The 217256-nt window shown below is 43.8% G+C and overlaps 54 protein-coding genes and 1 non-coding gene across 77 annotated transcripts; 29 read left to right on the forward strand and 26 right to left on the reverse strand.

Moving 5' to 3' along the window:
* Positions 1–7265: 7265 nt before the first annotated feature.
* Positions 7266–8832, forward strand: LOC108022421 (odorant receptor 47b). Its single transcript, XM_017091307.1, has 6 exons — positions 7266–7399; positions 7466–7634; positions 7689–8206; positions 8257–8464; positions 8571–8729; positions 8782–8832. The coding sequence occupies exons 1-6, from the start codon at positions 7266–7268 to the stop codon at positions 8830–8832; spliced, it is 1239 nt and encodes a 412-aa protein (XP_016946796.1).
* A 1157-nt stretch (positions 8833–9989) lies between these two features.
* LOC108022585 (uncharacterized) lies at positions 9990–18738 on the forward strand. 3 transcript variants are annotated; one of them, XM_044091681.2, is made up of 20 exons: positions 9990–10094; positions 10945–11139; positions 11402–11749; positions 11804–12085; positions 12145–12277; positions 12361–12503; positions 12679–12865; positions 13445–13557; positions 13651–13911; positions 13967–14104; positions 14214–15002; positions 15109–15565; positions 15648–15829; positions 15908–16086; positions 16249–16388; positions 16447–17098; positions 17151–17320; positions 17373–17645; positions 17723–17913; positions 18398–18738. In XM_044091681.2, the coding sequence occupies exons 2-20, from the start codon at positions 11067–11069 to the stop codon at positions 18412–18414; spliced, it is 4728 nt and encodes a 1575-aa protein (XP_043947616.1). In that variant the 5' UTR covers positions 9990–10094; positions 10945–11066; the 3' UTR covers positions 18415–18738. The 3 variants fall into 3 exon arrangements, with proteins under 3 accessions (XP_043947616.1, XP_016947099.1, XP_043947618.2); XM_017091610.3 differs by having other exon boundaries at positions 17723–17848; XM_044091683.2 differs by lacking the exon at positions 14214–15002.
* LOC108022588 (uncharacterized) lies at positions 17914–18300 on the reverse strand. The gene is made up of 2 exons (XM_017091615.3): positions 18161–18300; positions 17914–18102 (listed from the first exon to the last, which is right to left on the reverse strand). Exons 1-2 carry the CDS (start codon positions 18219–18221, stop codon positions 17969–17971), a joined length of 195 nt encoding a protein of 64 aa, XP_016947104.1. The 5' UTR covers positions 18222–18300; the 3' UTR covers positions 17914–17968.
* A 366-nt stretch (positions 18739–19104) lies between the features above and the next one.
* On the reverse strand, positions 19105–21036 carry LOC108022586 (putative uncharacterized protein DDB_G0286901). The gene is made up of 2 exons (XM_017091613.3): positions 20814–21036; positions 19105–20754 (listed from the first exon to the last, which is right to left on the reverse strand). The coding sequence occupies exons 1-2, from the start codon at positions 20962–20964 to the stop codon at positions 19385–19387; spliced, it is 1521 nt and encodes a 506-aa protein (XP_016947102.1). The 5' UTR covers positions 20965–21036; the 3' UTR covers positions 19105–19384.
* A 345-nt stretch (positions 21037–21381) lies between these two features.
* LOC108022589 (augmin complex subunit dgt3) lies at positions 21382–23619 on the reverse strand. The gene is made up of 6 exons (XM_017091616.3): positions 23518–23619; positions 23119–23447; positions 22624–22986; positions 21904–22566; positions 21672–21849; positions 21382–21621 (listed from the first exon to the last, which is right to left on the reverse strand). Exons 1-6 carry the CDS (start codon positions 23533–23535, stop codon positions 21478–21480), a joined length of 1695 nt encoding a protein of 564 aa, XP_016947105.1. The 5' UTR covers positions 23536–23619; the 3' UTR covers positions 21382–21477.
* A 340-nt stretch (positions 23620–23959) lies between these two features.
* Positions 23960–25916, forward strand: LOC108022587 (farnesyl pyrophosphate synthase). The gene is made up of 6 exons (XM_017091614.3): positions 23960–24195; positions 24477–24571; positions 24638–24849; positions 24908–25269; positions 25331–25557; positions 25615–25916. Exons 1-6 carry the CDS (start codon positions 24014–24016, stop codon positions 25794–25796), a joined length of 1260 nt encoding a protein of 419 aa, XP_016947103.1. The 5' UTR covers positions 23960–24013; the 3' UTR covers positions 25797–25916.
* Positions 25806–27943, reverse strand: LOC108022590 (CWF19-like protein 1 homolog). The gene is made up of 8 exons (XM_017091617.2): positions 27906–27943; positions 27676–27842; positions 27287–27618; positions 26913–27230; positions 26744–26852; positions 26353–26681; positions 26134–26291; positions 25806–26075 (listed from the first exon to the last, which is right to left on the reverse strand). The coding sequence occupies exons 1-8, from the start codon at positions 27923–27925 to the stop codon at positions 25934–25936; spliced, it is 1575 nt and encodes a 524-aa protein (XP_016947106.1). The 5' UTR covers positions 27926–27943; the 3' UTR covers positions 25806–25933.
* Positions 27944–28469: 526 nt separating this feature from the next.
* Positions 28470–29234, forward strand: LOC108022381 (uncharacterized). Its single transcript, XM_017091263.3, has 3 exons — positions 28470–28574; positions 28640–28762; positions 28824–29234. The coding sequence occupies exons 1-3, from the start codon at positions 28470–28472 to the stop codon at positions 29214–29216; spliced, it is 621 nt and encodes a 206-aa protein (XP_016946752.1). The 3' UTR covers positions 29217–29234.
* Positions 29235–29825: 591 nt separating this feature from the next.
* Positions 29826–32901, forward strand: LOC108023025 (uncharacterized). 4 transcript variants are annotated; one of them, XM_017092263.3, is made up of 3 exons: positions 29826–30092; positions 31544–31935; positions 32635–32901. In XM_017092263.3, the coding sequence occupies exons 2-3, from the start codon at positions 31617–31619 to the stop codon at positions 32736–32738; spliced, it is 423 nt and encodes a 140-aa protein (XP_016947752.1). In that variant the 5' UTR covers positions 29826–30092; positions 31544–31616; the 3' UTR covers positions 32739–32901. The 4 variants fall into 4 exon arrangements, with proteins under 4 accessions (XP_016947752.1, XP_016947754.1, XP_016947751.1 ...); XM_017092262.3 differs by lacking the exon at positions 29826–30092 and adding an exon at positions 30936–31250; XM_017092265.3 differs by lacking the exon at positions 31544–31935 and having other exon boundaries at positions 29844–30092.
* Positions 32902–32992: 91 nt separating this feature from the next.
* LOC108023026 (protein FAM166B) lies at positions 32993–33687 on the forward strand. Its single transcript, XM_017092266.3, has 2 exons — positions 32993–33154; positions 33212–33687. Exons 1-2 carry the CDS (start codon positions 33139–33141, stop codon positions 33478–33480), a joined length of 285 nt encoding a protein of 94 aa, XP_016947755.1. The 5' UTR covers positions 32993–33138; the 3' UTR covers positions 33481–33687.
* A 159-nt stretch (positions 33688–33846) lies between these two features.
* On the forward strand, positions 33847–36472 carry LOC108022700 (NADPH:adrenodoxin oxidoreductase, mitochondrial). Its single transcript, XM_017091773.3, has 4 exons — positions 33847–34644; positions 35047–35419; positions 35477–35648; positions 35707–36472. Exons 1-4 carry the CDS (start codon positions 34433–34435, stop codon positions 36348–36350), a joined length of 1401 nt encoding a protein of 466 aa, XP_016947262.1. The 5' UTR covers positions 33847–34432; the 3' UTR covers positions 36351–36472.
* LOC108022703 (uncharacterized) lies at positions 34608–34917 on the reverse strand. The gene is made up of 2 exons (XM_017091777.3): positions 34812–34917; positions 34608–34743 (listed from the first exon to the last, which is right to left on the reverse strand). Exons 1-2 carry the CDS (start codon positions 34915–34917, stop codon positions 34664–34666), a joined length of 186 nt encoding a protein of 61 aa, XP_016947266.1. The 3' UTR covers positions 34608–34663.
* LOC108022701 (UPF0605 protein CG18335) lies at positions 36421–37758 on the forward strand. The gene is made up of 2 exons (XM_017091774.3): positions 36421–36561; positions 36618–37758. Exons 1-2 carry the CDS (start codon positions 36521–36523, stop codon positions 37546–37548), a joined length of 972 nt encoding a protein of 323 aa, XP_016947263.1. The 5' UTR covers positions 36421–36520; the 3' UTR covers positions 37549–37758.
* Positions 37759–37894: 136 nt separating this feature from the next.
* LOC108022698 (F-box/LRR-repeat protein 6) lies at positions 37895–42373 on the forward strand. The gene is made up of 9 exons (XM_017091772.3): positions 37895–38055; positions 38926–39855; positions 39919–40129; positions 40190–40359; positions 40418–40558; positions 40623–40790; positions 40844–41076; positions 41138–41272; positions 41340–42373. Exons 2-9 carry the CDS (start codon positions 38947–38949, stop codon positions 41542–41544), a joined length of 2172 nt encoding a protein of 723 aa, XP_016947261.1. The 5' UTR covers positions 37895–38055; positions 38926–38946; the 3' UTR covers positions 41545–42373.
* A 44-nt stretch (positions 42374–42417) lies between these two features.
* Positions 42418–43240, reverse strand: LOC108022702 (uncharacterized). The gene has a single exon (XM_017091775.3). It carries the CDS (start codon positions 43015–43017, stop codon positions 42556–42558), a length of 462 nt encoding a protein of 153 aa, XP_016947264.1. The 5' UTR covers positions 43018–43240; the 3' UTR covers positions 42418–42555.
* Positions 43241–43646: 406 nt separating this feature from the next.
* Positions 43647–47175, forward strand: LOC108022852 (WD repeat-containing protein 48 homolog). 2 transcript variants are annotated; one of them, XM_050887375.1, is made up of 10 exons: positions 43647–43752; positions 43806–43984; positions 44078–44297; positions 44359–45353; positions 45415–45519; positions 45583–45722; positions 45792–45987; positions 46050–46244; positions 46303–46408; positions 46531–47175. In XM_050887375.1, the coding sequence occupies exons 2-10, from the start codon at positions 43943–43945 to the stop codon at positions 46572–46574; spliced, it is 2043 nt and encodes a 680-aa protein (XP_050743332.1). In that variant the 5' UTR covers positions 43647–43752; positions 43806–43942; the 3' UTR covers positions 46575–47175. The 2 variants fall into 2 exon arrangements, with proteins under 2 accessions (XP_050743332.1, XP_016947514.1); XM_017092025.3 differs by having other exon boundaries at positions 43681–43984.
* Positions 46651–47937, reverse strand: LOC108022853 (protein Vhl). The gene has a single exon (XM_017092027.3). It carries the CDS (start codon positions 47782–47784, stop codon positions 47245–47247), a length of 540 nt encoding a protein of 179 aa, XP_016947516.1. The 5' UTR covers positions 47785–47937; the 3' UTR covers positions 46651–47244.
* A 15-nt stretch (positions 47938–47952) lies between these two features.
* Positions 47953–48770, forward strand: LOC108022854 (trafficking protein particle complex subunit 2-like protein). The gene is made up of 5 exons (XM_017092028.2): positions 47953–48103; positions 48158–48327; positions 48388–48475; positions 48537–48616; positions 48679–48770. Exons 1-5 carry the CDS (start codon positions 48071–48073, stop codon positions 48722–48724), a joined length of 417 nt encoding a protein of 138 aa, XP_016947517.1. The 5' UTR covers positions 47953–48070; the 3' UTR covers positions 48725–48770.
* Positions 48771–49127: 357 nt separating this feature from the next.
* On the forward strand, positions 49128–49710 carry LOC108022855 (cuticular protein 47Eg). The gene is made up of 2 exons (XM_017092029.1): positions 49128–49257; positions 49326–49710. The coding sequence occupies exons 1-2, from the start codon at positions 49246–49248 to the stop codon at positions 49665–49667; spliced, it is 354 nt and encodes a 117-aa protein (XP_016947518.1). The 5' UTR covers positions 49128–49245; the 3' UTR covers positions 49668–49710.
* Positions 49711–52657: 2947 nt separating this feature from the next.
* On the forward strand, positions 52658–54212 carry LOC108022156 (troponin C). The gene is made up of 4 exons (XM_017090998.3): positions 52658–52815; positions 53104–53278; positions 53336–53587; positions 54104–54212. Exons 1-4 carry the CDS (start codon positions 52804–52806, stop codon positions 54130–54132), a joined length of 468 nt encoding a protein of 155 aa, XP_016946487.1. The 5' UTR covers positions 52658–52803; the 3' UTR covers positions 54133–54212.
* Positions 54213–55590: 1378 nt separating this feature from the next.
* On the forward strand, positions 55591–61979 carry LOC108022163 (uncharacterized). Of its 4 annotated transcripts, none has more exons than XM_050887834.1 (16): positions 55591–55937; positions 58370–59066; positions 59244–59372; positions 59549–59587; positions 59665–59697; positions 59761–59826; positions 59907–60074; positions 60131–60187; positions 60241–60339; positions 60482–60676; positions 60735–60767; positions 60824–60880; positions 60940–60972; positions 61033–61098; positions 61194–61238; positions 61555–61979. In XM_050887834.1, exons 1-16 carry the CDS (start codon positions 55923–55925, stop codon positions 61782–61784), a joined length of 1962 nt encoding a protein of 653 aa, XP_050743791.1. In that variant the 5' UTR covers positions 55591–55922; the 3' UTR covers positions 61785–61979. The 4 variants fall into 4 exon arrangements, with proteins under 4 accessions (XP_050743791.1, XP_043948232.1, XP_050743793.1 ...); XM_044092297.2 differs by having other exon boundaries at positions 55592–55937; positions 59898–60074; XM_050887836.1 differs by lacking the exons at positions 59907–60074; positions 60131–60187; positions 60241–60339; positions 60482–60676 and having other exon boundaries at positions 55594–55937.
* Positions 61980–62026: 47 nt separating this feature from the next.
* Positions 62027–63986, reverse strand: LOC108022228 (alpha-protein kinase 1). The gene is made up of 2 exons (XM_017091086.2): positions 63366–63986; positions 62027–62761 (listed from the first exon to the last, which is right to left on the reverse strand). Exons 1-2 carry the CDS (start codon positions 63813–63815, stop codon positions 62117–62119), a joined length of 1095 nt encoding a protein of 364 aa, XP_016946575.1. The 5' UTR covers positions 63816–63986; the 3' UTR covers positions 62027–62116.
* Positions 63987–67628: 3642 nt separating this feature from the next.
* LOC108022082 (larval cuticle protein 1) lies at positions 67629–68083 on the forward strand. The gene is given in 3 exon segments (XM_017090926.2): positions 67629–67640; positions 67713–68019; positions 68022–68083. Coding segments are annotated over 3 exon segments (381 nt in total).
* A 1238-nt stretch (positions 68084–69321) lies between these two features.
* On the forward strand, positions 69322–70245 carry LOC108022380 (endocuticle structural protein SgAbd-6). The gene is made up of 2 exons (XM_017091262.2): positions 69322–69371; positions 69642–70245. The coding sequence occupies exons 1-2, from the start codon at positions 69360–69362 to the stop codon at positions 70017–70019; spliced, it is 390 nt and encodes a 129-aa protein (XP_016946751.1). The 5' UTR covers positions 69322–69359; the 3' UTR covers positions 70020–70245.
* A 309-nt stretch (positions 70246–70554) lies between these two features.
* Positions 70555–72721, reverse strand: LOC108022311 (mitochondrial sodium/calcium exchanger protein). Its single transcript, XM_017091171.2, has 7 exons — positions 72439–72721; positions 71983–72386; positions 71575–71925; positions 71403–71521; positions 71021–71255; positions 70897–70964; positions 70555–70844 (listed from the first exon to the last, which is right to left on the reverse strand). The coding sequence occupies exons 1-7, from the start codon at positions 72669–72671 to the stop codon at positions 70650–70652; spliced, it is 1605 nt and encodes a 534-aa protein (XP_016946660.1). The 5' UTR covers positions 72672–72721; the 3' UTR covers positions 70555–70649.
* A 742-nt stretch (positions 72722–73463) lies between these two features.
* LOC108022297 (uncharacterized) lies at positions 73464–74294 on the reverse strand. Its single transcript, XM_017091155.1, has one exon. It carries the CDS (start codon positions 74217–74219, stop codon positions 73560–73562), a length of 660 nt encoding a protein of 219 aa, XP_016946644.1. The 5' UTR covers positions 74220–74294; the 3' UTR covers positions 73464–73559.
* Positions 74295–76147: 1853 nt separating this feature from the next.
* On the forward strand, positions 76148–78173 carry LOC108022198 (cuticle protein CP14.6). Its single transcript, XM_017091050.3, has 4 exons — positions 76148–76195; positions 76670–76848; positions 77483–77558; positions 77642–78173. The coding sequence occupies exons 2-4, from the start codon at positions 76673–76675 to the stop codon at positions 77795–77797; spliced, it is 408 nt and encodes a 135-aa protein (XP_016946539.1). The 5' UTR covers positions 76148–76195; positions 76670–76672; the 3' UTR covers positions 77798–78173.
* On the reverse strand, positions 78012–79658 carry LOC108022197 (odorant receptor 47a). The gene is made up of 4 exons (XM_017091049.3): positions 79345–79658; positions 79099–79288; positions 78418–79033; positions 78012–78248 (listed from the first exon to the last, which is right to left on the reverse strand). The coding sequence occupies exons 1-4, from the start codon at positions 79643–79645 to the stop codon at positions 78198–78200; spliced, it is 1158 nt and encodes a 385-aa protein (XP_016946538.1). The 5' UTR covers positions 79646–79658; the 3' UTR covers positions 78012–78197.
* Positions 79659–80402: 744 nt separating this feature from the next.
* Positions 80403–80897, reverse strand: LOC127011032 (uncharacterized). The gene has a single exon (XM_050887880.1). It carries the CDS (start codon positions 80863–80865, stop codon positions 80674–80676), a length of 192 nt encoding a protein of 63 aa, XP_050743837.1. The 5' UTR covers positions 80866–80897; the 3' UTR covers positions 80403–80673.
* Positions 80898–83054: 2157 nt separating this feature from the next.
* On the reverse strand, positions 83055–83549 carry LOC108022390 (protein FAM98B). Its single transcript, XM_017091276.3, has one exon. It carries the CDS (start codon positions 83461–83463, stop codon positions 83161–83163), a length of 303 nt encoding a protein of 100 aa, XP_016946765.3. The 5' UTR covers positions 83464–83549; the 3' UTR covers positions 83055–83160.
* Positions 83550–85135: 1586 nt separating this feature from the next.
* LOC127011029 (holotricin-3-like) lies at positions 85136–85401 on the reverse strand. The gene has a single exon (XM_050887849.1). The coding sequence runs from the start codon at positions 85382–85384 to the stop codon at positions 85136–85138; it is 249 nt and encodes an 82-aa protein (XP_050743806.1). The 5' UTR covers positions 85385–85401.
* Positions 85402–85699: 298 nt separating this feature from the next.
* Positions 85700–86060, reverse strand: LOC108022083 (protein suex-1). The gene has a single exon (XM_017090928.2). It carries the CDS (start codon positions 86056–86058, stop codon positions 85774–85776), a length of 285 nt encoding a protein of 94 aa, XP_016946417.1. The 5' UTR covers positions 86059–86060; the 3' UTR covers positions 85700–85773.
* A 349-nt stretch (positions 86061–86409) lies between these two features.
* On the reverse strand, positions 86410–88105 carry LOC108022405 (prisilkin-39). Its single transcript, XM_017091291.3, has 2 exons — positions 87987–88105; positions 86410–87548 (listed from the first exon to the last, which is right to left on the reverse strand). The coding sequence occupies exon 2, from the start codon at positions 87121–87123 to the stop codon at positions 86410–86412; it is 714 nt and encodes a 237-aa protein (XP_016946780.1). The 5' UTR covers positions 87124–87548; positions 87987–88105.
* Positions 88106–89008: 903 nt separating this feature from the next.
* LOC108022343 (uncharacterized) lies at positions 89009–89403 on the forward strand. The gene has a single exon (XM_017091206.3). It carries the CDS (start codon positions 89022–89024, stop codon positions 89346–89348), a length of 327 nt encoding a protein of 108 aa, XP_016946695.1. The 5' UTR covers positions 89009–89021; the 3' UTR covers positions 89349–89403.
* An 859-nt stretch (positions 89404–90262) lies between these two features.
* LOC108022319 (uncharacterized) lies at positions 90263–91735 on the forward strand. The gene has a single exon (XM_044092344.2). The coding sequence runs from the start codon at positions 91237–91239 to the stop codon at positions 91585–91587; it is 351 nt and encodes a 116-aa protein (XP_043948279.1). The 5' UTR covers positions 90263–91236; the 3' UTR covers positions 91588–91735.
* A 657-nt stretch (positions 91736–92392) lies between these two features.
* On the forward strand, positions 92393–93215 carry LOC108022369 (collagen alpha-2(IV) chain). The gene has a single exon (XM_017091249.3). The coding sequence runs from the start codon at positions 92406–92408 to the stop codon at positions 93180–93182; it is 777 nt and encodes a 258-aa protein (XP_016946738.1). The 5' UTR covers positions 92393–92405; the 3' UTR covers positions 93183–93215.
* A 623-nt stretch (positions 93216–93838) lies between these two features.
* Positions 93839–94280, forward strand: LOC108022389 (uncharacterized). Its single transcript, XM_017091275.3, has one exon. It carries the CDS (start codon positions 93854–93856, stop codon positions 94208–94210), a length of 357 nt encoding a protein of 118 aa, XP_016946764.1. The 5' UTR covers positions 93839–93853; the 3' UTR covers positions 94211–94280.
* A 500-nt stretch (positions 94281–94780) lies between these two features.
* LOC108022266 (uncharacterized) lies at positions 94781–95234 on the forward strand. Its single transcript, XM_017091123.3, has one exon. It carries the CDS (start codon positions 94839–94841, stop codon positions 95169–95171), a length of 333 nt encoding a protein of 110 aa, XP_016946612.2. The 5' UTR covers positions 94781–94838; the 3' UTR covers positions 95172–95234.
* Position 95235: 1 nt separating this feature from the next.
* LOC108022268 (uncharacterized) lies at positions 95236–95605 on the reverse strand. Its single transcript, XM_017091126.3, has 2 exons — positions 95509–95605; positions 95236–95423 (listed from the first exon to the last, which is right to left on the reverse strand). The coding sequence occupies exons 1-2, from the start codon at positions 95603–95605 to the stop codon at positions 95236–95238; spliced, it is 285 nt and encodes a 94-aa protein (XP_016946615.1).
* A 112-nt stretch (positions 95606–95717) lies between these two features.
* On the reverse strand, positions 95718–96205 carry LOC108022267 (uncharacterized). Its single transcript, XM_017091125.3, has one exon. The coding sequence runs from the start codon at positions 96180–96182 to the stop codon at positions 95817–95819; it is 366 nt and encodes a 121-aa protein (XP_016946614.3). The 5' UTR covers positions 96183–96205; the 3' UTR covers positions 95718–95816.
* Positions 96206–97084: 879 nt separating this feature from the next.
* LOC108022278 (elastin) lies at positions 97085–97605 on the reverse strand. The gene has a single exon (XM_017091137.3). The coding sequence runs from the start codon at positions 97603–97605 to the stop codon at positions 97159–97161; it is 447 nt and encodes a 148-aa protein (XP_016946626.1). The 3' UTR covers positions 97085–97158.
* Positions 97501–98352, forward strand: LOC108022279 (uncharacterized). Its single transcript, XM_017091138.3, has one exon. It carries the CDS (start codon positions 97908–97910, stop codon positions 98322–98324), a length of 417 nt encoding a protein of 138 aa, XP_016946627.1. The 5' UTR covers positions 97501–97907; the 3' UTR covers positions 98325–98352.
* A 1049-nt stretch (positions 98353–99401) lies between these two features.
* LOC108022795 (MAGUK p55 subfamily member 7) lies at positions 99402–106006 on the forward strand. Of its 5 annotated transcripts, none has more exons than XM_017091925.3 (9): positions 99402–99753; positions 102126–102234; positions 102304–102581; positions 102647–102778; positions 103147–103176; positions 103513–103680; positions 103754–104075; positions 104228–104521; positions 104904–106006. In XM_017091925.3, exons 2-9 carry the CDS (start codon positions 102192–102194, stop codon positions 105422–105424), a joined length of 1788 nt encoding a protein of 595 aa, XP_016947414.1. In that variant the 5' UTR covers positions 99402–99753; positions 102126–102191; the 3' UTR covers positions 105425–106006. The 5 variants fall into 5 exon arrangements, with proteins under 5 accessions (XP_016947414.1, XP_016947416.1, XP_043947844.1 ...); XM_017091927.3 differs by having other exon boundaries at positions 104345–104521; XM_044091909.2 differs by having other exon boundaries at positions 99402–99567.
* LOC108022796 (spermine oxidase) lies at positions 105719–109414 on the reverse strand. The gene is made up of 2 exons (XM_017091929.2): positions 109263–109414; positions 105719–107887 (listed from the first exon to the last, which is right to left on the reverse strand). The coding sequence occupies exon 2, from the start codon at positions 107870–107872 to the stop codon at positions 106343–106345; it is 1530 nt and encodes a 509-aa protein (XP_016947418.1). The 5' UTR covers positions 107873–107887; positions 109263–109414; the 3' UTR covers positions 105719–106342.
* Positions 109415–110070: 656 nt separating this feature from the next.
* LOC108023038 (syntaxin-6) lies at positions 110071–112895 on the reverse strand. Of its 2 annotated transcripts, none has more exons than XM_050887718.1 (4): positions 112718–112895; positions 111857–112008; positions 110810–111520; positions 110071–110651 (listed from the first exon to the last, which is right to left on the reverse strand). In XM_050887718.1, exons 3-4 carry the CDS (start codon positions 111414–111416, stop codon positions 110575–110577), a joined length of 684 nt encoding a protein of 227 aa, XP_050743675.1. In that variant the 5' UTR covers positions 111417–111520; positions 111857–112008; positions 112718–112895; the 3' UTR covers positions 110071–110574. The 2 variants fall into 2 exon arrangements, with proteins under 2 accessions (XP_050743675.1, XP_050743674.1); XM_050887717.1 differs by lacking the exon at positions 112718–112895 and adding an exon at positions 112101–112509.
* Positions 112896–113250: 355 nt separating this feature from the next.
* LOC108022499 (phospholipid scramblase 1) lies at positions 113251–115196 on the forward strand. Of its 3 annotated transcripts, none has more exons than XM_017091457.3 (5): positions 113251–113389; positions 114144–114320; positions 114380–114771; positions 114914–115069; positions 115129–115196. In XM_017091457.3, the coding sequence occupies exons 1-5, from the start codon at positions 113305–113307 to the stop codon at positions 115156–115158; spliced, it is 840 nt and encodes a 279-aa protein (XP_016946946.1). In that variant the 5' UTR covers positions 113251–113304; the 3' UTR covers positions 115159–115196. The 3 variants fall into 3 exon arrangements, with proteins under 3 accessions (XP_016946946.1, XP_016946948.1, XP_016946947.1); XM_017091459.3 differs by having other exon boundaries at positions 114926–115069; XM_017091458.3 differs by having other exon boundaries at positions 114389–114771.
* On the reverse strand, positions 115180–160638 carry LOC108022498 (uncharacterized). 3 transcript variants are annotated; one of them, XM_017091454.3, is made up of 8 exons: positions 159688–160638; positions 142903–142959; positions 122806–124367; positions 122007–122747; positions 121831–121938; positions 118727–121770; positions 118432–118658; positions 115180–118367 (listed from the first exon to the last, which is right to left on the reverse strand). In XM_017091454.3, exons 1-8 carry the CDS (start codon positions 159716–159718, stop codon positions 116368–116370), a joined length of 7770 nt encoding a protein of 2589 aa, XP_016946943.3. In that variant the 5' UTR covers positions 159719–160638; the 3' UTR covers positions 115180–116367. The 3 variants fall into 3 exon arrangements, with proteins under 3 accessions (XP_016946943.3, XP_016946944.3, XP_016946945.3); XM_017091455.3 differs by lacking the exons at positions 142903–142959; positions 159688–160638 and adding an exon at positions 133956–134649; XM_017091456.3 differs by lacking the exons at positions 142903–142959; positions 159688–160638 and adding an exon at positions 127928–128262.
* LOC127011481 (U6 spliceosomal RNA) lies at positions 144765–144869 on the reverse strand. Its single transcript, XR_007764465.1, has one exon. It is a non-coding gene; the product is annotated as a U6 spliceosomal RNA (small nuclear RNA).
* Positions 160639–162740: 2102 nt separating the features above from the next.
* LOC108022823 (G-protein coupled receptor dmsr-1) lies at positions 162741–195751 on the forward strand. 4 transcript variants are annotated; one of them, XM_044091836.2, is made up of 8 exons: positions 162741–162941; positions 175476–175562; positions 192470–192767; positions 193568–193739; positions 194175–194301; positions 194520–194714; positions 194795–194977; positions 195118–195751. In XM_044091836.2, the coding sequence occupies exons 3-8, from the start codon at positions 192522–192524 to the stop codon at positions 195437–195439; spliced, it is 1245 nt and encodes a 414-aa protein (XP_043947771.1). In that variant the 5' UTR covers positions 162741–162941; positions 175476–175562; positions 192470–192521; the 3' UTR covers positions 195440–195751. The 4 variants fall into 4 exon arrangements, with proteins under 4 accessions (XP_043947771.1, XP_016947455.1, XP_050743393.1 ...); XM_017091966.3 differs by lacking the exon at positions 175476–175562; XM_050887436.1 differs by lacking the exons at positions 162741–162941; positions 175476–175562 and adding an exon at positions 170277–170375.
* Positions 178656–179123, reverse strand: LOC127010984 (uncharacterized). The gene is made up of 2 exons (XM_050887437.1): positions 179003–179123; positions 178656–178917 (listed from the first exon to the last, which is right to left on the reverse strand). The coding sequence occupies exons 1-2, from the start codon at positions 179121–179123 to the stop codon at positions 178826–178828; spliced, it is 213 nt and encodes a 70-aa protein (XP_050743394.1). The 3' UTR covers positions 178656–178825.
* Positions 184607–186957, forward strand: LOC108022822 (zinc finger protein 316). The gene is made up of 2 exons (XM_017091963.3): positions 184607–185071; positions 185138–186957. Exons 1-2 carry the CDS (start codon positions 184904–184906, stop codon positions 186752–186754), a joined length of 1785 nt encoding a protein of 594 aa, XP_016947452.1. The 5' UTR covers positions 184607–184903; the 3' UTR covers positions 186755–186957.
* Positions 188000–188770, reverse strand: LOC108022824 (uncharacterized). Its single transcript, XM_017091967.3, has 2 exons — positions 188710–188770; positions 188000–188565 (listed from the first exon to the last, which is right to left on the reverse strand). Exons 1-2 carry the CDS (start codon positions 188719–188721, stop codon positions 188272–188274), a joined length of 306 nt encoding a protein of 101 aa, XP_016947456.1. The 5' UTR covers positions 188722–188770; the 3' UTR covers positions 188000–188271.
* Positions 195752–196088: 337 nt separating the features above from the next.
* Positions 196089–200342, reverse strand: LOC108022283 (Bardet-Biedl syndrome 4 protein homolog). 2 transcript variants are annotated; one of them, XM_017091142.3, is made up of 10 exons: positions 200264–200342; positions 200063–200202; positions 199893–200005; positions 198845–199135; positions 198623–198779; positions 198428–198550; positions 198284–198368; positions 197238–197324; positions 196483–196694; positions 196089–196312 (listed from the first exon to the last, which is right to left on the reverse strand). In XM_017091142.3, the coding sequence occupies exons 1-10, from the start codon at positions 200340–200342 to the stop codon at positions 196139–196141; spliced, it is 1461 nt and encodes a 486-aa protein (XP_016946631.2). In that variant the 3' UTR covers positions 196089–196138. The 2 variants fall into 2 exon arrangements, with proteins under 2 accessions (XP_016946631.2, XP_050743391.1); XM_050887434.1 differs by lacking the exon at positions 197238–197324.
* Positions 200343–209068: 8726 nt separating this feature from the next.
* LOC108022084 (probable cytochrome P450 12d1 proximal, mitochondrial) lies at positions 209069–211803 on the forward strand. The gene is given in 5 exon segments (XM_050887397.1): positions 209069–209180; positions 210327–210621; positions 210683–210799; positions 210859–211007; positions 211010–211803. Coding segments are annotated over 5 exon segments (1458 nt in total). The 3' UTR covers positions 211795–211803.
* A 455-nt stretch (positions 211804–212258) lies between these two features.
* On the forward strand, positions 212259–216830 carry LOC108023108 (uncharacterized). The gene is made up of 8 exons (XM_044092244.2): positions 212259–212386; positions 212443–212780; positions 212845–212961; positions 213018–214035; positions 214990–215106; positions 215170–215495; positions 215554–215670; positions 215723–216830. Exons 1-8 carry the CDS (start codon positions 212294–212296, stop codon positions 216741–216743), a joined length of 3147 nt encoding a protein of 1048 aa, XP_043948179.2. The 5' UTR covers positions 212259–212293; the 3' UTR covers positions 216744–216830.
* Positions 216831–217256: the final 426 nt, after the last annotated feature.

Raw genomic sequence — 217256 nt, forward strand, 5'->3', positions numbered from 1 at the left:
ATGTGCGCGCGAATGAGTGAGAGAAGAAAGCGATAAAAAGCAACAGTTGCGGCCTAATTTGAAAGTAAAATTTCTTTACAAAACGTAGTAGAACCCAGCAACGGAACAACAACAATAGCACACTAAAGTTCGCTGCCTAAGTCTTTTGATTGACCAGTCACCAGCCATCACAGCCTCATAATCGCCATCCATCTACAAGCTTAGCCATCGCCGTCGCCATCTATCACTCGACTTGCTGTACAGTTATGGCATTTAAAATAAACAACAATATCATTTCCATTAAATCTCTTTCTTTTCGATTTGTTTACGACTTTGCCTTAGTTAATACGGTTTTGGTTTGATTTTGGGTTGTCTGGTTTCGGTTTTTAGTTTTCGGTTTTCGGCTTGTCTGCATTTTCGAAACGAATTTAATGGCAGTAATGACCTGCTTTTCGGTTTTCCAACTGCAAGCTCAGCAAAACCCACAGCCGAGCAATAATACCAACTGAAACTGATGCGATTTTGATGATGCTGGGAAAAAGACGAATGGAAGTGAGGAAAACTCTGGCTGGTTCTCGGGACTGTTATATTTATGTGGTCTTGCATTTCCGTAGCACATTGTAAAATGTAGCCTCTAGTTTGTATCTCCACGGGGCACCTATGCCGGGTCTTGACTCTTGCGCACTCGACTAAACTCAATTAACAGGTAATTGAACCCAACTGCATAAATTAGCCATATTCCATCTATTCCATCTCATTTCAGCCCATTGCAGCCCATCATCCGCCGCCATGTACGCGATCATTAATTATTGGGCAACACGAAAGAGCGTGTGCGCATTGTTCTAAGTCTGTGCATAAATTTAAGCATAATAAACAAGTGGCAGTACCAAGGGAGTCAGCCTGATAGACCCGGCAAATACCCCGTGAAACTCTGGGCTTGTCCAACGGAGCGTTAAGTGACCGTCGGAATGGGTTGTGTTAAAGGAAACGATTGGGATTGGTCTTTGAAAAATGTATTCGGTGATTTGCTAACTAGTGAATAATAAATAGATAAGAATCGCTTCAAAGTTATTTTTCTTATAAAGAATAAAGTAAAAATGGATTAGTAGTGAAGCTCTTAGTACTGAAGCTCTTCCGACGGTCTCTTATTGGAGTTGAAACTATGGTTCTTTGAATAAAAGAAACTGAAATTAAAAATATGAGAAACAATTTATTTGATTTAGTTTCTGGTACAAAGCTAATTTCCCACAATTGAAACCCAAAATTGTGTATTATAAACCATCACCTAATGCTTTTTAAATTGCCAAATTGAAAGTAAAAAAATGATATTTGCTTACACCGCAGTTAGGTTAAATATAGCCCTTTAAAAAGGTCCATTAATAAGCTATCAAATCTATTAGACTTCTTTCTCTCTTTGAATGCTTTCTAATGTGGTACAAAAATAACTTTCGATTTGTGCAAACGCTCATTATCATTTGATTTGCTTTGCAGACTTTTCCATTTGTTTACCAAAGAAAACCATATTTTCAGCTCTGTCCAGTTGAGCATGCCCCAAAAAGCCGGGTGCCCAGCGAGGGGTATTGAAATTACCACAACGCATTCTAACCTGGCCATTGCAATTCACATGAACATGCACCATGGAGTCGGGGCTTGGAGTTGGCTGCATCTCCGGGCACCACACAGATGATGGGCCCCATTGTCTGGCCGGAGCAGCAGCTACACTTCCGAGTGCAGCCGACGTCACACTCGGCGTACTTTTAACACTTAGAACACGCCAATCCGAAAGAGGAGCAGAGAACTCTGGAGCATCATCCCATATCCCATATCCCAGCGTAATAACAAATTTCAAATTTATTCCGCTGCTATTCTTATTTTTATTATGTTGTGCTAGCGGCTCCCGGGTCCAGTCCATTGTGTGGCCAGAGGAGCGCATCATTTGCTCGCCGCCTTAATGTGCTTTAATATGTACTTGGGCCGCCAACTTAGGGCCAAGTTAGTTGGCTGGCCAACGGTTTCGGCCAGTTGTTAAAGCCGAATTACGGCAGTGCAATGGCCGGTGTTTTGGATATGCTCTTGTTTTTCCTTCTCTTTTTCCACCCAGCAAATTACTTTCTCCCAAAAAAAACCAAAAAAGTTGTTCATTTTGGGAGAGTGCCCAAGCCCATGCCCAGTGACCTAAACTCAATTGGCAATGGTCTGATTAACCCGAGCCAAGGGCGAAGTAGGCCCTTTTCCCGGCCAACAAAATCTAGATTTTTGGTTGGTTTGGTCTTTCTTTACTCACAGCAGAGCCCGATTGCAGTTGGTGAATAAATTAACACCTTCGGCCGTTAATTTTCCCGAGACGAGACGAGATACACCCAGGATCGCTTTTCGCACATAAACTTAAGCGGTTTCTTTTTCGACTTTGGCTTGCTTAACTTCACTTTGCATCTGCTGGCATTTTCACACATTTCTTTGGCAGCATTTCTTGCACGTTTTTCAGCATTTTTGAAACATCTTCATCTCGTGCCACACACAAACAACACACAAACTGTTATTGTTTATAGAAAATTCACTTCGTTTCGGTTTCTTTTGTTTTCCTCTGTTGTTTTGGCCGCAAAGAAAGCGAAGACTGCGGCGGCTTTTCCTCGCGACTGGGTTATCTGTTTTTGGGGCTTGGGGTCTGCCAGGTTTTCCTCTCGGCTTTCGAACCGCTAAGACGTCTATCAAGGTCGCCGTCGGTGGAGCGACTGACAAGGCAATCGCAGCTCGAAGAAACCAAAGCCAAAGCTGAGGCCAGTGCTGAAGCCCGAGGAAAAGATCTGGAGAGAGGCGGTACGCTCTCAAACGAGTTTTCTTTTCCACTGCACGCTCTTATATCTCGAAAGTATAAGTTCGGGCCGTGTGTGTTTTGACAAATTGTACAACCGAACGACCGGCAGTCGGTGTGTGCTGAGATGTGTGAAGGCGAAGATCTCTAACTGCAGACTAATTAACAAAGACTGCGACTGCGGTTCTGCATCGCACATACGCCGTGTGGTCGGCGGCAGAAATGACAGGAATCCCCAGTACCGTTCGGAGATTCACGCTCCAGTTTGATAAAAGCTTTGGACCCAGCCAAGAGACGTCATTTGTCATTGGTTCAACTCAATTTATGACAATTTACTCGCTTTAGTTGCGCTCGAGTGCAGCTGCTTGGGCTCTGCGGATCTAGAGATTCACGCTTACGATCCTAAGATCCGTGCCGGAGAACAAGTGAAAACTTTCGAACAGTTCCACGGCAGGTGGAGTTATGGGGCTGCCGCGAATTACACAGCCAATCTGTTTGACATAAGCGAGTTATAGCATATATAGCAAGGCGGCCGGGCCAGCGAGCCAAAAAGACAATTACCACAAACTGGTTTCAATTAAAAACAGTTAAGCAGTGGCAGTGGCACACAAAAAGACAAAAAGCATATAGAAATGTATATAGAAATATTGGCATCTCCTTTGGCCGGCGCTGCGTACGTGCAGTTTCCCAGTCGGAGACTGCACAGTCTACAGTCTCTGCAGTCTTCGGTCGCCGTCTTTATTCCCATCTCGTCTGGCCAATAATTATACTTTAGTTGGCGACGCCGCTGCAACTATTTGCTTTGGCTGCATTTACAGTTTTGGTTTCTTGCCGCTAAAGTTGCCGCCCGTCATTTAGAAAGTTTTAAGTTTCATAGATCTCCGCCTAATGATACCCGGCGTGCCGCCTTCTTGCAGCTACTACTCCACATTACAGTTCTCGCAAATGGAACTTCGATCGTTTTACGACTACGTCTATCTGCATCTTATGACGCGCAATGCTCGAATTTGTATTTCTGTGTCAGCCGGAGATCTGGATCTCTTGGTCACTGGGACTGCTGCTCCTTTGGGCGCTTATCTGGCTGGCGGAATAAATTTGTGGTCGATTTGGCATTGCGTTACCTACACACAATTGCCCGCGTATCTGTTCGCCATTTACCCATGCATGATCTATAAATCTTTAACTGTAAAAGAAGCCAGGTCCAGGTCCCGGTCCCGGTTCAATTCCAGATCCACATCCCCATCCCAGTCCAGGTCCATGTCCATGTCCAAGTTATGCAAACTTTGGGCACACGTCGCTGGATGCCCGGCGGCTGCGGTGAGTCGTCTGATCTGAGCTAATGTTGGAAAACCGGGAAACCAGTTCATGTCTGGGATGAGTGCACAGAGAAAAAATATCACCATGAAGTAGAATTAAGAAGGATCTAAGCTCCAGCAAAAAAGAAAATAATTTTAGGAAAAAAAAGCTGGAATACTCTGTGGATTTAAGTAAGACACACATTTTTAAGAGCTATCCTAATAAATGTTTCACAAATACAAGGTTTTTCGTATTAGTTTAAATTAATTTGTTGATCTTGTAATCCCAAAGCAAAGTCTAACTTGGGTTCCAGCTAGTCTTAAATAGTAATACTTTCCTATATTAATAGCAGAGATTATTTCCTCAGCATACTTTAAAACCTCGAGAGACTTATGAGATTCAGCGATTACCTCAATCGATAAAGTATTCTTCCAGTTAAGACAGATAAGATCAGCACCATTGAGTAAGTTGGCAATAAAAGTAGTAATAATATAAATTTTGCCTCTGTGCACCAGGATTGCAGTGCTCCCCTAGTGTCCACCAGCTCAACCCTCCTCTCCCCCAGCTTTCCTCCTCACTGGGCTTGTTATTGATACGCTGGTGGCGAAGTGGAGTGTGCGGTGCCTCCGGCTGAGCTAAACAAACTTGCAATTGTATTCATAAATAACGATTGAGAAATGTGTTCTTTTTTTCCACGTCTGCGGTCGCGCACTTATTACCAATTGCTTCTGCAATAAACATGAAAATGCGCTCATTGAACTTGGTCCACATCGGTTGGCGAGTCCATAACGGTTATTGGAGGATCCGAGTGTCCGACCCGCTCCAGGGTTGGTATGTTCGGAAGCTGGAATATCTACTGACCTTTATAGATGGCAGTTGGAATCTGGGGAAATCGGGTCGAAAGCGGGTTCAGGATGGCTAAGTATTACAGGTCATCTCCCTTAATAACATTTTTGATATTGTTTCTTAAACTGTAGAGCTTTATTTAATCTTAAATATTAATATTTAACCTCTTTTTTTATAGCAGTGGTCTCCCTATTATTACTCTGATTTCCTTCTTCTAGAAACCATTTTAGTGGCATCCACTCTGTCAACTAGTTTCTAGAACTTGTATGAGTAGCCTTTTGCTCCTTGCAATGAAATTAATTAAGTACGCATCAGGCATTTTTATTACTCATTAATACAGAATGGTCGTCTTCATACTTCTTGCACTGTTTAATTGCTACTTAAAATCAGGTGTCGAACCATCGTCTATATAACTACCGTTTACGGGATGTCGCTTTTAATTGCTCTTAGAGTTTTATGTCTGCAATAGAAATAATTGCCTGGACAAGTTAAGAAGAGTAATTAAGATGTCTGGGATATACTTTTTATTTTGTTTTGAGATCATACAGATCATAGAGGTATTTCTCAAACACCCGAACTCTTTTATGGGCTCTTAAAATCAGGTGTCAATCGGAGGTAATTCCGGCAAACACCCTGATAATGGTTATTACTTTCGTTGCTCAGCTCGTGTAATTAAAATCCTAGCTGGGGACGACGTCATTACCAAGAATCCCCATTGCGTGTGCTCGGATATGGTTGGGATGCGGTTTTGATGGCCTGGCAAAGTGGCGTATGACAGCGCCATGGGGTTGCGTGTGCATCCCGGCCGAGTTCCAATAGCTCCATTACCCTTCGGCTCTGGGGGAGGAGGCGGAGCAGAAAGATGAGTTCCGGGGCCTATCCATCCATCGCAACGGCTGATTGACAGCCAACAAGCCGAATGCATTTCAATTAAACGCTAACCGCTACGAATATTTCCATTTCTGGGTGAGTGGCTGATATCGTGTGTGTTTGTGTGCCTGGTCAGGTGTGCTCCGTCTGATCTGCAGCTTTTTCGTGACCAAGGCAAAGCAATCCGAAGCGAGCCGAACCCAAACCCGTAGGAGAACAATTCCAGAACAGCGGTCAACTCATCAGTATGCCGTATAAATTAGAGCATCAAACGGCGCTTTGCCAACTCGGAACTGGTCTATACTGTTACTGCTGCAGCACCATCAGCCGCAATCCACTATCGACTAACCCCATCCAGAATTCAACTATTCAACTGTGGCTGAGGTGGTGCAGCATGTGGCTGCAAACGCTTCTGGCTGGAATGGGATGGGTTTGAATGGTACGGTGCGACATAGCTTGGGAGTTCAATGACGAGGCGCGGAGTCATCGACGCAACTTGTGCACATATTGTTGAAAATTGATATCAATTTGTTTTAATGGCCTGCCCATTATGGTACCATTATATGGTTAGTCCGTGGGTTATAATAAAACACACTTTATTACAAGCATTAGAGGCGACGCGCGCCGGGCCAACCACTGTGGGGCTGTTGACTCGGTACGGGAGTCCCTGGTCGGGACTCGTCTCTAATCCCAGATTGATTCCAATGGCCTTGCTAAATGTCCATGTCCAGCCATCAGACAGTGGCGTTAGCATGTTAGCATGGAAGCGGATGTCCAGTTGGCTATCATAGACATCCAGCCCACGGGATTATGACGGAAGGTGTGCTGGCGAAATTTGAATAGCGAACTGGATTCAGACAGTGTCCGTTTCTGGTTGTATATCGATGTCTTTGCGGGGTCCCCGGGGATCCTGATTAAGACATAACTCATCGAACACAACTCACTTATGCCGGTGGGGTCCATTGAAGTGATGGGCCCCAGGAAGTTTATGAGCCAGGTTGATTGAACCTAAGTCATCGCAACTATTTGGTTCGTTGGGTGGAGTGAGGAGCACTTTGCGATGATCATGTTTTGCTATACGCTTCAAAAATTGCGAATAAACAGAAGCCCGGCTGAATTCAGCATTTATGCGTTATATTATTCATTGTTCTTAATGATGCTGATGATCTAATAGAGGCACCCGAGTCACGCGAAGCCCAAGCTGGGGTTCATTGAACGATGTAGAGAGTGACCGAAGGGTCCATCATACCATCCACATCCACATCACCGTGATGTGTCAGTGGAAATCGATCGAAGTAGTGCGATTTGCAGCACATGTTCTCAATGCAATCACTCGGGGAAATCAACTTCGTGGGCGTTTCCCGCAAAACAATTGCTTATAAACATTGTAATTAGACCCTTGAGGCCTCCTTGTATAAAAGGAGCTGGCCGCCAGCCGGGGGCACAGTTTATACACTTCGCAATGGCAGACGCGGGCTATCAATCAAATCTTAGCCTCATGCGGGAATTCTTAGACGAGTTCCGCTCGGTTATGAGGCAGGAAACTCCTGGACCCATCCCACGCCTGGCTTTCAACTATGTTCGCGCCTGCTTGAGGTGAGTGTTGCATCATCCATCAGTCTTCCCATAATCTGTATAATCCACCTATTGCCTTACCCACAGCTTGCTGTGCCAGTATCCCAACAAGAAGTTGGCCAAGTTGTCTCTGTACCGGTGGCTCAACTGGTTCATCCTGTGCAACGTAATGAACGCCTTCTGGACCATGGTCTTGGCCCTGCCCGAGTCCCAGAATGTGATCGAAATGGGCGACGACCTGGTGTGGATCTCGGGGGTGAGATGCTCTCATTTTAGGCTCACACAACTAATGGTTCTTTGTTTCTGACAGATGGCTCTGGTGTTCACCAAGATCTTCTATATGCACTTCCGCTGCGACGAGATCGATGAACTTGTTTGGGATTTTGACTACTACAATCGGGAGCTGAGGCCCTATAATGATGATGAGGAGGTCTTGGGCTGGCAGAGGCTGTGTTACCTGGTAGAATCAGGTCTATATATCAATTGCTTTTGTCTGGTCAACTTCTTTAGTGCTGCTGTTTGTTTGCAACCTTTGATAACCGATGGAAAGCTACCATTCCACTCAATTTGGCCATTTCAATGGCATCGCATTGATCTGCATCCCCATATGTTTTGGTTCCTCTACATTTGGCTAAGCTTGACCTCGCAGCACAACCTGATGAGCATCTTAATGGTGGACATGTGTGGCATTACCACGTTCCTGCAGACGGCTCTCAATCTCAAGCTGCTGTGCATCGAGATTAAGAAACTGGGTGATATGAGGGTCAGCGATGCCCGGTTCCATGAGGAGTTCTGTCGGGTGGTTCGCTTCCACCAGCACATCATCAAGTGAGTCTTGTGTGGCCCTAAGCGAAAAGGTTTCCAGACTATATTTTCAGGGTGGTGGGGAAAGCCAATAGAGCTTTCAATGGCGCCTTCAATGCGCAGCTGGTGGCCAGTTTTGCACTGATTTCCATTTCCACTTTCGAGACCATGGTTGCCGCATCTGTTGATCCTAAAATGGCCGCCAAATTCGTGCTCCTCATGGTGGTGGCATTTACCCAGTTGTCGCTATGGTGCATCTCCGGAACTCTGGTTTATACACAGGTGGGAAATAATCTTATTATGAAGAATGCTATTCCAATGATATTACCATATCATTTCTGATAAAGATAACTCTAAGAGTTTTTCCCACCTTCATGTTTCTTAACAGTCTTTGGAGGTGGCTCAGGCTGCTTTTGATATTAAGGACTGGCACACCAAGGCCCCTGCCATCCAGAGGGATATTGGCTTTGTGATCTGTCGAGCCCAGAAGCCCCTAATGTATGTGGCTGAACCGTTTTTGCCCTTCACCCTGGGTACCTACATGCTTGTAAGGATGTGCAACTTACTTCTATCACATCATATTAACACTAAAGTTTTAGGTTCTGAAGAATTGCTATCGCTTGCTGGCCCTGATGCAGGAATCAATGTAGTTGGTAGTTTGTAGATTGTGAAAATAAAAGTTGGACCTTTTGGTGGGCATTTGCGTTTGCATGGCTCGTTTAGGCTGTCGCCGCGCCCAGTGACACTCGCTTTTAACAATGGGGGGGCGGCCCACGCACACCCAGCGGCGACAGGTGCAACCCAGCTGCAAAGTGCAGAGGAGGAGCCCCATGATGCAGTGCCTCTGGAGCCAGCCTCGAACTTATTCAGACGTGACACGCATTGTCATGATCTGACCCAACGCGGGACAATGAAGAGCGGCGATCGTTTAGTGTTTGGTATTTAGCATTCGGAGTTGTGTACTTGGGCCACCAGATGCTGCTCTGCTCCATGCCCTTCACAAGTGGGAAAGTCGCCCATGTCCATGAAACGTTGACCGGCCGAAATGTCATTATGTGCCATGTGCACATTCGGCCAGAACGAAAAGCTCCACCACTCTCACAACTCCAGCTACACACCCAATTCCCGGGTGCGTGTACTGGTGCACTGGGAAAAATGTATCTGCAAAGGAGTTAAATATTCTAAATTTGTATGTTTTAAATCTTTCAAACTGCCTTGGTGATAAACCGAATTTCAATTTAATGAATCTATGAACTAACTTCTCAAAATTCTTTTTCCAACTTTGAACATGAGGATTCTAAAGAACTTGAGGACTTACTAAGATTTATTTCTCATTAATATGGATATCATAATTACAAGAATTTAAATATCTTTAATGTTAAATGTATGGAAATATTTTGGTAACAGATCATGTGTATCCTCCTATGTAGAATCCATACGTAGAACCATAAACCATTTCTCTGTGTGCCGGCGACTCCCCAATTTGGAGGGTGGGGTGGGTGGCTCGTTGGTTCTCCACAGGGGGGTGGGCTTTTGTCAACTTCGGTCTGCTCGCCGCACTGATTAACATTTGAATGGCAATCCACGTAGGAGAGCATTTAGAACATTGTGTCCATGGCTCTTTGTTGCTGTCTCCACATCTAATTAATTCCCCTTTCGACCATTGTTGCCATGGAGTCGGTGCCGCTGCCCCCGCTAATGGTAATCGCATTGGCAATCGCGATGGTAATGGTAATCGTAATGGTCCAACCACCGATCCGACTGCAGACCAGCGGCGAAGTTGGGTTCTCGAATTCAGTTTGTCGCGCCATATTCTAACGATCGGTCGGGTTCGGTCCCCAATAAACCATTTGTTCCCATAATCGCTTCAGCTTAAAGTCCCATCAAACGGCTATCCTTGTGGCAATAAGCGGTATTAAACATTAACTAAGTGGTGGTAATCGGTGCCCTTGAAATCCTGACAATGGTTCAAATGTGAAGATCTTGAGAGAACTAACTGTTTCCTTAAAGGATATTTTCATATCTGCCAGGATATAAAGTACAGACCAATGTTCAATATAAGGAAGTGTTATTTATAGCACCTCTATAGTTTGTGTTAAAAGAAATAAAATGGACCAGGATCAGCAAGGACATTTCTCTAGAGCTCTTCCCAATCATTGTGTGTTCAGTGCTTAATCAATGGATTTGCTAATCCTTTTTTTAGATCACCTTCTCATTAACTATGAAATAAGGACTAGGAATGTATACATATTTTATGATTCCTAAAGTGTCTTCTCATTACATCTTTCCTTCACAACTTTTAGTTGTCACATCCAATTTCACAATTCTGGAAAAGCTTTCAAAATTCTAAAGCGACACTTTCCAAGTACAGCCACCCCTTGAGGTCAATAGCTAACGTTTTCCGAAAACTCACTTCGCTTTTGTGCGCCGCTGTGCGGAGAGCATAAAGAGTTGAGTGGACAATAAGCCGGAAGTGACATCCGGAGTTGCGGATCGATATGAGTCGAGCGACACGTAGCTCGGCTAGATTTTCGTTTAATGATCCAAATTCACGTTACGCATTGTGCACATTATGGCGGCAGAAAAGCAGAAAAATATTTAACTATTCATGTGATTTTCCCAGTTTCCACCCGCCACACTCCCCGCGCCGCGGGGAAATTCTCCCTATTGAGGTCGCATATTTCATGTCATTTTGTTAGCCAATGAACTAATTAGATCATGTCGGATAAGCCAGCGCGACTAACCACGAATTCTGATTCCAGTTAAAAGGCACGCAACAGTTTCGAAGCCCAAAAGCCACCAAGTTGCGGCTAATAATGCCGCGATCAAGCTAGGAACCCCCGTCCAAAGTAATCTTAAACTGAATTATTGTGGATCATACAAAATGAGACCCAGAAAGGGGTTACACCTGCTGCTGACGGCCCTGGTGGCCAGTCTATGTCTCGCTAAAATTAATGGTAAGTAAGGTGAATTATAAAAACTATGTTTTTTATAGTAAAATATGTAGGTATTAAGAAAATAAATGTAATAATCCAAATGCGACATGCGATTGTATCACATTTAATGAACGTAACTAAAAATGATAACAAGTACTTGTTTGGTATTAGTTTCTCTGATGTTTAAATATATATCTTTATCGTAACAAATCAGTAGTTAAATTTTGATTCCTTTAGTTAATATACCATTAGTGCTATTATAAAATTTTGTTTCCATGTTCAGGTCAAACCACCTGCAAGAACGGCTTAGGCCGAGTGCTCTACGAGAGATTGCCCAACCAGCAGCTGCAGGGCTACGATGACGACGTGGTGAGGGACACGGCGCCGCCATTTCGGGTGCTGGAGAAGTGCCAGGACTTGTGTCTGCGGGATAGGTCTGGCTCCAACAACCTGGTGCGCACCTGCACCAGCTTTGACTTCCAACCAGGCAGTAGGATCACCTCCTTCGGGGGAAACTCCGAGTACGAAGAGTCGCTGTGCTATCTCACCTCCGAGCAGGCGGGTCCCGAGGGCATTGGCAGCCTAATGCTGGTGCCCAATAGTGTGCACTTTAACGAGATCTGCTTGACTTGTAAATGGTTCTCAAAATAAAATAAATCGGAAATAATTTAATCTAAACCCTTAGCCAGTCGCCCGGAGAGAGAGTGTCCCAGTAGAAGATACGTATTCGAGCGGCATCCCCGCAAGAAACTAAAGCTGCCCATAAGCGACATCAAGGAGATCACGGCTGCGAATCGCTCGGACTGTGAGGACAAGTGCCTGAATGAGTTCTCCTTCGTTTGTCGATCGGCCAACTTTGACTCCACCATGCGATCCTGCACCCTGAGCAGATTCACCCGTCGCACCCATCCCGAGCTGATGGAAGACGATCCCAACTCCGATTACCTGGAGAACACCTGCCTAAATGGTATGTCTAGATAATAGGTCCAAAGTGCGCCTGAATTAACCCCCTGAACCATTGATTAGCTGAGAGGCGATGCGATGGACTGGCCGTTTTTGTCAAGGAGGAGAACAAGCGCCTGGGTGGCCCCTTCGAGGTGGACATATTCAATAACATGACGCTGGAGGAGTGCCAGACCATGTGCCTGCGGGCCGAGAAGTAAGTCATATGCGTAATAGCTCTATTTCAGCGCCATTTGAGCTAATTGCACACTCCGCATTCTGCAATCCGCCATCCCGCAGATACTTTTGCCGCTCCGTGGAGTTTGACGACCAGAGCAAACAGTGCATCCTCTCCGAGGAGGACTCCATCTCGCAGAAGGATGACATTAGCATCAGCTCCAGTCCCACACACCATTTCTATGATCTCGTGTGCCTCGATAATCGTAAGTGGCTACCGTAAAGACCATGCCGTGAGAGTGGAGAAAAGTCAACAGCGACAACAAGATTATAGTGGTGCATCCCATCACAACGGTTGCGTCCACTTCCACTCTGTCCTCTACTTCCATCCCATTCCCATCTCTGTTTCTACGACCATGTTATGTTGTATTCCCGTTGCAGAACGAGCCAACGATTATCCAGATAACTCAGTCACCTCGCACCTCTTCTCCAGCGGCCGGCGGCCAGATACAGCATTCCAGCGGTACCGCAACTCCAGGCTGGGCGGCGAGTTTCACTCCGAGATCACGGGCCGTTCGCTGAGCGAGTGCCTGGACGAGTGTCTTCGCCAGACGAGCTTCCAGTGCAGGTGCGTTTTCTGCCTCGGACTCTGCCGTTGCCATTCTCGTTTTGATACCCTGGCCGAAAGCATTCTTTCTTCTTTAAACGCTTATACTTAATCAAAAATATTTTCATAACAGGCCATATTTGTAGGTTAGAGAGTATGGTAAAGGTAGTTCATATAAGCTAGATCTTGAACACTTATGGAATTAAGGTTTAAAACCTACGTTAACAAGTTCCTTGAAGTTGTTGGCATACAGATCGATTGACATATATATGGATATGGTATTAACCGTATATTATAAAGAAAGTGGTTGCATTTTTGTTATTACTATTATGTTATGGTCCATTGCCATTATCTTAAAGGTCTCTTAATATTACATCTATAATTGAAACAGGGCAATGCAATCGATAATTATTTAAAAAAAAAAAACTTGAACTTGAAATCTAGAATCTATTCTAATCTACTTTATAATATTTATATAATAGTAGGCAAATCAAAGCTTATCCCCAGGGTACCCCCATCTTCGACCTCCAAGCCAGCCCACCTTTCTGGTTCTCCTACTGCCTCACTAACCCAACCACTCCATCCTCTCGCAAATTACAGGTCTGCTGTGTACAGCGATCGTTTTCGTACTTGTCGCCTGAGTCGGTACAATCAAAAGGACGGCATGCGCATTATATACGATGCTGATTATGATTACTACGAGAATCTAATGTGTAAGTGGTTAGAGGAGGTGCTAATGGCGGGCCAGTAATCCCTGACTTGGCTGCTGGTTCTTTGGCTGGCTCTAATCCCCTCCTCCGTTGCAGTGAATGTGGTGGGCGGAGGCGCCGATGGCGATGGCAGTGGCCACAGTGGCAGCAGCGATGGCAAGCGACCCGGGGATCAGTCGGGCAGCAACTGGAGACAGCCTAATAAGCACGACGATCGCTACGGGTCGGGTGGGTCAACTGGCGGAGGTGGTTCGCACGGCGGGACGGGTTCTGGTGGCTCGAGATTGCCTCCAGGCGAGGGCGTCGACTATGGCAGGCCATACGATCGTTATCCGGACTTTGCGGGCAATGAATATGGTAGATGGTTATGATCTCTGAATTTACTTTTAATACTCTATTAAATCCTGCTTAGATCGCAATCCTTATGGCGGAGCTGGCGGAGATCGCGATAGGGAACGCTATCCCCCAGATCGTTATGGCTCCCGATATCCCACTGGAGGCGATGGAATGGGCTACAACAGACCCTATGATCGCTATCCTGACGATTATGGTGAGTTCTCTTATTTTTCAAGACTTTATAACCCTTAATCTCACAACTTCGAAACGAGATCACCTTACTCTAATTCTACTGACAACTAAATCACTAACCCCCACATCAGATCGGTACCCAGCGGGTGTCAATGGCGATAGAGACCGCGATCGGGAAAGGGATCGGGATCGGGATCGGTATCCAAGCGTTGGCGATAGAGATCGCTACCCAGGTACTGGCGACAGGGATCGCTACCCAGGCGTTGCTGACAGAGATCGGTACCCAGGGGATAGGGATAGAGATCGCTATCCAGACCCTTATCCGCCGGAGCGTTATGCGGACAGATATGGAGATCGGCGCTATCCGGACAGGGAAAGAGATCGTGATCGCGACAGGTTGCCCTACCGGCCACTGCCCTATTCCGGAATCAATGACAACAGTCTGGCCAGTGATTTGCCGCACACCCGACCCTATCCCACCGACGATGATGCTCCCTTCCGTCCGTATGGAGGATACGGAGGCGGTCGCTATGGAGAAAACAGATACGACAGTCGTTATCCTCCTCGATTTCCTCCTGGCCGCGAACGAGATCCCGTGGGCGGTTATACGGGCCGAGATGCTCCCGACAGCATTTTCCCGGACAGACGGTACCGGCCTTCGTCCATGGATTCACCAAGATATCCATATCTGCCCGACTCACGGGGACCACCGGGAAGATACGATGATATCGTACACAGTGCCCGGAGACCCGAACCCGACTCGGCCAAGCGATATCCACCGGCGCCCATTGCTCCCACTGGCAGTGCCAGCAAGTACGCCTCCACTCCGAACCGGTTTCCGGTAGGTAACGATCGTTATCCCATTGACATCTACAAATACGGCAATCGTCCGGGAGCCAATGATCTTGGCAGGCGACCGGGTAAGTACTTCGTGACGGGACTAACCAACTACCAACTCGTAACCCGTAACTCCTTTGGTGGCAACTAGGGTAAGGAAATATCGATGCTAAATGGTTTACTTCTTAGGTCTAAAACGTCCACCCCCTCCCTTCTATGACTACGACTACGAGGAGCGCTATGGCGATAGGTACGGACCTTATGATCGGGAGTACGATGGTCCGCCGGGCAGAAGGCCCCCCAGTGGCGGACCCTATGGACGCTACGATAGTCCCTTCAATCGACCCTATGGTGGTAATGGCCTAGACGATCGTCCCCTTCCATTGCCTGGGCTAGGTCTCTCGCATCCACCCACTCCCTATGGAGGCGGAGGAGGGCATGTCGGTGTGGGCGTGGGTGTCAACTCGGGTCCACCGCGTCCTCCGATCACCCGCTGCGAGGAGAGCGATAACTTCAAGCAGATAGCCGCCAGGCACAAGATGCGTCGTCACTTTGTGCGCCGAGCTCTGATCGTCCCCAGCCTCATCCAGTGCGAGAGGGAGTGCATCGAGAGCCGGGACTTTGTGTGCCGCAGCTTCAACTACAGGTGGGTGCGGACGTGTCCAGCAGATACAAGATAAGCCGAGCACGGGCCGCTACAAATTCACATTGTAAATTTCAATTTGCAGAGACTCGGCCGCCTCCAGCTACGAGGACAGAGATAGGGATCGGGATCGCGAGTCGCCGAACTGCGAGCTAAGCGACAGAGACTCACGGGAGCTGGACATCCACGATCCGGGCACCTTCGACGCCTCCAACTATGACTTCTACGAGCGCAGCATCGGACGCAGTGATGGCGAGTGCATGGACGGTGGGTGGAGAGCCTATTGAAATGTAAATTTATCTTATCCAAATTAATAATATATACTCTTCGCATGATCTGGGCTAGTCACGCAAACGTGTAACGAGGAGGGCATGGAGTTCACCATCCGAACGCCGGAGGGCTTCGTGGGACGGATATACACCTATGGATTCTATGATCGCTGCTTCTTCCGTGGAAATGGAGGCACCGTCAACGTACTGAGGCTCAGCGGACCCCAGGGATATCCCGACTGTGGAACCCAGCGGGTAAGTTACTAATGGCATTGAAGAATATTACAAAACCCCTGATTATGCACATTTATATGAAAATCTTTCAAGACCAAATAGCTATTTAGAATATGTTGAAAGAAATGTAAAAAGAAATATACATTCAGAAAACCCTAATCCTATTTCATATATATTTTGCAGTACGGCGACACTTTGACCAACATAGTGGTGGTTCAGTTCTCGGACAATGTGCAAACGAGCAGGGATAAGCGCTACAATCTGACCTGCATCTTCCGCGGTCCAGGAGAGGCGGTGGTCAGCTCTGGCTACATCGGAGCAGGGTAATAAATACACGCCTTCAAGCATCATAGTATTCCAATAACACACCTCACCTTTCAGGTCCGGCAGTCCCATTCCCATAGAGTATCTGCCAGCCGAGAACACGCTCAGTTCCAAGGTGCGCCTGAGTATCCTGTACCAAGGCAGACCCACTACCACCATAGCTGTGGGCGATCCTCTGACCTTCCGGCTGGAGGCTCAGGATGGCTACAACCACGTGACCGACATATTTGCCACAAACGTGGTGGCCCGGGATCCCTACTCCGGACGCAGTATCCAATTGATTGATCGCTTTGGCTGCCCAGTAGATCCGTTCGTGTTCCCTGAACTGGACAAACTGCGCGATGGTGACACCTTGGAAGCCCGCTTCAATGCCTTCAAGATACCCGAGTCCAACTTCCTGGTCTTTGAGGCCACCGTCCGCTCATGTCGCGAAGGATGCCAGCCTGCCTACTGTCCTGGACCAGCGGGTCGTCAGGAGCCCTCCTTTGGTCGCCGTCGAAGATCTCTGAACACCACCGAAGAACCCGAACCAGAGGCGCTGGCTCTGGAGGGCAGTAACCAACTGGAGGCTTCCACTATGGACGAGGTGACCGTGGTAAACAGCACCACAGTGAGCGCTACTCTGGGACAAGCTCCTGGAAACGATACCCAACCGGGAGAGAAGACCAAGGAGACTGAGGAGCCGGAACAAGTGCGGGAAATGATCGAGGTAAGTAGAAGATGGAATAAGATGGGAGTATCTAGTGATGGAATCGATTTAGGTCTTTGAAACCCGCGAGGAAATCGAGAAGGAGTCGTATCCCCGCAAGCTCGTGGCCCCGGTGGAAACGGTGTGCATGACTCCGGCCGAGTATCATGGCCTGATCACAGCCATTATACTGCTAATGATCCTGCTATTCAGCATCACGCTGGTGGCTGGTCTGGGATACAGGTAGGGAACTCTCAGCGGGCTAAAGATCAGTGCTAATTGGTGCCTTTCCCAGACGCTACTGGAAATCAATCTCCAAGAACCGACTGGTGGACCGACACTCGCCGATCCATTCGCTCGGACACTCCCATTCCTCCATACGCACTCACGAGCGCTTCACCGAGATCGGACATATGCCCAACCTGACTGGCGGCGGGGGAGGTGGAGGCGGTGGAGCCGGAGGAACTGGGGGCGGAGCCAATCAGAGCGCATCGAATCGGGCCTCAAACGCTTTTCGCACCAACATGTCCATGTTCGGCGGCTCATTACACAAGACATTTGCCACGGGGTGAGGAAAGGCAGTCCGCCAGACGAGTCGCCAATCGCCCAACCGGTCCACTTATGGGGTGTTTTATGTCTTTACAGCAACTTGGCGCGCATGTGCCAGCTGCCAGTGATAAATCCCATGCGCACCACCAACCAGGGTAGCCACCAGTTCGAGGATCCCAGCGAGCCCATCTACACGGATCCCTCGCTCTTCGAGCGTTCCAGGCAAGTGGAGGCCCATAATATAACTGATCCGCAGAAAGAAGAGTCCCCGACCACCTATCGCAATTGTAAATATGTTCGCCTTTTATTCCGATTTGTCTAACCGTCACGAGGAGAAGGTGACTACAAGGGTCTGCAGACGCAGAGGCCCACCTTGTTGCAAAGTCCATCCCGTCCTCCGGCTATCTGGCAGTTGGTAGAACACCAGTCGCCTTGCAACTGGCACACGCCGTTGAACGTGGGCATATCACCTGTAACTAAACCAGAAGTTAACTCCCAAGTTAGGCACAATCTCGCATTTAAATCAAGACTCACTTGCATGGCCACTGACTAAACAGACTAACAAAATAACCAGACAGAGGCGTAGGTATTCCATGCTGATGAGTTGTCAGATTTGGACTGAAAAGAGCTGGAAGTCTGGGAAGCTGGGTAGGCGATAAACCGTATCAGTCAAATGGATCTTGAACTCAGCCCTCTCCGCCGTTCTCTGGCGAAATGTTTGAGAATTGAATTAAGCTCGCTGATTAATGCCTGTTTGCGTTCCATTCACAGATCGCTGCGAAGTCTGACCATGGTGGCCGAGTCCGAAGACAACCAGGAGGTCTGAGATCCAAACTCCCGTCCTCCTGTGATTAGTTGTAAATAAGCTAAAGGTTCTGAACTCCAGTTAATCAAAGACAACCCGACCAATATCTAGACGCTAGCTGAATGCGTGGCAGCCTCGAATATTCGATGGTCCATCAAGTAGCCTAAGAATCGCACCGCTGACCAGTATCCAAACATTATGATCTTATGCTATTTAACATAGTTTATCTAAGCCTAACAACAGAAAACACAATTATTCGCTATACCAGCTAAGATATGAAATGCAATAAAGCCTAAACTTATCCATATCGCGGCAGACTTTCGTTCTGCCCGGAGGTATGCAAAGCGGTCATTAATCAGCAGGATGCAATTGCAGTGCCACAGTGGCGCATTGAGCGGCTTGCCATCCGAGGGTTAACGAGCCAGGCCAATTGCCAGTTGCAGTGGCAGTTTCCGTTGCAGACAGTAGCCGGCGGGGACTGGTGGTTTGAGTTGAAGTCCTCCTCGAGCAGCCTGAGGATCGGTCAGAGGCCGCACATAAATCAAGCAGCAGGGCAGCTACTTAAAGTAACTGAAAAGAAACCTCTGCTGCTTAGTAGGTCACAAAGCTTTACATATCGTTAGCAACTCTTTCTTCGCTTGCAGAGACAGCGCAAAAAAACATTGCCATTGCGTACAGTTTAGTTAACACTTTTTAATAAATTAAAACCACTCATGACATCTTAAACGTAAGTATATAAATTAATGCAGATAGGGAATCCCAATGGGAGCTGATTGCTGGCCTTGACTAGCACAGTTGAAAGGTGTTCGAGAGGACAGCTTTGCAAATGCCTTCTTGGTGGGTTCTTGGGACCAATGCGACCCAATAATCAGGCTGAACATCAGCTCGCCTAACAGCTAATATAAGTTACGGAGTATAGATTACAATATTTACAGAAACTTAGTGGCTAGCCTTTAGTCGTCGAAGAATAGTATTTCTAGTATTCGTTTTTGTGCACTCTTCTTGCGCTCTTTGTTCATCTTGAGAAGCTCCGTGGTGACCAATTCCCCCAGCAGATGCTCCGACAATCGCTGCACGCCCGGATGATTGGGCGGCGCCTGGAATTTCCCGAAGTTTGAGGGGTGTGAACCGCTGGCCTGGTGTGGAAACTGCTGGTACAACTGGAATAGGAAGTCCGTGTTTGCGGGAAACATGTTCTGGTGCTGTTGTTGCTGCTGCTGGTTGTGATGGTTGTTGTTGCCGCCGCTGGTATTGTTGCCCCCGCTATTACTGCTGGTGTTATTTCCATTTCCATTGCCCCGCTGCATGGGCATCGAATTACTGTAGTGGTTCTCCTGCTGCATCAGTACCTGCGGCTCCAGCAGATCATGGCTGTTGTCGTCGGAATCGTCATCCGAATCGTTTCCAAAGTGGCTGCCATTGCTGGTCATTTGGTTGTGAGCACTGCCATTTAGCTGAACACGGGGTTTCTTCATGTGGAAGTTGCTAGATGCCGAAGAATCCAAGTCATCGCCCTTAGGGTTGTAGACGTGTGGCTGTTGCATTTGCAGGTTTGAATTGTTGCTGATGGAAGCGCCTACGGCGCTGGAAGAGGAATGTACCACCGGAAGCTGCTGACCAGATGCCGGTGACGGTTGCTGTACCGCCTGCTGCTGGTGCTGTTGTTGCTGCTGCTGCTGAGGATGATGAGTGCCCGCTCCGATTCCTTGCAGCGGAGACGATAGTGGTGATTTCATCGAGGACGAGGTGGAGGTTAGGCTGCCGGCGCTGTTCTGGGCCCCGTTTACGCCCACGGAGCCATCTTTGTACTGATCCTGGTAGCCCTGTGAGGAGTCGGCCATCACAGCCGCCACGGCCGCCGCCTGTTGCTGCATTTGTGACTGTGAGATGTGCTGAAGCTGCTGTGAGGCGACGGCTGCCGCAAAGTCCCTGAAGACCTGATCCGCCTCGATCTTCACCTGGCCATTTACGTTTTCGAGTGCCGAAGCTGCAGCAGTGCTCAGAGCACTCATGGCGTGCTGCTGTTCCGGCTGGTGGTAGTGGTGGCTCTGGCCCGAATTGCCAAACTGAGACACATTCTTCATGGAGCCATTTGACTTGTCCACCTGGTATTCGTTGTAGCTTGAGCTGTTGGCCGACTGAGGAGACGTTAGGAAGTTCGGCACATGGCGGTACGACTTGCGTGGCTGTATGTGCTGGTCCAGGAACTTCATCTTCTCCAGGTAGGGGCGCGACAGGTGTTCGTAGACGGGCGGATCGCCCTGCTTCCGCTGGGAGACGTAGCGCTCGCGTAGGTACTTCCAGCGCTTCTTGCACGCGTCCACTGCAAAGGAGGACAACATTAAGATACAAGGTCTGGCCGGATGAGCTCCTCAGCCTCACCGTCCGTGCGCAGCTTCATCGCAATCAGCTGCCAGGCCTCGTCCTTCGTCTCGTACTTGCCGCCATTGGCACCGCCGTTCAGGTAGTACTTCTGCCGGTTGTAGATCACCCCGTGCTGGGCCACTTCGTCAATTAGCTGCTCGTCCATCATATTATTCTAATTCGCGTTTTTAGCTGCCAATTTACCTTTGGTGTATGTCAGGCCATTTCCAACACTGGATTGCAGACAGCGCGCCGGTGTGACCAGAGCGCGCGATTTGATGGTAAATTTGTGTTTTTATTTAAAAGCGTAACGTATAATTTTTATTATAAAATATCAATTTTTTCAGGTTACAATTTTGCCTATTCAATTAAATAAATTAACTTTGAAACCAAAAAAAAAAATGAACAAATATATCCCAGAATTTTTGTTTTAATATTTAAACATTTTAAGAAATGATCCAGGGGATTTCTTTACTTTTCGTCATGGTCTTTCTTAATTACAGAATTCTATAACTTAATATTTAAAATTATTACTTTAATCCTGCAAAAATTAGTTTGCAACCAATTTTACTGTGTGTTGTTCAATTAAAACTAAGAAGGATTTTTAACTATGTTCTTTAATCAAAGTAATTTTAAAATAATTTTATCATCATTCACCGACTAGTTTTACTATCAACTATATTCATTTGCGATGCAGACCGCCACCAGGGCGAATCACACCGGCGGCTGCCTTCTTAACCTCATCGATGGCATGGATCATGCGATGCGGTTCGGTGAGGAACCAAATCCAAAGGACTACGCTGTAGCGCCAAAGTTTATCCCGCTCCTGAAACGTTAAATATTAGTAGATTACAGGACATGAAACTTTAGACTTACAATGCGGCCGACGACGTTTTCGAGGAAATCCGTGCGCAAGGATCGCACGGTCTCATCCAGACGTTTTTGTTGCTGGGTGACATTATAAATGGCGCTCAAGTACCGAACATTCTCAAACATGGGTCTTTCAAGAGGCGAATCGTAGACAAAGGGTCGCAAGGTTTGCTCCAAGCGCTTGCTGCGGGAAAAGGTATGAAGTTACTGAGATACAAATGTGCATGTTCCAACTCACAGTTCGGCCAGTTGATCCTGGGCAGCCACACAGGACTTCTTCTGCATGCTCTGGAAGGAATACGAGAGCAGGCGGCCGAACTTTTCATATTCAAAGAGGCAAGCCTTGACTTCGCCAGCCTTTATGTTCTGCCCCAAATGGGCTGACAGCAGGTTGGCAATCTCCTGCACAAACGGGGCACAAATGCCCTGGTAGCTGGCATTCATGGATCGCATTGTCTGAATCCTCTGCCAGGTGGTCTGCGCTTGGTTCTGCAGCTCCTCCGAAGTGTCCAGACAGTTGCGTTTCTTGTCACAATCCAGCTGAATCGCAATCCACAACAGCTCGGCATTGGACAGAGCATCCGATATGATTTTGGTCAGCTTCTTGTCACTCTCGTGCCGCCGAACGGCTCGATCCAACTTGAGTTTGGTATTCTCGTAGAGTACGAGTTCTATACGCCGCTGGGTGTGCTGCTGAATGTGAATAGTAAGATCGTTTAAGAGCGTATCGAAAATGTTGCTAAGCTGATGATCGTTGAGCAGCTGCAGATCGTGCATTTCGCGCGACATATCCGCCAAACTGAGGCAATGAATATGGGCGAGATCCAACTGATCGATTAGAGCCTGAGTGGCCTTGGCCTTGGCTTTGGTCCTTATGTAGGACAGGGCATAAAACTGGATGCTGCAAGGTGGCAATAGTGTGAGTTTCCTGCTTATGTCACAGGATGTCTGATCTTACCCGTGTTGCAAGTTCTCTAACTTAGCCTTCTCCTGTACAAGATCTGCCTCCGCGCTCTGGAACTCATCATAGTCCTGGATCTTGAAGTTCTCCTTCACATACAGAGTAAAGTATTGCATGAACGAGTCGCACTTGTGGAAGTACTGCTCCAAGGGCAGTTGATGCATGAAGAGTGGCGGCGACTGCTGGGAGGTGAAGGCCTTCTTGGCCTCGCCGCTCAGCCTACAGTTCTCCCGCTGCAGCTCCTCCAGTTGCTTGGCTTTGGACTGACACTCGGATATCAGATCCTTCTCCCTTAGTTGCAGCTCGGCGGCAGCGCACTCTACCTCGCTAAGGTGGTTATTTATAGAGTTCTTGCTGTTTCTGCAAAGGATTGAAGTATTGGGTAATCAGGATTTTTTCAATCAACCGAAGGAACCAGTAGTTAAGATATTAAAAATACATAAAATAATCCTGTGGCTCTTGAAAACCAGGCCCAGGAAACAAATCTCTTACATCATGTCCTCCAGGAGCGTGGCATAATCCTTAGACGCTTCCTCAATCGCTTCAATGCTCATGCTCAGGGCATCCACATCCTGCTGCTTGTAGCTCAAAAGACCAGGACTCTCCGAATCGATCTGGAGCAGCTTTAACTCGCGATCCGATTTCTCTAGCCACTCCTCCCGCTGCTGCATCTCGTCCGCCTCCAGAGACTGCCGCTCCGTGAGGATATTGGCATCCGTGATGTTCCCCGAGAGGAACTTGAAGAACTGCTCCATCTGCTCATCGTAGAGAATCCACTGGTTCGAGCTGTCCACGCCCAGCTTCTTGAAGAACTCCGAGTTCTGATGGGGGGGGGGGGGGGGGGGGGGGCTATTAAATATAAATTTTATTAATTTATTTGATTGAACATACGCTCAGCAGATCGCCCATATTTAAAAAAAAGACAACACAAGCTGGCTGCCTATCGATAGCATCGGGGATTCTGGCGGCGCCACTAGTGATGGCACTTCCTGCAGTTACTTTGAATGGATTTTTTATTTATAAAAATAGATTTTTGTTAAATTATATTAAAACTACTGCTTTTTTAAAAAACATAACTATTATTTATATTCTACGTTTTCTAAATTGAGCACTGCTTAAGAATGTCACTTAGTTACACTTTAGTAAAAACATAAAATAAGCAATAAGCATAAGCAATCTATTAGAGTTGATTTCCTTGCACATTATTCAAAGGTTTATTTTAACTTTTAGCTATAAAAATAATGGCTAAGAAACCGTTACTTTTGAGCTTGAATTTTTGGTAAAATTTAAAAGTATTCTTCGTAAATCGCGCTCCGGTCACACTGTCAGTAGTTCAATTTATGTTTTTGTGGAGCGCTAGTTACCCGCCGCGAAACCGTGAATAAAGATGTTCAAACTGGCCCGTATGCTCCTGCCGCAGCAGCGGATGCTCGCCAGCCCGCTGCGCCTGCAGCGCCTGATCTCCACCAGCGACGAGGTCAACTCGGAGCCCATCCTGAAGTCCGCGGACACCATTGGCGGCCTGCCCACCGAACTGGTGAACGAGCAAAAGCTGAAGAAGACAAGCAGGTAACCAATCTACCGGTTCTCGCACTTGACCTTTGCCTTGCCCGCTTGTTTTGTTTATGTTTCGACCGGTATGGCATGCATGTATCGGATGCCTGATTTGGGCGTGATTTCGGACGCGGAATTTCGGGGTACATATCTCGGTTTTCTGTGGGGGAGAAAGTTTGTATTGTACCGTACCCACTTATGCAGTCACGTAGACCAGAGGCGAGGGTGTGTGCGCGTGCATGTGCCTCTGTTAGTTCTGCACTCTATTGTTCTCCACCTTTTTGTTATGTCCACAGAACCTTATCGACGCTCCAAAATCACTCCGTTCCCATTGCCGCTCGCGTCACGGTGTCGAAAGATGAGAGCCGCGACTTTATGGCCGTGTTCCCAGGTGAGCTGCGTTAATCTATGCCAATTATCATGCAAATACCAATGTTAATTGTGTTCCGACTTGCAGATCTTGTGCGTGACATCACCACCGTGACGAAGAACTATAATTGCAATGATGCGGCCAAGTGGTTCGCCCAGGTCCTGCAGTACAATGTGCCGCGGGGCAAGAAGAACCGCGGCATCCTCACCGTGCTCACGTATAAGAATCTGGTTCCCGCCCAGGATCTCACGCCCGAGAACATAAAACTAGCTCAGTACCTGGGCTGGTGTGTGGAAATGGTAGGAATCTAGTGTCCAAAGCAGTTCCCGAACTAACTAAAATATTTTCCACCTGTAGCTCCAGAGCTTCTTCATCATCTCCGACGATGTGATGGACAACAGCACCACCAGACGCGGCCAGCCCTGCTGGCACAAGGTGGAGAACGTAGGCATGACCGCCATCAACGATGCCCTCATGATTGAGAACGCCATGTATGCCATTCTGAAGATGCATTTCAGCCACTTGGACTGCTACGTGGCCCTGATGGAGCTATTCCACGAAGTCACATACATCACAACCTGCGGACAATCGTTGGACCAGCTGAACTCGAACCGCTGTGTCTCGGAGTTCACCATGGAAAACTACAAAGCGATTGTGGAAAACAAGACTGCCTACTACTCTTTCTACCTTCCATTTGCCATCGCCTTACACTTGGCTGGGTGGGTCATGGCACTCATTTATTATTTATTTCGCTTACTAATCCTGTCTTCCTTTGTTTAGCTACAAAGACGCCGAGGCCTTCCGGCAATCAAAGACCATTCTCCTAGAAATGGGCAACTTTTTCCAGGTACAAGACGATTTCCTCGACTGTTTCGGTAATCCGGAAGTGACCGGCAAAGTCGGCACCGATATTCAGGACAACAAGTGTTCGTGGCTGGCAGTGGTGGCCATGCAGCGAGCCAATGTCGAGCAAAAGCAAATCATGATCGATTGCTATGGTAAAGAAGGTAAGGGTACTTAACGAAGTGTCAGAATAAGTTATTAACTATTTAGTTAACTTGCAGACCCTGCTAAAGTGGAACGCGTCAAGGAGCTGTACAAGGAACTGGGACTGCCATCTACGTATGCCATTTTCGAGGAGGAATCCTACAACATGATTAAAACTCACATACAACAAACCTCTCGCGGGGTGCCTCACCAAACCTTCCTGCAAATTCTCAACAAAATCTACCAACGTGACTCCTAAGTTACTCGATTGCGTGGACATAACGAATACGTTTTTTATTAAACTGTAGTTTTAGCATTTAAATGGATGAACTGTTAGCACGGGCTCAGCAATTACAACCGACATGAAATTTTTACTTTACATACAGCGTATTTTGCTTAATCGTCCGTAAAATCAAAAGGTGCAAAAGCCTTTCGAAACTCCTCCACGTACGACACTTCTTCCTCCTTGTCGAGCAGGCAATCCTTCCAGTTGACTTTCTCATCGCAGTTCAGTAGATTTTCTGAACAGAAGACGTCCCTGGAAAAAATTGTATTTTTATTAGCAGTTGTCAAAACAAAATAAAACCTAAACGCACCTGGCAAAATGAATGGGAAAATGCTTCATTTGCCGCGTAATAAGAGTGGTATCGTCGGGCAACTCAGCCAGGAAGTAAGGTCCCATTTCCGGAAGCATTTTTTCAGAATCCAATGCCGGCAAGGTCTCGAATTCCAGATTGAACTCCTCCGCTTTGTCCTGAAAGGACGCAAAATATATGTGTTTCCCGTTTTATTTTAGGCTGCGTTTGTCATCATACCTCAAAACTATGCTTTATCTTCCAGGCATAGCCTTCTTCAAAGCCGAGTGCATTGATCTGCAGGTGAACAGACTTGTAGTGACGCTCAGTGAAGCACACAACTTGTCCCAGGGTTTTGTAGAACTTTCGCAAAGCTGACTTGAACTTATTTAGCTCCTCCCAATCCTCTGGGCTCAGTTGAGCAGCGCAGGGCACATGTTTGGTGGACAGTATCATAACATGGTGCTTGTTGATTGGTCCTTTAGCCAGAGCAAGATAGAAGTGTTCACCCACAGTGATGATAAGATGTTTTTCCACATCGGGTGAGGACAAACAAAACCAGCACTTATCTATGTTGAAAGAGATATGTATCAATAATGCAGCTAGTTAAACATTAGATCAAATCCCAAACCTTGCTCAATCTGAGGTATTCTTGGGCGCTTATCTCTTCTGTTATTATCACCGCTTTGACGCTTACGACTGCCACCATCCATGTCATAGAAATATTGTCGATTTTCGGACTGAGCAGGAATACACTTTTTATAAGTGTGTTGATTAAATAAGATTTAACAATTACCCACCGAGTCATTTTTGTTGATGGCTCCACCCAAGTCTAAACCAATAAAAGGGCATGGAATTTCGTTGGTGGTCTTCTGCACCAGGTCCAGTAGACGTGATTTGTCCACTGGCTTAAGACTGAGAGCGTAGATGTACTTGGCTTTTTCGGCATTTCCCACTTCCGAAAGCGAAATAAAGCGAGTGCACAGCTCAAACTGAGTGGTCTCATCCTTGGGCATCCGGAAAGGAGCGCTTTCGTAGTGGGTTCCATTGATGGCACAGAAGTGATAACGCGGCTTAATCTCACGACAAAGAAATGACACCAACTTGGAGGCAGTGGCCTAATGAGAGGGATTCCTTTGTTACATTGACATAAGTGCTGCAGAAAGAAACATACGTTTTCCTTCTCCTGCATGCCGAATGGCCACTGGGAAGTGAGCAGCACATCCACTCCTCGGTACTCCGTGGAGCAGTTCTTGGACACCAAACAGGAATTCCTGACCGCGATGACATCGGCTTTGGTGAACTCGTGCTCCGAGCCAGAGGAATCCGCCGTTCCCGCTGCCTCTAAGCCACTTAAGTAGGCTATTTTGACACCACTGCTCAGAGTGTAGACTCCGCGTCGGCCGAGATATGTGAGATTGGTGCAGATTTCACCATCCGGCAGATTTTCAAAGTGTTTCCTATGATCCTTCGAGTTGGGGCCCAGGATATAGGTGGGCACGGTAACTGGGGATACGAGGAGTTTATTGCAAGTGCCACATGTTTATAGTCCACCAAACTTACTATGTTTGAATCCATTTTTGTAGGCTATTAGCTCCTCGTTTTGTTTGTCGTCGCCGAAAAAGTCACCCACACAGCACAGTATTTCAAAGGGTCCCGCCTTTTTGTTGACCTGCTCCACGCGCTGGAAAAGTTGCTTGAAACGGCCCCGCACATCGCCCACAACTAAGCTAGGAGGAAAAAGTTATATTAAATCCTTAATTCATAGTTTTATCCATGACTTATTTACTCACATTTTGGTGCCCGCGTCCATGGTTATCGATAACTGAGCAATCGAATACTAGTCCGACTATTTTTTCTATTAGGGCTGCCCACTTGTTGCAATGAAAGGCGGGAGAGTTCAAATGTTGTATACATTCTATTTATTAGTTATTATAGGTTTACTAAAGTAACAAAAGTAACAAAAATAACACTTGTTTACCAAAAATTGAAATGTAATTATCGCACTTACAACTCGTTTCGAGCACCATGACACACTTTGAACCGAAGTCCCAAGCTTTACTTTTTTCGGCAATTGCTGTTTAATTGACCGAAGAACGTTCTATGTTTATATAACGAACTATAACCTTACTGCAATGTCAATGGCCCAAAACGTGACATTATTTATGACATTGGCCCCAAACAGCGGCAGATTGCAACAATGAACTTTTGCTGGGCTTTTCTGGTCATGCGTGGCTGGCACAATTAAGTGGCCACTACTCTTTGCCTTCCATTAGATGTGGAGCTTCGTGCGGGATATAAAATGGGCCTAACGACTCCACAATCATATCAGTCATTTTATTCACTCAATCGCAGTAATGTCGCCCAGTCAGGTTTTGTTGATCTCAGTGTTCTTGGGTCTGAATGGTTATCATGTATTTGGTCAAACCACGATCGATTGTCAAAGACCGCCGCAACTTGTGGTGAGTTATAATTGGGATCCATGGAATTTTTAAGTGTTTCACAAGGCATTTTTGTGTTTTTCTAGGATCCCGCACTTTGCTGCAGGGATGGGGGCCGAGACCAGGTGGCCGAGCAGTGCGCCCAGTTGATTCTAGGAGCAGCAAGTGGACAGAAGCCCGGTGGCCCTCCATCACTGGACACCGCAGCAGTAAGTCATCTCAGCCAACTATTTGAACCACTTTTAACATATACGTTTCTTGGTAACTCAGTGCCTTGCCGAGTGCATTCTCACCTCATCCAAGTACATTGAGGAGCCCGAAAAACTGAACTTGGCCAACATACGCAGTGATCTCTCGGCCAAGTTCTCCAACGATAGCGGCTATGTGGAAGCTATGACGATGGCCTACTCCAAGTGCGAGCCCCAGTCCCAGCGCAGATTGGCAATGATCCTGCAGCAACAGCAGCAGCAGCAGTCCCAGCAGCAACAGCCCAAGCAGCAGCAGCCCCAGCAGCAACAGCTCAGATGCAGCCCCTTCTCCGCCATTGTCCTTGGCTGCACCTATATGGAATACTTCAAGAACTGTCCGGATCATCGTTGGACCCAAAATGCCCAGTGTGCTCTGGCCAAAGCCTACGTTACGCAGTGCGGCTTGGGGGCCTAGCTTTTCGATCCATTCCAACCGGAGCTTGTATATAACAATTAGGTATTTAAAAAAAAAACAAATAAAGAGAAATCTTGTTTATATTTTCAAATGTAAATTTTGTTGACCTTTTAAAATCATATAATGTATATTTTTATAATATAAGGAAATTTAATGCCACAAAACAGGAAAGTTTTTGTTGTTGGAGATAAATATGTATTGCTTATTGAAGCTTTACTTTGTTCTTATAGTTAAATTATGAAGGACTGGCAGCAACACTCAGTGACTTTATAGACTTTTTAGAGTAATTATTTTCAATATTTTGTTATTAATTTTTTTTTGGACCTTTTAACGGAAAAGTTTTTGGAATATAATAACTAATAACTAAGCTGGATCTTAGACAGACTGATACAAATCCAATTCTTGGTGATCCAAGTTTTGTGTATTTAAAATGATTTAGAGATGTGTAGAACATTGAAAGACTTTTATCCTGTTTTTTTTTAAGTGTATGCTTTAAAAGTGCTTTTTTTGTGAGATACCAAGTAGAAACTATTCAAAACCTACTGCCTAAGTAACGGTACCTATTCAGTGTGACCATACAGGGGATTTTCCTCGGTCTATCGTGTATCGAATGTGTATCGTGTCGGTTGAACGATTAGACTGACAATCGCAGCTTCCTCTTCTCGCAGACGTTTTTCGTAATTATTGAGATAGATAAAGCCGCAAGTCGAACGTGCTAACTGTGGTGCAGACGCTGCCGAAGTGCTCTTTCCGGACGACAATCAATCTTGAACGATTCCAAAATGGTCGACCTCACCGACGCCGGTTCGCCGTTCCAGCAGTCCATTCCCGACTTTGCCTTCTACGTGCCGGCTGTTGTTGTTTTCACCCTGGCAGGTGAGTTTCGGCCGAGGCCCCCACCCCCGCTCCTTCCCCGTTCTGCATTCGTTACCAACACCTAAGCCCCCCGCCCTTTGTAAATGTCAATGCATGCTGTGTATGTGTAACCTGGCCGAAATCCCGGCCAATTGGGTCGAAAGACTTTCACCAAGCGAGCAACTCGCCGAACGCCTGCCGCTGCGGAACTCCCCTTTGCCACTGCTGCTTGGATGAGCTGTTTGTGGGCTTGGCCTGGTCTTTCGTTCTTATCTGCTTTGGTTTGAGATAGTTTCGATGCGGATTGTGCTCTTGGCCTGTTGTCTTACGTGTTCTGTCTGGCCATTCCGTTCCATTCTGGATTTCTTGCGTACGTAGTCAAAAGTCGGTGGGCTTCCAGCGCGATAAGGGCCGTCTGATAAGGGGTCGACCTGCCACCACTCGGTGGTACAGTCAAACCTCCTCCGACAATCACGTCTTTCAGAGAAATGCTTATGGGGTGGTCAGTTCTTAGAGGTCCTACTGTGATACCATAATAAATAATATTTTTGGATACCTAATATTTAATATTCTTAGGAAGTACAACCTTTATTCTCAATATTTTGTATTTAGAAAGAACTTAAGTCTGTTAAACGATCAAAACTCCATTTTTAAGGAAGGATATTTGCATACTTTATTCCTTCAAATGGCAATATAGGAACCAAATATATCAAACTACCTTAGGAGATCTTGGTAGATCATGAATTAATACAGAACTTGGAAATTTCAGGGTCTTGAACTCGAAAATAAGGGTTGGTATATTTGAGGTGATAGTTAATATTTTCAGTTGACTGAATATAGTTTGCTTTCTTATAACTCTGAAGCTATCTGTCTCTTGAGCGCGGTCCCGACTCTATGTGTCCGCGTGTCCGGCACTGATTAGTGGCTCTCCCTTATCGCCACCATACATATAAGTATGCTCTCCGCAAAGCCAACTTCTTGGGGCTACCTTTGGAAATATGCTGACGAAGGCAGGAGGCAAACCGAAAAGCGCAGCAAAAATCAACTATGAGGCATATCTGAGAATAATGAAATATAAGCGAATGATTACACACGAGTGGCAGTTTACTTTCGTATTGATTTTAATATAAATTTTAGTGAGTGCTCGCTCAGTCCTACCGAGCAGCGCACCCGGAGCACGTAAGCGCCGGCGATCTAGCGCCAAAATTAAATAATATTCGAAAGTGTGCGATCTGGGGTGTATCCACAGTCTATGATTTGTAAATATTTCCAATCGTTATCATCTCTGCATGCCGCGTGTCAAACTTGTGTTGAAGTCAATCAAAATCCGCAGTCCCAAAATCCATACTCGTATCTGATTAGTTTGTTTTGCCACGTTGTTTGTTTCTGTGATTTTGTTTGCCCCCCAGTAGCATGCTAGAATCCAGAGCACAGAACCGTAAACCATGATTTCCTATATACCACCCATTCAGACGCGAACCGCTAAGGCGACCGCCCCCGTAAACACAGCCCATTAACTAGAACCGAAAAGCGCAAGATTAGATCATGGCCGAGGACCCGGTGAACCAGCAGGCATTCGCTGAAGACGTGGCAGCCGCCGCCGCTGCCGGAGGAGCCGGGGGTTTTGCCGGCCCAGAGCCCGGACATCCCGACTTCAAGATGCCCAGTGCCGACGAGATCTGGAAGATGGTGGAGGGCATGGAGGGAATTTCGGATGACGAACGGGCGGAACTGCGGGAGAGCATCTTCAACCCGAAGCCGCCGTCGCCGGAGGACTTTATGCGCCAGTACGGACACCCGGGCCACAGTTCGCGGGAATACCTGGTGTTCTTCGTGATGCTGGCCCTCATACTGATTGTCTTTGGTAAGCGTCCTTCGGAGAGAGCCAATTTAACCCGTTTAACCCTTATAGGGTGCGACATCCGCACCCACTCGGGTTTCTGGGTAACAGGGGGCGATAAGGTTTTAGGGGGCCCTGTCAGAGCACTCACACTCTCGAGCCCAGGCTAGAATGTTTGCTTCGTTTATAGGCGTTCGATTTTCGATAAGATAACCAGCGGTGAGCGTAGGATCCGCCACAGACACAGTGACAGCGACAGCCAAAAAGCAGTACTTGCCAGAGACCCATGCCCGCCAGAAGTTGAGACCGAGACACTGGCCAAAAACCCGTCCAAAAACATGAGCTTGTCGGGGTCCGATGACGAACTCGGCGTGCTCGAGCAGCTGAAACAATCCGTGGAGCATATCGTGGCTAAAACAGGGCCCAGCAGCAAGTTCTCAAAGGATCTGGTCAAGCGGATCGGCGAGATGCAGAGCAAGCTGGAGTCTCTGGCCGAAACGGACCGGCATCAGTTTCTCGCGGAGATGAAGGACAAGTTCCAGGAGACGATAGGCAGGATCGAGGAGCGAATAGTGCAGCATGCCCACATAGCTCAGACCTACTCCAGTTCCATAGTGTCGGCGATGATCTTTCTCCTCGTCTCGATATTCGGTCTCAGTTCCCCTGATCCCAAGTTCCAGCCAAGTCAGCTTATTAACTGTCTGTCTTTCTTCCACCCTGCAGCTCTCTTCGGCTACAAGTTGTACAAATCCCTGACGGAGAAGGAGCTCAGGAAGCAGGAGAAGCTCAAGAGCAAGCAGCAGAAGAAGGCCAAGAAAGCCAACTGAAGGAGGAGCAGATGCGACGACGATGAGGAGGAGATGTCCCCAACGTAGTTCTTTCCGGCCCTGAGACCTTCCATCCTGTTAATCAATACAATCGCCCTGTAAATGACTAAATCATACACCAGTAAACGTAATAAAATAAACAGTAACCCGTAACTCTCTTAAATGCCACGGTAATTGTGTTGTTACGAGGAGTCGGATTAATTGCCATTTAGGCAGCGACATCAGGAAATGCAAATCGGTGCCGTGACCGAACTTGTTGCTGCCATCTAGGCAATCCTGGCCTCCGTTGTCATGGGCAACTCGCTCGTTTTGTCGAAGCGCCTCCTGTCAGGCCTGCTATTAATAGCCAGATTCAGTTTCCAGTTACCCAGTTAAGCAGCAACACTCGGAGATACACAACATGTCCTATTCCAGCCGTGAGTACGCATTTTGACCAACGGTTCCTACTCACAAGCCTTGCTGGTGCTCCCCAGGATTTGGTTTCGACTTCCACCTGCCGGACGGGGGATGGTGCTACCCGAAGAACGACATGCACTTCATCCGCAGCGCCGAGTGGGTGCCCGTGGAGAAGGCTGGCGTGGGTCGCTCCTTCGCCAATCCCAATGGCGTGATCTATCCCCGGGTAGTCGGCATGATTCCGCGCTACGGCGGCCATGTTCCGGGCAACAAATTCCGGGTGGGCAACACCTACGGCCGTGCCACCATCGACGCCAAGCGCCATCTGGCCCTCAACCACGATTGAAGCCCCGCCTCTGGGATCCCTAGCTCACGTATAGCCAACCAAATTTGCTGTGTTACGCTTAGAGAAGCACCTGAAATTAATCCTATACTGTAGTACAGCCGAATGCAAAACTGTAGGAGAATGGCAGGGGATAATACCATTATTCACTGATTAAAGTTTCATTATTTTTATTCCGTTTCTTTAAAAATAAAAATTACCTATATTTTATCCATTCTTTTTTGAATACTCAATCTTATTCCCTTTCCTTAAAAATACAAATTACCTATTTTTATTATTCCCTCTTAATATTTTTAAAAGAGAACAGTAAATCGTTAATTTATAAAGAATCTTGAATAAAAAATTGAAAGCGTTTATTTCAAAAATATTATTTTTTTCTTTTTGAATACTCAATTTTATTTCGTTTCTTTAAAAAAAAAATTACCTATTTTAATTGTTCTTAATATTTTTAAAAGAAAACAGTAAATTGTAAATTTATAAGCAATCTTATTTAAAAATTGGAAGCAATTATTTCGAAAATTCTAAAAAGTTATAGATAAGAAAAAGTAAAGTGATGCAATGTGCGACACTATTTAATCTTGCAAATCTCCAAGAAATTAAATAAAGATTCTGAATATTTTTAAGAGATATAAGTAATGTAAAATTAAATGTATAGGGCTTATTTTAAAAATTCTTAAGGTGCCATTTCCAAAAAAACCAAAAAAAAAACGAATAAAACCGCAGTCGGACAGTGTTACCAAAACGCGAAGACGGGTAAATACATTATTTCGGCTCTATTTTGATGGGTATTTTCAAGACCACCGCCAAAGGTCTTTCCGCAGATAAGAGTAAATAACAAATCATCATTAACACACAGCTTTTAAATGGTGATCGTCTGCGGGAACATCTTTTGAAATAGCTGAATTAATCTATAGACTTCCCAAACATAAACAAGAGAGGCGGCGAATGACCTACGATGGGCATGGGTCTACTTAACATCTGGAGACGTGGCCTCCACTCGAGTTCCGCCCGACTGCAGGTGATCCAGGGTGCCACGCCCACCAAGCGGATATGCATTGTGGGCGCCGGACCCGCCGGCTTCTATGCCGCCCAACTAATCCTCAAGCAACTGGACGACTGCGTGGTGGACGTGGTGGAGAAGCTGCCGGTTCCCTTCGGACTGGTGCGGTAAGCAGATAGATAAAGCTTAGAAGGCGGTGCTATTGCTGCCCGGGCCGAAGCCAAAGAGTGGACCCACGATGGAGCGAAAGATGCCACTGAAGTAGTCTGAAATGGCAGGGAGAGTTAGCAATCCTCTCAAGAAATTCAGGCTTAATTCTTATGTATGTACGTACCTCCCACCTGATCGAGACTCCACAGAGGATTGGCTGCGGTTGGGGCCGAACTAATGATCACCGCAAGACACACAACCAGTGGAGCAGCTCCAACTGCCGCCTTCATCTTCGAAGCAATACTGCAACTCCCTCTCCAAACCCAAATGCTTTTATCCGCACTCGGTTGCGTGTGCAGGGCATTCCATTGCACTTATCGGCTAACGACTTGTCCCATTATGCAAATCACACATTGCAGATTCGGCGTAGCGCCCGATCATCCGGAGGTCAAGAACGTAATCAACACCTTCACCAAGACCGCCGAGCATCCGCGTCTGCGCTACTTTGGCAACCTGTCGCTGGGCTCGGATGTGAGCCTGCAGGAGCTGAGGGATCGATACCATGCTGTGCTGCTCACATACGGAGCGGACCAGGATCGGCAGCTGGAGCTGGAGAACGAGCAGCAGGGCAATGTGATATCTGCCCGGAAATTCGTGGCCTGGTACAATGGCTTGCCGGGTGCGGAAAACCTGGCTCCGGATCTCAGTGGTCGGGACGTCACGATTGTGGGTCAGGGCAACGTGGCTGTGGATGTGGCCAGAATGCTTCTCAGTCCTTTGGATGCTCTGAGGGTAAGTTTTTTTTAATGTACTCAAAGGAGCAACTGACTCTGACCTCTACAATCACAGGCCACCGACACCACGGAGTATGCTCTGGAATCCCTCTCCCACAGTCAAGTCGAGCGAGTGCATCTAGTGGGCCGGCGTGGTCCCCTGCAGGCCGCCTTCACCATTAAGGAGCTGCGGGAGATGCTCAAGCTGCCCAATGTAGACACCCGCTGGCGAGCCGATGATTTCTCTGGTATAAATCATGGAATCATCCAACATTTTCTACTTGCTTATGGCTTCCTACCTTTCAGGCGTAGATCTCCAGTTGGATAAACTGCAGCGTCCGCGTAAGCGACTCACCGAACTGATGCTCAAGAGTCTGAAGGAACAGGGTAGATCCTCTGGCGCCAAACAGTTCCTGCCCATCTTCCTGCGAGCGCCGAAAGCTATAGGCCCAGGGGAAATGGAGTTCTCCGTCACAGAACTGCAGCAGGAGTCAGCAGTGGCCACCAGTTCCACGGAGCGTCTGCCCTCCCACCTAATCCTGCGCAGCATTGGTTACAAATCCAGTTGTGTGGATGGGACCATCAATTTCGACACCCGTCGCGGTCGAGTTCACAACATTGACGGTCGCGTTCTCAAGGATGAGGCTTCGGGAAAAGTGGATCCTGGACTCTATGTGGCCGGCTGGCTGGGCACTGGGCCCACTGGCGTTATTGTGACCACTATGAACGGAGCCTTTTCGGTGGCTAAAAACATCTGTGATGACATATCCTCGAATGTTTTGGATACCAGTTCAGCAATGCCAGGATACGATGCCGATGGGAAGCGAGTAGTTACGTGGGATGGATGGCAGCGGATCAACGACTACGAAAGTGAGGCGGGCAAGGCCAAGGGAAAGCCACGCGAGAAGATCGTTAGCATCGATGAGATGCTGCGTGTGGCGGGCGTTTGATGCCCGGTTACCATGGGTGGTGGCTGACAATAGTTTTTATTAGAACAAATCTAGCTTACTTAATTTATCTGTCGTCGGAGGCCTTTGTTATTCATTGTAAATATAAAACTCTTGTAAATTTATACGTAAAGTTTCCAAATTAATTGTGCAAGTAAATTTTAGTTAGCGAAATGGACCACGCCATAACGCCGGAACCGCACTTGGTGCCAGGGTAAGAGCTCCTCTTTATATCCGCATTTGATATGTCTTAATTGTGTTGGATTTTAGGTACATGGGTCATTGCGCCCAGAATCGGGACAGAGTGGGTCGAACCTATGGCCGGCAGACCCACAAGCTGCTGATAGACCCCTGTATTTACCATGCCCCGGAACTGATTGTGGCCTCCATTCACGCCAAGCATGGGCTGAAGGACTATCCCACGGAACATGAGCTGAAGATCCTGCGCACTCGTGAGGGGCTGGTGGACTCCGTTTACAGGCATCCGATTCTACCCGGCTACGCTGGCTTTGTGCCGAACAAAGTGAGTCAGATAGGCAAGCGGTACGTGGCCGCCGCATCTGCGGGAGTGGCCCGCCACGAGACGCTGATGGAGTTGTACCGCTGCGAGAAACGGACGCTGAGGCACCGGGATCTTCTGGAGAGCGGAAACGGTCTGTTCGACCGCAAGATCAACGAGAGACTGCTGCCACAGACCTACTACAGGTCACCTCTGATTCCGGTCACCGGAGTGTCCAAGGGCATCAAGGTTGAGTCGTGTCCGCCGAGGTCGGAGAAGCTCTGCTACAGCAAGTTCACATCGCCGCACTTCCTGGAGGACGAGGACGCCGACAAGTTCATTATCAACGGCTACGCCGGTCATATTCCCATGTCGGTAACCCGGTTCGGGGAGTCCAACAAAGTGCTGACCCGCCGGGCGCTGTGCAGCTTCTCCGACTACATGTACAAGAAGAAGCGGGACACTTGGTGCTGCGGGCAGGACCTCAGCAGGCCTGCCATCACCTGTCCGCCCGTGGAGCACTTCATCGTCTACCACAAGGACGACGGGATGGTGCCCAGCTATGCGGGCCATGTGCCCGGGGAGACCTACAAGTTCGGCCGGACCTATGCCAAGACCACCTACGACGCCAAGCGCTGGCTGGAGGTGCACAAGAATCTCACCGTGCTGCCGGAGGTGGCCAACCTGGATTACGCCTACTGAAGAGCCCCACACGGGTATTCCCCCTCAAAGCAATTTCAAATTGTAACGCTTTTCACACGGCCTTGCCACCCCGCGATGCAAGTGACGCATTTTTTCTGTATCTCTCACCTGGTCGCACTGGCGATTGTTGTGATGTATCGATACAACAACAACATCCCCAGCTTTCTATCTACGTCGTTTGTTGCAGCAAATAAATAAGTTTTAATTGACTGTGCGCCTCTAAAATGTACGAATTGTGGCTAATGCCGTGACCAACTGCAGCGCAGTGCCCCTTGAGATCGGCACCAATGTGAATTCGGCCAGTCGGGCAGTGGAAAAGGCCTAAAGTGTCCGCAAAACGCCAAAGGAAAAAATCTTTAGAATCGAATTCGAACAATTCAAACACACACACATAGTGCCGCACCGTTCACACGCCGCAGTGCAGTACAGTACCGCAGCGAGTGCGAGCGAGACGACCCGTGTCTCGGCAGATAACATACATTTGTGTACCTACCTCTCTTCCAAGTGGTGAGTTGAATGCCGATTATGCACCCTGCACGCGTCGCGCGGAGCATTGGTTGCAATAAGCGAAGTGCACTGCCTCTGGGAAGCAGAGCAGCATAATGAAACAGGAAACCCCCTGGAAGTGCTCCCCACCTAAACAGATCCCCCGAGTCCCCTCTCCCCCGCATCCGTACAACCGGGATTTATGGCGGGAACTTGCACGGAGTGTGCGCACAGGTCACTAACGAGTCGGTGCGACCCCAACTGCGGTCGACTTGTTTATTAAGAGCGAACAAACGAATAAAAATAAAAACAAAAAAATATATATGTAATTTGTTGTAGCAGGTGAGATTTACGACTGTATGTGGGGCTCGGAGAGGAGAGCGCACTCGTATTGAGAACGAGGGCGAAGGGGAAACCGTGAAAAACCGCCAAAATGGGTTGAGTTCTTTTTGCATCGATTTTCCCGGCCGGAGTGAGAAAATTTCGAATTCTCTTTTCTAACCGTTATCTTTACTGGAAGATTGGAATAAAGGGTAACAACAAACAATAACAAACCAGTTGGAATCGTGGGGGATCGTATTTTTATTTAACGGTATACAATCGAATCGGATCTTACCTAGCGGAATTTCAAAAATATAAAGTTATTTAAAAAATAAAATATAAAAAATAATTTATATATTTTTTAAAATATTTTTTTTTTTATTAAAAAAGGGTCTTTAAGCTTTTCAAACTAGACATGATTATTTGCCCCGTTTATATGGTCGTCAATAGATTATTTTTTATCTTCCCAGTCCGGATAACCCGAACTTCAACAGTAATACCATTAACGTCAAAGATAAGTACTCCACTGTAAATCGGGTATTAACGTTTGTACTCTTTTTCGAATTGCAGAAGAGCGAGTGGAGTGGAGTGATGAGCGAATCTCTGGTTTCTCAAGTGGAGGAGACCAAGGTGTCCGACGAAGATGGCGTAAAAGAGAAAGCTGAGGTGTCCACGACCAAAGATTTGGCCGGATCTGCTATGGAGGTGGAGACAGAAGACACTGGTGGTCAGCCGCCAGGGCAGGGTGACCCGGGGGACAAGGATAAATCTGCCACGGTGGACATAAACACACTCACCCCTTCGACGCCCTCACAAACCCCGCCCCAATCACAATTGCTGGCCGCTGAAACTGCCACATCGGGAAGCACGGCCGTCATCCCGGAGAACATCCTGTCGCCGCCCAAGTCAGAGACCCAAACGGATGAGACCAACACGGCCACATCGACATCCTGCTCCCCGGCCTCGGAGGGTCAGCGTTCCCCGGCGGCGGAGCAACAGTCAACGGCTCCACCACCGCCGCCGAAGGAGGAGGGCGAACTGCCCACAGCAGCTGTCAATGGGTCCATACCAAAGTCAGGAAAGCCTCTCTCCACACCGCTCGGCGGTAAAAGGCCCAGCAAGGCGGCTACCACGTCACCACGTGCCTCCCGGTCTCGCAAACCAAAGGCGCTGCCTATGTACGAGAGCGAGATCAGTGACCACAAGGTGGGCATTAAGCTGTGCATCAAGAAATCCGATGCCGGAGAGGGCGCCCCTGCAGGTGCTACGTCTCCGCCCGTTGCCGTTCCTGCCACGGCCTCAAAACCGGCGCGCAAGCGCGTCCGCAAACCAAAGCAACAAGATAGCGATGAGGCCGAGTACGAACCGCGAAAGAAAAAAGGTGGAGGAGGTGGTGGTGCGGAAAAGAAGGCTTCAACGAGTTCGGATGCGGAGGCAGCTGGCGAACCAATCGAGCAGAGTGTCTGGGCCCAAAAGTTGCCAGAGGAAGTCCTTTTCAGGGTGAGAACAAACGATAGTTCTACAATAAAACGATTTACTGATAAGAATGCCTTGTTTTCACAGATTTTCGAGCACGCCGTAGATACACAGGGCTGCTTGCCCACCCTCTTTCGCCTTGGCAGAGTTTGCTCCCTCTGGCGACAGGTTTCTCTTAGGCCCACTCTGTGGCGCACCATGGATCTTACCACGTGGGTCAAGGAGAAGTACCGCACTGAACTGAAACTCAAGTGGTTTGTGGACAACCGCTGCAGTGCCTGTACAGAGCTGAATGTTTGTAAGTTGGAGAGATAAGGCTTAGTACTATCATCTTATTGTACAACATATCCCCTTCTAGCCAATTGGAAAATATCAGACATAAACTGCTTCCTTGCCAAGCTGTCAAGCGGTTGCCCGAATCTCGCTGGCATTACGCTGTCGGGCTGGAAAGGTTTCACCTCGGATCATCTGACGTATTTGGTGGATAACATGCATAAGTTGCAGCGCTTAGACTTGAGCTCCATCAATGTAAGTTGTGCCGTGGTGGTTGCAAAGCTCATACTGATGTACCCTTTTTATCGCCCAGGTTGAGATGAATGCCAGCAAGAGCGCTGTGGGAGTGAACTCTCTGTGCAATGCTCTGCAGACCATGGGCAGCCGCCTAACTCATCTCTACTTGGCGCACAACCGTCTGGCGGGAATACCACAGATAGTCGGCATTCTTTCGGTGAGTAGGGCAGACTTTCATGTTATTTCACATGGCTAAATGGCTTCTGCTTCACCTATTCCAGACGCATTGCCCGAATCTAACGTTATTGGATCTCTCGAATGTGACCACTCAGGCCACATCACACGGTGTACTTCACATTGAAAAGCTGCAGCATGGCTGCCAGAAACTGAAGGTCCTGCGGGTGACAAACTCACACATAACGCCGAGCACGGCATCAATGCAGGAAATTGTAAGGCGATTTGATACCTACCTTGAATATAGCTTATAAAAACCCATTTTCAGATGGACTCCCCCGGCTTTCCAGATCTGGAAGAGCTGTCCGTGGCTGCCTTGACGGATGAGTCTCGCATCATAAGCGACGATCACCTGCAGCGCATCCTGAAGAGCAGTTCCAAGCTCAAATTACTAGACGTGCGCAACTGCACACGGCTGACACACGAGAGCCTCATTCGCCTTCCTGCCTGGGATATCAAGCATTTATTCCTGTCAGGCTGCTCAGTCACTCGGGATATGGGGTATGTTTGATTGCTTACCTTGATAGGAGACGAAGTGTAATCACAAGTTTACCCAACTTAGATCTGGTCTCGAGCTCATTGCCTCCAAGTGGGCGCACAGTCTTATAGAACTGGACTTGGCTTGGGCGAATATGCAGCAACCCATAGATAACGCCCTACGAGCCCTCGCCGAAAAGGGCAGGGAGTCACCCATGGCGTGAGTATATATTGAACTAATCAAACTATTGTGTGCTAATAAAATCCAATTTACGTGTGCCCTGCAGACACTTAAATCTGTGCGGGTCGTCGGTGTCCGATGAGGCAGTAAAGGAAATACTGACGAACTGCCGGAAGATGAGCTCCATCAACCTGGCCTCGTGCCGCGGACTGCCCCGCGGTGTCAAGCGCCTGATGCAGGGACCCCAGGAGTTGGGCGAGCTACGAGAGGTCCTGGGAGTGCAGCTGAAGAACAGCAGCGGGAGCAACTAATCCAGTCAGTGGGCGAGTCCACAACCACGCATCGGTTTTATTGTTGATCAGGCGGGCCAAGTTTAAATGTAATTTAAATTGTTGCATCCCTCTTCGCGCGAAAGGCGTTTGGCGCTTTGTTGATTTTGTAATGTAGTCGGCAAACATATTGCAATATTTGCAAATTTGCAATCGCTTGCATCTTCCAATAATGCTTATCTTGTTTATAGGCCCTAGAGTGTAATTACCACTGTACTAGTTTAGTATTCTCTGCACAGCGGCAGCAGCGAGCTCCTCCCCTCCTGGAGGTTCCCGCATTAAATGCTGTGCGAACGAGCAACCTTTTGTAAATGCAATATGTATTCATAACTTAGTTGATTCGAATTTTTTGCAGCGCGAAAATCATTCACTTACGAGGACAGCCGTTTGCAACGATTTTCAATTATTTTTTTTAATATATACATAATGATATATATTTAATGATTGATTGTTAGTTAAGTCCGACCATTGAGCGTTTGTAAAGTATGTATACAAGAATTAAAATAAGTTTAAAGAGTATGATTCGCAATACGAAAATGATATATTTACCGTAGAGTAGTCGTCAATTCAAAGTCGCTAACTAAGGCAGTTTGTAGAATGTTTTAACCCGATAGAAATGTACATATTGGCGTTAGAGAAACTTTCCGATTGGATGTTTTTATATACAGAATAACCATTAATAAAGGTAACGCATATACCACACATACATAACGTAAATTAAAACAATTCAATTGTTAAGCATTACTAGCAGTTAAGTGACGGCAATTAAAGGTACATTTAATTTAAAATAAACGCAAACATTTTCAATCCACGCCCGGCATTGTCTCTCTTCAGAGCAAAACACACCGCTCAACATCGGTTTGTTGTATAATTTTATTCAAATATGCGGGAGATAATATTGCATTACGAGCTATGTACGGCCAAGACAGCAATTAGACAGTACGAACCCAGTTTTGGGCTGGGGATACCTCAGTTCCATCGATTAGATCGTCTTCAGTTCTTCTGCAGCTTGTCCACGTCCTGAATGTAGTCGGTGCCGACCTTGACGATGGCGGCTCCAGTTCCCAGTCCCGCCAGAGTCGCCAGCAGGGCGTTGTCCTGCGGCAGGGCGGACTTGATCAGCGCCCAGGCCAGAACGGATCCCATGGAGAAGAGGGTGGCGCCCAGCAGGGCGTACGCGCCCCGCTTGTTGTTCTTCACATCCTTCAGGTGGGGCCGGCCGTAGATGTAGAAGGCACTGCCCACCACCGCCGAGATGAGGAACACGTTCGTCAGGTCCTTCTTGGGCAGGATCTTGGGCACGATCTGGGGGTTCATAACATTCACCGCCAGGGCTCCGTAGCTGACCAGGCCGTGTAGCGGTATGTAGTAGTTGAACACATTCTCCCGTGTGAAGGGTTTCAGGCCCACTTTGTCGCATATGCTGCAGGCATCGTTTGACTGGGAGCTGGCCATTATTTTCGTTTAAAATGCAATTAAATCCTTGAATCCCGGTATAGTGGGGTCGATGAGACGTCTTCTTCTTCTTGTTATGTAAAGAGCAGGGTTGTCAAGTTGCGCCACAGCCACATAATACGCCTTGCGGAATATCACTGTTTTTAGGTAAAAATTATAGAGTTTCAAATGTTTCAGGCAATGTAGGGGTTTGACTGGGAGTTTTTTTTTGACGTGGGGCTTTGAGAACCAATTGTTTCAGTTTGTTTATGTAATTTAAGTAGTTATTTTGTTAAGGCTTAACCAAAGATAAAGGGTTTAGCCAGCCGGTTTTCAAAAGTATGTTATTCTGGTTTTCAAAACAATTGTATCATTAGAAAAATTTTTTTTTAATAAGTTAATCATTTGTTCTGTAGTTTTGTCTTGGAATACTCAAAAAGCTTTCCTATTAATCTTTTTTAAAAATACTTTTTAAATGGCGTGATGCATTTTAAGCCAAAAATTAATCTTTTCAGTATTTTTATTTCTCTGTTTTATTTTTTATTAGCCAATTAGCAGATTTTGTTAGGAATTAAAAACAGAAATACTTAACTGGTTCCGGAATCAGTCACCTCTTCGAACCAAGCGTGTCAACTCTGGTGAACAGCCGGCACTGTGTGCAAAACCAGGTGGCAACACCAGCCGGCGCAGGAGAGTGGGTGTAAGAGGGACAGCGCGGTGGGAGGACCGAATGGGGAGAGACAGAGAGCGAAATAGGTGCGAAAAATTTGTAGTTGGCTGGAAATTCCTTAATTTCGATTCGCAAAAAGTAAATATCAGCCGCCGCAAATCAACCCCGCGATAGATGTGCGTGCCCCACGAGCGCAGAATAGCCAACAGCAGCTCCTGAAGCACCCCGGTCCAGAGATATCGCCGATAGCCACAGTGCAGCACATCCGTGGACGACATGTTGACGCACAAAACTTGTCAGGCACGTAAGAAAATGCAGGTGAGTGCGGCAATTGGGAACGGGAAGCCGGGGGCCCAACAGAGATGGTGAAGCGGAAGCCCAAACTAATTCAATTAAACCGCCGGACGACAGGTTTCCTTCGTGATACGGGACGCCGAGGAGAAACAGCACCGGAATGGCGTCAATGCCCTGCAGCTGGACGCCAACAACGGCAAGTTGTACTCCGCCGGACGCGATGCCATCATCCGCGTGTGGAACACTCGCACGGACTCCAGCGAGAAGTACATACAGTCGATGGAGCACCACAACGACTGGGTCAACGACATAGTGCTCTGCTGCAACGGGCGGAACCGTAAGTTGCTCCAGAGATCAGGTTACGCAGCAATCTAATGACGAATCTTCCGGAATCTCAGTAATCAGTGCCAGCTGTGATACCACGGTGAAGGTGTGGAACGCCCAAAAGGGCTTCTGCATGTCCACCCTGCGGACCCATCGCGACTACGTGCAGGCATTGGCCTACGCCAAGGATCGGGAGCAGGTGGCCAGCGCCGGGCTGGACAAGGCCATCTTCCTGTGGGACGTAAACACACTGACTGCCCTCACGGCCAGCAACAACACGGTGACCACCTCTAGTCTGACCGGGTCCAAGGACTCCATCTACAGCTTGGCCATGAACCCATCGGGCACCGTGATTGTGAGCGGGTCCACGGAGAATATACTGCGAATCTGGGATCCCCGCACCTGTATGCGAAGCATGAAGCTGCGCGGCCACACGGAGAACGTACGCTGCCTGGTGGTCTCGCCCGATGGCAACCAGGTGGTGTCCGGCAGCTCCGACGGCACCATTAAGGTGTGGAACCTGGGCCAACAGCGCTGTGTTCAGACCATCCACGTGCACAAGGAGGGCGTGTGGTCGCTGCTGATGAGCGAGAACTTCCAGTACATCATATCCGGCAGCCGAGATCGCAACATCATTGTGACCGAAATGCGGAACCCAACCAATAAGACGCTGGTGTGCGAGGAACAGGCGCCCGTTCTCAGCCTGGGCTACAACATCGACAAGACGGGGGTGTGGGCCACCACCTGGAACTCGGACATTCGCTGCTGGAAGCTGCCCATGTACGACAGATGCACGATGAACTCGTCGGGCGGCATGGACGCACAGTGGACACAGGGCGGCACTGAGGTGGCCTGTATCAAGGGAGGGGCTGCCATCAAAGAGTGCACGGTGCTGAATGACAAGCGTTATATTATAACCAAGGACTCACAGGAACAGGTAGTGGTCTACGATGTGCTGAGAGTGGTCAAGAAGGAGCAACTGGGTGCCGTGGACTACGAGGCCGAGGTGAAGAAGCGCAACAAGCAGGTTTACATTCCAAACTGGTTCACTGTTGATCTGAAAACCGGGGTGAGTTTAGGGTCGGTTGAAGCTTGTGTCCGATTAACTATTAATATATATTCATATGCAGATGCCAACGATTGTGTTGGGTCAGGAGGAAGTGGATTGCTTCTCGGCATGGGTGTCGATTGAAGCTGGACTGCCGGAGTGCGTCGATCCCACAACAGAGATTAAGGTTGGCTACTTGATAAAACCACTTCTCAGTGAATTTCCGTAATTCAAAATGATTGCCTTTCAGATCAACTATGGAAAACTGCTGCTAGAGGCCTTGCTCGAGTACTGGACACCACCGCACAGCATACCACCAAACGAAATGGAACCCGACATGCACGGCAATGGCTATTTCCAAGTGCCCAAACACACGCCCGTCATTTTTAGGTGAGGGACTGTGCTGTAACCGTATCTAAACATTCACTAATTACTTACATTTCTTGCTAAACAAAATAGTGAAGTGGGCGGACGCACTGTTTGCCGACTTTTAGTGCGCGATGCAGCCGGCGATAGTGAGAGCACACTGCTCCACGAGACGGCGCCCCAGTGGGTGACCGATGTGGTGATCGAGAAGAACATTCCCAAGTTCCTCAAAATACCGTTCTTCCTGCAGCCCCACCCGCAAATGACCAAGCCAGAGCGGACGAAGAAAGTAGCTGTCTATTCTAACAACCCGACTTCATCTTCTAATACACTTGTTATACCTCCATTTAGGATCGCCTTGTGGCCAATGAGTTCATCCAGTGCCGCAAGGTCTGCGAACATGTGCTGGAGAAGGTGCTCAATGCGGAGACTACCCCAAGTGGGGGCAATGCAAACAATTCCCTGCAGAATAGCCAGAGCGATGCCAATTCGGAGGGATCCCAACTGCCAGCGGAGGAGCGAATTGAGCTGTGGTGCAACGATGTGGTTAGTTTGATGGAAATACGTATATATAAGCCTTGGCTTAGGGTCAATGTCCTTTTAGGTTGTGGACCCCAACATGGACCTGCGCACAGTACGCCACTTCATCTGGAAGCAATCGACCGATCTTACGTTTCAGTACAAAACCAAGCAGAATTTCAACTACGATGGTAAATAAGAGAGCTTACGCATTGATCAACACAAGAACACCCCTCACAAAACACAACGCATACTTCATTTCTGCAATTGCCATTGCCTAACCGAGAGTTGTGCTTGTATATCCGCCCCATAGGTTCGATCGGGGATAGCCTGGAGCGCGTGACGCGCAAGTATTGAACGATGATGGCATGTGATCTCCCGCCTAACCGAAGCAGTACCGATGCATTATTGAATGAGAACGAGATTGAGCAGATCGAATTAACAATTTGTATGTATTTATGCAATGTATTTGAGTCAACATTCATCTCGTCCCGTGGACGAAAGCATTCAAGGATAATCTGTTTGAACAATTACTTTACAATTAAAAGTGCACCCGAGTGCTTCTGTTTGTTTACTTCTCGTTAGGAATACGAATACATCTATGTACTTCAGATTCAGACTTATAACAATTAAGCTTGCGACACACACGTAGATAAGCATTGCAAGGGAGTAACTACAGACATACCATTAAAACGTATTTGCATCTGAAGCATTTAGACCTAGAGGATTGCGCATATATGTATGTAATATTCACACTTGTTTCACATTAGGTTTATACATAATTATATACATAGAACATAAGTATAAGTAATCTGTTAAAGATCCAAGAAATCAATGCAACGGCAGTAGTCCAACCTGTAAAACGCTCTATGCAAGCCAATTTGTACATAATTAATAAGCGAAAAAACGAAAACCAGGATGAAAATCAATTAAAGTTATTAAATTATTTGGAAATCAAGCCTGGCTCTCAATCCCTAAGATTCTGCCCTCCCCCCAGTTTAACTAACAACTATACAGAAGTGCAATCCTAACGCCGTCGCCTGGTGCCGGCTACTCGGGAATAGGACTCGATGCAGGTCAGCAGGCTGAGGAGCTGTTGCTTCAGCGTTGAGGGTATGTGATAGCCATGGATGATTCTCCTCGGCGCGTTGCTCGTCCGGATAAGCCATCTGGCCACCAGCCAGAGGCAGTTCTCGCGCAGCGATCTCATGGGAAAGTGGATCAGAACCTCGCTGCGCACATCGACCAGCTGATCGGGGTTCTGCTGGTTCTTTGGCACCCGCACCCTTATCGGCTGGAAGATCCTCTGCGAGCGGACGTGCATCCGTTCGCCGGTGTAGTAGTCCCGGAAGAGCCAGCTGTGCGTGCTGTACGTGTTCACCCGCACCTCCTCGAAGGGCTTGAGGGTGAGGTAGAGGTTCTCCCGATCCCGCTCGCACACCCAGTACAGGTCGAGGGTGCGATATGTGGTGTTTGCAAACAGCACGTACACCTCCACTTTGCCCTGACCCTCACCGCCCACCAGCTGCTGGCCATCGCGGTTGTTCTGCGCTATTTGGAGCGCCATCTCCAGCAGGGTGCTAAGCCGATCCGCAATAGCTGCCAAATCAATTTTCGTTGTTTTTTGTTCGCACAAACCAGTTGAATGGAATAAAACGATCCAAATACAACAGGCTAACAACAAGTATAGATAAAATTCACTTCTTATCAGTTACGGTAACATTTTTCTCGCTGGCTGTTCCCAGCTCTGGTCACACTTCCGATAGCAGGTCTATCGATAACGGCACAAGCAGCTGATGTCCTCCCACCACCAATGTAAAAGTAAACAAATAAACACCCAGAAATAACAAAATATGGCATTTTGCATAGCAGTAATTGGCAAGGATGTGAGTTTTATTTGAAATTTGTTGTACAATTAATAACTAGCCCAATCCCTAAAGAATGCCCCCTTGTACTTGACCACATCCGATATGGAGCAGGAACTGGATTTGCAATATCACGTACACGCAGCTTTGGACGTCGTGGAGGAAAAGTGCCTGATTGGCAAGGGAGCTCCCGAGTCCAAGGAACTCTACCTGGGGCAGCTCTACTCCACAGAGAACCACAAAATGTACTAGCTCTCTACCACGTCCATTTGGATTTTATAACAAAAAACTTGATTTGGTTACAGATATGGTTTTGTGACCAACACACGGGTGAAGTTCATAGTGGTTATTGATTCCAGTAACGTGGCCCTGCGGGAAAACGAGGTCCGAGCGGTGGGTATCCAATCCCATTCGAATAATATGCTAAATAATTCTGGCAATCCGTATCTTCCAGATATTCCGAAATCTCCACTTGCTCTACACAGATGCCATCTGCAATCCCTTCTACATTCCCGGCGAATCGCTGACTTCCAAGTGAGCTGTCTAAGAACTAGTATACCTTACCATTTGCTTACTTATGATCTGTACCATTGCAGGAAATTCGATCGCGCCGTCCAGAAACTGATGAGTGGCAATGCCTAGCTGTAGATTTAAACTGAACGAACAATAAAGCGAATTATTTATCAGAGACCTATGTTTTCACAGGAGGGATGTCAAGGTGGCCGCCCCAAGCTAGATTTACCTAGATACGCACCAGAGATACGCAAACCGGTCGCTGACTGGCCGGCCAAAGCCGAAAATTATGCTAATTCAACATTTTTGACGAAAATAATTCGAGAATTAATTATATCTTTACAATGTGTCGGCTAGTTGACACATACTTAGTTAATGTCCCCATGTCGAACTTGTCTTCCGTCTGTTTTGCGCTTTGTTATGGACTCCACCAAGATCTCTAACTGATCGGCAATAACAAGGCACACATAAACATGTATTTTGTGCTACCTTATGCATAATTAATGAAATCAAATCCTACGCGTCACTATGCTTGAACTTGGGCGCCACCGGCAGAGGCATCGAGCGAAGCCTCAGCGCTATCATATAAAAAGCCGGCAAATGTTTCAGTTCGATATCAGTAAGCCTTCTCAAGTCTTTCAATTAACAACATGAAGTTCATTGTAAGTGGCTTTATCATCAAAGCGATCCTCAAGGGATTCTAACTGATTGTTTCTTGGACTCCTTGCAGATCGCTTTCGCCTGCCTGTTGGCCGTCGCCGTTGCCAACGAAGATGCCAATGTCCTCCGCAGCCAACAGGAAGTGAACGTGAACGACTTCCGTTATGCTCTGGAGCTGGACAACTCTGTGAAAGTGGAGCAGGTGGGTAGACTTAACAATGAAGAGTGGGTTGTCAGTGGAAAACAGGGGTGGACCTCTCCCGAAGGCCAGGCCGTAGGCCTCGAATACGTCGCCGATGGCAACGGTTACCGGGTGGTGTCCGCCAACCCCGCTCTGCCCACCTCGCCCCCAATCCCAGAGGCCATCCTGCGCTCCCTGGAGTATATCGCCGCCCACCCTTCCAAGGAATAAATATTATAAATAATTGTGTTAAAAATAAATGTGTTGAAAATTACTTCCGAAACATCTTCATTCTACTCCTAAAGGATCAATGCATCTTTATACGCAGCGCTCGTCCAAATTGAATATTCAAATACCTCATTAGCGGACACAAACTAGTTTGCCTAAAATTCATGGTCAACCATGGTATTAGAATTTCAATGGGCGTGACAGATGGGCATTATTGATGGGCCTCCCCTGAACTTGGGGTCTCCCAGAAAGTTTCCACTTTTGATTTCCTTTTTCAATCAGGGGATCCCATTCCCCCTTTGCATACTTTCAGGCAGACGAACTCCGCCCACGCAGCAAACGGATCTCAGGCGCAATTTTAACTTTTGCCCATGAAGACGGCATAATTTCCCACCAAAAAAAAATATGCGAATCTTGGGTTTCTGACGAACTCACCAGTAAGATTAGATCATAAGATTATAGATAGTCATAAGTAAAAAAGAATATCTAATCGTAAAACCCAATAGTAAATTCTTCCAAACTTATACTTTTACTGGTCGAAAAGGTTAGAGTTATTATTTCTTTTTGGAGACATTTAGCCATCACTATCTAGTCACGTGATCGCGATGGGATAATCAGGCTCTTTGTTGTCATAATATGCAAAGCAAATGTGGGGCTTTCGGTCTCTGAAAGTGATGCGACCGCTTAAGTTTCGCTATGCCGCTGCAATTATACTTATGACGACGGGCAAAGTGAATGCCATCGTAAATTGCGAGGTGCAACCAGGGGCAAAAGTAGCTGTATCCGAAGTAACTAAAGTGGTCGAGCCGCCGCGACGATCAAGGCTAGACCTCGTCGCCTCACAAATGTCAAAATAACATTGAAAAGCCCGCGCTCTGGTTACCGATTTGCCGCCAAGTCCGTTGATTCTGATTCTGATTCGGATTCGGATTCTGGGTCGTTGAGGCTAATCGCTCTGGAAGCCCAACACGAAAACCCCGACAGACTGCAGGCATTGGAATCAGATCTCAACGATGATGGATTGAGATGTTGAGAGGGCGATGTCTATATGCCAGCAATGCTGTCGGGGGATCGAGTCGGGAGACTCGAAAAGTGCCCATCAACTTTTGGCATGTAAATAAAAAGGTAGTTTTCCCAGTTTACTAAATTCGGGGTAAAAGGTCTAAAGTAATTTAAAAATAAATATGATATATGATGAAGATATAATATATTATAGTATATGATTATATCAATATCAATCACCTGAAGACAGTGCGAGGGAGTTGGAGATGTACAAGCATCAAATCTGCTGCTTTCGAAATTGCTTACATAATTTGCTTACATCCTTTTAATTAATGAAATAAAAATTGGACAACATTTAGCATGTAGATGCTTATACAATGGATTAAGTATTTACATTTTTACAAAATATTACAAAATATGGGCACTGGAATTTATTATACGACTTGGCTAGTGACTCTGATCAAGAATAGGTAACTAGTACACCTAGTATTATTAAGATATTCAAATTATAAGTCCTATATTACGACGTAACATTAGGTATAAAACGTTAAACTAAAATTGTAAATATTTGTGATATGAAAAACCTAACAACGGGTAATTTTCTGGCGAGCAAATTTTGAAAGCAAATTGTGTGGTTAAAATCCATATTGTATTTTCCGTGTAAATCGCATTGTATTTCCACATGCATCGGCGTTAGAATTTTCCAAATTCCTTTCTACACAATGGATTTTCGAGCTCAGCTGCTGGCCATTTCTAATAAATTAATAAGAACATAAACAAATGGTCAATATGTCACCATGACGTCAACTTTTTGGCGGCTGCTTTGGCTGGCGCTGTCATAATTCGTAAACAACATTCGGTTCCTCAATTTTCCCAATATTCCGCAGCCGCATAAACAAACACGTTGTTCCGAAAATGTGTGCCACACAAACGGCGGTTTTATTAAAATGTATAAATCAATTTGCATTTCATGGCTGGCATTAAACAAAGCGAAAATTAATATTGTGGCTGATTTAAATCTGGTTATACGCACGGGGTGTAGGAAGCTGAATCGCAAGGGACAATATTCGAATCGTTTATAAAAATGTCTCAGCACGTTGTTCGCTTGATGTTTCCATGGGCGAGTGTTTGTGTGAATGCGGAATGTTCCATCCCCTTAATTAATGTCGATTTTTTAATTGCTCGTTAATTTGGTCGAGTTTATAAATGATTTTATGGGCCCGCCGTGATTGATTCATAAGCGTGTCGTGGCAGTGAATTTGAAAATGTGATCCGATTTGCTCCAATTATGAGTGGATATCGGACACATATTTAAGCGAGCAGCACTTAAGAGTGCACTGAGCGAAACCGGAGCTTGGAACTAAGGCCACTTTCAGTTTCAATTTGAATTCGACTCAGTCATTTGGCTTGTTTAATAGCCAACAAAAGCGAAACTGAAATTTTAAGCCCGTAGAACAGGGTTTGTTTTCATTAGTTTCCCGCGGAGTTTGTGGTTATTTAACTAGCCATAAACAAAGACCAGTATGCGTTTGAGAAGCATAAAAAGAGATTTTTATTTAAATAAGCTAATTTAACAGACGGTGACAGCGCATTCGGAACTGGTTTATCATCAGAGATATCATCATTTCAGCAAGGGATATAATCACTCCACGGGCCTCCGGATCCAATGGGGATATTTCGCTCAGTGCTGCCTAAAAATAGTCATTGTTAAGCCTAGCAAACCACTACAAAATCGCATTGGGTGGGTGGATGCGGATCGTCTGCTCTTGGCGGTGGTGGCATTGGTGGTGTTGCTTTCTGGTGGCCAGGCACAGTAAATGCGGCACTGCTCAATGGTTTTACAGTGCTTTTCGTATTTTCCATTCTTTTTTCACTCCCCGAAAATTAGAAACACATTTTAAGATTTCCCCAGGTTTGTGTGTGCGCGTACGCTTCTTTTGTTTATTTCCCCTGGTTTTATTTTCGAAATGCTGCTGAAAACCATAAATTAGCTTGTTACTTTTGGAATGCCTGGCGCTGTGTGTGGGTGTGCTCTACGTTCTGGTCTCGGGGATCTCGAGAGCCCCACGAAGAAGTGGGGAACCGATTCAGTCGTTAGCGGTGATCGATCTGGTGAACAACTAGCACAGGATTTAACATGGACAACATTGTGAGTGGAGCTGGATTGGGGGAAACCTATGGGATAACCCGTATTCTATGGAGGGCTATAGGAACCGCTTAAAATTGCATTCTGAATGTAATATTAAAGATTCGAGTCAAAATATTTTTAATAGATTTAACCCTTGATCTTGGTGCATATAATATAAACACGTTTTTTTTATGAAATTGGTATAAAATCTAGACCATATAAACTCCTTGACAGTAAAATAGTAATGCTGATACCCGAAACCCATGATCCCATTTAATGAAAATATACTCAACATCATTTTTTCTCCAGGATGAGGACCTGACCCCCGAGCAGATTGCCGTTCTGCAGAAGGCTTTCAACAGCTTCGATCACCAGAAGACCGGCAGTATCCCCACCGAAATGGTGGCCGATATCCTGCGTCTTATGGGTCAGCCCTTCGACAGGCAGATCCTGGATGAGCTGATCGATGAGGTCGATGAGGACAGTAAGTTTTAGCAGCTTCTTTGATTTATATCCAAACTAATTCGCGACTTTCCCGCAGAGTCTGGTCGTCTGGAGTTCGAGGAGTTCGTCCAGCTGGCCGCCAAGTTCATCGTGGAGGAGGACGATGAGGCCATGCAGAAGGAGCTGCGCGAGGCCTTCCGCCTGTACGACAAGCAGGGCAATGGCTACATTCCCACCTCCTGCCTGAAGGAGATCCTCAAGGAGCTGGACGACCAGCTGACCGAGCAGGAACTGGACATCATGATCGAGGAAATCGATTCCGACGGCTCCGGCACCGTTGATTTCGATGGTAAGTGTGCGCACCAATTAGCCGCCGTCAGTTGGGCGATTAGAATCTTAAATTCCCTGGCCCGATGCCAAGGTATTTTCCACACAAATTATATCAATTTGTTGGGTGGAGCACCCCACCACCCGCTGACAAAGGGGAGCCGCCCTTGTGGCGCTCTATTTATAGATCCTTAGATCTTTACACAGAAACAAGCGGATCATTTTGCACTAGATTTAGAGGGGTAGACACTGATCTTATAATTAGAGGAATGATGCTTTTATTTGTTTTAATTTCAAATATTGCTCAACTATGGATTGCATTTGTAAAATGTATTTTATTTAAATGAATTTATTTCGTGCTTTGACTTAAAGAGGTAGGCCATAACCTGATATTTATTTCGCTTTAAAATATTGTTCATGTTGAACGTACTTATTGTATAAATATTTAAAATATTTTGAATAGCATAGATACCTTTCGCTGTTCAACCTTAAACTCAGCCATTTAATTGTTTTACTTTCCTTTTCCTTTTATTTTTAGAATTTATGGAGATGATGACTGGCGAGTAAGCATTTTGGACCCCTCTTATCTAATTAATGTCTACCCACAATCCCCGAGGCTTGAATAAACGTTTTGTATTTGATTTCTACGATTGAGTAATCATAATTACGCTATAAATAATCCGCTGGTTCAGGAACTGCCTGGCGTAGAAAAACCCAAAGCGCGGCAAACATTCTATGGGCTGCAGTTGCAGTGCATCGGTATCTGCATCCGAACTGAGTCATCTTAATTGCCACCCTCTGTGTCGGCGGATTATTATTAAATTTCGATGTTTATGCAATCTGCTGGGCTGGGAGGGGGCGTGGTCGTCTGCTCATTTGTGTGTTAATTCGGCAAGGCCACTCGGCGTATGAGTGATGCATGTTGCGCATACGCAGCGTGGCCAGCTGTCAAGTTTTTCGCTGCCGTCGCTGTGGCTGTTCTTTCGATCGTTTCTTAGTGGCAGTGCGTGCAAATTCCTTTTGCCACTTGGCTGGCGTTCTGGTCCGCACAGCTGTGACCATCCCAGGCAGAATGCGCCCAGGCCCGCTGACAACCTGCTAGATGTTTGCCTTTCCAAACAGCCAGCTCTGCCGGCTGGCCAAATGTCAATGAGCATTCTCCTTGTTGCCAAAAGATGTCAAGCATTTACGCTAAACTTGGCCGCCGCGACATGCAGTGAGTTTTCCCAAAAAAAACATCGAAAAGAGGCAGCTGCCCTTTCTGAAAAGTTTACGAAAATGAAAAAGGAGAAGGGGCAGATGGATGTTGAATGTTGGATGCCGAATGCTGGATCTTGGATGTTGCCACCAAGTGGAGCAACTTGTTTTGCGCAATGTTAAGCCTTTCGGCCGCAGGGTGTCGATATTAGTGGTATTTATTGCCGCTTCGAATCCAGTTTGCTGCTCTTCGCCCCAGCCCAGTCGTTAGGTGAAAGGTCAAAGACTGGACGCGCCAACGGACGCCCTGCGAAAGAGCCGCTTGCCAGACTTATTGACATCCGCCTGGGCAGACTTCTCAATATGCGATTCTTGACACCGAGCGTATTAAAATGGTTTCCCAAACGTGCAATTCAATGGAGATGAAGCTGAAGCTGAAGCTGGAGCTGCAGCTGAATGATGATGATGCGCTCGAGCGTTGAGAGTCTCGATTGGAATCCAATTTACGAGCACCACCGCTTGCTAATTTTTACCCACTAGCCGAGGAGAGATGTGGCTGAGAGCGTTTGTTTAACAAGACAGGCTACATTGAGTAAACGAGATGCCGCCGTTGAGACAATAGTCGAACCCATGCACCTCGGATGGGCCACCTCCGTCTCCGTCTCCGCCTCCGCCTCCGCCACCAGCTCCTCCACCCTTTTTCGTGCAATTGTTTTTTCCCCAGCTGGGGGGAACACAGCCAGCTCCACCACCACAGCTGCACACGATTGCAATAAATGCCATAAAGTATCAAAATCTCAGCACTCGCTCAGCTCCGAGCTCCAAGCGGCGAGCTGCAAGCTCCGGCTTCAGATTCAGACTGAGATTCAGCTGCAGTTTCGTTCATTCCATTCCATTTGATTGCATTTGGCGCCAAACCAAGTATAAAAGCGGGAGAACCTGGGCTGCGATCGGCACACAAGTACCGTGACATTCGAGGAGCCACAACACGCGGTGGCAGCAGTGGACTCAGTTGACTCAGTGCAGCAAAGGACTCTCGTGGATTACCCTAGTTTGGTGGATAGTGCGCTTTGGAGCGCGCTTGGTTGCCTAGGATTCGTGGGTGCATCAAGGACTCCCCTTTTCCTCGAACGGGATTATATAATCAAAAGTTGCGGGTGATGGCTCTCAAATGGGTAAGTTCAGTGAAGGATAAAATGATCTAAATGCCTAAAAAGAGAATACAAATCGAAAGAACCCTAAAAAAAGTTTATACATTGTAGTGAGTTAAATCAGTGCTTGACAAGTAGCATAATCCTTTAAACAAATTCAAGTTTTACGTACTTGTTTTTTAGTTTTAACTGGACGTATTTATTATAAACTCTTTAAATCGCTCGATTTCAAAAAACATGTTCAAATATGTGTGAATAATTGGTTATTAGCTAGTCTTGAGGATATAATTAATTACTTTATACAATTATTTTAATAACTGGAAATATTAATCAGAAACTCTTTTAAGTAGTTTAATTTAAAAAGCGTTTTAAAATATGTATTAATAATTGGTGATTAGCTAATTTTTAGGATATATGATAAGGAAGTTTCAAATTAGTCCATTAAATTTGGTCACATAAGAATTGTTCTGCATCTTTAGGTTTAAATATTTTGTAGATAAAATCATCATGATCGAATTTTTGGTAAATTTTTAGTTTTGAAATTACACTTACTACATAAGTTATGTCGAAGAATTCGGCTTTTAGAGAGTTTAACCGAAACATTTTGACCTTATTAAGAATTATAATTGCAATGGAAAAGATCCTTGAAAAGTATTTCCATTCATTTAAATGAACAGGATCAAGTTTCAAGGGGAATAAGCAGTAATTAATCAGCGTAGCACCCAAACTCCGCTTGGCAACTCTCGAAATTCTCCAAAAAAGAGCAAGCCTAAACAATGGACCACTGGAATGCCCCATCTCCGGCTGGTGATTTAGCAAAGGATTTCCCCATCGCACTTAGCATATCCGATTGTCTTGGAACGACCAGGTGATCCCCGGCAAACGCATAAATTAACAGCCCATTTGCAATCGGAGATGGCGGATGGCACGCAAAGTTGCCCAAGATGGATCGGTCGTGGCCAAAGCGACCCGCCCCCAAAGCAGATCATCGAAATGGAAGCAGTGGCGACCCAATTGGCAGCCCATTTGCAATTACCGCAATTATATTTGCGGTTGCGAAACGCTGTCGAAGATGTCTAGCAGCTAGGTGGTCACGAACTGCAAAAGACTCTCACAGACTCCTCAGCTTTAATATAGAGATTCTCAATGGCCCAAGGGGTAGGCGTTGCTGGGTGCCGTGTTGCATGTGCCGCACAGATGATGATGCCGCCAGATGAGTCAGTGTGGCAAATGTCAGAATTTCCACATTACGAGCCCCGCATTGTTTCATTATTCAGCTGCGGCGACAAGTGAGCTCATGCCAATCGATGGAGCTGTTACGTTTCTGTGGCCCATTGGAATCCGTAAACGGTTTAAACTTCAACTTGACACTCGCTGGTCGGCGGAGGAGCCGCGCCGCTTACTTAACCTTCCCAGCCAGTCATTCGCAGTGGATCGCTGTTCACACGCTGCTGCATCTTCAGACGTCTTCTGTCTAACAAGAAGTCCATAAATATCAGAGTTCGCTTCAGGCTGCGACAACTCCGCTGATGATCCGCTCGATAGTGGGTAATAGTCCCCGGCGCAGTTGCAGCCTTAATGGGCGACGATCGGAGGCAACAATGGAAAACGTGAGCGGATCGGATTGGATGGGTCGGGTGGCAATGCTCTGTCAATGGGCGAATGTTCCATTGATGAAATGGCCGACATTTGGCCACACTCTTGACCCCGATTGAGGTCCCCAGCGGGGTCAGGCTGCGGTGATGCACCGGGGAAGGTGTTCCGAAGTCCAGCTCAAGGTTGTTCTTTTGGAAACTAGCTACAACTTAATTAAATAAGGATAAACAGTAATCTATAAAATACTATCCTCTTGACTATCTACCATCCGATCTTAAATAATCAAAATTAAAAGTCATTATCCCCTTAAAAATTTTAAATGCGTTAATCCTAACAGGATAAAGATAAAAATGAGTATCTTATAGTTCGCTATCCAGTCTCAAATTTATTATTAATATCTATCTAATTCTCATAGTTAAACTAGCAGTGAGTCTCAAGCTCGCTTATGATATCGTTACAGAAATATTCTTAGAGCATGTTCTAAAAAAAACGATTTAGTATTGAAGCTTATTCGAAAAAGTCGAATACAATACGTAAGTGCCAAAGCATTGTCTCATTTGAATTTTATTAACAGAGGCAATCAAAAAGGTAGTTAAAAACACCTGTTTATTTCAGCATAACAAAGTGCTAACACTTCTTATAATCTTCGAAGATTTATGGCAGAACCACTAATTGATTGCCCACACATGTAATAGCCGTATTTGTAAACAATAAGTCAACCTATCGAAAAGTGATGCTCCAGGCTAAAATCAAAGCGTGCAACTCGATGCAAATGCTGGATTCGCATGAACTTTCCACGTACTTTGAATAAATTTGCGATGCCACCAAGCCAATCCCCCTGATTTTTGGATCTTTTTCAGGCTCTGGTGATCACGACGTTGGCTGTGGCCCAGGCAGCCAAGCTGGATAACAAATACCTGCCCCCGCCGGCAAGTGCGGCCAGTGCAGGCGGCAGTCCGGGAGCAGGGCTCCAGGGACCAGGAGGTGGCTTCGGCGGGGGTGGAGGTGGACCCGGAGGAGGCTTCGGCGGGGGAGGAGCAGGTGGAGGCGGCTTTGGAGGAGGTGGCGGCGGAGGTGGTGGCTTCGGGGGCGGTAATAACGGTTTGGGCGGCTTCTCAAACGGAAGACCCATCGCACCGGGCGGAGGCGGCGCACCCGCACCACGTCCCAGTTCACCAGGCGGTGGCGGTGGTGGTGCTCCTCCAGCCTCTGGACCACCGATCCCCATCCTCTCGTTTGTCAACGAGAACGATGGCGATGGCAACTACCGCTTCAGCTACGAGACCGGAAATGGTATCAAGGCCCAGGAGGAGGGCACCGTGAAGAACAAGGGATCCCCGAATGAGATCCCCTCCGTGATGGGCTCCTACTCCTACACGAATCCCGAGGGCGAGCTCGTCGAGATCATGTACACGGCGGACGAGAACGGCTTTGTGCCCTCGGGCAACGCCCTGCCCACGCCACCACCCATTCCGGAAGCGATTGCCAAGTCTCTGGCTGCCCAGGGCATCTCGGTGCTGCCGGGAGGTGGATTTAGTGGAGGATCTGGAGGACAGGGTGAGTAATAATAATTATCTATGTGATACAAAATTTTGAAATATATGATATTGTTTTGGAAAAACATGAGTTTTACCTGACAATTAGACATATTTGCAGTCAAATGTTGTATTATATATTTTTAATCAAATTTATTTGTGAAATCGATCTAACCCTTCTGAATATTATTTTTTGCAGGTGCTGGTGGCGGCGGAGGCGGTGGCTCAGGCTATGGTGGCGGATCAGGATCAGGATATGGAGGCGCTGGTGCCGGCGGTGGTGCAGGTGGTGGCGGAGGAGCAGGCGGCGGTGGCGGATATGGATCAGGTAAAAATCTTTGTATTTTTTACAAGTTATGTTTACAAGTTGAGTCCGGAGTTATACAGAAATCTCTTTTATACAAATTCGATTTAATTTAGCCCCAATTGCAAACAAAATTTGGTATACTTTGCGGTTTTTCTTCCTTATTAAGTACTTTAGATATTGAACATATTCTTTTTTAGGAGGCGCCGGCGGTCGAGGTGGTGGATCCGGAGGTCCAGGTAAGTTTCTGTTACTTCTGTTAAGGTGAAAAACCACCGGTCGAAAATCACTGAGATAATTTTTTTTTATTTTGCAGGTGCGCCAGGTGGTGGCGGCTTTGGAGGCCAAGGTATGTCAATATAAGTAGTCAAAAATATCATACTTCTAAAAATAAAAACCCATTTCTTTTTAGGAGGCGGTGGTGGCTATGGAGGAGCAGGTGGCGGAGGAGGACGAGGCGGTTCTCCAGGAGGTCCCGGTAAGTACTGAATATGTTTGGAATATATAAAGTCCAAGTTGTATTATTTTTTAATGGTTGCTAACTTTAAGGAGCTCCAGGTGGAGGAGGATTTGGCGGAGCCGGAGGAGCTGGCGGCGGATATGGAGCTGGCGGCGGAGGCGGCCGAGGTGGCGGTGGAGCCCCAGGAGCTCCAGGCGGAGGTGGATTTGGTGGTCAAGGAGGAGCTGGCGGCGGATACGGCGGCGGTGGGGCTCCAGGTGCTGCCGGTACGTATTTTAAAACTAAATTGAATGTTGAAGAAGACATTAATTATGTTTTGTAGGAGGTGGTGGCGGATTCGGAGGAGGTGGAGGACGCGGTGGCGCCCCAGGAGCTCCAGGTGAGTAACTAATTGAGTTTCCTAAAATTTCTGCTTATTAATTATATTTATAGGTGCTCCAGGCGGAGGAGGATATGGTGGAGGCGGAGGAGCTGGCGGCGGCTATGGAGGCGGCGGCGGCCGTGGTGGTGGTGGTGCTCCAGGAGCTCCGGGTAAGTTGATTAAAATAAAATTGTTTTATTCTTTTCTCATTACGACAATATACCTATTTCTTTAACAAGTCTAAATCACTTTTTTTAAGTTCTTTAATCCATAATCTATAAATGAAAGTAACGCTTTTTTACATTGGCTTAGGATCACCAGGCGCGGGAGGCTTTGGTGGAGCCGGTGGAGCTGGCGGCGGATATGGAGGCGGTGGAGGCCGCGGTGGTGCTGGAGCACCAGGCGCTCCAGGATCTCCAGGAGGAGGAGGAGGAGGTTTTGGAGGACAAGGAGGTGGTGGCGGCTACGGTGGAGGCGCCGGACGTGGTGGTGCTCCAGGAGCCCCCGGTGAGTAAATAATACTTTTATGTGATTATTTTTAAAGCAACCAATTTCCATTTAACAGGAGCTCCAGGTGGAGGAGGATTTGGAGGTCAAGGTAAGTGTTATCTTCATTCTTTACGTTTCAGATATTAATGTGTACATATTTTTTAGGCGGTGGTGGCGGATTCGGAGGAGGCGCTGGTCGCGGTGGAGCGCCAGGAGGTCCTGGTAAGTAAAATTAGGGTTTCTTTTTTTTTTATTTTAAGTAATCGACTTCTCACTGACAGGCTCTCCAGGTGGAGGCGGTTTTGGAGGTCAAGGTAAGTAAACTGACCATATTGCATAATAACTAAGAATCCTAAATATATTTCCTTTTTCAGGAGGTGGTGGCGGATTTGGAGGCGCCGGCGGTCGCGGTGGTGCTGGGGGAGCTCCAGGAGGACCCGGTAAGTATACGATTAGCTTTCGTTGATTTCTTTTTCATTTTGTATAGTGTAGTTCGATACTTGTTACTTACTTTTTTAATTCCTTTATTTTTCAGGATCTCCAGGCGGACCCGGTTATGGCGGTGGTGCTGGTGGAGCAGGTAATATATTTAAATTTGCAATAAAAGGCCGCTGTAAAATGAGATTTTCATGGGAAACTAACTGAAGAACTGCAGTTGAATAGTGTATACCTAGACGTCATTAGACAAGTGGTATTCCCACGCATTTCAAGTTAGTTTAACATTATTTTTGCAGATTTTCGTACAGTTTTACCCACGATCTACTGACAATATGAATTATGTATTTTGACTTTAAATCTGTTATTTTGCAGTCACAAGGCCATCTTAGCAATTTGACAAAGAAGATAGCGTATTATAAAGGGTTTTTCTCATCTCGATCGGTATTTTTCACTTGCAGGAGGCGCCGGTGGACGTCCAGGAGCTCCAGGAGCTCCGGGATTGCCCGGTGGCAACCAGTATGTTCCTCCCCCAGCCGGTGGCGGCGCACCTGGCGCACCTGGATCCCCCGGAAGACCTGGATCAGGACCTCCCGGAGCAGGATCGCAATACATTCCACCTCCCCCGGGAGCGCCTGGTGGAGGTCGTGGGAATGGAGAGTTCAATCCTCAGACAGGCTATAGCTATTAAACCCAGAAGAAGTCCCAGTACGCCTATCAAATCTCTCAACTCGAAGAAATGTCATTACAATGCTGGCTGCCCTAAATGTTCTTTCACTCAAATGGTTAATTTATTTATGTAAGCTTCCTCTTCCTTCCCCTCCTTTTCTTTTGTGACAATGTGTGTGTGCCACTATCGAAATAAATGAATCTTGAATACTTGAAACTAAGATGTTTTAATGATAGCCTCGGATAACCCAATAAAACAAAGAGTTTGACTTTTCAGATGCATGTATTTCATGCCTTGAGTTGCGACTACATGTTTGGACTAACTAATCGTTTTAATTATAATCATCTGTTATATTATTTCTTTGGGGACTTCTTGAAGCGTCTGCCGTACTGGTTATAGCCATAGGGATCCACTAGGTTATTGGGCCTGCCCCGAAGTTGTTGAGTTATCAGGGCCTGTTGCTGCTGCTCATTCTGTTGCTCCTTCTGCTGCTGCTGCTGTTGTTGCTGCTGCTGCTGTTGCTGGTTGAGGTTCTGTTGCTGTTGTGCCTGCTGGGCCGTGAGATTGCTGCCAAAGGACTGCTGGCCAAATTGCCCGGCGTACTGGCCGGGCAAATTACCGGAATGCAGCTGGTTAAACGGCTGATCGGGCTGATATTGCCCGGAGTTTGGTTGCTGCTGCTGCTGGAAGTTGCGTTGCTGCTGCAACTGTTGCTGCTGCTGTTGTTGCTGCTGCAGCGGGGTCAAAGGCTGTTGCCCCGGAAGCTGGGGTCGAAAGGACGCATTGGGCAGTGGTGGCGGCAGCTGGCGAAAGGGCGTCTGGTAGGGATTCAAATTGGGATTGAGCAGGCCCTGTTGATAGGGTTGGGCCCCCGAGAAATATTGCGGGGAAGCTGGAATGCCCGTGCCCTCCGCCCGGAATCCGTTCTCGTCGGCAATGTAGCGCACTGTTATGGGAGTGCCCTCCGGCGAGGTGTACGAGTAGGAGCCTTGAATTACCTGTCAACAGAGAAGTTATTTAAAATATTAATTAATATTAAAATATTAAAAATATTAAAATATTTAAAAGAAACACCCAAAAGTATGTTAGGAGTTCTTTAAAGTTGGCCTGCAAAACGACGAAAAGAATGCTAAGTATCGTTACCAACTTTTCATTAGGATCTTTTGGCATTGAGATACTAAAAAAAGAGATTAATCAGAATTAATGTTTTAAATGTTTTAAAGTTTTTCTTTTTGTTTAAATATTTATTCTAATACCAACAGAAAAATTTATCGATTTTCAGATTGTATTCGAAACCCTCGATGTAATAAAGAACATATCCAAAGAGCAATTCTAGGAATTTACTAATTTGTATCAAATGAATGGAAGAATTATTTTTACCAAATACATTCTAAGAATAAATCATAAGTTTAAATAACTATTACAATATATGGATTTTGTTTATTGCATTGAGGACTGACTAAATACTTATCCCACCATCATAATTGTACGACAATGTCTATCATAGAACCATGACCTAAGGGTTCCCCAAGAAGTTAAGCCTTTCATTACCTTTAGAAGGATGTCTTAAAAAAGCAGCTTAGATATTCTGATAAAACCCACCTGTGCCTCAACTCCCTCGCCATATCCCAGGTTCTTAACATAGCCCTGTGCCTGGGCAGTGGTTCCATCGGCCGAGGAGTATCCGTAGGAGAAGCTACCGTCCAGATTGAGTTCGTTGTTGTAGGCCGTGATGGGCACGTAGTTCTGCTGCTGGTACTGGTTATAGCGGGTGTAGGGATTTTGCAGGGCAGCTCCGGTTAGCGGAGGGGCCAGTGGATTCAAGGCATTCCGCTGACCCGGAAATAGTCCTTGACCCTGGACGGGATTGGGCTGGCGGCGCTGGAAGGGATTGGCCGGCTGTTGCAGCGGTTGCAGTGGAGGAACCTGCCCCCGTTGTCCTTGGAATCCAGCGCCTGGCAATTGGGCCTGGCTCACGGAGAACCAGAGGCTGGCCAGCACACAGGCCACCCAGCGGAGGTGCCGGAATCGAGGGGTTCGGGATCGCGACATTTAGGCTGTCAGTGGGCGGGTGCCGTGGATCATAAATCTCGCGAACGGAGCACAAATTACACGCTCGATAAACCCGACGTATCCACTTATAGAGCTGGGAAACACTTTCCGAGAGAACCGATCGCGTACTGAAGCAAATCCGTTGCTGCCACTGGAAGTCACTGATCGAAAGCCGTGCCACGACTGCAAATGCGGCTCCCACTGCCAGCCGTATTTATGCGGTTCTCGGTCGGCGATCGGCGGAACAGGCCCTAAAGCTCAGCGTTATGGTCAGAACAATCGGTGGCTTCCTGTGCCCTGGCTATCAGCTTCTGACTGCATCTCGATGGTAATCTCCCGCGGCGGCCAGTGTAATTTATCTGCGTGTTAACAAGCCGCTGGGGTGGCAGCTTTATTGGTTTTTTATCGGCCATTGACAGAAGGACAAACGAATTTCGTTTGGCTTTGGCCTGGGCTATGGCTTGGACTTGGGCCGATTGATATCTTCATGGTGGGCCACCTTCCGCGCACTTGTTTATGAGCCGGCCGCAGCCCCATATGCAAATTCTGGGCCTTTTTGCTCCAGCACTTGTCTTCGCATCTGCCTCGAAGGCGTTTGTCTGAGTTATGTGCTGACAGAGGCCAGTGTATGCACATACATCCATTGCCCCTCATTTTCCCTTGGTCAAGGTGGATGTCGGACCTCAAACTGGCCTACAAACATCATTTGTCAAATGGCATGCGAGCGGTAGATACTGCTTATCCCCAGGATAGTTTGAGAGTTTTTGGGGGCCCGAGGTGCTCCATTGTTCCACGCTCCACTGGGGTTATTCATCAATCTCTGGGACTGGGCCGGGGATTGCTCATGTCTAGGTGTGATGCGATCGCCATCACTCATTTGTAACTGCCAAGTATCTGGCAGATACATTTTCGTTTGTCATCTGTATGAGCTGCCATTAAAATTCGAACATGTCTTGCTCCATGTTCAGCGCGAACTTTAATTGCATATGCTAATTCCGAGGAGGTTTTCCATTTCGAAGCAAGGTCAATTTTTGCAATGATCATAATAGGTCAACATTTTGATACTTGTTTGTAGTAAAGTTACGCAAAATAACATGTAAAGTTAGATTTTTTTGCTGAGAAAACTGCAATGACAAACCCTTTAAGTTAAAAAACTGTGTAAAATTAAATTTAAATCTTATTTAGGTAGCCAGGTAACTTTAAGAATAAGCCTAAAAGCCTATATCGTTTTTTCTATTATCAAATATTAAACTCCCCCGAAAAGTATGCTACACAAACCTTAGAAAACCAGACAAGTTTCTCTTTAGGCTTGCATAACTTTTTAATGCGCTACACTTAAAATTGTAAAAAATATTAAATGCTTATTTATTTAATAAACAATATATACATATGTCTTACACCTATTTCCACTTGAATAAAGATTCCCAATCGATTGGTATTTAAAAGTGTAGAATTTCTTGATGCCTTTTCAAATCCTTAGTATTCAGTTTACGTCTTTTGTTTGGCTAAGGATTGAATTCGGATACGATCTGATGCAGATTAGAATAAAAATGAATATAAACCAAAACGATATCTAACCATTTTACTACTTTACTTACTACCTTTATGGAAGTGTTTGTAAAATGAATTATGTATGATATTGGTACCGTAAAAATATATAATCGATTGAAATATATTATGGCAGCAACACATTTTAAACAGTACACATTTCATTTGGTGCTTTACAATGTCGTGTAAGGTATAAACAAAAATCGCATGAGAAATCATCTGTTTTCCTTGTGCAAAGACACAGTTTGGCCCAATAAGATGCCCAAATGTGAGTGTAAATATAAGTTATAAATATGTTTTGGTCCACATTGGCCAACCGTCGCCTGATTGATTTGCCATTTGAATAATACCCGAAACTGGAGGAATAAATAGCAATAAGACAAAGCGCCGAAATGCGGGAAATCAAGCGAGGTGGCGATGCGGGGAGCGACATAAAAGTGGCTCGCCAAATTTATGCAGAAATGCGAGACACAACAAGCGCACAACACAATGTTGTTGGCCCGATGAGCAAACCGCATTAAAGCCGGGTCGGACACTCCTCCCACGACTCCATGAGCCGCACAGGCTCCGGGCCTTAGCCTCAAATCCAGCTTAAAGTCGGACAGCCACGGCGACGGTTATTAATAGACTGTGGCCCGAAAGTTGCACAGCGATCTTGCGATGGTTTAGATGTTTTGGATGATTTTTCGCAGAGTGGGCCTGACATTTTGTAATTGTGAATTCCATTAGTTAGAAATTATGGCCGCCAGCGCGGCTAATTGATTCACTTTGTGGCAGTGCGTAGTGCGACTGCAACTGAAATTGCAACTTTGGATGGGGGGTTTTCTCCTCGGGTTCCGGCTGGCGGATCTCCACGAAAGGTTAACGTGTCGCAGCTCTGAATTATGACCTCGTCGGCATTGCGGCTGCTACATTAATGAGTTTCCACTTCTGTGGCAGGCGCGTCAAATGTCGCTCTGCAAGAGCCACACTCGCAAAAACATGCAGGATCATTAGTCAATCAAGACATCAATTCTTTGAAGAAAGTATCTCATTTAAGCTATTGGTTAGGTCTAGCATGAAAAAGAGAGTTCATTAACCAATTACATTGAAAGAGGAAAGAAGGTAATACTTAATATACAATACGCAATGTTATGAGAAACAATGGTAAGTTACTAACATTTTACTCATATTCTAAAAAATACTTAAAGGTAACCCCATTTAAAATATAACAAAAACATACTCAGTTCCGTTGTAAATGTTAATAAAGGACAGTATACTTGATTCTCCACTGTCATGAAATAAAAATACTGCTTATTTTATAGTGTGGTTTTTATTAAATTTAAATATGCAGATATTTATTTTTATTATTATATATTTTTACTAATGTGCTTTAATTAGGAAGTGCGTTGTGTAAGGTTACACAAAAGTATTTCAAATATATGTATTTATTTTTCTTACCCCACTTTTGGGATTTCAGGACTTATACTTGAAACGCCTTGCACATATTTCTCCAAGTGCACACTTGCAGTTTTACCTGATTCCGCGGGATTTAAACCAACTCACCGTCTGGGGAGCCACAAAGAATCAATTTATTAACACGTTGCCCGAGAGCCTTGCCGTTTGGCAAGTGGAACTGGAAATTGGAACTGGGCGGGCCAAGGCAAATGCCAAAATGCAACTTCTGCCGCAGAGTTGTATGGCTGCCGCTGCTGCCGAGTTGCGAAATTGCTGGAAATTATTATTGAATTCTTTTTGTCTTACCGTTTCCAGTTTGCTATTTGCCATAAATGTTAGCCGCTTCTCAAAGGCCCAGGCACAGGCCCAGGCCCAGGCCCAGAGGTGCCCACCCACTGTAACAGAGTTCCAGCGCCGCAGATCTCTAGGAATTTGCATGGAAGTCAGGTGGAGCAGTCAGCCGTTACCATTTCTGCACCTTTCGCTTGCCGCAAATTGTGACAAATTTTATTAGCTGCTGCACCTCCGAGGCAGAGCCCACGCGGCTCACATGTGTTCATGATGCTATCTGCATTGTAAACATGACAGTTTACCACACTTGCTACACACTTCTGAATGGCCATTTGAAATGCAAATCTGCGGTTCAATAAACCCAAAACTCGACCTGCTACTTTCTACTGACCCCAAAAAATGAACAGAATAGCATCTGGCATTGCATAATGTCTTTGTCTGCCGATCCAAGGTGGAGAAATGTCTGGGGCTTGTCTTCTAACAGATTGCTATAAAATGCGCAGAATCTTTTCCACTCGCTTAGTATTAGCATAAATCATGCTCGCATTGGTAAGTGGCGCGTATCTCATGAATAGCCGAGTGACTCCACTTTAAGTTCTTCTTTTTTCTTGGGACTTCCAGCTATTGATCTTGGCCTGCTGCCAACTGTGGAGTTGGCCCGCTGAGAGTGCCGCCATTAATGGACCAGTGCCAATCCTCAAATCTTTGGCCAAGCAACTCAGCTCGGGCACCTACTTATTTATGTACGAGAGCGCCGATGGCAGCTACCGCGAGGAGCTGGGCCTTGTGGACTCCGATGCGATTCCTCCTGCCGATGGCGGCCTGAAGGTTTCCGGTGTTTATGGCTATATCGACGGCAGGGGTCAGGAGCTGCAGGTCAGGTATAAGGCGAACCAGAATGGCTTTCTGCCACATGTTAAGTACGTTTCCGAGGGGAGGGCCATAAACAAATCGCCATAGAGCCATTATCTTTGATGGGCACACATTCTTGAAAATGTTAGCCAGACAATTACCAAAGCACAAAGCCGATCCAGGCGATCGAATAGCCAGCTTTGGGCCACAAGGAGCGGCACACGGTAAAAAGTTATATAACTATTATATTACCGATTTAATCGATATACCGCTCAAAAATCTTAAAAGGGGGATTAATATCAGACATTCCATATCTTGACGCTGCATCATAAGTTCAGGTTCTATATAAGACTTTATCAAGATATTATAAAGTTATACACAAATTTTTAGAAACTAGTTTAAGACAAGAATAATATATTATAATTTTAACAATTACTTTTACACTTTTAATAAATATACATATTGTTTGAAATATTTTAAAATTTGCATTTACAAGATACATTTTATCTCTTTTTTTCTGTGTCTGGTCCAGCAGCTGTATCTGAAACCGCTTGCTCATCGCTGGGATATTTAATTTGCGCCAGATTCGAAATTAGTTAAGCTGTCAAAGTTATAGATTGTGGCAGCGCCGCAGATTGCCCTTTGCCGAATCCCAGCCAAATGTCGTTCGGTGCAGCGAAATGAATTTGTATTTATCACCCCATGAAATGAACGGCGAAAAACAGAGATCGTTGAGATCTAGCCCCGGAACTACCGATGATTGAATTAATAGCGCCGCCATGTAAATGAATCTGCTGATGCACCCCATTGAGATTCTGAATCGAGCCATTTGTCAGCCAAAGATGTTCGATCGATAGTTATAGATAAAGATGGATAGATAGATATACGTACGAATGCCCTGGGCTAGGGGCTACACCCCAGTGCAGATCATAATATAAATTGCATCGAAGCTGACATTTTACACATTTCTGGGATTGGTGTGGATGTGGCGGTGCAAGGTGTGAGGTGCGACTGATTAATCGCGACACCTGGCGAGTGGGTGAAGCCGTGCGAGTTATGCAGTTGCAGAGGCCGTTAATGTAGCCGCCGATGGGTGTCATCAATCGCCGGCGTCATCGTCCCGAACTGACTCAGATCGCTCCAGTATAGTGACACATATTCAAGGCCCTACTCTGATAACTGACCCGCCGGAGACCTTGACATTTAAGGCCCGCCGCATTTCGCAGTTTGCGGACGTAGCGTCCACATAAAACGGGATGCAAACATGTTTAGCATGTTTAAGCGAAAGAGCCGAAAGAGCTGGATGTGGTCGAAATACTGATGCAGGAGTGTGTGCCTATAAAAGCCAACTGGCCGATCCACTTTGAGTTCACACGCGCTTTAACTCTCGCTTTCTACGCTCCAAAAATCGCCAAAATGTGCAAAATCGTAAGTGGTCAAGCTGATGGATAGGGGACAAGCAAGGAAGATATGTGGTTATAAGGACTCTAAGGGATAAAATATCCTTGATAATAATTTATAAACAAAAAGTTGGGAGTGAAGAAAGATATAAAATATAAGATCTAATTCTTTATTTAAGTGCAGGAAGTGTAAAAATACATAAGATGTATACCTCAGTAAGAGTTTAATACCTAATTGGACTTCCCTGTTTTTTAAAAATACCAAGGTATATAGAGCTAATTTCCTGATCCCCAACAGCTCCCCCTTTTCGTCCTGGCCGTGGTGGTCGCCTGTTGTTATGGTCTTCCCGTGGAACCCGAACGCGAGCCCGTGGCAATCCTGAAATCCGAGATTAACAAGAAAGCTGATGGTGCCTACGACGCCGCATACGAAAGTGCAGATGGAACCTCTCGCAAGGAGGAGGCTACCGTGGTGGACAAAGACACTGAGGAGGAGGCTCTCGAGGTGAAGGGATCCTACAAGTACATTAACGACCTTGGCGAGGAGGTTGAGGTGTTCTACACGGCGGGAAAGAATGGATTCGTCCCATATGGCACCAGTATCAATCCTGAAATCACAGCTGTGGCCGAGGCAGCCAAGGATCTGCCCAAAGTGCAGAAGGTGGAGAAGGCTTAGGATGTTTTTTCTGGAAGAGATCTCTTAGATGGTAATTCAAAAGATTAAGGGAAGAAGCCAACGCGTTGTTGCTGGGCAAACAGAAATAAAAGTCAATGCGGATTGCGAAGAAATGATATTTCAATCTATCTAATTTGCATGTCTCGAACATTTTTTTTACCTACTCGCCGAAAATTGGGAGTTAGAGAAAAATATAATACAAAAAAAAAATTAAGCCTACAATTTTTTATAGAAGAGCTTTAAGAAATATGGTTTATATATATGGTTTATATCTAAAACATATTTTAATAAATATTTTTCCCTGAGCACATGGTACATACCCGGCTCGAAAGACCTTGACAACGGACCAAAACTTGGCACCTTACCAAAGTGCGCGACGTCATATGATTAAGCACACGTTTGGCCACTTTGCGGTACAGTGGGCCCTGGGGCTACGAATGAGACACCTGCTTCCATACATCATTACACGCCTAAACATCGTCCATTAGCTTTGATCGAAGACACCTGGAATGAAGACCTAACGAACAGGAAGGCGTAAGAATGGAATTGGTCATTTAATGAGGCATAAATCATCTCGTGAATTTGCATATTTGATGGGTTTTCGGAGTTTTGGTATAGATTCGCCTCAAGTCAGACTCCATAGGCGTGGATCACGCCCTTCTCCAGAAGTATGAGAACTCCCAAAAAGAAGAAGTAGTAGGAAACCAGTAGGAAACCACAAGCTCGTCGCAGCTTGAAGTTTGTGGTCATGGCGGAGAGCATGGAGAAGCCCATGCCGACCTCCAAGAAGATGCACACCGTCTCCCCAAAGCCACCCTCCGTAGGCTGTTGGCAGGCACTATGTCTCAAAAATAAATCAATGTTGTTTCTTACTTACATTAATATTACTGGGTGCATTTACAAAGGACTGCACCACCAGTGGTAGGGCCAGGAACACAAAGGATCCTGAAAAGACACACATAAGCTGCATCCTTGCTGTGATATTCGCTTTGTTACAGTACCAAATACTGGTGCTGAAAAGGTGGCCGTCAATGCCATCCGAGGCCATCCCTGATGGGCCAGCGAGAGATTGGTCACCAAGTCGTTGCTACTTATGGCCCAGCAGACGGCCGTGGCCAGGGAAAAATCCTGGCTCACTTTCATTATGGTTGCCAACGTGAAAAACATGGCATTTACCTCGGAGGTCAGGCAGAAGATCAGAAAGACGGTGGCCAGAAAACCCATACTAGAGGTGAACTGTAGATTTAGGAAGTATTTTGTAAAATTAGAGATAAAAGGGTTCGAGAAGTACATATTTCAGATTTAACTTCCGCCCGTAGAACACTTTTTAACTAATTATTTGTGTACGTGCCAAAATCCGAGCTAGAAATACCAGAAACTTACCCTGAAAAATCTGGGTGGGGTGTCGGTGCGCGTGAGAAAAAATATCAAGATGGCAACGGGTGTCATAATAATGAGGATGAGAATATAGGCGGCAATGCCCGCAATGGTGTATCCCCGAACTGGAAAATAAGATCGTGAGGTTGGTCACCCACGCACCTCAAGATAATCTCACCTATTATGTAGGCTATGTAGGTGGGGACGAGCATCACCTGTATGTTGAAGAGCAGCTTGGACCAGCCGTAAAGGGGTTTCTCCATATCAACCACTGGGATGAGAAACCGCAATATCATATCGATGGGTTGCTTGAGGATTAGGTAAACCTTCACCAGGACGGTGCCCCGTCGGAAGCGATCCATGTCGAACTCGGCTACGGTGTTCCAGAATTGCCGGAAAAGATGCTTATTACGACCACCCTGGACGTCTGAACGATCGATTACTTGGCGCTTCAGAGGCAACTCCGTCTGGGGCTTCAGTTCCTCCAGTTGCAACGCCTCTGCCACATCCATTTCTCTTTTCTCCAGCTCTGGTGAAGATGTACCCATGTCAAAAAGAATTACTATGTAATAGGTAGAGGGCTTACTTCGAATGCGGGCCATCAGCAAGTGCTGATCAATGATGGCCACCATAACGTAGCCCACGAAGATAAAGGCGGCGGGTAAGGCCAAAGTCCAGGTTATGCCATTGGGACGCTTGTGGATGTAGTCCATGTATACGACATTCAGGAAGAGGAAACCAAAGTCCCGGATATAATAGTTGGGCTCCATATTGAAGGGCCTGGTCAGGATCACCACTCCGGCGACGAAGATGTGCAGGAACATGGCCTGCGACATGCATGACAGGAAGGTGTACTTGGTGCTCTGCATTCTCGAGGCAATTGCCGTGAATAGATCCGGGGAGCCATTCGCAATGGCCAGAACCGTAACCCCCGCCGTGCTCTCGTTCATCCGCAATGAATCTGCTATCACCTTCAGAATGGGACAAAAACTAAATCTTTCACGTTATTTCCAAGCCTTTTAGGTATTAAAATGGTACTTGCTATTTATTTATGGTCATCTGCATCATCCAGAACACATAAATGACCATCAGAAGCATTCCCAGCACACTCCAGAAGGAATTGAAGCCACTTCGGACGTCCACATTGCAGAAATGCCAGCCCAGATAGTTGATAAAATTCATGTTGGTCGTACAATCCAATGTGTTAAGCACAAAATGGCATCGCCGAGTCTCCGGCAAATCGTGGACCTTTCTGCATAATGTCTCAGTATGCATTTTAAGATCCGTTCTCAATTTTTATAAAATTGCCACTTCAGAGGTGATTGAGAAACCTAGGCTTCCTTATAATATCAAATATTTAACGTTCAAAGTGCCATTGCCATGATATAAAAACTTTGCTCGAGAATACAAATTAGAACCGGTCTTTTAAAGGTAACAATTATTATAATTTTTAGAAAATTTACTCGATTTAAATTAAGAAAATATGACCCATATTTATGGTTTTAAAGGAATATTTATACAAAAGTCTGAAAATCATTGCTTGAAATTTAAAAGACCTCGTTAAGTCTAAAAAACGTAATTATATTTTTGTTTTAATAACAAAAACAGAAACATATAAGTGCTTTTTAAAATGAGAATTTAAGAATCTATTTTTAGTCTTTACGAGTAAGTATTATACGGGCCAGTTTATTCAGATCTATAAAAATGTTTTTTGTTAAGACAAAGCCTTGCTTAGGAGCAGTATAAGTTGTTTACGAAATGTTTTTTGTCTTGCCGGATTACTAATCAACAAAATATCTTAATTTGCTTTGTTTCCATTATGCCTCTACCGCTTGATTATACCAATCGTTAATCTTTTTCCATATTCTCCAATAAAGCTTTAAGCCATCAGCGTCAGTCCCAACAATTTGTGGTCGGTGAGATAAGTTCTCGTTGTCACAGCATTCTGCTTAAATTAGCACTAACCATAGCGAAATTTATGATAAGTATTTATATGCAGCACGGAATCCGCATTTCACATGCAGCTGCCGTCGCTCCAGTTCAATTTCAATCAAGAACGATGCGGACTTGAGATAGGGAATCGTTTTATTGCTAGCCAGTTAAATTAGATCGCACTTGGTTTTAAATTAAACAATACTTAGGTAGTCTAGAGTCTAGGAGAGCTTAGGCAGTCTTGGTCTCCACCTTCTTCTCGATCGCGGCCTCGCCGGCGGCCTTGATCTCGGCTTCTGGCGCGGCATCGAGCACCACCTGGACGGGCACCACCTGGGACTCGGCGGGCACGGGCAGGGACTTCTCTACCACAACCGATTCCTTGGCCACCACAGGCTCCTCCTTCTCCTTCTCGACGGCAGCGACCTCCTTCTCCACAGCAACTGCCTTCTTCTCCAGTTCCTGGGAGCGGGCCCTGCGGAACTTCAGCTCGTCCTCCTCGGAAACCTTGGGCAGATCGGCAGCAGCCTTGGCCAAGGCGGTGATTTCCTTAGGGATGATGGTGCCAATGGGAACAAATCCGTTCTTTCCGGCTGTGTAGTGAACCTCCACGGTGTCACCGTTGGCGTCGATATAGCTGTACATGCCGGAGACCTCCAAGGCCTCGTCCTCGGTGCCGGCGTTCTTGATCACTCCCTGCTCCCGGCGCACGGACTGGTCGCCTCCCTCGTAGCTGAAGTGAAAGGATCCATCGGGCTGCTTGTCCGTCTCGAACTTTAGCACGGGGATGATCTCCCGCTTCTCGGTTGTGCTGCTGACCTCCACCTGGCCAATACTGGCGGCCAGAGAACCACTGGCCAGGGCCAACAGGCAGATGGCAATCTTGAACATATTGGGTGAGTTGGAAGTTATGCGGGAGTTGGAAGTGGGGAGAGTAGAGAGTGCTTGGGTGCTTTCTAGGCGGGAACCGACGGACGACTTGGCTTGCCACATCCGACGTCCACTTTATATACCGGCGTTTAATGTGCGCAGCAGCCGCGAATTAGCATCTTTTGAGTCCCATTACGCCATAACCCAAAAAGCACAAAAATATACCCAAAACAAAACGGAAAAAACGCACAAAAGAAATTCTATGGAAGCGAGCAGAATGTGATTTAATAAAACACTCACAGCCAAGAGACAAGATTTGCATATTTATGATTCAGCGACTTGCTACAACGTAAGACATCGAAGAGAGGTCAAGTGATTAAGCCAACGATGATGGTGGGCACTGTAATGAGATCGGCTTCTTTCGGTTCCAGCAATCGCAGAAATTCCCGCCCAGACTGGTTGATCATCATCCGATCGGAGAACACGTCATAAACTTGTTTCGCACTCGAACGCTTCGGGCCAATCCATCACTTAAAGTGGCCAAAAAAACCTGAGCCTCAGTAGTAACTGATTGATTGGCAATGTTTAGGAAACTGCACTCGATTAGCATAGTGTTCCACACGCTCGGCCAGACAAAGGGGCATAAATTAAGATACATTTGATGTGCGCTTAAAACGACTCCGTATCGGATTCGAATCGCACGCGATCCATCAGTCATCAGTCATCACACGGGAAACTACTTGGCCACCCCGAGTGTGTTGAAAAACGGCATCTAGGAGTGAGTAAGCCCATCGCAATGGCCCGCAAATTGTATGTCAAATGTGAAAAATGCACTAAGCCAGGCCAGCCAGCCAGGCAAATAACTCTTCCTCTCAGCCAACTGCTGAACTGCAATTTGAAAAGCAGCGCGAAGGCCAAAGCAAAACGCGGGCAACCGCGAAATTGGCCAAGTAACATGGAAAACGTACGAAAGGGAAAACCAAGCAGGGCAGCGCGCGGGGGGAGTTGGCCAAAATCTCGGGCGATGTTCATCATGTTCGTGATCATCTCCGCGGCGCTGGAGCTGGCTGGATTTTGGCAGCAGTTATTGCTGTAATTTTTATGAATTGCAACTGACATTTCCTACACGCTGGAAAAGTTTAAAGTTTAAGCCGAGAGAAAAATGGCCCGAGCCGGCCGGCAAAATGAAGCGGTAAATGGGAGCGGGTTCGGGTAACTGGTGCAGCAGGGAGTGGTCACCTGGACCTGGTCAGCGAAATTGGCCCAAAAGGGCAGGCTCACCAGGCTCACCTGGGTGAAAACAAAGACAACTAATGCTCTTTAACGATGCATTGAAATGGACAAGCTGGCTACGCCCCAACCCGAGGCCCATTGAAATGCCAGTCGGCAGAAAGATGCCATCGCGGACCCATTGGCAGGCATGTGGCCAAATGGCCAATTCGTCAAATCGAAACCAATTGCAACATCTGTAATCTTTTAATTAATATTTGACTTAACGAATTATTGCATCCAGTCGAGCATCCAGCGGGGGCACTAATCAAATGAAGTTCGCATTGCTAATTCACATAAATTACACCGCTGTAAGCTATGAGCTGTGAGCTGTAAGCTGCATAAGGTATATGGCATACGGCATACGCGGCGTATGCGCAACGCCCATTTGCATTTGAAACTCGTTGCGCATACGCTACGTGGTGCACTGGCAGAGCGAGGGCAGCGGCATCGGCAGTGGCGGCTCTTCCGATTCTGCTGCTGTCAGGCAGACAAACAGTGTTTGTTTCGCAGCCCGATCCCCTGCCCTTGCAGCCGCCGAATCTGGGCTGGTGCACTGCATCTGGCTGCGGATGCTGGCACTGCTGCTTCTGCCTCGGCCGCTGCTCTGCTCCCAGCTGCAGTGAATGCGATTTCGGTATAAAAACGTTTGTGGCAACTGCAGCCAAGTCAAAGCACTTTTGACGAGCCTCCCAGCGCAGTAACCGATTTCAAGTCGCGAATCCGAAGTGAGTTTGAGTTCTAGTTGTGGAATCCTCAAGGATACAGGATCACACAAGACAAAGCAAAAACTTAGAAGATATATATATATAAATATCATAAATACCTGTAAAGCTGATCCTGCTTTGGGGATGTTCATATAACCTAAAAGGCTTTACTGACTTCTGGAAAACCCATAAGACTTCCCAGGATATTCAGCCTCTTTTATGGATATTTTTCCCACGACCTTCATCATCATAGCCATCATCATTTCGCAGAACTTTCAAATCGCAAAAAGCCAATCGGAGTATATCAGATACTAATTGCCAAGCAACGAGTTTGACATTCAAAGACAACGCCGCCGGCAACTCAATCGGGCACTTTACACTGCACACTGCACACTGAACACCAAACACCGCACCTCATCTGCGGTACTCAGTTATGACTCTATCTAACCATCCCGCCCCCGTGCGGTGCGCTGTCTTCTTTTTAACCCACTAAAGGTCATGACGCTCACCCACGCCTCCTTCGCAGCCGTCGTTTTGGCCCTCTGCTGCCTCAGTTTCATTCAGGCCCAGCCACAGCGTGGACTGCCCCCTCCACGGGGCAACTCCTTCGACGCGAATGCAGTGATCCTCAAGCAGAACTTCGACCTGAATCCCGATGGCTCCTATCAGTACAAGTGAGTGGGGACGGTGGGATCCTCTTTATAGACTCTTAAAATATAAAGAATATGGATAGAAAATACTATACTATAAATGTTCTTAAAGGGAGCTCTTACTTTGTGTCATACGACAAACTATCTTTTAGTTGCATCAGTACAAGAAAGTAGGGATAGTGATATCCTCTTTATAGAGCGTAGAAGTATTTTAAATATGGATAGAAACATACTATCCTAAAAATAATTTCAAAGGGAGGTTTTACTTTGTGTCTTAAGACAATGAATGTCTCTTATAGAATTGTTTTTTTTTAGAAATAAGATTAGGTAATAAGCGTTAAAATAAAAACGGGGTGAGTAACATCACAATTTAGAAAACCATCCACACTTTTTATTAAAAGAAATGTACGTTTTTTTTATTTGATTCAATTAAATTTTTATACTTATTGTCGGCATTAAAAATAATCAAAAAGTATTTATTTTTGGACTCTACAATGCGTTTTTATATTTGTTGTAAGCCCCTTCTTTAATAGGTCAAATGTAATAGGTTTTCTTTGTCGAATTTAACGTAGAACAACTCTATCTATTTAAATCATATCACTTTCTAATAATCTTCTACTTTTAATGCTGATTCCTGCATATTATTAAAACCTTTCAGCTACGAGACCAGCAATGGCATCCGAGCGGATGAGGCCGGCTACTTGAAGAACCCGGGCAGTCAGATTGAGGCTCAGGTGAGTTTGCTTTTGGGCATGCTTTTCACTATCGTGGCATACTTTGAGGGGTGGCTCAACTTCTTGACTTCTCCGCTTACCAGGTGATGCAGGGATCCTACTCGTACACCGGACCCGATGGCGTGGTCTACACCATCACCTACATCGCTGATGAGAACGGATACCGCGCCGAGGGTGCCCACATACCCACCCCGCCCCCAGTTCGCGCCGCCGCTGCCCCCGGACGGTTCTTCAAGTAATCCGCATCGTCATAAATTCGTGTTCTAATTCTTCATCGTTATGCTCCAGTTGGCAATCAAAGCGTTGCGGGTCAGTGACCAAGTGTGAACCAGAAACAGACAGGAGAGATAGAGCAGCTGCTCGTTGGTGATCCATCATCCCACCCGTAAAATCATTTCCGTTTAACACCCCTCGTCCCGAAAACACCCCTTCCCCACGTGCTTCATCTGTGCATTTCTACCGCCACTTCAGTCTGTCTAATCTACACTCTACATTCAACTTAGTGCTTAACGAACAGTGTGTGAGATAAACATTTGTAAGATACATAAAACCGATTGTTAAATGTCGTACGGCAACGCATGCTCAGCAATAAAACAAAAATTGCACAAAAATCCATCCGATGCGTTGTGGTCAAACCCTTTACGAGAAGGATTTCAGCATGGTTATGTAGGACATTGCTGTGCGGACAATCTGTAAATGATAGGTTAGGGAGATTAGGAACAGATTGGTTAAGGCTCTAAAACTATATCTAAGGAGCATATTAGTAGTTTTCTACAGGATTTAGTAATAAAGGGTTGTGCTATAAATGATATAGGGGTCCTCTTTTTAAAGATCAAATCATTTCGCTATAATAACCCACCGATGAGAATGCCTCCATGTTGGCCTCGAAAAAGTACCCTGTGATGCGGAAACCCCGGTGAGCACGCATCATGCTGATCAGCAGGGATCTACAAATCGAGGCGGAGGCTCCTCCGGCTCCCAAGTTCTCGTGCCAGGGGCTGTCGTAGATGGCCCACTCGAAGCTGGCACTCTCCGTCTTCAGATTCTCCCCGCAATAGCAATAGATATAGGCCTGTATAATGATGGTGGCTATAAAGGAGGCGTAGTACACGCCCTCGGTCTGGGCAAAAGTAATGGTAAATAGGTATCCCAGCATGCAGAGTTGCAGGGAGGAGATGAAGAACTGGGCGCAGATGATGGGTTGGTAGCAGAGATTCAGATCGTTGCACATGTCCAAGCTGGTCTGATACAGCGCAAAGACCTTGTTGAGAGTGGCCTGTGATTCCTGGAGACTTCCGCCCTTGAACCTAACCACCTTGTACTGGGCGATCTTGAAGAAGGCGCACAGGTTGCTGGTGAAGGAGCAGAATATGGTGTCCAGGCTAACAGCCGGCAAAACCACAGCCGTCGAAGAAAAAGTACTCCAAATAAAACTCGGAGCATAGTAACTGATGATGTGAATGTCCCAGGGAAAACTGTGAAAATACAAATTATTATGTTATTATAAAGATAGCATAGATATATTATTTTGTTAGCCTACAGGCAGGGAAAAGGCAGCTCTGGTTCAGCATGACCTGATAGCCAATAGCTGAAACTCATTCTCACGAAAGGCAGCACACTATTCAGGGCCCAGGCGAGAAAAAAACAGGTCCTGAAGAGGGTGCACATACGTTGATCCTGCTTGTTTGCTACGTTGAGGATCTCGGCATACTCCTCCCCCTGCTTCGCCTCTATAAAATAATATGTAAGCAAAGATGAAATAATAATAGTAGGTATTACAGCTCACCATTGGCCATCAGCAAGCGAAATTTATCAATCAGCCGCTTGAAATCCCGACGCAAGTACAATATCATGCTGAACTTGAAAAGTCCTAGGATGGTGATTAATAGAGCCACCATGGCATCTGCCAGCAGCATGACGTGCTTCAAATTATGAAGTACAGCTGCCAGGATAAAGGGAAAAATGGAGGCTATGGCCAAGACGTTGACTGCCCTATAAGGCCGCTTCCACATTTCTCGGTCCGCACTAAAGAGATCAAACCCTAGCAAGGCGATTGTGCTCTTCTGTACTTGCAGGAAGCTATCCATGTCGACAATGGTTAATTCGGCCTCACACTAAGGGAAGTCCCCTTGGACCAGGGGTTTTAAACCTTTCCACTAAGCAAGGACAAGGTTAGAAAGGATAAAAGTTTGTCTGTAATAACACAATCTGTGAATACCCTTGTGAAGTAATATAATACAAGACTTTTACCGAATGCTTGAGTCAATACTAAAAACACTGATGTCAGTCTTACATACATATTTTGTTATTGCTCTTGGCATTTGATTTGAATTATACGTAATCAGTTCTTAAATTGGTGTTAATTACTTGATTTTTCGGTAAATTACTTCATATTTACTCATTTAAGAAGTGATCGTTTGAGTTCTAAAACTTGTTTGTGTTTGATCTGGATATACCCGAATAAAAATTTTCAAAGAATGTTTCATTATCAATCAGTTATAGTAAAGTATTGTCATGAAAGCTATTCGGTTTCCGGTGACTTATACTTAAAAGGGTTGCTACAAACTCCTGACTAGAGTGAATGTACCCTTTGGAAGCTATAATAACAGGGTTAAGCACCAGCTCCTTTTGACACCTCTTCAGGAATACCAAATTGTAATAAAATTTTAATGGTTAAAAGTGTTCTTATTCACACCTTTAAGAGGGGCGTGGTCGTCGATGTCAGTCAACCTGCCAGAAAAACCAGGAAATAGGGAATTTTTCCCAAGAGTCTAGTATATATCGGGAGTTCTTATGACAAATAACCATTAGGTTAGGCATAGGCAAATAGATTATTAACATCAATTTAAGCTGTGAGGTTTTAACAACACCAGGAATATAATATTATTTTACAGCAGACCTAATACAAATTTGGATGACAAAAAATATCTTACAGAATAAATTTTAACTGATAGATTGTATTAACTCCTTTAGAAAAACATATGCCAAGGCTAACTAGTTGACAATTGATTTGTATACTTAAATGTTCTTTATTCACGCCTAGACATCCGGGTGTGTCCTTTTGACATGGGGAAAGTAGTGGGTTTGACCAAAGCAATTCTACCACGACTTCGGGCTATCGTCCCAAAATCCGATCTTGATAATCCCAAAAGCCCAGCTCTTCGCTAGACTCTCGGGACCGAGGTCCTTCGTTGGAATAACCTGGACCCTCAAGGAGGATCACCTGAGCGCTGTTACTAGCATCATCCAAAGCGTAGGCATAGGCCAGGGACAGGATTCCAATGACAGCCAGGAGAGTTAGACGCATCTTGCCTTACGTTAGTTTCAATGAACTGGGGTGTAACTGATAATGTTCCATTCGAGCGCAAGCCTTATATTCGACTTTCCCGCATGAAAAAAAGTTTCACCACCACTTCGGGTCATATTCATACAGCAGTATATTATACTAAATAACTAGTTTATTGGTTTTTTGACGGGTTTCGTTTTGCTCATAACAAAAGAATTACGCTCTGAAAGGCTATTAAACGAGGAATAAACACTAGCTCCGTTGACACATAATAGACATGTCAATAGTAACAATGTTTTGAATGATAAGTCCTCAGTTCTTTAAGATTTTTCTTATAAAATGATTAACTACCTACTAAAACTATTACTTCTTCACGAAAATCTTAGTTCGTAGATTAGCTAATAAAAATAGATATATTTTTTTAGGACGTGCTGTAAAAGCACTGAAATTTTTTGATATGGTTTTGGTTTTAGCACGACCACCCTCAGAACTTCGTTTAGTTGTTTGGTTGGGCGATGTGATCCTCTCGGCAGGCTACATATGCTAACAAAAGAAGACAAAGCCCCCATAAATTGCAATGCTTCAATAATCTTTATTCACACCTCGAGGATGCCTTTTGCTTGTAAGGAAGGCCGTAGCGATGTCAGCACAACATTAGCCTATCAAAAGCTTCTTAAAGAAATAAGTCCAAGTTTTCGCCTCGTTAGTCCACCGAGCCTCTCGACCTCCCTCGTTGCCATGGTTCGCTCCCTGATCGGCGACGTCCAGGAGACCAATCTCCTCACCGTTGTCGGAAGCATCATCCAAGGCTAAGGCATAGGCCAGGAGCAGGATTCCCAGGAAAACCAGGATTTTAAGACGCATCTTGCCTTCCGTTTGATTCGATTGATTGCTGGCAAGGGCTTAAATAGAACTGATGAGGTTTGATTCGACCACAGGCCTTATATTCGACTTTCCTCTTCAATAAGTCACGGTTTCTCAAGAACCCCTCTTAGCTACATTACAACAATAAAATAAATGCCTAACCACTTAGTGCGGCTGTTTATTGGACTTTTTGACGGGTTCTGACTTGCATTGCTATATTTCAATAACAATAATCACACCATAAAAATTCTGTAAAACCTAGGCTGAGCCTCATCCTCCGTTTGTTTTTACCAATAAAAACCAATTTTGTAATACTTCAATGTTCTTTATTCACCACTCGACATCCGTGGGTGGTTGTTCAATTTGTCAGTAGCCTCGATGTCTGAACACCAGTTTTAAATTCTCGAATATGAGGCTTCCATCCTTGTTTCTGATAGGAATTGCTCCTTGATCGACGTCATCCACGTATACAACGACTGGCTCCTTGATGAGGCCATTACCCAAAGCAAAGGCGTAGGCCAGGCACAGGATACCAAAAACAGCAAGGATTGTTAGACGCATCATGCTTTCCCTTCGATTGAGTGCTGATAAAGACTTGAACGCAACTGATGACTACTGGACTCGACCGCAGGGCTTATATTCACATCGATATATGGCCATCTCCTAACTGCCTCTTCTAGCTTCTGCCCTATCCTGAAAACGCTTTGAGCCAAGTGTCGGTGTTTTCCGGCAGGTTACGACTTCAGCATCGCATGCGCAAAAACTATTTGCAATAAATTTGCAACATTTAGCTTCACCACAATTTTTACAACACCGTTGTCAAATATTCAAAAAGATTTAGGGTGGAGTTTTATTATGACATCTTTCGGTTTTTTAATATATTTTTATTTTCAATCATTATTTTTGAATTCTTTAAAATTGCCGTATTATTATTCTTGGGACTGCCAACAATAAAAAAAAGTTTTATTTCTACTTTATTACGTCTGAAAGATAAGCATTAGATCAATAATCGTACTCATCTTTTATATATAGACTGCATAAACTTTCCACTGTTAAGGTGAATACCAACAAATTAAAGCCTATCAACCTCGGTTAAACCTATAAAAAATTACGTGTTGGTTGTTCGCTGTCCTGTTCTTCCATATGAACAAACTTGTTAGTAAATAAAATAATCCTTGAACGCTACAAAAGTATTTTAGTTTCTGGTTGGCACGCCCTTCATCCTTTTCAATATTTGTTAAGTCAATTTCATGTTTTTAAAGATTCTATATTGTAAATATTCCTTCTAAGGGCTACAGTGCGAAGCCTTCTACCTCGAAACCTCTTCATTTCAAATGAAAATCAAATTTAAATGCTTCAATATTCTTTATTAACGCCTTGACATCCTTGGGTGAGTGTACTTCGACGTTGGGCAAGTGGTGGGTGTGGCCGGAGGCGTGTTCACCATCGGGCTTACCAACCTCCCCATCGTCCACCCCAGCCGCCGCGTCGTCCACCCCAGCCGCCTCCCCATCCGCCTCCTCCGTGTCCCCATCCTCCTCGTCCTCCCCATCCTCCTCGTCCTCCCCATCCTCCTCGTCCTCCCCATCCGCCGCCCCACTGGCGGGCCTCTCGGGCTCCATCGTTGGCATGGTTGGCTCCCTGGTCGGCGACGTCCAGGAGTCCGATCACCTGCTCGTTGTCGGCGGCATCGTCCAGGGCGTAGGCGCAGGCCAGGCACAGGACACCGATGAGGGCCAGGAGTGTGAGACGCATCTTGCTTTCCGTTCTATTAGATTCGATTGATTGCTGGTGAAGACCTGAGTGCAACTGATGATTTGTGGACCCAATCGCAGGCCTTATATTGGAAGATCGAGTCACCCGGCGTTCCTGTTCTCATACGCATCAATAAGTCGGGTCTCTCTACAGCCCCTCCCCATGGCTCCGCCACCACCCCTGCCGTTCTCTGACTATACCATACGAGTATACCATGTGTTTACCTGGCGGCAAGGTGCGACTGTTTAGGGGCTTTTTTGACCGGGTTCTGTTTTGCATCGTTATATTTCACCACACAATTATTACACTCTTTGTTATTTCGTCCGTCAGCTCTTTCTTTTTTGGCCATTTTTTCGGCTGTCATTACTGAATAATTTCAAATTTAAATGTCTCATTTGCGAAAGTTGTCGGGATGCTGCTCCCAAGTGGTTTCAGGCATAGATCACTCGATTAGGGTTCGTAGTCGGTCGACACTTGGGACCTGTTTCACTTTTTGGGTTTTTACTGGACTGCATCTGGCAGATGAACGTCAAATCGATGGTCCATAGAAGCCACTTAATCAGCAAAGACAAATATAGACTACTGGAGCTTTGCACTTCGTAATTGATTGGAACCTAATTGCATATTTAACAAATTTAATATCTACTAATCTTTGAGTAGCGCATCATGACATATGACAGATTAAGCCTATTCAGCCTAGAAAATACTGATTTGTTAGGTTTTTACAGGCCAGTTACGTATAAAGTGGAAAATTACATTCTACATCTCAGGTTACTAAGCATCTATTTTAAAAACTGGCTAATAATTAATGATCTTATCCACACATTATTAGTCCCACGTTTGATAATTCCAATTATCTTATATATTTGCAAGGATTCATATGGAAATGAGCTCTCGATTGTTTAATGAATGTCAAGATCGACTTGTTTGATCTAGACTCTGAAAAGTAAACAACTGGGGATTTACAAGTGCGAGCCATTGAACCTGAGCTGTCCATACAGGTTCCCCTCGAAATATCCCAAACGTTGTTTAATATTTTTGAACACAAAAAATAGTCATTTGACTTATTTGCTTAATTTGCTCGTGCGCGCCAACAAAAAATCACTCCCACTTTTTTATGTGGATGTTTTTTAACAAACTTGGGTTCCACCAAATTTAAATACTGCGCTCTGGAGCTTAAAAAGTTTTATAAATTCAAAGCTCTTTAATTAGAGTGTATCTGAAGAAAGAGGGCTTGTCATTTTAATGCTCTAACAAGGGTAGTAATTTTTGTAAGGGTATTAGATTGCTGGCTTTCTTTTTGTTTTACTTCTTCGTAAAAAACCGAAAAAAGCCCAAAGTATATGTTGTTCTGTCATATACTTAAGTTCGGGTTACTCAACCTCAAATGTATTGATCCACTTTGTGGTTTGCTTTACAGGTTTTTAAAATGCATTGTTTGTTAGGAATAGCTCTAGAGTATGAATATGAGTATATTTTGTTGTTGCTTTTCAAAGCTGTGAAGTACCTTTAGAGTAGACGAACCAGTAGTTTTATTTACCTTAACGAGAAAATGTTTTAAATAAATGTATTCTCAGCCTCAAGGAAAAAAAGGAAATTCGTTTCTACATTTTTATTTACATTTTTATTTATTTACAAGTTATCAAGGGAAAATTATTGTATTATTTGCGGGTTAGCGACCATAGTGTCCATGTCCACCATGATGACCACCATGGCCACCATGTCCGTAGCTGCCATGTCCGTAGTTGCCGTGTCCGTAATTGCCATGCCCACCGCGAGTCTGGCGCACTCCTTCTTCAGCATGATTTCCTTCATGATGGGCCACACCCAGCAGATCCTCCAGATTGGCACCATTATCACTCAGGGCGAAGGAATAGGCCAGGCACAAAATACCAATAATGGACAGCAGATTAAGACGCATCTTGTAGATACTTTAGTTATGTTTGGAATAGATATTTTCGTTTGATCTTGGTTCTTTGCTCTGAGCAACTGTAGCCAAAATCACGTTCTTTTATTTAGCCAACGATCCATTGACGCCACTACCACTCCATTTCTTTTTGGTTATTTTTAAATAATCTTGTTTTTTGCGGATAGATTTAATGCTTCCCATAAAATTTCAAAACGTAAACAATTCAAATGGCTTTGTTTTTCTGACTTGGCCAGCAAAAAGCTTTTTAAAGCTTTGGTTTCTTTTTGACTTAATTTGAATTTGAGAGCTTTCAAAAACTTAAACCAATGTTGATAACAATATGGGAGCAGCTTTATTGAAAAGGTGTTACAGATTTTTGGGAAGCCACTGTTGTTGGGCTCCTACCACCAGTAGCTACTATAGCTCCAGGGTCGATAGGAGACACTCCAACCTTTGTTCCAGCCTCCGTTCCATCCTCCACCCCATCCTCCATTCCATCCAGTGTTCCAGCCTCCTCCCCATCCTCCAGACAGCCAACGAGCTGGTCTTCCGCCTTCTTTTGCTTCCTGACCACCCAAATCCGCCACATCATCTAGGGTGGCAGCTGATGTTAGATCCTCTTCTTCAGGATGGGTCAGAACGCCTCCCAATAGAAGCAGAAAAGTCGCTAAAAATACAAGGTACATATTTTCAGTCCACCTCAATTATAACTAAGACCCCATTGATCTGCACTGCCATCTTTTATACCTCAGAAAATGCAGTTCTTCGCCAACTAATTAAGGTATATTTACAAGTTGCAGGTGAGAAACTAAGAAGCCCTGACCCAACAGCTTCATAGTTAACATATAAGTTACTTTTTAACCAATTCGCATGATTTTGCAAGCTAACAAAATGTAAAAAAGCTAGGGGTATATAGAGTAAATAAAAAAATACCATTTTAACAAACAAAAACATTTATTTAACAATATTAAAACGGATTATCAGTGATAATCGTAAACAAAATCTTAGAATATTTATAATACTGATGGCTTTATGGCCTAGCCGAGCAGACTGAGTAGACCGCTTAGGGCTTGGGGATTCGCTCCGGCACCTGAGGCTCCGCCTGCCCCGCCCCCATTCGCGAGCAGGGGGCGCAGACTGCTGCCAAGAGCCTGGCCCAAAATACCGGCCAACTGGGCTTGCTGGGCGGTGGTAAGCTGTGGGGTACCAGCTCCAGATGCTGATCCCGCTCCCGATCCCACTCCAACTGCCGATGTTGTGGGACTGGAGGAGGGAGAGCTCGAGATGCTGGCTGTGCTACCATAGCCTCCACTGGATGCTGAGGCTCCAATGGAACTATAATTTGGTCTGTATCCATAATACGGCTGTGGTCTCTGATATCCATAGTTGTAGTAATTGGGTCTGTAGTAGCTTCCATAACCGTAGCCCAATCCAGGATATCCATAGTTATAACCGTAGGAGGGATACCCGTATCCATAGCTGGGCCTGTATCCGTAGCTAGGATAGCCACCGCCGTAGTAGGAGTTCACAGGATCCGACTGGGTGCCTTCAGATGCTGATCCTGCACCAGGTCTTAAGGGTGGTTCTGCAACCAGGGGCACATCAAAGAGTGGTCTAGTAGCTCCAAGCAAGAGAGGTGTCAATAGGCCCAGGGTCCTGCCCTGAGGACGACTGTCTCTGGCTTTACTCCTCTGCCCAGAGACCACCAGAAAAAGAAGGCTCAGAAGAGCCAAACGCGCGGGTAGAAACATATCCGTAACCGGAACCGTCGAATGCAGATTAACAACTGAAGACTGTCTGAAAAACCCAAAAATATTTTATACCACAGAGTTCTTAGGTAATTTTCCAAATACGCTTGCCAAAAAACAAAACCAGAAGACCTTCGGCACCCTCAAATAATGATCGCAGGCCGAGCGGAACTTCGCAAATCTTGGCCAGAACGTCATCAACTGGTTGGCGCCACGCGGCTTTCACGCCCAGTTTCGCGATCGTCTTGTTTGGGCCCAGTCTGCAGACGATCGCACCCGACATTGACCTTGCCGAAAGTTGGCCAAATAAGTCAGAAATCTGTTTCACACCGTTAACTCGATCGCTCACTTCCGCGGGTTTTTTCGTTTTGGGCTGGCTTCTCGTTTCATTCACCATTCAAAAAGGCCAACAACCGGGGGCGTTCCTGCTATATTTGCCATAATAATAAAGATTGTCAATAGTGAAGTTAATTAGCCGGCTGGAAATCTATTCGCCCCTTAGCAGATGCACTCGCCTAGGCATTCGCATGACCGATACTGAATCATCTTATACGAGCCGTATAAGAGCCGAGGTTCCCCGTTCGTGTTTCCAGGGGTTTCGGAACCGTCTCGAATTATAATATTTGCACTAATTGATCAGAGTTTCGCCAGACGTGGAAATCTTTGCCTTTTAATTTGATTAAGTGTGGCTAGACGTCTGGCAGTTAACCAAACCGATTAACCAATTAATACACACGTGCCTAATTTCTGCTTTTATGAGTTATTCTTAGGAGTTCTAATACTTTAAACAATCAGAATTGCTTTCAGATGTCTGACAATGGGAAATAAATTCGAGTCCCATCTTTTAAATGAAATTAGGTGCTTACCATCATATTTCAGACTTAAAAAATTATTGAAATATTAACAAATTTACTGGTGTACTTAAAAATTACTCATTTAAAACTTTACTACTTTCGTGTCTACTTTTAAAAGTACCCAATTAAACGATCCCCTAAGGACTAATTCCTGCCTTAACCGGTTAAACCCATCGATGTGATATACGATTTGTATTGCTCATATCTGTTACGTTTATATCACATTGCCTTCTCATCTGCAGATCATCATTTTACGCTTATTTTTGGAGACTTGAATGCCGGTCAGAAAACGGGTTTTACTTTCTCACTGAACCGTATTTATATTTGCGCTTAAGCGAAGTGCTTAATGTGCTTCCCCTGATCCCCAAAATCATAAAACAATCTCAGGTGATAATGTATATCCGATTTCCATACAGAATGCAGTTAATAAACTGCGCAATAATCAATCTTGGGTCAGTGATCACTTGAGAGTTGTTTACTAGTCTGCACTCAACCATAGGAGAAGTAAACCCCCATCGTGGGGGCTTGTCCGAAAATTGATGCTGAGAGAACTGTGCACATAGAAAATAAAATCTACCTGTTGAATTCTCAAATTTTAATGATGTTCAGATTTTTGGTAGGGCTTAATTTCTTTGAGAAAGTAACATTCTTGGCCATTTTCAAGAGTGGAAACATAATAATTAACCCAAAAGAAAAATAAAAATTGTATTATTTTACATTCATTTATTAAACTAAAAATAATGCTTAAACTGGTAATTATTTTTTTCTTATTGTACATATAAAGTGTTTTTATTAGTTTTAAATTCTGGAACTGTTTTGGTAGTGTTTTGGCGTCGGCAATTGACGCGTCTGGGATTTCCGTTGCCCTCCAGTTTTGGTGAAATCATCATCATCATATGATAATTGCCCTACGGCTATAACTAATGATACTTAGATGGCAAATACTGGGCTATAGAACACTCTTCAAGCGGGATCTCCCCGCACTATTTAACTATAAAAGTTGGGTGCCAAGTTGATTTGGTTGTAGAAAGTGTTTGAATATCCAACATGAAGCAATATCTGGTGTTTGCTCTCGTCTTCGCGACAATTCTTGTTCTGATCGGCGGCCATCCCCTGGAGGATCAAAGGGCTACCCTGGAGGATGCTGAGGCACAGCCCGGAATCGATGATGGAGCTGGAATAAGGGCTGCCCGTCACTTTGGCGGCGGATTTCGGCGCGGCGGATTCTGCTGCGGAGGAGGAGGCGGCGGCTTTCGGCGGGGTGGATTCTATCCTGGCGGAGGCTACGGAGGCTATCCCGGAGGTGGCTACGGTGGAGGCAGTGCATCGGCCTCTGCGTCAGCCTCAGCCAGTTCCAGTTGGGGACGTAAATAAGTATAATTTTCCTAATTGAGACGAATATAGACAAAAGTCGAAACGAAAACAAAAACATATGACTTTGTTTTGGGTGAGAATTGGAGGTCGGTTGGTGTAAGGGGCGTGGCAGATCGCTTACGCACTTAGTCAACAATACTGCGGAATCAACAGGAACCTGTCCTAGAACGCTAATCAACGCGATCTAAACTCTATTTTTCCCACAATTAAAAAAATTCCGAGCCAAAGATTCCGCTAGTTCTAAGCTGTTTAATCAAAAATAGCGCAGCTGGATCATAAATAAGGGGTTAATTGTTGTGACTTTCAGATAGATTAATTGTTTTTGTTGCGGCTCTCAAAGCCAGATTTGATAACGTATTGCGAAATACTTGTACAACCGAAAGGAATCGCAAAATCTGGGATAATGTAACCTGTTTTTGAAATACTTACTAATTGACAAGTCAATAAAAAGCTAGTTCGATTTCCAGACATCTGGGGTTGGGACAGGGTTTTTGCGGTTTTGCTTTGACTTCGATGCACCCCCGAAAAACCTTACGATCAAGTATTTTAATGGAAAGTTACCACCAAGCTCCTGGCACAACATTTCACCAGTGGAGACGAGCTTCTAATTTTAGTTTTCATTGAAATAATGCTTTTGCCGATCTTATGATTCACGACATCTAATTAAAGGTAAATATTTTCCACTCTCGATTGTGGAATTCATTTCCTTGGTAACAGGCACGTTGTCAAAATGATTCATGTTTATTTCCAAGTTTTCGCTGGTGCAATTAATTAGCACCTCCCACTCAAAACTATTTGTTCTATGCAATAAATATTTTGTAGAAAATTTATTTACAAGATTTTAAACATTGAAAATAACTTGGAATATTCGTATAAGTTGATAAAAATTTGAGAAAAGTTATAATATTTTTATAGTGTCTTCTTTTAAGGCTTCTTAAGATAAGAATTTTGTGTCTTATTTAACTGTGGGCAGTCCCAAAATAACTCGAAACATGTCCTTAAATAAATGCTCAAAGTGTTCAATCACGCTGCGGTTCACCGAACTTGTGGTTTTTCACTCCCAACAGATCCCTTAGAGAGAAAAACATGACATATCTATCAAAATTTTGAAAATTATTCATACTTTGGTTTTTAACCTCAGTCTTAAATAAATATCATAAGATTTAAAGTCTACTTTGAGTGGTTAAAAATATTTAAGACTTTACAATATACCTTGAATCTACAAACGAGGCGTAACTAAAAAGGATATCGAGTGGTATATTTTTATAATGATTGTTCATATGTCATTAAAATTAATGTTATAAAAACTGGTTCGTTTCGGCTAAATACGTCACAGATATGATACCAAGAATTATCTAATTGATGAATAATTTTGATGCTTTATATTTTTTGTTGTTGTGATCTTTCCAGGAGGCCAACTCCGCCAGTGAATCATTAGCTCTTTTGGCCGTGCCTACCGCAACAAAAAGCAAAAGTTGCCAAAGACGAAAACCGCAAGACGCAAGAAGAAAAGAAAGAGACTCCCCCTATAAGGGGTTCAGCCCCCAACTGACGTCACACGAGAGGAGTCGTGAGTGCTAAACCGGCGAAAAGGCTGGATCGCATTGACGGAAATGTTGTGCGGCGCGATCCCTGCTAATTGAGTTGAAAGATGTGCGGCAAATCAAATTAGTGCCCCATACTGTCACCGCTGGAATCTGGCTGACTGGGCGACCCGGTCTGTCATAACAATTAGCGCATTTCGGAGAAGATTTGCGGCTATAAAAGCGAACGACAGACGGTAGATAAGGCACAGAACCCCAAGGAACTCCAGAAGTAGTAGACATATCAAGTCATAAACTCCAAATCAAACCCATCTTTGAGAAATACACACAAATACCTGATAAACATGAAGTGCCCCATCATCTTCGTTGTGATCTTCATGATCATTAGCTTGAGCCTGATCGAGGGAGCTCCCATTAGCAAGGACAACGGGGACCCAGGATTCGTTTCGGCCACGGATATTACAGGAGAGCAAGTGCGCCAAAAGCGAGCTAGTGCGGATTATTACCAGGGCGACTACTTCATCTGCTATCCCAAGAGTGCGGTCTACGGAAAGCATGGATACGGTGGATCCAATCGCAGGTCCTACGACTCGGAGGACTATGCCCCGCACTATCTGGCCGACGATCCTTTGGCCGTCCGCCAGGCTCGTGCTGATGCCAGAAGAGCCGCCTACACCGACAGCTTTGGCAAATAAGCCAGGCACTACTGTTATTACATAGATACCAAAAAACCCATCTAAAATGTTTGGGAGATGCACAGGTCTAGCTTTAAGAATTGTACAAATATTATTATTGTTATTTATTGAATTCAAATGAAATTATGATTAAAAGAAAATAAATCAACATTTTTTTAATGAAATGGGCTTATAACTAATAAAAATATTAAAATATGAAAATCGAAATTTATATGATATTTACATAAAATATATATATCCATCCATCCAATTTTACGATTTTCAAGGCTAATTAAGGCTCAATTAGGGTTCTTTATTAAAACGTACTAACGATAAAAATCAAATATGTTACCTTTTCATTCATATTTTATTCAATAAGACAGAATATTTAGTTAGGAATTCATTACATTTTCCTTTTTGAGGTATAGTAAACCGTTTCGAGGCATATTTTTAGGCTGATGTTCAATCTGAGTTTCGGGTAGAGACGCCCCCGCCTTACTCTAAAGACTTGAGATACATATGCCGGAGCGACTCATCTGCTGAGCAGCGATTTTCTGCAAGGCGAACTCCGTGCGCTGAGACATTTCGCACCTTATTTGCCTTGGGCATTAGGCTAAAAGTGTGAATTGTTTATAAAGAGATTACAAAACCGAAGACAGGGCGCTCAGTGGGCCGCAGTGTTCGACTTTTGCCGCCATAAAAACATAAAAAAAGGCATCGCTTAAAACGAAAAACCAAGGCGGATAATTGCAAAAGAAAGTTTTCACCATCGGCCTCGGCATAAAAGGGGATTTCATCGAGCCGGAAGCAAACAGTCGCCGCCAGAGATTGCTACCGAAATGACCAAGTTCGTTGCGAAGAAAGCCCTCCTGCTGCTCTCCCTGCTCCTCCTGGGCACGGCACAGGCCGGGTCATTGGATAAGGATCTGGATCAGCATGTTCGAAAGGAGCGCCAGATGAAAATGGCTGCCTCAACGGATCCAGATGTGAAGATGGTGGCCAATGTCACCCCAACAACGGCATCGCAACCCATGCAGATGACCATGGGAATGGCTCTGCCGATGAACCAGATGGCCCTGAGTTCCGTGGGCGGCCAGTTGGTCAGGTATCCCAACTATCCTGGCCTCGTATATCCCGGCATTGGACCGCAACCTGGCCTGAATGGCATCCCCGGCCTGCAGACGAACATTGCCAACAACTATCCCTCGTATCCGGATCCCAACCTGGCAGGATCAGCGCCTGGCTTCAACCCCTTTGGCTCCTTTGGCTACCCCGGTGTGCCGCCCATGTACGGCAGCCCCACCCTGCCGTATCCCAATCCCCAGCTGCCCAATGGATTTGTGCCCAATCCTGCAGTGGATAACTACCAGTCGCTGAACAACATCGTCAACATGGCCAATGCGCAGGGATTGGGTGGCGGAAGCTCCGCGCTATATCCTGCACCCCAGGGATTCGGTGGTGTCAGCTCGGGATTGCCTTTCAATCCAAGCCAGGGATTCGGTGGACCCAGCTCGGGAATATATCCAGCCCCCCAGGTCAACATGCAGGGACTGTATCCGCCAGCCGGTGGGTTTTTGGGAGGCATGAATATGCAGGCCTACGCCCCGGGATTTTAGATGGGTTCCGAAACCTTTTAAGTAATAAGCTAATTTATTTTATTTATTAAAGCAAAATACAAGAACATTTAAACAAATTTTGATAACGATGTTTTAATTATTTATTAGAATAGGATATTAGCTTTAATTATTAAATAAAAAATTGGTTGATAGATGATATGTAACCCAAAATGAAAGAGTAAAAGTCAGCCACAAAGTTTATTGCTTTCCTCCCATTTTCAGATGATTGACGTATGTCTACAGTCTCGTTTTCCAACGGAATACACCAGAAATAACCAGAACACTAACCTCTTTTTAAAAGCCAATTAAGCAGCAGGTGCCAAGTGCAAGGTTGGTAATTTAGCAAATTCAGCGATCGGGGATAAGGGGACAAGTCTCGAAAGTGAAACGAACATGCTGATTCACACCCGCAGAGGCTTTGAACAATTTCCCTTTCCTATCGATTTTCCCCTAGAGATAAAAATACCTTTCCCGCTCTGATTTACGATCCACAGTGATTTGTTGGCCTGCGTAATGCATTTATCTGAGTACCTGGGCCATTGATAAGTCGGGCAGGCAGTTGGGTCGCTCCATAAGCCGCAGGGTAACTCGATAATGGTGTGTATTCAGCTGGGTATAAGAGCCCGGGCTCTAAGGTCAAAGAGCACCAGTCTTCAGTGAACCATTGCACCATGAACTGCTGCGCGATAGGTTACATTCTGATGGTTATACCCATCATTCTGCTTCTTCTAATGGATTACTGCGATTCCAAGCCCTGGTGGTCGGCAAACGAAGGTGGCTACGATGCCAGTCTGGATCCCGTGGCCTGGTCGCGACCCTTTGCCCCGGATCAAATTAGGAAAACCCGCTATAATGTCATTCCGGAGCCCAGGAGCAGACATCGCCACCGTCAATCCTCAAAGCTGTGGTACCAAAAACCTGAGACCTCGTATCCCAAACACATTGTCAATGCAAAATACTACAAGAGATTCCTGAGAAGACGCCAAAAACTGGCGACACGTGAGAGATACCCGCGCTGGAGGCAATAGACCCATATATTATATAGATACCCCATAGGTGCTAAGCAAAATCTTTATACCTAGTAATTAGCATAATAAACAAAAGACTTAAGACACAAACGAGGTGCTTTTATTTTTAGCCGACCGAGTCGCGCGTCATCAAAATCCTGACCCGCTTCTATTAGCAGGAGTTCTACTCTAGTTCTCAAACATCGTGGAGGTCCGAATGTGGTCCCAAACAAACAGTGACTAAGGTCAAGTCGATTACGTTTCAAGACCATCAACCTGGTAATCGCAATGGCAAACATGATGTAACGATCGTTAGGCCCAAGCTAAAGACCTAGGCAAACCCAACCATTTGCACACACCGACTTTTTCAGAGACCAAACTCACCAAAAACCCATCCCAAAAGTCTAACAAAAAGTTTGGATGAATGAAAGTACGAGTATATTTGGTCAAGATCGCGGATCGCAGCCGTTGCTGGGCCCACCGATTTGTTGACTCTGCGAATTAGCAACTCTTCGCACGAGCCCAAGACCCAGACAAGAAGTATATAAACCTAGTTGTCATGACACTTGCTATTAAGTACCAATCCGGCCAGCATCCATCAATCAGCTATCTTCAATCTCTCCTGGAATCCCTTCAAGAAGCAGCAAAAATGAAGTTCTTCGTTCTGAGTCTCGCCTTGATCGCCCTGTTCTCCTGCTCCCTGGCCCTTCCTGTGGATCTGGACAACGGTGAACCGCTGACTCTGCTGGAATTGGAGGCGGAGCAGGAACCCCAAGTGGATGAACTGGAGGGCGAGCGAGTTGTCCGAGGGCTAGGTGGCCTGGGAGGACTTGGTGGCAAATTTGGCGGCTTCGGCGGACTTGGTGGCCTGAAGGGAGGATTCGGTGGACTGGGACACGGCTTTGGCGGTGGATTCGGAGGACATGGTTTCGGCGGCGGCTTCGGCAGCTTCAAGAGTCTGTTCAACAAGAAGTTCCGCTAGTATATCAGCCATACATCCAAATTATAGTCTTAATATTTCGTAATAAAGCTTAGTTTAGTTAAAGTTAAAAGTTTCCCGCTTGATATATGGGATTCAGAGCTCCATAGAACTGCAGTTCTGGCTCTGGAGTTGTGGTGGTAGTACCCATCCTGGTCTTAACGGTGGGAGGAGTGGGGGCACTCGGTTGAAGGCGACTGAGGACCAGACGCACCTGACTCGCCAAGCTACGCCACAGTTGAAAGGGTTTCGCAACTGAAAGGAGAATGATTCAAAAAATATCATTCAACATTACCACGTTAAAAATTTCTATAAAACTAATATAATTCTGTATTAATACCTAAGCGTTGAGGAGGTGCCACCTGTGGATCGAATTCCCGCTCATCCAGAGCTGTGACCACCACCACAGTCATCCACAGCAACAGCCAGCGCAACATTTTCGGAGCCCAACGCCGTTGTCTTCTTATAAACACCTCCAATCCTAGCTTTCCCCCACCATAAACTCATGTGTTATTAAGCGAGGGCAATAAATAACCGATTGAATGGACTTGTATAACGTAAATAGTTTTATTGCACCCGATGGGGCAGCTGTACAAAAGAAGTATCACAAAGTCGGCACATTCAAATCCATGTCCAAGTCTTCACTGATTAACCATAGAAGCCACCGCCGTAGTAACCGCCGCGTCCACGGTACCGAGTGCGTGTGACCACTCGAGTTCTCTGGAAGCCACCACCGAAACCGCCGCCAAAACCACCGCCATAGTATGGGGGTGGCGGTGGTCCAAAGAAGGGTGGTGGTGGTGGAGGTCCAAAAGGCGGTGGTCCAAAGTACTGGCGCACTTTCCTAACGTTCCCATCCGTATAATCAGCCTGGGCAGTTTCTCCGGCCTCCAAAAGCTGCACTGCACCGGGTTCCTCCTTCAGCACTTGCGGTTCCGTTTCATCGGCTTCTACAATGTTACACAAAATCAGTGCAACGATACTGAACAATAATAATGTTCGCTTCTTGTCCATTTCGCAGTCGTATTCCTTATCGAAACTCGTCAAATACTAAAACTCATCGCCCATCTGGTCTTTAATTTATAGCCAAACATTTGTCAAGAACACCCAGCACCTGGTCCCATAAACAAAGGAGGTTCATTGGCATTTGCTGATTGCCATTGAGTGTCTTTTTCTACATTTTTCGTCTAATTTCAATCGCAGCCAAGCAGAGCCGGCGAGAATAATTACTGGCTTGAAAAAACCCCAACAAAATGGTCTACAAATACATTAGGTTGACCCAATCTTAGGTGTGTGGATAAAATGAAATATGATGCGGAAGTGTGAGAAACAGTGGAGCAAAGCCCAGATCACTATGGATTGTGTAACATGATATGCAACTGATCGAGATATCAAAAGAGTGAGAAATACGATGCTGGGAAAAATGAAGTAAAAATACTACAATGTTTCTGTAACAGTAATCGAACCAAAAATGTCTTTTGAAACCTAAACAAGAGTAAGGAAAAATATAAGGCACCTGTATATCATTACCTATTTGTCTTTATCACGACAATCAGTTGATAAAATGTCATAAAACAGGAAGTTCAATGTCAAAACCTCTACCTTCAACTCAGTAGTCAAATAGTTTTGGATTTGAAATGATAGATTACGATTATAAAGTAGCTTTCCGATTACCCAGTATCAAATAGCTCTCCAAGCCAGCCAACTTGACCCACTGTAATCGCTTGATGGCTCGTTGTTTACCCCTCAAAAAGCCCATCCGACTCGCCTCGTGCGATTTTCGGCATAAATATTAAGGCAAACAGCAGCGAGAGACTCTTCCAGAAATATCAACGAAAACCAACAATCAGTTGGAAACGGAAAAAGCAAGCTCATCGAATTTGTTGAGTCCAAACACTCGGCAAAATGAAACTCGATCTCGCAGCACTTTTGTTTATTCATTGTTTACACTCGACGGTCTCGAGACACACTCAGACTTATTCGGAAAGATCTAGCCGAAGAAGCCGCCTTTGAATTTGGCAAAACCCACGGCGCCGCCGACGAAACCACCGCCTCCGACGCCACCCAGACCACCAAGTCCTCCCAATCCTCCAGCCGCTGGATAGCCTCCAATTCCATTGTAACCATAGCCATAACCATAGCTGGGGATCGTTTGCACTGTGGATATACTGGATACCACGGGAACTGTGGTGATAATGGGAACGGTGGAGACTACAGGAACCGGTTGAATGACGGGGGCTGCCACTATGGGGGCAGCTACTGCTCCTCCGCCAATTACGCCACCTCCCACGATCCCGCCTCCTACTATTCCACCACCTCCAAGTCCTCCAATGTGCCGGGGTTTGCGAATACTTTCCCCATCGCTGCTGGAGAGGATCGGCGTGGAACAGACCAGGGCGCACGCCAAGACCAGCAGGTAGACCGTTTGCCACAACATGATGGGGTTAACTGTTTGGTGTGCCCCACTCCCAGCTGCTTATTTATGCAAATTAATTAGTGGCCACTGTTTGCACTTCCAATTGGCGCATTTGGGCGCCCAACTAAAAAACCCCAAAGCCTCTAAAGCCCCATCACTGTTTTTCGGCTGTTCTAGTAGGGGAATCATGGTTTTGCCCACTGGTTAGTAGTTCACACCTCATCATCGTCATCGCTTGTGGCCCGAAGGTCGCTGGCCTGGGCATAAAAAACCAGGTGATTTCGGCTAAGGTAACTCAAATCTTCATTGGACACTCAGCCAAGATGAGGTGCGATCTGCGAGTGCAATTTTTGCTGTTACTGGGAATTAGCGCTTGCCGCTGGACTGGAGCCCATTCCCTGGGAGGAGGTGCCATCGGAGCTGTTGGAGGAGTGGGAGCCATTGGCGGTGTAGGAGCCCTGGGAGGAGTTCAGCAAGTGCCTATTGTCCAGCAAGTGCCCATCGTGCAACAGGTGCCCGTCATCCAACAACAGCCGCAGGCTCTGGGACTAGTAGGAGGAGGTGGATTTGCTGGCGGCGGAATTGGAGGAGGTGCTGGTTTCGGGCACTACAAGGAGAGCTATCGAGTGCGAGCGAGGGGATTTGGCGGTGGATACCGCGCCCGGTACGACAAGAAGTTCGGTGGAGGATTTGCAGGATTTGGAGCTGCTGCGGGAGCTGGAGGTGGTTTGCTGGGATAATGTTTACCAAATAATGTAGTTAAATTACTTATTTAAATAAAAGTTTCTTTTAAAAATAACCAAATGAAATGAATTCTCATTTTAAATTATGGCTGAATTAATCAGCATCTTGAATTTTACCAAAGTATCCAAACTCAAAATTAAAACAATATTAATATTATCAAAAATATATTACATTTTTAAAGATTCTCTTATCAGCTAGAACTAGAACCCCCTATGTTAGTTTTAGTTTTAAAAAATTTACTATCATATTTTATAAATAAAGATTCTCTAATGATACAGGTTTTATTGGTATGATTCGATAGCCTCAACGCCCTGTATTTCTTATAAGAAATTTTTATATGATTTGTTAACTTACTTTAATTATTCATATTTTTATTAAATTTTTATAAATTTAAAGTAATTCTTAAGATTCTTCCAATTTTGTGAATCAAGTTCTGCTGATATTATCTAGACACCCTGTATTTCTTCCGCTCTGGTTTTTGCTGACCTGCGCGGATTCCACCCCCAGCAAAAGTCCGCATGGCGCTCTGTGCTCTTCCACTTTTAGGATTTCCACTCTCCGGTCCACTTACTCAATCTCTCTTGCTCACTCGTTTTCAAGTTAGGACTCCCTTTTCGACTCTTTTGAAAACTTAAAAAATAATCTTGTATTTGGAAAACCCGATATTAAATTCTAAAACTTCTAACACTTAGTTACGCACCTCATACAATCCACCTTTTTCTTTTAGATATTTTGAAACCAAATTGGGACCAAGAAAAAACTGTTATAATTTTTTCGAAAACAGGTTTTTAAAAAAAAAAATCATATATCATATTTTATATTGTACGATTTTTTCTATGTTTAAAACTTATGTTTCCACAATTCAAAAAAAGTTGCATTTGTTCCCAAACCTTTTTCACTTCAAAAATGATGTTGAAATACAAATATTTTAGTTGAATAAAGTTCTAAAACTAAGAGAGGACCCAAGAGTCTGTTCATAGAGCTGCAGAGCGTGAAGAGAGCGAAAGAGACTGACGACAGGGTCTTCGGAGACGTCTCGACTTTAAAAAGAATTTCCGAATTTAAACGTTGTTCTTTCGCCACCGTGTGCAGTCGCTGTCGCTCCCGCTATTCGCCGTTCTGGGATTCCCGCTGGCGGACTCAGGTGACAATCACCTTGAAAGTCCTTTTGGAACATGTGAAATCCGCCAAGGGCACCAAGGATAACCACAACAATCACGGTTAACGTCAACTTAACTAGTACGCAATATTAGTTGCCTAAAAATAGCGAGAAAATTGGCGAAAATAGCAGACATGCCGTGTTTTAGTGCCTCTGTGTGTGCGTGAATGTCTGCGGCTGAAGTGGAAATTTAAAAATAAAACAACGCTGGGACTCAAGCGAAATCCGTCAGTACCGTTTTGGCCAACGGCCCAGAAAAACTCCAGGTGATAACCTCCACTTGAATGATAGTTGGCCTTTTTTTTGACGAGCCAGATTTTGTTGTTAATCAAATTCTCAGGGCAGGGGAAAACTTTCAATGGCCTCTCACGAACTCTCTCCTCTCCTCTCTCTGGGATTTCCGTGTCTCTCTGTGATTTTCTCTTAAGCCACCGCTATTGTCAGTATGACCAAAGTGCCTCTTTGGTTTGATTTAAATAACACAGTGCAGTTCCTTCGAGTTTTCAATTACCCCCAAAAAGGAGAGGGATTTGGTGGTGCCGGAGACCTGGCACCTGCCTTATCTACTAGCCACAAGGACTGCCTTTGTCTACCAATCGCAGTCCCATCCCATCCCAAGCATTTTCGCAATTGACAGACCCCCGGGCAACGTCATTATTTCGCTTTTCGCCAGACTTCTTGGCCCGTTTCGGCTTTCCTCAGCGTAATTAGTGTGATTGGGGCCAGGCTTGACTTGGTTTCTTGGCTTCTGTCATTTGGCTGATTGGCAGCAGTAATGGTTGCAAATGCAACACCCCCTCCAAGGGAAAAGCCCTGAAACTACAGTAAACCGATCGAAAGTTTTGTAACAAAAAACCAATAGCTCAGCTTTAGGGGATTTGGTTTTGTTAGAAAATTTGTATTCCCATTAAATTGAATTACTTTAAAATTCAAAAAAAAAAAAAGTTAACATATAAATTTACCGCTTTCATAATAAATTTGCATTTTGCTCTACTTACTAAACTTAAAAAATATGTTGTAAGCCAAACTCCTTGTAGTATCTTTAGGATTAGCCCTTTAATGCCACCAGCAACTTGTAATTGGAGTAACAAACCTGTGCTCATACACAATGGTGGTAGTTTAGCAAGCGGTAGTTATCCTGTAGTTAAAATTTTACCAACCCCAGAAACAAAATACTCTCGAAAGTGGCTGCAACCCTCGGATCCCACGCACTGACGTCGCTGCAACTCACCCTGAAAATTGTTGTAGTTCGGGCTTTGTTGGGTGGCTGTGTGTACCGTAGAGTATGTAGTTCAAGGTCGTGGGCTAGCTTTCGGACAGGGCCCAGGGACTGAGGTGCTTGTTGGCTTGCTCTCATTACCTTATGGAGAAGCGTAAACTAAAGACCCCCCATCACAAGTTGAAGGACATGCGAATGCCCCACTTGAGACGCTATTCTTGGGCCTGGTCTTGGGCTCCAAAAGCGCCCACTCAGTTGACACTAATCACCGCCCACAACCATTCCATAAAAACGTGACACTAATGAGCACCGGTCATGCAAGGTGCCAGCGTGCTGGTGACCCCTTCGGAATATGGCACCTGGCCAAGGATTCTCCCCGCCGCAATCCTCTGACACAGCAACAGGAAGCGCAGTCATTGAACAGCTAATGGAGGGCAGATTGCAACAAGGGGCGCCAACATTCCGGGCCACTGGCCAGATGAGTGACCATAAATCCAGCGCCAGCTCTAATCAACTGGCCCCCTGGCCAGAAGCCAAAGGGAAAGAATAGCGAACGCCCCTCTTGGCCTGGCTTAATGTCAGCTAATTGCATTGGCGCTCCGCTGGCCGGGAGTCTTTAGACTTGGCGTCGTCAGTGGGGCGCCCCATCCCCAACGTATCAGGTTCAATGAGGCGCTAACTGTTGTTATGGTAACTATACAGTGGGGCTTCTGTAAGATGTTTCTAAAAAAAGGCTGATAGTAGTAGTATATTTAATACACGTATTATATCCCTAATTTAGAAAGGCTTCGACTTGATTGAGGTCTTCCTATTAGAAATTATTAAAAACATAGTAAAAGGGTATCATGTTATAGAAAAGGGCCTGTCATGGTATCTAAAAACTATCATTACTACTATACTATTAGTTACCTTCCAAAAAACTTTCTTATAAATTTATAATATATTTCAGACAACAACTTTTCTTAAATTCAATATTTTATATCATAGATTGAACAGAATATCAAAAATTTTAAAATAAAACCATGTTTTATTCTTTAAAAATGTTTAAAAAAATGCTGGCAAGCTTTAAAAAATATTATATTTTATGGTTCTTATTATCAAAGTCGACTTATAGAACCATAACTGTACGTTAATATCCCGAACAAAACTTTGGCAACATTTACCAGTGTCTGGTGTCCTTTGTGGCGAGTGACGCAAAAGAAGTCGCTTCGTGGTGGGGGCAGGTTATGGTGTTTATGGTTATTGGGCGGTGGGTGGTGGGTTGTGAATGTTGGGTGGCTGGCAGCCTTGGGCCTGGAATTATCATTTGGTTTTCGCCCTCCCCGCTGGCCCCCTGTTGACATGTTTATGCGCAAATTTACAAAGTCTCTCTCCGCTTGTTGTTAAAGTCGCATATCGATTTTGTTAACTCGATTATAGGAACAGCGCCAAAGAATAAATTGTAGAGGATAGGCAAGGACAGTGACTCGTCGGCGGTTGTGTGACATGCTAGCAGCAGTTATGGCATCGGACATCAACTGGGATCCAGGTGAGTGGAGTGACGCACCCAGGCTGGCTGTCAGAAATGATTGTATACCCTTTCGCCTTCACCTTCCAGCTCTTTCCAAACTGATCACCACGCTTAAGGAGTCGGAGAATCTGTCCAATGACCAGGAAATCGACTTCCTGAAGGCCCTGCTGGAATCCAAGGAGCTGAACGCCCTGGTCAATGTGCACACGAAGGTGGCCAAGGTGGGTCGGGATGATCGGCTGGCCCCCGTGCTGTCCACCTCGGCGCAGGTGTTGTACGAGGTCCTGGAGCAGCTGGCCCAGCATTGTCACCTGAACGACGACTGCAAGGAGGCCTTCCACCTGCTGCAGGACTCCCATCTGCAGGTGAGTTAAGAACTAAGGGACAAATCTGATAGCAAACTTCTCTGATTGAAAGTTTTATTTTACAGCACCTCCTTTTCGCCCACGATGCGATTGCCCAGAAGGACTTCTACCCGCACCTGCCGGAGGCGCCTGTCGAGATGGACGAGGACGAGGAGACCATCAAGATTGTGCAGCTCGTGAAGAGCAACGAACCTCTGGTGAGTGTGCCTCCACTGGGAGCAGCATTTTCAATATCCATGTCCATCTCATCGCCGTGATCGCTGTTCTGTGCTGTCCATCGCTTTCACTGTCCGCCCTCGACTTTCATTTCCGCCCCCCCCCAAAATTTTCCACCGCCTCCCCCTTCGCCTTTGCCAACTGCTCCTCTCTGCGCCTTCATTCATACTCGAACTTCTTCTGCTATCATGTCATGTCACCATGTCAACTCTTTCCAATGCTAATCAATTTTGTAAACTTTGCCTTTGTAAAAATCGAATAAAATCGAATCAATTTCTCGAATTCGCCCATAACAAACCAAAATGCATTTGTAACAATAAAATGAAAACAATGTATAAAATAAACACAGACAGGAGCACAGGGTGCGGAGCCAATTGTTGTAAGTAATCAAATGTCCATAGCCGTAAATATGTCCACTGTAAAAAAAAGACAACAGAAACCAGTTCGCCAAGCACTGACAAACAACAAACAACAGCCAGGAAGCTGTGCACACACCAAGATACATACATTCACAACATGAGATACATTTCGTTGTCCCCATTCCGTTGTTGTTGTTGTTATTGTTGTGACACATCCATTAGATGCAGCTTCAGATACGTCGAAAACATCGGAAACCGCACTCCACACAGATACACAATCACACACTCACACCACACGCACACTAGCGCGTAGACTTTGGATAGACTTGCCAGTGACACGTATTGCCTACTTTTAGGGCGCCACCATAAAAACGGACGAGGAGACGGGCAAAATCAAAATCGCCAGAATCATGCACGGCGGCGCTGCAGATCGCTCCGGATTGATTCACGTCGGCGACGAGGTCATCGAGGTCAACAACATCAACGTGGAGGGCAAGACGCCGGGCGATGTGCTCACCATACTGGTAAGTAAACCTGAATGCCCAGCTGATATCCTAGAACTTTATCAACTTTATTCCGTTTTTACCACTCCCACAGCAAAACTCTGAGGGCACCATCACCTTCAAGCTGGTTCCCGCGGACAACAAGGGCGCCCAGCGGGAATCGAAGGTGCGGGTGCGGGCCCACTTCAACTACAATCCGGATGTGGATCCTTATATCCCGTGCAAGGAGGCCGGCTTGGCCTTCCAACGTGGCGATGTCCTGCACATTGTGGCCCAGGATGACGCCTACTGGTGGCAGGCTCGCAAGGAGCATGAGCGTTCGGCGAGGGCTGGTTTGATCCCGAGTCGAGCGCTGCAGGAACGCCGTATCCTCCACGATCGATCACAGAAAGACGGCACCGACCTGGACTCGAAGCGTAAGCAACCCAGTTTGCCAGCCCCCATTGATTCCATAACATACGCTATCCATATTCCATATTTTCATGACTAAAATTGCTCTAATTTCATGCATCATCTTAATACCCTCATCCAACCCCCAATTGGCCCCATACATCATTGCCATCGCCAGCCGGATCATGCGCCTCACTCTGCACCACCCCACCTGGCTCCCCGCGCCTGCCCGCGAGTAGCAGCAGCTCCTCCTGCCGCCAGCCCAAGACTAAAAAGATCATGTACGATTTGACAGAGAACGATGACTTTGACCGCGAGCAGATCGCCACGTACGAGGAGGTGGCCAAGTTGTATCCTCGGCCGGGTGTCTTCAGGCCCATAGTGCTCATCGGAGCTCCCGGAGTGGGCCGTAACGAACTGCGCCGCCGGCTGATAGCCAGAGATCCGGAGAAGTTCCGCAGCCCGGTGCCGTGTAAGTATTTTGGGGGAGAGGTTCACTTAAAAGAGTGAAATGAACAAGTTCACCAGGTTGATCAGTTGTTCACTGATTCACTTGCTCAATTGTTTATCAAGCGGTTCACTTTGTTTGTTCATTTGCTGATATGTTTAATTCAAAGAGTAAATGGACACATGAATAAGTAAATTAATAACATTGTACAACTTGTATAATCCAAATGAAAGAAATTCTGTTTTGTTAGTAAAAAGAACCTTACCAACTCTTTAAAGTTACATTGTTGTTCATCAGTTCATCCCATTTAGGGAGCACTGTATAAGTGAACTGATAAACAAATGAATGACTAAATGAATTTTTTTTTGATGCTTTATCCCTTGTAAAATATAATATCCTTTTCCAGACACCACCCGACCAATGCGCACTGGAGAAGTGGCCGGACGAGAGTACATCTTTGTGCCACGCGAGAAAATGGACGCCGACATCGAGGCGGGCAAGTTCGTGGAGCACGGCGAGTACAAGGGCCATCTGTATGGAACCTCGGCGGAGAGTGTCAAGTCGATCGTGAATGCCGGATGCGTTTGTGTGCTGAGTCCGCACTACCAGGCGATCAAGACTCTGCGCACAGCCCAACTGAAACCGTTCCTCATCCATGTGAAACCACCCGAGCTGGACATCCTGAAGGCCACGCGAACTGAGGCCCGGGCCAAATCCACCTTCGATGAGGCGAATGCCAGGAGCTTCACGGACGAGGAGTTCGAAGACATGGTGAAGTCGGCCGAACGGATCGATTACCTATACGGACACTTCTTCGACGTGGAGCTGGTCAATGGGGAACTGCTCAACGCCTTCGAGCAGCTGGTCCAGAATGTCCAGCGTCTGGAGACCGAGCCAATATGGGCACCGTCCATGTGGGTGCAGTAGACGGGAGATGCCAAATGGGAAGAAGCATTTCATGCAATTTGTTGAACAACACCAAAGTATTTTTGCCATACGAATTTAGCAATCTGCTAGAGAGACAGAGGAGAGACACTACTATATTATCCCGTAGGCGGTCCTGCTGGGCACTCCCGTCCGGCCTTAGTCCTTTTCACGACATGTACCTTTTTGCGTAATAGTGAAAACAAAGAAATGAATACAATAACAGACACCAAAGGGAAAGAATAAGGAAATTAAAACTCAACCAGCGTCTATCTTAAAATTATGATAACGACTAAATTATAAAACTTGTTGTACAAACTTTATTTGTGTTCAAAAAATGGACTAAATTATAAATGTATTTATTACACGTTGTTGAAATCAAAGTACCGAGTTAATCCCCCTGTAAACCCAACGCTAACCGTATTGTATCTCAATTGTATATACACTCACTCACTATCTGAGCATATTGGATACAATGTGAACTACTGTGTAACAAGTCTCATTTCGAAAACTGATTTCATCAAAACGTAGTGACAAACTGTTGAAAACAAGTGAGCAATTAATAAAAACCTGTTTTAAATGCGATTTCAAGGAAAGTGCTATTCGGAAGCTAGACTTTGATAAGGTATTTTACATTTATTCGGGTTAGAGAAGACTTAAACACAGCTTTTTATTGGGCAGCACACTTGTTGACATATTGACATGCTCACATTACAGATATACAGGTATAATCTGTGACCTACGTTAACCTATGGCAAATGTGTAAATTAGAAGCTTAGGCATATGAAGTCTATTCAGGATATACACATTGATTGTTTTTCGTATAGTGCGAAGACAGAATTCTAAATTCACATCTGCCCATTTCACAGGGCCAGGTATCGATATCGCCGTCGTCCATATATCACGATATCCCCCTTATAGCTAGAGTTGCGACTTGGTTCCCGAGCGGGATGCGCTTAGTCCGTAGAATTGGGCCACACGCCTGGCCTCGCGCCACCCAGCCTCGACTGCTCCGTGCACCGTGGAGTAGTAGTGCTCGCTGGACGCCTCGCCGGCGAACTGGACAATGGGTCTGTCGCAGCGACTCTGCTGCCAAGCGTCGTCCTCCGAATCCTTCTCCTTCTCGGGCGTGGTGGCCACCACAGTCAGGGGGTAGGCCAGCTCCCGGGCTCCGGTGCCCAGCTGCTCCGTGTCCATGGATCGATAGGAATAGGACCCACGGAAGTTGTCATTCGTATACCAAGCGGATGTACGGAAATTCGAGGGCTCTGGAATCTTCCACTTGAGGAACCGGCGGAAGAGGTACATCACACCAGCTTGTACCTCGTCCACGGGTAGGGTCTCCATATGCCTGCCACTCTTGTTGGTGATCCAACCTGCGAGGATTCTCGGCTGATAGCTCACCCGGTAGAAGCCGAAGACATCCTCCAGCCAGGCACTTGAGGTGCCGCGTATGTCATCCAAATCCTCTTCCCGCCAGAGCAGGGTGAAGCCCGTCCAATCCTCGGGCCAAAAAGCCTCGGGGAACTCCACAAAGATCTTGTTGACAGTGCCGAAGGCCAAGCCATCAATGGCACGCTGTTTCTCCACCGGCAGTAGTGGCTCGAACAGCTGGCAGTGCTGATCCTTGAGCACTCCCAGTGAAACGGTGACCACCACATGATCGGCAATGAAACTATCTCCATTGCTCAAGTGCAGCTCCACGCGTCCATCGTTCCGGTTCCAGAGGATCTTAGTAGCCCGGGTGGCCAGAAGTAGTCGTTGCTCCAGAACTCCGTGCTCCGCCTTCAACTCCTTGGAACGCAAAAGCAGTTTGAGGAGCTCCACAAAGCCCTTGTCCTTCCAGTTGAGCAGGATGTCACCCTCGCATTCCCAGTAGTCGAGGTAACCGCGTCCCGACACCTGTTCCAGCCTATCCGAGGCCTCCACGGAGTTTTCGAATTTCTCGTAGTTTACAAAGAACTCCCTGGCTATCTCTGCGTCTATATCGGAGTTCTCCGGATGCCGCAGAGTGTCGTAGAACTTGTTGGTCAGATAGCTGCCCAGGGAGCCGCTGCAGTTGCGCAGCTCCAGCTGCCGGGTGACCAGTGAATCGCCCACAATGGCTTTGAGGCGACTGGCCACCTGATCCGGGACCACATCTCCATTGGAACGGATGCACTCATAGTCCTCATAGACCGGACCCGTGGACTCCAGCAGCTCCTCCTCCTGCTTCCGCGTCAGTTCGTAGACAATGTTATCCCGTTCCCCGTGACACCACTGGGCGCCCAGGTCGATCACGTTGTCCGCAAAGGGAATGGTGTGTATGCGACCACCTATACGATCCTCGGCCTCCACGACTAGCACATTCTGGAAGCCCAGTTCCAGGAGCTTGGTGGCGCAGGCAACGCCCGAGGCGCCCGCTCCGATGACAACGATCTTGCGATCCAGGTTCCGCTGTGCACCACTCATTCCGGGTAACTGAATCTGCATTGGAAATAAAGGGGTGGCAGAGCAGCAAGAAAGGCAAATTAAATAATAAACACGACTGGTTTGAATGTGGCGGAGTGTGAGCAAGTGAGTCGGAGGCAATTGAGCATATACTCAAAGAAAATAAAGACGCGTTGCGCTTTAAGATTTAGAGAAGTTCACAAGTATTAATCCTAATTTTTTGAATAATTTAAATATATAAGGTACTTAAGAAAGTAATAAAATATCACTTATGCACAGAGCACCGCTTATATCTCCGAACGTGATTTTTTTATTCATTGGAAATGTAAATCTTTATTGAATAAACACCTTTAAAAACTGCAAACTAACGTTTAAGATATTAAGAAAATACTGACTTCCTATATTTTTCAGATTTCGGTTCTTAGTGGAAGAAAATTTAATTATAGTTTTCGTATTAAAATTCGCATTGTCCTTTTGAAAAACACTTTTCCTTTCCCTTTTCTTTTCCCTTTCACTTTTAGAAATAGCTTTTTAAATAGATTTCGCAATGAATGAATTATGTACTTATTATATTACGAGCAATATATATAGGTCTATATATGTTTGATGTATTATGCTACACGAATTCAATCTTCTTCGCAGAAAAATATTCCCAAAAATTCACTTATAAAATACTGCTAGCAACAGCTTAAAAAAAAAAGAAATTAAAGATTTATCTCAAGATAATTTTCGAAAATTCGCAAAAATATTTATTGAAAATGCCTTTTTGTTAAGTGCAGTGCCACTACCAGCCTATTTGCTTATGGAACTGGTGCAGTGCAATTCCAGGCACTTGAGTTTGATCACCGCCCACTTCCCCGACAACAATAAAGATGTCTTTTGATTAAAAACTAACGGCAGCTCGGTCATATGTTTCGACAACGAATTCCGACTTGTGATAAGAGTTTCGAAAAAGCTCCCCCCACCAGCGCAAACCTCAAAAGCAACACTTTCGGCCAAAGGAAAACACGAGAGCACAAACACACGGCAGTCACAAATATGTTCACTCGCTTCTGGCTACATGAATTTATTAATAGCCCTGGTAGCTAGGGGAAACCAGGAGGAAAAGGGGCCGGTGAGATCCCAGAAGTATCTGGCCAACCGGACCAGCTGGTTTTACCTGGAGTTCACATTAAATCTGATTTCCACCCATGAGGCAAGGTGGGAGGAGAATCTAGCGCACAGTATCCACCTCCTTCCGCTTGACATTGATTTTATATTTTTGGCAAGGAAAAAAATGTTCAAGGTTTGCTGCGATAAACAAAAAATACAAAAGGAAAGCCCGCAACAAAAACATGAGAGGAAATTACTTTCTTTTAGGGGGTGATATTGGGCGGTCTGTTCTGTCACTTCACTGCGCACTCCCACTTACCGAAATAACTTTAAGGACCGCCTAGTCGAATTTATTCAACAATTGTGCATGTCTACCGGGACTTTTACTAAATGTTTAATATACTTGCTGTTGGGAAAACTCCAGCTCCGCGGAAAATGCAAACAACACTGCGAGCCGAAAGCCGAAAACATCACATGGAAACGTGCCGCTCTGCCCGTGTGCTTATGCTGTGACCAGTGGCGTAGTCGGGATTCCCAGGGGGTGCTATGTACTGGGCGTTTTTCAGTCCCCCCTCGACGACGCCACTGGGCCCCCTGCGCAGACGGTAAGCTTGCAAAGCTTAAAGCACCCAACTCAGCTGAGTGAAAATCGAGTGGGTTTTCGAGTGAAAATGGGAAGAACCCTGATCCCCTCTTCAAATGCACTGGAAAAAAGACACCTCATAAAAAGATTGTGTCTCTAAATCCCCTATCTATATTTACTTTAAAATTGTTATTATTTAAAACTCCATGTTTTAGGATCGTTAATATAGTCGATTAATATTTCGGAATTTATTTAACACAACAGAACCCAGTCTTCCGAAAAGTCCCATTGGGATACGGTATAATTTTATACACCACCCTGACATCTAACTTATAACATACCTATAACTTTGTAAAAATAAAGACATTTTCAATTTTAAATAAAAGTAAAATAAAAGCATTTTGAAAAGGCTAATTTTGCTGATATGTTTAAGTTACATGTTTGGATTGATCGATATTTTTTTATAAGAAATGATTAGTATTCGTTTAGTGTTCCTTCCTTTAGACGCCCCTTAAACAGTTTTATTATAGGTTCAAGTGGTGAGTTTAATTTATATATATATTTATATTCACTCAACTGCATACAAGTTTTTGCTAGATTGTGTAAGAGGATTTCCTTAGACTCTTCGATAAATAACTCGTTTGATATTGGTAGGTCCATCTTGTGTGTATATATGCAGATATATCCTTCGATGTATATACAGGTCAGTGGAAAGATCCTTTGGCCAAATCGGGAATGACAGAACTCTGGAGCCCTTGGTATATAAGTAGTTAGTTATCTTTTATTACCCGCCTACATTGACTTTACATGATCATCTCTCCGTAGCTTTGGATTTACATTATACATATATATAGAGGCTGGTAGTAAATCTGGTTAAAATTTTTCAGTGTATATACAGCAAGGGAGTTTACTTGGAATATGCTGATAATTCGTCTAAATAAACAGTATTCAATTTGCATTTGAGAACCGGAATTAAAAACCAAGCCAAGTATGGAAATAAATCTAATTTACACTAAATATAACCGATTTTAAAACAGAAGGAAAGCAATTACAAAATAATAAACAGAATTATCACAAATAATAACAGCCCGGATAGGATTAGAATGGCGGCCCACTGTCGTTTATCTGCGGGGAGAAATGGTTTATATTAGATAGTTGCAACTTATAGTTTTTAAGGGCAATCGTTAGAAAATTTCGATAGTGGATTACTAGTTTGAGATGTTATTATTTAAGATATCATATCGTAGTCCAAAATCGAAAGCCCAGTGAATTGCCCTACTCACCATTGTTCATATGCAAGACTTTGGCCACTTTCTTCATGGTCGTGTCCAGCTTGGACTCTGTGGTATCGAACTCGTTCCCAAAGTCGTCCAGCATCACCGCCTGCTCATCAAGCTCCACACCAATTTGCCGCGAGACCGTCTTGAGGGTGCCAATCGAATCGCTGATCATGTCCAGCTGCTCGTCCTGGCCCTGGATCATGCGCTGCTGTATGGACACCGTTTCGCCCACATACCTATGACTCGGACTGTCCAGTCCGCCGTGGTGCGTCTGCCCATAATGACTGGGACTGTCCAGGGCGTTCTCCAGCTTGGAGTACTTGGTGCCGCTGTGGCGGGATGCAGCTGCCGCTGCCGCCGACATGGTTCCAGCTATGGTATTGGCCACCGCCTGACTGCCACTATTGATCAGCGAGTTGCCGTTGGGACACTCCACCAGATACGTGCGATCGTTGTGCTGATGCTGGTGGTACTCGTTGGAATTGGAATTCGAGTTGGGTATGGCAATGGAGTGATTGTGATTGGGGCTCTGGTGATCGTTGTCGAGCAGCGGCTGGTGTGCGGTGATGTCTCTGTCCCGGCTCCGGTTCAGGCTCATCTTATCCTTCATCTGCTTGACCTCATCGCGAGTGTTGTCGATGAAGTGGCGCCGGCTGGAGAGTTCACGGTTGTCGATTCGAAATTTGCTCGGATTCTTCTCAACAATGCGTATAGGTCGAAATAGAAGGGGTTAAGGAAGAGACCTTCGAAAAGTTTTGATAAATAAAGTCGATTTGTCCGACTTTAAGACACCCAGTACTCATCACTTGGAATATAAGATATATAAAATAAAGTAAAGTAAAGTAAAATAAAGTTACAATATAAATAAATAAGATACTTTTTTAAAGGTTGTTGGGAATTCTTGAGGACTACTATAATGACATAAGAAGCCGACATTGACAAGTATAATCATATTTTCTTCCCAACTCACTTCACCCCCCCAAACGCTTTGAGTACCGGGTTAGGAATTGATTTTTCAATGGATTGCTTTGGCAAAAAGGATATTGATAGTGTCCTCGAGGTCCTCGAGATCCCATTCGATGCTCCGCAGCGAGTTACGCAGCTCGGTGGTGGTCCATTCAGCCTCTGTTCCGCCGCTCTCGCCCAGCTCCCGCCAACGCAGATAGAGGCCGCGGGTTTTGTTCAGAGCTTTGAATACCTCGCTGAGGGGGGAAAAAATAAGAAACAGAGTGATAAGTGATGGGCAAACTCCGGGGATATTGCAGAGGCCATCAAACCAAATGGCAGGACCTACTCCTTGACCACGAAAAAGGGATCCTCCAGAGACATGCCGCGTTCTCTTCTTGGTCCGTGCGGAAATTAACACTCCCAGCAGTTTTTCACCAGCGTGGCGCACTTGACGGTTATTTTCATGGATTTTTTCGGGCGAAAACCACCCCCAAAATTCTAGGGGGATGCGCGGAAGGTGCAAGTTGGTAGTGCCAAACAAGGGGGTTACATCAAAACTTTCGGCTAAGCAGAGCAAATTACTGTTTTCTATCTATTTTAGCAGGAATTTCACAATCAACTGGGTTTTATCTTGGGCCAGAGGCAAAGTTTGCCCAGCACGTTTATTGATTATTGCACTTGGGGCCGCGCCGCTTATCGCCCGATTCCTCTGTAGATTCCGCTGATTTAGCTGGTACCGCCGATGGCCCAGAGAACACTGTCGTTATTCGCGCTCTGCAGGCTAAAACCCCCCGCTAGAACCATTGGCATTTGTTTACGCCGCTCCCGCGCCTGCGCACTGGCCAGTAATTTTCAACCCCTTAAGTAACCGTTTCGAAAACAACCCGAAAATTGGCCCGAAAAATTCCACAACAAAAAGAAGTCGGCCAAAATGCCAGCACTATTTTAGTTTTCATCGCTCACCTGCTGCCCGTCTCCACCTCATTTAGCAAACTTCTGTCCAAGAACACGGTGACTGACTATAAATTTAATTTTACACAGGACTAATTTCCTCGACTTCCTTTTAATTTAACTTTTATTTTTGTTTTGCTGCCAACAAAATAAACCGTCACACTTGGTATGACCCAAATGCGATAGGGAAATTTTCTCAAAATAAATTTGGTATATATCGCTAGCACTAAAAATACGTTACAGTATGTGAAGCACTTATAAATTTTAAAATGTCTGTTACATTTTCGGGGTTCTATAATATAATAATAAATATTTAAAATATGAAATAAGTTTTCTCCGAAAAATGGTATACCTGTCTATCATCAGAATTTAGTCTTTATCAGGAGGTATATTAGTAAAGCAAACATAACTTGATTCTTAAAATTATTTACTCTTAAGTATAAATATAATAGATAATTTTCATCTGCCGCGAAACTTAAATATTACCAAAGTTCTTATACGTACTAAGTATAATATTTTTACTGCGCGACTGCCACACTAACCACCGTTATCCGTTTTATTTAGACCGCTGTCAAATAAGTTTGAAAAGTGCTTTCAAAATGTTGCAAAACGACGCGGTGCGGACTTTGCAATATGATAGTGAGATTCGCGTGGCCCAGCAGCCCAGTCCCTCAGAACCCAGAGGTAAATGGGCGATATAGTTGTGAAAACCAAATAAAAACTTTGTGTGATTCACCCTTGGACAATGGTAACTGCCTTGTTACCAACTGATAAGCGGTGCACCGGATTAATTATTATTGGTAGCGAGTGTGTCACAGTTCGACGCAAATATGCGACTACAAGTTGGCTATATCTTATCTGGCGTTTTGTTGTGGTCTCGGTCTCCTCAAGTGCCTTTGTTTGGGACGATCGAACCGACCGATCGAAACTGTTAATAAAACCAAACCCATGAACTTATCTGTATTCCCAGAAATGTAATAAAATATTAAAGAGAGGAAACTATCCCTAATTTCCAAAAGTCACCCGGAATTTAAGGAAAGCGATAAGTTCTAATCGCTAGATGATTTTTTATAATATAAAAGGGATCCGAAGAAAAACAGAAAAACGCATAAAAACAATAGATAGCAATTGTTGGAATTTAAAGTTCAATAACCTGTTTTATTAAACGTATAGACCAATAATCAAGTGCAAAGATAAAGATGTTATATTTATATATTAAAAGATATAACGTTTTAAGAACTTACTGACTTAAAACTATATTGGGAAAACTTTATGATTATTATCATAAAATTTATTTATATTATAAAAATCAATCAAATCAGTATGAGTATTTATTTTAAATATATATTTTTTTAATTATTTAATAATTGATTGTATCAAGTTTCAGGTACTACACGAATCACCTTCAATTGAAATTATATGCTTTGTTTTCTTACAGTTTATGACTCCCATATCAGCATTACTTCACAGCCGCGGCCGGAGGTTCCTCGCATCCCCTTGCCGGTGCCTATTGTCACGGTTACGGGCAGCCGAACCTTTATTCCCCTCTCCGGCTACGATTGCCTAGCGGATCTGCCATCGGTGCACATTGAACAGACATTCGAGCTCAACGAGGGTATGTAATACTAACTATATCAAATCTCTTGGACCTCATAGTTCTCCATTGTCCTGTAGCTCTTACAGGAGTCTCATCGGAGAATCGGTATGTGGTGCGATCTCCATTGGGTGATGCCATTTTTGCGGCCAGCGAGAGCTCGACAGAGAAAAATCGTCTGCTTTGGGGAGCCGGACGACCCTTCCAGATGCACCTCCTGGATAAAACACATCAGGAAGCTCTAGTTTTTAGGAAAAAACTAGCGCTGGGATCACTCTGTTGCCAGCCAAAATGTCTGGAGATTTGGATACCGCCAGGTAATGTGCTGGGAAGAGTGGTGCAGTCACCCACTTTCATGCAGCCAGAGTTCTTTATCGAGGATGAGAGCACCGGTCAGCCCGTGTTTTGTGTGGAGGGTCCTGCTAACTCAGGACTCTGCTGTTTTTGCCTGCCCAGAGAGTGTTATTTCAAGGTTGGTTTATAATCCTAGCTGTAATTAATGATAATATAACTGAAGATATTTTTTCACTCCTCAAGGAAATGTCCTTTTTCCTTCACAAACCATTTTTAAATGCATTCATCATATCATAATATATATACATTTTATTAAATAGTTTTCCCCACAGATCCATTCCGGTGGCAATATGAGGGCTTCCATAGACCACAAATGGCTTGCCAGCAAGTCGCAGTACACCACAAATATTTACTTTAGTGATGTGAAACTAACAGCCAAAGAGCGGGCTTTGATATTGGGTTCAGCCTTTTTACTGGTAAATAAATCCCAAAAGAACCCAAATATAAATCTATTAATAATTTATATATCTTCCAGGAATATCTGTACTTCCAGACCCGCTTTTAAACATTGAAGCTTTAATAAACCTTGTATATTCACATTGATTTCTTTATTTTTGTCATTTTTTTGTATAAGATTTTATGTTTGTTTGTGTTGTTTTTTTCAGTTTTTGATATATTTTACAATAATGTAATAGATCACTTCATTTACTTGTTGTTTAACCACATACATACATTCAAATATATATTGGTATATATCTATGTGTATATATATACGTTGCCACGGCTCTTGCCACAGCAGTTTGTACAATAATTTTCATTTATCTCTATCAACTTTGTGTAGTTTGATTGACTAACCTACCGCTTAATGCATATATGACAACATATTGATTATTTACAGTTTCCTATTCTTCATCATTTCGTTTCTCTTCTGCCAAATACAAAATTAAAACAAACAATTAAAAGAGTCTCGTGGTCTCGTCGTTTTAAAAATTAAAACAAAACTAGGGTTATACATAATTTCTTTTCAGTTGCTCTTCTGAACTTGAAGTGATAACAATTTGAAATAAGGAAGAACTATGTGATTTTCAAAGGATTCAATTTGGACTTGGACATGGAAAACCAATATACTCAGTGTGGGTGTTCTGGTTTCTTTTAAGTTCACTATTGGGGCTAGGCCTTATAAATAACACACTTTTCTCGCTCTCGGCTCTTTACATTTGTAGATAGACTCACAGCACTTCAGGAGTTTTTGCATTTATGCATTTCGAAAACAAATTATGTTTAAATGTATATAATATAAATCGATTTATACGTGTGCCTGTTGCTCGGCTTAGTACTAAGGCTAGCTGATGACAATTCCTTAATCTAAATACTTAAGAGGCAGATCGAAACTATCTGCATGATGACTGGGAGACTGCCTTGTCGAATCGTATAAGGCGCTGTATAAGATTCTTGTTGGGCAGTTCCCCAAGAGTGTTTACAGTGGAATAGCTGACTCGCTTATCTGGCTCTCCTATCGTTCGATTACGATTTGCGATTAGCCCAAAATTAGTTGGGACCATCACTGAAGAGAGGTGGGGTCTTATAGGCTAGCTCTAGAGTAAGTTGTGTGTGCCCAAATGCGATATGCTTAGACATTTGATATGCGCTCGTTGGAGGTGGTTTGGTCATGGCGTCCCTCGCTGGAATTGTAGACGGTGTACTGACTGGCGTCCAGATGGTAGATCGCAGGATACTGATAGCCTCAGCTGGGCTGCAGCATGTACATATACTGTCAGTTGCTGGCCGCGGCCGAAGCAGCCACGGGAACGGGCACGGGAACAGGCAACTCCTGGCCAGAACGAGCACGCTTCTCGCCACTGCTCTCTGCCGGATTATCGCTCTCCTCGCCTGTGCTGCTAAAACTGCCCGGCAAACGACGCTTCAGGCTATGGTTCAAGCCGTTGGCCACCGTTTCATCCTCGGACATGGAGCTGGCACGCTTGGGTGTGTTGCCAGCACTGTCGTTGTCCAGCGAAGCTATCGCCGAGGCAATAGCAGCACTAAAGCCATCTTCGGACGCACTATCCTGCGACACAGGACCTGTTGCATCCTGGGCCAGCTGCATCATTCCAGAGGGTGTGGTATAGCTACTCAGTTTGCTCGGATCCTTCTCCAGCAGTTTCTGGGCCAGCAGCTTCAGTGATATCAGCGAATTTTCACAGTCGCTGGTATCAATTTCAGTGAGACTAATTCCAGCACGTTCGATTTCGGCATAGGTTCCAAATGGCAACTTCTGCAGGCACTCCAACTTCTGTACATGCGTCTTGGAGCGCAGATGCTTGGCCAAATGGCCATGGATGCGAAAGGCGATCTTGCAGTCAGTGCACTCGAAGGGTCGTGGATTGGAGGTGGTTGGAACCCCGAAGGTCGATGTCATCATAACCTTGTTTTTGTGCGCCTCTGATCGCTCGTGCTTCTGCAGATGTCCCTGCGTGCGGAAGGATATGCTGCATGGTTCGCACTTGAACTTGCGCTCCATGTAGTGAATGTTCATGTGCAGAGTTAGCTGATGCTGCCGCTGGAACGTCTTGGCGCAAATGGTGCATGTTGGACGCGCATCGCCTGCAATGGGAGCTGATGGCACTGCCCTGCCGTAGGATACATGCTGGATATCGCTGCTCTTACTGCTGGGTGTGGAGCCGGCGTTTTTAAAGCCATCTTCGCCCACGATCACTGTACGCTGGGTGGGCTGAGCTACATTGGCGCTGGCCGAAGATGCCACAGGAGTAGCTGTTGATGTGGTTGTTACAGCAGCCACAGATGTTGTTGGTGGTGGTGGTGGCGGATTTCCGAGTACTCCACTGAAATCATTGGCATCCGGTTGCTGCACTGCAGCGGGCAAATTAGCATTATGAGGCTCAACAACTTTTGGCTTCTCCTGATCCAAATGCTCTTCGCTTTCCTCGTTTTCTTCCTGAGCAATCTTAGGTGGAGCTGGCGCTGGAGTAACTGAAGTAGGTACAGGAGCAATGGGTGGCAGCTCAACTGTTTCTGGAGTCTTTACTTCGTGGACCTCGATGCTAGGAACCTCATTTATGCTCATGACGGGCCGACTGCTGGTGGTAAATAGGGTGCTACTGCTGCTGCTAAATACGGGAGAAGCCGCCGTGTACAAAGTGTTGATGAGATAGCTGCGGCTAAATTGACTCTGCTTTATCTTGGCTTGGTGCAGCGCATGCTCCTTGATGTAAGTCTGCAGTTGGACATCCTCACCCTCCGCCTCGTGCTTGGCCTGCTCCTCCATCTCGGCAGATATGCGCACCTTGTCCGACACAGAGATTAGGGTCTTCATAAAACCACTTGCGTTGCCCGAGCTGCCGAAGATCACATCGTGCATCTGCTGGGCCTGCGACTTGGGAAGCTCCTGGACAGGCAGCGGAACTGGCGACGGTGAGATGGCGGACATGGAGCCGCGCGGCTTGGTGAGATCCATGGGTGCACTCTCCTCGCTGGCCCCGCTACGCTTCGGCTTCGACTCCTCCGGATTGGAATAATACTGTTCCTGCTTTTGGTAATCAAACGGTGGCTTGGGTGAAGTGAAAGAGCACACCAATCGCTTGGGCTGCGATCCCGAAGAGCCAATACTGTTGGCAGGACTAGCTGCCGGAAGAGGTGTGTCATGCAACTGTGGATAGGGCGACACGCTTTGCGGAATGGGTGGCGTCATCGAAAGTGATAGCAGGCCCCTCGCTGCCTCGTGCTCTTTCAAGCGGGACTTGGATTCATCCGTATCTGGTAAAAAGGTTTATATAAATAAGCTTAAAAGTCCATTGAAATGAGTATGACCTCCTCTTACCACTACTTTCCGATTCATTGTCACTATAGTCGTCTGAATCAGATTCCCCTGCCATTGACGACGTCCGTCCTCCAGCCGAAGTGGATGACTGCTGGTCAAAGTCCATATCCACGTCGAGGAACTCGCTATCGGGTGGCATTGGTCCCGGATTGATGCCCAGTTCAATGCACTTCTTGAAGTGAGTCTTTGATTGCATGTGCTTGGTTAGATTGCCTTTGGTTTTGAAACTGTGCGAAAAGAGAAAAGCTTTAAATTAGTATCCATTTAAATAATATAATAAAACTCAATAACTAACCTGAAATTGCAGTGGCTGCATGTGAATGGCCTTACATCCGTGTGGGTGCGAATATGCTTCTTGAGCATCGACGGCTTCTTGCACCTAATGCCGCATTCAGAGCAAACATATCTTCCCCTTCCACGACCCCGGATGTATGTATAATCCTCGTGAGACTCGTACCCACCCACCAGGGGCTGTCCCGATGGACTTGTCTCCAGTTTCTTGGCTTGCGCCTCCTCGTTCGCCTTGGCCGCCACATTCGCTTCGCTAAGAGCGGCAACCGTGACAGTTGGTGGTGTCTTCAGGGGACCTTGATAAAAGGCACTGCTGCTGGACGACGTTGAAGTAGAGGAAACTGTTTGCTGGGAGCCGACCAGATTGTAGCTTAGCTTTCCTGATCCAGCCATCGCTGTGGAGGTGCCATTTCCCAGCATTCTTTGACGCGAGTCATAGAGAGCCATAACTTGCTTCAGTTTGAATCCAAGTGGATGCGGCTGGTTCTCCTCGCACACCTGCCACACGCTGTACATCGACAGTTTGTGCATTCCGGCCACATACGACGGTTGCGGGCAATTCACCGTACAGTAAAACATCTTTGTGCTGCATTTAAGACCCAGATAGGTGTAGGCGTGTCCATTGAGATACAGTTGCACACAGGATTTGGACGGCCTCGGGGTCTCTGGGGAGATCAGCGGCAATGTATTTGCTGTGGGTGTAATGCCGTGGTGGCGTTTTGGCGTAAATGTTCCCGGCTTTAGGGGCAAGCTAGTGGGTCGCAGGAACTTTGATTTGGCCGATGAAGATGAACTGGCAACGGGATTGGTATCCTCCGTACTGCCGCCATTGGGTGTCTCTACGTGCAGCGGTGTCAAAGGCGACTCCTGCTGTTTACCAGTAATCACATTTTCCAGGTTGAAGTGACGCACTTCGGGTTCCGTGGTCTTCACATTATCAGCCATGCGGAGAAAGTTAAATGGGGCCTTCTTCGGCGTTTCCTTGCTGTTCCATTGAAGAGCTTGTCGTTGAGCTGGCGTGGGTGGCTGCCGGCTGAATTCGCTTGGCACATTTTGAACTCCACCAAAAGGCGATAAGGCCTTTAGTTCACCTGTTGCCCCTCCCAGGAGAAGTGGGCTGGGTTGCTTTCGGTTTGGACTGCGTCCTCGACCAGAGGGAATCGGCAGCTGCAGCTGTTGCGGTGGAGGAGGAAGCAGGGGCATTTGTGGCGTTAAGCTTCCGGGTCCTGGCATTCCGGGCACATGAGGAATTGGTGTGACCGGGGTGGTTTTATCCCCACCGCCCATCGGTGGCAGCGTCAGCGGATTGAAGGCAGTTATCGAATTAATGGGTGGAAACTGAAAATGCTGCGGACCCGAGCTGACACCAAGCAGTCCACTGCCACTAACCAGGGCCATCAGCTTGCGCTCCTTGCTCGATGATCCTGTTTCGTTGTTGGTCTTTACGGAAACGTCTTGGAAGCTTCCCCCGGACAGCAATGGAGTTCGAATCATCTTGGGACTGTTGTCCAAATCGGGGCACTCCGAAATGGGAATCATGCTGCCCCCGGAGGAGGTGAATCTGCGCAATCGCTCCTCCTTAGTGGACTGCAGCTCCGGAACAGCGTTACTGTTATTCTGGTTGTTAAACGAAAAGTTAAAATTCGTTGTCTGCTGAGAGGAGGAAGCCACAGCCATATCGCTGGTCTTAACACGCTTGGCGGGCTGAGCGTCGGTATCCCGCACTGTGAACTGACGATCCTCATGCATTTTGGTTATAACCACGGAGTCCTGAGCCTTGCGAGGCGCATTCTGCTGTGCATAGTCGACCAGGGGTGTTTTACCCAATAACGGGCCCGGCGAAGGCAGTGGAGCGTCCACAAATCGCAGGGCTTCAATCTGAGGGGCAGGAGCAGATATTGGAGCAGGTGCTGCAGCTGGAGCAGGAGCAGTTGCCGTTGCGGCTGTTACGGTCGAGGTCCTCGCAGGCGTTTGGGCAGCGCTCAGGCGACTTAATATCTGACTGCTCCTCTTCGTGTTTAACTGCGAAAAGGCTAACTTGGCCAGCGACAATGGATTCTTTGAGTTGGCCATGTGGCTCTTCAGCTCCGGCAGACTTAACGAGATCGAGTTGGAGCGGAAGGGTGACGATGCCGGACTCATTGGCGCACTGGAGCTCGCATCCTGGCAGTAGGTGCTGTTGTGCAGCTTCAGTTCGTCCGCGCTGCGGAACTCGTTCGCACAGATGGGACACGAATAAACAGCGTCATCACCCTCGCCAATTGGCACCGCCAATCCTCGGGCATTCAGCAGCAGATTCTTGATGATCGAGTTGTTTACCTGGGCAGGGGGAGGGGCAGTTTTGGAGCAGCTAGCCGGGTTCGCAGCTGTCGCAGGAGTTGGTGGAACAGAGCTGGAATTCAAGGAGCTCACGGGCACTGTGACCATAGTTGGCTTGGGCTTCGCTGACAAGTTTAAAGGCATCACATGCACAGCCGTCGACGGCTGCTCGTTTTTGGCCACTGGTGTTGCAGGATCCTGGCGATATTGCATTGTTTGCATGGGTAGCGGAGAGGGCGGCGGCGGCAGTTGTTGCTGCTGCTTCACAGGCGTGGTCATCGCAGACACAGGCTTATAAGTATTTCGCTTAGCTAATCCATTTGGAGGTTCCAGTTGCTGCTGTTGCTGCTGGTTCTCCTGCTGCTGTTGCATGTAAGTGTAATAGTTTTGCTGCTCAAGCTGCTGCTGTTGAATAAGCTGTTGCTGTTGTTGCTGCTGCTGCTGAAGTTGCTGTTGTTGTTGCTGCTGCTGCTGCTTTTGGACGATGGCCTGTGCCAAATTCACTTTAGTCTCGCGCTCTGGCATCTGTGCATTGATGTTGTGACTGCTGTTTGCATGCAATGCCGCCGTGCTGCTGTTGGCCACATTGTTGCTGTTGGCATTGTTGAAGCTGCGGGAACGACTCAACTGCTTGGGGTACTTCTTCTGCAGCAACAACTCCTTGTTCTCCACAATGGCTTCGTTCTGAGAGATCAACTTGGAAATGTGCTCCTGCACTTTGGCCACATTCTGAAAAGATAAGGGCAATATTAGTATACATCGATAAGAAGTTTGTTCGGAAACACTTACTACTTGCATGCCACCACTGGAGCTGGCAAAACTGCTGAGATTGGCGGCGGGCGTGGGAGTGGAAGGTGCTGTGGCTGCACTGGAGACCTGGCTATTAGCTCGCACCAGCTGTGGGTAATAAGAAATTTATCAATTACAAACCATATTCTCATTAAAAAAATCAGTTCTCAACCAACCTGTTGAGGCGGCATACTGGGAGGCTGTTGCATCGGTGGGGGTGCCTTCACTAAAGGTGCATGTTGCTGCTGCTGCTGTTGTTGCTGCTGTTGCTGTTGGGCCAGGTGGATCTGTTGCAGCTGGAATTGCTGAATAACCAGCGCATGCTGATGGATAGCAGCGGCCGCTGCTTCTTGATTGTAATATGGCGGCTGGCCCAGATAATAGACCCCACCAGGTGTCACGGGCATGGCGGCCAACAGCGATTGCTGGGCCAACAGAGACTGCTGCTGCTGCATCTGCAACTGCATCTGGTGCGAGTTAATGTGGTGCTTCATCTTCATCTGCGTGCTGGGCGAGAGCGTGGGATGTGCCAGCGAGGGCTGCTGCACCAAGGGCAGCTGAATGGACAGCTTTTGCTGGGCCATCTGATGTTGCTGCTGCTGCTGCTGAATGTGCAACTGTTGCTGCTGCTGCTGTTGTTCCTTGCTGCTGCCAGGCACATACAACGCGGCATTATGGAACTTGGGTTTATATGGCTTGTAGTCAATCGACTGTCGATGCTGGGCAGTGGCCGAGTGGAGATTATCCGCGGTGGTGGGTGGCAAAGTGCCCGCAGCCGGCGATCCCAACGGCAATTGTTGCAAGTGCTGCGGAAGCGGGGGCTGCTGAATGTAGGCACTCTTGGCCGCAGACAGAGTGGAAGGCGAGGGTGTGGGCGAATTCATGGGCTCATCGTAGGGCGATCCAGCGCGACTTGGCTGCAAACAATCAAGGTATTAGCTGGGGTTTGGAACTAATCTTATATATTTGACTTACCAGCTCCGAACTACTGTTGCTCAGCTCTGCATCCTGATCGGACAGACCATCGTCCGCATCGGCTGGCACCTCCAGGCCCCGAGCTCTGGCCGCATGCGATCTGGAGCGGCAATGCTTGTACAAATTGCTCTTCGTCTTGAACGCAATGCCGCAGGTGTCGCATGGATACGGTCGCTCGTTGGTGTGGGCCCGTATGTGCTTCTCCAGCACCGAGGGCTTGGCACAGATCAGATTGCAGTAGGTGCACACGTAGCGTCCGGACTTCTCTCCCGCTGGATTGGCCACTGCTGCTCCTGGACTCGCCGTTGTTGGCTGCGTCACCTGCTGATGCTGGGCAAATGTAGCCGGTGACAGTGTGGCATTTGCCGCATAGTTGCTGTTGCTGTTCGTGTTGCTGTTACTGAGCGGCGTTCGCGTTCTTGCCGCCGCTTTGTAGCCACTATTGCTGCTGCTAGTACTAAGGATGAGACTCTCCTCATGACCAATGGCATTGACATGATTGCTATTTACAAAATTGGCACTGAATTCATGTGTGGCTGCTTGCGGCAGCGGTGGCTGATGTTGTTGCTGCTGTTGCTGTTGCACTGGCTGATGGTTTTGCTGTTGGGTCACCAGATTGTGGTGGTGACCATTGGCCAGCGGCGCTGGTGGTGGCGATAGCGAACTGTTTGAGGAGAGCGATGTGGTGCGAATGGCATCGCCACTTGGATGATGAGGGCCACCACCGCCGCCATTCGTCGCACTCCCGCTCTCCACCTCGGTGGTGCTGGCCACGCGCTTGAACTTTTTGTGCAGATAGCGTGAAATATTTGACCAATCCCCCATCGGAGCCTCATCGGTGGCGGGTGTGGCATTTGCGGTGGTCGGCTGGCTGCCAATGATGCTCGAGTTGGCCACACTTGGAGCCACTGGCTCCTGGTTGCTGCTGACTGCTGCCATCTGTTGTAGCGTCATTTTGCTATCACTTAGACTTGCTTTATCTCTACACTTAAATTCATAATTATTCTCACTAATACTATTATCACTGTGGTGGTTGTTGTTGTTATTATTATTATTATTTGTATTGTTGTTGTTGTTGTTGCTGATGATGTGGTTGCTGTTGTCAACAGTCGGCAGCGGCAACTCGCTTAGTTTATCTCGCGTGCTTGAACTGGGTTTGCTGTTGCTGTTGCTGTTGATGTTGCTGTTGGCGTTGCTGTTGCTGTTGCTACTAGCAACATCTGTTGCTGCTGCTGCTTTGGAGGCGTTTAGTGTGGCTGATGTTGCTTCTGTTGCTGCTGCAATGCTGGCTTTGTTGTTTGTTCTCTTGGTGACTGTGGTTGCTGTTGCAGTTTCTCGATATGTCTGCTTCTTGGTTGATGTTGCTACTGTTGCTGCTGCGGTTGTTGCTGCTGCTGCTGCCGCTGCTGCTGCTGCTGCTGCTGTGACGCGTCGCGTATGGTTCACTTTATTGGTCTTGTACTGTTTGCCTGCGGTTTTGTAATGCTTGGCCGTTGTGGTTGTTGCATTTTCCATATTATTATCGAATTTATTACCCTGTGACGTATTTGCAGCGGGCTCATCTATAGCGAAAATAGAGAGAAATAAATCCAAATTTAATTCAATGTATTCCGCATAATTTAATTTAAATGCCAATGCTAATTGATACATCCATGATAAGCCCATTTATATGTACATTGGTTCGCCTGGTCCATGCCCTGCTGAATATTCGAATACGATAAACTGGTCAAAATCTAGCCAACAATGCGAGTGGCCAAAACAAGTCAACTGTTTAGCTGCTGACCAAGAACTTGGCCATGTTGCAGGGCAATTAATTATTTAATTCTCGCTAATACGCACTTTGTGCACCTGCAGCTTATAAACCCCTTTGGCTCGCACTAACCTTAAATTATTCAAGTGCACTTGCCGTTTTCGCTTGGGTTTCCCAAGACGTCTTCCCTGCCCTGCACAGTGTTAGTTTATTTCCAGCCACACATTATCAGCTCTAATTGGGGCTCAATCTTATCAACGCGTAGCCGAGAATGCCAGATACTGAGCACGTTAATTCCGCCCGCGGCGATCCGTCCAGCAGGTGAATCACAAATTGGCGAATTCCTGTGCACTATTGAAAATCAATTTCCCACTCTGCGAACGTGTCAAGAGCGATAAAGCACAGTGGCGAAAAATATACATACATATATAAGCCCAAATTCGTGTGTATTTTGCCTTGCTTCTTTTTTATCAACTTTCTATTTTGAATTCCCAACTTTGGTAGGGTTCAGGCCCCACCTGCTGCGGGCAGCCAGGTAGACAGGCGACCAGAAAACACAAAAAAAAATCCAAGAAAAGTGACAACTGAAGTGTAATGACTGGTGTCACTGGCGATTCGTTTGTTGTTGGGGGCTTCCTTATCACACAGCTCGTGCACACATGTGTGACAACAGTGCGTATCAGCATTATAAAGCTGATGGCAGGAGATTATGAACGACTTATAAGTGTTGCCAAATATTCAGGGAGACAACTTGAAAAATGTACCAGTGCCCTGAGATAAGGTTCGGAAAGTGGGCTCCGTAAATTCTCTTTAAAATGAGTTTTATATATAAACAATTCAGTTATATTTTAGAAAGAGAAACAGAACTCATCGCTTTCAGAAATTATAATATATAATAACAAAAGAAAAATAATTTTTATATACAAAACAATTTGATTCTACTGGGAAAAGGGATTCAGATTTTGAGAACATTATAACTTAAGAAATCTTCAAAGCATGCGCATCTGTGGGATGACGAGACCACTGTAAGTTGCTTTCGATAAGACTATTTGAGCACTGTCAACTGCTGCTATTTTTATGGGCCCCACTGTCTGCATATACTATATGAGTCGGTCGTCGGGCGATTAGTAAGCCGGGGCAGTTCTCAAATCACAATCGCGCACAGACCGACCGACAGACCGAGAAGACTGAAAAAACCCACTGGCAACCGAGTTGGGTCGCGTTAATTGACTCGACTGCGACTGTTTAGCATTCAGCGTTATTATTATACACATTATACGGCATTATGCGATCGCAGCGCCTCTCGTCGCGTCCCAATGTTTACTCAATTTGTTATCAGTGCCGTCGGCCACAGGGCTTTCAAGCCGTGCGACCGCAAAAAAATGAAGAAAAAAAGAATTGCCCAAAAGTTCCATTGATAATGCAAAGCTCTATATATACACGGGGCATGTATTTTCGGCATGTGTGTGTTTGCCAGATTCATTATCGGTTATCAGTGGGGGCTATCGTGCGCCTGAGTCAGAAACAAAGCCCCCGATAAGCGATCCCCATTGTAAGCCAAGTGATCGGGCTGCAGACGCGTTGACGTCAGTTATCCGATAGGTACTCGCACTCCTATATGGCTGTCAGATTGTCAGCTTGTTGGGCAATTAGGGGGCATTCGCTGGTGATTAGCTGCCCGGGGATCCGAATCCTAATTACATAATCACATGTAGTAAGTATGTGTATGTACTCAGCTTATTAATAAAACGAGTGAGTAGGTCAATTACAAGGCGCCAACTGCGCCACAATTGAAATACATGTATGTGTAGCGATTGTAGGCATGCGTTGTTTGTTTCCGAGAAAAACAAAACTCAGCGGCACAGCTAGAAAAACTATTTTGACTAAATAGTCCGCACAAAGTCCAAAATGAAATGTTACAGTTTTGAGAATTATTATACAGTCGAAATTCCGTATTTCTAAGTTAATAAGTTATTCTTATTGTTACTAAATTCTAAGTTATTTTTTAACACTTATCTAATAGAGTTCTTAAGAAGAACTAAGGAAAATAGTTCTTTGAACCCACATTTCTTGGGAATACCTAAGAAAAACCAAAAAGTTCTTTGAAACATTTGGTTTTTGTATTCTGAGCTGCTAAAGTTCAACTGTACACAATCAGGAACCTAACTGAATTGTACAGCAAGACTGGCGAAACTAAAGCCATCAACAGTCACAACAATATAATAAAGTCAAGCGGGCATAAAGAAGATAAGCTAATCAGAAGGAGGCGCCTATAAAACCCCAGCAATTAAGGCGGAATACTCATATCCCAAAGATACCCAAGGCACACAAGGCGCAAAGTGCACGGTGACGTTTAAAGATCTTTCACTTCGCCTTGCACCACTATTATGGTTGGCCACGTAAATCCGTTTGCCACAGCAGTCGGGCCAGTATTAATATGACATTTTCGTTATCACGAATTTCTGTTTAACGATTCGGGGCTCTAATTACGCCTGTTCGCCTGCATTTGAATGCGTGAAAACGGCAAGTAAACGTGAAACACATGGGAACGTACTTTATATGGAAACTGGAACTGCATTTGCATTGGCATTTTCATTTGCATGCACATTTTTATTGAGCCAGGCGAAACACAATTGCCCCTGTGCAAAGTGCAATAAATAAAGTGCTATGGCAAATAATCAAACAGGGCTGGGTGCACTACAACAAATTGATCTTTATAGGGGAAGATAATGTAACACTGTGGAGGTTAAACACTAAAGATGCACACAAAATGATCTATTTCTATTTTAAAACACTTAGTCAAATATTAGATATCAACTTTCAATATTTTTTTAAAATTATAAAATAGTAAATATTTTTAATAAATTAGGAAATACACTGTCGGTTCATAATTTGTTGCAGTTATTGAGAGCACGCTATCGCCTACGTCACAAGTGCATTTCGCGATTGACGGAGTGACTGAGTTCGAAAATATAATGTAACGAAAAAAAAGATTATAAAAACACCTACACAGAGAAATAATGAAAATCAAAAACAAGAACACGACGAGGTGCGGCCGCGGCGCCACAAAGTCCACACATCTGTCTGACGGTCAGTCTGTCACTCTGACACTCCGTCATTCGGTCATTCCCGCAGTCATCCACTCACTCACTCCCCCGTGACGACGACGTCATCGCAGTGCAAAAAGCACCGAGCACTCGCCCACTTGGCAATTGTTTATAATTTATTAGCGAGCAGCGATTTACAGCGGTGGCAAAAAAAATACGTGTATAATACGTCAGATTCGCGGAAAAGATTCACAGATTCCAGTGAACAACGAAACGCCCGATAAAAGCGACCAAAAAAACAGACAAACGGTAAAGAGAAACATACCCAAGTTTAATTGTGACCACACGCATTTTTCGATCTGCCCCGCTTTTTTGCATAGTTAGTTGTTGTTGTTGCTTATTGGCGAAGCGCAACAATTGAAAATGCACGGCGAGAAAAAGTCGGGCGGCGCGAAGAGCAAGAAATCGAAAAGGCGACCATCGACAATCGACGACAACCGACGCGCCTGAAACATTTAAGGCAACTAGACGAGGCGACCAGCGAAATTCATTCAGAGTGTGCTCAGCGTGTGTGTGTGTGAGTTGTGTGTGCGAAAAGAAAACGAAGAAGCGACCGAACGGGGCAAAAACAACAAGTAAGAAGTCTGAAGTCGACTCATTCGACAGCGCAGTACCCTACGAAGGTGGCTATAATACCCAGTAAAAGAAAAAAAAAAAAGGAAAAGAAAATACGTATCCAGATCAGTTTAGTATCTATCAGTAAAGCAAAAACTTCACTATCTTCAAAGCAAGTGTTTTTTTTTTGTGGAACTACATTTTTTTAAAAGTGGCAACTCGTTCCTAAGATATTTAGAGGGCCGTATCCCAAAATATTTTGAAGTAACTTAAATAGATCCTGAGATCTGTCACATATTATTCTTTGTGTCCCTTTAACAGCCTTTGTTACTAGATAATATATTGAAAGAAGACAGAAAGCAATAAAACCTCTTAGAATCTGTGAGATTAAGTAAGAATATTGCACAGAAATGGTTTCCAGCTAACTTTCTGAAGATATAATTATAATCTGATAATATACAATTTATAGCTCTCCCCTGCTTGATATGCAACAGTTATCATATTTTTCAAAGTTATCAATCAATAGTCCGCTGTAGTATCTACCAGATAGCTTATCCTTTAATGAACATAATATACCCATAACATGATTGGGTTACTGGGTGTTTAAAGGCGCGACGTCAGCGCAGGCAGCAGAAAAAGTACAATAATCAAATAATTGCGGCAGCTTCGTCGTCGCCCCCCGCACGACACACACACACACACTCTCGCGCCCATGGGCTCTCAATCTCCGCACACACAGCTGCAATTGTCAATCAAAAGTAAGCACAGGGTCGCTGCTTCTTCTTGAGCAGCTTTTGATTTTGCGGCAGCCGCTGAGAAATGATCGAATCAAGCAAAAATTAAGAAAAAATAATAAATAAAAATAAAGATAAAACAACAACAGGTGACGCGAAGTGCGGAGCGAAATGAAACGAAACGAATCGAAATGAAAGACTGTCGCCAGCCAGTCAGACGTTGTTTTTGTTGCTGCTAGCCCCCCTCCAGCCCCTCTCACCTATTGTTGATTACGTACGCCTCACAAGCACACCGACACACGCACGGTCCGTAAAACACGCGCACGCACACAAGCAAGCGACCCCATCGACGACCACATTCCCCCGCACAAATATGCGAAATTTTGCTGACTAAGGAAGGTCTGGGGAGCACCAGGCAGAAAAAAGCAAACGGCACAAAAAAGAGGCAAAAAGCACAGCGCGATAACAACAAAAGCATTTAAAAGCGTAGAAGCACAAAACGAAGCAACGGAAAAAGTGATAATAAAATAATAATTGCTACAGCGCACACCGATCGCCACAGAGAGACAGAGAGAGCGAAAGAGAGCAGGCCAGAGTTGCCAAATGAGCCGAGAGAGAGGCCCCATCACCAGCCCCATCCCCACCCCCCGCCCACTCACTCACAGCGATTCGCCATCTGAGTTCCTGTTTAGCTATTAAATAGCTAAAAATAATGACCCAGTTGGTAAAATGTTAGGTGATTTGAAAAGCTTGATAAAATTAATGATTTAATTCCCAATATTTTTCATGAGTATATTTTGGTTTGGAGTTCAGATCAGCAATTTAAAGTCAAAATTTCCTTATAGAAAAGGGGTTTCACTCGGTTTTAACTCCATCAAATTCTACAAGTATAATTTAAAGCTTTCGTAGACTTCATCATCATGTCTTGAGCAATTTTTACTATTTTCTTAATGGATTTACCTAGCAATAGCTACTTTGGATCTAGCTCGGCAACACTGTTTGCCATGTGGCGATGAAGCCCCACAGCCAGTGCTCGCCCCCTCTCTTTCTCGCCCGCTGGGGAACATGACTAACCAAACAACTTGACAACACTGTCGGGGGAATTTGTTGCTGCTTTTGAGTCAATTCATAAGAAACGAGGAAACCCGCCGCCATATCGTTGTCGCTGCCGTATTTATTTCTGTATGTCTGCGTGTGTGCGTATAGGACTGTGTTGGTGCGTTGGCATGAGCATGAATCAAGTTAAAAATTTTAATAATTTTGCCCGATGTTGTGGCTGAAAACGAGTTTGGCTTGTTGAGCTTGTGTACTATGGCTGAGTGTGCATTGTATTGGAGTGCGGCTACTTGTTTTCTTCATCGCTCTGCTTCTTCTTCTTCTCCCTGCTCCAGCTTGGGCACTGCGATAATACTTTACACCCATACAGAGACGGCCAGAAGAGCTTGATAAGCGCTTTGTGCGCCGTCTGTCTCTTTCGAAAACGTGGTGGATGGGGAGGTGGGGAGGTGGGGAGGTTGGGGACGGGGGCTGTGACGTACCCGCGTCTCATTGTTATTGTTGTTGCCCACTCAGCCGTGGTGAAGTGTTATAGGAAATCAAATTAAGGCGATTAAAGAGCGAGTGCACGCGCTCTCGAAAAGAAACAGAGAAAGAGGATCGCTCTTGGGGGAGGAAGAAGAAGGGGGTTGAGCTGACTACTTGAACACCCTACAGGTAATCGATACCGATAATTTGCGGTACTTGTGCCGATTACTGAATCGTAATTTATCTTTTGAATATCATAGAATCAATGGATGATAAAATAGTGTTTTTTAGACAAAACAAATTTCAATCTTAAATACTTGGTTTATAATAATAATTAATATTTTTAGACCCCCAGGGCACCCGTCACAACTCATAGAGTCCCACAATTGATAAAGCTAGAACAAAGACATAATGCTTTTGAGCAGAACTTTGCCATTTGCTGATAAGTTTGAAAGCAATTCGAGCCAAGTCAGTAAACAGTTTCATTTATTTATTTGCTTGGAAGGAGTTTCCAGTGCAGAATATTGATATAAACAAACACAACGCCCAACTGGTGATATATTAGGGGGAATTGCAAAAAGAAAACAATTTCCCAAAGGTATTCTGACCTTGGATTTTTTACTAATCGGAGGTACTTTACGAGAAATAGATTTCGGTTTTGGGGGCTTATCAGCGATTCCTTTGTCAAGAGTGAAAGGTCAAGGTACGGCTTTGCCTTTGATAAATAGATAAGATATATTCTGAGCATTTATTTGAGGGATGTGGATGCGTCTTTGCAGGAGATCCAAATCGTTCATCTCTTGCCAAATGAGTAAGCAATATTATAGGTAATTTGGCATAGAGAACTAAATTCTCGGCATATTATACACTTTTCACATCAGCACGGAAATTCCCGAATTTCTTTGACGTCAGCACAAGAAAATTTATAAAAATGCTCAAGAGGAAAAATCATGTTCGAAAAGCTTTCCGATTGCCAAGGTTGCTGGGTTACATATAGGTATGTAGGTAAATATCAGTATAAACAAAATAGGTTTTTGGCATAGCGAAACCAAACACAAGCGAACACTATTTTGCGATTTTTCAATCGTTTCGATATAGATTTATGGATTTGTATTTTGCGGCAGCGGCTCTCAAATATTTATGACCACAATCAGGCGTTGAGATCGGGCAAAACCAAGTGGAAATTAAATAAATTGTTATTCGATCACTTATTTAACAGTTAAGTATCAAGATTAAAGAATTCTAGGAAGCTGAAATTTTTGAAATAACTAAAAATGTATTTGCGAATGTTGTTTATGATTATTGCTTGTAAATATAATATTAGTTCCTGCTCTTCAGACCGAATTTTGTTTAAATCAGCAAGGGTTCAACTGAGAGTCTTATAAATAGACGAATTCGTGGCCAAAAAGTGTTAAATAATTGCCAGGCCAACAATTATTTTGTTTACACACAAAGCCCAATAACAGAGGATCGAGGAAAGCAGACGAAAATCGTTCGATAATTTTTGTTTATTTTTATTTTCCACTGCCTTTGACTTTTGGCTTGCTTTCTGGCTGATAGAATTTGATTTTCTCGATTTTCCTTTTTTTTTGGTGTCGCCGCCTCGCTAGAAATGTATTTTTAAATGCTCCAACTACGTAAGACGACATTCAAGTGTTTTATTTAGACGGTAGACGCTATAGAGCCAAGTAGTCGGCTAGATATACACACATCTGCGTCTATATATCTGCATAAATATTTTTAGTTGCCCGTATTGGCCTTTTGCGTTAGCACATTTTTGTTAAAAAAGTATCTATTTGTATTTGCTTTATGACAGGCAAATGGAAATCTCGAATCGATTCGATTATGCAATGTTGCGCAGCCCATAACGATCATAATTCAATTTCGGCCCCCTCAAACGAATCTTGAGATATTCTTCATATTTTGTGTTTTATGGCGCCGTTGAGGCGAAAGTTAATGAGAGTTTTTCCTCTAATGTCACGTTATGCTTTGTACTGCGGGGGCTAATTAAATTAAACTGTTTATAATACTTGTGCTTTGTCAAAGGCCGCAAGAAAAAAATTGAGAAAAGAATCTCCAAATCGTGCATTCGAGCGCCAGGCCGTCAGAATAATTTTTCACAAATTGTGTGCGTTGTTCTTTCTTAATTTTGTTTCTTTTTTTTGGCTTTCTGCTTGTCTTGGCGTTTTGGCATTTGAAGGACGGAAATACGTTGGCGGCGTTGTGAATTTTTGCATATTAGCAAAAAGCGAGAAAAAGAAATAGCCATAAACACACAACAATTTTGATAAATTCGAGGCGCTTACGTAGGCAGCTCAGGGGGCCATCGGATTGATATTGGTTCGGTTCAATGCGATTCGAAGCGAGCCGATGAAATGTATGCACAGGCATGCGCAATGGGCGTGAAAAAAATGGTAACTGATTTCCAGACTCGGACCCAAAGTATCTGGTAAACGTATCTGTATCTGTGGCTTCGGCGTATCTGTTGCTCTGCCGCTGTGTTGTCAAGGTCATGACTGCTCTTCAGGGGTTGCCCAGCCGATAAACATGTGTCGTCATTCCCCAGGCAGCAGGGCATTCCTCAAAACTCACGCCAAGAGCCGCACACAGAAACACACAGCACAGAGCATTGAAGGCGGAACGTATTATAACTGTTGCATGTTTAATTGTTCGCAAAACACTTGAGAGTAGACCCAAGACCCTGAGATATGTACAGTGGAACGTCGTCAAGGGAAACCAAAAAAATGTGAAGTACTTGGTTTTAGAGTGGGCTAACTAATAACACTATTTCTGCAAATTTTATGTTTTTAAATTTTTATTACTTTTAAAATTTTAAGATCTTATCTTAAAAAACTGTTTTTAACTATGAAATATTTTATGATTAAGTAAGAGATATGATGTTTGAAAAGGGTTTCTCCCTACCTAATTTCTTTAAATAAAGAGATTATTTTTTCTATGTAATGCTTAGGGCTTATCACGATGATTATGTTTAAAGCTGTTCCTCTACATAAAGTGATTATCATGATGATTATTACAGAATTTTTCTAGAAGTTCCATAAGCAGGGCCCATGGAAAATTTTGATATTTCATAAATATTTTATGTAAACTTGGGTTGCCACCGCCGACATGAGTTGTTCTAGAAGGTTTCACTGTGGCGGCGAAAGGGACACGGACACCGATGCTATCTGAACGCCCCGCGGTGCAGTCTTAAGTGGATTTCCACCTTAAGTTGCGTTTGTATTGCCGTTGCACATAGCCGTCGCTGCTGGCGTGTCAATGACGTTGCAAGCCTTTTGTTTGTCTTTTACCTAGCCAGGTATCCTGGCGCCGGCTTAATTTACGAAAAGGTAAAAGGTAGAGGGCAGGTAAAACGCCTCAAAGTAGTTCAAGTCCAATCGGCAGGCTCTCTCGCTCTCACACACATATCGTACACATGCCAGCACACCTTTACCCATACCAATGCACAGATTATCCACTCACCCGCACACGTTGTTGTTGCTCTTGTTGTTGCTGTAGGAACTAACACTAATCTGATATGCGTATGTGTTGCGGCCCGGCCGCGGGGTTGCCCAGATTTTGGTGTTGTTTCTGTTGCTTCCTCTATTGTATTCTCGAGAGGGGGATCTCTCTTTCGACTTTTGTTTATTTTGAATTTTCACAGTTTTTCTTGGAATTCCTTGCACACTCTCTGGCCCACTCGCACACGCACTTACTCACTCGCTCTTCCTCTGCTTTTCGGAGAGAGACTTTGAATTTTGCACTTTGATTTCATGTGTGTTTCGTTTCAAACACTATTTTTGCTTTGGCACCGCAGCTAATTAGCATATTATGACATTCGCTTGGCTGTAACCTTTTCCTCTTCGCCTCCTCTCTCTCTCTCTCGCGCTCTTTTGCGCTCTTTTTCCGCTATGATCTAATTTGATTAATGCAAAACTTGTTGTGGCGGCTGCACTCGCACTCCCCGCCCACACACACTATTTTATACGCGAATGCTTGGCACAAACACACGCGCGCGTATGTTCCGTTCTTTTGTGGTTTCTTGTTTGCCTTTTGTTTATGTTGCGCTGCGTTGTTTATTCCGACTTATTCGAATATTCGTCGTCGCAATGGCATAGCCGCGCCGCGCCGAACAACCGAGTAACCGACAACCACACCGAACGACGAAAGATCGAAGAATGGCGGGCCTCGAGAGTTTTTTTCGACGCCGGCAGCGACGCGGGCAGCGCAACAGGCAGCGCCGCCGCCTTAACCCTTGGGCGCCCGAAAGAGAGGTGTTGCTGCGAGGTACTCACACTCAGCGCAGGTGTCAACTCTAGTTCTGAGATAGGTTTAAGCTTTAATGATCTTCTTTGATAATCATTATCAGTTGGGGAGTGGTTTGACCTTAAACACATACATATTATCTTCTTACTCCCATTCATTTATCTATTTCCTTATCAAAAGGTTACATTTCATCAGCAGGAGCATTGTTTAATCTTAACTGTATTATTCTATCACGTGATTAACTTTAAACTGATATTTTATTAGTAATTTTAAAGCAATTTATGTTTTTGGTAAAAAAAATTTTACTTTACTCATTTAGGCAAAGTCAAAACACAAATATTAAGAATATTCAAATTTCTATCTTATAGTTTTGTAAAAATTCTTTAAAAACAACGAGTTAGCCTGTTGTAAATCAAAACTATCTTAATTCCAACCCACATTAAATTACCTACGGAACACCCTCAAGGGTTAATAGAACCGATCAACTTTTTCGCTCTGTCAAACGTCATCGTGTGGGCAATAGTTGTGCCTATTTTAGCACTGCACCCCAAAACACAATTAATTCTAGCAATTAGATATTCATGTTTGGCGGCTAGCATATTATTTTCGCCTATGTTATTGCGTTGCATCATCGTTTAACGGTTGGCTGGCCTAACCCCACAATGCCTGAACCGCCCCTGGGCGAGTGATTAACAATAACCGGCAAGAACAAGAACAACGTGAGGAGAAGCAGAACACAACAGAAACAACAACTGAAGCAAGTGAACTGGCGTCGCCAAGTCGTCGGCGTCACTCTATGTGTGTGTGTGGGTATGAGTGAGCGCGACTGTTGCGTCTGCCAGTGTTCTTATCGCATGCCATCTCTTTCCCCCCAACGTGATATTCGTGCCCCAGCAGACATATGGCGCTGTTGCGCTCTCTTTCCACGAAATGAGCAAAATCACTTTCCTCCTCCTCTCCACAACATCTCTCTTGCTGCTTCTTCTTCTTCTTCTAACACCCTGTACTCGAAAAGTATGCTATGATAATTGAAAGGTCGTTGATTTAGGATTTTCAAATATTCAAAATAGTTAATTATCCATCTGTTTTTTAAATAAAATTTTATAGAAAGTTCTCGTAGTTACTAGCTTTATTTAATTTCACTACTTTAAGGTCCTTCGTTCCCATAAAATCCCTGTAAAAGTATCTGAATCCGATTTCAAAAAAGATTGAGATACATTTGGTAGTAAGTATCTCAAAGTCGACTTCTCCGAACTAAGGCATTCTTTCTGGTTGCGCTGCGTATTTTTGCTACCGCGAGGGAAGCCCGCCCGCAAAACGTCTATGGCTATTGTTGTAATTGCTTTGTTAAATAAAAAACAAAAACCAAGAGGAAGAACGCGTAAAGTGAGCGCCGCGTTCTTGGCTTATTAGATCAATTGGTTTTGCACTTTTTGCTGTTGTACTGTAGCGATGCCGCAGTGTTCAGTTTATTTATACATTCTTATTCTATTCCCCCGCTGAGCGCCATGCTCAGTGTACAGTTTTTGTTTGCTAATTTATAGTTAAAGTTTGTTTTTGGGTTGAGCAATTGCAAAACTTGGGGCCCTAATTGATTTAAGCGTTCTAGGTGTCACGCTCAATTAACAGCATCTTACAAAAAAGTACTCCCCTTTATTTTTTTATTGATATTACTTAGAAAACAATGGTCTTATAATAAAAAAAAATTTTATATAATTTAATTTAAAGTTTGTACTACATTTAAAATAGGTATCTGCGAAGATAATAAGATAATAGATCTTCAACGGTTGTCCCGATTATAATAAAAGCATACCCATTGAACTGTTAATGAAATCAGTTATTTGGGCATTCATTTCTGGCAGCCGTAAATACGTTCCATAAATCACTTTCCTCCTTTTCACACCCATTAAAAATCGATCTCTGATAACGACAGCGAATTAGCCAAAGAGCTTGGCAACAACAACTGTATCAGAAATACTGAAAATCCCCTAGAGTCTGAAACTTTCTGTGCCAAATCGAACGGAAGCGGTTCGATAAGAACTATCACACACACGCGGTCTCAGTATGGAAAATACATACATTTGTATATACATCAGCTACATCAGCTACATGTATTCCATAGGAATAGTCTGTGATGTGTGCTCAGATGTACATTTATTTGGACAGTTGACGTACGATAACGCTCAACACTTGGTCGCCGATGATATCACGAAGAAAGGTAAACAATCTAATCAATAAACACAATCAGGCGAGGACGAGTGGTACGCACTCATCTATTAGAGCAACACGTATATATATACATGACATTCGGGTACAGAGGAAGAAATAGTCGGCTATTCCGGGATACTGTGACATCAGAATTGTATTTTAAAAGATTTCGTTATGGCATTCATCATCATAGATAGATTTTATTACCTTGATAAGATTAGGATTATATTGATAGTACAAAATGACAGCATTAAAGGGATATAGTTTGCCTGGAGAGTTCATTATTTTATTTACTATTTCATTTTAAATTAAATAAGTCTAGTGAGGGTCTGAAGACCTTAAGTCTTAAAACACCATAATTGCAACTCATCTAGATAGTTTTTCTAGGTGTATGCGCACGGCTATCCGTATCTGTGTAATACCAGTTGTTGGTACTCGTGACGAGCTCGTACGATTAATCGAACAGGCGACGCTGCCACATGCACGCGACGATTGATTACAGCAATAAAACGTCTATCGCATCGATTGATTTAAAAATAAAAACCCACACACACACGAGCAGATACAGCGAGCGGAGCCATCCCAAATGATCGGCAATTGGGCTGCACAGCAGCAATTAACCGGGCATTTGTATCGGAGTATCTGTGCGAGCGGCGAGTGTCTGTGTTGGTGGCGAGTATCTGCGAGTCTGGCAAACATAAATAGGCACAAGTGGCCGGCCCCAAAAGTGCAGCAATGGCAACAGCACCAGCACTAACAACAACACCCAGCGTACGTCGCCCCCGATGGGTTCTTACTCATTCACGCATTGGGTAATCGATACACTCGCAGACACACATGGAGAAACGCTGCTCAGCCGCCAAATGAAACCATTAAGCGCTACATAAAACAGTCGACGTCGGGGGATGTCGTGGGTTAGGGGGCTGCGCAGGGGTACGGCGGTGCTGGGGCGACGCTGGAAACATTGCAACCAGAAGCTACGATCGCCAGTGCCGCCAAAGTGGCGACAATGGCACACATGGAGAAATGGGTACCTAGTCAAACGATTTTTTTTTCTTTCTTTAAATTCTATTTTTGTATTCATTTAGAAATAACTCCTTTTACTCTAACTAACGTTTGAAATAATTTGGATTGCTTAGAACCTACTTCAAACTTTAAAAGCGGCACAGACTGCATTAAGTTGTATGGACGTTACGCATCTTAATGTTAAGAAGGTCATTGATAGGTCAATTTTGTAATGTTGATACCTAATTTTAAGGTCAAAATTATTATAATAATAATAATAATTGTAAATAAGTTTTTAGAAGCAGAATAAAAATTAATAGAAATGCCTAAAAAAAATCTCTAAAAATTTTTTATTTGTTTACTTATTTGTTAAGGTGAGTTAAATACAATTTGAATAAAATTGGTTTAAAATAAAATAAATATTTAAAAAAATGTTTAATAAGGTGAGTAAAATAAAATGGATGTCCCTGTTTTTTTTCAGTGCTCCTTTGGCTCCAAACTCCGGCGCAGACAGACAAGGCAAACAATCAGAGGCCCAGGCAGCAACAACACGGCGACGTGATCATGTCTGGCCCGTTCAGCCGTTCAACCGTTCAGCAAATGTTGGCGACGTCGTCGCCGTTCGGCGGCTCCAACTTTGTTATTATTACCGCTCGTGCACATGCCCCCAACTGCCCACGACTCGATGATGTTGCCGCCGTCCGCAGAGCAAACAGGTTTGACCATTCACTTGAACTGCTTTTGGGAGTCGCCATCGACGGAGGGTGGGGAGCTCCAGAGGAAGGCCTCTTCTTCGTCATCGACATTAAACGTAATCAATAGAGCGAACTTCTTTAATTGAGCATCGTCAACGTGCGAGAGACAAAAGCGAAGCGACAATCAAAACTAATTGAATGCACAGTGCAAAAAAGAACACTATAAGATTGATTGCCCTTCGTGAAGTTATTAGACCATGGAAAAATTATACAAAAATCAATAAGAGTGTATAAAACAAATATCAAGGGTGTTACTCTCATTTATATTTTGTGTTGCTAGGAAAGAGCTTTTGAAAACCTTATATATAAATAATAAAGATGTTCTCTTCAACCATTTTCTTGAGATCTTTTATGATAAGATACCTTTGAAAATCAGAATATTATAAGATACAGTTATTATGGAAACTATCTTAAAATAACTACCTCATTTTACTGTGCTGCGTGAATACTATATGATCCCAAAACCGAATTTCCATTTCCCATGTATGTAACTACATGGCACATCACAACCCACCTAATTACGCATTGCATAGTTATGGGCGTTATCGATTTTGGAAGCCGCTTAGTCCAAATGACGGGTTGATGGCAAGCCAGCCAGACAATTTGAGTCTGTGTAGAACGAGTATTATGCGGTTGTCACAGGGGAACTCCGCAGAAAGAGCTTCGGTGATGGATTGGGAGTTCTGTTGGGTAAACACTTTTTAATGAGTAAATAAATTGAAGCATTTTACGCCCTCACTTTTCCAGTTGTTCACTTGCTAAATTGGTTCCCATGGTTTTCAGATAGATAGATTCAGGTAAGTCTGCCCTTTTGTCCTTACATGTCACCCTATCTATATCTTTTGGCGGCCTTACAGAGTGTAAAGAGACCCTTCGGCTGTCCTTTGTTCCCTATACACAACTAACAAGTCTTGGATCCTAACTATTTAAAAACATGAACATTTAAAAATAAACTTTAAACGGGAAGAATTCCTTGATAACCTTTAAGGAGCAATAATTTTTCTGAAAATTCCAAGCTGATTTCCAAGAACATCATCCCCACCCGAGCAGCTCGATCCGCACTATCAGTAGGTGGCCTTTTCATTGAAAGGCTATCGCTTTGACTTCACAGTTTCTTAGTCAGACAGCCTGGTGGTGATGGTGATGGTGCTGGAGCTGGTGGCTTCGATTCCATTCCAATCGACTCAAAAGTGACTGCATGCGTCAGCACTGAATAAATAAACGTGGACGCCCAGACCTTAGTCAACTGGCAACTACAAGTTTTCGACATTAAATGTATATGGGAGGCACAATCAGAACTGGCCGCTTGGAGCTTTGGGTGTTTGAGGCCGCTTAACTTGGCCATTATGGGACTGCCGACTGCCGATTGCTCATTTGTTGACACGCAACACTGGCTTTTGGCCGATGGCAGTCAACAGAAATTTAGTGTGAGTAACGCGGCGCGGGGGCCAGAGGTGGAATAATCAGCGAAAACAGCCGCCCAGTGCGGATTTCAGTTATTTTAGTTTGTTTGCCCAACCTCAACTATCCAAAAACAACAATCAGAAAAGCCCCCTGGGGCTGTAAACTATGAATCAAGTGGAATTTACATACATTGGGACTTCCATGTGCCTCGCATTAAAGGTAACTGCAGTAGGGATTTATCAATGAGGAAATTTCCATGACTAAATCCTTAGTAAAGGTTATATTAAATCTTTACTTTAAATCAATCAATTCTAAACATATATTGAAGAAGCTTAGAGATAGTCATTTTAAAGATTTATTACTAATAATTTTTAATGATAATAAAAAAGATTTTTACTTCTTTGCTGAATAAAATGCAAATCAATAAATTTCATTTTATTGATTTGATTTGACGATCTGAATAGTAATTTAATCTTACAGAAATATATTTCCGTTAAATTAATTAAGGAAAAATATTTAAATACAAGAGGTACCATTTCCGGGCTATACAGATGAACTTATTGCTTTCCAGTCCCTTCCTAGGGTAATTGATATTCGTAAGCACCTTGACTCCCCGTTTTGTGTACACTAGTCGAGAGTGGATGCCTCTGGCGGCTGCTGGGGCTCCGGCTGATTGGGAATCGCCAGTTTGGCGACTGGGCTCGCACAGCCACAGATACAGATAGAGATACTCAGTGGCGGCAGCGGCAGCGGCCAGAGATACAGCTACAGATACAGATACTTTTGTACACATTCTTGGGCACGACGCTTGTCGACGTACTTGTAGCGTCTATAAAATCGCTTTATATTAAGCACCGAGAGCAGTAAATAAAACGCAAAGCGCGGCGATCGCAGACGAACGACGCCAACGAAAATATGCCTTGGAATGTTCAGATCTCCGAGACTCTCTGATTGTCGCCCATACGCATGCATCTGCATCTGAATCTAAATCGGATTTTCTTGACTGTAGCTGCATGGGCTTTTGGGCCTGGGCTTGTTTGCCATTCCTTTTGTTGGCCACATCATGGCCGCATATTTGCCTAGGCCAGCAGCTGTTTGCAGTTTCACATGTCAGCTAATTGAATCGGTTTAGCTCTGCTTTTCTACTTTTCAACTGGCCCAGACATCCGCGAGACAGCTTAATCACTTGCGTCAATGGATTTGTTGGCCGCTTACCTGGCCGGAACGAAACCGTAAGAACCGAAAAAAGAGTGTAGTGCTAGAGCAGACGGAATGGCATCATTATGCCGGACTGTAGATTTTCCCGGGTAAAACCCATAAAATCATCAATAGACCCTCACGGCGAAGGGATATAATCGGGGCCCACTTGGCCATTGGCCACTTGACTTGACGCACTTAAGCCCGGCGCTAGGCCAACAGATAAAAGGGCCTAAATCCTCGACAGGTCAGACTTTTCGGCTGGATGCAATAAAATTGGCAGGACAGCGTATTCAAATTACACCCATCCAGAGATTTTTGGGCTGAGCAGGTAGTTTGGGCTGGCCTAGGGCACTTCTGGTGAAAATCCTTGCCAGGTTTCTTTTTCACACAAATGTATCTTTGAAGTGTAAATGGGATATAATTGTTAAGAAGATGCTAAAGATATTTCTTTATAAGTATTCTGTAACTAAACCTTTAATATAGTTATCGAATTATATTTGTTATATTTTTCGATTCCATTTCTTGATTAAGTTTATTTTTATATATTTTATATTCCAGGAAATGCTTAGTCATTTAGTTTGTTACCAATATGATAACAGTTCGTTGTTACTTATCTAATTTTTAATTGCTTTACAAGTAAAATACCAATTTTAAAGACCTTTACTTTCGGGATTGGTGACCACGTTAATAGCCCCCCAGTAACGTTATCGCAGTGATATCATTATTATTGGTATCTACGTCACGTTTAAGCTTATCGGAACGAAAGTGAAATATGGCTGACTTCGGCAAAGTAACTGTAATCGCATAATCTTCTCCGATACGCTTGCGCACACACACTTCGAGATACGAAGATACTTTATTGTTGCTGATTTGTATAGAAGTGCGAGTAAGTACTGCGTTGCCTCAACTATATACAAACCAGAAGAATCGGTGTGTGAACTCTGTCGTGAATCACGCCATTTGGTCTTATCAACCGAAGCTCTCATCGCCTCTATTTCATTATTTCATGCCTATGTACTGAGCACGCACTTTATCAATATGGCTAAGCACTCGCTTATGTATCTGTGAGATTGCTTTGTGCTTGGCACCCATAACAACTGTATCAAACGGCATTCGACATGAGTGGAAACCCATCTGCTTTCCCCACTTCGATTACCCATAGATAAACATTACTGCTTCTTTTTTCCGGGCAACTTTTGTTGCTAGACCCCTGAAGGTCAATGCTATATCTCCCGGTAAACTTCTCTATCGTAGATGTTATAGATTTGATTGAAAACTATAGAGTGCCTTTGGTTTATAGACTGCGATGGCTGGTAACACATTGCCTGGGTTTCTCTGAGTCATGGTAAATAAATTGATTGAGTTATCAGGCCAACCGCTATATAAGAAATGCGATTTATACCCTGTACTTGGGGAATCAAAGTACTTAAATGGGAAATTCACTTCTTTATTTTTGAGCGGTACATTTTTGAGACGTGGCTATTGCCGTTTTTAAAATGGTGTGTCATTTAAATTGTAATAATCCAAAAATGATGTGAATTTATACATGCTTCGACGTTATTTTCGAAAAGAATTCAAAACTGTCAACTCACCTTTGAGTTTTTCACGCGCCGTTTCCAAAGCACTCTTGCGTGAATTCACAGTAGACTCTGAAAATAAAAAATACGTATTAGAATATAAGAATTCGTTAGTGTTCTACAAACACAATGTACAATTTTCAAGTGCATTTTCAATGTTATATCTGAGACAAAGCTCGCCCACAAAACAGCCGCTGGCATTTCACTTGGTGACGTCAAAAACGAAGGCCAGGAAAATACCAAAGAGTACGGGAAAATCGAACCGAGGAAAGCACATCCACGGCACACAGATACACACATTTGTACACTTCATAGTCAATAAAGTATTCAAATGGCGTGGGGGAAAAACCGAAAAGAAGCAGAGCCAACTGTTGCCAATTTCCATGGGGGCGTGGAAAATCCGAAATGGCGGCAGACGGAGGCCATCAAACCAAGCTGAAAATTCATTTCCACCCGAAAATGTTTACAAGCCCATTCGGTTGCGCTCTTTAGCTAATTTTAAAATAGACACACGCTTTGTGGGAGAATCTCTTTCTGCGCGTACCGATATAATTTGAAATATTTTCGCTGAATTTTAGCGCAAAGTGAACGTGAAAAACGCATTGACGAGTGGCCAAAAATACCACGCGATGTTCCTGCCAAATTGTGGCGAAATTCCCAATGATGGCACTAAAAATACACCTAATGGCATAAAACAAACAAGCATTTCCGATGAAAAGTCTTTGGGATTCGTTTTGCTCAGCAGCTGCTTTGGACCTTCGAATGACGCACATTTTTTGACGAATTGATAAGAAAGAGTGGGTTTCTCAAGATGAAGCACTACTCACCAAAATGTCTTTTCTTAAGGGTTTTTTTTTGTCAAATTCGTAAAAAAACTTGCTTAGTTGTGACTAAACGAACAATTAAATAAATTCATATTCACACAAATTATTTTTAACTTATTCTTAACAAAACTTACGAGTATAATCTGTTCTCTATGGTTTACATTGCAATACGCGCAATTCAGACTTTTATTTTTGTCACATTTGTTCATGCCAGGAAGTACCCTAATTTCTACACCATTTAATAATGATTGTACGCTTTTGAATGGGGCATGATGACTGCTTATCGGCAGTCGTCAATTTCACAGAATAGATGTTGTGCCGCACTCGAGTTAAGTCGCCTCGAGTGGCTGCACTTTGAACGCATCAGCGATAAGCCAAAGATTCCGATTCCCTCCTGAAATCGGGCCCCCGTAAATATGCAAGTCAAATCGGCTAGAACTCTGGTTTTTGCTACAAAAAAAGTAAGGCAAGAACGAGATGGAGAGGAAAAAACCTGCATGCAAATTAAAGCAGGCACCAGGCTAACAGCAATGCAAGGCAGGCAGCCAGCTGGTGGATGTATGTGGCCGAGAATGAGAAACCTGGCCGAGTGCAGAAATCGGAAAAGAAGTTGGCCCAGGTAGCCGCGAAAGCCGAGAACGCGGCCCCGATTGCGCACGCATCTCCAATCGCATCTCCAAGTTCCAGCGTTTTTACCACCTGCCGCACTTGTTTATGGCCGCGACTTGTTGGCGACCAACTTTGGCTTTGGCCGCTGCTTCTCTTTTTTTCCAGCCAAAGCGGAAACATGCGCATCAAAGCAGCATCAGCAGCCACACGGAGAGAAAAAAGGTGAAAGAACTACCAAAAACATAAATAAATTTGGGTTAGGAAATGTATCTGTAATTTAGACACCTTCAAAGGGTTTCCCCTTTAAAAAGCGTCTAAAAGTATGCTACAAACCAGGTTATGTTACACGAACATCATGTTCTTCATTTTAAAGCATACTTTTACACACCTTTAAACGTGAATTTAAACTTCTAGACAGCTTTGTGGAACCCATAATAGAGAATTTTAAAATTTCATTTCTGAATTTAACAATATGACATCCTTGCGCAGGGGCCATGCTAATCTTCTCTGTATCGTTCCAATTTTAGTATATGTTCTGCCGAAGCAAATTAAATAAAGATGTTAATTAAAAAAAAAAAAAAAAAACAATATGACACTTTACAAAATTTAAACTAAGAAAATAAAATCGTTGAAGATATATTGATCCTAACAATATTACATTTTAAATTTCGGCTCAAAAACGTTGATAGCTTATAATATATTCTTATAATTCTCACTTGCTTATAAAGTTTTTTTTTTTTACTTTTAAAGTTTAGTTTCACAACTTTAAGTTAAGTGAAGTTTTTCTTTGTGCATGGCAGATTGAAATTGGCAATGTCGTCGTCATCGTCTTTTGAGCCTCTTTTCTTTTGGCTCTTGGACATGGCCGTTTTTTTTTGCTCGAGAAAACTGGTTACGAGGTTGCTGCAACCAGTTTACCAGTTTATTCACTGAACGTGTGCACGTTTCTGTGTGTTTGTGATTGGGGGAAGCCTCTCATCGTCGTCGGCGTGGTTGTTATTGTTGCTGGCTTACTAATTGTTGGCTCGAATGTTTATAGAACAATTAACATTTGCGGCTCATTACGCATACGCTGGGGCGCATGAGCTCAGATAGCTGAGTAGCGATGGGATGCGATGCGATTCGATGCGATCATAGCCAGTGGGGCGTATGAGTAATGTCCCTTGAGGGGCGAGGAATACCGAGTTCCGAATACCCAATACTGACAATGAAATGATTCAGCCATTTGTGGGTAGTTGTTTATTTATAGAGATGTGTTCTGGGCGATTTTTGTTGTGATAAACAAACTGCTGGATTGATTCCAGATGATAGAGGGGGGTTTCTTATAAACTTTGGTCAACTTTGAGTTGCACTACATTAAGAGGAAATGGGAAACGGTAAACGACAGAAATTTTACTGAGAATCTCTTATTAAAGTAAAAGAATCTTACACATATGCATAGGCGGCGAGGGAAATGCCTTAAAAATTTAATGTTAGAGAAGAATCAGCAGATAAGAGTTCGTAAAAAATATACTAAAGTAGGGTCCGGAGTTCAGGTAATAAAAATTCAATTCGAAGCGTCGCAGTATTTGCACATCGCCCCGCTCTAACAAATATATACAATCACCCACACCCCCAATTCGCTTTGGGTTTCTTGTCGTTTTCAATTTCATTCGCAACTCAATTCGTGACGTATGAGCCTGTTGATTGCGTAATATCTACCGCTGCTGCTGCTGCACTTTAATTTGATTTATTTCAGTCAAGTTTTTCGGCAATTTGATTCACTTGCACTCTGTATATAACTTTGTTCTTTAAGGAAAAAGGAAAGACAAGAAGGTAGCCAAAATACAAATTAATGACAAATAAAAGTGCATTTCGGGCATTTTTTGTGTCTGCCAAGCTTTTTGCAGCTGCTGGCACATTTTATTAAAGACAAAAACAGCGAAAAATAAAAAGATATAGAAGAGAATATGGTTATGGATATGCACATGGCCCACAGACAGGCAACTTTGGGCAGCTGTTCAAGTTGGCTTCGCGACTTTATCGGGGGTCTCGGATATATATACGTATCTACAATGTACATTTTACATATCTAGAGTGCGACCCACATGGAAATATTTGCCTATCTATGCCAAGAATTTGGCCCATGTGCGTGTGGGACTTGCACAACCCATGAACGAGGGGGGTAGCCTGTGGCAGCCTGACAATTAAATGGCTTCGACTTCCCCGACGCGGTGAACAACTGGAGCAAACTGCTGGCATTCCTGTGACTCGACATTGTGGCTGCACTATCTACCAATTTGGCCTTATCTCTGAGAACTCGAGTACCTTCTCGCAGCGGATTCACCACTTCTGTTCGCGTTTTCAATTGTTTTATTTTCCCTAAGACTCTTTCAGTGACATCAGATTTCGCTTGCCTTGAGGGTATGCATTTTAGGGAAAATGTAATCCCAATAAAACCAAGAACTTGAGTGGGCTTTACTCAACAAAGTTTTGAGTTCCCCAAGAGCTTATTAGAAATTCTCTTTGTTGGCTTGCAGTCTGCCATCATTTAACTTCTGGAACTTCATTAAAATCTTTTGGCTATATAAACAGTGAAACCTAGGGATCGATTATTTAGGATATTGCATTACGGCCTTATAAATAATATACTACATCGCCTAAAGTTTTTTAATTTTTTCTTTTTACTGAATCCCGAGTTGCTAACTTCCTGGAATCTGAAATTTTTGCATGAAAAATTTGCCAAAAAAGTGTGGAATTCCCATGTCGAATAATCAATTAGCGAAAATACGCTAAACAGGCGGCGATATGAAGAAAAATAATTGCGTGTTCATATATAAAAAGAGGGCGTGTGGTGGGCAAGGACATGTGACTATGCAAATGATTATTTGGCGCAAAAAGTGATAAGATGGGATGTCGAAATGAGAGTGGCGGCGACGAAAGCCAAATCAAAGCTGCTAGAAAAAATTATAAATAAATTTTGAATCTGAAAAATATAGGTGCAGTTGTTTGAGGTATCGACCAGTAAATACCCCGTATCTAAAAGGCATTGCCTACTTTTTGGCGATAACATGGTTATATATTAATTTTTTTGTTATTTTGGGTTTCATTTTTGAGGCATCTTTAAGATACATTTTATTTGAACTAAAGGATTCGCTTTAAGATTGAAGATACATGTGTATTTATCTAGTAACTAAAACTTAAACTATTGGTTCTAAACACAAAAATGTTACTCCTAAGATTTGGAAAATAAAGGATTCGCTTTAAGATTGAAGATACATATTAGATATTTATGTACCCATATTTTCAATGATCTACTGATATATCTACAATTATTAGTTACCTCCCTACCACGAATCCAATATACTTTTCGTTCCACAAGTACCGTGCACAAAAACAACACACATCACTAATCCGCTTCTCCTCACCTACACATAGATACACATATCAATCTAAATATATGCTCGTCTAGTTGAATGAGCGCAAAATGGAATGCCAAAATGCTGACACCGCAATTATCAAAAGTTATTCACTTTTTATGCTTAATTTCCTTTGAATTGTACACTCTTTCCCGCTCGCGCTCTCCCATTTTAAATGCTTTCAATTTGTGCTTCAACTTGCTGTTCAACCGAAAAAGAGAGGGAATTCCCTGGGTCGGAAGAGAGCTGCTTGTTGCGCTCTTTTTCACAGCGCTCTTTTGAAGAGTTTTTATTTCTAAGTACATTTATTTAATAAATTTTGTTGTTTTTAGTCATAGGCAGCTCATTGTTGTTGTTGGGCGATTATCATTAGCTTTTGTTGTTGTTGTTCTTGCCTTAATTGCCCAGTATTTGTTTTTGCCCACGGTTCACCAGCGATAAGATTTCACGGGTACTTTTCCCGTTTCTGTCGCCCGCTTTTTGCTGTTTCTTCTACCCACAAGATACAAATTAAAGAATCTCGTAGGTAGAAGATTCGAAAATCAGTTCAAGTTCAAGACTTCTTAAGGCAGAATTTAATGGCAAGGTAACTACGTCACTGGATAATTAAATTGCGTCAACGGTTACCGTCTTAATTATAAGTAAAAACTCTTTTGAGCGGAAAACATCTGTGTTTAATATGGTGTGGAATAAGATAGTATGTAAAATATTGTACATTTCAATTCTATTTAAACCTACAAAATAATTCAATTTTTCTCAAATATTTCAAGATATTTTTAAGTATGATGTGTTATTAAAACTTTTATTTACAAATAAACAATTTCTAAATTTTAGTTTGTTTTTTGAAAAACTCATTATACCTTACTTAGGAAACTGTAAGCTATACAATTCTGTCTGCACTCTCGGCCTTATCAACCCAATCGCAATTTCAAGCGGGCCCTGTTGTGCAGAAATTTATCGCGTCCTTCGGTTTCAGCAAGAATACAAAAACAACAAGGAAAGCCACAACAAGTCGAGGAAAAATAAATAAAGATTTATTTCTCGATCTGCGTTAACATAAATTACAGCTCAGCAGCCAAAGCAAAGCCAACAACTTGGGCCAAAGTCTCACGAGCACACAGCGACGACTACGTCATAGCCATGGTAACATTGTCGCTGGCTGTGTGTGTATCGTTCCATTTTGCTTCTATATTGCGCACATATATATTTGCTCTGCCCGGCGAAGATACAAAGATACAGGTCCCAGCGCAAAAATAAAAGTATCTGTTGCTGCTGAGTTCGAACTTCGGGGCATCCTGGCAACGGCAACAGCTGCCAACTTTCGTGTTCGACAAGAAAAAGGCGCAAAAACGAAATCTGTCTGCCACAGTGTGTGTGTGTGTACAATTGGCAGAGAGTGTGTGTGTGCGACAATCCTCAATCAACTGCCTCCACACCTTCTGCAATGTCTGCTGGTTTTGGTACAGTGGAACTTACTTAGAGAGAACAAAATAAGTCATTTGTACTATAGGGGGGTGCAACACAAGTTACTGGGTTTTGAAAACACCTTTAAATTTACTTTTTTAGCAGTCTAAAAGTATGCAACATTTTATATAAACTCAAAAGGTCATGCAGAAACATGACTATCCTTTACTCGCTGCATACTTTTAGACAAATAAAGCTAAGTTTAAAAGTCATTTTCAATTAGTTTGTATCGTAAACTAGTTTAAATATATTAAAAGCATTAAATTTTATTCCTGATCCTTACATGTTTTATGCCAAATATTGCTGAAGAATTCGCGTTCTTATTTGCTTATCCCAAATTATGTCAAAGATTAGTTTTGATACACTATTGTTGGTCTTCTACTTCTGATTAAGTTTATAAAAAAGCTTATAAAAATCTAATAACCTATTTAAGAAGCAAAAGACAATCTCATCCAAACTTAAAGCTGAAGAATTCGCGAAGTTAAAGTGTATAGTCTTTATCCGTAAGAACGAGGAAATCAAATAGTCAAAAAAATGTTTTCCCCTTTGTTTCAGTAACAGATGCTCCACTGTATCCGTAAGATTCGCGTAGCACTTGACGTTGCTTTACTTTTGGGTTCTCTGTCATTCGCTTTCCCGCTCCGATTGTATCTGCAGCACGAGCTCGTTGCAAAAAGGGGGCGTGGGGCACTGGGCGGTGGTGGTGGAGCTGCGGGTGGGAGGGAGATGGCTGTGCGTGGAGCGGTCTATAAACAGAATTGTAAATGCTGGCGCCTCACCGACGTGCCCGACGTGCTGGGCTCACTACGTGCCACATTCGTAACGTGACTTCCTTCAATAAATGGCCCACGGCGCGAAAGAGAGGGCGTCGCCGTGAAAGAGAAAGACGGAAAGAGAGCGGTTCTGTGGCTCTGGCTTTCTGTCTGTCGTTTAATATAAAGTTTTGCAGGGCCCCCCAGCTCCTCGAAATGAATTTTTGCCCCCTTCATTGTCTTTCAACCCCTCTTAACTTAAAAATGTATTTTCCCAGAATCCTGTTAGCTGAAAGCTCTGGGCTAGTACTTTACATAAGAAAACTTGTGGCCGGCTCGTTTTTCCTCGGAAGCATAATATTTTCTGTTGCTGTTGCGGGTAATCCAAACTCGAGCGGGATATACTCAGCATACTGGTTGTGCTGAGAGTTCCAAGCTTTATGCTTTACGAGTATTTCCAATTGCATCCCGGGACTGTATCGCTTTGAAAACGCCGCCGTCGCCAGACAACAAGACGACATCGTCGCCAGACAGTCGCAGTTGGAGATGGTGACGTTGGAGGGGGATTGCACAAGATATAGGGAGACCCCATGCATGGGTCTTTAACCCAAAACAAGGAAAAACGCAGCCGATCAGTGTGACACCGGGAGAAAAAAGAACCAGATCTCTGACTTATCGATTTCTTAGAAGATGATAAAAAACAATAAATATATATTAAGTAAAGTTTGAATAAAATACCGACTAGAATTAACAAATTGGAGCTCACTTTTTAGATACTCTTTCAATACTTATAGTTGAATTTTAATATACATTTTAAAATTATTAATAAAATTTGCAGAACTACTAAAAAAAAGGAAATTATAAAATATAAGGTGTCTAAAAGTATGTTTTATGTGGGACAACGCCATTAGAAAAATATAAGAGCATACCTTTAGGCAGCTCTGAAAGGGATTTCAAATCTATTGAGATTTCTATGGACCCCTTAATATTAATAAGGAAATATTAAGTTTTAATTTAATTAAATTTCTACAATCATCCTATTGGTAGGTAGTATTTTTTCGTGTGCCCTTGGTTGGTGCTATCGATGATGCTCGGATTTGAACTTGAAGTTGGGACCCTCTTCACATGGCTCTGTCTTCGGTCATGTGGAGAACCCTTTTGTTCCCGACGAGCCGGCAAACCTGTCTGCACTATTGCAGTTTATCCCTCTCATTCTGAATCGGTATCTCCGGCTCTGTCCCGCTCCTTATGATCTTGGCTTGTTTATTGTTTTGCGCTTTTAGGCGTTGAGTGCTTGCCTCAGTGGTTGCGGTTGAGCCTTTTCCTATAGACTACCTGACGTAGTAACCTTGTTTACCTGTCTTGCCATCTCACTTCCTCCCCGTTGCCGTGCCATTCTGTTAGCCTGGTCTACTGGAAGGTATCATATCTGGAGGGTGCCCATATGGAGTGTTTGAACCTGCTGGGAGGCTGGCTTTTGTTTGCCTTTCAGGCTTTTGGGGGCACTTAACTTTTTATCGGAAATCAACTTTTCGTTGTTCTGCGAATTTCAGTTCGCTGGGTGTGCATGTGCGAGGATTTATGTATCGGTTTTAAAATGGATGTTTTTGTGGCGAGGATGTGTCAATGTTTGAGGATGTATTGTTAAGATATCAGCATAAGCTGTAAGTCAGGTAAATTAGTTTAGCATTCTTATGGCATCTTGTTACTGCACATGTTACTGCTGTCTTAGCACCCACATTTCAATTTAACTAAGTGTCTTTTAGCTAATATTGGCGTCGCAGTTTGATTGAGAACTGTCGGCTTCTCATTACCGCCCTGTGTCAACCGAGTGGGCGAAGTCAAAGTGAATTTCAATTGCAATTAGGTATTGGCAAGCAGCAAGCCAAACCGTCTGCCAAGAGCCCCAAATTAACGTGGGCAAACAACAAATGTGCATTTGAGGCGTTCTGGGCTCGACTACAAATTAAATTGATAAGTGCTGATAATTTATTGATTGCCTCGATTAATCACCCACCGGGCCAAAGCGAAATTCCAAGAAATCGCTGCGATAATTTCGAAGTTAGCCCGAGCGGTGAGTAAGATAGAGTCGAGCGGCATAAAGGCAGAGATGGTATAGTGAAACCCGTTTGAAATGGCCGAAAGGCGAGCGAGCAGTGCGGAGCGGAGCGCAAAACCCGATAGAAACACTCACACAAGCCGTCAGGTGAATCATCGGCCAACAACAATGCACCGCCCGCCTGTCACTCAGGCGGTTCTGTGTGCCAATATTTGGGCTTGTTGGACGAGTGGGTGCGGCGGCAGCACCACCAGCACCACCGCAACTACGAGAGCGATTTAATAAAGTCTTAAGCCAGGCCAGGCCAGGCCAGCTATCGCAGCCCAACAGCCGCAAGCCGAGTGACGCTGAAACAGGTTAACAGTGCCAGAAGTGTGGTTTTATTAGTGCATTGAAGGCGGACACACAGGAAAAAAATAAAAATAAAATAATATAAATAACTAATAAAAGACTGACAATCTGAATAGGTTAAAATTGTGATTGTGGCATAATTGGAGTGTACAAATAAGTAATTATGGGTATAAAAGGTTAAAGGTTTAGTGCAAAATTATAATAAATATTTACTAAATATTAACTGAACAATTTGAGAGCTACAAGCTTTTTTTTCAAGAACTTTGGATATGATGTTTAATAATATATAGAAATATATATTTTTCGATCAAGTTCTAGTTACTATCCTATATAACAACTTTTAAAACCACAGAATTGCCATCAAAAACTAGAATATAGGATATGATTGTTTTAAAAGAAATAGGAATCGAACTTAAGTATCTGTTTTAAGTAGTTGTAAGTCTGTGGAGTCCTTAAAGAACTTTAGTATTAATGTCTATTTATAATTGAATCATTATTATGCCATGAAAAATGATTTCAGCCACTAAGATTTATGCTAATCGAAGCTGCACAAACCACTTGAATTTATAACAAAAATACTTGTTTTTCTTTGTGCAACTGGCAACCAATTGCAGCCACTTGGCTGGTGGGTTGCAGTCGCAGCCGCGTCACTGAATCCCCCCCTGAACTCCGAAGCAATCCATGGCCCTAGCTCTATAGCCCGGGTTGCGCGCGTGTTTGTCTCTTGCTGGGCCTGACTTTGGGACTTGTGTTTGTGTTTTTTATTTATTCTTTCGTGAGCTTCCCCCATATTTCTGGTTCAGTTCGGGGCAGCCGCAGCAGCAACAGCAACAGCACAGCAGCAACACCAACGAGCACCGCGGCAACAATATGCCTAAACGCTGGCCAAGTCGGGCTGACGACGCTGAATTAAACCGAAACCGGTATGACGTGATGCCTGCCTTTATTTTCTTTGCTCTTTATTTTTTTCTGTTGATTTTTCGTTTTATTGTTGCTCCTCTCTGACTTTGCATATTTGCTCTGGAGTATTGTGTTTTTCTAAACCCAAATTCAACACGTTCGGTTTTTGAGTGCCTGTATTTGTGTGAGTTTGCGTAGACAAACAGAAATTAGAAGAAAATAAAAATGAAATGAATATCATAAAACTATTTTTTTTTGAGTCGACTTTGGCTTTCTTCAATTGCCTATTTGGCCAGCTGAATTGGAAGAAATTTCTCAAAGCTATGTTTATTTTCTAAAACAAGTGAACTTGGCTGAACTTATCGCCATTTGCAGCTTTATGACATTTATTTAGAGAACATACTTTAATATATTTAAAACACAAACATATTTGGGCATTCTCTTAAGTATTGCCCAGATATTCTTTAAGATGCTTAAATTAAGTCTACATTTAACACAACTTTAATTAGATTAGGTTCTCCGCTGCCACTAATTCAATTGCCTTCAATAGAATAATGCAAAATATGCTCTGGGCGTGACTTCGTGTGAACAACAAACTCAGTGACCGTACTTAGCATTGACCTGTGCTACTAAAAGGCTATCAGTCGCTACGAAAATAAACAGTTCACTTCACACATAGACCCATGTGCGTAATTGCAAATCCTCTACAAACAGTGTAGCAGCTAATAATTTATATTAAACGAGCGTTTTGTGAACAGGCGGCCAGCTGGAAACCGAAATCTCTGCTCATGATCCCTGCCTGAGCTTACTTCGTTAATTAGTGCTTGTCATAATAGAGCCTGTTGGTCTTTGGAGAATGCAAAATTGTTGGGAATTATTTACAGGTTTCGGTTGCTTAAAGTTTCATAGAATATCCAGAAACATTAATTAAACCGCTCTGGGCTTTAATAATTGCTTACTATTCAGCCACAGCCACAGCCGCTGCTCCATTTCCCCCAGGAATCGGAATATTTTTCAAATTATGCACTTCAATTACAAGGGAAATACTTTCCGACCAGCTGTTCCAACAGAAAGGGCTGCAAATCCAGGCATCTGACGTAGGAAACGCCACTTTGCCCCGTTCCATGGGCGGGGATAAAAGGTCGGAACACCCAGAAGCCCCCAAACACCCAAACACCCAAACACAGGCCCGGCCCAACGCCACCTCATGACGAAGCAATCGAGAGATACACGAACGAATTCCGGCACGTCCTTAGGCAACAAAAACAAAAATTGTATTAGGTTATCCTTGCCACACTCGCACACACACAGGCACACACACAGGCGCACCCATTGTGGGCCGAAAATGGGGCGGGCGGGTTGAAGTGGAAGGCAAATGGCCTTTCACGGTCGTTGCCGTCACTCACTCACTGTTGCTGTGGCCCTTGTTGTTGCTGCTGAACTGCTTTCAGCCACAGCAACAACCTCGGTGCACTGAGAGAAATTAGGCGTGTAAGAGGATCATTTATGCTGAGTTTTATTAGGTGGAAAAATATACCTACATCTTGAAAAAATGTATTGAAAACAAAGAATTTTAATCTAACACACGATTTAAAAAATGCATGCAGTTGAACCAAATCTCTAGAAGCTTGGTAATTTATATTTATGTTCGTAATACTTTTCTGAAAAATGGGGCATTGCCTTTTTACGTTTAACCTAAGGAATTCTTGATATACATATAGTGTTGCATACTTTTTGGCGGTTTTTAAAGTAGTTTGAAACCTCTGCTTATAAATTGCACAATTCTTTTACATGAATTAGATTTTTTTTAACTTTTTGTTAAGGTTTTCTTTTCAGTGCATCAACAGCTCACATTGGCCACAGCCAACAAGGCTCGCTACCCGTGACACATCGGGTTGTTAAGGGGGCCAAGCTCACGTTTCCTTGTCACACCCCTCATTTTCCACCATTTCCATTTGCACTGCGTCCCCTCCCTTTCACTCCTGGTAGCTCTATCTCTTTCCCTGGCTGCCTAGTCATTTGTGTTAAACTTGTCGCTACCCTGTAGGGCTGTCTTAAAATGGGTAATATAGTATAGATTAAAATATCTCTATACTCCTATTAGAAAATATATTAAAAAGTTATGATTTTGGTAATTATATTATATCGAAAATGTTTTTCTAATTTTGGCTAAACACTCAAGAACTCTAGAAAAAGCAAAGAGGTTATAAGGAAAACTATTAAATACTACTATAATTATTTAGTTCCTTTTCATGAAACAAGTTGATTGGGAACAGGATAATGTTAGGTTGAATTCTTGTTAATGGGAATTTCTAGGAATTAAACTTTAGGCCCTTGTGGGGTATCCTTTTGCAAGCATACCAGGATTATATTAAAAGGTACTATTATAAAAACTTTTTAGGTATAAGTAGTTTCTAATTACCTATTAAAAGGTACTTGAACCCATTGCGGGGTATTCATTTGTCGCTTGATTTCTGGGAATCCCTCAGTGGTTGGTTGACTTGGTTTAATGTTCGCCTTTCTGTGGCAACTAACTGACGACCGCCCCGGCAACGTCATCATCCCCATTAACCACCCAGCACCACCCCCACCTACATCATCATCATCGTTCAATGCTCGTTTTATTATGGTGGAGTGCTGCTGGCGTCGGCGTCGCTGCCGCTGCCACTGCCTCTGCCGACAGCTGCCCCACAAAATGTAAAAAAAAAGGAAAAAATCCAATGTGCGCCCGCAAAAGCAAATAAAACTTTATCATTTGGGGAAGCCCTGCGCCTTCATAGACTTGCCTTGAATGTGTGGGTGGTGTGCGCGTGTGTGGGTGATGAAGAACTCTGGCCAACACACACACACATGCACTCTTGCCTGCTTTTTCCTTTCCTTTTTGCCAGCTGCCAACTTTTCCCTTAATTTCTTGTTTTTATTTTTTTCCATTTGTTATTGCCTTCTGTATATACGTGTATGTACGCTTTTCGCAGGTCCTTTCGCTACAGGTATGGGGTTTATTTTGGCCTGAACTCATAGGTAAAGTTGGGCCCTGGATTTCGCTTCACGTTTATTTATTTTCCTTTTATTTTCCTTTTATTTTCGTTCTGTTCCTTGTTTTCCTCTGTGCTTTTTTGGGTCCTTTTGTTGCTTTCCTCTCCGTGCCATGACCTTTTTAGGGGAGTCAAGGGGTCGGTGGGCGTTGGGCGGTCGGAATGACAGAGGAGAGAATTTTCTGGGCGTGGCTGCCCACAACAGTTGCTTAAAAGGCGTCCCCGGAAAAGCTGGAGTGGAGTGTTTGTTTATGGCCATGATATGGCCCGAAAAAAGGGGGCCAGCCAATTTGGTAGAATGGGTAAGTTGTGACTCAGGAAATTGAATTCGTTTAGGCCGTGTTGCGTGCCCGGGGGCCAGATTTTTGTAAAATTAATAGGCGTGAGTAAGGTTAGTTAATGGATTGAGAGGGAAGACGCTTGGGCACAGGCTCAAAAGGATTAATGCCATATTTAATATGGTTGATACAAAGGATCTGTGTTTATTTTAGAAATAAATGCGTATCTTTGCATCTTACAGATGCACAAGCTTAACGATTTAAATCTCAAATTTAAGCCGCAGTTGAGCTTCACCCAAGGCACCTAATCCCCAATTACTAACGAAATCAGAGCAATCATCAAATGAAAAGGGGCTCTATTATGGCCACACCTAGACCTACATAGCCTAGGTTACCTAGCACTTAAGGATACTCCAACCCCAGAGAACCATTCCCGTTTCCACCTCGCCAACAAGCAACCCCTGAGAAAGGCAAAAACTACGCAAACTAAAAGGCTTTTCTTTTTCGTTCGAAATGGAAATGGAATGCGAACGGGGGCCAAAGCAAAGTTGCCAAAGGGAAACAGAAACAAAGGTAGCGATGGAATGAAAATACTCTGAAATAAAAGTGCGGGGAAACGCCAGCCGCAGGGGGAGTGGGTGGGATTTCCCCATCCAACTTCGTATAGCCTCGTATACTCTCCCAGCCCCGTCATAAATTATCCGCACAATGGCCCAGAGCCAAGGCAAAGGCAATGCGAAAACAGTGCCCAGAACCCAGGGCAAAGTCTATTTTAATTTTGACGTTGTTAGACGAAGGCGAAAACAGATTACAGCGAAGTCACTGGAAAGCAATGGCAAAGGCAACGGCAAAGTCAAAGACAAAGACAAAGCCAAAGCCAGCTTAAGTGTTTCAGCCCGATCCCCAGCCTCAAAGCTCGAACTCAAAACCCCCACCCAGACCCAAACACGTAGACATTGCCGTCCCCAAACCGAAACCAAAGCCAAACCATCGGCAGCTTGAACTCAAGGCGTAGCCAAGTGAGACTCCAGTTCTTTGAACATGTTGCGCCTGGTACAGTGGAGACTCTGGGAATTTATAATCTTTAAAAGTTCCATTTAATTTGGAATTTATAATCTTTAAAAGTTCCATTTAATTGGGTTAACTTTTCCATTCACTTAGAGATATATCTTTCGAAAAACTTCTAAACAGTATTTTTTATTGTTACTGAGATAAAAGATAGTTTTAATCACTAAACATTGTTCAAAACTTAGTAAGAATATTAAAACGTTACATATAGTATAGTGTCTACATTTCTGATAAGTCAATTCTTTAAATTTAATTTCTTTACAACCCAAAGATAAACTGGAAACGACTTGTGTTTTCAACACATTGTAACTATATTCCAAAGAAAAGATAAGATAAAACCAAAAGGTAGTAATAAGTTATATAACCATTTTCTAATAATTAATATTTAAATATTCATTTTTTAAAATTTAAGTCTCAAATGGTTCGATATTTTATTTATTTGGATGTCGAACTCAGTTAATTGTATCTATATTACTTTTTAAAATTTGTACTTAATTAATTAATTGTTTTCAATTTATAAATTGTTAAAAACTTAAATTTTTTCAACGATCTCTCTGTTTATGCATAGTATTTCCCAGAATCTCATAAACAGAGTTCGTCACCGCTTCACGAAGTATCAAAGGCTAGGAATGTGCACACTGTAAGCGCCCCACGAGGAATACTTGGCATATATCAAAAGGCAGGCCCAGCACACTTGTATCTCATTTGGCAAAAGTATCCGAGGGGTGGCGGGCTGTTTGGCATACAGCAAAGTATCTAGCTTTTTAATAGGTTCAAACTGTGGCATGAGTAACGCAGCAGAGAGCAACTTGACTAACAGGCCGCGTGACGTGACGCAAAGTATCTGTGGGATTGCGATTGTGACGGCGGCTGTGGATGTCGGGTGCATGCAGCTGTATCTGTGGCACTGTATCTGTGAGCTGCCTGTTGAGCGGGTGAGCAGCGCCAAAAGTTCATGACGCTGGCTGAGCTTGATTTTCTGGCCATTTTACATGGGGCGATTCCGAGGGGCTGGCAAACAAGCTGCCTTGTTTGCGTCTGTTTTTCTGTGTTTCTGCTTTCTGCTTTCTGCTTTCTGTTTTCCCCGTTTTCTTCTTTCTGTTTTCTTTAGCTGCTTTCTGTTTTTCCGTTTCTGGCTTTTGCCCATTTCGCCTGTGTTTTTGTTTTGTTTGCCGCTGCCGTTGCTGTTGCCCGAGAGTGTGTATGTTTGTTTGTTTGCCTGCCTTTTGTGCGCGCTGGGGGATTACGTAAGGGAATCCCCAACATTTTGCAGCGAGCGCGCGCCAACGCAACTGAAATGAAATGATAACGGGCGGTTGTGGGTGGTCGTGGGGCCGTGGGGTGGCGGGGCGTGGGTGCAATGCATTGAAAAGTGACTACTGACGCTGTTGTTTCGTGCTTTATGCCTGCCCTCCCTCTCGCACCCACAGGGCGCAGCACAAATAATAATGCAAAAAATGTATCTTATAGATACAGCGAAAGGTTCCGAGTGGGGGCGTGGCTGAGTACTACTTCCTTAATTATATATTGCTTCCTTTGAGTCACGATACAAATAAAAAATCACTGCACTTGACGAGATTCTTTCACACTGGTAGATAGGGATATTAGTGCCTCGCCATATGGCAGCTAAGAAACTCGACGTCCTTGAGAATGTTCTGGTAGGAAATATGGATTTGGGATATTTTGGATATTTGACACAGAACTAAAGACGGGTTTGTATGGGGTTTATGAAAAAATATAATTTTAAAGTGAAATATTTGCTTATACTTAGTTAGCCACTTATTGACTTCATAAGTATAATTAAACTTCAAAAATGGATTCTAAAATGTATATAAACAAATGTCATTTAAGCTTTTATATAAGAAGAGTAGATATTGATACATCATATTTTGAGTAAACATTTTGAAAATAATCTTGAAACTGAACCTATTGCCTTGTTGTTTGAGGAAAGTCTACAGGAATTCTGACAATGGTTTTGGCCAAGTCCGAAGTTCTTGGTATTTCGCTGGCCCATTTTCGAGCTCAAGTTTAATTTGAATAATTAACAAGGAATTCCACTTACTGCCTCGGCCGCTGCCCTTGCGTCGCGCCATTTTGCCCTCCTACGAGTTGAGTGTCCTGTTTTTCTGCGCTTTTCCGAGTGTCCGTGTGTCCGTGTGTCCGCGCGGCCCTCGGCCTCTCACATGGGACAACTGCTGGAAATTAGGATCCTTGCGCTTGACTGATGTATATTTAATCAGTGGCCGCCCAGCTGGCACGCCCACTGGCGACACTGGCTTGTTTGTACGGCAGGGCGACAACAACAGAGCATGTACGTGTGTGTGAGCGTCCTTGACGCACACAATGACAGGCGTCCTTGTTTGCCGGAGAGCGTGTGTGCGCTGGTGTGCGTGTGTGTGGCCTGGATCCCGGTTCACTGGTATTTGCCAACTAGACAAACAGCGGAGCCAGGGCGTCCAAGTTGCTGGTATTATCCTGATGTGCCCTCTGCCTGTCGACCTGGTGGCGATTGCAATCCGCTGGCGGGCATCGCTGCTATCCCTGCGAGCCGTGCCTATCCGTATCCTGGTTCGCCGCAAAAGTGCTGTGTAAATCCATGGGGGGTATCCTCTGGCTGGTAAAGTACTAAGAAATGTTTTTGATATGCCTTTCTTGCTCGGTGTGTTCCCCGTTTCTGCTGCGGTAGACTCGCAGACCCTGCGTAGACGCTATTTTCGAAACTAATTCGCGCGCGCGGCAAATTCTTTCAGAAACTATCTATGTATCTATGTATCTTTGTATCTGCCTTATCAACTACATCTCACTTTATACTCAGCTCCGTTCGAAATATGCATTATATGGCTGTTGCGGAATCTATTAATAAAACGCTCGTGTGTTCACCGTGCGATTTGCGTTGCGACTCGATTTGATTTGATTTTATTTGATTTAATTTTACTTCGATTTGTTGCTGGCTTTTTTGCGCATTTACCGAGAATTGCGAGAAGCGCGCGAAAACGAGAGGCGTGCGTCGACGTCGGCGTTCACGGACAAACAGAGCCAGCGAGACTCCGCTGGGCCCCCAAGACCCCCAAATGAGCTCTCTTGCGGCGCAGAAATGAGCTGGTAAGAGCGCGCCAAGGGGCTTTCAACTGGCGCTGCCTTCCGCTTCGGTTGAACGTCCGCCGTTCAACCTGTCTGTTTACCTTTTTTCTTTTCTCGCACGAAGAGAGCAGAAGAGACGGGCCCTGTTGGCCAAGAGCAGCCACCTTATCAAAGGCACCCACACAGTGACGGTTGTGTGTGGCCAGAGCTTGAATGCCAATTGCCGCCGCTCTAGATAAGGGTTAATACTTGGGCTTTGTGCGACTTTAGCACTGATAAATCAGACCCCCAGGGATTTTCATTGCAATTCATTTGATTATCTTCACTGCTGATAAGCAGGACTAAAACTGGCAACAGGCTGAAAGTATGCAACACTTTTTGGAGTCTTGTCTGTAAAATACTTTCAAAACATGTAAAAAACAATAAATGCACTGAAAATTTTAACTCTTAGAAAGTGTTTAAAAGTACATTATTTTTTTTTTTTGATTTATATAAAATTTACTTTAAATCATATTAAATTATATATTAGTCGTTGGTATTCCAATTTGTAGTACTACTAAGCAGTGTTGACACTTTTATTGATGCACTTTTATAAAATATATATATATATAATATACTTAATTTTAAATATTAAAATATTTTTTTTGATTGTACAGAGTAGTAACAAATAAAGTAACAAGTAAATAAAAGTATAGTCCAATGTATTATAATTTTTTAGAGGCAGCCTTATAGATATCATTGCTAGGTTACCTAATGAAGGAGCTATATCAGCATTTTTAGTATTTAAACATTTTTATAAAATATATAAACTAAATTTATAAAATTGAAATTTTTTATTTTATTGTATAGTGTAGTTTTATACTTAATTGCTAGGTAATCTAATTTAGGAGGAATATCACAACTTTTGTAGTCCCTTAAATTTAAATTTTTTGCTTCTTTCGTTTAGGATTTATTTTAGTAATTCTATTTTTTATTCAGTTTCTCAGCTTATAATACTTTATTTTTAAATTTAAACATCTTTTTAATAAACTAAAATATACACTGATATAAAATATATGGCCTAAACATTTTAAAAGTAAAATAAAACGTCTTAAACAGCATCATTCCAAAATTGTGTGATTTGTTTTCTTTTTTTTGCACCTAAAACTTTTGCCACTTTAATTTTTAGTACATAATTTTTCATTTAAAACTTTTATAATATTAAAGATCGTTTCCTTGGGATGTCATGTATTTATGTATTTTTCCGTCAGAGCAATTGCTGTAACCTCTTTTTCTTCAATTGAACTCTTTGACAACTTTATTGTGCTGGTGATAACCGACTGGGCTTCACCGAAGCCGAATAAAAAAGGTGTCCCAGGCGGTGGCACTGCCATTATTGTTTCCGATCCATTGCAGACAGACGCTGTGGGCCCAGTCAAAAGCTGTTCAGGCCGAAACGCCTCGCTACGCCCGGTGTCAGAGGGCTGAAATTAAATGCTGTGCGTGAAAATATAAACAAAAAAGCAGCGAAAAACATTGAAGACGTCGAGTGGATGGGTGACAGCTGTGAGAACTCTCAGCCGGGGTGACAAGCAAAAGGCGTGGCCTTGAGCCTCGTTTACAGAGCCGGCACCACCCACTCCCCCCCATTTTAATTCCATACGAGCAGATGCACGCCGTGCTTCAACGCTTTTCAATAAAAGGCTGCTCCTATGCTTTTTTGGGAAAATTTCACAAATCATTGGCACTTATTAGGGCCCACTCTAATCGCATCACTCATCCTTGGAGTGAACCCACCCACCCCGACTTTATATAGTGCAATCCATCGTCAATGAAAACGAATATGTATGTGCGGGCGAACAGCTGAGTTTTGTTTACAATTTCCCTTGGCGGGCGCAGGCGCCGTCAGCCGGCTAGAAAGCTTTCCAGTTCCAGTGCGAAAGTACTTCGAAACTGGAAGCTGGAAGCTGGAAGGCGGGGAAATTCGAAAGGCCGAGCACTTTGGCGCCAAATCAGCCTCGTGCCTCGGCATTTCACTTGCAGTCGGCGATTTGCAGAGCGCGTGAAAGGATCAGAATGCGGATCGAGTACGCCGGTTTTTGCGAAAAGTTGCCAACAAATTGTTGAACAAAAAATTAAAAAAAAATTAAATTTCAAATATCTGTTTATCGATACATACCCGTGTTTATTTACCAACTAAAATGTGAGCACAGCAGTTCCAAGCAATTAAACCCACAAAGGAAACAGAACGCAAATGTGAGTGCGCCATAAAATTAACGCTCAATTCTCAGCAAATAAAAACAACATATATAATAGTTGGCTTGAAGAAGACACAAGAAACAAAATAATTTTGTCAATAAAAACTCGCTAAATAATAAATAAAAATAATATTTTTTGCGTAAACAGGAAAGCCTGCTCATTGGAGCATTATTCAAGGGGAAAAAATGTAATTAAAAAACATTTATATTTAAATTGGCCAAACGAATTAAATAAGTACCGAGTAATTGTTTAATGTTAAGTACCTATCTTGGCTCTAAAAATTCTTATTTTTTTGTTTTATTTAATTACACTCAACCCACTTGTCAAATATCCCCATAATTGGCTTCTCTGAACTTTTTGCCTCGCATTTCTCTGCCTGCCCACAAAGGGTTCGATTCAATGATAAATTGGTTTAATTTCGACCCTTCAGAATAAACATAATGAGACACAATTTCAGGAATGCAAAAGGTGCGCAAAGCAAAGTGTTTCCCCGGAATGGTCCTTGAATCTCCGTGCGAAATAGTCGGTGTAATGTAAAGAGGACAACAAATATGTTGTATTTTTCGTAGAATTGGTACTATGCTAATATAAGTTTCAGAAAAGGGCAAGGTTAAATGTAAAGGTTGCACCTTACCTAAGTTCGTTTTCATTTGAACTTTTAATGATTCTTAGAAGCAGCAAATAATAGCAAATAAGTGCGGGATTTGGAAGTTTGATGTGAACTTGGTAAAGTTTGTTTTCACTTCCTAATTAAAAGTAACGTGCTGAACCCTTTTCCGAATTCCCAAGGGCGAGCCAATTAAATGAGCTTTATTTTTGTCATCACTTTTGGCTGATAAAAGGAAGAAAAAAGAAATTGTTGCACATGCCCAACGGTCTGCTGGTAAATGGAGGCAAACTATTTGCGGACACGGATGCCCACGAAAAGGACCAACTGGTCCCGAGCCGCAAATTCCGGCCTTTGAATGCCTGCTGTTAAATGTTCTGTATTTAATTGATCATATGCATAATTTATGGAGTCTTGCGGGCGCTGGGGGTTCAATGGCAGTCTGGGGATGTGTATACTTGACCACGCTTTGGGCCAAAAGGGAATTCGAGCGAACACGAAATATCAATCTGCAGGCGGAAATCCAACCACAATAGGAAATTGATGCCGTACCCATCGCAAGGGTACCCAAAAAGCTAAACCACAGTTGGCAGGGGCTACATGGATCACCATTCGTGTGGCTGCTGCTTGTGGAATGCTTAAGTTGTATTTATTGCGAGTTTGTGGCGCCGCCATTGTGGGCACATCAAAGTAACACGCTCCGAACATAAAAGAATGAATTAAACGTAGATGAAAAATTCACCCGAAAAAAAAATATGTCAGACAATTCGGAAATGGAAAGTGGGACTCTTTTTTATCGCAATGGCGCCAGCAGCCCACAGCTCGTATCCCAAAGATACACCAGCATGAGGTGACATCGCTGCTGGATGGTTTTTAATAAGTCGAGCCTGGCGGCACGCCATGTGGCATTTTAATATTGCATAAAGTGCGAGGCTGGTCATCTAAGGACTTCATTATCTCAAATTACCCAGGGCACAGTCTGAATTAAATAAATAATGCTTGCATGACGCTTGTGCTTACGCAGCAAGCATATAAATCCCAATTGGTTTGCCTTAAATTTGGGCATTAAAACTTCAAGACAGCCTGGACAATTTATGTGCTGGCAGTGGCCAGGAGTTAATTAGCCAGGCCAGAAGGACTTAAAGTTTCGGCCAGGTTCAATGATTGCTTTCCGTCATCGGCACAAAGGCCATCGAAGGGATTTGTCTCATTAGGCGGCTTCCTGCTGTGTCATTTAACTTCCCCGAACTACAGGGGCACTGACAGCCGTGAGTAATCAGTTCGGGGGCCAGGAAATATTGGCACGCATAATTGTGAGGAAATGGTTTGACATGTAATTAAGTAATCCCAGCCTTGTAGAATCCCTCTATAATAGCATTGAAACAGACAATGTCTAATAACAGGGCAGGCTCAACATTCTCCCTAATTAATACTCTTAGGAATTATTGTGTATTCATATTCAGATTTAACTTTAAGATATTTTCTTTTTATTTGGAGTCAGTTACATGTGATTAATTTAAAAGTATCTGAAATAATGATGAAGACCCACGCCTTTTTTTACATATTAAATATTATCCAATTGCATTTTGCATTTTAAATGTGATAGATTAAAAAAATAGGGGCTAAAAACTCGTGACTTAACTTTTTTTGCGCATCAAACAATATCAGTTTCAGAGAAAAATTTAAAATGTAATAAACGGATTTTTGATGGCACTGTACAAATCGAAACAAGGGTTTCCCTTCTAGGTTTAAGTAAGTGATTTAAATTGATTTTTGCTTCCTGCCTTCTGTTTTGCATCTTAGCTCGAGTGTAATCGATCCTCTTGAAGATGCCTTCGAGTGGAATGAGGGGATTTTTGTTTTAGCCCCGCACACGGCTGTTTAAAACGCATGAAGTAAAGTCAGTCAATATATTTTTTTTGGTAATCCGTGTCTTGAAATGATTTTAAATCCCTAATTTTTAGCTGCATTGTCACTAATTGCTCCATTTTCAAACTGTTTTTCGCTTGAATGGATATATTTTTCCGGTACCGGTTAAATAAATAACTTGTTTGCTCTTCTGAAAAACACTTAGCATCTTTTTTCCATTCCCGCATTTTTGATTCGGCTGGCTGCTCTTCAACAAGGCGCTGAGTGCACAGAGTAAACAATAAACAATTTTCGAGGTTTTCGGCAGATGTCTGTGTACATAACAACACCCACCCGCACTGCCTGAGACAACCATCCACCGCCCACCGCCCACCAATCCAAAACCCACACCCGGCGTCTCCAAAAACAATACGAGCACATAGTAGTGAATCTCTCGAGATTCCGCGTGGTTTCCTTTGGGCCTGTCCAACGCGTGGCGCTTTTCCTCGGCATTTTTCGCTGAATAGTCCACTGCTCTTCTCCAATTTGCTGCTTTTTCGGGCATTGCTTTAAGGTTGAAGGTTAATTTATGGATATGTCGAAAGATTTGGCATTGTTGGACCCCACTCTGCTAGCCAATTTACCTGAGTCAGGGATAAATAAAAAAGCATACCAAAAAATTAATGTTTTTTCTTAGGTAAAATGTTCGAAGATTCGATACCCTCTGTTTGGAAAGTGTCAAAAGATATTTATCTTAAAACAAAACTTGTTTCTACTGCGTTACATAAAACTACGGCTACACTGGCAATGTGCTGTTATTGTTCTCAAAACTGGCCACACTATTTACGTGTATAACAAAACTTGTTGCACCTAAAAAGGTTTAAAGTGAATTAATAAAAAACCTACTGGCTTTTATCTAATTGAACCGATGCAAACCCCTTTAGTCACTTTACTGCAACTATTAACATTTTCTAACAACCAATTTGGTTATTTGATTCCTTGAAACCGATACACCCCACGAAAAAACGTTCTGAATATTTAAACATAAAAGTGGTGTGCTGTAGCACCCAATTTCAGAGGAGCAATTTTATTTATTGTCCATTTTAGACGCTCACCTTTTTGGCTAGGGTCTCAGGTGGGGCAGCGTTTGAACTTTGCAAGGCGTTTATTTGTTGTTCCTGCCGTTTTCACCTTATTCAATTGTGGCTGCTTTTTTTACCGATGAATTTTCGCTGTTTTATTGGTGCGTGCTGGCATTCATTAGCATTGAATGTCTAGCCGTCTGAAGTTGGCGTATAAATTGTCTAACGGGGCCGGCGGCCATTGATAATTGTACTTTATGGCCAGCGGATCTCTTCTGCCAAGTGGTCATTTCTATTTTTGGTGGGAGTGGAGAAAGTCAAGTATTCGGTTTCCAACAAAAAGGACATTACCAAATGACCATTACTCAGCAGAAATATGTAATGATAAAGAGAAAAAAGAGACCAAATTGACTACCATTTCTCCCCACCTCCTCGTCAATTTTCCGGTTTTTCTCAACTCACTGAATTGACTTTTCAGCTTGGACCATCACTTCGTGCCACTTCGATTCGTTGGCAGAGCCCTCGCATTAGGGCCAATGCCATTTGTCGCTTTCAATGCGTATACGCAGTGTGGGCCTTCAAAGTTTCTCGAGACCCAAATCACATTGAATGCCTGTCATCGTGGCATTACTCAAAACTCGGCCAAACAAAGAGGTTCACTCGGTTCAGACCATCTCAAACCAGGCACTTTTCCATAATTCCAGAGCTGGGATCATAGTTTGCATCACTTCATTTGAGCCACACATTTGCTGCTTCTTTTTACGACCCTCTATCTCGATATGTTTTAGGGGGCGTTAAAAACGACGTGACGGAAATTTGAAATTTTAAGCTGAAAGGTTGCAAACAAGGAGTGAAAAGTGAAAATATTTGGGGAAGGGCTTAAGCTGCTAACAGTCGGCTCTGCACATTCCCTTTAACAAAATGGTTGCTATTGTAGTTGATGGCAATTGTAATTTCCATACTTTCAAAATGCTTTAAGCGGAATTTCATGTTATGTTATGAGTGCTCCAGCAAGCTGCTTAGCAAAAATGTTTTTTGTTGCCATTTATTTGGTTATTATTCATAAGCTTTAGTTTGCAAGTGAAGGCTAATATATTTAGCAAGAAACTAAAAATTGTACTTATTTTTCTGCTTTTAAGAAAAGTTGAAAACTTTCTTCTTTTCCTCGCAAACTTTCCTTTGTTCCGACTAACTTTTGAATTGAAACAATAGCCGTTCAATTTCACCATTTGCTAAGTATGTTCCGGCCAACAAGTCGTTTGTCTAGCCTCTAACGAACCTCAACCATGTTTCCCGGAGAGATGTGCTTTCACCGGATGCCAGGACCCATTTTACAGCGTCAGTTTGATTTATGCGAGTGTGTTATGTGCACGTTCCTCTCGGGCCAGGCACTCACTAGACCATCGCCGGCTACTGTTCTAATTGAAAGCAACCATTTGGCAGGACTCGGGGCCCGTGGGTGTTTTCAATGAAGATAAATGGCCAGAGTTCATGCACAAATTTGCAAGATTCAAGCCGACAGTCTAAGGCGTCGAAAAGTGTTTGTGGCGCTCGGTGGCTCTCAAAGATTCATAATTACAGGAAATTCCCAGCAGCAGGGTGAAGTTCTTTTTAACCTAATAGATACGTTTTTTTCCTCGAAAAATATTATCTTCCATTAGGGAAAACTTAAACAAGTGGCTTTGCAAAGTTTTAAACTTTTCATCTATTTAAAGATCTATACTAGTTGTGCTGAAATTCTTAGTGCTAGGGGTCTGTCCTAGGTTTTTTTTAATGTATAAAGTATAGTATTGATTTTATTGACGGTGTATATGCCAGATTTGTTCAATAAATGGCCTTTTAAAAGTCAAACGATGGCTGAGCCGCAGCGTAGCTCCCGGGCAAAGTGCATATTGTTTTTCAATCATCCATACTTAAGTCTCTGCGTCTTTTTTTCAGGAGAAATGTGTGAAATGCGTAGGGAAATGAGATGGAAGTAGGTCAGGCTGGACAGGATAGATAGATATTAATGTAAATAGATTGGCCACTTATTGTGTGTTTACCTGACCTCGGTTATAAAATGGAGTCCATGCCGAAAACCAGGGGTAACTTCGGTCTGTTTTTATAATCAAAGGTGAGAACCATTTGGTCAGCAGTTCACACAAGTGCTGACCAAAATTTTATTTTATTCAACTATGAACCCGGCCCTTAGCCACGTGGCTGTTTATTTAGTTATTTGCTGCCCTGGAGCTCTTATCTTTAATTACACTCCGAGGGGGTGGTCCGTTTTGCCAGGGTTTTTATGTTCTTAGCCCTATGTAACGCCCCAGAAACCCATTGACAGCTGGTTGTTTACATCGAGATAGGTAAATGCGATTTTTGTTAAATTCAGAACAACTCTCCAAGGCTTTGTCTGCCCTTTAATGGAGTGTTGTTAGCACACCCCTTTCAATTAGTTTCAACGTAGTTTTGCAGAGCTTTTAGTTGGCTAAAAACGTGGCTGTAGATAACATTGAATTGCATTTCTATAGCTACGCAGATTTTTCTCGTTTCTTGCAAGCGGATACACTGAATTTTTTAAACTGGTTGACTAAAAAATTCAGTTATATACAAACGGTGTACAAGTGAGATTTTTAAAATAAGCTAAAAAAAAGACTGGCTGTTGAGCTGGGAAAAAATTATAATTAAAAGTAATTAAGCAACTAAATGAAATAATAAATTCTGAGAACGGTGTATTGACAGACATCACATAAACAAAAAATATTAACCAGTACTTTAAATGTTTATTTATTTGTTGTAAGGGTAATGGGTTGGGAATAATAAACTCTTACTTCGAGCTTACCACTGACTTTTTTGTGTGTATGATAGAGTTAAAGTCAAAGAAAACTAACGAGGGCTGTTGCCAGGAGAACGCTCATTACTAATGAAACATTTTAAGTACCGCCAGCTTGATTGAAATCCATTAGTTTGATGAACTGAACTGCGAAAGATGTCCTTTGTAAACTACAATTAATTGCCAGTATTTGTGGGTGATTTTATTTATAGCTCAAGGTCAAGTGGGCGGGGAGTAGACCTCAAAGGGCAGGAACAGAACAAAGAACTTATCACCTTATACTTTGGCCTGATTTTGGCCTCAGCCGAAGTGTTGTCCTGAACTTTGGCCAACTTAGCACAAATGGTATCTTGAGCAATTAATTAGGGAAATAGGAGAGCTCTGGCAAAATGGACCATAATGTCTTTCGTGTAAAAGTTGCCACTCGTCGATTTATTATTCCTCTGAACTCAAATCGACAAAGTTTTGCCCCAGCACGTGCCACGAGATGGTTTATTTTGTATTTTGTTTGTATTTTTCAAAAATACAAAATTTCCCGTCAGTTTGGATTTGACTCTCATCGCGTGTGGAAGAAAATTCAGCTCCGTCCGAAACTGCGAAAACATAAATGTATATACACAAAAATAAATAAGCTCTCATTCATACCCACTCATGTCTATTGGCGATCTGCTGGATAAGTTTTAAGTGATTGAAATACTGCCCCGCGCTTTGACAGCCCGAGGGAAATGGGATGCAAAATAAATAAATGTGCCTTTTGGCATATCAAGTGATTGCTTGTACAAGTGTTAAATAAAAGCTGAAATTGAGCAATACATTTCGGTTTTATTTCTGTGCCAATGGTTGCTATTCGAAATTCCGTTGCCCCCTTGCGCGCAACTTAATTCGTAGCAAAAATTTCAACATTTTCGTAGAGCAATTGTAAACAAATTTATAAATATGCTCATCCAATTTGGTTTATGGGCCTTTTGCTAGAATTTGTTGGAGCACACAATCATACAGAGTGGAATTTCCAGCACGATCTGTACTTTTGTTTAGCTGAATTTCAAATGAAACAAATTACGTTAAAGTTGCAAGCGCACTTGGTAAGTTCAATTGTGCATTTTCCATATGAACAAATTTGATATCTACCTTTTAATAAATATAAATGTTTTAATTGGTTTTCCAATTATGTGGTTTTTGAATATATAAATTTGAAGGAACAAACAATTTTATAGATGAATTAAAAGATAATATTCATCACATTTTCATCAGAATATTTTGCACTGCAGAATTATTTTGTTTGGTCCAGTGAAAATGCAGGAAAATCCTTCGGTTCTTTTGGTTTTTTTCATATTTTCTCGACTTAATTGAAAAGTGGCGTATTCACCTGGTTTTTCTAAGCTCACCACATAGGTGGGATATAGAGAAAGAAAGAGGATAGTGAAGCTAAGGCAACTGGCTTAAATGTGGTTGAGCATGTTTGCAAAGGACTGGCTTCTATTATTTTCGCTAGAGACCTGCAGATTCAGTCAGATTCTAAAGGTGACTTGGCGAAATCCCCATTAAGCCACAGAAAAGCGCACGAAGTGAACACTTGAACATAATGAAATGAAACAAAATTAACATCGCAAAGCGTTAAGTGCCGTCGAACCCCGCGATGATGATGATATGGGGGTGGTGCCGGCTTGCCAACGGAAATGTTGCCAACTTTTACGGTGCCAAGGACCTCGGGATGCCTTTGCATCGTTTGCATAATTTTCCACGGCGAACTGTCAAAGAGGGCTATGCGTTTTGTTGATTTTCCCGGGATGCGTCCTGGGCTGCGCATGCCAAGAAAAGCCTGGCCCAGGGCAAAGAGCAGCTGTTCTTAATATTTGACTGGCTTCTTAACAACTTGGTAATTAAACCAATTTAATCAGCTAGCTGTTATGATGCTCCCTTGTCTATGCCAACTTGGCAGACGAAATGTAAACACGACGAAGGTTATTTTTCTGATTTAATTATGCCCACTTAGCCTGTGCAGGGTTAATCGTCTCGGGCTTTAATAATTTTAAAAGCACAATGCTGCATCGACGATTAAATCCAGCTGTCCTTTAAAGAGTAATTTCCTATTTCAGGCTATTATTTTGCACAAATTAAGGCGCAATAAAAGACGAGGGCTGGATGAGTAAGCAAAATGCTCGCCACATTACAAGGATGAGGGCGTCCTGGCACGCAATTGTTAATCCATCCCGTTGGCCTTTCTTTAGAGCCTTGTTATTTATTGCGTCTCCTTGAAGGCACCTTTAATTTGATCATGACTGTGCATTACGCAGGCCTTTGTTGTTGCCAACTTGACGGATTACATGCAAAGTAATCGGTTATGCCATCAAATAGATGGCGAGTTCGGCAATATAAAATATAGGATACATAGACATCAAAATGTTCCGATTGGACGTATAGCAACTGCTTGAAAAATTAAAAAATAATTAATTAATTGAATAATTAAAAAATTAAAAACAATAAGGTCGCTGCGTGGATCAGTAAACTTCAATCAGCAAGTGCTGAGAAATGTTAGGCACCAATAAGTAGGATACAACCCACCACCTAATTCAGCGGATGGATAGGATGAGCCACGTTCGCGCGAAATTTCACTTTAAGCCAAAGGCCAGGGTTTAAATTACATTTTGTAAGTTAAGTTACCACAAAGATGCTTAACTTGGCCATAAGTAAAGGGCGATTGGCGGAAAGGCCAATGGGATTATGTAATCAAACATAAATCTGAATTCTGCGGAACCATAACTTGGCTGTCATTTGCCAGAAACAAAAAGCTTCAAGTCCCGGGGGTCGACCCAGTTATGGGCGTATCTGATTTATCTGATTTATTTTTCACCGAGCTGCTTTCGCCAGCGAGTGGGTTGTATAACGAATGCTTCTGGTTTCAATGGTTAACTACACAGATTACTGAAAATATCGCTGCTCCGGTGGCGCAAGTAACCCTAGCCGCCTCTGAGTGACCTGCAAAGCTATTTCCCTGATTGCCGTCAAATAGATTATGCAAAGAGCACTCGGAGCGGACGCTCCTTGTGGACATTTTCCGGTAAATCGAGTGGACACTCCCTGACGCATTTTTCCAGATATATTTGTGTCGCAGTGGATACATACCTACCTTTATGATTAATTGGTGTCCAGCGTGGACGAACACGCCGTTTGACAGGTGTCGCCAGGATGTCGGATGCCGCTGTTTTAGCGACCCGCCATAAAAATAAAAGGGGAGCTACTTTGATTTATGGTGGACTATTTCGTGTCTGTCTTTATGGTTGAAATAAAAAAGAACACAGTAGAGGAAATAGAAATGGGAAAAATTCAATAATAAATGGCCCTTTCCTATGACAGTATCTGGGGCTTTAAAGGTCCTGCAGTTAAAGCTGCAAATTTAATTTTTACATACGTTTTTTTCTCACGTCTGAGGCTCTTAATGCAAGGTAAACAATTTATGCAAATACTTGTAATATTCATTCCTTTGCCCTGAACCTTCATTTCAACAGCAAGTCCTGCAAGATGAAATTGAATCTGACACTCAGAAATGTGCCTGTCAGATATGGGAAGGAGAAATTTCACACGCGGGGAAATCTTGGCGGTAGGGAAAGTTTAAAAATGTAAAATTAAGTGCAAACGAGAAATGCATTTCTAGGATTGGCATAGTTAACTAAAAAAAGAACACTTTTAAGGTAAATTAGGTATTATTACTAATAATAATTATGTAAATTAGGAGCAGCAGCTATTATAGATAAAATGTTTAAAATTAATAGCAAACGACAAATGCATTTTTAGGATTTGCAGTTAACTAAAAAAACAACCCTTTTTAGGTAAATTAGGTATTATTACTAATAATAATTACGTAAATTGAGAGCAGCAGCCATTATGGATAAATAATCTAAGCTTTAATAACTATATTGAAATGTAACAACACTGCATTTTAATTAAATATTGATAAGTGGCGTTTGCAGAGAGAGAGAAACATTAAATTAGTTTGGCATCAGGGCAGTACAATTTGAAACACGTATAAGCACCCTACCCAAAGATGCGATATTACTGCTTACTGCAAACTAATTAGTAAAATATTTTAATATCTATGCAGAGGGGGATAAAGTTTTGTCGGCAAAATTAAACTTGACACTTTTGTCAGACATCAAACTTTACCCCAAGTAATTTAGTATTCATGTGTGGACCAAAAATATGTGAACTTTACACAGAGGTCTTTTAAATTAGAGCTGACAGGGACTCGGTATCCAACTTTGTTGAACTGTAACGCCAGTCGCATGGAATTCAATAAAAATGCACTTACAGTTCCCTGACCCAGGCGACAGTTGGCCGTTGGATTTCCAACCGAATGGAGCGGGCCCCAGGATTATGCTAATAATCTCCGTACGCCATTTTCAGACGGGTTCAGCTCGGTTCTCGATTCAGCCTCGCTGCCATCTTTGGACATGTCCTCGTTGGTGTAATTGCAATGATTGTTATTTGATTTTCCCTTTATTAGCCGCTCCTTTACGGTCGTTGGGCCGTGGAACAAAGGACTTATTGTCGAGCAGGCATCAGTTTCGTTTATGGTTATAAGTTACTGGGCTCCGTGAGCCATCAATTTTGATGGCTAAGCCCACGCAGGCACATTTTGGCCGGGCCGAGACGAGCCGAGCCTCAAATGCCGGAAAAACTGTCACCCATCATCGAGGTTAACGTTGCGTGTCCACGGCTCACGCATCTTTGTACATCTCTCCCTTCTGGGGGATCATTATGGCCATCATATACGCACATGCCTGGCAATCTGCTTACCTCGAGAGTTCTTGCGCCAACTTTTCCATTATCCAAGGCGAACAAAAAGTTTGGGTAAATATGGCTCGATACTCGTATCACCTGCTAATCTCCAAAAAGCATTTACCCGCATATTGAATATTTTATATGCGCGGTTTCATAGGGGTTGAGCAGACTGCGTTTGATGATGCGAAAGGATTTTGTTTCGCCCCATGTTTTTTTTAGCATACATTTGGGGGCTGCTTTGTCGGCTCATTTGCTTGTTTTTATTTGTTTAACACAACACTAAATCCATAAATATGCAGCTTTTACTATTGTTCCGACGTAGATTTACATTTCAATTGATTTGGTGTGGGTTTGCGAAAGTTAATAATGAGGAATGAATGATAACTCCATATAATCTCCATAAAACATTATGCTTTTAGCTTACCATATAATTGTGTGAACAAAAGGTTTTCATGCGAGGCACAATTCCGTCGAAATCAATTAATTTCACTTTATTGTTTAAATTTGTTGCCCTGCTCACAATAAGGCTAATGTGCCTGTGTGTACCATAACCCAACAAACCTGTTGGTAGGCAAACGAAGCCATTGACTGATGACTGGTGGCAACTGTCTGATGGTAATTGATATGCCTCCATATGGCGGAAATTTGAATAAAGCACGTGTCCCCCACACTCGGTTATATAGGGGGAGTGTGGGTATTTGTTAAAAACGGGGGTGCGCTAATGTATTACAAATATTTTTGGAGGGATTTAATAATGACTTTTTCAAGCCATTGCCATACAAATTTCATAGTTGTTCTGCGATATTAATAGATACCTTTATTATTATTGGATTTCAACACAAAAACTATGTTGCTAGCGGCGCAACAAATGTATTTAGTTTCTTGACTTTCCTTAGTAAACAAATTTGTGTTGGTTATTTTATAGTCCTCTACCTACCTATGAGCTGGACTTTACTTAACTTGACGACTGAAATGTATATTTACTAGATTTATAAAAATCGTATTAGTTAATTTAAATATAAAATTTTATTTCCCTGACTTATAAAAGTAAACATAAGTGTAATGGGTATTTGATAGTTGATATACTTATAATCTGAACTTCGCTTACTTTTATTACCTTACCTCCTGAAATAGATATTTATCAAAATTCTAAAAATTTATTTGTTACCGAGGAATATATTTTAAAACTTTCAGAAATAATACATTTATATACTTGGTAGTTAGAAGTCAGTATATACTTTTATTTCATTGACTTTCCTTGGCTAACACATTTTTAATGGGTATTTAATAGTCGACCTACCTGTGAGCTGGACTTCACTTACTTTTATTAACTTGGCGCCTGAAATTGATATTTATCAGATTTCTAAAAGTGTTATTTGTTTGTTTGTCTCCCATTTTTTTAGCAGGCTCTTGTGGCGCCATTTATTTGCATAATTAAAGACGTTCGGTTAGATGGTGGGCGCGATTAGGAGTCGTTCAGATGATGCCAGGTAAGTCACGGTCTATTTATATGGGTCTATAATGGGAATGGGGACAGGGGGGCCTAATTTGCAATGCAAATCGAAGCGAATCGATGTAGTTTGAAAGCGGTTAACAAATTTATGCGACTGGCGCATGCGAGAAATCTTTCTCTGTCCCCCAATTGATAGGGTTCGACTTCGTTAGGTTTGCCGCCCAGTTCTCCGCATTCCACTGGGAATTCCTGATCGAGATAGACTTTGTTTTGGCAGCTCAACAGCTGGCGAAGATGCTGGCTCTAAGCCAGTCGTAAAAGCGCTCGTAAAATCCCATTGTCGGGACATAAAGAACCTAGGCGACCACGCAAACAAATTAATTGCCAGGGTCTGCCAATAAACTAGCACAAGCGGAACTAGTAACTATGAACCAATTAAGCAATAATTAGTGCTGCGGTAAGCGAAGAATGTATAGCGCAGGGGATCCATATATGTGTAATTAAAAAAGTTTTTCCCATAGCAGGAGTCGTGCTAAAAAACTTTGTTTGTCGGTTTTGGTTTTAGCAAACGCTCTATTTATTTTAATATGCGCTTTTCAGCAACGTTTTGTTTTGATTGGATTAAGTGAAAAGGTAATTTAATGGACCATATATTAACCGAACAGGTATTACGGATGTAAAAAAGGGGATTTTCATATAATTATAACTTAAAGCTTATAGCACACTTGTTTTTGGTATGTCGAAAAAAAGTTCTTGAATTATATTTTCTACAAATTTTCAAGTTTCTCAAGCCTTAGAAATACAAAACGTGAAAGATATTAATCATTTTCATTAGTATGGTTTTAATTTTTATGTAAACAAAGCAGTGTTAAATAATATTAATTGTGTAAAACCAAATGTGAAAAATTAATAAGCAACTATCACTTAAATTCGTACTATGCAAACCGTGAAAGAAAGCACTCATTAATTATTAATTAAATTATGACTAACGATATATAAATATAATACATAAATAATTACTAATAGTAATTACATAAATTAGAAGCAGCAGCTAAAATTCTGTGGAAAATCCGTCGACACCACTGACTTTTCAGTTGATAAAATTAATAATTTAATTGGAAATGTAATCAATTGTGAAATATCGGCGTAATAGCCCAGCTTGTGTGACTTTATTAAAGCGTAAGTTGAGGATGTGCCTTCAAGTTTCGAGTTTTGGCGAAACATTCCGTCCCTAGGAGCCACATGTGAGGGCCATAAAAACGAGAACGGAAGCGCTGGGGATAAGCACGGTCCATGTCCACATCCATAGGCAACGTTATGAACACGCTTTTACGACCGGGCCCCGCAATTTATTTCACTCGGATGGCCATGGAGTGTTTTCCGCGAGGACAATTTGCATTTCCCCCGGTGCACTTATCTAAAATGCATTTATGACGCGGGCTACGCAAATATGTAATATCGGCGGAGCTTTGCCCTTGCCATTGACATTGGCATTGACTTTAAGCCCCGTGGATCAATGGCGGGGCCTATCGCCAGATAACAATATTGCATCTCTCAAGTGCCCGAGAACAGTCGCTTTTTTGCATAGACTCGAGGGCCAAGCAAACACTCGGGCGTCTTGTGCATCAAAATGAGATTTCGCCGGCGACGATAACTTGGGCGTAGGACTTGGTGTAATCCACTTATCATCAAATTGTCCTTGGGGCAAGTTGCGGGGAAAAGGCGAATGACCAGAAAACTTCTGCTGCGCGATAAGTCACTGGGCTATGAAAACTTTACCCGAACTCAAGTTGGGCAACTTTAGTTGAGCTCTACATCTGCCACCAAAATGTGGCAAACTTTTCTGCACATCCGTTTCCGTCCGCAAAAACTCATCACAGCAAATAACAACTTGGCTTCGCTTTGCGAAATAAATCCTAAAACATAGCATTCAAATGAATTTGGAGCATTTTGTAAATATTTGAAATATGCTACCACAAGCAATGTGAAGTGTTCAAAATAGCAATGTGTTTGAAATGCACTCTCTTTATTTGTGGATTTTATTTGTTGCCGTAGAATTGTTTTTGAATTGCATTTTTTTACAAATGCCATGAAAAGTACATGCGTGTGTACAGCAACAAAAAACAAAACATATATTCCTGAAGAAAACCTTCAACTTTCCTTGAAGCACAGTCCAACTCCAAAATAATAAATAAATCAATTTTAGCCACAGACACAAAACCTTTTATTAAACCTGACGTAGCCAAAATAAAATCATGGCTTCTCAGGCTCAATTTAAATGTTCTAAGGTCCTTACTCGTTCATTAATTTGAATATTTCAACAAAACAAGTGTACTTTTTACCAATTATTGTTTGCCTCAGTAAGTGAAACCTCCGCCCACATACAGGAGTTCCAAATTTAGTAGGCATCCCTATAGAAATTAAAATAAATTGCGTAGCCAATTATCATAAGTATCAGTTAACAGAGCTACAATTACAGAGAAATTTACCCAGAATGTTTTGCATTGCAACAATGAGATAGTTGCCCCAGGCTGCAACTATCTTCCGCCCTTCTGCAGTCCAATTGCAGAGTTTAAAATACATCTTAGATTCAGATGTAAATTGCCCAAAGACAGCTTTGCACCACGTCGAATGCTGAAGGGAACTCAAAGAGTTTAGTCTCCGTTTAACTTAAATTATTTTTCGCCCTTCATTTTCCAAACCCAATTCCAAATTCCTTAATTTAGCCAGCATTCGGATGGCAATTAAACAATTTATTTTCCCCTTTCACACCTTTATTCTACGAATTTCTTTGGCAATTTTGGCCAGGTGGCAGAGCTACAATCAGATGGAAATGTTTTATATTACAAAATTGAAATGGTCATCCAAGGCATCAATTATTTCTTCCCTTCTGCAACTAAATTGCAGTGTTTTGGTAACATTTTATATTCTGAGTAGAGACAACTTGGCTCACCCTAAATGCTGAGGGAAATTCAAAGAGTTTGGTTTTCGTTTAACTTATATTTTGTGTAGAATTTATTCGAGCATTTTGGTTGAGGTGTACAGTGAGTCATGTGGTAAAGACGACCAATTAGATAGCAGTGCACCAAAAATGTTGAATATTACAGCATTGAAATGGCCACCCAAGGCTGCAATTAAGCCCTTAAATTGCAGTGTTTAAAAGCATTTTAGATGCTGAGTAAGGAAAGCTTGGCTGGAAGGAATTCAAAGAGTTTTGGTTTCGTTTAACTTATATTTTGTGTAGAATTTATTCGAGCATTTTGGTTGAGTTGTACAGGTGGTCAGGGGAGAGGCGGAGCCTTAAAAGTGGGCCACAAAGGTGTTTGGGTCAATCACTCTGGCCACCTCCCAGGGGTGGACAACCGAGGGTCCCGGAATGCGATTGTAGGCATCTGGAAGAACAAGGATTAAGTAGATGCGGTAGTGGAAGGGGGTCAGTCCTGGTGACAGTTCCTCAGAACTATTTGCCCAACTCACCGATTATCTTTTGGATGGCCGTCTGGGCGTCCAGCAGCCGAGAGGGCGGGGCGGGCGCTGCGCTGACAAGGATCAGGCAAATGGCGATGAAGGCAAGAGCTGCGGCCAGGACTTTTGACATTCTGGGGCTTTGGTGTTTTGGCTTGGTATTCTGGAGCTGGGATGCGAGTCTAATTGAATCCGATGGGACGCCGGCTATTTATACTCGAGCAGATACCAGGGGTGTCCGAGAGGCCGGCATCGCGATTAAAAGAGAAGCAACTTGTGGGATGAGAGCAGCTCGTTCTAAAGCAGCTGTTTAGAAATTGGATTTCTTGTTTTGATTTCGGTGCCGACAAATTTCTATGGCGATATTTAAGCCGGGGAATGTCCGCACTCGAAGAGGGAAAACGAGTTTCGCAGAAGAACAAACGACTCGAGACGGGAATTCTAAGCACCTCGAAGGAAAGCATAACAATGCAGAATAATTTCTTAAAAAACCTCATGCAAATATCTAAGCTTTTTGAATATTAATAGTTTGGCTAAAGTTGCATTTTTTATGAAGCTCTCAGGAACTCTGGCAAAAGATTATTATTACCTAATTAAAGCTATTATCTTTGCTTATTTATTTTATTATACTTAGTATTATTGGAACTCTTTGTTCACTAATATATTCCTTAAAATATATTTTTATTTTTTAATACCTGGTCCGAAAGCATGTTCCTCATGGGGTATCTCAAGGTCTATACCAAGCACTTTAAAAAAAATCGTTTGTTCTTCTCGAATATATTTGCCATAGCACAAATGCTTTGCATATGACAGTTCATTGTACGAATGTGCGGCTAAGAAATCTCTGTTTATGTTTTGCTCCAAGATCTTTTTGTATTATTTGTTGTTCTGCAGGCGGCTTGGGCATTTCCCAGTGAACTACCCCAAAAAATACGTCGGCCAGATAAAAGAGGCAAAGAGCAGAATCGCTTGGTTATTTGTCGCCATTTGCCATGGCTGCTTTTTTTTTTGCTGATGCTGATTTATAAACAAACCGGTTGCTTAATTTGCCGCTTGGACGGAAACCGAAAGAAAGTAAAATTTTTAGATTTTTGTTCATGTCATAAATTACTTCATCTTGGGAATTCCTTCCTAGCAAGGCGGCAAGTTAACAAAAAATGCCGTCAACAAAATGAATACCGCCGTCTGGCAATGTCTATGGAAATTGATTGGAATTTGCGTGGAGGCTCTTGGGAGGAGGGTCGTACTTGGTAATCAGTTTAAGACGTGTATCGCAAGGAAGCGACGTGTAATGCTAATGAAAACACGTGCCCCATTGACAAGATTGTAAAAGGAACTAATGCGTTCTGATAAATGCGTGTCTGCCTGCAGGCTAGAACTCCGGAGGGAAATGAAAGGCTCCGACTCCGACTCCGGCTCCGGCTCCTGCTCCGACTCCGGCTGACACATGCCAATTGTTCACGGAAATATCGAGATACATTCTGGCGGATGGGTGGCTAATGAGGCACCCGTAAAGCCTCTTATCTCCGCATTTATTGGCCTGTCCGACCCACAAATAACTGTGATCTATGGCGCCGAACGAGTGCGAGTGCCAGTTCATATTAATAATAACACTGAGCCCGCTACTTACGTCTATTCATAATTTTTCCTACTTTGTGCTGCTTTTTTTATCTACAATTTGGGTCGTGCGCAAATCAGACTCCCATACGGGGCACCCCATTCATGGTTATATATTGGCTTTGTGTATTTAAAGCCCAAGAAAAGCGAAAGAAAAACGAGGCGAAATGGCTAAAAAAGAGCTAAGCGTAAACAAGTTACCCCACGGCTTTTTAAATTATATGCTGATAAATTAGCGTTTTCCTCTCATGGGATACTGCCATGCTGGGGCTCAGGAATGAAAAGCGTAAACAAGCGCTGCCATATACGAGTATTTTCACAACGTTTTGTTTGATGAAGGCAACAGCGTATGCGTAATATTCAAAAGGATTATGTACAAGAGACGCCATTGAAATGTACAGCATATTCATAATTTGATGAATGTTTTGTAAATTACATTAACCATTAGCTACGACATTGGGAAAAGTAAAGCAGAAAGATAAATGATTATGGAGAACGTAATTAAGGGATTCAACTCTGCGTAATTAATTCGGCATTTGGTCGTCTCTTCAAGCCCAAGAGGTTGGATATGTCAGGAAAATATGTTCTATTTAATTAGGTACAAGTACATCTCTCCTTCATATTGATTAATGAACTGGTTTGTCAATGTTTACGTGGCACACCCAGTGAGGCATTTTAATTGGTTCTGATGTGAGATGGAAGAGAGAGACTTGTTAGTGCCAGATTCGGACACAAAGTGAATTTTTAAGGCTCGGATACACGCGTCGATATACGTCTGAAAATTAGATTTATTACTTGCTATGGAAGGTGTCCGGTTTGATGGATCAGACACTCAGCTGGCAGGTGGAAAAGTTGATTTTGTTTCGAACTTGCAAACGCCAAAAGTTTTTCCTGTTATATTAAGTTGAAAAACTCCCTGGTGGGCCAAGTTGTGGCTATATGTTAATAGCATCTCCCTGGACACAAGCAAAGCCACTTAGTAGTAATGTGTCGATTCCACGTGGATATAAATTTGGGTGCTCACAAGCACCTGATTGGTAAATGAATTAGACAGTTTAATTTCCGGAAATCAGCGAGAAAACTTTTTAAATTCCATTTCCATAATTGTGTTAAGGCTGAAGATTCATTTCCCTATTGCCAACGTACTTCATTAAGTCGGGAAAATGTTTACGTTGGCAGATTTAAATCAGGTATTAACGCAAAATTAAATGGCCGAGATTGCGTTTATCTGTTGGTGTCAGGACAAATATGTGCTCATGCTTTGTTTTTAGCTTTCGGGCTTAATAGCCATATCTTTTGTATTAAAGTACTAAAGTTTTAATGCTTTTACTTATGCGTATACTGAGAGCAATGTAATGAACACGATTATTGCATGTTGTGTAAATACTTGTACGTATGCAAATGGAATCAGATTAAGCATTCAATATTTTCCCTTTCAGTCAGTTGGAAAGTTAACTTTTTGTGCACACACTACATTTCAATTATACCTTTTATTATTGTCAGCAGTGATTATCTCCTCATTACTTAACTGAACTGGGCTTAACTTGGGGTCAGGGCTTCGGTGACATGTTGTTTAAATTGCTTTGGCTATGTTATACCTGCTGCTATTTAGATAAACGAGTTAGAATTGAATATCCCAGAAGTTTGTCGCACATAAGCATAGCATTTTATTCTTTACTTGGCTCATCCTACCGACAAAAAACACTCTTAATTAAGGAAGAAAATTTTAAATATACAAAAACAGCTCAAACAGCTCAAGGTGCAAAGTCCTTATTAAACGATTTGAGTTCTCTTAAGAGCCTTTTCCCTGCTTCTTGAGTACCTCTGTATGGGCGTCGAACCACATCATAGGAAAAGTTTTCATTTGTTCGGATTGAAATGGAATTTTTATTGTTAAACCAAAATTTAATTTGAATTTAATTTTAAATTTGCTTCAAGGTCTTATGTTGGCGGAAAGTCAAATATTCTAATACGATCCCAAAGTGAGGAGATGATATTGATATCCAAATGAGGGAAATAGGTGCGTGGGTGGGTAAGGAGCATCCGGCTACCTTGACAAGTTCAGGATAATATGTGTGGGTACGTACCAGTAGACGCTGTTCGAGGCTTAAGCCTTCGCCAAGGAACATATGCTGGCTGTTTGTCTTTGGGATGGGACGTTCATGCATAATTAATCACTGTGTGACGCCGCCGGGAGTTGAATTGTGTCTTGCCGGGCTGTGTGTGCCAGTTGACATGGCCGTGCTTTTTTATCACTGCCACAGAAGCCTAGCCGCTATATTTATCTTTTTTTTTCACTTGGGCTCCCCGGTAGCGACAGAGGGCTGCAATCTCGCGTCATAAGCGATACGGTCCGAACGGCGGGAAACAGGAGGCGGAAAATGTGAAGGAAGGGACCAGGAGGTGAAAAGCCCGTGCCGGTAAAACGATGTTAATGTCAAGTAGATCCCAGAGCACGTCTTCCTGCGATAATTGTTGACGTAAATCATGCCGAGGAGCAACAGAAATACGCCCCAGACGGAGACATATCCACCAAGAGAAATTATTTTTGGTAAATTAATTTTGAAAGTAACAAAATCAATTCAAAACATAAGAAACAATGAAGTTAAGTTTGAGAATTTTTAAATCAAGTTAGAAAATAGCTTTTTGAGATGGTAGTCATGTTTACTTAACATTTTTGAAGCCTTTAGATACAACAATTTCACAATAAATCATACTTTTAAAATATACATATATATCAACTATAATTCGGAATATAAAATATTTTTACATTTGGAGTATAAAAAAAAGGAAAATAAATAGAACAAAAAAATTCTTATGTAATTAAAAACTATCTTCAAGAACTTCAATAAGAAAAAAACTAAAAAAAAAGGCATAAAATACAACAATTTTACAATAAATGTAGAATTTAAAAATATATATAATACATATATATCAACTATAATTCTAAATATAAAATATTTTCACATTGGGAGTATAAAAAAATTAACAAAATTTTAAAATGAAATATGAACTTACCAAAATTTTATCAGAGTAAAAACTTTTCTCTTATGTAAGGGTTTAAAAATTAAAAACTATCTCTAAAAACTTTAAAAACTGTGTATATTTTATGTGTATAACATAATATCTTGTAAAGCCTCTAAGAAAAGAAATACATATTTAATGCTTGTCAAAACTATTTATTAGATACATTTAAAAAAGTAATAGGTTAAGTGAAAAGTAAAGAAACTTTTCTAGCAGTGTGCTAGGACATGGCAAGTGACATTCGGAAAATCAGTCCCATTAGCGCGGACATTTTTCTTTGTAGCCACGGCCGCATAATTGAAATAAATATCAGACTCCTCGGCTGGGTGGCAACTTGCGAGGTGGCACTTTATTGAAATGTGTTTGTTTGTTTATTTGAAGACAAACAGAAGCAAATTGGCCGAAGCCCTTGTACTGGGAATTGATTTAAAAGGGAACACAATGTACACTGAGGTAATGCTCGGCATTTGGGGACTATGGCATTGTAAAAGCCGGGCTAAGTGCTGCGGAAAAAGGAAAACACAAAGTGTTGAATGGTTGATGCTGAAATGTAAGAAGGCATTTCTCAAATTAATGCGCACAACAGCGGGTGGGAGAATTATGCAAATCACGTAATTTTTATTTCGCCGTGTTGGGAAGTCAAGACGACATGCTTTTTGTTTCAAGCTGGGGCTTTTGAGGTGGGCTAAGGTGGCTGTATGCAAAAAGGGCTATGTTTCGGGGCCCCTTTTTATTGCGAACACGCGCGTAGGTCTGCCGTTAAAAATGCGTTTTTGTGTCCTCCTTTTGTATATTTCGCAGATTTATGATTTATATTGTTCTCTCTGACTATTTGAATTTTTTCATTGATTCCTTTTATGTGTATCCGCATCTTTGTATCTTTGACTTTTCAAATTGCCCGCCCTGCGTGCAACCCTGTGCGCGCCATCGATTGCCAGCGGGCATGCGCATTGGTATCGATAGTCGATGACAAACAGCTGTGTACCTATACTTATCCAATATGGCTGCAAGTAAAAAAATTGTAACGCTGTGAAAAAGTGCAACCCAAACTGCAATTTCTGCTCGAAAATTTGTGAGAAAAGTGCCAGGAATGTGAAATTGTGCAAGGGCAAGCCGAAAGCTCGCGGAAAAACCAGTGTGCGCAAGGAATAGTCAGCGAAAAAGTGCAAAACGCAAAAGTCGCCGGTGCCCCGCCAAAAAAAAACTCCCCCGCCTCCAAAAAAAAAAAAAAAACAATTTCTCGGCGGAAATAAGTAGAAACATAAAGATACAATGGAAGCCGACATAACGCCCTTGGCCGAGACCAACGGAGAGCAGCGCGAAAATCCCCAGGAGAACGCTGAAAACCCCGGGCAACAGCGACCGGATTTGGGCAAATCCCTGGATTCCGCGGAAGATGGCGTCTCCGGGGCAGTGGGACAGATTATAGACTACCTCGAGGTGCGGCTGTAACGAGAAAACCGCGCGCAACTCACAAAACTCATACATATTTTACTTATTTTCCAGGACGATGCCGCTGCAAATGCGGATCAGGACGCAGAAATGGGCGAGGCCGAGTATCTGGATGGAGAGATCCCGCCGGAGGAGGAAACCGAGTGTCCACAGGGTGGGAAAGCCAACGAAAGTGGTCAGGAGGCAAGCAATAAGGACGACTTACCAGGGACTGCAGACGAGGATGACATCTCTAAAGAGAAATCCATAGGGGAAGAGGAAAAAGATACTGAACAGGAGAAAGAAACTACTCCTTTAGATAAAGAGGTTGACAATAACGACACAGACAAGTCGGCCCAAAAAGAGGGTGAAGAGGTTGACCCAGAGGAGGAGGAGGAGGAAGAGGCAGCTGATAAGACGGGCGAAGAAGAGGCCATAGAAGAGGGCGAGGAGGGCCTCGAAGACGAGGAGGAGCCCACCGAAGAAACCGAGGAGGTTGATCAAGAATTCGAGACCGCCACCGATGCAGAAGGCGAGCTTATCATCGGCGATGAACCCGGCGATTTAGCCGACGCCATGGCACCCATTCGGGAGCGCAAGAAAGAGGAGCCCGTGGACGAGAACCAATGCCGCGTCTGCACCAGCAAGGAGGAGCTAGTCTGCCTGTTCAAAAAGCAAATCGATGCCACGCCCGCGGACATGCTGCTGGTCATCTGCCCCAGTGTCTCGATTTTGCCCAAGGACTTTATGCCGCAGTTCATTTGCACCAAGTGCATGGGCAGCCTCACCATTGCCATACAGTTGAGGAAGCAGCTGGAGACCACGGACCAGGACCTGCGCAAGCGCTTGTCTCGAAGCAAGAACAAGGTGCGGCGACCCCGCGGCTACGTGGTCATTGATGCACCCGTCACCGATTCCAGCGAGGATGAGGACGAACTCGATGATGAGTTCAAGGTATCCGACGTCGGCGGCACCACGAGTGCAGATAGTGACGACTCCGTGGACTCCGATGCCAGTGAGAAGAAGGAGAAAAAGAAACCCGGTCCACGTGGTCGTCCTCGAAAAAAACCGCTAAAGAGGAGCACGGATAGTGATGGCGAACCGTCGAGCGCCCAGAAGAAGAAATACCAGCCCACGTCGACGGCTTCTGTGGGTCCATTCGAGTGCCCCAACTGCGACTTGACATTCTCGCGCAAACAATCCTATGTGCTGCACCGCAAGACCCACGAAAGGATAGAGCATGCCTGCCCCATCTGCGGCAAGAAGTTCAAGGTGGAGTGGGCCTACAAGACGCACATGCAGCGGCACGAACAGGAGCGAGCTCACTTCCGCTGTGAGCTGTGCCCCAAGATATTCCGCCTGCGAGCGGAACTGAAGCACCACATGGCCCAGCGGCACGATGAACATGGGTTCATCTACGAGTGCAAGCGTTGCCAGCGGACCTTCCTCACGCAACAGCGTTTGCAGCGCCACCAGGCCGCCGGCTGTCAGCGGCACAAGGAGGAGACCGTGCGCATCAAGGAGGAGACCGTTCGCATCAAGCAGGAGCCGCGCATCAAGGAGGAGCGCCACGGCCACGTCCAGGGAAACAACAGCAGCATGGGCAAACGCCGACCCGGCGAGGGTCGGGACCTTTTCAAGGCAGTGGCCCCACCCACCACCACCTACTGGAGCGATAGCTTCTCGGACTAAAACCAAGGCGCGGCGGCTGGAGGATTTCTGTTTTAATCAACGATTTTAAGTTTTCCCTTAGCTGTAGGAAGAATTCAGTGCAAATAAATCACATTTGTAATAAATACAAAATAAAGTAAGTGGCAAGAAGTTTTGAATACTTGTAAACTTCTCAAACTAAGTAAGTAAGCAAAAATGAAATAAAAAGTTCGATTAATGGCAAATTGTGAGTTAATGATTTAAATTTACTGTACTTGTACATAGAATTTTAGAGGTATATTTGCATTTATGACTTTTCTTAGTTAGCTATTTGCCAGGAGTATGTATATATTTTAAATGCATAATTAATAGATTTCTTGCAAGCCAACCGAAGTGATCATTTTTCCATATTGCCCTAATTGATAGCCAAAATACTGCCAATACAAAAGCACCATGAACTGTGCACATGCAGTTGCGTATTAAGTATTAAAAGGACCTCGTTGCACAGCGCAGCCCAGCTTAGCGACCCAAAATGGTCCTTTTAAAGCCATTTTAATTGGATGTTAGAGCTGTGGCTCACGAAATGGCAACATTTAATGCTTCTTCAAAGAGCAATTTCGCGAGTTGGCCCTAAAATGAGTGGTTAACTGCTGGGATTATATTTCAAACCCCAGCCACTTTGTGTGGCTTTTTAGTTGAAAAGGGATTTCATCTAGCGAATGCAATACACGGTCATGGTGGAAAAATTTCAGCCGCCACTAATAACTTGCAGCAAGTTATCAACTAGCTTTGAAATGGAAACTTCCGAAACCGAAGCGGGCTTGTGTATATAAATTCTGTTTTGATTTCCAGGCAAATTTTCCCCAAAAATGCAGATCCCTCTGAAATAGAAACTGGTTCAGAAATAAGTAGACGAATTTAAACCAAGCAAAAAGTAAGCTTTGCAAATATTTTTCTAAAATCTAAACTAATTTACTCCGTAGTTTTGAAGGGATATATATTGATTTTTCTTAAGATGGACTTAGTTTTTTAAATACCTTTTAAAAGGCATGCTAGTTTAGTTTTTTTTTAAATAAAGTTACTTTGTTGTAACATTAGATGTTCCATTTCTGAAGAACTTGCGCTTCCTCAATCAAGGAAAAACAAAATGCAACCCTGAAGACTTTAAAGAGTATGACCAAATTCTATTATAATAATAATATATGTAAAATATTTCATTATTTTACTAGATTTGAAGTACTGCTCAAATTACATGAAGGAGAAAAGACCCAATCATCCTTGAATATTTTTGGTGAGATTACAGATGTGATCGATTTACGACGTTGGTTTCAATATAATTTGGCTGTTTAATATCTGGACCAATCTTCAATCCCATTAAATACCAATCTTAATGCCAATAAAATAGAGCAAAACCTTAAGGAAACCGCACTTGACTTGAACGTTTATTTACAAAGCATTGGGGAATTGTTTGGACTCTTTGTTTGGAATTCGAATGCATTTATGAAAATTGGGGTGTGCTGTTGAAAATCAAAGGTGACTTGTTGGTGCCGCCGAGGAAATTAGAAGTGGTGGATGGAGTGGTAGCTAGGCAGGTGGTACGAGACCGAGGATATCGGGTGGTGGGCAATCAGAGGCGCGTGGGCGATGAGCGGTGCATGCGAGATTATCGGAGCGTGGTGCACCACCGTGGGGGCGGCGATGTAATGCGAATGGGTCACCAGGGGGGCGTGGTAACCCAAGCCCAGTGACAAGCCCCTCTTGGCCTTCACGGCGGACTCTTGTTGCTCCTCGGCGGCGGGAGCCGGTGCGGGTGCGGCCACAATGCAGGCAACGCTGGCGATGAGCAGGAGCAACTGATGCGTTTCCAGGAATTTTCCATTAGTGTTTAACCGGGAAAAAGGATAAAACGAGGGGGGGAAATTTTAGAAATACTCGACAAAAAGGTTACTTTTCTCAACGTTTTTGCAATTATTTTTCTGAGCTACGCCCAAGCTTACAGTGAATTTCATTTTGTTGGTCGAAATAAGATTTATGTTCTTCGCGATTTTCAAGCTGCCTTCACACTGGCTTTAATTCAACTAACGATACTGGCGGTCAGAACCACTTTATTTATACAACTGGCAGGCTGCGCTCGGATTGTTAGAAACTCACTCAAAACTAAGTCAAACGCACTCATTAGGCGAAAACTATTTAGGCCCAAAAATAAAGTAAAAATCGTACAAGACACGCATCGAGAAAAATATATGCCCACATCAAGCCAAAATTGCACAAACAAGCCAAGCGGCTCAAAGTGTAGATACATGTGCATGTGGATGTGGATGTGAGTATCCGAGTGGGGCCGAATGTATCTGGGCATCTGAGTGTCGCCAGAACGCCACTGCCAGTCCACATAAATTGGTTTTTAATTCAGCAAATTATGTGGAGTACTCACTTTGAGTGCCAATTGCCACCATAATTTATCAGCAGCTGCTCTGGTCAATATGCTCATCTCGGTTATTTCGCTCTATTAAATGCCAAAGCCATCAAATCAATAAATTCAGCCTAAAATCGAAATCATTTTGGGAATTTAATATGCCTGTTTTTCCTCACAAAGAGTTCAAGCATTTGTTATTATTCTGATGAATAATTCGTATTTATTATTGAAGCCAGTCGGAGCCAAAAATGTTATTTATTCAACATATTTTTGGTGTGATTATTAGGAATGTGATTTATTTCAACTACCCACTTGTACAAAATTGTGGCAAATTTAAAGTATTTATGTTCTTAAAATTGTGGCTTTTAAATATTTCAGCCTTAAGCTGGTGAATTCTTTCAAGCACTCTACGAATAATCCTTCTTGGACTTGTTTTAACACACATGCAAATTTAAATATCACTAAACTAGGGAATTTATATCTTCCTTTAAACTTAGAACAAATGATCAATATTAAGCACAGCACTCAGGCAACTATACTTATTTAAATTTGTTTTTAAATAACCGCATGCAAAATGGGGCTGCCAATTTATTTTATTGATTGGGCTTTGGCTCATGAAATAGTGGTCAATGGCCAATGCAAACAAGCTTTGTTTATCCCGGCTGTAATCTATGGAAATCATGGCAAAGAGCCTAACATGCAGCTGGGTAAATTGGCCGATGACAAATGTTCGCAATTAATTTTCTACGAGCTTGAATTCTATTATGATATTGGGTAAATTGAACAAATTGTAAACCATTTAGCAGCCAGCCAGCGGCTTTAGAAGCAAATGGCTTAACTTTGTTTACCTTGGCTAATTGAAACTGACACTTTAAGGTAGTTGGAGGCTGTGCCATTAAGTAAGCCAGTTGCTAGGGAGCGTTTAAGTGGTAAGTGCTGCAATAAACGGCCTTAATAATTGGCTATGGCCCTGATATGGGCCACAAAATAGCGGGGAGCTGGGCTGGGGGATCGCTAAGTCGATTGGCCCAGCGGGAGTTATACGGCCTGGGCCACACTAGATAAGGCTCCTTGGAGTCCCTTCTCTATCCGTGGTTTCCGCCGGAAAATGGGCCAATAAAAAATGAGAGAAGACGCGCACATATACGCATATTTGACAAGCGGAACGTTAATTAACGACTTTGCAAATGGCGGAAAGCAGAAACAAAGGCGGTCGAGGAAATGCCCGGAGTGCCATTGCTGTTTATCTGCAGCTGTCAGTTGGTGGTGCCATTTTTTTCCTCCCTTCGGGGTGGCTAGTGGGTGGTGCCATCTTCCGTGGGTGCGCCACCTGTTAAGACATATTTTTGCCAAGGCCGCGTGTTGGTTAATAGAAAATGACTTAAGGAACTTCCTGGCAGCAGAAGGCAAAATGATAATTTCTTGATTAAATTCTGGGTTTCGTGGGATCTTTGGTCTGGATAGGAAGTGGGGGGAAAACCAGTTACGAAAAGTTGTATACTTGTACTTAGGAAACTTGTTAACAGAGGGAAAATAATCCCTTAGCCCACTTAAAGAGCTAAAAATAAGTAACGGTCTCGATTGAAGGGAGTTGCAAATTAGCCTATAAATATGCCTTTATTTTATAAATAGAAAAGAGCTTGGGACCTTTTAAAGCAGCTGTGGGTAACAAGAATAAGCTTACTTTTCCATTCAAAAAGGTCCTCAATTACCCTTGGCATATGCGTAAATCAAAGAAAGTAATTTCCGTTTATGGTCTGCTTTTTAATATATTTTCGTAATACCACCCTGTGTGCTACCTTCTGTAATTTTCCTCTCATCCGATTTACTTTCCTGCAGAAATTAGGCTCCAGAGGTGAGTGCAGATGTGGTTCGATTTTATTTCGTTTTAATGTGCGACCATAACGAATAATTGCCCACGGTGAAACAGATGTATGCGTTTGAGAAAATCGAAAGGCCAATCGATCAACATCAAAACCACTGACAGATATTGGTTTGACTGGCAGCGAGTTCCAAGTCCAATGGAAACTACACTGCACAGCGGTAGTTATTCAAAAATACCCATACTTTATGAGGCAACGCAATCGTTTGGAGACTGGCAGAGAGCCAGGGTTGTGAAATTAGTTGCGAACAGGATTGCGATTCTGATTTAGATTCAAATTCGTCGGGGGCCATTAGCCGAATGCAACACCTTCGACGACGCGTGGACATTTCCACTTCGACTCGGCCAACTGAGTGATCTGGAGTGGCAGTGTCATGTGCTAACATAATTTTTACACAACAAAAAAATGTGCAAAAAATTTAAAAAAAATAAATAAAAATCTAAAAATTAGATTTACTTGGATTTTAAAAATACCATACAAAAGGCCATCCACGAAAGGGAAAATATATATGTTTAAAAGATAGGTAGCGCAATTTTAGTAATAATCAAATAAAGAAGACCCATTATTAGGTTCGAAAAGTAGGCTTAGGGCCAAGAACGCTATTGGAAATATGCAGTTTAAAACCAAAACTAACCATGCTAGAACAACCTTTACCTAAATAATTTATTTAATAATTATTAAACTAAGAACAATGGTAAATAAATGCCTGTGTACATCTAGACCAGCTGGGTCCATTCGGACTTCCCTCCAAGTGCGTTGCCAATTAATTGCCTACAACGCCCAGGCAGCTTTGATTCTGAACCACAGGTGGACATGCGGACAGGTGAGCTCAGCTCCACTTTGGCCACTCAAAATTGCATTTCGCTTTGTTAATTATGCCGCACAGTTGCAATGCCACTCGCCGGGTGTTTCGACACCACAGGTCCATAATTAGGCAATGGCACAGACTACTGGCTGCCGAAACCCAGAAATTTTTGATTGTCAGTATTGTTTTCAGCTCGTAAGGAGAGATTAATTGGATTGCCAAATGCTCGACTGTCAATAAACCGTCACCCTTGACGTTTGGAATTTTGAACCAAAGAGTTGTTCTCTTTTACTCCCCCAGCTAATGAACAACAGCACAGGGCGAAAACTAAATGGAATCCGATTTATTGTATGCGTTTCACGATAAATAGGAATTAAAATACTACATTAACAGAAGTTTAGGTAGTTTTTAAACCATGTTTATTATTTATTCGGTGTTGTCACAAAAATATCTTCGAGCGAAGTTCGGGGAACACCTGGCATTTTGATTTTAAAGTACATTTCTTTCGAATTTCGCCCTAATATATATCGTGTATGTTTTTTTTTAAATGTTTTCTTTTGAAAACTAATATTGCTTACATAATGCTAGTATATAAAAATGATCGTTCAAAACCATAGAACTTTTTCTCTGTGAAATGAAAGCCTCCTTGCTTCCAGCTTCTGATTAGCAGTCATCCAACACGAACAAAAAGGGAGTATTCAGGACGTAATGATGCAGGAAACCAGCAGTCACCTGGCTCCGGCCGAGCTGCATCCTCGGCTACCATTCAACGCGACCGTTCTGAAGGACTACAAGCTGACCAGCACCGATGTCGAGAAGTTCATCAAGTTTTGGCAGGAATACCAGATGAAGAACATGTCGTCCCAGGCTGATGAGTGCCAGGGCTATTGTCAAGGCGAAATCTACAACTGGCTGCGAGCCTACAACAGCATCCATGGCTACGTATCCCTGATGGTGAGTTGGACTCCGCATCCAGGCATGCCACCCGAAAACAAAGCAAAAATTTGACTAATGATGAGCGAGGGAGGCCAAGGCCAAGGAGGGAGGTCTAAGAAGGGTTCGCTTAGTCTGTTGATGAATTCAAGGGACGGCTTCACCTTTGAACTTCGTCCCAAGTCGGGGCAGTCGGTCCTTTCTCCGAGTTAAAGTTATTCGGTGCGCTCAGCCTAACCATCAAAATAACAAATCAAATTAGGGCCAAGGAATCTGGGTCTTTTGTTTTCGTCTTGTTTCCCTCAGAAAGGATTCTTTTTATTCCAAAGGGATATAAATTATATTTGATGTGGCTGAGGCGTTAATGTGTTTTCCTTGCCATTTTAATTTCCAGACAGTAAGTTTCTTTGTTGGCCCTCTTTCGGGCGCGCTTAATGTCAAATAATGTGATTAGTAAATGAAGAAAAATCTCTTACTTTAGCTGAGGAATAAAATCCGATAAATCCTTGAAAAGTATCCTGCCATTACTTGCGGGAATTCATTTCTACATTCCTGCGCAGTAGTAGTCGCACTTTATAAAGGGAAAGCAGGACAAAAGTGCCATTTTTCCGATGAGAGTGAAATGGGAAATGTTGCGAGAAATGTAAATTGAAAGTCCAAGTCAGTTGCGTAGTTGCTCACGAGCCGAATGAATAAAACATTTATCCGTTCCGGTCTCCAAGGGGGGTGCAATCAATCGGAAGTATGTGAACGCTATAAAATTTCGGTTTGATAAAGAGCCCGTCTTATATTGATTCATGTTGCTTCCCTCCATCGCCTAGATTTGCATATTCGGGACAATAGCAAACATCTTGAACATAATGGTCCTGACCAGAAAGGAAATGGCCAAGACGCCCATAAATAATATCCTCAAGTGGTTGGCGGTGGCCGATATGTTTGTGATGCTGGAGTACATACCCTACACGTCCTATCAGTACATCTACATGCGACCGGGTAAGATGGTTTGATATTTAAGGACTTAAAAAAAATATATATTAATTTTAACACATCGGGACTTCTGCTTAACAATATTTACACAATAGAGATTTTTAAAATGCATTTATCAATATTAAAATATCACATAAAGCACCTTCTAAAGAGGTAATGTGTCGAAATGATGGCACCTTCATATATATAAAAAAGTACTGATAATAATTAAAAAAAAAATATACACAATCTTAAATTTTTTGAGACTTCCGCTTAATAATATTAACATAATTGAAATTTTTAAGATGCATTTATCAATATTAAAATATCGCACCTTCCGAAGAGGTAATGGGTCGTAATGATGGCTCCTTCATATATAGAAAAATAGTTCTGATTATCTAAAAAATGATATTTTTTAACATATATAAAGTACTTCTTTTGTAAACACCCCTTTGTGTACAGGTGAAAAGGACCTGAGCTACACCTGGGCGGTTTGTCTGCTGGTGCACATGCACTTCACCCAGATCCTGCACACGATCTCCATTGGCTTGACCGTGACGCTGGCCGTGTGGCGGTACGTGGCCATCAGGTGAGTGGATCTCTTTGCCAGTTAAGCATGATCTCGCCTGGGTTACCCCGTCATCCATGTAGAGCTTGGCCCCGATTCACACTCACGCTATTCCGCATCCACAACTCGAACATTCGACCTCCGGCTAATCTGACTAACACATCAATGTGGCAACGTGGCTTCTCTTCTCTTCCCCCGTCTTTTGTTTATAGCCAAATGTTACCGTCTCTATTCCACAGACATCCGAACGGGGGCTGTGCCAACTTCCTGCTCGCACATTCCCGGGAGGCGATCCTCCTGCCCTTCATCCTGTCGCCGATCCTCTGTCTGCCCACGTACTTCGTGTTCCAGGTGCGGGAGACCTACGACGTGGACAAAGTCAACTCGGAGGCCATGTACCACGTGTACTTCGACAAGGATTCGGTGCTCTACAGGTGGGTTGAATGCTGACTATCTGGAGGTCCTCCTAAGCCATCTGATGTCTTTTTTTTGTGTTGTTTACTTCACTTTTCAGGTTTAATTTCTGGATACATTCCGTGCTCATCAAGCTTCTGCCATGTGGCATTCTGATTGTGATCAGTGCAGTGCTCATGCACGTCTTGTGCGAGGCCTCGAGGCGTCGGCTAAAGCTACGAGACTATAATAATCCCGCCAAATATGCCATCCAGCTTAACCTGAACGAATCCAAGTCCAAAAAGTGAGTAAGCAATGGGTCTTAGGAATTCGAGGTTTCCTTATTTTAATTATTTCTAGTTAGGGAATTATTAGTAAAATATGATTTAGGTACCCTTATTAATAAAGATATCTTTCTGATTTTTTCTATATTTTTTATTATAGGCCACCGCGCTGTGATCGTCGCAATGATCGCACCACCCTTTTGCTGGTGGCGGTACTGGTTCTGTTTCTGATCACCGAATTTCCGCAGGGATTACTGGGTCTGCTGTCCGGCGTGATGGAGAAGTGCTTCTTCGCACACTGCTATCCGCCTTTTGGGGAAATCATGGATCTGCTGGCCCTGATCAATGCAGCCGTGGGATTCGTGCTGTACGGACTGATGTCGAAGCAGTTCCGCACCACCTTCCGCTCCCTCTTCATGAAGCGGCACTTTGGCAGCACCGAGATGACCCGCTTGACCCGGGTCACCACGACCTGCGTTTAATTTGCATTGGGAGGGGTGTCTCGAAGATGTGATTATGCCATGGAGCAAGAGATGGTGACTCCTAGCTAGGTGGAGGACATCAAAGATGTTCCTGTCCAGCTCCATTTGAATTTTCTAAATTATAAACTTTATAAAAGTTTCGTTATCTGGAGTAACACAAAGGGGAAACTGTGAGGCGCGGGATTTATATACATATAGGTATACTGGCTGATGGCAACGATCGGTTAAAAATTAATTCTGCTTGTGATTTGGCTGTTTTAAAAAGTGCCACTTCATTTCCAATTAAACTACGGCCTAAGATTTATTCGTTAACCAGTTGGTGTTTCCATTTCGTGTTGATATGTAAGTTTTCAGTAGGCTAAGTGCGAATACGAGACATTTTACTTTCCCCTAAGGACACAAAACAGGAATCCATGAACATAAACAATAGCCATGCTAAGAGGACAGAAAAACTCCGAGAGCCCCGAGTTGCTTTTTCTTCTTGGCTGAAACTATCAAACGCTTTTTTGATTATAAGTCGATTACTGGTTTAGCAGCGAATTGCCAATGCGTTTGCCATTGGCTATTTGGAAAATCCTTCTTATGTGTACTTACTAAGCTGCTTGTACTATTTTTAAATAAATGTAAACACTTTCAAATAAACGTTTGATGTGAACCGCAAGGGGGAAATGTTTATTGCTCTATGGTAACCGTACATAATTAATTCCGGCTGACAACAGCGTTCACCTCCAGTGGCAGCTCGTCCGGCAGCAGTTCCTTGGATCGATTTTCGCCCAGGTCGGATTGCTGCAAATCCGCGGAATCAAGAAGGATGCCATTGCCCTGGTTCGAGATTCTCAGCAGGGATTTCAGCTTGGTGGCTTGGAATTTGTACTGCAGGAAATGGAGAAAGATTAGGTCTAGGCTTCAGCGAATGCTGCCCAAAGAGCTGCGGAGCGCGGAATTTTCGGATTAAATTGTGAAAGACCAATTACGGGGTGGAATTTCTATTCACGTGCCATCGCATACATCCACTGGGAGCGGTGGTACCTCGGACGACTTACTTCCGTGGGCAGCAGCAGATCCTGGGCCTGGCTCATGAAGCGGTTGTACTGCTCGGTGGCCAGGGCCAATCGGCCGGTTTCGTAGCAAAACAGGGCAAAGTTCAGCACCACCAAAGGATTTCGACCGCCACCCTGTTGTCCGGTGGCCATGCGACTTGCCCTCTCCAGGGCCACGAACGCGTTCTCCATATCGTCCAGCTTACGCAAACAGACTGCAGGGCAAAGGAAATACACTCAAAAAATATAGTTCCGAACTTTACAAATATGTTTAACAATTAAAATACTACAAAATAGTTTAACAAATTGTTGAAAATTAAATTTAATGTTTTCTGTACTTCTGCAACAGGGAACTTACCAAAGATTATTCTGAAAGTGTTGTATAATATTTAGTAAATAATGAAATCTTCTTTTTTTGTTAAAGTTTCTTAATCTTTGGGAAAAACGACAACCGCAGATACAGAAGCTTAAGCTGGTGTTCTTATAAACTTATTTACTTATTGAAAAATAAGCTGTAAAATAAATTCAGGAGCATCAAATTGAGACTTACTAAAAAAAATCAATTTGTTAAAAATAAAATTTTTAAATATAATTTTAGCAAGAATTTGAAGTGTCCATAAATATTTTCTAAACAACTTTGACTTATGCCAACACTTTTTTAAAATACTTTCTTACAAAAACCTATTTATATTTTTTAAAAAAAGTCTTAATGTACGAAATATTTGGAATTTTTCGCTAAGTGAAGTGCACAAACTTACGGCCCAGGAGCATGAAGCACTCGGCATTATCCTTTCGCAGGTTGATGGCAGCGGCCAGCGTGTGAAAGGCACTGGCATATTGTTCGGCTGCGTCCAAGTTGGGATAAACAAACAAGCAACGGATGCTCTTCTTAACGGAAGAAATGGCAACAAACAATGTGACAACACAGTAGCCACGAATAGCTTGCGGCTCGGACTCTACTCCGTACTTTTGAGGATTGATTAAAGCCAACCCACCCACAGTTTATCTTTCTGGGTAGCCTCAAGTGAATATTTGTCCTTACGGATTCACAAAGCTGGTGCCTCCATTGTCTCTGTTTTTATAGGGCAGGCTCTTTGTTTTCTGGTTCCGAAACTGTATTGACCAAATCACTGCACAAGTTGCATGTTGGGGCAATGTCGAGATGGGCCCTTGGCCTCGGACTTCTGGACCGAAAAACATTTTGCAAGGCATCAATTTCACTCTATTTATTATGAACAAATGCTTGCTTTAGAAATGGCCTTGTTACCTAGACTAACACTTTCTTTGTTGTATCTGTAATTGCATTCTAACTTATTTTTATTTGACCCAAAAGGGTGTTATGAAGAATTTTGCCAGGAATTTAATTTTCATTAAAATTTCGACGAAATGCTATCGTAAAATTTTAATGAAATACATGTCAGTGCAAACCTTTGGCTTGTGGAATTAATATTTTCCCAGAAATTGGGCCACTAAAAAGAATTTTACAGGACAACAGATGCCTCTTAATTATTCTGCTTATTGTTTTTCTCATAACCTGATATCTCATGTGCATCAAGTCCTCAGAAGCAATTGTGTTTGTTAAATTTGCACCGAACACTAGACAGCTTTTATTTCTGTCACACATTTTGTCAGGGGTTTCGTTTTGTCCGTTTTGTTGGTTTTGGCTGTTTTCCTAAAGTGTTCCGGGAAATTTATGCCACAGTTCTAATTAAAAATCTGTACTTGCACGAAAACTGTACGTGAGGCAGCTAAAATTGCCTCACAAAGTTATTATTAAAGTGCCTTTAAGCCTCGCAGTACTTACAGGCAATGTAGATTAGGCTCAGGTTGTACAGGGCATTGTAATTGAGCGGTGAGAGCCAAACGGATTTGCGCAGCGATGAAATGGCCTGAAGATTAATAAACATTTAAATGGCAGCGCAGGTGATTCACCCTGTCACTGTATTACCACAATGAATTTTTGCTTCTTGAAGAAGCACAACCCAATGTTGTTCCACAGCTCGGCAATTTCCGGCTCAGCCTGTGCGATTTGGCTGTACTTGCTGAGGGCGCCGTCGACATCGTTGCGAGACTGAATCGGCAAAAAGAAAAAATATGCACCATAAGTGCGACACTAGGCGACACAGATTGCGATATCTTTCACCTGCAGAATGGCGCCGAAGGCCAGAAGCCCCTTGGGCGAGCATTTCCGCTCGATGCTGACGACTTCCGCCAGCCGATCGTGTGCCTTTTGCGTCTCGTTGATTTTCAGGTACAGCACGCTGATTTCAATCAGAACCTCCGAGTTCTCGGGCGTTAGGCTGAAATGTGTCTCAAAGTGAATGAATCGTTGCGTGGGGCCAAAGCCAAGTCATTAGCCACTCACTGAAGACAGGTTTCCAGCACATCGATGGCCTGCTGGTACTGTTTGTCCTTCCGGTACAGCTCCGCCAAACGGATGTAGCTCTCCTGTTTCCGGCCAGATTGCACGGCGAGTTCGAAGTAGGAACGGGCCTCCGCCTGCTGCTGGTTGGCCAACTCCTTCTGGCCCTGTGTGGTGGCCGCGCGATAGAGCAGTTCGCCCAGATAGTGGTATATCTCGTGGTCTGGCCGACTGCTCCTCTGCTCCGCCTCCCGGAAAACGCCCAGGGCCTGATTGAACCGACCCATCAGGTAGCTGAAAAGCCATTTGGTTTAGCGTTTCACATTTTCAAGCCCTTATAGTGCATGATAATAGAGCAGCGTTTTCTGATTTTTCATTTAAACTGCTTTTAATTGGGACTGAAATAACCGCAAGGGTTACAGAAAAGGATTGATTTCGTCTGGCCAACGTTAATTAATCATTAGACCAGATTTACCACCAACTGAGTAAAAGAACACAATAGTGCGCTGGCGGTAAGGATGCGCCACACATGCGTTCCTTTTGTTTGGGAAAAAGTTGGTCAATATCAGGTGTGCATTATTTGAATCGAAAAATAAAAATACGTGGTAGTTTCAAAATAACTAGCACTGCTCATCGAAAATTCAACAATGAGCAAACCAAACATGGGTATTAATAAGGCTATTAAACTGGACTAGAATCCTACGCACAGCAAATGAGGTAAATTATTTATTTTGTCTGTTGGTAACAAATATTCATTTATTCGCAAAACTCTTGTAATCCGTTGAAAACCTTTTGAGTCAACTAAGGAGATCCAAAAATAGAACAAGGCGCTGGGGGCTATAGAAAAAACGTTGTAATAGGCAGGGGATAACTTTAAAGGCGAGGAAATCGACTTAGAAGAATAATATCAAGATGCATACATTTACAGACAAATTCAGCTTAATTTTTCCACATAATAAAAGTGTTGGATAATGAATGCAGAAAATAGTCAAGTTAACCTACAACTAAGTGTGACACTTGAACTACTAAATTTTCATAAATGTATACCCACAGCGTCCGACCGATTTCCTTGTAGGTCTCGATGTTCCTGGGATTCAGCTCCACTGACTTCTGCAAATGCCGCAGAGCCTCGATGTGGTTGCCCTCTTCACGGTCAATTAGTCCCTGGCGAGGGCAATCAATTAGAAAGGACACCATTCGTTGGGCTCAGCGCCGTCTCACCTGGACAAAGTACAGGTACTCCGGATTCAGGTGGCGATTCAGCTCACGTTCGATGAGGCGGCGGCAGCGCGTGAACTCGCGGCGAGTAAAATAAATGTGGAGCAGCCAATCAATGTTGGCATCGCTGGGCATTTTGGGAGCTAATCGAGGGAAAGAGCCGGTGAAATAAATGTGGATAAAACTTCGAGGATTTGCATTTGCCTGAGCGAACCACCTCCAGGCTGGGCAGTGCGATGAAGGTGCCGTTGCAGTTAATCTGCTCTGTGCCCGGCTCGTACATCGATTGTCTCCTCGTTCCTGGTCGATGGAAAAAAAGCTCCACTTCAAAGGCAAGACGCAGATATTTAATCTCCATTTGCTTTGGCCCCGGCAACTTTGTTGACAACAATGCGCGTTGCCATGGCTCTCAACTTTTAAGGGTTGGCCAAGGCGGACCGGGCGGGAAATTAACTTGTTAACTGAATTAGTGAACGTTTCTGCTTCGGGCCAAAAAGGAGAACACAAACGGGCCTCAGGCAAATTCCGCGGTGTGTATTTTTAATTAGCTGCGACAAACATGTCGAAAACCCATTCGAAACTAATCGAAATGCAATAAAAACAAACTAAAACGGTCTAAATAATTGCGTAGACAAAAAGGCAAGCCAGCAGATCTTGGGATAAACCAGTTCTTTGGGCTTCGCCGCCGAAATCCCGACTCTGACACCGCCTAATTACTCAATTTATTTCACACCGGCCAAAGTGGCAAAGTGGCAAAGTCTGTTGCACTCGTTTCCATTTCGGGCCAAGAGACAAGTGATCGTGAGCTAAATTTCAAACTGTTTACGCAGCTCAGGCCAAAACTCAAAAGCAATTAATGCACGAGAAATATCGTACAAGATCACCACCGATATCTGTATCAATCGATCGATTGCGGCGCCGCCCTCAGATCTTTCAAGATCTGAGATCTTAAACGGGAAGTGCCAGCCGATGCCTGCTCTTCGAAAAGGCAACACTGCGGCTACTTGATTTGCGGCTAGAGGAAGTACCAGCAGCTGGCCAAAAAGATTGACAGCCATGATGGATTCGCTACCAAAAGGGGCTTCAATTGCAGCCGATTAAAAATCAATTACGAACATGGCATGTTACGAGAGTGACGTAGGTTTAGCCATGTCTTGTTGGAATACAAATTAGGCACCTGGCAAAAATACACTTAATAGTGGTTTCTTAATATGGGCTTTCACATTACTGATTGGCTTTAAACTAATTAAAGGAACTTGAATAATAACTCTATGTAATTTTCCTCATCAATATGAAATAAAATAAAGAAATTGTTAACTATTGTACATATTTTAAAGGAAAAGTATCTAGTAAAACGGTTACCTAAACTTGTCAAGCTGCTTGTTCATTTTTAAATTTAGGCGCGTGGAAAGGCGAGTGTTGCCAGACCGTCAAACAGCCCTCACAAGTATTGGCGCCACCTGACGGAAATTCCTGCACCTAGCGTATTTTACGTGACGTAAGAAAGTCGATTACACAGTGTAAAATGGGTATGCTTAAACGGCCATCTGGCGGGAAAAATCTAAAGTAATATTTAGGAACTGTTCAAACGTCAAGGTGGCGCTTTTTACATAGTACCATATCTTTCCGCTGCATTGGAAACTGGCGCCTGTGTGGAGATTCTCCAACCCTTTTTAGTTCCTAAAAAAGCCACAGCGGCGCTTTTCGAAATTAGCTCCACTGTTCAAAGAGCTTACCAACTCTTTCCACTGCTGTGAAAATGGGCGCCTGTGTGCGGTTATCCCAGTTCCAAACCTTTTTTTTTTAATTTTTAGAATTTTAACTATTTTCAGGCTCTGTGCTACCAGATCGGTGAAAAAATGACCCACATCCGTAGAAGAAGAAGAAAACGGCGCCTATGTTCAAACGAAGTAAATATTACTATGCTTTAAAAAATTGATAGAACAGAGAAAGGCGGAAAGGGGTAATAGAACAAATATATGCAAAGAAGGGAGGGACGGTAGAGAAGGCCGAAAGAATCAAAGGCAAATGTGCTTAAGTTCAGGCAATTTAAAATTTTAAAATCGTAAGAGATGCCTATAAATTAGCTGGTTCTTATAGATCTATACCCTTAAGCGTTTTCTATTCCCCCACAAAGCTTCATTCGTAAAAAAAGATAACTTCTTAAAATTTCTTAAAAAAAATAAAAATTCTTTAAATTAAGTTGAATGCTTCTGCAAGCCAAGTCCGAAGCTACGAAACATATAACAAAGTTTTAAAAGAACCACTGACCAGATTATTTAGATCTATCTGAATTTGCAAATTATGTATTCACATTTGAAGTGCTCTTTTACATTGAGTTGAATTCGCTTTTGTCTCCGCGCTTGCTGCTCTGTTTTGCCCCAGCAGCTAGGGCGCTCCACGAATGGAGGAAGGCCTAATTCAATTACAGTACCACTGTAAATATGATTTACACCCGACGACACTTTGGCATGACCTCCGCGCCTGGCGGGAGGGGGTGGATGGGCCATCTCCGCATATCTTACGCACATATTTGTAAGGCCAAAGGTCATAAAAAACCGACTTACACAGCATACCAAGCCGACCGAATCTTCCGCCTGCAGGCTGAAAGAGTCATTCATGTGGATTGCAAGTGCCGCGCACGTTTGTACTCCCCCTGAAAGGTCGTTATTCACTGGGGAAAGGCGGGGGAGGCGAGTCGTAAAGATGTGTATTGTGCAGCAATACGCGACTTGGCCCAAATCCGACTTTGGCTTTGACTTTGGCCTCTGTTCTTGTCCCAATTTATGCAATGCCAGTGTCCACTTTATTATCTCGGCATGGGTTTTACGAGGGCAGCGCGACGGACACCTAAATATAGTCATGGCCGACTTGTTTACCAAATTGCCGTCTAGTCCTCTGCTGCCACTTTCCCCCAACTTGTTCGGCAATCTGTGCTCAGACGGCAACAGGGAAAACATTTGTATATGCGTGAGTGACCCAAATAAGTATGCTTTGTTTCGGGCCACCACTTCCCCTTTTCCCTGCGCTGAAACTGTGCCTTTTAGGGTTTGTCCCCCACATTTACTATATTATTTAATCGCAAAATGATGTTTACACGTTCGATAGTGTCTGTTATTACGGTGTACACAAGGAAAAACATATTCTGACAGTCTAAAATATTTGAAAAGTCCTTTAAACATTTTTAAAATATTTTTATTATTTATTTTTATAAATATTTGTAGCTTTTCAATTAATAATATTCGACTGATGGTATGGTCTTCTATATTTTCTATAATATTCACTACCAACAGCATTCTTTAATGTTATTGGTAATAGAAAAGGCCAAAACAAAATTTGAAAATCTTAAATGGTTGAAAGTGATTTCTTTATATAATAAATAATATGCTAATTTAACTCAAATTTAATAATTAAAATCTTTTATGTATTTTCTCTTTTTTACCATTCTTATTTACTAAAGTAGGTTAGAATTGAATGGATATGGTTAGGATATATTTGCTAAAGCTCCCTGTGATATATATCCCTTGTGCACTATAATGAGGCTCTAGTGCTTGTCTACCACTTGTCTTTGGTCGAGTATATCCTTTCGCTTTTCCTGTTGACCAGTGTGTGGCTTATTCAATTTTCTGCTGCCAGATTTTCGTTTGGTGAGTCTTCGACACATTTGATGGTGATGGCTCGCCACTTTTTCGCCCATTTTCGACCCCCGTCGACCCCCATCGACCCGATGTTGGCATTAGCATAACTATGGAATGTCAGGGCCAGCAGGCAGAAATATGTTTCGGTTTAAGAATTGACAAAATTTGACAAAAATGTATGTATATACGCACACAGGGCGAACATGGTGCTCGCTGCTCGCTGCTCGGTGCTCGGCGGGAATGTCGATGGAAGGCCCCGGGTCCTGTGGCCTGCGTTTCGGCATCCTGTGTCCTCGAATAGCTGGGAGCCGAAAAACTCTGCAGCTGGAAAATATGCGTGCTGAAGTTTTGCGTGCTGTCGCTGTAATTTATGTCAAGCCAAACAAAAAACAACGAAATTGTTGTGGCACATAACCGAGAGCAGCACTTTGTTCGGATGCAGATATGCAAAAACAAACGCAAACACAAACACAAAGGCACACCAAAAAAAAGGAGATACTAGATACAGATACATATAGAATTGGATGCGGCGATGCGGAATGTTTATTTGCTGTAAAATTTGAGGCATGCAACGCTTATGAAATAGCATTTTTCGGCCAGAGCCATGGAATCCGTTGGCGAAAACCCGACCAAACGGCCACTTCATGTAATAACTCTATTTGCTGCTGCATGGATACGTTTTAGGAAAAAATAAATGCAAATTGCTTTAAATGGCAAAATGGGAAATGGGAAATGCGATAGCCAGCAGACATCAAAGCAAAATGCCCATTAAACATTCACCAGTTGAACATCGGAGGGTTTTTGGCTGTAGGTCCAAAAAGGCCCTCTGATGTCGCCCGTTAATTTGACTTTAATATAGCAAATAATGCAATTAGGCAGGGGCCCTCATGGAATGTGATGTGATATTCGGGTTCAATGAGTTCATCGAAGGGTTAGGCGCCTGCGGGCGAGCTGCCCTGCCTCTGCCAGCCATGATTGATGAAACCACCACCATTTAGCCAGTTCGAGGGGAGTGGGCACCACTTGAGAGGCAACAGAAGTGGCTGCCTCACATCCAGTTTGTGGCTTTTTCGGTTGCTGAATAATAAGCAGGGGCCAAGGGGCCAAGTCAGTGTGTGTCTCCTAGGTTTTCCCCACTTCCTTAGGGCATCATAACCCTTTGACCCCCTCAACCCCCACCAACCACATGTTGAAAAGTGAGTTCTGCTCCGTTAATTAATTAAATTGTCATACCCTCTGGGCGCCACGGCGACAATTGAGAAATCTTCAGCCCGGTTGCCATTTGAACTCCACCTTAGGCGTCGGAATTGTCCCAAAAAATTAATGAGCTCGGCCTGCCACCGAGCTACTTTCCACCGGAATTTACTGGCTCAAGCCGCCTCCGTTGGCCCCATAAATAATCGTTTATTGAATGGGCCGGAGATAGACGTTCGAGCACTATTTTTGCGACACTCACGCTCGTATGCCGGCCGCCGGCTGAATCATTTACGAGCGATTCATTCATAAAAACCGAGTAAATAATTCAATTTAGATCGAATGCGTCATATTCGGTTAATTAAACGGTCAGGCAGGCTCTCAACTGAGCGATACCTGGTCAAGGGGACTTGGTGGGTACACATAATTTTTACGAAATAACAAAAAATAACAGGCAAGAAAAATCAAAAATCTAGAGAGGCAAAAATATTGAGTTAAAAATATTTTTTAAAAATTTTAAGCTCAGAAAACATGTAAAAGTGAAAAAACACTAAGGTGGTATATGAATTCCGAATGTGAAACTGAACAAATTTGAGGTGGTTTAATAAGAAAGTTTGTTATCTTTAATGGGGAGAAAAAAACATTTTCAAAACTTCTTATTTCGTAGAAATGGGAAATGCTTACCTTAAAAAATATTACCTTAAAAATATTAAACATAAAAAATAAAATCAAAATCATTTTGAAGGCAAAAACAAGCTTGAAACCTTTGAAAAAAGGTTAAAAATAATATATGTGTTAGTTTAAATTTTAGAAAAAGCATTTTTGAAACTTGGCAGTTTAGGATTCGCCTAAAAGGTACCTCAATATTTTTAACAAAAAGAATCTTGGATTAAAAAGGTTGAAAATATTTAGTAATTACATATCTTTAGGGTTTCTTAACTATTTTTAATCTAACGCACCATAAATTGTTATCGGTACTTAAATTCAATTACTGTAGCAAACTCCTTAAGGTTAAAAAAGGTTAAAAATAATATATATGTTAGTTTACATTTTAATATTAATATCAATATTTTTAACAAAAAGAATCTTGGATTAAAAAAGGTTGAAAATATTCAATAATTCAATATCTATCAATAGGGTTTCTTAACTAGTTTTAATCTAGCGTTTTCTTAAACCATAAATCGTTATCGGTACTTAAATTCAATTACTGAAGGAAACTCCTTATCATCCCAAACATTTTCTCATGGATTTCCCTCGTTACGTAGATTTCACGCAGAAACAGGGTATGCGGGCGGCTGGGAAAATCCCCGATGAAAAGTGACTGACAGCCGGACGAGAGTGCAACCCTTGAGTGCACTCGCAGATGGGTGTGTGCCTGCGATGTGTGTTTGCTGCTGCTGCTGCTGCTGCTGCCGACGACGTCATGAAGGTCAACAGACAAACAATCCAACAGTCCCCCGTCCCACGGCACCCATGCCAGCGCATCGCATCGCAGCGCAGCCCAGCCAAACCCACCGAGCCCTGGTCAATTGAAGAGGTTAAATTCGTGTGGGCCCCTCTTCGGGCGGCAGCTTGTTCCGTATGCTGTGTCAGGGGCTTAGTCATGTCCCCAGGGCGTTAGTGTTAATGCCCCAAATGCCACTGGCGTGCGCTGTTGCAGTTATGGCCGGCAATTATAATTTGAACAAATTATAAATTAATGTGTGTGCTGGTCATACGGTCATCAAAGCATAATTGTAATTGCTGACTTACATGGGTGGGGGGTTCTGGGGGTTAGTGCCGAGAGAAGGGGTTTAAGAGCTGCCCCGAAGAGCTGCCATCGCTTATTATAATTTAATCAACGAAATGCCCGGCCGAAGTCAACTATGCGGGCATCGCTTTTTTGCCGCCCGGCCAAGTTAAACATTGTCGAACTGCCGCAATTTATTAATTAGTCGCGGTCAATCAAACAAACAACAAACAATGTGCCGAAGGGCTTAGCCCAACCGGCGGGCATTTAGTGGTTAACTGAGTCAGTATGGATTTCAAAGGGGCAGAAATTGAAAATTCCTGGAAAACCCAAAGTTTCGATGCTATTTTGGTTTGCATTCGAATAGGCTATGGCCTAACAATGCCAATTGCTTGCTTATGTGACATTAATCGGGTAAAGGGAAAGGGAGAATCTAGTTTTGGCCACAGAAATAGCAAATCCCTGCATTATTGTTGCAAGCGGCTCAAAGGAGCCACACACTCACTAGCCCTATCGATGCAGGAAAATCCATTAAACCAAATTAGATAGCAGTCCATAAACAGAATTGGCCCAGAACAGTTGCGTATTGCGATGGCACGTTGCTCTACTTGGTTGCAAGTCTTCGTTTCTGGCAATCAAGACATGTTAAGACCAACCACACGAATGCAAAATGCACAGTTGTCTGTGTGTTGGCCAGAAGTGTCTGCAAAATCTTGTGGTTGCTTTGCCAAGTTGGTAGCAGCCATGGTTGCTGACAGCTCATTAGGCCAGGTGTTGGGTGGGAGGGTGGCGGGACGGAAGTATAGGTACTGCATATGAGTGTTGGCCAAGTGACGAATTTTGACAATGTGCGTTGGACGGTGTGCATTTGAAGGCTGCTCCTGCCACCCAGGCCACCCAGACCTCCCACAAACCGCATCCGAGCACGGAGAGTTGTCAGCCGGGTGACATGACATGGAAAAACAGCGTTAACCACATGTCCTGCCGAGTCTTAGGTGCCCCGTGTGCCGGGCAATCACTTGATTTGATGACCAGCAGCCAGCAGCAGGAGCAGCAGCATTTAGGCCACATAAAATGCAGCTTTATTTTTGTGGAAAATTTTGTTGCATACCCACACACACGCACACCCACACACACACACACCCACACACACACACCGAATGCGCAGGCAAAGTTGTTGCATTTCAAGCAAATTAAGTTAATTAAAAAGTTGCAGGATTTGTGAAGTAATTACCATAAACAAGGCAACTGGGTGCTGCGTTCCTGCTCCTGCGGTTCTTGATGTTGCTGCCAGAGATGTTGCCACTGTTGCAGTTATTGGTACACTGAGGAAATTTGTTGTGCTAAAAAGAATATATTTACCTTATATTTCCCTTGAAATGTACCTTTAAATGATTTATTTATAATAAAAATGTATTCTCCAAGTTTTAAAAGGTTTTGAGGGTACTTAAGTAGTCATAAAAATATTTTTTTACATACTCTATGAATATCAAGTAATAATTTTAACAGTATTTTGAGACAGAAATATTTTTGTTCAATATACTACTGTGGGCAAACAGTTTGAATTTTAAATATAAAAAACTAAATTAAATATTGTAAACTAATTTCATTTCCTTTAAAATTATCCCTTTTCGATCAAATACACTTATGACAACGTTTTTATAGTCCTTGAAAGAAATAGTCTCAATCAGTGCCTTCTGGATTTTGCTTTTATGCTCTCAACCCCATTCCCTGAATTAAAGATATTTTTTTAATCTATAAAATGTGTTGTATTTTAAAAGATATATTTAGTTTGTGACTGTTGTTGTCAATTCATACAATTAATTTGTAAGCTTTAAAATGTATTAAATTATGGTCCCACTCCCCAAATAGTTGAATAAAAACCTTTAAAACACTCCACTTTCATTCGTTTCTCTCCGTGCATGTGGGGTGTGGATAAAGTTGTCGGCATGGAATATAAACACTTCAAGTCGTTGCGCCTGATGCGCTCAGCCCGGTCTTCAAAAGATGCTCGGCACACGTGAGAAATTCCGGCAGTTAAGTGGAAGTGGAAAGCGGTAAAGGGAATGGTTAGGGGAGTGGGTGCCGTGGCAGGATGTTGTGCTTGCCACTTGCCAAAGGCAGCTTCAAGGGTGCTCCAGTTGAAATTTAAAAACCTTTCACCGTTGAGTGAAACAAAGGGAGGAAGCTGCGGAAGGAACTGCAACTGGAAGCCAAAGACTGAATTCAGCAATGGATTCAAGAGATGTGTCAGACGGCAGATGCCATTTGGCAGCTGGTCTAGGCCAGGCCATGTGGGGCAGAGGGCTGGCAGTGGGCAAAAATGAGCAACTGCTACTCCAACTCCAAATGCAACTGCAACCGGAGACCGCACGCACTCAGGACCAATGAAAGGGGAGAAATGGAGGCCAAGAGATGGCTGCCATGTACGTCGGGAACAGGTACAAAATGGAGCCGCAGGAACACGTCTCCTTGCGTCAGGAGCAGAGCAAGAAAATGGGAATCATGGGATTCCCCTCACTCTCGCCCCATTCCCCCGCTCCATGCCACTCGACACTGGGTTTGTTATTGCCGACAGTTGCGGCCAGCCTTGGTGACACTTGAACATAACTGGGTTCTGTTCTCCGCTCCGCCTTTTGTGCAACGCCTGAGTGCACTGATTATGCACATGGGAGGCCAAAGGATCCCCCGGATCCGAGGCAGATATAGCACAACAATGCCGCCAAGATTTACAGCCTCTTCTTGGATTGCATTTGGCTGGCGTAATTTGTTTCGGGGGACCGCAGCCGAGCGCAGCACTTCTTGGCCAAGGCTTGAGAACTCGAGAGTTGCATCTTTCTTTTTAGTACATATGATTAAAGATAAAAAAAACAATCCTTGGTAATACAGGATAAGATTATATTTTGTACTATGCCATTTATAAAAAAGAAATATGTATGTATAAACACCTTGCTATGGTTATACAAATCAACTTATATTGAACAAATCTTTATTATATATTTGTTTTTAAGAAAATAGTTAAGTAAGGAAACAATCATGGACGTATGTCGTATATTCTAAGCTCCAATAGAAGTGTTTCGCTTTCGATTAGATGTTTTTTACCCAGCAATGGTAATCTTTTTTAAATCTTATAAGTACACATAATTGAACTTAAATTTAATACACAGCAGCATTATTTAAAATAATTTTAGAAAATATTATTATTTTCATCACAATAAATTAATATGATGCACCTACCTTCGAATATTAAAGCCCGGGTATCGAAGGAACCTATTATAGTCTAGTTTTTCCCACTTTCATGGCTACCTTTTGCTTTCTTTCACGGTGATAGACAAAATTTTAGCAAGTCATGATGGGTTGTGAGTTTTGTTTTATTCTGTTTTGCTTTATAGATTCGCTCTGTATTTACTCTCGGGGTTTTCCTCCTCTCAAAAGATAAGGGTTCGCTATAAAAGCTTTTCAGGTAGTCTTCATAAGTCAGTAGTTTAACTATAGGGGCAGTAGAATATGTTAAACATGAGAATTTTTCAGAGTGCAGAGCGTGTTGTCCTTTCGAACGGATCAATTAACACCTTGAGGTCAGCTTCTGCGCAGGTTTTTGTCAGTGTGAGTAAATATGGTAATACTATAATTTGATTCAAAAGGCATTTATGAAAACTCTTACTAAAGCCAACCGATGATGCAGTCGTCGAAGCTCGACCCTAAGAGGACAAACCGCGTCCCAGTAAATTCGAGTTCGTAAGGGCATTTCTGCCCGGCGGAGAATTTCACGGTGTCTCCATTGTGGACCTTGCAGTGGCGATGAGAAAAAGATATGGTGATATATTCAGAATGCCTGGAGTGTTCGGCCGCAAGGATATGGTGGCCTCTTTCAGTCCCAAGGATATGGAGTTGGTTTTCCGCAACGAGGGAACCTGGCCGCAACGAGACGTCTTCCCCTCGTTGACCTATTACCGGACTCACTTAAGAAAAGATTTCTATGGGGATAATATTGGTATAGTGTTCTCGGGAGTTGAAAAATTGCACTTTAAAAAATTCCCATTAACATCTACAAATTTATAGGCAAGCAGAGGCCTGGGATAAAATGCGATCGGTCCTCAATCCAATTTTCATGCAGCCCAAGGGCCTAAAAACATATTACGAACCACTTTCCAACATCAATAATGAGTTCATTGAGCGGTAAGATGCGTACATAGTGTTTTCCTATAAATCCCATTGACTTTGAACATCTTTTGTAGTATCAAAGAAATACGAGATAGCAAAACCCTCGAGGTACCTGATAACTTTGAGGAGGAAATAAACCGCCTGATCTTCGATTCCCTTGGTCTGGTGGCCTTCGATCGCCAAATGGGTTTGATCAGGCAGAACCGAAACAATCCCGATGCCTTGAGGCATTCAGGAAAATGATGAGGCTTCTCGATGAGAGTTTGGAGGTGACCCAGAAGTTGCTGAAGGAAACCCAGGATACACTGGAAAAACGGCACCAGGCTGGCGAGCAGATAAATGGCAACAGCATGCTGCAGCGGATGCTGGAGGTGGATCCCAAGCTGGCGGTGATCATGAGCCTGGACACCTTGTTCGCGGGAGTTGATGCCACCACTATTCTCCTGTCTGCTGTGCTCCTCTGTCTGGCCAAGAATCCGGAGAAGCAAGCGAAGCTGCGGGAGGAGTTCCTGAAGATTATGCCCACCAAGGACTCGCCTCTCAACGAGCGGACCATGAAGGATATGCCCTATCTGAGGGCAATGATCAAGGAAGCTCTGCGTTGCCATACCAATGGCTTGGGAAACTTCCGCGTTTGTCCCACAGACGTCACTCTCTCCGTTTACACTGTGCCCAAGGGCAGTAACATTGTCCTCGGATCCCAAGTCCTGTTGCAGGACGAGAAGTACTATGTGGAGCCCGAGAAGTTCCTGCCGGAGCGCTGGCTAAGGGATCCCGAGACTGGAAAGAAGACCCCTATCAACGCTTTCAGTTTCCTGCCATTTAGCTTCGGACCTCGCATGTGTATTGGCAGAAGATTGGTGGACTTGGAAATCGAGACGAGTGTGGCCAAGTTGATAAGGAACTTCCAAGTGGAGTTCAACCACGACGCCAGTCGCCCCTTTAAGACTTTTATTTTTATGGAGCCGGCCATTCCGTTCCGCTTTAAGTTCACCGATATCGACCATTAAGTGGATTTGAAATCGATAAGATCTTTGGGTAATTTTGTAAATAAATATTGTTATTTAAAATGGCTAACGACTCCTAATTAGATTAGATTAGTGTAAAAGGCCAGAAGCACGCGACTTCTGTTATCTCTTAAGGGGAAACACTTAGTTGAAGTAGTCAAATACCTACGGAGCAATTAAAATTATAATCGAACGTTGACTTCGGCTAGACCTGCATAAACAAACCTGGCCAGAAATTTCATCATCCATTTTTTGAACAGCGTGCCATTTAAATGGTAGATATAGCCAGGAACTTAGACCACAAGAACTGCAAGAAGTGCCGATAGCCAGTTGTAGAAACAGCTAATTTATTTTTAATTGTGCTTTGTTTATTGATTACCTTTGTTTACACACTAGGCTTGTCCCTTTCTCTTGAGATAAGGATTCTGTATAAATACACTGGGGGGTTGCCTTTATAGGTCAGTTGCTTGATAGGAGCGCACGTTGAGTATACTAGAAGAATATGAATATTTTGCAAACAGCACAGCGAATGGCCATAACACGCTGTCCTCAGGCTGTGAGGGCAGTTTCAGGGCAGGCCCAGGTCCTTGTCAATGTGAGTGGAACTCCATTTGCAATAGTGAAATATTATAAAAGAGTTTTGAACCATAGGTAAGCGATAATGCCACTACACAAGCCAGACCTTACAAGGAGATCCCACGTCCTGGAAAGATCGAGTTCATAAGGTCGTTCATGCCGGGCGGCGAGTTCCATGACGCCTCCATTGTGGATTACGCGGCAGCGATGAGAAGTCGTTATGGCGACATCTTCATAATGCCCGGAATGTTCGGACGCAAGGATTGGGTGACCACTTTCAGTACCAAGGACATAGAGATGGTGTTCCGCAATGAGGGAATGTGGCCCGAGCGAGAAATGTTTCCATCGTTTCAATACTACAGAACTAAACTTAGGCCTGATGTTTATGGAGAGCATCCTGGTCTTGTGGCGGCGTAAGTTGATATTGTAAAAAATTCTTGAAAGAAAATCGTATTATTAGGTTAATCCCACTTTCAGACAAGCGAAGACCTGGGCCAAAACTCGATCAGCCCTCAATCCCATTTTCATGCAACCCAAGGGCCTAAGAATCTACTACGAACCACTTTCCTATATCAACAATGAGTTTATTGAGAGGTAAGGTATGGTATATACACATTCAACATGTTCTCCTAAACTTTATTATTTTTCAGAATCAAAGAAATACGAGATGCTAAGACCCTGGAGGTGCCTGATGACTTCATGGACGAAATGAGACGTCTGATCTTCGATTCCCTCGGTCTGGTGGCCTTCGACCGACAGATGGGTTTGATCAGACAGAATCGGGATAATCCCAATGCTCTGGTTCTTTTTAATATGGCAAGAAAAGTGCTGCGATATGTCTTCGATCTGGATGTCAAGCCATCGGTGTGGCGGTATATCTCAACGCCTGCCTATAGGAAAATGATGAGCACTCTGGACGAGTCCTTGCTGGCTGCACAGAATATGCTGAGGGAAACCCAGGAGCTCTTGGCAAAGCGACGACAGTCAGGCGAGGAGGTCAACAGCAACAGCATGCTGGAGCGGATGATGGACGTGGATCCCAAACTGGCGGTGGTCATGAGCTTGGACATCCTGTTTGCCGGAGTCGATGCCTCGTCTAATTTATTGTCAGCTGTGCTCCTTTGCCTGGCCAAGAATCCGGAGAAGCAAGGGAAGCTGCGGCAGGAACTCCTTAAGATTATGCCCACCAAGGACACCCTCCTGAACGAGGAGACCATGAAGGATATGCCGTACCTAAGGGCAGTGATCAAAGAAGCTCTTCGCTACTATCCCAATGGATTGGGCAACTTGCGCATTTGCCCCACAGACGTCACTCTCTCTGGTTACAATGTGCCCAAGGGCACAAACTTGGTTTTGGCATCAAATATTCTCATGCACGACGAGAACTACTATTCGGAGCCTGAGAAGTTCCTGCCGGAACGCTGGCTAAGGGATCCGGCTACTGGAAAGAAGACCCCGATCAATCCCTTCACCTTCTTGCCATTTGGCGCCGGGCCTCGCATGTGTATTGGCAAGAGATTGGTAGACCTGGAAATCGAGACGAGTGTGGCCAAGCTGATCAGGAACTTCCAGGTGGAGTTCAACTACGATTGTAGTCGACCCTACAAGACTTCCTTCCTCATGGAACCGGCCATTCCTTTCCGCTTTAAATTCAGCGATGTCGAGCAATAATGTCTTATATATAATTAAAATATTGTAAATAAATAGTCCTATTCTGTGTAGTGAAGGTTTTCCATTATATTTGATTAGGCAGATTTCGTTGGGCACAGGCCTATATCACAAGCAAGCGACTGCTGTTTTCTGTGGAGGGAAAACCTCTTAAAAATTGAATTTTAATTGCGAGAGCCAAACCAAAGGCCGAACAACATTTAAACGAGCCGGTGTTGTTTTGGTGGTAATGGGTGAAACTGTGGGAGTGCCGGGAGGTTTTGGTCAGGTGAGGCCCATCGTGTGCGTTGGTCTATTTGGCGAATTGGAAAATGCAAATTTAATTGGCGGCTTATTTTCCCAAATTGGCGTAAAATTGAAAATTGATCAGCAAAATTTTTCTACCCTGCAGGGTTTCCAATTTCTCCAAACTTGTGGGTGCTAGGGATGGGTGCTAACAATCATAAAAACCTGATAACATTTTAATTTCGGTCAAAATCTGTTATTTTTGTTAACGCACTTATATTTTGGTTGAAAAATCTTCGAGCGTTATAAGAATATTTTTAATATATAGTTCAAACCATTGTACTAGCACTGATGGTTTTGTTTGGTTTTGTTTTTAAGCTATTGATATTGATATTGACCTTCTCCATATTTTACATACCCACGTATGGGCTTAATAATTTAAAAACGTTTGAAGAGGTGTTATAAGTCCCAACGTTATTGTATGCAGTCTAAACTGGTTTTCTAGCTGCCACTCTCGATTGTTTATATTTGTTGCTGAGCGACGTAGGCCAATCATGGTGATACACCACTTTTTTGATAAGAAACTGAAACTAATGCTTAGGTTTCTGGGGTTTGTTATGGTTTGCGAGCTTTAGTTTGCGTAGCTTTCAGTGTTTCTTTCTCCCCCCTCTGTTTGCGCTATTCTTAGGTTTTTGAGATAAGGCTTGGCTATAAGAACTCAGTCCACAGTGGACAGGTTTTCAGTTGAGCACGAGAATGATTAGCCAGAACAGTGCGCGCTCTGTTGCGATTTTCGTAGGCCCCGTTCGATCTCTGAGATCAGCTGCCCCCTTGGCACAAGCTCAGGTGAATGCCAATGAAAGTTTATGGAAAAATCAGTTGAATTGGGAGTAATATACGTAATTATAGACAGCTGTGGAATCAAAGCCCTACAATGAGATTCCGCGGCCCAACAAATTTAAATTCATGAGAGCTTTCATGCCGGGAGGCGAGTTCCAAAATGCTTCAGTGACGGAGTACACCAGTATTATGCGAAAACGCTTCGGAGATATCTACATAATGCCTGGAATGTTCGGCCGCAAGGATTGGGTGACCACATTTAGCACCAAGGACATAGAGACGGTCTTTCGCAATGAGGGCATCTGGCCACATCGCGATGGTCTGGACTCGATCGTATACTTTCGCCAACACGTTAGACCGGATGTTTATAGAGAGGTTCAGGGACTGGTTGCTTCGTAAGTTAAACAAATCTTACCATTATACTTCTTAGCTAATTAATATTTAACCTTCCAGACAAGACGAGACTTGGGGCAAACTGCGTTCAGCCATTAATCCCATCTTCATGCAACCAAGGGGGCTAAGAATGTACTACGAACCCCTGTCAAACATCAACAATGAGTTTATAGAGCGGTTAGTAGACCTGTCATATAATACAATCCTAAATTAAGGTTATTCCCAACAGAATTAAGGAGATCCGCGATCCCAAGACTCTGGAAGTTCCCGAGAATTTCATAGATGAAATCAGCCGTATGATATTCGAGTCCCTGGCCCTGGTGGCATTCGATCGGCAGATGGGTTTGATCAGGAAGAACCGCGATAATCCCGATGCGTTGACCCTCTTCCAGACCACCAGGGATATCTTCCGGTTGACTTTCGAGCTCGACTTCCAGCCCTCCATGTGGAAGGTTATTTCGACGCCGACTTACAGGAAAATGAAGAGAACCCTCAACTCCAGTTTGGATGTGGCCCAGAAAATGCTGAGGGAAAACCAGGAGGCGCTGGAAAAGCGTCGTCAAGCTGGCGAAAAAATCAATAGCAACAGTATGCTAGAGAGATTGATGGAGCTCGATCCCAAGGTGGCAGTGATCATGAGTTTGGACATCCTCTTCGCCGGTGTGGATGCCACTTCCACCCTTCTTTCCGCGGTTCTACTCTGTCTTTCGAAACACCCGGAGAAGCAGCTGAAACTGCGAGAGGAGCTCTTGAGGATCATGCCCACCAAGGATAGCCTTCTCAACGAGGATACCATGAAGGATATGCCCTATTTGAGGGCTGTGATCAAGGAGACCCTGCGATACTATCCCAACGGCTTGGGAACCATGCGAACGTGCCAAAACGATGTGATACTTTCCGGTTATACTGTGCCCAAGGGAACCACTGTTCTACTTGGTTCCAATGTCCTGATGAAGGAAAGCTCGTTCTATCCACGACCAGATGAATTCCTGCCGGAGCGCTGGCTAAGGGATCCGGAGACGGGAAAGAAGATGCAGGTCAGCCCCTTCACCTTCCTGCCCTTTGGCTTTGGGCCACGCATGTGTATTGGCAAGCGGGTGGTGGACCTGGAAATGGAGACCACTGTGGCCAAGCTGATACGCAATTTCCACGTGGAGTTCAATCGGGACGCCAGCAGACCCTTTAAGACCATGTTCGTCATGGAACCGGCCATTGCATTCCCCTTCAAGTTTACCGATATCGACCACTAATTCCTTGCCCTTAGTTGTGCAATAAGTTCCTTATAGCCATATATTTTGTTTACAATAAATGTTTTCTTGGTGACAGCCGGCAGATAAGATACTTGTCTTTAAACGATTTCATTTTATTGTGCCATCCCCACTGTTTTGATAAGCAAAGTGTTTGGCATCAAAGATAAGAATAGCTTGTTTTGTGCTTTCTTATCGCTAACTTTTTGCCGCTGTTATCTCTATCTTAAAATAGATTTTTAAGTTCTAAATTAAGAGAGTGTATAAGAGCCATGCTTAGTGGTTGATAATGGTAAGAGGTACCGTGGGAACTTCACAGCAACTTGGCAGTTAATCTATTTGTTTGCGTATTTGTGTTCTAGTTGATTGCTTATCTAATAACATGATTACAAATGGGTTAGTATTGAGTTAATTAAAAATAAAAAAAATTACTTTATGTTTGTATCTTTTTTATGATAAAACTGATTAATTTGCATACATATTCATTACATTTCATTATTAAATAGGAAAACGCTA

The sequence above is a fragment of the Drosophila biarmipes genome, chromosome 2R, assembly GCF_025231255.1.
Source record: "Drosophila biarmipes strain raj3 chromosome 2R, RU_DBia_V1.1, whole genome shotgun sequence".
In the NCBI taxonomy this organism is placed as follows: Eukaryota; Metazoa; Arthropoda; class Insecta; order Diptera; family Drosophilidae; genus Drosophila; species Drosophila biarmipes.

Excerpts from the sequence above, each read along its gene's own strand:
- LOC108022421 (XM_017091307.1), top strand. The coding sequence starts at position 7,266 with ATGGCAGACGCGGGCTATCAATCAAATCTTAGCCTCATGCGGGAATTC. Across the intron at positions 8,465-8,570 it reads GAACTCTGGTTTATACACAG|TCTTTGGAGGTGGCTCAGGC; the intron begins GTGGGAAATAAT and ends GTTTCTTAACAG. Across the intron at positions 8,730-8,781 it reads CCCTGGGTACCTACATGCTT|GTTCTGAAGAATTGCTATCG; the intron begins GTAAGGATGTGC and ends CTAAAGTTTTAG.
- LOC108022585 (XM_044091681.2), top strand. The coding sequence starts at position 11,067 with ATGAGACCCAGAAAGGGGTTACACCTGCTGCTGACGGCCCTGGTGGCC. Across the intron at positions 13,558-13,650 it reads TTACTACGAGAATCTAATGT|TGAATGTGGTGGGCGGAGGC; the intron begins GTAAGTGGTTAG and ends CCTCCGTTGCAG. Across the intron at positions 13,912-13,966 it reads CTTTGCGGGCAATGAATATG|ATCGCAATCCTTATGGCGGA; the intron begins GTAGATGGTTAT and ends AATCCTGCTTAG.
- LOC108022588 (XM_017091615.3), bottom strand. The coding sequence starts at position 18,221 with ATGGAATACCTACGCCTCTGTCTGGTTATTTTGTTAGTCTGTTTAGTC. Across the intron at positions 18,103-18,160 it reads TTTAGTCAGTGGCCATGCAA|TTACAGGTGATATGCCCACG; the intron begins GTGAGTCTTGAT and ends CTTCTGGTTTAG.
- LOC108022586 (XM_017091613.3), bottom strand. The coding sequence starts at position 20,964 with ATGATGGACGAGCAGCTAATTGACGAAGTGGCCCAGCACGGGGTGATC. Across the intron at positions 20,755-20,813 it reads GATGAAGCTGCGCACGGACG|TGGACGCGTGCAAGAAGCGC; the intron begins GTGAGGCTGAGG and ends CCTCCTTTGCAG.
- LOC108022589 (XM_017091616.3), bottom strand. Across the intron at positions 22,987-23,118 it reads ACGCTCCTGGAGGACATGAT|AAACAGCAAGAACTCTATAA; the intron begins GTAAGAGATTTG and ends AATCCTTTGCAG. Across the intron at positions 21,622-21,671 it reads AAAACGTCGTCGGCCGCATT|GAGCGGGATAAACTTTGGCG; the intron begins GTAAGTCTAAAG and ends TTAACGTTTCAG.
- LOC108022587 (XM_017091614.3), top strand. The coding sequence starts at position 24,014 with ATGTTCAAACTGGCCCGTATGCTCCTGCCGCAGCAGCGGATGCTCGCC. Across the intron at positions 24,196-24,476 it reads AAGCTGAAGAAGACAAGCAG|AACCTTATCGACGCTCCAAA; the intron begins GTAACCAATCTA and ends TTATGTCCACAG. Across the intron at positions 25,270-25,330 it reads ATCGCCTTACACTTGGCTGG|CTACAAAGACGCCGAGGCCT; the intron begins GTGGGTCATGGC and ends TCCTTTGTTTAG.
- LOC108022590 (XM_017091617.2), bottom strand. The coding sequence starts at position 27,925 with ATGGACGCGGGCACCAAAAT. Across the intron at positions 26,682-26,743 it reads AATACCTCAGATTGAGCAAG|ATAAGTGCTGGTTTTGTTTG; the intron begins GTTTGGGATTTG and ends CTTTCAACATAG. Across the intron at positions 26,292-26,352 it reads AGATAAAGCATAGTTTTGAG|GACAAAGCGGAGGAGTTCAA; the intron begins GTATGATGACAA and ends GCGTCCTTTCAG.
- LOC108022381 (XM_017091263.3), top strand. The coding sequence starts at position 28,470 with ATGTCGCCCAGTCAGGTTTTGTTGATCTCAGTGTTCTTGGGTCTGAAT. Across the intron at positions 28,575-28,639 it reads AAAGACCGCCGCAACTTGTG|GATCCCGCACTTTGCTGCAG; the intron begins GTGAGTTATAAT and ends GTGTTTTTCTAG. Across the intron at positions 28,763-28,823 it reads CATCACTGGACACCGCAGCA|TGCCTTGCCGAGTGCATTCT; the intron begins GTAAGTCATCTC and ends TTGGTAACTCAG.
- LOC108023025 (XM_017092263.3), top strand. The coding sequence starts at position 31,617 with ATGGCCGAGGACCCGGTGAACCAGCAGGCATTCGCTGAAGACGTGGCA. Across the intron at positions 31,936-32,634 it reads CCTCATACTGATTGTCTTTG|CTCTCTTCGGCTACAAGTTG; the intron begins GTAAGCGTCCTT and ends TCCACCCTGCAG.
- LOC108022700 (XM_017091773.3), top strand. The coding sequence starts at position 34,433 with ATGGGCATGGGTCTACTTAACATCTGGAGACGTGGCCTCCACTCGAGT. Across the intron at positions 35,420-35,476 it reads GTCCTTTGGATGCTCTGAGG|GCCACCGACACCACGGAGTA; the intron begins GTAAGTTTTTTT and ends CTACAATCACAG. Across the intron at positions 35,649-35,706 it reads GCGAGCCGATGATTTCTCTG|GCGTAGATCTCCAGTTGGAT; the intron begins GTATAAATCATG and ends CCTACCTTTCAG.
- LOC108022703 (XM_017091777.3), bottom strand. The coding sequence starts at position 34,917 with ATGAAGGCGGCAGTTGGAGCTGCTCCACTGGTTGTGTGTCTTGCGGTG. Across the intron at positions 34,744-34,811 it reads GAGTCTCGATCAGGTGGGAG|ACTACTTCAGTGGCATCTTT; the intron begins GTACGTACATAC and ends CTGCCATTTCAG.
- LOC108022701 (XM_017091774.3), top strand. The coding sequence starts at position 36,521 with ATGGACCACGCCATAACGCCGGAACCGCACTTGGTGCCAGG. Across the intron at positions 36,562-36,617 it reads GAACCGCACTTGGTGCCAGG|GTACATGGGTCATTGCGCCC; the intron begins GTAAGAGCTCCT and ends GTTGGATTTTAG.
- LOC108022698 (XM_017091772.3), top strand. The coding sequence starts at position 38,947 with ATGAGCGAATCTCTGGTTTCTCAAGTGGAGGAGACCAAGGTGTCCGAC. Across the intron at positions 39,856-39,918 it reads CAGAGGAAGTCCTTTTCAGG|ATTTTCGAGCACGCCGTAGA; the intron begins GTGAGAACAAAC and ends TTGTTTTCACAG. Across the intron at positions 40,791-40,843 it reads CGGCATCAATGCAGGAAATT|ATGGACTCCCCCGGCTTTCC; the intron begins GTAAGGCGATTT and ends ACCCATTTTCAG.
- LOC108022702 (XM_017091775.3), bottom strand. The coding sequence starts at position 43,017 with ATGGCCAGCTCCCAGTCAAACGATGCCTGCAGCATATGCGACAAAGTG.
- LOC108022852 (XM_050887375.1), top strand. The coding sequence starts at position 43,943 with ATGTTGACGCACAAAACTTGTCAGGCACGTAAGAAAATGCAG. Across the intron at positions 44,298-44,358 it reads CTGCTGCAACGGGCGGAACC|TAATCAGTGCCAGCTGTGAT; the intron begins GTAAGTTGCTCC and ends CCGGAATCTCAG. Across the intron at positions 46,245-46,302 it reads AGCTGTGGTGCAACGATGTG|GTTGTGGACCCCAACATGGA; the intron begins GTTAGTTTGATG and ends ATGTCCTTTTAG.
- LOC108022853 (XM_017092027.3), bottom strand. The coding sequence starts at position 47,784 with ATGGCGCTCCAAATAGCGCAGAACAACCGCGATGGCCAGCAGCTGGTG.
- LOC108022854 (XM_017092028.2), top strand. The coding sequence starts at position 48,071 with ATGGCATTTTGCATAGCAGTAATTGGCAAGGAT. Across the intron at positions 48,104-48,157 it reads TAGCAGTAATTGGCAAGGAT|AATGCCCCCTTGTACTTGAC; the intron begins GTGAGTTTTATT and ends CAATCCCTAAAG. Across the intron at positions 48,328-48,387 it reads TCCACAGAGAACCACAAAAT|ATATGGTTTTGTGACCAACA; the intron begins GTACTAGCTCTC and ends ATTTGGTTACAG.
- LOC108022156 (XM_017090998.3), top strand. Across the intron at positions 53,279-53,335 it reads CGATGAGGTCGATGAGGACA|AGTCTGGTCGTCTGGAGTTC; the intron begins GTAAGTTTTAGC and ends ACTTTCCCGCAG. Across the intron at positions 53,588-54,103 it reads CGGCACCGTTGATTTCGATG|AATTTATGGAGATGATGACT; the intron begins GTAAGTGTGCGC and ends TTTTATTTTTAG.
- LOC108022163 (XM_044092297.2), top strand. Across the intron at positions 59,067-59,243 it reads TGGAGGATCTGGAGGACAGG|GTGCTGGTGGCGGCGGAGGC; the intron begins GTGAGTAATAAT and ends TATTTTTTGCAG. Across the intron at positions 60,075-60,130 it reads TGGGGCTCCAGGTGCTGCCG|GAGGTGGTGGCGGATTCGGA; the intron begins GTACGTATTTTA and ends TATGTTTTGTAG.
- LOC108022228 (XM_017091086.2), bottom strand. The coding sequence starts at position 63,815 with ATGTCGCGATCCCGAACCCCTCGATTCCGGCACCTCCGCTGGGTGGCC. Across the intron at positions 62,762-63,365 it reads GCGAGGGAGTTGAGGCACAG|GTAATTCAAGGCTCCTACTC; the intron begins GTGGGTTTTATC and ends CTCTGTTGACAG.
- LOC108022311 (XM_017091171.2), bottom strand. The coding sequence starts at position 72,671 with ATGCATACTGAGACATTATGCAGAAAGGTCCACGATTTGCCGGAGACT. Across the intron at positions 71,522-71,574 it reads CTACATAGCCTACATAATAG|TTCGGGGATACACCATTGCG; the intron begins GTGAGATTATCT and ends CTTATTTTCCAG. Across the intron at positions 71,256-71,402 it reads CCCCACCCAGATTTTTCAGG|TTCACCTCTAGTATGGGTTT; the intron begins GTAAGTTTCTGG and ends CTAAATCTACAG.
- LOC108022297 (XM_017091155.1), bottom strand. The coding sequence starts at position 74,219 with ATGTTCAAGATTGCCATCTGCCTGTTGGCCCTGGCCAGTGGTTCTCTG.
- LOC108022198 (XM_017091050.3), top strand. The coding sequence starts at position 76,673 with ATGACGCTCACCCACGCCTCCTTCGCAGCCGTCGTTTTGGCCCTCTGC. Across the intron at positions 76,849-77,482 it reads GATGGCTCCTATCAGTACAA|CTACGAGACCAGCAATGGCA; the intron begins GTGAGTGGGGAC and ends AAAACCTTTCAG. Across the intron at positions 77,559-77,641 it reads GCAGTCAGATTGAGGCTCAG|GTGATGCAGGGATCCTACTC; the intron begins GTGAGTTTGCTT and ends TCCGCTTACCAG.
- LOC108022197 (XM_017091049.3), bottom strand. The coding sequence starts at position 79,645 with ATGGATAGCTTCCTGCAAGTACAGAAGAGCACAATCGCCTTGCTAGGG. Across the intron at positions 79,034-79,098 it reads GAGCTGCCTTTTCCCTGCCT|TTTTCCCTGGGACATTCACA; the intron begins GTAGGCTAACAA and ends GTATTTTCACAG. Across the intron at positions 78,249-78,417 it reads ACATGGAGGCATTCTCATCG|ATTGTCCGCACAGCAATGTC; the intron begins GTGGGTTATTAT and ends TATCATTTACAG.
- LOC127011032 (XM_050887880.1), bottom strand. The coding sequence starts at position 80,865 with ATGCGTCTAACTCTCCTGGCTGTCATTGGAATCCTGTCCCTGGCCTAT.
- LOC108022390 (XM_017091276.3), bottom strand. The coding sequence starts at position 83,463 with ATGCGTCTCACACTCCTGGCCCTCATCGGTGTCCTGTGCCTGGCCTGC.
- LOC127011029 (XM_050887849.1), bottom strand. The coding sequence starts at position 85,384 with ATGCGTCTTAATCTGCTGTCCATTATTGGTATTTTGTGCCTGGCCTAT.
- LOC108022083 (XM_017090928.2), bottom strand. The coding sequence starts at position 86,058 with ATGTACCTTGTATTTTTAGCGACTTTTCTGCTTCTATTGGGAGGCGTT.
- LOC108022405 (XM_017091291.3), bottom strand. The coding sequence starts at position 87,123 with ATGTTTCTACCCGCGCGTTTGGCTCTTCTGAGCCTTCTTTTTCTGGTG.
- LOC108022343 (XM_017091206.3), top strand. The coding sequence starts at position 89,022 with ATGAAGCAATATCTGGTGTTTGCTCTCGTCTTCGCGACAATTCTTGTT.
- LOC108022319 (XM_044092344.2), top strand. The coding sequence starts at position 91,237 with ATGAAGTGCCCCATCATCTTCGTTGTGATCTTCATGATCATTAGCTTG.
- LOC108022369 (XM_017091249.3), top strand. The coding sequence starts at position 92,406 with ATGACCAAGTTCGTTGCGAAGAAAGCCCTCCTGCTGCTCTCCCTGCTC.
- LOC108022389 (XM_017091275.3), top strand. The coding sequence starts at position 93,854 with ATGAACTGCTGCGCGATAGGTTACATTCTGATGGTTATACCCATCATT.
- LOC108022266 (XM_017091123.3), top strand. The coding sequence starts at position 94,839 with ATGAAGTTCTTCGTTCTGAGTCTCGCCTTGATCGCCCTGTTCTCCTGC.
- LOC108022268 (XM_017091126.3), bottom strand. The coding sequence starts at position 95,605 with ATGTTGCGCTGGCTGTTGCTGTGGATGACTGTGGTGGTGGTCACAGCT. Across the intron at positions 95,424-95,508 it reads GGCACCTCCTCAACGCTTAG|TTGCGAAACCCTTTCAACTG; the intron begins GTATTAATACAG and ends TTCTCCTTTCAG.
- LOC108022267 (XM_017091125.3), bottom strand. The coding sequence starts at position 96,182 with ATGGACAAGAAGCGAACATTATTATTGTTCAGTATCGTTGCACTGATT.
- LOC108022278 (XM_017091137.3), bottom strand. The coding sequence starts at position 97,605 with ATGTTGTGGCAAACGGTCTACCTGCTGGTCTTGGCGTGCGCCCTGGTC.
- LOC108022279 (XM_017091138.3), top strand. The coding sequence starts at position 97,908 with ATGAGGTGCGATCTGCGAGTGCAATTTTTGCTGTTACTGGGAATTAGC.
- LOC108022795 (XM_017091925.3), top strand. The coding sequence starts at position 102,192 with ATGCTAGCAGCAGTTATGGCATCGGACATCAACTGGGATCCAG. Across the intron at positions 102,779-103,146 it reads TGAAGAGCAACGAACCTCTG|ACAGGAGCACAGGGTGCGGA; the intron begins GTGAGTGTGCCT and ends AAATAAACACAG. Across the intron at positions 104,076-104,227 it reads CACCGACCTGGACTCGAAGC|CCGGATCATGCGCCTCACTC; the intron begins GTAAGCAACCCA and ends TGCCATCGCCAG.
- LOC108022796 (XM_017091929.2), bottom strand. The coding sequence starts at position 107,872 with ATGAGTGGTGCACAGCGGAACCTGGATCGCAAGATCGTTGTCATCGGA.
- LOC108023038 (XM_050887717.1), bottom strand. The coding sequence starts at position 112,135 with ATGTCTCTGGAGGATCCCTTTTTCGTGGTCAAGGA. Across the intron at positions 112,009-112,100 it reads CCCTTTTTCGTGGTCAAGGA|CGAGGTATTCAAAGCTCTGA; the intron begins GTAGGTCCTGCC and ends TTCCCCCCTCAG. Across the intron at positions 111,521-111,856 it reads TCTCGAGGACCTCGAGGACA|CTATACGCATTGTTGAGAAG; the intron begins CTATCAATATCC and ends TTCTATTTCGAC.
- LOC108022499 (XM_017091457.3), top strand. The coding sequence starts at position 113,305 with ATGTTGCAAAACGACGCGGTGCGGACTTTGCAATATGATAGTGAGATT. Across the intron at positions 113,390-114,143 it reads CAGTCCCTCAGAACCCAGAG|TTTATGACTCCCATATCAGC; the intron begins GTAAATGGGCGA and ends GTTTTCTTACAG. Across the intron at positions 114,772-114,913 it reads CCAGAGAGTGTTATTTCAAG|TTTTCCCCACAGATCCATTC; the intron begins GTTGGTTTATAA and ends TTTATTAAATAG.
- LOC108022498 (XM_017091454.3), bottom strand. The coding sequence starts at position 159,718 with ATGGCGCGACGCAAGGGCAGCGGCCGAGGCA. Across the intron at positions 122,748-122,805 it reads GCAACAGTAGTTCGGAGCTG|CCAAGTCGCGCTGGATCGCC; the intron begins GTAAGTCAAATA and ends GATTGTTTGCAG. Across the intron at positions 118,368-118,431 it reads CAATGAATCGGAAAGTAGTG|ATACGGATGAATCCAAGTCC; the intron begins GTAAGAGGAGGT and ends CCTTTTTACCAG.
- LOC127010984 (XM_050887437.1), bottom strand. The coding sequence starts at position 179,123 with ATGTCAAAAGTCCTGGCCGCAGCTCTTGCCTTCATCGCCATTTGCCTG. Across the intron at positions 178,918-179,002 it reads GGCCATCCAAAAGATAATCG|ATGCCTACAATCGCATTCCG; the intron begins GTGAGTTGGGCA and ends TTGTTCTTCCAG.
- LOC108022822 (XM_017091963.3), top strand. The coding sequence starts at position 184,904 with ATGGAAGCCGACATAACGCCCTTGGCCGAGACCAACGGAGAGCAGCGC. Across the intron at positions 185,072-185,137 it reads AGATTATAGACTACCTCGAG|GACGATGCCGCTGCAAATGC; the intron begins GTGCGGCTGTAA and ends CTTATTTTCCAG.
- LOC108022823 (XM_044091836.2), top strand. The coding sequence starts at position 192,522 with ATGATGCAGGAAACCAGCAGTCACCTGGCTCCGGCCGAGCTGCATCCT. Across the intron at positions 192,768-193,567 it reads ATGGCTACGTATCCCTGATG|ATTTGCATATTCGGGACAAT; the intron begins GTGAGTTGGACT and ends TCCATCGCCTAG. Across the intron at positions 194,978-195,117 it reads AACGAATCCAAGTCCAAAAA|GCCACCGCGCTGTGATCGTC; the intron begins GTGAGTAAGCAA and ends TTTTTATTATAG.
- LOC108022283 (XM_017091142.3), bottom strand. The coding sequence starts at position 200,342 with ATGTACGAGCCGGGCACAGAGCAGATTAACTGCAACGGCACCTTCATC. Across the intron at positions 200,006-200,062 it reads AGTACCTGTACTTTGTCCAG|GGACTAATTGACCGTGAAGA; the intron begins GTGAGACGGCGC and ends TGCCCTCGCCAG. Across the intron at positions 198,551-198,622 it reads CCTTCGGCGCCATTCTGCAG|TCTCGCAACGATGTCGACGG; the intron begins GTGAAAGATATC and ends TTGCCGATTCAG.
- LOC108023108 (XM_044092244.2), top strand. The coding sequence starts at position 212,294 with ATGAATATTTTGCAAACAGCACAGCGAATGGCCATAACACGCTGTCCT. Across the intron at positions 215,496-215,553 it reads GTTCAGGGACTGGTTGCTTC|ACAAGACGAGACTTGGGGCA; the intron begins GTAAGTTAAACA and ends TTAACCTTCCAG. Across the intron at positions 215,671-215,722 it reads AACAATGAGTTTATAGAGCG|AATTAAGGAGATCCGCGATC; the intron begins GTTAGTAGACCT and ends TATTCCCAACAG.